We start from the raw sequence: 282,737 nt of genomic DNA, 5'->3' as shown, positions 1-282,737 counted from the left end.
CCTATACATTTTATGCAGCTCTGAACACATCGGTTTTCAGTATTATCAAGTTACCTCCTGTTTTAATCACTGGCTAGCATTAAGCTCAGCAAAGATAACAGAAAGAGCAACTGAGAGGTGCAGTAGACTCATTATTACATTCATGGGCTTTCAATGTATTTCTGTAAAGTTCCAACACTTTTGTTATCAAAGCCACCAAAACCCTCCCGTACCAACCTTTCATTTGGAGCCTCCTATTAAAAGTGTGGCCAGTGACAATGATACATAATGCCAGCAGCTTAACTCCTGAGCCTCCTTTGCTAGTCAACGAGATCACGGTTGATCTGTTGTGTTTTGAATTCCACATTTGCATGTAGCCCTTGATGACTTTGTCTAAAACAAATTAGAGGTGGTGAATAGCAAGAGAGATAGCCTTAAATTACAGAGAATATAGAGGGGCTCGTCAGATGGGCAGGTCAGTGGCAAATGGAATTCAGTCTGACTAAGTCTGAGGTGATGCACTTGGGCAGGACAAGCAATGCCAGGGAATGCATGATAAATTGGAGGACCTTGGGAAGCACTAAGGGACCTTGGTGTGCATTAAGGTTGCAGGACAGTGAGGTAAAGTGAGAAAGCTTACGCGATACGTGCCTTTATAAGCCGAGGCACAGAATTTAAGAACGAGGTGGTTAAGCTGGAACTGTACAAAACGTTGTTTAAGCTACAGCTAGAGTACTGTGTTCAGTTCTGGAATCGACATTACAGGAGGGATGTGGTAGCAGTGGAGAGGGTGCAGAGAAGATTTACCAAGAGTTGTGTGGAGAGTTTTAGTGATGAAGAGAGATTGGACAGACTGGGCTTGTTTTCCCTGTATCAGAGGATATCGAGGAGGAGCTGTGAATGAGATGGATAAAATTATGAGGCATAGACAAGAAGAAACTCTTCGCCTTGGTGCAGGAATCAATGACCTGGGGTAAAGGTTGACGGGAAGGGACAGAAGATTTAGACAAGATGGTGGGAATCTGGAACTGACTGCCTGTAAGGATGGGAGAGGAGAAACCCTCCACACACTTAAAAATGTAGATGTCCACTTGCAATGCCAAAGCATACAAGACTCTGAGCCAGATGCAGGAGAATTGGATAAGAATAGGGGACCAGGATGGACTCGATGGGTCAAAAGGCTTTTACTATTCTGTAGACCTTTATGACATTTGTCTGGAAACTGCAACAATTTGGTAGAGTTATTTCTGAAGACGTTCCTGTCCTGTCAGCCAGATTCTCAAACTTTATATTCACTACACATTCACTTTTTCTCATTGTTAAAAAAACCGCAATTGTTACTGGGTCAGGTTCAGTCACAAAGATAAGGTTTCTGAGCTATTTTCAGGAAAAGAATTAACAATTTACATTTAGTTAAAAATCACACAACACAAGGTTATAGTTCAACAGGTTTATTTGGAAGCAGGAGCTTTCAGAGTGCTGCTCCTTCATCAGGTGATTGTCGAGGATAAGATCATAAGACACAGAATTTATAGCAAAAGTTTACAGTCTGATGCAACTGAAATGATATATTGAAAAAGACCTGGATTGTTTAAGTCTCTCATCTTTTAGAATGACCATGTTAGTTTCGGTTCTTTCATATGTAAGTCGCAAAACTTTTTTAAAAGTTACATTCTGAAGTGAACTTTAACAATAGGTGCCATGTCAGCTCAGATAATGCATGAAATGTGTGAAGTGGCCTGTGTGAGGCTCTCTGTGCCCCAATTTCAGACAGGTTCTACTTCATAAAAAGGGATTTACAGAGTCTTACATGGATTAACGCAGTTTTTGAGTAGAATAAAATGTAATTCTGCAAGTATAAATTCACCCCACAAACTTATACGCAGGTGTGTATGCATGGGGGGTGGGTGTGTGTGTCTGTGAGAAAGTGTGTGTATGTATGTGAATATAAAAAGGTATAACTCTGTGAGAGGGTGAGTGTATAGGGTGTGTGTATGTGTGAATGTATGAGAGAGAGCCTGCATATGAGAGAGGGTCTATGTGAGTATATGGGTCTGTAGTAGAGTGTGTGTGTGTGTGTGTGTTAGTGCAGTGGGGTCATCTGTAGTGTGACATGAACCCAAAGTCCCGGTTGAGGTCATCCGCATGGGTACCGAACTTGGCTATCAGCCTCTGCTCAGCCACTTTGCGTTGTTGCCTGTCCTGAAGTCTACCTTTGAGGATGGTCACCCGAAGGTCCGAGGCTGAATGTCCCAGACCGCTGAATGTTCTCTGAGTGGGAGGGAACACCCCTGTCTGTTGATTTTTGTGTGGTGTCCATTCATCCATCGCCATAGCCTTTCCTCGGTCTCACTAATGTACCATGCTTCAGGGCATCCTTGCCTGCAGCATATGAGATAGATAATATTGGCCGAGTCACATGAGTACCTGCCACATACATGGTGGGAGGTGTCCCCACGCGTAATGGTGGTATCCATGTCCACACTCTGACATGTCTTGCAGCCTACCATGACAGGGTTGTATGGTGCTGTCCTGAAGGGCAGGCAGTTTGCTACGAAAAATTATCTGTTTGAGACTTGGTGGTTATTTAATGGCGAGCAGTGGGGGTGTGGGGAAGGTCTTGGCGAGGTGCTCATCTTCATCGATAATGTGTTGCAGGCTGCGAAGAACATGGCGTGGTTTTCGGGTCCTGGGAAGTACTGAACAATGAAGGGTACCCTGTCGGTTGCAGCTTGTGTCTGTCTCCTGAGGAGGTCATTACGGTTTCTCGCTATGGCATGTCGGAACTGGTGGTCGATTGGTTCAGCGTTGTACTCCGTTCTTATGAGGACATCCTTGAGTACTTCCAAGTGCTCATCATGTTCTTTCTCATCTGAACAGATCCTATGTATGCGCAAGGCTTGTCCATAGGGGATATGTTTTGGATAGAAGCTGGAGAAGTGTAGCATTGTGAGGTAATCCTTAGGTTTGCAATAGAGTCAGATGCTGAGGTACACATGCTTAATGGAGATGCACGTGTCCAAGAATGAATAGTAGAGAGTAGTCCCTGGTGAGTTTCATGATGGGTTTAAACTCGTTGATATCACTGTGTAGTTGTTTCAGCGACTTCTCGCCATGGGTCCAGAGGAAGAAAATGTTGTCAATATACCTGGTGTACAATGTTGGTTGGAGATCCCGCGAAGAGAAGAAGTCTTGTTCGAACCTGTGCATGAAAATGTTGGCATATTGGGGTGCAAATCTGGTTCCATGGCTGTTCTGTGTGTCTGGATGAAGAACTGATTGTCAAAGGTGAAAATGTTGTGGTCGGGGATAAAGCAGATGAGTTGTAGGATGAAACTCAGAGATTGGCAGTTGTCGGTGTTGAGTACTGTCGCGATGCTGTCATTATGGGTGCTGCTGGTGTAGAGTGCTGAAACGTTCATTGTGACCAGGAATGTTCCTTGTTCGATTGGTCCATGGGTGTTGAGTTTCTGTGAGAAATCTGTGGTGTCGCAATAGAAGCTGGGGGTCCCCTGTACAATGGGTTTCAAGATGCCTTTGACATAGCCAGAGAGGTTCTCACACAGGGTCCCATTGCCTGATACGATGGGATGTCCTGGTTTTCTGGCTCTGTGTACCTTCAGAAGGCAACAGAATCACCTACACGAGAAATATGTGGGATGAAGGTGCGAAGGGAACTCTGAAGGACTGGATCAAAAGTCTTGATCAATGCTTTTAGTTCACGGGTAGTGTTATATAGCCTCTGAACATGCCTTCACCTTTACAACCAATAAATACATTTTCTGACTCATAGATACCATTATGTTCAGAAACAGTTATCAACAATTTCAGCAGCGCAGAATCTAACAAACCATGAAATAATAATTTGTTTGTCATTGATTTGAGTCAGATTAGCCCAGGAGTTGGGAAAACTCCCAAGTGTTCATCTAATAGGGTCACAACCATTTTTAAAAAGGGTTGATGTCTTGTGGAAATAACACCACTACTAACTGTGTGGCAAATGCTGACTGCAGACCTGCCAGTCAATCAACACGGGCAAACTAAAATCTGACCAATCCCCTGGACTTGGTGGCCTACATCCTGGGGTTTTAAAGGAAGTGGCAATAGAGGTTTTGCTTTTCCAGAATTCCTTAGACTTTAGAACACTCCTAAAGGGGGATTGGAAGATCAAAAGAACAACTCCATTATCCAAGTTAGGAGGAGGAGAGGAAACCAATAACTCTAGCTCAGTTAGTCTGGTATGTCAGGAAAATGGTTCAACCTATTATTCACTGAGAAAATCATACTTATTTAGTGGGCTAACACAGATTTATGGAAGGGAAATTTGGTTGACAAATCAACTGAGTTTTTTTTTGAGGATGCAACCAGTAAGATGAAAAAGTAGGAAGCAGTGATTATGATGTTGCTTAGATTTTCATAAAGTATTTGATAAGCTATGACAACAGGTTATGACGCAAAACTTGGACTCATTAGATAGGGGAATAATATTAGTGTGGTTTGAGAATTGGTCAATTGTAGGAAACAGAGCAGCAATTCATCAGCTCCCTTCAGTATAACAGAGTGTAAGGTGCTACAACAGTCACTGGTTGGGTTTAAGCTATTTACATTTTAAACAATGACTTAGAGATGAGGGGCCTGAGTGGAATATCACAGAATCCTTATAGTGTGGAAGCAAGCCATTCGGCCTCTCGAGTGCACACCGACCCTCCAAACAGCATTCCACTCAGCAACGTTCCCCTTCCCCCCCCCAACACACACACACTCTATCCCTGCAACCCTTCATTTCTCATGGCTAATCCACTTGGCCTGCACATCTCTGGGCATTACAGGGCAATTTAGCATGGCCAATCTACTTAACCTGCACATCTCTGGATTTTGGGAGGAAACTCATGTGGACATGGGGAGAATGTGCAAACTCCACATAGTCACCCAAGGTGGAATCAAACCTGGGTCCCCAGCACTATGAGACAGCAGTGCTAATCATTGAACCACTGTGCCATATATTCAACTTTGCTGACAAAACTAATTCTGAAACTGGATGTCGTCAATGAATAATCTATCATTTTACTGTCACCTGTAAGTAATTCTTGCACATTTATTTTATATTTGACTTGATGACCATTGTACTAAAATTCCCAATGGGCAAAGCACAAGGCTGAAAGTGCAAATTTGTACAAATTACTCAAAATCAAGCAAATGAAATTACTAATCCTCAAATTTAAGTCCTTTTCCTAGTCCTGTAGATATCCAAATGAATCAGTTCTGAACATTGTGCTGTTATTTAGTGAATATCCTACTTCTTGTCAACTACTTTAAATAGTACTTTCTAATAGAACAGAAGCATTTCAAGAAATCCAGAACATTGAGAAGAAACCTGAGAAGTTAAACAAAACATAATCTTTATTTTATGTGATCTTGAATGTAATTATCCCAAAGCAGGTATCTTCAATTGATTCAGAACTTGGGCAGTTGTAACTAAGGGCACCTAACTGGAGTGTACAATTTGTTTTCTTCTCTTCAGATGCTAATGGAATTGTGGTTTATTTTCAAAATATTGTGTTCATTAGCAGCAAGTACGCTTGACACAACAAACATGGATTTGAACAGAAAAATCTGGGTGTCAAGAAATTTAGCAGTGAAGATGAAAAGCAAAGGTCTCCAAAAAAAATTACAAGCAAATTGAGAGGCAGCTTAAAAATTTTAGGCTGCAGATAAGAAGAAAGTTTTGTTTAAAGATCGAGCTTTTCATAATGGCAGACTGAGAATAATCTGCTAAATCTGTTTGACCAGAGTGGCACAGACTCTCAAACAGTTATTTTCCCTTTGTCTCTTTCACTCACAGTTCTCCATAAAATAATGACACTCCTTACTGCTTTGATAACAGAAAGAGGAACTCACACGCTTCAAAAGAAGGTACATTAGGTAAATGGTATCACATGCAAGAAATTGGAGGAATTCTTAAATTCAAATGTTATTACTGTACAATGTAATAATTTGAATACAATTCCCAAGAAGGTGCTATAGCTGAAGACTGAATTATACATTTATACATTATTTGGGAATCTAAAGTAATCGAAAAATTAACTAAGAAGTTGGCTCAACGTCATTAGGACACTGGAGGCACTGATTTGTTTCATATATTCTTAGCTGCATGTTGTAACTACATAATACTAATAACATTTATACAGTTTCAGGTTGATGGCAGCAATATTGCTTGTCTGTTTTCATCTGGTATTTCATTCCCACTTTGAAGTCTTTTGTCTCATGTACCTTGTTCCTTCACTGTCAATTGCTTCATATAAATCTGCTTTGTTTTCAGCAGTGGCATTCAAATAAGCAATGTAACTCACACATAGTGTTATGGTCAGCAGTCCAAAAGCCATCACAGGTTTATTCTGTTGCAGGAACACAGAGAAAGAAATTAAATATTACCCAAAACAAATGGAACTTTCTTTGTCATGTGAAAGAAAATTGCTATTTTGAAAAGTTTGACTTATCATATCACTTTAGAGAACAATTTGTAAAATGTGATGCCTCAGTGTACAATTATTGCCTTTCATAGAAGCAATTTCTTTTATATTGACAAATTTTGTACTTTCAAACCAAAGGAAATTAAAGAACTCAGACCAGCAGGGTTGGATTTTCACATTGGTTTACAGGAGTAGTCCCTACTCCTGGCTCCTGAACCTAATTCCACAGAAGGAAACAATCATTTGTTGGGATTTTCATAGAGACACCCCCTTAATTGGCATGGAAACCAGTACACTGCCTAAGGACAGATAGCAGGCAGGATCCCAAAGCTGACAAAGCCAATATCTCTGTCTCAGGCTTGCTGCAGTGCTCCAGTGAAACTCAGCATAAGCTGGAAGAACAGCACCTTATTTTCCACTTGGGAACTCCACAGCTTTCTGGACTCACTATCGAGTTCAACAATTTTAGGGTGTGAGGCACTTTCTCCCATGTCCTTACCCCAACCCCACATACCAGGCATTGTTATCACATGGTCTGCTATTACACACCACCCATTGTTATACACTAAATTGTCCCCATTAGTAGCTATTCATTCTTCTAGGCCGATTGTCATCCACTGCTTTGTCGTTCCAACTGTTCTTCTCTATTTTTGGGCTTTATCTCCACCTATCGCCTTATGCGTTTCTCCCAACCTATCTTCTGTATAAAAACCAACTTTTCCTAGCTACCATGAGTTCTGAGGAAGGGTCACTGGACCTGAAACATGAACTTTGATTTCTCTCCACAGATGCTGCCAGACCTGCTGAGTTTTCCAGCAGGTTCTGAATATGCTTCTCATTTCCAGCATCCGCAGTTCTTTTGGTTTTTTTATTGTCAAATAGTGAATAGTTTATTACTATGAAGATGTCATCGTGAAGAAATGCCTTACATTTGATCAAACTCACTTCATGCTGACTGACAACCAGCACTGCAAAAAGATTCATGTAGCTCACTTGGTTCGACTGGAATCAAGGACAGAAGTAAAATAGCAGTGTGCCCATCTGTTACAAACTTCCATGAAAGCATGATGTAGGGCTGACAGTCTGCCAATAAAATTATGATTAGCCAGCATAAATTTATTTGCAATGGAGGATAACAATATTTACTGCCTACCACTGAGTAATGAGACAGGCTGAAATCAAATAAAGCTTGCCACCAAGCTCAGTAGGGTTGGGAAGTATGGAAGTAGGCACAATGTTGAACCTCCAACATGAGAGCCGGGTGTTCAATTGCTTTTTCTTGATTAACCCCGAAGACAATCCTAACTATTTAAAAGCAGAGCTGTCCAAATTTAAGGGGCAATTTCCTTACAGGTTTAATGAAGAGCTCTGGATTAACAGCTCGGAAGAGACTGGTGGTTCGGATTCCTCTCAATCCTGGACTTTTGTAACCAGCACTCTTCGGGGGCTCTGTCTTGGCATCAGTCGGATCGGGTGAAGATGACATAGCTGACAACTGTCCCGTTTATGAACCTGAGCACAAATATGGTAAACGTCGTTAAGGTAACAGATTATCCCCAAGATGCTTCATGTGATCAATATAAAACAAATTATGACACCGAGCCACATAAGATCATTATCATTCAAATAACCAAAAGCTTCATTTAAAAAAAGTAATAAGGAGTGTTTTCAAGGAAGAAACTGAGGTGGAAAGGATTACGAAAAGAATTCCAAAGCTCTCTGAAGGTGTGGCCATCACTGGTGGACTGGTTCAAATTGGAGACAGACACAAAGTCAAAACCAGAGGAGCATAGATATCCTGCAGAAGTGTGTGGTCAGAGGAAATTAGAAATAGGAATGGAAGCAGTCATGGAGAGATTTGAAAGAAGGATGAGAGTTTTAAGATCAAGATGATGCTTTATTGGGAGTCAATATGAATACAAGGATAAATAGGATTTGGTGCAAGTTAGGAGATGGGTAGTAGGGTTTGGATGACCTTGGGTTTAGAGTGGGTTGAATGGATGAATGGGAGGGTGGCTCAGTGGTTAGCATTGTCACCTCACAAAGCCAAACACACAGGTTTGATTTCAGCCTTGAGTCACTGGCTGTGTGGAGTTTACACATTCTCACTGTGTCTGTGTGGGTCTCCTCCCACAGTTCAAAGATGTGCAGGTTAGTTTGACTGACCATGTTAAATTGCCAATACTGTTGATGGACATGTGGGTTAGGTGAAGTTTTCATGAGAAATGCAGTGATACAGGAATAGGGTCAGGAGGTGGGTGCGGGTGGGGGTGGGATGCTCTTTGAAAGGTTTGTGCAGACCCAATGAGCCAAATTGGCTTCAAAATTCCATGGATTCCAAGAATGTGGGAGACCCACCAGGTGTATGTTGCAATAGTTAAGTCTTAAAGAAGCAAAGTGATGCATGGGAGTTTCAGCAGCAGCTGAGCTGAGATGGGGCAGTGTTACAGAGGTGCATCATTGCAGGGTGAAAAGTGACAAAGGCTGCAAACAAACTGGCTCAGTGTCAGCCTGATGCCCCAGAGAGGGATGAAGTGAGTAAAAGTTCTATGCAGATGGAGCTGAGGAGGTCTGATGGCAGCTATTTAGAGAAGGAGGGCACTAAACTTAACATTTTCTGCTCATTGTAACATAATCCAACACTGTTCACTCCAAACATTAAAATTAAAGTTCAAATCAATAACACAGAAATAGCTGCAAACACATCAAGGGAAACGAGTCGATAATGACCTTTCTGAAAGTCGCGTGTACTGAAGTGACAGTATAAGAGTAGTTTAAGTACTCTTCTAAGATAGATTTGTTTGCAATACACTCGACAACAGTCAATCGAATGCATCAAAGCATTTCCTCCCGAGGGTTGAGTTATAAAAATAATGACTTTAAATAACCATCATTATCCTGAATATTTGCAGGGTCAATGCTCCCTGTAAGGTGTATTCCTTGCCTGCCTGCTTACACATCAGCCTGACATTTGCAGTCAATGTAACAAACCTCACTCTGCCTCTGCAGAAACACAACAATCCACTGCCCAGCTTCTTCCTGCCGACAAGCTGCACCAAAATCAGGCTGAACCTGCACTTTATCCTTCTGCATGACTGCCAGCGCCACCGTATGCTTGGAGGGTACCATAACAAACAAACTAAACTATTTCATTCCCCCTCCAGACTGCTGTACCTGCAACTTCAGGGAAAGCCCTGCCTGGATGACTCATCCAATTTATTTTCACCTCGGAAGTTATGGTGATGATAAGACTTAATATTAAATAGTAGCCAAGCTACTCAAATCCCTTTATCATTGCCAAAACAATCACTGAAAAACACAGTTAAAAATCACACAACACCAGGTTATAGTCCCAACAGGTTTAATTGGAAGCACACTAGCTTTAATTGGAAGCTAGAGTGCTTCCAAGTAAACCTGTTGGACTATAACCTGGTGTTGTGTGATCTTTAACTTTGTACATCCCAGTCCAACACCGGCATCTCCAAATCATGACTGAAAAACACCTTTCACTGTGATTCCAGTTGTGGTGCAGCTTTCTAGTTGATCTGTGCGCCCTTACATGTAAGTAGTTATAACTTGGGCTACCACACCTCCCACTGATGCTGAATTCTGTAAGGCACACCCATCCCCACCCCTGCCACCAGGAAGTCACTCCATGACATTGTTTCACACATAATCCTACAATGTGAAATTCAAAACATTTGGTTCAAGTGTCATATCACTAAGTTTTCTCCCCAAGCTCCCCTTTCAAATTTAAAAAAAAATTATTTTTCATCTACTGCAATCATATGTTGGCCTCTGTAATTCTATTCTCCACAGAAACAAAACCTGATAGCTTGTATCTACCGGCATTACATTAATTTCTGTTGGGTGGGGGAAATTTATACTTAATTGGCTATAAAATAACTTCAATTTCCAGTCAACCAGATTTATAGGGTTGTCCTGGTCAGGTCACCATTCATAATGAAGTAATTGAATTGATAGCACAATAAAATATATAGGGATATTTTATAGGAAATAAATATGATCTGATAGCCATGCAGAGATGTGGCTGCAGGACGATAAGCATTTGGTCCTGAATATAGGGGGGTACCTGACACTCACGAAAATTAGGAAGCTAGGGAAAGGTGGAGGGGTTGCACACTTACTGAAGGAAGGCATTTGTATAATAGATATTACCTTGGTTCAGAAGATTGAGATGTAGAATCAGTTTGGGTAGAAATGCAGGATTGTAGGGAACATAGGAGGAAGTGACCTGTAATTTGGGATTGTGTATACAAGAAGCAATATTGAGAAAATGTGATATGGGGATGGTAATAATCATGAGACACTTTAAACTATATATAAACTGGAAAGGTCAGATTGGCAGCAATAATCTGAACAAAGAGTTCATAGCATACATCCAAATTTCTTAGAGTGACACATTTTGGAACTGAACAAAGAGCAGATTATATTTGACTTGGTGTTGTGCAATATGATGGAATTAACTAATGGCCTTAGATCCCTTTTAGCAGCAACCACAATATAATTGCATTTTACATCTAGTAAAAGTACTAGATGTACTACTAATATTTTAAACTTAAACAAGGGCAACTATATGAAGGCTGAGCTAGCTGAATTGAACTGACATTTAAGAGTGGGGAAAGATCAATAGAGACCTAAATGCAATCAACTAAGGAAACATTTCAGAATGCTCAGAATATTTATAGGGATCGTCCACCATCTATTGTTAACTCAAGAAGTAAGGGAAAACATTAAACTCAAGGAAAAAAAATCATGTTATTCTGCAAAGAAGAATGGCAAGCCAGATGATTTGACAAAATATAAAAAAAACTTCATTGAGCACCCTTGGCCTCCCAACAGTCCTGCTCAACCCTTTATCCTGCCCTTTATCATCCTTACCCAACCTTTGTTTCAGCTTGGCACTCCCAGCGTCATAGAGTCATAGAGATGTACAGCATGGAAACAGACCCTTCGGTCTACCCCACCCAACAGAAAATAATTTAATGCAGGTAGATACAAGCTATCAGGTTTTGCTTCTGTGGAGAATAGAATTACAGAGGCCAACAGATGAAAAATAATTCTTTTAAAATGCACCTTTCTTTAAAATTTGAAGAGAAAACTTAGTGATATGACACTTGAACCAAATGTTTTGAATTTCACATTGTAGGATTATGTGTTAAACAATGGAGTGACTTTCTGGTGGCAGGGGTGGGGATGGGTGTGCCTTAGATGTGCCGACCAGATATCCCAACCTAATATAGTCCCATTTATCAGTACCCAGCCCATATCCTTCCAAACCCTTCCTATTCATATACCCATCCAGATGCCTTTTAAATGTTGCAATTGTACTAACCTCCCCCACTTCCTTGAGCAGCTCGTTCCATACATGCACCACCCTCTGCCTGACAAAGCTGTCCCTTAGGTGCCTTTTATTTCTTAGGTAAAAACAATGACTGCAGATGCTGGAAACCAGATTCTGGATTAGTGTTGCTGGAAGAGCACAGCAGTTCAGGCAGCATCCGAGGAGCAGTAAAATCGACATTTTGGGCAAAAGCCCTTCATCAGGAATAAAGGCAGAGAGCCTGAAACGTGGAGAGATAAGCTAGAGGAGGGTGGGGGTGGGGAGAAAGTAGCATAGAATACAATAGGTGAGTGGGGGAGGGGATGAAAGTGATAGGTCAGGGAGGAGGGTGGAGTGGATAGGTGGAAAAGAAGATAGGCAGGTAGGACAAGTCATGGGGACAGTGCTGAGCTGGAAGTTTGGAACTAGAGTGAGGTGGGGGAAGGGGAAATGAGGAAACTGTTGAAGTCCACATTGTTGCCCTGGGGTTGAAGTGTTCCGAGGCGGAAGATGAGGCGTTCTTCCTTCAGGCGTCTGGTGGTGAGGGAGCGGCAGTGAAGGAGGTCCAGGGCCTCCATGTCCTCAGCAGAATGGGAGGGGGAGTTGAAATGTTGGGCCACGGGGCAGTGTGGTTGAATGGTGCAGGTGTCCCGGAGATGTTCCCTAAAGCGCTCTGCTTGGAGGCGTCCAGTCTCCCCAACATAGAGGAGACCGCATTGGGAGCAACGGATACAATAAATGATATTGGTGGATGTGCAGGTAAAACTTTGATGGATATGGAAGGCTCCTTTAGGGCCTTGGATGGAGGTAAGGGAGGAGGTGTGGGTGCAGGTTTTGCAGTTCGTGCGGTGGCAGGGGAAGGAGCCAGGATGGGAGGGTAGGTTGTAGGGGGACGAAGACCTGACCAGATAGTCACGGAGGGAACGGTCTTTGCTGAAGGTGGAAAGGGGTGGGGAGGGAAATATATCCCTGGTGGTGGGGTATTTTTGGAGGTGGCGGAAATGTCGGCGGATGATTTGGTTTATGTGAAGGTTGGTAGGGTGGAAGATGAGCACCTGGGGCGTTCTGTCCTTGCTACGGTTGGAGGAGTGGGGTCTGAGGGCGGAGGTGCAGGATGTGGATGAAATGCGTTGGAGGGCATCTTTAACCACATGGGAAGGGAATTTGCAGTCTCTAAAGAAGGATGCCATCTGGTGTGTTCTGTGGTGGAACTGGTCCTCCTGGGAGCAGATACAGTGGAGGCGGAGGAATTGGGAATATGGGATGGCATTTTTGCAAGAGGTAGGGTGAGAAGAGGTGTAATCCAGGTAGCTGTGGGAGTTGGTGGGTTTGTAAAAAATGTCAGTGTCAAGTCGGTCGTCATTAATGGAGATGGAGAGGTCCAGGAAGGGGAGGGAGGTGTCAGAGATGGTCCAGGTAAATTTAAGGTCAGGGTGGAATGTGTTGGTGAAGTTGATGAATTGCTCAACCTCCTCACGGGAGCACGAGGTGGTGCCATCATCAATGTAGCAGAGGAAGAGGTGGGGAGTGGTGCCAGTGTAATTACAGAAGATCAATTGTTCTACGTAGCCAACAATGAGACAGGCATATCTGGGGCCCATACGTGTGCCCCTAGTCTGGAGGAAGTGGGAGGATTCAAAGGAGAAATTGTTAAGGGTGAGGACCAGTTCGGCCAAATGAATGAGAGTGTCGGTGGAAGGGTACTATTGGGGACATCGGGAGAGGAAGAAACAGAGGGCTTGGAGGCCCTGGTCTTGGCGGATGGAAGTGTAGAGGGATTTGATATCCATGGTAAAGATGAGGCATTGGGGGCCAGGGAAATGGAAATCTTGGAGGAGGTGGAGGGCGTGGGTGGTGTCTCAAACGTATGTGGGGAGTTCCTGGACTAGGGGGGATAGGACAGTGTCGAAGTAAGTAGAGATGAGTTCAGTGGGGCAGGAGCATGCTGAGACAATGGGTCGGCCAGGGTGGTCAGGCTTGTGGATCTTGGGAAGGAGGTAGAACCAGGCAGTGTGGGGTTCCCGGACTATGAGGTTGGAAGCTGTGGGTGGGAGATCTCCTGAGGTGATGAGGTTCTGTATGGTCTGAGAGATGATGGTTTGGTGATGGGGGGTGGGGTCATGGTCGAGGGAGCAGTAGGAAGAGGTATCCTCGAGTTGGCATAAACCTATGCCCTCTAGACCATTTACTGACTCACAACATGAGCTGCTTCAGCAGAGATTAATCTTTCTTCTGTCATACAGCTTCCTCTGCCTGTGCCTCTTGATCTTTTCTAAGGCCACCATGACCCAGCCTTATCCTGTAATTTCTTGTACTCACTTGACAAGCCAGCACCTGAGTTCATTGTAAAAGCTCAAACATCTCCCTGCTGTTCTAACAAAATTCTTCATTCAAGAGAAGTCATTCGTACTTGCTCCAAATCCACCAGCAAGACTCCCTGGAGATGCACCTATCCAGGCAAATGTGGAGTATTCCATCACACTCTTGACTCAAACATTGTTGGTGGTGCAAAAGCTAAGGGGAGTCAAGAGGTGAGTTACCATCTGCAGTATTCTTAATCTCTCACCTGCTTTTGTATCCACTATGTTTATATGGCTAGTCCAGTTCTGATCAATTGTAACTCCCAAGATGTTGAAAGTAGGGATTCAGTGATAGTAGTGCCATTGAATGTCAAAGGGTGTGGTTGGATCCATTCTTGTTGGAGAGGTCATTGACTGTCACTCATGCATCATGAATGCTCTTTCCATTTCTGAGCCCCAATCTGGATAATGTCCAGGTCTTGCTGCATCTGGAATTGGACTACTTAAGTATCTGAGGAGTCGTGACTGGTGCTGAACCTTGTGTGGTCACCAATGAACATCCCCACCTCTGACCTTATGATGGAGGTAAGGTCATTGTTGAAGCACCTGAAGATGGGTGAACCTGGGACATTATCATGAAGAGCTCCTGCAGAGAAGTCCTGGAGCTGAGATTTCTAACCTCAACCATCTTCCTTTGTGTTCAATATTACTCCTGCCAGCAGAACGTTTTCTCCTGATACCCATTGGCTCCGGATTTGCTGGGCCTCCACAATGCCACACTCAGTCAGCTGTGGCATTGGTGTCTGAGGCAGTCATTCATTTGTCTGTAGTATAGAATCCTGACAGTGTGGAAACAGGCCATTAGGCCCAACAAGTCCACACTGGCCCTCCAAAAAGTAACCCACCCAGATCCGTTCCCCTAGCCTTTTACTCTACATTTACCCTAACTAATGTGCCTAACCCACACATGCCTGAACATTATGGACAATTTAGCATGACCAATTCACCTTAGCTGCACATCTTTGGACTGTGGGAAGAAACCAGAGCATGCAGAGAAAGCCCACACAGACACAGGGAGAATGTGCAAACTCCGCACAGACAGTCGCCTGAGGTTGGAATCAAACCTGGCATTCCTGGCATTGTGAGGCAGCAGTGCAAACCACTGAGCCACCGTGCTGCTGCTATGTTTGGAGCAAGGCTGGAATGAGGTCAGGAGTGGGGTGGCCCTGGTAGAATCCAAATTGGGAATCAGTGAGCAGGTTACGGCTAACCAAGTGCTGCTTGATAGCACTGTTGATGGCACATTCCAATACCTTAGTGATGGGAATTTTGTAGTGATTTACTGCATTCCTCAGCACTGAGTATTACATTCATGCCATCGTTATATTAGGTAACAAGAAACTTATAGCTTTAAGGCTTGTTTGAGAATCTGCCAATTACTGTGCTTGACTACTAACTTTTTTTATTGTTATGTATCAACTTGCACAGAATAAAATGATCTGTAAAGTAAATGTTTGTGTGTTACTATGATGTGGGAGTAAGTGAGAATCATTTCAGGGTTAGACCTCTCCTGGATGAGTCACCTTGTTCTGGTTAAAGGGCGGAACATTCCTGGACCCATTTTCCATACGACTGCATAAATATTTTATCATTCAAACTCATTTGTTAAGGTTAGGTCTTTGAATGCCAGCATTAAGGTATAATATTAAATTCATTTTTGACTACAGAGTGAAATTAAAGCAACATTCAAGGCACCAATCAAAATAAAAGTAAATGGATGAATTGGTAAGAAGGACTCAAAATGCACAATTATATATAGCCAAGAAATGTAAATTGTAATTGAAAAAGTATAAACAGACAAAAAAGTGTGCATTAGGATTAATAAGGGTAGCAATGTCATCCCACAAATTTCCACATGCCAGTTGCGATTCCATGTTCTGCCCAACTTCAAAATGTCCAAACCACTGAAAGTGCCATTTTCAATTATTTTATTCAACAGCCACACTTTTGCTCTGAAATTCGCTTCATGGAGAGTTCCGATCAATGAGGCGAGGAATTTTTAACATATAGCTTCCTCAATAGATGAATATAGAATAGGATAGGAAACATAACCACACAGATTAGCTTTCTGTTTGTGTTCTTTTTTTGGGAAGTACCCAATCTCAACCATCACCTTACTGTGTTCCACCGATGAAAAGTGTGTGAGTGTGAATGTTGGACAAAGGGGTTGATAAAGCTGCAGTAACTGCAATGGTCAGAAAGCACGCTTACTGTCAAGGCTTATGCATGGGGAGGGAACACTTGAGGAAATTAATTGTCCCTGCCTCAGTCATTATCTTATGGAATGGGTGAATATAAGATAATTAGAGGTAGAAAGTGAGAACAAGATATTATTGATTTCAAAACTGCATTGGAACAGCTATTTTTCTTGAATAGCTTTGTAAATGCTATTCAAGACTGCAATATTAGCATAATGTTCCAATGACACTGAGGTTGATTCATACTGATGTCATCCATCAATAGAACTTCTTTTATCACCAGAAAGGTGAGTAAATAGCCCATGTGTGTTTTAAAATGAAAAGGAAGGTAACTGATACACATCATTGCACAATTATATCACATATTAAAATTACCATTTGGATTTTATATAATGGTCATAAAGACTGAAGCTGTTGTTAATTTGGAAAAAAAAAACCAAACCCATTTGAGATAAGCACTTTTTAAATTTTGCAATCACTCTGACTGGAGCAGTCTGCAATATAGCAAAAATGTAATGGATATATTCAACACCTGTCATTCAAGAACATTGGTCAATTGAAGCATGAGTTGCAGTTATAGGCAATTGTCATCAATACTTTGAACTATAAAGCGCCATTGGGAGCAGGGGAGTGTTGACTTCAGTCTATATTTAGAATATACAACTACTATACAGTCACTCCATTTGTTATAATTTCTAAAGGATTAGAATACAAGGGCAAGGGTGTACTGCTGAGACTGTATAAGGGCTGAAAAATGTGTTGCTAGAAAAGCGCAACAGGTCAGGCAGCATCCAAGGAGCAGGAGAATCGACGTTTCGGGCATAAGCCCTTCTTCAGGAAAAACTGAGACTGTATAAGGCTCTAGTTAAACTGTTTTTGGAATATTGTGAACAATATTGGCCTTGTGTCTAAGGAAGGACATGCTGACCTTTGAAAGGGTCCAGAGGAGGCTCACAAGAATTATCCCAGGGATGAAGGGCTTGTCAAATGAGGAATGGTGAATGATTAGATTAGATTAGATTACTTACAGCATGGAAACAGGCCATTTGGCCCAACAAGTCCACACCGATCCTCCTAAGAGCAACTCACCCAGACCCATTCCCCTACATTTACCCCTTACCTAACACTACGGGCAATTTAGCATGGCCAATTCACCTGACCTGCACATTTTTGGATTGTGGGAGGAAGCCGGAGCACCCGGAGGAAACCCACACAGACACGGGGACACTTGTTATGACACTTCAAGTGATCATCCAAATACTTTATAAAGGTTATGAGGTTTCCTGCTTCAACTACCCTCCCATGCAGTATGTTCCAGAACCCCAACCATCCTGTGAGTGAAAAAAGCCTTTCCAGAAAGCCCTCTAAACCTCTTGCCTTTAACTTTAAACTTCTTAATCCTCTGAACTAAGGGGAGCAGCTGCTTTCTATCCACCCTGTCCATGCCCTTCGTAATCTTATATAATTCTGTCAGGTTCTCCTCTCAGCCTTGGTTGTTCCAAAGAGAACAGCCTGAGCCTATCCAGCCTCTCTTCATGGCTGAAATGCTCCATCCCAAGCACCATCCTGGTGAAACCTAAAATAATTGCGAATGCTGTATATCAGAGAAACAAAAAGTTGCTGGGAAAGCTCAGCCGGTCTGGCAGCATCTGTGAAGAGAAATCAAAGTTCACATTTTGGATCTGGTGAGGAAGGGTCACTGGACCTGAAACATTAACTCTGATTTCTCTTCAGAGATGCTACCAGACCTGCCGAGCATTCCCAGTAACTTCTGTTTTCATAACATCCTGGTGAGTCTCCTTTGCACACACTCCAGTGCAACCATATGCTTCTTCTAATGTAGTGATCAGAACTGGACACAGTACTCCAGCTGTGGACTAACCAGAATTCAATACAGCTCCGACACAACCTTCCTGCTCTTATAATCTGTATTATGACTGATAAAAAGCAATCATCCCATATACCTCTTTAGCTAACCCATTCACTCATCCATTCAGGGAGCTGTGGACAAACACCCCAAGATCCCTATATGATTGTGTTGAATGTTGTCATGATTGAATAGAGTCATAGAATCATAGAGTTCTATAGCCTTGAAAACAAGCCCTGCAGCCCATCTTGATATTGCCACCAGTTTTCACAATTTAAACTACATAGAACATAGAACATAGAAGGATACAGCGCAGTACAGGCCCTTCGGCCCTCGATGTTGCGCCGACCGAGTCCTACCTAACCTATACTAGCCCAATAACTTCCAAATGCCTATCCAATGCCCGCTTAAATGAACATAAAGAAGGAGAGTTCACCACTGATACGGGCAGGGCATTCCATGAACTCACAACCCGCTGTGTGAAGAATCTACCCCTAACATCTGTCCTATACCTACCACCCCTTAATTTAAAGCTATGTCCCCTAGTAACACCTGACTCCATTAGCGGTAAAACTAGTTCCATTTACCTGTATTTTGTCCATATCCATCCATACCTATTCCATCCATGTACACATTTAAACGTTTCTTGAATAAAAAATTGTACTCACTTCCACCACTACCTCTGCAGCCTGTTCCAGACACTTACCAGCCTCTGTGTGAAAAAATTGCCCTTCTGGACCCTTTTGTATTTCTCTCCTCTCACTTTAAACCTCTGCCCTCCAGTTTTAGACACCCCTACAGTGGGGAAAAACTCTTGACTATCTATCTTATCTATTCCTCTCATGATTTTATGGACATCTATAAAGTCATCCCTCCGTCTTCACACTACAGGAGATAAAGTTCCAGCCTATCCAACCTCTCCTTATAACTCAAACCTTCCAGTCCAGGTAGCATCGTAGCAAATCTTTTCTGTGCTCTTTCTAGTTTCATAATATATTGAGAGAGCATCAGATGTTGTGAAGGCTTCCTACAGTTTGTAACCTTAATGTTAACTATAGAACAGGAGAACCATAAAAAGGTCAAATCCAGTAAACTCCATTTGCAGTTGGAAATAAAAAGAGGATGTTGGCCTCAGCAGCACCAAAACATTTTCAGTCAATGAAAAGTGACTTCCTGTGACTCAGTTCCACTGAGAGCGGATGGTAAATAAGCCTTGAGCTGAAAATGTGTTGCTGGTTAAAGCACAGCAGGTCAGGCAGCATCGAAGGAACAGGAAATTTGACGTTTCGGGCCAGAGCCCTTCATCGGGAATGCCTGGATGGCTGTAGGCAATGATGCTGAGCTGTAAGATGGTGAAGACAATGTTCCTTCTGATGAATAGATCTTCATTACATCCCATCATATACACTTGTTGCATACTCCACTTGTCCAGATCCTCTATCTAAACCTGTCGCCTATGTTCTAAGGATTTGTATCCTTTTGATCCCTGCCCATTCATGTATCTGTCTGGAGACATCTTAAATGATGCAATTGTTCCCTCCCCTATCACCTCCACTGGCAATCTGTTCCAGGCCCCCACCACCCTCTGCGTGAGGAACTTTCCATGTATATCTCCCCTAAACATTTCCCCTCTCACTTTGAACTCATGACCCCTAATAATTGAGTCCTCCACTCTGGGAAAGAGTTTCTTGCTATCCACCCTATCTACACCTCTCATGATTTTGTCGGCTTCAATCAGGTCCCCCCAAACCTCTTTTTAAGGAAAATAATCCTAATCTACTCAACCTCTCTTCATAGCTAGCACCCTCCATACCAGGCATCATCCTGGTGAACCTCCTCTGCACCCTTTCCAAAGCATCCACATTCTTTTGGTAATGTGGCGAAATGAACTGTACGCTGTATTCCAAATGTGGCCGGACCAAAGTCTTATACAACTGTAACGTGACCTACCAACTCTTGCCCCATCCGATGAAGGAAAGCATGCCGTATGCCTTCTTGACCTCTCCACTGATCTGCATTGCCACCTTCAGGGAACAATAGGCCTGAACACCCAGATCTCTGTGTACCTCAATTTTCCCCAGGATGTTTCCATTTACTGTTTAGTTCACTCTTGAACTGCATCTTCTAAACTGCGTCACCTCGTACTTGTCCGGATTGAACTCCATCTGTCATTTCTCTGTCCAACTCTCCGATCTATCTATATTCTGCTGTATTCTCTGAGAGTCCCCTTCACTATCTGCTACTCCTTCAATCTTAGTGTCATCTGCAAACTTGCTAATGAGTCAACCTACACCTTCCACCAAATCATTTATGTGTATCACAAACAGCAGTAGTCCCACCATAGATCCCTGTGGGACACCACTGGTCACAAGTCTCCATATTGAGAAGCTCCCTTCCACTACTACTCTCTGTCTCTTGTTGCCGAACCATTCTCTATCCATCTAGCTAGAATATCCTAGACCCCATGTGATTTCACCTTCTTCATCAACCTACCATGGGAAACCTTATCAAACGCCTTGCTAAAGCCCATTATATGACATCTACATTCCTTCCCTCATCAATCAACTCTGTCACCTCTTCAAAGAATTCGATTAGGTTTGTAAGACATGATCTTCCCTGCACAAAACCATGCTGCCTATCACAGATAAGCCCATTTTCTTCCAAAAGGGTATGTATCCTATCCCCTAATACCTTCTGCGGTAGCTTCGCTACCACTGACATCAGGTTTACAGGTCTGTAATTACCTGGATTATTCCTGCTACCCTTCTTAAACAAGGGGACTACATTAGCAATTCTCCATTCCTCTGGGACCTCACCTGTGTTCAGGGACTGTACTGTATTGAACCACCAGACAAAGTGTGATGTTGAGGAGACATTTTATGGCTCAGGTTGGCCACATTGGAAGACTTAGTTGCATTGCAGATACACTGGGCATCATGACATGTTGGTCTTACCCCTACCTCCACACAGAGTAAAGCACCACTGTCCTGCTCCCATCTGCATGACATTTCATGAAAGATCAATGACTGTGGATCACCAACACTTTTTTCACATCTTGACGGTAACCTTGGCTGGAAAATCTGCACTTGGAGACAACTCTATATCCACTGGAGGTTGGTGCTGGTCCTGAGCTGGTGCATGTGTTCCTCACAAATTCTGGTTGATACCCATAGCGTGGCAAACACAGAGACAATATCAGCATCTGTGCTGGATCTATTGGGAATGGTTCCGGTGAGCCTTTGTGGACAATTCCGAAACAAAGCAGTTCCTCGATAATTTGATCATTCAGCAGTCACAGACATTGTCCTACAAACAAAGAGGCCAGTGTGGTGCCTCTACATGGACCTTTTACATCAGAGACCTGATTCAGAAGTAAATGATGCAAGCTGTGTGGCACATATGCAGAAGGAGTGGTAAACAAAATAGGAAATTCTTCCCCTCCGTCATCCACACATCACCCAAGAAAGGCAGCATGCACAATAAGCTAAATATGTAGACATTTTGTACACCAAGATGTGAGGGGGAACAGTTACTGGACCCTGTGTAGGCTATAAGACCTTGGAATGTTATTGCAAACTGTTGAACTGAGGGAGTATTTGCTTGATATTTATTATGTTTTACCAGTACCGGGATTAATTGATAATGTTCAATGACATGGTCCTTTTGGTATGAAAGCAGCGACCTGTTAGTGGTAAACTGCTAATGTTGCTCCTGAATAGTAACAGCATGGATCAGGCAGCACGAAACAGGCATCTTCACCTGTTGCTCAAACGTTTGGGATCCCTTATCTTTTTGGGGTAATCTGAGGTAGAATGTAAAGATCACACCTAAAGTGAACAATGATGCTGGTCCTGGGGAATGACCACATTTGGATCAGTCCAATGAAAGGAAGTCTTGACTTTCCACTTTTTGTAGTAGAACTCAGAACCATTAGACACTGTGAATGCCCATTGCCAATTAAGCTAGTTGATTTTGTTAATAAATTGCCAGTGTTAACTATCTGAAGCACAGTGATCTCCATACTGTAGTTTTAGGTATTGAGTCTGCTGTTGGCTCGTGATCTGTGTACTACAAATAACATGAACCAGTGAACCTGTGAAGTAGCCCAATGTCTCACAAGTCTCACTTTCTACGTTCTTCCTATCATATTCACTTTTTCCAGTGTTTGTGTTGCTTTGACAAAGAAGTGTAATGCCTTCTGTCTCCGGGTGTGTAACAATGATTAACTCAGAGATTTACACTTCCTAGGAGTGATCTAATACAGGAAAGATTTGTCATTTGCTGAAATCTATAATCAATGAGGCAGAAAACTCAGAAAGGGATCATGCTGTAAGGTTGAGTGAAATAGGAGTTGATGGGAAGGGTGAGGGCAGTAACAAATTAAAAATACTATACATTAATGCACGAAGCATTAGAAATAAGATGGATGAGCTTGAGGCTCTTTTGGAAATTGGCAGATACGATATTGTGGGGATAACTGAGACGTGGCTTCAAGTGGACAGGGACTTTGAAATGAATATTCAAGGCTACATGTGCTATCATAAGGACAGACCGACGGGCAGAGGGGGTGGGGTGGCCATGTTGGTAAGGGATGGGATTCAGTCCCTTGTGCGGGGGACCTAGAATCAGAGGATGTAGAGTCAGTGTGGATAGAGCTGAGAAATTCTAAGGGTAAAAAGACCCTCTTGGGAGTTATCTACAGGCCCCCAAACAGAAATCTGGATGTCGGATGTAAGTTGAATCTGGAGCTGAAATTGGCCTGTTGCAAAGATGTTATTACAGTTGTTATGGGGGATTTCAACATGCAAGTAGACTGGGAGAATCAGGATGGTATTGGACCTCAAGAAAGAGACTTTGTGGAGTGCCTCCGACATGGATTCTTAGAACAGCTGGTGCTGGAGTCTACCAGGGAGAAGGCAATTCTGGATCTGGTATTGTGCAACGAACCAGAATTGATCAGGGACCTCGAAGTGAAGGAACCATTGGGAAGTAGTGACCATAAAACAATAAGCTTCAATCTGAAATTTGAGAGGGAGAGGGTACAATCGGAAGTGACAATATTTCTGTTGAATAAAGGGAATTATGGAGCTATGAGGGAGGAGCTGGCCAAAGTACAATGGTGCAATACGTTAGCAGGGATAACAGTGGAGGAACAATGGCAGATATTTCTGGGTATAATGCAGGAGATGCAGGATCAGTTCATTCCAAAAAAGAAGAAAGATCCCAGGAGGAGGCATGGGTGGCCGTGGCTGATGAGGGAAGTTAAGAAACATATAAAGTTAAAAGAGAAAAAGTATAACATAGCAAAGATAAGTGAGAAAACGGAGACTGGGAAGCTTTTAAAGAACAAGAGAGGATTACTAAGAAGGAAATACGTAGAGAAAAAATGAGGTATGAAGGTAAACTGGCCAAAAATATTAAGGAGGATAGTAAAAGCTTTTTTAGGTATGTGAAAGGCAAAAAAATGGTTAAGACTAAAATTGGGCCCTTGAAGACAGAAACAGGGGAATATATTACAGGGAACAAAGAAATGGCAGAAGAATTGAATTGGTACTTCAGATCTGTGTTCACTGGGGAAGACTCAAGCAACCTCCCTGAGATAACAGTGGCTGAAGGACCTGAACTGAAGGGAATTTATATTTGCCAGGAATTGGTGTTGGAGAGACTGTTAGGTCTGAAGGTTGATAAGTCCCCAGGGCCTGATGGTCTACATTCCAGGGTACTGAAGGAGGTGGCTCGGGAAATCGTGGATGCGTTGGTGATTATTTTCCAGAGTTCGATAGATTCGGGATCAGTTCCTGCGGATTGGAGGGTGGCTAATGTTGTACCACTTTTTAAGAAAGGTGGGAGAGAGAAAATAGGAAATTATAGACCAGTTAGTCTGATCTCAGTGGTGGGAACGATGCTGTAGTCAATTATAAAGGATGAAATTACGACACATCTGGATAGTAGTAACAGGATAAGTCAGAGTCAGCATGGATTTATGAAGGGGAAATCATGCTTGACTAATATTCTGGAATTTTTTGAGGATGTAGCTCTGAAGATGGATGAGGGAGATCCAGTAGATGTAGTGTACCTGGACTTTCAGAATGCATTTGATAAAGTCCCACATAGGAAGTTAGTGAGCAAAATTAGGGCGCATGGTATTGGGGGCAAAGTACTAACTTGGATTGAAAGTTGGTTGGCTGACAGGAAACAAAGAGTAGTGATAAACAGCTCAATTTCGGAATGGCAGGCAGTGACCAGTGAGGTACCGCAGGGATCATTGCTGGGACCGCAGCTTTTTACAATATATGTTAATGATATCGAAGATGGTATTAGTAATAACATTAGCAAATTTGCTGATGATACTAAGCTGGGTGGCAGGGTGAAATGTGAGGAGGTTGTTAGGAGATTACAGGGTGACTGTGGACAGATTAGGTGAGTGGTCAGATGCATGGCAGATGCAGTTTAATGTGGATAAATGTATGGTTATCCACTTTAGTGGCAAGAACAGGAAGGCAGATTACTACCTAAATAGAATCAAATTAGGTAAAGGGACAGTACAAAGAGATCTGGGTGTTCTTGTACACCAGTCAATGAAGGTAAGCATGCAGGTACAGCAGGTAGTGAAGAAGGCTAATAGCATGCTGGCCTTCATAACAAGAGGGATTGAGTATAGACGCAAAGAGGTTCTTCTGCAGCTGTACAGGGCCCTGGTGAGACCACACCTGGAGTACTGTGTGCAGTTCTGGTCTTCAAATTTGAGGAAAGACATTCTGGCTATTGAGGGAGTGCAGCGTAGGTTCACGCGGTCAATTCCTGGAATGGCGGGACTACCTTACGCTAAAAGACTGGGGCAACTGGGCTTGTATACCCTTGAGTTTAGAAGACTGAGAGGGGATCTGATTGAGACATATAAGATTATTAAAGGATTGGACACTCTGGCAGCAGGAAACATGTTTCCACTGATGGGTGAGTGCCGAACCAGAGGACACAGCTTAAAAATACAGGGTAGACCATTTAGGACAGAGATGAGGAGAAACTTCTTCACCCAGAGAGTGGTGGCTGTGTGGAATGCTCTGCCTCAGAGGGCAGTGGAGGCCCAATCTCTGGATTCATTAAAGAAAGAGTTGGATAGAGCTCTCAAGGATAGTAGAATCAAGGGTTATGGAGATAAGGCAGGAAAAGGATACTGATTAAGGATGATCAGCCATGATCATATTGAATGGTGGTGCAGGCTCGAAGGGCAGAATGGCCTACTCCTGCACCAATTGTCTATTGTCTATTGTCTAGTTACTCTTACTCAGCACTATGAGGTAAGGATTCTAGCCACTAAGCTCACCAGCATTGTAAATGTTCTTTTAAAGCATTCTTGGTGAAATAATAAGGTGGTCGTAAAGGAGCATAACTTTGATTTTACTGAAGAAGGCAAATGGTGGAAGCTAAAATCTAGATGCACACTCTGCCACAGAATATCAGTGTCAGCTTTGTTACCAAAATCAGGAGCTCAGCCTTACCAACCAGAGAGGCACCAACTGTTAATTTTGTTTGTGTACACAGACCAGCAGGCACTGTCATCCATCTGTTTGTGTCATAGAGCTTTTAAAGCATGGAAAGAGGTCATCACGTCCACACCAATCATCATCTATCTACCTATATTAATCCCATTTGTAGCCCTTGGCCCGTTACCCTGTGCGCTCTGGCGTTATTCTACTATGGATGAGTTGGTCAGCCATCCTGAGTTTCTGTTAATAGAAGGATTACTATTTGCCAGAAAATAAGTCTGAGCAAATGAAAGAGAATGTCACGCTATGGTTTTCCTGAATGGTAGAACAGGGTTGAAGGGCTGCATACCCGACTGCTGACCCTACCTCTTATGTCCCAAGTGGAGAGATAGCAGTCTCACAAGTAAGTAGATAAGAGCTAAATATTCATTCTTGTAAACTGAGACCATTAAAGGCAAACATATGAACTGCCTTACAATTTGTGTTCAATAAATACATATACAGTTTTCATTGGCTGCTCCCTCATTGGTAAGTACTGTAATTGGCTTAATACTGTGCCATGTAAACCAGGGAATTTGCAAGTATAATCACCGAATTAGCTGATCTTACCTTGGATGGTCAACACACTCCCTTGTTTTGGGATACAAATAAACCAAAGATGGCTGTCGCAATGCAACCATATCACAGATGATCACAGCACAGAAGCAGATAAGTGGATTTTAAACGCGGCTTTAAAATAAGTCTGCAGTAGTGAGTAGAGTGGGTTCTTTCTTGATAATATATTTTACTGAGATATGTCTCTTGATTAAACTTAAAATATAATCCATAAGTATTAATTTAACTGGAGCAGTGCTTGCAGAGGAATAAGACAATGCTATTTTCTAGGTCTGTAGTTTGAAAGAAGTAAAAATGGCCTTTAGTAGAGTGATATGCTCTTCTACTCAGATGTGGGAGTTTAGGAAGAGTTTGCAGAATACTGAGGACTATATCTGCAATAAATGTCGTTGGTTGCGAATCCTATCAGATCGAATGGATCAGTTGGAGAAGCAGTTACAGGCAATTAGGAATTTACAAGAGCAAGGGGATGTGATGGATGGCAGTTAAATGAAGGGGAGTAAGTCTCAGATATAGTCACGTAGATCAGTTGACTCCAGGAACAGTAAGAGAGGTAGGTGGGTACTGCAGGCGTCTTCTGTGGCTATCCCCATTTCAAAAAAGTATACTATTTTGGAAAATGTAGAGGGTGATCAATTTTCTGGGAAACATAGCATGAAATGGCGTCATGGTGGCACAGTGGTTAGCACTGCTGCCTCACAGCACCAGAGACCTGGGCTCAATTCCCGCCTCAGGCGACTGTGTGGAGTTTGCACATTCTCCCTGTGTCTGCGTGGGTTTCCTCCGGGTGCTTCGGTTTCCTCCCACAGTCCAAAAATGTGCAGGCTAGGTGATTTGGCCATGCTAAATTGCTTGTAGCGTTAGGTGAAGGGGTAAATGTAGGGGAATGGGTCTGGGTGGGTTGCGCTTTGATGATGGGCCGAAGGGCCTGTTTCCACACTGTAAGTAATCTAATCTAAACAGCCAAGTTTCTGGTATTCAGATTATCTCTAATATAATGAGAAGTATGTCAGGTTCCAAGTGATCGGTTGTGTTAGGGGACTCTCTAGTACAGGTACAGACTGACATTTCTGTGGCCAGCTGTGAAAAATCAAAATGGTGTGTTGCTTCTCTGGTGCCAGGATGTCTCAGAGAGGGTGCAGAATGTTCTCAAAGAGGAGACGGCCCAGGAGGTCATTGTACACATTGGAACCAATGACATTGGAAGGGAAAAGTTTGAAATTCTGAAGGGAGATTACAGAGAGTTAGGCAGGTATTTAAAAAGGAGATCATCAAGAGTAGTAATATCTGGATTACTCCCAGTGCTATGGGCTAGTGAGGGCAGGAATAGGAGGATAAAGCAGCTGAATGTATGGATGAGGAGCTGGTGTACGGGAGAAGAATTCACATATTTGGATCATTGGAAGCTGTTTTGGGGTAAAGGTGACCTGTACAAGAAGGATGGATTGCACCTAAATTGGATGGGAACTAATATACTGGCAGGAAGATTTGCTAGAACTGCTCAGGAGGATTTAAACTAGTAAGATTTCAAACTAATATGGTTGAGAACAAAGGCGAGTCAAACATCAGGGCATGCAGGGACAAAGCAGAGATCAAGGTAGGACTGATAATTAAACTGCATTTATTTCAATGCCAAAGGCCTAACAGTGTAGGCAGATGAACTCAGGGCATGGTTAGCAACATGGGACTGGGATATCATAGCAATTACAGAAACATGGCTCAGGGATGGACAGGACTGGCAGCTTAATGTTCCAGGATACAAATGCTGCAGGAAGGATAGAATGGGAGGCAAGAGAGGAGGGGAAGTGGCGTTCTTGATAAGGGATAGCATTACAGCTGTACTGAGGGAGGATATTCCTGGCAATACATCCAGGGAAGTTATTTGGGTGGAACTGAGAAATAAGAAAGGGATGATCACTTTATTGGGATTGTATTATGGACCCCCTAATAATCAGAGGGAAATCGAGAAACAAATTTCTAAGGAGATCTCAGTTATCTGTAAGAATAATAGGGTGATTATGGTAGGGAATTTGAACTTTCCCAACATAGACTGGGATTGCCATAGTGTTAAGGGTTAGATGGAGAGGAATTTGTTAAGTGTGTACAAGAAAATTTTCTGATTCAGTATGTGGATGTACCTACTAGAGAAGGTGCAAGACTTGACCTACTCTTGGGAAATAAGGCAGGGCAGGTGACTGAGGTGTCAGTGGGGGAGCACTTTGGGGCCAGAGACCATAATGCTATGAATTTTAAAATAGTGATGGAAAAGGATAGACCAGATCTAAAAGTTGAAGTTCGAAATTGGAGGAAGGCTAATTTTGACAGTATTAGGCAAGAACTTTCGAAAGCTGATTGGGGTCAGATGTTTGCAGGTAAAAGGACAGCTGGAAAATGGGAAGCCTTCAGAAATGAGATAATGAGAGTCCAGAAAGAGTATATTCCTGTCAGGGTGAAGGGAAAGCCTGGTAGGTATAGGGAATGTTGGATGACTAAAGAAATCAAGGGTTTGGTTAAGAAAAAGGAAGCATATGTCAGGTATAAAATCTTCGAGTAAAAAATGAGGTCTGCAGATGCTGGAGATCACAGCTGCAAATGTGTTGCTGGTCAAAGCACAGCAGGCCAGGCAGCATCTCAGGAATAGAGAATTCGACGTTTCGAGCATAAGCCCTTCATCAGGAATGAAGGCTTATGCTCGAAACGTCGAATTCTCTATTCCTGAGATGCTGCCTGGCCTGCTGTGCTTTGACCAGCAACACATTTGCAGCTGTGATCTCCAGCATCTGCAGACCTCATTTTTTACTCGAAGATTTTAACCTACTGCGAATCCTCTTACAAGGATGCCTTCCTTGAAGAAGCTCTCTTCCTCCCTCTACAAGGATTTCAGTGAGGATTCCTGATGAAGGGCTTATGCTCGAAACGTCGAATTCTCTATTCCTGAGATGCTGCCTGGCCTGCTGTGCTTTGACCAGCAACACATTTGCAGATATGTCAGGTATAGACAGGATAGATCGAGTGAATCCTTAGAAGAGTATAAAGCAAGTATGAGTGTCCTTAAGAGGGAAATCAGGAGATCAAAAAGGGGAAATGAGATAGCTTTGGCAAATAGAGTTAAGAAAAATCAAAAGGGGTTTTACAAATACATTCAGGGCAAAAGAATAACTACGAGAGGATAGGGCCCCTCAAAGATCAGCAAGGCGGCCTTTATGTGGAGCCGCAGGAGATGGCAGAGATACTAAACAATTAATTTGCATCAGTATTTACTGTGGAAAAGGATATGAAAGATAGAGAATGTAGGGAAATAGATGGTGACATCTTGCTAAATGTCCATATTACAGAGGAGGAAGTGCTGGATGTCTTGAAATGCATGGAAGTGGATAAATCCCCAGGACCTGATCAGGTGTACCCTAGAAATCTATAGGAAGCTAGGGAATTGATTGCTGGGCCTCTTGCTGAGATATTTGTATCATCGATAGTCACAGGTAAGGTGCCGGAAAACTGGAGATTGGCTAATGTGGTGCCACTGATTAGGAAAGGTGGTAAGGACAAGCCAGGGAACTATACACCAGTGAGACTGATGTCAGTGGTGGGCAAGTTGTTGAAGGGAATCCTGATGGACAGAATGTATATGTATTTGGAAAGACACGGACTAATTAGGTACAGTCAACATGGCTTTGTGCATGGGAAATCATATCTTACAAACTTGATAGACCTTTTTGAAGAAGTAACAAAAAGGATTGATGAGGTCAGAGTGGTAGATGTGATCTACACAGACTTCAGTCAGGCGTTCGACAAGGTCCCCCATGGGAGACTGGTTAACAAGGTTAGATCTCATAGAATACAGGGACAACTAGTCTTTTGGATACAGCATTGGCACAAAGGTAGAAGACAGAGGGTGGTGGTGGAGGGTTGTTTTTCAGACTGGGGGCCTGTGACCAGTGGAGTGCCACAAGGATCGGTGCTGGGTCCACTACTTTTCATCATTTATATAAATGATTTGGATGTGAACACAGGAGGTATAGTTAGTAAGTTTGCTGATGACACCAAAATTGGAGGTGTAGTGGACAGTAAAGAAGGTTACCTCGAATTACAATGGGATCTTGATCAAATGGACCAATGGGCTGAGAAGTGGCAGATGGAGTTTAATTTAGATCAATGTGAGGTGTTGCATTTTGGGAAAGCAAATCTTAGCAGGACATATACACTTAATGATAAGGTCCTTGGGAGTGTTGTTGAACAAAGAGACCTTGAAGTGCAGGCTCATAGTTCCTTGAAAGTGGAGTCACAGGTAGATAGGATCGTGAAGAAGGCGTTTGATATGCTTTCCTTTATTGGTCAGAGAATTGAGTACAGGAGTTGGGAGGTCATGTTGCGGCTGTACTGGACATTAGTTAGACCACTGTTGGATTATTGTGTGTAATTTTGGTCTTCTTCCTATCAGAAAGATGTTGTGAGACTTGAAAGTGTTCAGAAAGATTTACAAGGATGTTGCCAGGGTTGAATAGGCGAGGGCTATTTTCCCTGGAGCGTCAGAGGCTGAGGGGTGACCTCATAGAGATTTGTAAAATTATGAGGGGCATGGATAGGATAAATTGACAAAGTCTTTTCCCTAGGGTGTGGGAGTCTAGAACTAGAGGACATAGGTTTAGGGTGAGAGGGGAAAGATATAAAAGAGACCTAAGGGGCAACGTTTTCACTCAGAGGGTGGTACATGTGTGGAATGAGCTGCCAGAGGAAGTGGTGGAAGCTAGAACAATTGCAACATTTAAGAGGCATCTGGATGGATATATGAATAGGAAGGATTTGGAGGGACATGGGCCGGGTTCTGGCAGGTGGAACTAGATTGGGTTGGGATATCTGGACGGGTTGGACCGAAGGTTCTGTTTCCATGCTGTACATCTCTATGACTCTATGTCCATTCCAGAAGCCGAGTCTGTCGTCACCAGTTGAAGACAACATCACAAACAAGTTTGAAGGCCTAAGAATTGCAACATTGAAGATCGAGACTGGATGACCAATTTCACAAAGCCATTCACCTCAAAGACACCTGAATTCAATCCTATATCAGCCGTGCACAATTTCCAGCTGTTGGGGCGAACTAACGCCAACTGATTTTCAACCCTTGTATGTGCTAAGAAAGGGCCTAATGGCTGTTTAGGAAGTTGTCATCAAGACTTGTCAGTGCGAAGTGGGGCCCAGCATGCTCCAGCCAGCTGTTTTTGGGATGGGAGCAGTCACTCAATCACAGCATTGTTGTAGTTCAGCAGAGGTCATTCAGCCCATCATTGCTTGCACCAACTCTCTAGTTGTGAGCAGAAGGTGAATTTTTGTTGGAGTTACTTTTCTGTGGAGCTCAGAAGAACAGGAAAGCACCTTCTGATTAGACAGCTCTCAGGAAAGATGCTGTAACCTTTTTCAGAGGAACCCCCATTACCCAAATGAAATGGGCAGGCAATCATTTGTTTGGATAATTGATTATTTGGTTAATTGATTCACTGCCTCTCCTCTGGGCTCAGAATTTTCTGAAGTTTCGTTTTTCCTTGCTCTCCTTGCTTTGCTCCCTCTCTTTGTCTCAGGTTTTGTTTCCGAGCAGAGACACACTTGTGTGTAAGGGACCTGCAGAATTGCTGAAGCCTCCCCACCACCCCCATCAGCTCAATAGGATTGATACAGCGAGCACTTGCTAAGTCTGCTCCCTGTTCAGGAGCCTAGGCAGCAGCACACCACACGCAAGCTCCTGGCCCCTGTCTGCACCCACCCCTACTCACTGTCTGCACCCTGTCTACTCGGCCGCCCAGCACCCTCCAACCCCCATGAGCCCCAACTCCCCCACCCCCACCCCCCTGGGGCAGCTGGACTGGACACCAACAGTAAGACTGCTGCTGCCTTTCAGGGGTCACACACACATACACCAACACTCCCCTACCTTTTCACTGTAACTTTCTGACAAGTTCCACCTTTGCCCTGTACAGGACAATGTTGGAGAGATTATCTGGGGAAGGGTGGTTCTGGGTACACCCCTGTGTAGAACTCTAGGGAAAGTGTGGGGAGAGACAGAGAGAAAAGACGGGCAGTCAGTCATTTGGAGACAGTGCCTGGGCTCCCATCATTGTCCAGGAGTGTTCTTGACAGCATTTCAGTAAGCCAAGTTTGTTTTTGATCACTGTAAACAAAAGACATGATCAGAGTTGGAAACACCTCTTTAATGCAATGTTTCTATCAGGACCTTGAGATCTTCTTTGGATAATCCAAAATTTGGATAACTGAGATTTGGATATTTGAGGTTCCTCTGCCTAGCACCATGGTTACTTGAGGGCTGCTAGTTGTAAGGCAGACCAGCCATATTGGGACAGTTGTCAAGGTTCACAGTATCTCTGAAGGAACAAAAGCTTCTGGAATAGCTCCCATTATAATAGAACAGATGCTTGCTTAAATAATTGAGGAGTCATCTATGGTATATTATGAAACTACATTAGAGCTTCAGGAGAATAATTAGTTTAACTAGTTTCTTTAAAGGTGTCTATCATACACTATAGCTGTAGTATAATTAAATGTTTCTGAAAACAGAAACCATCGTTGTTATGGGTGGTTCCAGTTCGAAGGATTGGACCCAGGCAAACGGGAACTGTGCGAGCTCAGGTTACATCTGCTGAGATCACAGTGAGGGAAGAACAAACAGAGATCACTTTCAATATGCAGGGAAACAGAATGCGTTGACCACTTCCAGTTTGCTTGATGGATGGAGAAAATCGTTTTACAGTTTATGTAATTTGACATTAACTTGCCAGAGCAGTTAATCTGGAGAAGACTGAGTTGTTGGCTGTTACAAGGTAAATCTCTCCTTTTGTTTATTTTAATTCAAACAAATAGTTTGATTGGAGCTTATGATGTGACAGCTTATATGCGCTATAGCATATTTCAAACACTTAGGTCATAACATGGAAATTTGGTGAAAATTTGTTTTGTGTTTTATTTTATGTTTTCATCAAGTCAAAATCCATTGATACTGATTTCAATTAATTTAGTGGGACAACTAGCATCCCGTTAATAAAATTGGGAAGCACAAGACATATCAGTTCCTGTGTTTGCAAACCTTTAATCTTTGTGTGCCTTTAGCTACCCTACAGAGTTTATGATTTTGACCATTTCCAGGGGAACATTTTACACAATAACTACAGACAAAAGTGGTCTGAGTAGTAGGTAATCCAACTCTGCAATAGTAAAAGTGCAACTCTAAATTGAATTACTCAAATGGGGAACTAATACCGTAGTTTCCCAGTCGTGATCTTTTAAATGGGAATTGAGTAGCACAAGGACTCTTAATTCAATGTCACTGATGACAGAGTTAACATTGGGCTCAACTTGTAGGCATTCAAAAGACAAAACGTTTACCTTAGATTGTAGTTAGTTTTTAAATCTCATTTAATCCATTCATGACTCATGGTTAGTGAATACTGGTGTTTCAACATTCTTTAACAAGTAGTCTTCCTCTTGATTTTTAAAGCTATCCAGGGACTGTGGTTATTTTACCAATGTGGAACATCGTCCTGTCTTTACTCGGTGTCCATAGGCATACCCTTTTCTCACTGATGCAGTGCCAGAGCAGATATCTGACTGAATTTTATGCCTCATTTACCCTCCGCTACCATCTCAGTCCAAGTGTTCTGAGATCTGTTGTGGCAGACTAGCTAACTCAACGCAGACCAGGGATCAAACCTGGAATGTTATTGATCCATTTGGCAATGTAACTCACAGAGGTATTTGGCAAGGGTTTGGGAGGCATAGTCTGGTGGTTTTGGGATTGCCTGGTAACTTCAAACAGAATTAATGGCTCTGTGTGGCAAACTGTGATATAGGTATACCACGCCTTTAAGAACGTCCACCTTTAAGGATTCTATTTTTACAATGTTGTCGCTCTGCCTGCCATTTACTCTGCTGTGGCTTTACAAGCTGCATGTATCACAGATATCAGTTGGTTTGCTGTACTGTCTGTACAGCACTGGGAATGTGTGTTACTACTTTAAATAAACTAAAATAATTAAAGGGAGTTAATCAATCCCTAAACAATAGTCTAAAATATTGAATTAATCATGCCATTTACCAAATTTAAATTGCGACACAGCAGACTTTCCAACAGAATTTAAAATGTTTAAATGGCGTTCAAAGCTACGGTTTCTAGTAGAAAAGCAAGCCATTAAGATTTGCTTATTAATGGGGGAGACGTTTACACAGACTGAATATTTTAACATTAACAACTGGAGAGCTGAATGATTCTCAAATGCTTTAGATTTTATTAGAAGACCAAATTAGAATCAGAGTAAACTATCATCAAACTGAATTCATGTCATTTAGACGGAAATTTATGTAATCCATCAACCATTGGGTACGCAGGTACAAATGAAAGGGCACATGATGTGATTTTTCAGATGGGGGAGCTAGTAAACAGAATTGTTAATCTGGTGACTGTACCTGTCCCTATGGATGCATTTCCAAATAATTTCCTCAACAAACCAAAGACCAATAGCATTGCAGAACTACTGAAGGATGAACACAAATAAGATGCAGTCCTCACAAGTCAATGAGGTTTACGGGTCCTAAGTACAAATTCAACAAACGGCAAATCACTAGAACACCCAAACGTAGCAATGCATGTGTACACTCTGTGCGGACCAAGAAAATCTCCAGCTTTCAATCAAGGATTTCTATGATTCCATATGGCAGAAAAGGCCACGAGCAGAGGCAGTGCACTAGAGCCAAGGCTGATGCAGCAAAGAGCCACGCACCCCTAAGTAGACTGCTCACAAGGAATGTATTCAAGTTGTAACAAAGATCATTTGATATCATGCCAGAGGCATATGCATGAAGTGATCAACAAATTAGAATCATATCATGTACCTGATGAGACAAAAATAATGAACATATGTCTCCCACTGCCAACCTCATGAAAATCATTAAAGTTGTCATTCCATCTAAAGAAATGATCTGATCTCAGAAAACTGAGGATTACTCATTGTTGGTGAAGATTGACAAAGGGGCAAGTGCTAATATAATACCCCTGTGAATCATAAAAGGACATGTTCCCACTGACATGGGAAGACATGACCGAAACCCACAAATGTAAATCTTTCAGCATTCATTGAGCAGGAGCAAGTGCAGTCAGTCTGACTGGATGTCTCGGATGACCTACATCACAAACACTGCAGGACCAACAACTGCAGGTATACCAGCTTGTCATGACCTAACACTAGTCTCTATTCATTGAATCTGACAAAGATCAGAAACACAAATGAAACTGCAACCAATTATTTAAGAAAAACTTACAGAGCTAAATATGAATGAAGAACAGAACACTTCACTTTCTTTGGAAAATCTTCGCACTCGACTGATGTGTGAAAAATGAAGGTTCAAGAGGAAGAGAGTTCTATAAAGGACTAGTTCTGGATTTGAGACTATCATCTCTAGTGTGGTGAGGACTTTAAGGGATACTCTGACTGAGCTCACAAAGGTGAATGAAGAGAAAGAAAGAAAACAAAAAGGATCAATTACATGCTCCATATTGTCAATCAAGGCAAAGATCACTAGTTTGCAGGAATATGTGGAATAACATGCACATAAAACAGATTAGGTTTGGCAGGAGCAGATACAGAAATTGTTTTGAGCTCAAGACAATGCTGGATAAAATGCAGACCTGCAAAAACAGATGGAGAAACATAGTGCATAGGTCAAGAGCTGCAAATCACTCATAAGACATGTTCGTTCAGAAATAAATGCTAGTGATGCTCCTCTAATGAAAGAATTCAAGTAGTGTACAGAGGAAGCTAAAGAATTGCTGAAATGGAATTTCTTAAGGAGCAAAACAGTAAATTCCAAAAAGATCTGAACCACTCATATACAGCTTGAGGAACAGCCAGCAAATCTGGAACCAATCTTGGCTGTATTGCATCAAGGTGTGAAAGTTCTGGAATGCCAATAGCTGAAAGACAAACTTGACAATGTCTCCAAAGTCACTATCCAAGATCTGAATGTACCTGTGCCTTCTAGCTACTTCTCAGGTGTCTTGTGGTACAGTAGTAGTGTCTATGCTTCTGAATTAAGAGGCCTGAGTTCAAGTCCCACCTAGTCCGGAGGTGTGTAATAGCATTTCTGAGCAGATTAATTAGAAAATGGTCAATTATTTTTTAGGATGACTTATTATTGTTAACAATTAAGCTGTTTTTTGGAAAGGAAGGGGAGATTGCATGCCTACGCTGCTTTCAAGAGAGTTTTTAAGAACTCCATGTGTATTGGGTACACAATACTGCAAGTTTGCCTGTCAGTTAGTTTGTTATAGGTTTGTAAGCTGCAAGAAATCAATTGGTTTGTTGCAATGTCTGCCTCATAATTTGCAGTAAAATTCTTTGTTTTAAATAAACTAACCCACAAAGTTGAGAGGAGGAGATGGTCTGGTGGTTTTATGCGAACATGGAGATAGTGAGGGCTGCACATGCTGGAAAGTCAAAGTTGATAAAGTGTGGAGCTGGAGAAAAAAACACAGCAAGTCAAGCAGCATCAGAGGAGCAGGAGAGTCGATGTTTCAGGATGGGACCTTTCATCAAGACTCAAGTCCCGACCTGAAACATTGACTCTCCTATTCTTCTGATGCTGCTTGACTTGCTGTGCTTTTTCCAGCTCCACACTTTATCGACTCCAGTGGTTTTATGACTAGGCTCATAATCCAGAGATCCAGCTAATCTTCAGGTCATGGCAGAATACAATAAATAAAATCAGGATTAAGAGTATATGACGACCGCGAAGCCGTTGCTGATGGTCAGGAATACTCCTTCTGGTTCATTAATGTCCTTTGGGGAAGGAGACTGCTGTCCTTACCTGGTCTGGCCTACATGTGACTCCAGACCCAGGTAATGTAGTTGACTCTTAAATGCCGTCTGGGCAATTAGGCATGGACAATAAATGCTGCAAGCTAACTGGCAGCATTCACATCCCATTAATGAAAAAATAAATTGCTGATAATTATTAGACTATTATCAATAACATGACATAACTGTACAAACAAGTAGAGGAGATCATCACCAGAATCACAGAATTGTTATGGCACAGAAGAAGGCTATTTGATCCATCAGGCCTGCACTGGCCCTTCAGACTAACACTATTACCTAGTTCTGGATTAGTGGTGCTGGAAGAGCACAGCAGTTCAGGCAGCATCCAAGGAGCAGCAAAATTGACGTTTCGGGCAAAAGCCCTTCATCAGGAATAAGTTAATGCCAATCCTCTTCTTTTTCCCTACAACCTTACGCAATTTTTCTACCCAACTAATTATCCAATGTCTTCTTGAATCCCTCAATTGAATCTGCCTCCACTACATTTCCAGACAGTGCATTCCATACCACACCTACTGGCTTACAGAGAAAGGTTTTCCTCGTATCACCCTTGCTGCTTTTGCAGATCTTGGTAAAGCTGTATCCTCCCATTCTTGTCCCTTTGATAAGCGGATCATCTTCATTTTCTTTCTTTCCAAGGTTAATAAATTCCCCAAATTAGGCACTGACCCTCTGTACTTTAAGCCCTGCATGGGACGATCAATTGGAAACATTCCATCCTGGAGAATGATCCAGTCAGAGAGAGAGCTTCAATGGAATTATGCCATTGTGTTCATTGACACCTTGTTAAATTTGAGGGAGCAAGCACAGGAGAGCTGTATACAAGTCATTGGATGAATCAACTGTTGTAACATCTGATCCTGCAGTCAACAATATTTGTTGAAGCAAATTTGAACCACACCCTGTGAAACTGGCAACAGCTGTTCTCAGACAGTACTACAGTTTCAGTGCGGTTTCCAGCTGAAGTCGATGATCACTGTATGGCTATACCACCATGTGTGCAGAGTTACCTCCCAAGCCTCCTCTTTGTGCTTGGGCAACTAATCTGCACTGTGACCATTAGCTGCAGGTTAGACTTTCTGTTCAGTTGTTGATCACTCCCTGGAATCGTGCTGTAATAATTCCACTGGCAAGTGCCAGTTGTTCGCATTTTGTTTAACGCATCCTGGCTGAGTTTCGTGCATTGGCTCTCTTCGAACTTGTTGCAAAACTCTGCTGTTGTGAACCTCTCCTTGCTTAATTACACTGCATGGCAAATTGAAGTCAGCTACCCCTTTTGTTAGCGCGTGTTTGCTTATCACTGATTTTGAGACTCTATCCCTTCATTTGGTATTCAAAATAGAGCCGAAAAGCTGAAAGGTGGATAATGTTGATCCAATTGTCAAGGACATGCTCAAAACTTCATATATATTTACACTACAGGCCGAGGCCATATGGCCCATTGTGCCCAAGCTGGTTAATAAGTGTCTCAGTACACTCATCCTACTTACCAGTTCTTAGCCCATAGTCCTAAAATGATAGCAAAGAAAATGAATATTTAAAAACTGCTTAAATTTTTTGTCAATCAAGTGGTGGTGAGTTCCAGGCTCACACCAGCCAAGTGCATGAAAATGATTCCCCTTATATTCCCTTCTGGCATTCCAACACTTAGCTTAAATCTATGTCACCCCCTCACCTCCCCCTGCACTCCACCCACCCACCCACCTTATTAATCTCTATTCTAATGGAAACAGTGCCTTCCTATTCATTCTATCTATCCCCATCAAAATCTTACACTGCACAAACAGGTCCCTTCTTAGCCTTTGCTGCTTCAAAGAAGGGAACCCCATCCGATCCAGTTGTTCCTCCTAGCTCAGATGCTCCAACCCAGGCAGCATCCTATTGAATCTTCTCTGCACCCTCTCTGGTACAAACACAACCTTCCTATATTGTGGTGACCAGAACTGCACACATTACTCCAGCAATGGTCTAACTAGCATTTTATACAGTTCCAATGTAACCTCCCTGCTCTTGTATTTTAAGCCTCAGCTAATCAATGCGAGTATTGCATAGACCATCTTAACCACCTTATCGACCTGCCTTTCTCCCTCAGGAACTTGGGAATAACACACCAAGGTCCTTTTGATCTTCAATACTTCAAATCTTCAATATGGGTGGCACTGTGGCTCAGTGACCTGGTTTCGATTCCCACCTTGGGTGACTGTCTGCGTGGAGTTTGCACATTCTCCCCGTGTCTGCATGGGTTTCCTCCGGGTGTTCTGGTTTCCTCCCACAGTCCAAAGATGTGCAGGTTAGGTGGATTGGCCACGCTAAATTGCCGATAGTCAGGGATAAATAAATATAGGGTAGGGGAATGGGTCTGGGTGGATTACTCTTCGGAGGGTCAGTGTGGACTTGTTGGGCTGAGGGGCCTGTTTCTATCCAGTAGGGAATCTATCTAATCATGTTTCCCATGGTCCTACCATTCATCATGTAGTCCTTACTTTGTTAGCAATCCCAAATACACTACCTCATGCTTTTTTGGTTGAATTCTATTTGCCACTGCTCTGCCCACCTGACTGCACTGTTTGTATTCTCCTGCAGTTTATGGATATCTTCTTCACTGTTACCACCCAATCCAATTCTCATGTTAATTGCCAACTTGCTGATCACGACCCTTACATTTAAGTCCAAAACATTAATCATCCACTGCTTTATGCCTCTTAGACAACTTTGAGTCCAACATGTCACTTTGCATTAAATCCCACGGGCTTTTATGTTCTTGACCAAACTTTTATGAGCGATTTTAGCACTGCTCTGACACAGTGTTTCCTGCTCCCAGCCCACGGGGGCCAAATTGTATCGATCCTTAATAACATTTGCCTTTTCTCGGTTTAAAACTTTTATTCCTGGCTCACCTTCATCCTTTTCCATTACCATCCTGAATCTAACTGGTTTATGGTCACGATCTCCAAAATTCTCACCTGCTGATAACCCTTTTCCCTCTCCAGCTCATTTCTGATTATTTGGTCCAGAACCGCTCCTTCATTATCTGGGGCTTCCTACCTACTGGGGAAATAAAGTTGTTCTTGATGTAATTTAAGAATTTTGGTTCCTCTTTACTTTGTATAACGAAAGCAATCCATATCTGGGTCATTAAAACTGACTTTATTACTGCCTTAATATGATTCATTTCTCCATTATTTGATTATATTTTTCATCTTCTCTCTCTCTCTCTGTCTCTTTCTCCCTCGCTGAGTATTGCTTGCTCCTTTTGTGTTTTACATGCACCCATATGGCCTCATTTGATGATTCTTCTAAGACATTACCCCTCCTCATTGTTATAATTCATTTCTTGATCAATATTGTGACCACCTCTCCCCCCACCCTGACTCTCAATGTTTTCCAAGGCTGAAAAGTTCCTTGCAAGTAAGATGCTCTTGGGGATTCTCTCACTATCTGCTTGATCCTCTTCCTCTGACTGATGGGAACCCAATCTCTCTTTGGACCTCCTTAAGCTGCAGGGTGTCAAAATCTTGCTGTTCTCAAACCTTTCAGCCTCACAAATGCACTATAGTGTCCTTGGCTGCTGCTGGACTCCAGAAGCCCAAGTCTTTGTTCCTCCAGCCAGAGGCACCTGTACACAGGATCATTCAGCCTGCTGGGAGCACAGTGCACAGTGTACAATGTGCATATCACAGATCTGAGCACCCCAGCTAACCTTAACTAAAGAGAAGATGGATTGTTCCTTGTACTTAACCATTACTCCTAATAAATATAGACTAGAAAAGTACTTTCCTTATTGTTGCTGCTATTAGCTCTCAAATAACTCACCCACTGCTCTGGCGATCTCTCTTCTCATTATTCTTTTTAACCTCACTGCCACCACTCTCGAGTCCCACACACTGGTCTTTTTCTGGGATTTTTCTGCTCATGCTGCTCCTTTTGGCCTTCCCACTGTCACTTCCAAGTCACACACAGCTTCTCCTCTAGTCTGTCTGCTTCTGGGACTCCTTCACTCTCACTATAATAACCGGAAGAACTGTGGATGCTATAAATTAGAAAAACAAATAGAAATTGTTGAGGAAGTTCAACAGGTCTGGCAGCCGAGAATCGGGACCTTGCAATTTTGCCGGATAATCCAATAATCAAATAGAGTCATAGTCATAGAGATGTACAGCGTGGAAACAGACCCTTCAGTCCAACACGCTCATACAGACCAGATATCTTAACCCAATCTAGTCCCACCTGCCAGCACCCAGCCCATATCCTTCCAAACCCTCTCTATTCGTATACCTATCCAAATGCCTTTTAAATATTGTAATTGTACCAGCCTCCACCACTTCCTCTAGCAGCCCATTCCACACACGCACCACCCCTTAGGCCTCTTCTATATCTTTCCCCTCTCATCCTAAACCTATGCCCTCAGAATATTCAATACTCTGACCAACAAAGGAAAGCCTACCAGACGCCTTCTTCACTATATTCTATCTACTGGCGACTCCACTTCCAAGGAGTGCACTCCAAGGGCTCTTTGTTCAGCAACACTCCCTAGGACATTACCATTAAGTGTATAAGTCCTGCTAAGATTTGCTTTCCCAAAATGCAGCACCTCACATTTATCTGAATGAATGCTGGATAATTGAGGTTTCTCTGTAAATGGTAGGGGGGAGAGTGTAAGGAATAAACGATAGGTATGGATAGACCCCAAAGGGAGAGAAAAGAACAGTCAGACAGACATTGGATAACGATCTGGCTAGGAGGGTGAATAGCTGTTAATGGAGACTGTTAGTGGCTAACAATGGGTTGTGTGTTTTGAAGGAGCTCATGTTGGACTAGGTTGGACAAAGTTTAAAATCACACAACACCAGGTTATAGTCCTGGAAGAAGCAGTGCTTTGAAAGATAATGCTTCCAAGTAAATCTGTTGGTCTATAACCTGGTATTGTGTGATTTTTAATCATGAGTTGTGTGTAATTGCAGACAATGTGAAAACAAGGCAGGGTGTGGGAGTTGATGTAAGGACATGGGAGACCTCGAGCCCTAAAGGTAGTGAACTTGATATTGAGTCCAGAGGGCTGCAGGGTCCCTGAGTGGAAAATGAGATGCTGTTCTTCCAGTTTGTGCTGAGTTTCGCTGGAGCACTGCAGCAAGCCTGAGACAGAGATGTTGGCCAGGGAACAGGGTCCTGTGTTGAAGTGGCAGGCAACCAGGAAATCAGGATTTTTTTGCGGGCAGAGCACAAGTACTCTGCAAAATGGTCACCCAGTCTAAGCCTCATTTCTTCAATGTCAAGGAAACCACATTACGAGCAGCTCTCCACTCTCACTGTTACCGTTTGGTAAGTCCCACACAGCTTTATTGCTGATTTAGCTGCTTCTCCAACTGGATAAGATGATAGTTGCTTGATAGCTTTGAGTTTTATCCACAACTTGTGTGAGGCTCCCTTCCTGAGGTGCCAAATCAATTCTCTGGTCTTATTGATGCAGTTGGTTCCCTCTTGACAGAACTTGGCATTGACGGCACTGCCCCTGTTTGTTCATTTACTCGATTAAATGGGATTCCTTTAATAGTGAAAACAAAACATTAATTTTGTTGTCAAAATTACAAATTTCTCTCAAGGCAGGCTACAAATTTAGGGAACAGACAGTATAACTGGAGGCATGGAAGGAAATGAAGGAAAGAATTAAGTAGAATTGAATAGGTATTGCAAGCATTTATTTTAAGAAAGTTATTGTTGATGCCAAAATGTCAATAGCTATTATCTGGGAACTTTATTGCCCAGAATATTCACACCAGATCCAATGTAGCCCAGCACATGTATAAGAATTTGCCTTTGGGATTATGGCCAGCATACCTATTCCCAAGGCGGTGCAACAACTCATTGGTGCACTACCACTGCTTGCCAACACTCTACAAATTCCCTTCTGGATTGCTTGCAACAAGCATCTGAGTCCGTCATTGCTGAAGGTTCCCAGACAATCAGAGAAGTTGGTCAATTAATGACTGCTCAGTATCTCATTAGTTAACATTAGAACATAGAACATAGAACAATACAGCACAGAACAGGCCCTTCGGCCCATGATGTTGTGCCGAACATCTATCCTAGATTAAGCACCCATCCATGTACCTATCCAATTGCCGCTTAAAGGTCGCCAACGATTCTGACTCTACCACTCCCACGGGCAGCGCATTCCATGCCCCCGCCACTCTCTGGGTAAAGAACCCACCCCTGACATCTCCCATATACCTTCCACCCTTCACCTTAAATTTATGTCCCCTTGTAATACTCTGTTGTACCCGGGGAAAAAGTTTCTGACTGTCTACTCTATCTATTCCTCTGATCATCTTATAAACCTCTATCAAGTCACCCCTCATCCTTCGCCGTTCCAACGAGAAAAGGCCGAGAACTCTCAACCTATCCTCGTACGACCTATTCTCCGTTCCAGGCAACATCCTGGTAAATCTTCTCTGCACCCTCTCCAATGCTCCCACATCTTTCCTAAAGTGAGGCAACCAGAACTGCACACAGTACTCCAAATGTGGCCTAACCAAAGTCCTGTACAGCTGCAACATCACTTCACGACTCTTGAATTCAATCCCTCTGCTAATGAACGCTAATACACCATAGGCCTTCTTACAAGCTCTATCCACCTGAGTGGCAACTTTTAAAGATCTATGTACAGAGACCCCAAGATCCCTCTGTTCCTCCTCCTGACTAAGAACCCTACCGTTAACCCTGTATTCCGCATTCTTATTTGTTCTTCCAAAATGGACAACCTCACACTTGGCAGGGTTGAACTCCATCTGCCATTCCTCAGCCCAGCTCTGCATCATATCTAAGTCCCTTTGCAAATGAAACAGCCCTCCTCACTGTCCAAAACTCCACCAATCTTCGTATCATCTGCAAATTTACTGACCCACCCTTCGACTCCCTCATCCAAGTCATTAATAAAAATTACAAACAGCAGAGGACCCAGAACTGATCCCTGTGGAACTCCACTTGTAACTGGGCTCCAGGCTGAATATTTACCATCTACCACCACTCTCTGACTTCAACCGGTTAGCCAGTTTTCTATCCAATTGGCCAAGTTTCCCTCTATCCCATGCCTCCTGACTTTCCGCATAAGCCTACCATGGGGAACCTTATCAAATGCCTTAACATTGTACAAAAGCAAACAAAATAGTTAAGAGTTTGGGATCGCTGTGCCTGTTTTCAGGTTGCTATGTATGCCTTTTGAGCTCCAAAATGGGTGTACACGTAAACAGAACTGCAAACACTGGCAATCAGAAACATAAGTAAAAACAGGAACTGCCGGAAAAGCTCAGCAGATCTGGCGGCATCTGGGGAGAGAAACCAGTGTTAAAGTTTCAGGTCCAGTGACCCTTCTTCAGAGGAAGACAGTAGTCTGATGAAGGGTAACTGCACCTGAAACGTTAACTCTACTTTCTCTCCTCAGATGCTGCCAGACCTGCTGATCTTCTCCAGCAATTCTTAATTCTGTTTAAGAATTTCATCACCAGTGCTATTTAGTGGGATCATCACCTCCCTACAGATTTTCTGATGGCTGATTTCTTCTGTCTCCAGCTTTGATTTTACAAATATTTTGGTTCTTTCTATAGTGGTTTAAAGTTGCGAAGATCTACAGGGAACGGCATAGAGTTTTTACCAAATGTAAAGCTTCTGCATAGAGCCATAATCTATGAGTCAATGGTTTATCAGTAAATGTTTCTCATGGGATGTGGATGTCTGGAAAAATAAATGGAAGTGACACAGAGTAGGACAAGCTTCTGGAAGTGGCAGAAGAGGGGGGCATTGGTGAAGGAAGATCTTGCATATATTCTCCCACAGTATCCAAGGTGCTATCCTCCCTGAAAGCAGCACTTCGGATATCTACCCTTCTGTAAAGAGTCCTCCGTGTGTCTGCTGCAGCCACAAGTGCAACTTCAGAACTGGGCAAAGACTGCATTGCCAGTGGCTTTGAATATGACCATGCTGAAGAATCTTTAGGGGTCTGGTTCCTTTCAGACTGGAGCTAGGAATATTTGTGTCACACTAGTTATCTAATCAGTTTATGTACACCCATCAAAACTCAAGCTTAGGCAATATAAATTCTTCCTCTCGCGGGTATCACTGTTGTTCACCGAGTATATGGATGATTTAGATGCAGATTCAGAAATGGAAGATGTTATATTATTTCCGACTTGAATTACTTGACAACGTTATGAAGAGAGTAATTATAGAAATGTTGAGGTACGTTATATAGTCCCTCTCATTTATCCATTGTTGGTGTTATTTCATTAACATTTCTCTCGCTCTTTCACAAATACAGTTAAAAATCACACAACACCAGGTTATAGTCCAATAAGCTTATTTGGAAGCACTAGCCTTTGAACCACTGGATGAAGGAGCAGCACTTTGAAAGCTAGTGCTTCTGAATAAACCTGTTGGGCTATAACATGGTGTTGTGTGATTTTTAACATTGTCCAGCCCAGTCCAACACCGGCTCCTCCAGACTTTCACAGATACACGGGAGAACCTCAGTGGAAATCTGTCAGTTACAGATTTGAGCATTTTATCTACTGTACATGGAATATGATGTGACTTGAACAAATATGGATTTACATCTAATTCTCCAGCAAATTCTGAGAGCAATGCACAAGTTTTCATTTTGTAATTTTTAGCAGTGGAGTGCTCTCCAATTATGGAATAAGTTCAATAGCTTCCAGAACATTCAGCTAGAAAGCAGACCATCAGAAATTATGATGTGCCATTAATCTGTACCTATCGATTACTATGTCAGCTTTGGGCTGCCTGATGATTTGAATTACTTCTGTAATAACCAGTGCTAATTGCACTCTTGACTGACTGGATGCATCAGAAGTGGGCAAATATAGTGAGCTGCCAGGGAAGAGGACAGGGATAATGCAGGTGCCATGTGGGTGAAGGGCAAGAATAATAACTCTGCTGCACAGGATACAGATAAATTATTTGTTAGGGCTGTTTAGAGGAGACTACTGGTAAATGTCTGAGATAATGCTTGGCTCTTTGGCAGGCATTCTGGAAATGTTTGCATCCATTGTCAAGGGTCGGGGAGAATATCAAAACCAACTTTGCATGTGGTTTTTCGCAATGCTTAGAGCTCATCCTTTCCAGCAGGCCCATTCATGCACTCAGCCCCAATATAGAGGTTGATGGTGGATGTTGTAATTTCCATTTCAACACAAATGGCAGCTATCCAATTGTTGAGTTTTCTCCTTCGCATTGGAATGATTTATTTTAATTCCTAAACCTGTTAACTTTGTGGTGTTGCTGAGTTCAGTTGCCAGTCTAGTGCTAGTTTGTGGCATATTCACATACACACTTAGGTCTAAGGCATGGTGAAATTCAAGTTTTAAAGCACTTTCCAATCGGTAGATAAAAGTGCTTTATTACTCATTGTCTAAATTGGTTTAAATCTTCGGTGCCAGAAATTAAATGAGAATATCTGAAAGTTACTGTTCAACACCTTTATGGAATGAGCTGCCAGAGGATGTGGTGGAGGTTGATACAATTGCAACATTTAAGAGGCATTTGGATGGGTATATGAGCTCTATGACCTTTGAAAAATATGGTTTCTGATCAGTGTATACAGACAATATCAAAAGGGAACTCAATGAGGACATGAAAATGGAATAAATCTGAGTTCTCTGAAAGAGTGGGGAAGTGGGATTAATTGCATATTAATTTTAGAGTCATCGACAATGATTGGTTTAATGGCCAAGGTCTTTCTCCTGGGGTAGGGCAGTCCGAAACTAGACAGCATAGGCTGATAGAGTCATACAGTCATAGAGATGTACAGCATGGAAACAGACCCTTCGGTCCAACCCGTCTATGCCGACCAGATATCCCAACCCAATCTAGTCCCACCTGCCAGCACCCGGCCCATATCCCTCCAAACCCTTCCTATTCATATACCCATCCAAAAGCCTTTTAAATGTTGCAATTGTACCAGCCTCCACCACTTTCTCTGGCAGCTCATTCCATACACGTACCACTCTCTGCATGAAAAAGTTGCCCCTTAAGTCTCTTTTATATCTCTCCTATGCCCTCTAGTTCTGGAGAGGGGAAAGATTTAAAAGGGATGTGAAGGACAGCTTTTCCATACAGATGATGGTGCATGTATGGAATGAGCTGCCAATGCAAGTGGTGGAGGCTGGTAAAATTATAACATTTAAAAGGCATCTGGATGGATATATGAATAGGAAGGGTTTAGAAAGATTTAGGCCAAATGCTGGCAAATGGGACTAGACTAATTTCGGATATCTAGTCGGCATGGACGAGTTGGACCGAAGGGTCTGTTTCCAGCTTTACATCTCTAAGACTTTATGACATAGAACATGCTCTTGTGGTGCATTGGTAGTGTCTGTAATTTTGAGTCAGGAAATCTGGGTTCAAGTTCCATCTGCTCCACCTGGATTGGTTATTTAGAGAACATCAAGAATATAAGAAATAGATGCGATGTCATACAGCAGCATAACCTGACCTACCATGCAAAAAGATCACAGCTGATCTCCTATATGATTTAATTAAAGCATAATATTCAGACATTGTAAGTCAACATAGTCCTGCCAGAGAGAGAGAGAGAGAGAAAGACATCCAACTTTAACCCGAAGGTCACCAACCTTCAGGCAAGAGAAGAGGTCAAGAAGGAGAATCCTTCCTGATAACCTGGGCTTGTGTAGGAATTGAACAATGTTAGATTTACTCTGCAGGAGACCAAACATCCAGCCAACTGAACTAACCAATCCCCACATATATAAGCAACTATCAAATAGTTATTTGGAGAAACCTGGTTCTGAACCTGTTTCATGCAGCCTGTTGTTCTACAAGTTAAAACCAGTTTCAATTAAAGTTATGAAGAGAATGTAGTACATGGCTTCCAGTGAGAACAGTAACCAAACATTCTTGACTGCAAGTATTGTTAATGAAACGGGTTTGTATGATACGTCATAGTCTCTAGAGAAAAGTAATAACCTGTATTGGTATGTTTAACCAAGACAGAGGGTGATTTAATCTGTTTTGCTGTTGGTAGTGCACACCTCTTTGGGTTTTGTGTTGGTTTGTTCTTGTTCTGTTTGGAGTAATAAATTAGCAAAGTTCAATGTATGTTCAGTGCAGATTCTGACAAATATATTTAGAATGCACCAAAGAGTGTTTCCTTCTCATAGTAAAATCAGAACAAGAGGGATGTGCCATGACCAAAGGATTTATTACGTTACAGCCAAACTAGAGTGGAGGGGACAATGCTATAACAACAAGTTGAACAATATTTTCATTAAAGTAACCTCATAATTTAATTCTTTCTCTCACAGCCCCCAACATCATCAATACTCTTGAACTGAAACAGGTATCAGGAAATTGTCCTTTCACTCAACAGGCAGAAGTATTCTTCACTGTAGGTAAGAAATAAATTACAGTGTTACCTAAAGGTAAATGTGTTATCCCAACACCAAACAGTAAGATTGTGGCACAGTGTCACATCACATAAAAACAGATTTACAGGATTATAATGATCTCCTCCCCAATATGTAATGTTAAAACTAGCTATAATCATTAATGCCTAACATTAATCTTGCATCTCCGCATCTTAATAAACTCTTGGTCCCAAAGATGTGAAAATTGATCCCTGTTTCTGTGGCATCTTTTTTTCCCTCTTTCAGTAGCCTCCCTTAATCCAGACTTGTTGCTTTGATGACTGCAGCACATATAAAGTCAATGTGTTAAGCTGCAGGCAACAGAAATTCTGGGTGGAATTATGAGAGCTGTGGAGATGAGGTTGGGAGCACGATTTGGAGAGAAATCAGACAGGTCGACAGCAGCTTGCCCTCACCACCCTCGATCCATGCCACCAGTACACTTAAAGTTATTTTTTGTGTTTCCAAGATGACACCTCCACCTTGAGGCATACTCACAATCCCCTATCTGCACTGACACTGCCTGAATTTGCAGTGATGGTACTGGCTAGCTAGAGCATTAGGAATTTCCCATTTGCCATCCTTGATTCAGCTGGGCTTTCAGATGGACTCCTCTTTATTGCCATTTCTAAGTACATCCGTCAGGTGGACGGGACTCACAAATCGTTGGGGTCAGAGCTTTATCTCCAATGGAAGAATATTTTCAAAGTTGGACAGGCTCCACCTGCAGAGAGGGAAGTTTAATAAATATCTTGTGTCTCTTGCACAGGATGAAACACACCCTGTCTATGAAATGGCTTTCAGGTTCAAACTGACTTATCCACATCATGATGTAAAACTCCTATACATAATTGACAAGGAACTGCCTAGTCAATCATTTGGAATTTGAATAAGCAGGAGCAAAAGGTGGAGTAAAATACCAAACCCTCAAGTAGATTTCATAATGAAAAGGTACACCAAATTCTTTGAGAATGGCCCCAAGCATAACCTGTTGATATCTATCACTGGATATGAAAAATGAAATGCCATTTTTACCCTCATTCCATTTATTGTTCATTCATTGCTGGTGATGGGAAGGCGTAAAATCTCACAGCACTGTCACTGGGTTCAATGTAACAATGCTGAAATTTCTACATTGTGAATGTAGACAAGGCGGAATAGCTGGGTTAAAGTGAGGACTGCAGATGTTGGAAATTAGAGTCAAGATTAGAGTGGTGCTGGAAATGCACAGCAGGTTAGGCAGGATCCAAGGAACAGTAAAATTGACGTTTCAGGCAGGAGCCCTTCATCAGGAATGAGATTGGAAGCCTTGGAGGTAGAGAGATAAAAGGGGGAATAGCTAACAAAGTAAAACTTAGGAGAAACAATTACAACTGTGTAAAGGAAAAATGGAACATATAAAGCAAGTGAAATTATATTGGCTGTCTGCTATATACAATACCCAATATTTAGTTGCAATAGAGTGGTCAGTGCTGGTTCAGTGGCTGTGAATTACCTCAGTGGCTCAGCTATCCATCTATGTCAGATAATGCCCATGTACTTCTGGTTGCACCTTTGCTGCTGGCTGAAGGGGCCAATCCATGAGAGACAGGTTCTTCCATAAGGATCTTATAGGAAGCTACCAAGTGTCCTTTTGGCTTCTGAAGGTTAGTCTCTAGTTTTGATACATTAACTCTTTTTCTTTGCTCTCTGAGTCATAGAGCCATAGAGACGTACAGCAAGGAAACAGACCATTCAGTCCAACTTGTCCATACATCCATATAACTGACCAAATATCCCAACCTAATCTAGTCCAGCACTTGGCCCATATCCTTCTAAACCCTTTCTATTCATATACCCATCCAGATGCCTTTTAAATGTTGTAATTGTATCAGCCTCACTTCTTCTGGCAGCTCATTCCACACATGCACGACCCTCTGTGTGAAAAAGTTGCCCCTTAAGTCCCTTTTATATCTTTCCCCTCTCACCCTAAACCTATGCCCTCTAGTTCTTAACTCCCTCACCCCAGGAAAAAATCCTTGTCTATTTATCCTATCCATGCCCCTTATGATTTTATAAATCTCTATCAGGTCATCCTCAGCCTCCGACATTCCAGGGAAAACAGCCCCAGCCTATTCAGCCTCTCCCTATAGCTCAAATCCTCCAACCCTGGCAACATCCTTGTAAATCTTTTCTGAATCCTTTCAAGTTTCACAACATTCTTCCAATAGGAAGAATACCATAATTGCATGCTCTATTCCAAAAGTGGCCTAACCAATGTCCTGTACAGCTGCAACATGACCTCCCAACTCGTGTACTCAATTCTCTGAGCAATAAAGGAAAGCATACCAAATGCCTTCTTCAATATCTGATGCTGTTAGACCTGCTGAGCTTCTCCAGCACTTTTTGCTTTTGAGTCCTTCTGGGTTGTCATTTTCTATGTTGGGATTTGTTGCCAACCTGCTGTTGCCTCTGGAAGAATTTGTTTTATTCAGTTAAATGAATGCAATTTATCTATTCCCAAAAGAAGATAGTGGCATGAATATTGCAGTGGTATATTTTATTGTTCTTTTTATTTCTTAAGTGGACATGACAGGATGTTTTAACAGTAATGTCATGCATATTCCTTAGCTTAGAGTTTCCACTTGGTTCATTTGATTTTTTTGTAATGTAATTCTCTTGACATTGAGGAATTTTGAGAACATATTGCAAACAGAGCAATTCAAGCTTCTGTGATTATTTGCACTAATCTTAAAAACATCTCCCTAGAGGCAGATCCAAGTATAAAATTGTTGACACCCCTGCTAGGAAGGAATAATCATTGCTGAGAAATATCCTTGATTGTGGAACTTTTGCATTGAATGGTTTTGGATGTTTTTCCCTTCACTCACTAAATATGTTACTGCTGTATCCCGTGCCTGCATTGAACCGGAAAATAGTTTTGCATTTCTTAAAAGTTCCTCTTAGCACTTTAGAATCATGAGACTCCCAGGTGGTGGATGAGCATCGAGAAAATGACCAATCTCTTTTCAGATATTCCCACTGTGTTTCCAAATTACCATTCATTATGGAGAAGAGTATTTTTTAAAAAGTAAACTTATTTTTCAAGAAAATGCTTTCAAATACTGCCTAATTAAGTTAGCCCATGGCAAATTTTGCAAGTTTGAGTGAAACTTGAGAAAAATAAGCACTTTTCAAAATGGATGCAATTTTCAACTGATAGTACTGATAGCAACGTGTTGGCATTTACTTTAGAAAATATGGATCAGGATATTAAACAGACACCACAGCCCATTTTCCCTCTGTGACCCCATTCAAGACTTGAAAGTTGGCCAGAGCTTCTTTGGAGGTTGTGACGTCAAAATTTCAGCTTGCAAGCCTACCTGAGATCCGGAATCCTGCTTTGAAAGCCTTGTCATAGCTTTCTCAGCTCCCAAAATGCTGATAACTGGAACAGAAAGACAAGGATAAAAAGCCACCTGTATTTTGACCATTGCCAAGACATAATCCAATTAGTGAATATGTTTCTGGGGTTTTGGTGATGATAGAATTTCAAACTTGGGATGGAAATTCAACACTGGAGCAGGAAGGGTGAGCTTCACTGATCTGTCCCTCTGCTGTTATGAGAAAAGTAAGAGTCCTTTTTTTCTGTGCTGTGAGTCATCAGACTTCCCTTCCTCAAAGACTGTAGCTACAGAATCTTTCATTATTTGTAAGGTAGAGATAGACAGATTCTTGATTAAAAAGGATAAAGTAGCCATAGTCCCATCAGAGTGCTCTTTCATTAGAGAGGGTTACCATACTTCATTTGAGGGGAGAGATTGCGAAGGTCAGTACCTTCAAGTTGATCTCAGCTAGTGTAGGAATTGAACCTGTGGTGTTGTTATCTTCTTTATAAGCCAACAGTCCAGCCAACTGAGCTAACCATCCTTCCAGGTTCTTTGATAACAATGGTGATGAAAAATGTTCAGAGCTGGGCAGGACTATAGAGTTCAGATTAAGATCAGATTAGTTGTGGATGGCAAAGTTACTTACCCTTGTTTATATGATCGTTTGTAATAAAAACAAAACACACAGGAAATGTTCAAAGGTAATTGCAGTCATGTTGTAGATTCATACAGCATGGAAACAAACACTTTGGCCCAACTTGTCCAGGCCGACTACATTTCCAAACTAAACTAGCCCCATTTAGATTAGATTCCCTACAATATGGGGTCAGGCCCTTCAGCCCATACTAACCCTCCCAGACCCATTCCCCATGCACCTAACACTGTGAGCAATTTAGCTTAGCCAACTCACCTGACCTGCACATCTTTAGGTTGTGGGAGAAAACCCACAGAGACAATATGCAACCTCCACACAGTCAGTTGCCCAAGGCAGGAGCTGAACCTGGGTCCCAAGTACTGGGAAGCAACAGTGCTGACCACTGAGCCACCATGCTACCCTTTGGCTCCCTATCCCTCTAAACCTTTTCTATTCACGTACCTGTCCAAATGTCTTTATAAATATTGTAACTGCACCTGCATTCACCACTTCCTCTGGCTGTTCATTCCACATACAAATCACCTGCTGTGTGAAAAAGTTGCCCCTCGGGTGCCTTTTAAACCTTTCTCCTCTTACCTTAATAATTATATTCTTTAGTTTTTAATTCTCCAATCCTCAGGAAAAGAGTCGACAGTGTGGTTCTGGAAAGGCACATCAGGTCAGGCAACATCCTAGGAGCAGGAGGGTCAACATTTCAGGCAAAAGCCCTTCATCAGGAATCCTAGGGAAAATACCATAGCCATTCATCTTATTTATTCCCCCTCATTATTTTATAAACCTCTTTTAGGTTACCTCTCAACCTCCTATGCTCCAGTGAAATAAGTCTCAGCTTATCCAGCCACTCCTTATAACTCAAACTCTCCAGTCCTGGTACTATCCTTATAAATCTTTTCTGAACCCTCTCCAGTTTAATAATATCCTTCCTATATCAGGGTGACAAGAACTGTACATAATACTCCAAAAATGTCATCATCAACCTTCTGTACAACCACAACATGACGTCCAACTCCTATATCAACAGTCTGAGAAATGAAGCCTTCTCTACCCTGTCTACTTGTGACACCACTTTCAATAAACTATGGACTGGCACCCTTAGTTGCAACACTCAACTTCTTTCCTCTCATAGATGCTACTTGCCATCCTGAATATTTCCATTGTGCTTTGTTTTCATTTCCATTGTATTTGGCTCTTGCTTGGAGTGGCATGGTGGCTCAGTGGTTAGCACTCCTACTTCAGAGTACAAGAGACCCAGGTTCCAATCCTGCCTTGGGCAGCTATCTGTGTGGAACTTGCACATTCTCCCCATGTCTGTATGGGCTTCCCCCCACAGTCCAAAGATGTGTGGGTCAGGTGAATTGGCCATGCTAAATTGCCCATAGTGTTAGGTGGCTTAGTCAGGGTAAATATAGGGGTGTTGGTGTGGACTTGAAGGGCCTGTTTCCATACTGTAGGAAATCTAATCTAATCTAATTTTAGATTTCTACCATCTGTTGTATTTCATTTTGTTTTGATGGGAAGGCTTGGGTGGTGTTGTGTGTGATTGCGGTAGTGATTGGACTCAGCCCTCTAGTCTGTACTGAGGAGCAAACTGTCTCAGCTGTAATCGTTTTGCAACAGCTGAGATATTATTAGGCATACTTACAAAGTTTCACTCTAATTCATAGGCCACTTAAAACACACCCATTGTTCCTATTCTACCAACGATTACCAACCACAGAAAATGTGTGGTTCCCTCACAATGTGCCCCCATCTGACCTGTTAGTTCGCCCTATCTACCCCCATAGTCTTTGGAGCTCGCTTTACTCTTGATCCTTGGATGATCTTTTACAGATAATGGCTGGGATGGGCCTGCCAAATGAATTGAAAAACAAATGCTTAGGGATAAATGAAGTGGGTGTAGTGGATGTGGGGGCGATTGCTTCTTGTGTCTATGTTCCTGCCTTCTAGAACATTCTCCATCCCAACAAAGACTTTTCCTTTTATCCCTAGCTCATGGATACCTGGTGCTGGAATGCAGGTACAAAATGTGGGAGATTGAGTACTCCCCCTGCTACCCTCTCCTTGAACAGTCCACATCATCACCCCAGAAAAATAAACACAATAATTATCACTAAACCAGACAGGAGCCAGACTAAAATTTTAACTTATTAATTAAACATAAATGCAAAGTAAATGCAAGTCTGAACAAGAAAAAAAAATCAAGTGAAATGCTGTACAAATTCACACTGAACAATTATACATCATAAACAAATGCTTGTGAGTTGAACTCAGTCAAGTTACTGACGGATCGTGGTTGCTGAGGAGCCTGGAGTGTTGATGCCAATAAGAATTGTTGTATAATTAATGAGGTGTTGAATATTGACAAACTCAACAGTACGAGTGCTGACAGAATGGGGCAGGTGTTCGATGGAAAATTAACAGCTGAATGTGTTGTTGATTATGAAGGTGTTTGTTCTGCTTGGACCTAAAGGCAAGGCAAAATCATACCATGAAATTGGGAAAGAAATCGCCACACTCATGTCTGATGAGGTGATTGTTATGGACATGTTGTCTATCTGTGATGCCAACACATGTCACTGGAAGCTGTGCCTTAATAGAGTTCGTAACAAAGATCCATTGGACTTGCTCCTAGATCGTCTGATGAGGAAGGATTGGTTAGAATAAGGAGATTGAGATAGTGAGTTTGAGTGATGTTACTGAGATGGAATTAGACAATATCAGCGAGGTCGCAAACATGAGGGTGGGAGTTCATCTTGGGAACAAATGTATCACTGGGGTGGGAACAGACTATCTTAATCTCTGATGAAGGGCTTTTGCCTGAAATATCGATTTTTCTGCTCCTCGGATGCTGCCTGACCTGCTGTGCTCTTCCAGCATCACTCTAATTTAGACTCTGATCTCCAGCATCTGCAGTCCTCACTTTTGCCCTGTCTAAATCTCAGATTGTTCAAAAGTTCATGGTCAATGAAGTGTTGATATATCACAAGGATGAGAAAGGCACAGCATATATACAAAACGTCTTTATTTGAAGACTTTCAGGCTTTGGAGAAACAGCAGCCATGATGAACTCTGTCATAATTAGAATCTAAATCTTTCCATCTCTGGAGCGCTGGAGACAGATGTGTGATCAAAGATGAGGGTCAGATTCTCAAACAGTCCCAGTGCATTGACCTCCATGGGGAATGCCCAGGTACTTGCAACTCCCAACTCTGGTTTATTTAGCTGAAGTTAGAATGTGTGGTACTGGAGGAGTGTGGAGATTTTGGATGAACACAGGGCTGTTGGAAACACAAGGCCTCTTGAGTATATGAATAGGAAGGATTTGGAGGGATATGGGCTGGGTGCTGGCAGGCAGGACTAGATTGGTTTGGGATATCTGGTCAGCATGGACAGATTGGACAGAAGGGTGTGTCTTTATAACTCTATTACTCTGTCTGCAACTACAGGCAGATCTGACTAATGGTCCTGAATTGATATCCAGTAAACATTAGACCAAATTTAGGGTGACACAGTAGATCAATGGTTAGCACTGCTGCCCTCACAGTGCCAGAGACCAAGGTTTGATTCCACCACTGGTCGACTGCCTGTTTGGAGTTTGCACATTCTTCCCATGTCTGTGTGGGTTTCCTCCCATAGTTCAAAGATATGCAGGTTAGGTGAATTAGCTGTGCTAAATTGCCCGTAGTGTTCGGGGATGTGTAGGTTAGGTGTATTAGTCAGGGGTAAATGCAGAGTAATAGGATAAGGTAATGGTCTGGGTGGGTTACTCTTCAGAGAGACGGTGTGGACTTGTTCGGCCAAATGGCTTGTTTCCACAGAGTAGGGATTCTATGAATTCCTTTGTTACAATGAGGTGATGTACACAAAATTGGCAATTCTGACATTGGTTACAAAATTGCATATTTAATATTCCATTCTCCAATGTTTATATTAAATATTCATCATAGGGAAACATGAAATTTGTCTCTGATTTGATTTTGGATGGTATTAATTAAATTTATGAAAAGAGAACACAATGAAATTGAATGGTGTATTTGCGAAATATTGCTGCAGACTTCAGATCGATCAACAAAATTTGCCCTGAATTAAAATTCGATTGCCAAAACCAGTTTTTTCTATTTACAGTGTTAGTAAATCTGTCAATAGAGAGTCATTTTGATGCTAATGCATAACAAAATTCCCCTGTGAAATTAATTAAATCGATACCATATTTTAAATTACAAAACAAGAAATTCTATGTTAGACTAATTCAAAAATATTCTTGCATTTTGGATTGGAACTCTCAATTAAACCACTCCATAAATTGATTGACTTTAATTTAAAATGTAGGATCTACAATAATAAAGTTTGTATCATATAAAAAGAAACAAGTCATTGATCATGTACGCATTTCTACTGGAATTATCATACACTCAGTACCTCATATAATGAGACAATGCATATTATACAATTTCTAATCTGACAAGGTTAAATATCACACAAAACCAGGTTATAGTCAAACAGGTTTAATTGGAAGCACTAGCTTTCGGAGCGCCGCTCCTTCATCAGGTGGTTGTGCTCTGAAAGCTAGTGCTTCCAATTAAACCTGTTGGACTATAACCTGGTGTTGTGTGATTTTAAACTTTGTACACCCCAGTCCAACACTGGCATCTCCAAATCATAATCTGACAAAATGTATTTGCAACTGAACAGGCATCCAGGTGTCGGCATTCTAGGTTGTGCTAGTTAGAGACGTGAACTATAATTGATGTGAACCCCTAGCATATTTGTCAACTACATCATTATATCAAAACAAAGTTAAAGAAAATATTCCTTTGCAGGATAAAATGAAGGTACAGACTTGATGGGTCGAAGGGCCTCTCTGTCCTGTATGGTTTGATAAATGATTTGACATGTCTTCAATCTAATTAAAAGGAGTCTGTGCAATTCCATAGTTCACTTAATAGTTGATGCAGATGAAAATCATCTATTATATGACAGCTAAAGTACTTCCAGAACAAATCTGGTTTCCTGAATAATTCCTGGAGTTTTTTTGCAGACGAAAGGTCTCTGCTACCTAGACTTCCAGAAATGTCCTGATGTGATTTATTTGGGGAATACAGAGAGAGAGCAACAACATACCTGTTCAGTTGCTGATTCATTCTCCATTTTGGATCTCTCTTGAGCCTTTAGTGACTCTAACGCTCTCTACACATCTTGCAGCTTATGTTGCACTATACCACTTGTAACAAACAAGATGCCTCACACTTAAGCAAACATCCTATTTCCTGCACCACCATTCACACAGTGTTTTTCCACACCCAATTTGTCACAGCAGCACTAGGGGATATCTAGGCTGCTGCTGTCTTTCAGGCTAAGGCAAAGCAGAACAACCTAATTGATAGGGAATAGAACTTTTAAAGATAAATAAAAATCAGTAAAATGTGACTATTGGCACAAATGAATTAAATTGTGTATTCACTGTATCTCATTAGAATCTGGCCCATAACAATATACCCGCATCTAATACCAGGAGCTTCTGAGTCACGGTAGGAGTTCTATTTGAATTGCTGTGACAAAATTGAAAGCCATAGAATCATAGAGATGTGAAGCACAGGAACAGGCCCTTCAGTCCAACCTGTCCATGCCGACCAGCTATCCTAAATTAATCTAGCCCCATTTGCCCATTATCATCCAGGTGCTTTTTAAATGCTGTAATTGTACTCACCTCCACCACTTCTTCTGGCAGTTCATTCCCTGCACGCACCACCCTTTGTGTGAAAATGTTGCCCCATAGGTCCCTTTTAAATCTTTCCCCTCTCACTGTTAACGTATGCCCTCTAGTTCTGGACTCCCCAACTCTAGGGAAAAGACCTCGTCTATTTGCCCTATCCATGCCCCTCATGATTTTATAAACCTCTATAAGGTCACCCCTCAGCCTCTGACCCTCCAGGGAAAATAGACTCAGCCTATAGTCTCTCACTATAGCTCACATCCTCCAACCCTAACAACATCTTTGTAATTCGTTTCTGAAGTCTTTGAAGTTTCACAACATCCTTTCTATATCAGGGAAACCAGAATTACACACAATATTCCATAAGCAGCTGTAACTAATGTCCTGCACAGCTGGAACTTGACCTCCCAACTCTTATACTCAATGCACTGACCAATAAAGGCAAGCATACCACATACTTTCTCCACTATCTTATCTACCTGCTAATCTACTTTCAAGGACCTATCAACCTGCACTCCAAGGTCTCTTTGTTCAGCAATACTTCCTAGGACCTCCCCATTAAGTGTATTATTCATGCCTAGATTTGCCTTACCAAGCTTTCAAAGACCTTCTTTTGGCATCTTCATTGTGTCAAATTGAATGTCTCCAGTTTTGTCCAAAGTACACAGTTTAACTGAGGGGCAGCAGGAAACCAAGTGACATACATGTAACACAATATTGAATTTAAACAAGCAATGCAGAAAGACATCAGATTAATGCCTAATCCTCTACAAATGCCGCAATCCTAATCTCAGGTTCCCAAACCTGTTTATTCCATGCAGCCAGGGACTGGATTTAGACCAGTGGTGAAGAGGTCCATACCAAGAGACAAGGCAAGGATTCCACGTGTAGGATTGGAGACAGGGGACGAGAGAGGTTAAAACCGTCCATAAAGTGGGTTCCCCTTGGCCTCCAGTTGCTTGGTCACAGCGTTCCCATCCTCCTCACTGGCACCTCTCTTTCTTCTACCACATTGCACACATTCCTTCCACTCTCCAGGGATAGCAGTGGCGGTCTCAGGTGAAGGGGCAGTGCAATACTGGCTGTAGCTACTACTCCTGGTATGGGGATCTGCCAGTGTCTCTTTGGTCAGGACCTCTCTGAGGTGGGTCTTCCTGATGAGAGGTCCTGACCAAAGAGACACTGGCAGATCTGTACTGGACTCTCCCTATGGCCTTCACACTCTTCCTAGAGTGCGTAGGCCAAAGATACAACCAGTACTTCAACTGTGTTGTTAAATTTTATATATCACCATCATATAACAATTTTTATATTCTATACCGAACTAGAAAGGAAAAGGCACTCAAATTAAAGTGGACAGATGAAGGTCTGAAATAGTACTCGATGGGGTGCAAACTATGGTAGATATTTTTGAATGTTTTTGGATTTCAGATGCTAGCTTTGAATCTTGCTCACCACAACTGCAGTTTGAAAAAACCCTCACAACTTGCCATGGAAAACCTTTGGGGCAGCCTTCCCAGTTTGCACTAATGGTCCTTGTGTAAACCATGAAGGAATTAGTGGTTTAAGGGTTCAGAAGAGATTTACCAGTCTGTTTCTGGGAATGGAAGGTTTGATTTATAATGAGAGGCTTGATAGACTGGGACATTTTTCGCTGGTGTGTAGGAGGTTGAGGGGTGACCTTGTAGAAGTTTATAAAATAATTAAGGTCATAGATAAGGTGAATGGCAGATATCTTTCCCTTAGGGTGGGGTACTTCAAAACTAGGGGGCCTATTTTTAAGTTGAGAGGAGAAAGATTTTAAAAAAACATGGGGAGCAATTATTTTACACAGAGTGGTTTGTGAGTGGAATGAATTTCTAGAGGAAGTGGTGGATGCAGGCACAGCTATAAAGTTTAAAAGTAATTTAGGTAAGTACATGAATAAGAAATGTTTGGAGGGATATGGGCTAACCATAGGCAGATGGGACTAGTTTAGTTTGGGATTATAGACAAAAGTGAGGACTGGGCCTCCTTCACCACTGCTCCCTCACCACCCGACACCTGGAGGAAGAACGACTTATCTTCCATTTCAGAACACTTCAACCCCAGGGCATCACTGTGGACTTCACCAGTTTCCTCATTTCCCCTCCCCCCACCTTACTCCAGTTCCAACCTTCCAGCTCAGCACCGACCCAATGACCTGCCCTACCTGTCAATCTCCCTTCCCACCTATCCACTCCACCCTCCCCTCTGACCTATCACCTCCATCCCCACCCCCATCCACCTATTGTACTCTTTACTACCTCTTCCCCAGCCGCCACCCCTGCACCCCCATTAACTCTCCACCCTGGAGGCTTCCTGCCTCTATTCCTGATGGAGAGCTTTCGCCTGATTCATTGATTTTCCTGCTCCTGGGATGCTGCCTGACCTGCTGTGCTTTTCCCGCACCACTCTGATCTAAACTCTAGTTTGTGATTATGATCAGCGTGGGCTGGTTGGACTGAATGATCTGTTTCCTAATTGGTTTTCCTTCTCGTCTACTGTTGAATTCCTTATTTGAGCCTCAATCACTTCTTGATTTGACCATTGAACTACAGTCTGCACTTTTACATTCTACCCTCTGACTTTAGATGATTCAAAGCTCAGTTGCCTGTACATAATGTCACACCAATTCCCATTCTGCTCTCAGTCCTGGGTTTGCTGATCTGTATTGGCTCCAGGGCAAGCAAGGTTTTGTATTTAAATTTCACATTCTTGTTTTGAATATCTCCATGTCCTCACCCTTCCTATTTCTTTAATTTCCTCCAGGCCCACAACCCACTGAGATATCTGTACAACCCCCTGAGATATCTGTACTCCTGTAATTTTGGCCTATCATGCATTTTCGATTATAGTTTCTCCACTATTTGTGACCAAGCATTAAGATGCCTATGCCCAAGGTTTGGAATCGCCTCTGTACACTTCTCTGCCTTACTGCCTCACTGGTCTCATTTAAAACATCTCTATTTAAGCTTTTAGTCATCTATCCTAAAATCTTCTTATACGGCTCAGTCTCAATTAATTTTATTATGTGAAGTTCATCGGAATATTTTGTTATGTTTAAGGTGTTCATGAATATAAGTTGTTGCTGTTGAGACAATTAGAAACTTTAAGTCCTTGAAATGCTGCAGGCAAAACTGATAAGATTGCCTCTCAATGTTCAATTATATGTAAATCTCAATTGAAAGTCTCTCTTAAAATCTCTTCCACCTCTCCACCCTCTTTTAAAACTTGTCTTGAAAACTCATCTCTTCGAAAAATAATCAGATAGAGAGAGGTCAAGTGAGTGGGCAAAAACATGGCAGACGGAGTTTAATGAATGAATGTATGAGGTGATGCATTTGGGTGAAAGAATCAATAGGCAGACCATTATTTAAGTGGAGAGAGGCTCCTATAAAGTACAATACAGAGAGATGCGAGTGCTCATGTGTATGAAACACAAAAGGTAGTATTCAGATGCAACAAGTAATTAAGGAGATAAAAGGAATTTTGATTTTTATGGGTTAGGCTGTAGGAGTCTAAAACAGGGTACAACTGGAGAGATGTTTGTAAGGCTGCATGTGGAATACAACGTAGAATTTTGGGCCCTGTATTTAAGAAAAGTTATACAGCCAACTTTGTTTGAACTGGCCCTCTCGATAAACCAGCAAAAATTATTCACCTCAAAAACCAGATATTTGCTGTATTATTGCAATGTCCGAGTAGTCAGCTGAGGGTGCAAGTGAGAAGATTCTGTCGGTAAGTTTTATTTGAGGCAAAGTTGCATTATTATTTAAGTCAATGTATAGCAGTGATGTGTATACCTCCTGCATCATGCTTCTAATACTTAGTGTGTGATTGTCGGGATCTCTTGATTATCTGGAATATCTGATCAACTGGTGCACTCCTTGTCCCATAGGGGCTGGTTAATAAAAGGTTTGCTGTACTGGTACTGGAAGTTGCTCAAAAGAGTTTCACTAGATTAATTCCTGAAATGAAAGTGCAGAATTATCAAGGACAGCTGAACAGAATAAATCTTTATTCAATAACATTTAAGAGAATAAGGATGACAACCTTATTGAAGCATGGAAGATTCTGAGGGGTAAATGTTGAGAAGATGTTTCTGTTAGTGAGGCAATCTTGAACTAGGGGTCACAGGGACACTTATTTAAAACTGAGAGGTGACGGAATTTCTTCTCCCAGGAACAGCGTTCCCTCAAATTTGCTTACCAACTGTACAGGTTCTCCAGGATCCAAGCATGGCTTCTGGAATTGGATGTCAATGCGAGGGTCAGGATGCCACCACCGATTGTTGTGTGTAGAACATCAGAGCAGCTGCCTGTAAGCGGCTTGGAGGGAATGTTGCACACAAAACAGAGAATGTCTGGAACTCTATACCCCAGAGAATTGTGGAGATTGGATCGCTGAAAGTAATTACAAAGAAGGTAGAGTTTTCAAATAGGAGGGAATTGTGGGCAATGAGGAGCTGGTAAAAGGAGAGGTGACCCTTGGTTGTGATCTTATTGAATGGTGGGTCAGGCTTGAGGGGCTGCTCCCACTTCTCAATATTTTGATCCAGTGCCCTAACACTCCTTTATATACTACAACACTTTTCTGCAGGTTCTTAGGAGGTTTTATTTCATTAAGTATTCTCCACAAATATGTATTGTCATTAAAATATGGCAGTACAAAGTTCAGCGAGGTGTCTTGTGGTAGAGCCCCTACCTCTAGGCCAGGGGGTCTGGATTCAAGTCCCGACTGCACTAGAGGTATGTCATAGAAGTTTGAGCAGGTTGACTAAAATAACTATAACTTGTTACTTTATTATTTCTGAATTTCTCTTCTCTGTTCTGTAGGTCCAGCTTCAAGTTATTGAGGAGCCATGAGCTGGGGTTTACTCCGTGATGTTTTGAGTGGAGTGAATAAATACTCCACCGTCGTGGGGAGAATCTGGTTGAGTGTTATGTTCATATTCCGAGTCCTTATCTATGTGGTGGCTGCAGAACGTGTCTGGAATGATGAGCAGAAGGAGTTTACCTGCAACTCGAGGCAAGTTGGTTGTGAGAATGTATGTTTCGACCACTTCTTCCCAGTGTCACATGCAAGACTTTGGGCACTGCAACTTATCTTGGTTTCCACCCCTTCTCTTCTGGTTGTCATGCATGTAGGTTACAGGGAACACCGTGAGAAGAAGTACAAAAAAAAGCTGTATAAAGACAAAGGGAACATAGATGGGGGCCTGTGGTGGACCTATTTCTTTAGCCTGGTGTTCAAAACAGGAGTTGAGTTCACCTTCCTGTTTGTGCTGGCATGGATGTACGAGGGGTTTATTATTCCTCACCTTTTAAAGTGTGAGATCAAGCCTTGCCCCAATGTGGTGGATTGTTTTGTTAGTCGGCCAACAGAAAAGACCATCTTCCTGTACTGCATGGTGGTCTCCTCTGCTGTGTGCATACTGCTAAACATCTGTGAGATGACCTACCTCGTCATAAAACACTGTAGAGACATCTGTGAAAAGAGATCTATCAAGCAGGCGAAGCGTTTGAAATGTGGATGTGATTCTTCAGAATTGAATCGAGCTCAACGAAAAGGACTTAGAAACGGCACTCTGAGGTCTTCTGTAAGTATGTGCACATTGTAAAAACCAGAAAAACAGCCGTACAATCTCTGAAAGCTGGTTTTCGAAGAGAGGCTCCATTGGGCAGTTACCCGCTGTTTAAAGAAATAAACAAACATGGATTATTACATTAACACAGACAGAGAATGCTGGAGAAACTCAACAGGTCTGGCAGCATCTGTGGAGAGAGAAAGAGAGTTAACGTTTCAAGTCTAAAAATGCTTCTTCCGAATTTCAGAGTCATATTGGACTTGAAACGTTAACACTGGTTTTTATCTCTGCACACATTCTGCCAACCTGCTGAACTTCTCCAGCACTTTCTACTTTTATTTCAGGTCTCCAGCATCCACAATATATTGCTTTTATTTAACTTCTGGAGGTAATGCCCATGATTCTTTACCGACTCATCGAAGGATTAAAAACAAATCGTGAAGAGATTGTGGGTGTATAGAATACGAAATTTAACATGATTTAATTATATTTAATTCAAAACCAAGCTTTGTACAATTGAGTGCAGGACACCTACATAAGGCTATATTTTGGTTTCCAATATATTCTGGGATTGCTTTACCTTTATAACTTTCTAGTTTTTCTTCAATATATAATCCCGAAGCCTCCCCCACTCCAAAGTCCCTCCAGTCTTCTGCTTTCTGTTCTTGATGTTACATGTTACACTGCAACATTCCCACTTGCCTTATGTCCATGTCCTTTTCTTAGTAGGTTGTTGCTCCTGATAGCCACATTTCTGTTCCTAAGTATCACACTCAGTTGCAGAAGGTCTCACATTCTATTTCACATGAGTCATACAGTATTCTCAGGGATCACATTCTGCTCCTAATGGCGACACATTCTCTGGTCTCAGATGTTTTACCTTCTTTCCAATTTGCTCCCCAGGGTGACATTCTATGCTCCTGAGTGTCACAAACTCTATTGTTCACACCCTGTTTCCAAGAGGACAGTTTCTGTTCCCAGGAATTACATTCTATGCTCCTGTTGATTATTGTCTGCACCTTGCCAATTTGTCAGCTTCTCAACTTCAAATCTCTCTCTTCTCTGTCTGCAGAGTGCTCCCAAATCCATTCTCCAATTTTTCCGAAAATTCTGCCCTGGACACACTTAACTCCAAAACGCAATTCCCAATAAATTCTCTCCCAGACTTCCAGGTACTTCCAGTCACTCACTACTGCCCTGTTTAACAGAATGCTTTCCAATACTCAGTTACCTGAAAGCGATAAAGATAGAACTGGTGATTTTTTTTGAGCACTACATGACCTTTCAGCTATGAAAACACTCACAATAAGTGAACATGTTTTAATTATAGATTTCTAATTGTCACTGTGATGAAGGAGAAACAACCTAGGGCACAACAGCTTTCTTTATAAAACCGACATACAAATAAATCATTTTTACAGCTGAATGCTTAATATGCTTCACCTAAATTCCATTTTAATTAGACTTTTAAATTTGATTGGTTAATGCCATTACAAAACTAGTATTGACAGAAATGTGGTGAGGGTTATTTTTATTTGACCTTCACTTGTTAAAGGTCAGCCTTAAAATGTTGGTTAATGATCATCAAGCATCATTGTTACTGATTTAAATCTAAAGCTTAATTCACTGATAAAATTAGAAGATCTGACAAACAGTGGAGATGAGTGTGATCGAAATCCATGTGCGGTACTGAGAGGAGTCTATTTTCATTGCGAAGGTAATGCCATGAAAGCTTTGCATTTTGATGCTCCAAACCTGGTTTGACAGGTCTAACAAGCAAATTTACATTGCACATGCTCAGTTCACATATTTACATTAATACCATTTGTGCCTGTGGATATCAGTTGTGGCTTAGGATACTTTGTTTTTTTTCTCATCATCATTTTTGTCTAGTGCAAACTAACAAATTGCTGGATCTATTGAATTATTCAATACTCACTACTCAAACTCATGCTCTTTGGATTGATACAACTGTTAAACTATTTCTGTTCATCATCATTATTTCAAATGTTATGGACTCGATGTTTGTTTTGATATTTCATATGTCGATTCTGAGACGATATTTTATATTTAGAAAGACATATGTGATTTCAATATTTTACTTAATTACGCTTCTGTGAAGTACTTTGTAACTACTGTATCTATTTAAAGGCAGTATGTAAATGCAAGTTGCTGCTGGCACAATATACTCTAACAGACTCTTGAAGAAAATAAACAAACTTGTTAAATGTACTTCTTAATTCATTTATTGTTCATTTTGGTCTTTATAAACACTTGATCATTTTGATTGGGATTTTCAACAAGTAAAAACATTTAGCTGGTTCCATTCTAAAACACAAATGTTCGAATGTTTGATGCCAATTGATCTGACTTAATGATCTTTCAGAATTCATTTTCCTCATGCTATTATATACATAAAGTTTATCCAATCCACTTGAGAAACTGGAATGCTTTTGAGTACATATTATTCTTCCAAAAAAGGTTTGTTCAAAATCTAATTTTAATTTATTGACTGTTCCTTTAACTTAGTGCATAGCAGTTTAAAGAAGGATTATATGTGGGTGCAGCATACTAAACTTAGTCTAATGCAACACTTGAAGTTTAGTTGGTTTCGATATGGAGGGGGCAAAAGTTTAAACTTAGTGCTATCATGCGACTGCTTCTGCTTTGAAAAGAAGGAATAGAGACATAGCACAAAATGCAAAAGTTCTAGTTCCTCTTCTGTGGAATATAAAGAAGAACAACCCAGGTTGAAATTAATTTGCTTGGACAGCTTAGCGGAAATGGGAACTGACCAGTTTGGATAGTAAGCAACAATAAAAGGTCCGTTTCAGTTTTCAAAAATGTAAAGATTACTGTAATTAAGCTTCCACAGTAGCAGGTGGTTGTAGGGGAAAAAAACATATCTTAAAAGTTATTTGCACAGCTGTAGTTTAAAAATTTGAAATTTTAACTGTTTCTCTCTCAACAGATGCTGCCAGACGTGCTGAGTTTCTCCAGCATTGTTTTAATATCAGATCTCCAGCATCCACAGTACTTTTATTTGAAGCATTTATCAGATAAGGTTTATTACTACTTCCTGATGAAATACAAAAATCATACAACACCAGGGTATAGTCCAACAGGTTTATTTGGAAGCTCTAGCTTTCGGAGTGGTTGTGGAGCAGGATCATAAAACATAGAATTTATAGCAAAAAGATTACAGCATCACACAACTGAAATGATATATTGAACAAACCTAAATTGTCGTTAAGTCTTTCATCTTTTAGAATGGGTTGCAGGCTTTGGTTCATTAATATGTCAATTCCTGAACTTCTTTTAATTTACATATTAATGAACCAAAACCTGCCACCCGTTCAAAAGATGAAAGACTTAACAGCAATCTAGCTTAGTTCGATATATTGCATGACGCTGTAATCTTTTGCTATAAATTCTATGTTTTAGGATCCTGCTCCTCAACCACCTGATGAAGGAGCGTCGCTCCGAAAGCTGGTGCTTCCAAATAAACCTGTTGGACTATAACCTGATGTGGTGTGATTTTAACTTTGTCCAGCTCAGTTCAACACCGGCTCCTCCATACCATACTTCCTGATAATACTAGCAAAAGCTTACCTAACACAAACACATATATTGTTCATAACGAGAGCAAAGATGTAATTTAAAATAAAATTGGATGGATGTTGGTCTCACTGGAGATGAAGGAGGGTGAATTAGCAGTTATGTAAAGCAGTCACTGGTAGTAAAAATGGACATACCAAGTTTGACAATGAACATAGTTAATTAGTGATTGCTTTCAGTATAACAGAATGACATTATTAGATTCTGACAAAATAGTTTGAACACTGCTCACATGTCGGATTGATGAACTGTATGTTGTTTCCCACCACAAATAAACCAGATTCAATTCATAAAAAACCAAGAAAAGTAACATCTCTTTGATTATGGTATTGCAAATCACGTGCTTTGTTCTAGTCTAAGGTATTGCACAACAGAGATCATTCAAGACAGAACACCAATATGCAAATGAATAAATGCAAAGTAATACAAACATTGAAATTAGAATGGAAAGAGGATTTTCAACACAATTAACAAAATCACCTTTATTTATACAGTGCTTTTGACATGATGAAATGTCTGAAGATATCTTGTGGGAGTATTATCAAATATAATTTGACTCTATGCTGAATTTTCCCAGCCACTGAACAAATTGGACACTGGTGAAGAAGTTTTATGAATTGTGTGAGACTGGGAATGAAGAGATTCTCATCATCGAGAGTAAAATGTTTCATTTTCCAACCAGATGTTGAACAACAAATTGAGATTCTTGCTGCTGACTGGCCAGTGACATGTTTGCATTTATAAGCATGTACTAACATCCTGAGCAGTATGTAACCTTGCCTGATCAGCATGCAGTTTCCCATTCTCCCAACTGCCAGACAGACACTACACAGTGACAATTCCTGATATGAAAGTCAGTGCGGTAACCTAGTGACTTCAGCTCTCTGTTGTTTCCCTCCACCTTGGAAACCAACATCTCAGAGCATGTTCCCTGGGGAATGACTGCCCCGTTCACCGGGACCTCCAAGTCCCCATTGTCTAAGTGGGGAGCCAATTCCCTTCTGTCAAACATGTGTGAGGAATCACGCAGGGCAGTTATGGACTACCAGCACTTGACCAGCTGTACAATGAGTGCAGCAGCATAGGGGCATGGTGCACAGGTAATAAGGCAAGTTTGGGAAAATAGTATGAGGAAACATGTTAGGACTCCTGAGAGAAACCCTCCATGAAATTCACCAAAATCTACACTGGGGCAATTTCTGGTAAAATTCAGCCTAGATAAAGAGAATTGAGAGAAAAGGAAACAAAAGTATTGCCATTTACACTGCCCATGGGCAGTCAATAGCTCAGTTAATTGATAACAGAAAATTCTAGTGGATTGGAATATACATTTAGGCCCCGTTTTTCACTAGGTGGGAAAGCCTGAATTCTCAGGAAACCTAACTCCTGCCCTTTAGCAAAGCATTTTGCATTTTTGCCAGACACAGATGGAGTTTGCTCTGGATTTGTAAATGCATAGTTTATGGAGTCAGCCGGCAATTTGCATCACCAGCTGCCTACACTCCTACATGAGTCTGCTGATGTAAATTCCAGATGCCCACGATGTGCAGATTAGACCAGGTACACACAGGGCTGAACCTTGTGAATTCATTTGAAGAGCTAAAGTGGCTCTCTGCATCTGATCCCGGGACACCTTTAAGAAAGGTAAGCCACTGTTTGGGTAGGGTACAGTGCTATTTGGATTGTTAAAAGTACATATGTTTGTGAGGAAAGAAGTGCATAAGCTCTTTGGAACTGTCAAGTTGCCAAGGATCTGTCAAATGTGTCAAAGCACTACAAACTGTGTGGAGTTAAAAAAAATACTGCTCAGTACTTTAATATACCATTTGGCATAAGTTATTATAGGAATAGTGCTGTACGGCTGATATCCCAACCTATTATTTTCACAATGAGGGCAGTCATGTGAAAATTTTAATGGATAATTCCAACTGCGTTAGAAATGTATGTTTACATAAGGGACGATGTACTTAAGTGAAATATTTGTTTTGTAAGGAGGAATTTAAATGGAATGTTTTTTAGAACAAAATCATTAATAAACATTCAGTGAAAGTTAAAAATCACCACGTTATAGTCCAATAGGTTTAATTGGAAGCACTAGCTTTCGCTGCAAATGTGTTGCTGGTCAAAGCACAGCAGGTTAGGCAGCATCTCAGGAATAGAGAATTCGACGTTTCGAGCATAAGCCCTTCATCAGGAATAAGAGAGAGAGAGCCAAGCAGGCTGAGATAAAAGGTAGGGAGGAGGGACTAGGGGGAGGGGCGATGGAGGTGGGATGGGTGGAAGGAGGTCAAGGTGAGGGTGATAGGCCGGAGTGGGGTGGGGGCGGAGAGGTCAGGAAGAGGATTGCAGGTTAGGAGGGCGGTGCTGAGTTGAGGGAACCGACTGAGACAAGGTGGGGGGAGGGGAAATGAGGAAGCTGGAGAAATCTGAATTCATACCTTGTGGTTGGAGGGTTCCCAGGCGGAAGATGAGGCGCTCCTCCTCCAGCCGTCGTGTAGTTGTGTTCTGCCGGTGGAGGAGTCCAAGGACCTGCATGTCCTCGGTGGATTGGGAGGGGGAGTTAAAGTGTTGAGCCACGGGGTGATTGGGTTGGTTGGTTCGGGCGGCCCAGAGGTGTTCTCTGAAGCGTTCCGCAAGTAAGCGGCCTGTCTCACCAATATAGAGGAGGCCACATCGGGTGCAGCGGATGCAATAGATGATGTGTGTGGAGGTACAGGTGAACTTGTGGCGGATATGGAAGGATCCCTTGGGGCCTTGGAGGGAAGTGAGTGTGGAGGTGTGGGCGCAAGTTTTACATTTCCTGCGGTTGCAGGGGAAGGTGCCGGGGGTGGAGGTTGGGTTGGTGGGGGGTGTGGATCTGACAAGGGAGTCACGAAGGGAGTGGTCCTTGCGGAACGCTGATAGGGGCTTTCGGAACACTGCTCCTTCATCAGATGGTTGTGGAGTACACAATTGTAAGACACAGAATTTATCGCAAAAGTTTACAGTGTGATGTAACTGAAATTATACATTGAAAAATACTTTGATTATTTGTTAAGTCTCTCATCGGTTAGAGTGACCATGATAGTTTCACTTCTTTCATATGTAAATCACAAAACTTTTTTAAAAAAAATTACATTCTCAGGTTAACTTTAACAATTGGTGTCAATCCAGATAATATATTAAAGGTGTTAGCCCCCTGTGTGCTGTTGTCTGTGCCATAATATTTAGACTGCTTCTAATCTAAAAAAATGGGTTAACAGAGTCTTACATGAATTCATGCAGTTTTTGAGCAAAATGCAATGTAACTCTGCAAGTACAAATTCACCCCACAAAAGTATATGTGCGCATGTGGGTTTGTGTGTGCGTGTGAGTGTAAAGGGGTCTAAGTCTGTGAGACGGTACATGTGTGTGTGTGTGTCTGGTCTGGGGGGTTTTGAGTGTCTGTGAGAGAGTGTATGTGTGTGTGTGAGTGTAAAGGGGTCCACGTCTGAGAGAGAGTGGATGTGTGAGTGTGGGAGTGTGTGGGTCTGTAGGAGTTTGTGTAAGTGTCTGTGTATAGGAGTGCCTGTGTGTGTGTGTGTATAGTGCAATGGAGTCACCTGTACTGTGACATGAACCCAAGGTCCCGGTTGAGGCCATTCCATGGGTACCAAATGTAGCTATCAGGCTTTGCTCTCTGCTGCCTGTCCTGAAGTCCGCTTTGGAGGATGGTCACCCAAAGGTCCTAAGTCGAACATTCTGGACTGGGAGGGAACACTTCTGTCTGTTGATTGTTGTGTGGTGCCCATTCATCCATTGCCGTAGCCTCTGCTTGGTTTCACCGATGTACCATGCCTCAGGGCATCCTTGCCTTCAGTGTATCTCATATGAGATTGAATATTGAGTGCTACTTTAATAAGCCTTCCATCGAAGATGGATGGTATGGCAGACAGTAATGGTAGATACTAACATTACAATTTATTTTTGACATTTATTTGTGGTGCTTTGAAGGGGGAGAGGCCAGTATTTCATGTTTGGTTTCAGTTGCTGACACAGAGACAACTAAATCTCTCATGGGATACTTCGGAAAAGAGCAAATTTTAAAAGGAATTGATCTTCTCAATGTCCTAAATTGTGCATTCTCTCCAATTTCTCTTTTCCATGCTTGCTAAGTGTGGTTAGCACCATAAAAACCATGAGCAATTCTCAATGGACTCCCCACAGTCTGAAAAAGCACAAGTCAGGGCTGAGATGGAATACTCTCTGTTGTTGAGGTAACCCATGATCAGAGTGGCATAAATATGGCCATAGTAGTGCCTGCTATTGGCATAAATATGACTGCAGTAACAGGATTAGCTTGCCTGCTCCAGCATTTATGTGGGTTCATAAGTTAGAACAATGGTATCATTGAGAAGGGGGTAACCCAAGGTAACGGGGTCTATTTTGAAAAAAAGAATCATACGAATTAATAAATAGGGAGTTCTGCACAACAGCAGCTGCAGAGGACTGTAGGAGACAGCTTGATAAGAAATGTCAAGCAAGCATTTGTAGAAAGCATTAAAGCGAAAAGTAGGATCTCACCATAATAGAGACAGATGACAAGTGTGGGATTAATGCTCATAAACATCTAGACAAGCTCATTGAGCTGTGAAAGTGGTTGAGTTTTAGTCTTATCAATGAAAATGATGTTGTCTTATTAGGTAAAAGAAAGAGTTAGTCAGAGTAAGGACAATAAATGTCATATCAGGAGACAGTATGTGACTAGAATGAGTTATAATGCTGCTGCAAGTAGAGGGGCAGTGTCTAACGGAGCCTCCTAGGCCAGATGGACAGAAACTGCTCACATCTCATGAGCTAAAGATCGCTAAGAGTAGGTGTAACCATTAAACTTCACATATAACCAAGTTTATAGTAGAACTAATATTATGAATTTTATAGTAATTAGTAAGAACTAACTGTTTAAAGTCTGGTTGAAGATTTGTAGCTCGGGTGTCCGTTGTTGTGGTTCTGTTCGCCGAGCTGGAAGTTTTTGCTGCAAACGTTTCGTTCCCTGGCTAGGGAACATCATCAGTGCTATTGGAGCCTCCTGTGAAGCGCTGCTTTGATGTTTCTTCCGGTATTTATAGTGGTTTGTTCACCACAAGGGTACACAGGAAACCAACACACACAGACCAAGTCCTAAACTATGAAATTAACCACCCCAACACACACAAACGAAGCTGCATCAGGACACTATTCAAAAGAGCCACAACACACTGCAGTACACCAGAACTGCGAAAAGAGGAAGAGGAACACCTACACAAGGTATTCGCCAAAAACGGATACCCACGCAACTTTATCACCAGATGCCTAAGAGATAGACCACGGAACGAGGACATGCCACAACCAAAAGGACTAGCCTCACTACCATACGTCAGGAGCGTCTCAGAACTGACAGCCAGACTACTGCGACCCTTAGGACTCATAACAGCACACAAGCCAACTTCCACACTCAGACAACAATTCACTAGAACAAAGGACCCAATAGCCAGCACGAGCCAAACTAATGTAGTTTACAAAATACCATGCAAGGACTGCACAAAACACTATATAGGACAAACAGGAAGACAGCTAACAATCTGTATCCCTGAACATCAGCTAGCCACAAAACGACACGACCAGCTATCCCTAGTAGCCATACACTCAGACAACCAGGAACATGAATTTGACTGGGAAAACACTACCATCATAGGACAAGCCAGACAGAGAACAGCCAGGGAATTCCTAGAGGCATGACATTCATCCACAAACTCCATTAACAGAAATATGGACCTGGACCCAATATACAAACCACTACAGCTGAAACTGACACCCGGAAGCGGCAAGAACATCCATCAACAGACACATCGACCTGGACCCCACATACAAACTACTACAGCTGAAACTGACACCCGGAAGCAGCAAGAACATCCATCAACAGACACATCGACCTGGACCCCACATACAAACTACTACAGCTGAAACTGACACCCGGAAGCGGCAAGAACAAACCACTATAAATACCGGAAGAAACATCAAAACGGCGCTTCACAGGAGGCTCCAATAGCACTGATGATGTTCCCTAGCCAGGGAACGAAACGTTTGCAGCAAAAACTTCCAGCTCGGCGAACAGAACCACAATAAGAACTAACTGTCTTTTGTATCTCCTGTGATTAGGACAGTGGGAAAAACAAGTTGAATAATAGAATTTTATAGGGATAGCAAGGAATAAAATGAATAGCAGAATCCAAGCAGCCCTTTGAGATAGGCAAGTCTGGAAAATGCCTGCTGAAAAAAAAAGTATAGATGTTAACTTTGAAATGTGAATTAATGGGGTGTATTGTAAGATCCTAAGGCCTGGTGATCACAATGTCTGGTAAACATTATGAGATCATGGGAAAGCTAGGTTTGTCCATTGGAGCGTCCATCATTGACCAGGTGTTTCACAGGATTGGATGTATAAACTAAGGGGAAAGGAACAATGAAATTGTTACATGTAATTATTGTAAAGCGAAATGCATACAAATGATATATCTTACTGGGGAAATCACAGCATCATTGAAATCTCTTTCAATATGAGCTGGAATTTAAAAGGGTGACTGGGCCTCATGGAAAAGCCAGAATTGGAGTGGTCTTTGGCCTCTTCCACAAGTGTGATAAAGAGCTCGAATAAAGATCGATTGTACTTCTGAACACAGAATTTGGGGCTGCTCTTTGATTCCTCTTCCCAATACGCCCCATTTGCCTGGAATGAGTGCAGCTTCAAAAACACTCAAGAAGCTCAACACTGTACGTAACAAAGCTTGATTGACACCACATGCACAAACATCCACTCCCAACACCATTGATACTCAGTAGTAGCAGTGCATACCATCTACTAGATAGTAATTTGCATGGCAGAAATTCACCGAGACTCCTTACACAACACCATTAAAACACATAACCACTTCCAACTAGAATGACAAGGGTAGCAGATACATAGGCACAGCACCACCAGCAAGTTACTCTCCAAACCATTTACCAACCTGACTTGGAAATTTAATGTTGATTCTTCAGTTTCACCAGGTCGTATTCTGGAACTCCCTCCCTAACAGCATTATGGGCCAATCTCCACCAAAAGGACTGCAACGATTCAAGGAGGCATCATCACAGTTTTCTCAAGGACAATTGGTGATGGGGAACAAATACTGACCCCCAACCCACTCCCTACAGCCAGTGTAGGCCATATCCCCTGAATGATTTGTTTTAAAAAAAAAGGTCTTTTCTGAGGGCTGTGATATTGTGACCTGCAGTAGGATTACTTGGGCTGATGTCCTCTTATTTCCTTTGGGTATCTGGAACCTACCTAGATTTGTGATCTCTTTCTTGAACCATGTTCCCTCCCAGACCCACTAATTAATCTTACACCGTGTTTTCTTGCCTTCCATTTTTCTACTTCATGTTTGCAATCCATGGGTCAAAACTTTTGCAGCTTATCCTGTACATTCGTCCAATTTTAAAATTTCCAGTGACCTTCACTGTTCGAGACATAATGGTTGCATTTCTCCATTGACTAGCCCCTCTGGTAAGTATTTGACTTTATTACTCAGTTTTGACATTTGTCCGTTGGGACCATTGAGCTCATATTAACCACCATTAGGTCATCATTAGACAAACTGTCACTTATAGTGGTTTGATCCTCACAGATATGCTACATTTGGGCTTGAGAGATACCTGGCTTCTCGATAATTTCTATAACTTCTTCAGAATCTGCAAGTTTGTAATCCGTAACAAGCACCTTGAAGAGTGTACAAGAACATGCTGTACAATAGACAAAGTCTTTTCCCTGGAGTGGGGGAGTCTAGAACTAAAGGGCATAGGTTTAGGATGAGGGGGAAAGATATAAAAGAGACATAAGGTGCAACTTTTACATGCAGAGAGTGGTACGTGTATGGAATGAGCTGCGGGAGGAAGTGGTGGAGGCTGGAACAATTGCAACATTTAAAAGGCATCTGGATGGGTATATGAATCAGTCCTTGTACATGTATTTGGAAAGGCAAGGACTGATTAGGGATAGTCAACATGGCTTTATGCTTGGGAAATCATGTCTCATAAACTTGATTGAGTTTTTTGAACAAGTAACAAAGAAGATTGATGAGGGCAGAGAAGTAGATGTGATCTATATAGACTTCAGTAAGGCGTTTGGCAAGGTTCCCCATGGGAGACTGATTGGCAAGGTTAGATCTCATGGAATACAGGGAGAACTAGCCATTTGGATACACATTTGGCTCAAAGGTAGAAGACAGAGGGTGGTGGTGGAGGGTTGTTTTTCAGACTGGAGGCTTGTGACCAATGGAGTGCCACAAGGATTGGTGCTTTTTATCATCTATATAAATGATTTGGATGTGAGCATAAGAGGTACAGTTGGTAAGTTTGCAGATGACACCAAAATTGGAGGTGTAGTGGACAGCGAAGAGGGTTAGAGCTGAAAATGTGTTGCTGGAAAAGCACAGTAGAAGAAGGGCTTATGCCCGAAATGTCGATTCTCCTGTTCCTTGGATGCTGCCTGACCTGCTGCGCTTTTCCAGCAACACATTTTCAGCTCTGATCTCCACCATCTGCAGTCCTCACTTTCTCAGTGAAGAGGGTTACCTCAGATTACAACAGGATCTGGACCAGATGGGCCAATGGGCTGAGAAGTGGCAGGTGGAGTTTAATTCAGATAAATGCGAAGTGCTGCATTTTGGGAAAGCAAATCTTAGGAGGACTTATACACTTAATGGTAAGGTCCTAGGGAGTATTGCTGAACAAAGAGACCTTGGAGTGCAGGTTCATAGCTCTTGAAAGTGGAGTCGCAGGTAGATAGGATAGTGGAGAAAGCTTTTGGTATGCTTTCCTTTATTGCTCAGAGTACTGTACAGGAGTTGGGAGGTCATGTTGTGGCTGTACAGGACACTGTTGGAACATTGCGTGCAATTCTGGTCTCCTTTCTATCGGTAAGATGTTGTGAAACCTGAAAGGATTCAGAAAAGATTTACAAGGATGCTGCCAGGGTTGGAGGATTTGAGCTATTGGGAGAGGCTGAACAGGTTGGGGCTGTTTTCTTTGGAGCGTTGGAGGCTGAGGGGTTACCTTATAGAGGTTTGCAAAATTATGACGGGCATGGATAGGTCTTTTCCCTGGGATCAGGGAGTCCAGAACTAGAGGGCATAGGCTTAGGGTGAGAGGGGAAAGATATAAAAGAGACCTGAGGGGCAACTTTTTCATGCAGAGGGTGGTATATGTATGGAATGAGCTGCCAGAAGATGTGGTGGAGGCTGGTACAATTGCAACATTTAAGAGGCATTTGGATGGGTATATGAATAGGAAGGGTTTGGAGGGATATGGGCCAGGTTCTGGCAGGTGGGACTAGATTGGGTTGGGATATCTGGTCAGCGTGGTCGAGTTGGACCGAATGGTCTGTTTCCATGCGGTACACCTCTATGACTCTATGACTCTAATTGGAAGGGTTTGGAGGGATATGGGCCAGGTGCTGGCAAGTGGGACTATATTGGGTTGGAATATCTGGTCGGCATGGACGGTTGGACCGAAGGGTCTGTTTCCATGCTGTACATCTCAGTGACTCTATGACTTTAATTGGAAGGGTTTGGAGGGATATGGGCCGGGTGCTGGCAAGTGGGTCTAGATAGGGTTGGAATATCTGGTTGGCACGGATGAGTTAGACCGAAGGATCTGTTTCGTGCTGTACTTCTCTATGACTCTAAATGTTATTTTCTGTCTTCCCCAATATCCTTCCTCGGCCTCTACATTCTTGAAGCCTCTCTGTCCTTCATTTCCTGATTGAAAATAGCTTCCGATGGCTTTACTTTATATCTGAAAGTTCTCTGAACACCTTGATACGTTGACTTTACTGAATGCCTTTCTGTCATACTGCAGTGCATTCAAATGCTCTATAAAAGCAGAACTAATTGTGGCCCATTCTGAGAATGGGAATTGATCACCGACTGTTGATGGAACTTTACGATTTCTACCAAAATCTAACCATGGAATGTATCCTCCTTCGCAATTCTTAGTCCATTCTAATTTAGAGTTTGGCTGATCAGCCAAAATTCTATGAATCATTTTGTCTGTTATTCTATGCTTCCTTATTTTTATTATTTTTCCATGTATTGTGGTTGAATGTTGACATCTAGTTGGCATATCTGTCAAATGTAAAGTTATATTATTTTTCTTTATCCTATACCTTTAAATCCCTTACTTGTACCTTAATCTTTTGCTAAAAGCAGACTTAGCATAGGCTGTGATAGTATCCTTCGATATTTTTACAAATCTCACCTCTATACAGTTAATGTATTCCCCATCGCAAATACCTGCACCTTTTACTAAAATGTTTAATCTTTAAATGTAGTAAAATAGATAGGTAAATCAGCTATGTAATTTTAATACAATTGACATTTGTCTTTATAACTGTTACCCTCTGTTGTCAACAATACTTTTTAAATTTCTTCCTGGAGCTTTCAAACTTACAGATTTTCCAAACACAATAGCTTAGTCATTTTCCATATAGAGTTTAGCTGTGCTTTCTTCATTGATGGCCCATTTAAAACTGATGGTATTTCATTATAATTGTCATGCATGCTAATAAGGTGATTGGTTCCAACAATTTTACAAAGAATGACCACTTTTTTCAATGATTTTAGTACATTAGTATCCCCAAATCTGAAACTGGTAAGACTCTCAAATGTTTTAACTTGTCCTGACTCTTATTACACAGAGGACCTTCCCACAGATTAGAGATGTGCGTTTGCTTTTTAGTACTGGACACTTAAAACTCTCTGCCACCAACACATTCAGCACTGGGCTGGAACTTCGTGTGACCAATAGAAAGATTTCTTTTTGAGGTGTGTTTCTAGTTTGGAATAGATCACGGTGGACATTAAACGCAATTGACTACACCCTAACCATTTCCAGGGTTCAATCTCTCATTGTAATCCCAAATTCTCTTTGCTTCCCACAAATGTCAATAGCATTTTTATCCTCATCTCCATTTGTTACTGTTCTCCTATTGTAATGTCACCTGCATACTGTATGGTCTGGCTCATTTATTAACATTGTGCCCTACTTTTTCTGTTGCATTGATGATTGCCAATTCGTGCAATGCATGCTGCTGGAAAAGAATGCGTTCCTAAACTTTTATTTTAGTGCTTCTAATATTTGTTCCAGTAATATACATTATCTACATATTTACCCCCAATCAAACCTGGAAGACTATCCATGCCTGATACTTTGACCTTGTGCATTAACTTAAATGCAAGAAGAGAACGGGGAAATTCCATTATGTACTCTTCAGCCTCATTAAATGTCAATAATCTATCTTCTTGATGAATTTTATTTGTCCAAGCATTCATCTGTGTTCAAATCTTCAGGCTCCAATTCCGAGAAATTGAACTTGTTTATGCTGCTTCTCTTTGATAATGAAAGTGCTAAAGCCTTACCTTATTTGGCCTAGGGCCACATTATAGCATCATTTCTCCACTGGACGTAAGGCTCATTTTCAGTAAACATGAGTGGATAATCATACCTCGAAACAGTACATTTTGACTCCACCATTTTCTGCCACTAATACTGTGCACCAGAAAATAACTGTATTTAAGCAAGTTCTCTCAGTCCATAGTTTTTGTGAAAGCTTTGTTTCAGTTAACCTTACTCCATTAAACACACATCCCCCCCTATTACTAACTACCCATATATGTACAACCAATTAACTCTTTGGTGAATTTTGAGAAGTTTTGTAGCTCAAGTTGATGTTCTAAATGTAGATTTGCTTGTTGAGTTGGAAGGTTCATTTTCAGACGTTTCGTCACAATACTAGGTTACAACTTCAGTGAGCCACTGGACGATGCCATTCCTTGATGTTGTAGTAGAGTGAACAGTCAATGGGGAACTTCAAACCAACGTCTACAGGAAAACAACACGTATGGACCAAATATTGAACTACAGAAGCAATCACCCCAACATCCACAAACAAAGCTGCATCAGAAAATTATTCCAATGAGTCAACACACACTGCAGCACAGAGGAACTATGCAGAGCAGAGGAAAAGCACCTATACAGTGTATTCATAAGGAACGGGTACCCGATGAACACAGTCTGCCGATTTCTCAGCAACAAACCCAAACAAGCAGACAAAACACATCCAGACTCTAGCCACTCTCCCCTACATCAAAGACATCTCAGAAATGACTGCCAGACTACTCAGACCTCTTGGCATCATGGTAGCCCACAAATCCAGCAACATACTAAAGCAGCAGCTAATGAACTTGAAAGACCCTCTACAGACAACAAGCAAAACTAATGTCATTTAAAAAATACCTTGCAAGGACTGTAACAAATACTACATTGGACAAACAGGCAGAAAACTAGCCACCAGGTTGCATGAATATCAACTAGCCACAAAATTACATGACTCTCTCTCACTATTATTCTTACATACAGATGAGGAAAGACACCACTTCGACTGGGACAACACATCCATCCTAGAACTAGTCAAACAGAGACACGCACGAGAATTCCTAGAAGTATGGTATTCCAAACGGAATTCTATCATAAACACATTGTCTTAGACCCGATTTACCACCCACTGAGAAAAAGAACAGGAAATGACATCACCCCAGGAAATAACATCACCAGCCAAGTAAACCCAAATATATAAATAGAAAGGAGGAATCATCAGCAATGCTTCATCTAGAGGCTCACTGAAGATGTTACCTAGTATGGTGATGAAACGTCTGAAAATGAACCTTCCAGCTCAGCGCGCAAACCTACATCCAATTAACTCTTTATTAATTAATATATTCATTACATGTACCCTCATTCCATTATGTCTTAGGTATTCCTTCAAATCATATTAGATAATAATACTGTGTAGTAAAGTTTTTTTTTAACTGAATCCTACCATTATTTACATTAATAATTCTACAGCAATGCCCATGCTCTGAAAGATGTTCTCCCTTAATATGCTCTATCTTTTTCAGCTAGATTGTGGGATTTCTAACAGATGCATGATTCAAGCAATCTTGGATATCAAATCTTTTGGTGAGATATGTCAATGTTTTGCATGGTGCTCCATCTAACATTCAGGAACAACTGATACCGGTCGCTAATGATGCACCACTCAGTCATAACAATCAGGAAGGATTCCCATTTTTTTCTTTGTGTCCTTAGGGAGCTTAACTCAGTGTCAGGGTAGTGACTGGGTGCAACAGTTGGCCTCAATTGTTTTAATCTCTTGGAGGGGAAAATCAGTCTTGGACTAATGCTCTGGAAAGATGAGGGCAAAGCCCACTGGGGGGGAGTTTAAACCCAGTGAATACATAGTGTGACAGGTTGGCTGAGAGGTTAACATGCTGTCTGTACTGTGCTATACACTTGTGATTTTGAATCCTATCTTTATCTGTTGACAGTTTGAGTAAGTAGCTATATACGTGACAGACAAAGTAGTATCTGGATAAATGTGAGGTTACCCACTTTGGTAGCAAAAGCAAAAACAGGAAGGCAGATTATTATCTGAATGGTGATAGCTTGGGAAAGGGAGAGGTACAATGAGATCTGTGTATCCAAGTACACAAAGTTGCTCATAGTAAACACGCAGGAACAGTAGGTGGTGAAAAAGGCAGGTATGTTGGACTTTATAGCGAAACGATTCAAGTGCAGTAGCAAAGGTGTCTTGCTGTAATTGTATAAGGTTTTGATGAGACCATACCTTAAGTATTCCGTGTAGTTTTGATTTCCTTTTCTGAGGAAGGATGTTGTCGCTACAGAGGGAGTGCAACAAAGGTTTACCAGGCTGATTTCTGGCAGGCCTGATGTGTGAGGAGAGAGTGGTTAGGACTGTATTCACTGGAGTTTAGAAGAGTGAAGGGTATCTCATTGATGAACCTGTTGACAATCATTGCCCACACTTGTGTATGAAAGAAAATCCCAGAATGCACAATGACTGCATACACATATGAAGTATATTTGAATCAAACCTTCAGACTGGACAGACAAAGAGAACGGTGAAAACAAAAGTCCTGAAACCCAATCAATTGAAGGGACAGGAAAACAGGGTCTCCCAATCTCCTATTTAGAAATTTAACATGAAACCAGTTGAGCTGGTCAGTACACTTTGAAATCTGAATCTGTTGTTTCCTTTATCTTACTGTTGCACGGTTTGGTAGTGATAAAGAGACTAGTCTTAACTAGTCTCACTGATTTTGCTGGGTTCCAATTATTGCTAAATATTTCTCTGGTTGTCACACAATCAGCTTTTTTGGAAACTACTGACTGCATTTCATTATATCTAATGAGAATATTTGAAAGTGATACTTGACTGGAAACAGAAAACATAAGAGAAACTCAATAGGTTTGACAGCATTTGTTGGCAGAGATTAATATTTGATTAAGAAGTAGATGCTAAAAGACAGGTATATAGGGAAATTTGGCATATTTTTTATATTTTTAAAAACCTTTTGCAATGATTGAAAATAATGGGGCTTAATTCCCAGCATTCTACTACAGTGAAGTGGGACAGTGTGGCAACAGTAAGTGTAACTTTATTTGGTCAGGTTAGATCATCGGGATGTCAGGGAGGTGGTCTAGGTGTAACTGATCTTTCCGAAAACTACAGTGTTGCCATTGTCTCAATCGCACATTGTGTGCGACCGACCTTGGTCAAATTGTTGCATAATATCTTGCAGCAGATGTACGATATACCTTTAAAGGATTTGCACACAACGTCATGACCATATCGTGGGAAGTGAACCAAATGGCATAAAACTCTCGGTCTCCATTTTACTGATCTCTGTTGTCTTGCAACCTGACTCACCAGGGGCATGTGGTACAGTACATCCAAGGAACAGGAGAGTCGACGTTTTGGGCATAAGACCTTCATCACTTGTGGCTGTACCTGTCTTCTTGGTATGGCCTCTTCTGCCCTGTCCACCACTACTTACAGAGGTAAAGTGAGAGTGACAGCCTCTTACATTAAGGATGTACTTGACTGAGTATGGCATCAAGGAGCTTGAGCTAAACTGAAACCAATGGGAATTGGGGGAAAACTCTCCATTGGGGTTGGAACCATACCCGGCACATAGAAAGATGGTTGTGGTTGTTGGATGGGTTTTGGGCCTAACCATCTTCAGCTACTTCATCAATAGACTTCCCTCCGTCATAAGGTCAGCAGTGGGGATCTTCACTGAAAATTGCACAATGTTCAGCATCATTTGCGACTCAAATACATGTTCAAAAGAAGCAGACCTGGATAATAACAGAAATTGTTGGTGAAATTCAGCAGGTCTGGCAGCATCGGTGGAGAGAAAACAGGTCAGTTCTGAAGAAACATCACTAGACCTGGAATGTTAATGCGTTTTCTTTTTCCACAGATGCTTTTAGACCTTTACAGTTTATCCGGCATTTTGTTTCAGAGTGCCAGCACCCTCAGTTCTTTGTTTAAGTTTAGTGTAAGGCCTAGCCAACATTTAGGAGTAGGCTGACAAATGGTAAGTAACTTTCATGGCATCCAATGGTCATTTTAAGCAAAAGAGAATCTTCGCATTGTCCCCTCAACACTCAATATCATTACCATTATTGGATGCCCTACTATTATCATCCAGGTGTTACAATTGGCCTGAAACTAGACTGGACTAGCCATTTAAATAGGAGAAAGTGAGGACTGCAGATGCTGGAGATCAGAGTCGAGAGTGTAGTGCTGGAAAAGCACAGCAGGTCAGGCAGCATCCGAGGAGCAGGAGAATCAACATTTCAGGCTTAAGCCCTTTATTAGGAATGGGGTGGCAGTGGATCCTGTGGTCGTCGTGGAGGTGGTTGTCTGGACTGTGATCGCGGAGGTGACATGGTTGGCAGTAACTGCGATCTGTAGGGCGGTGGAAGTGGAAGTGACATCATTATTTGCCGCAGCGGTCATGGCTGGAGCGGCCATGTGACTAATGGCGTCTGAGCAGTTCCAGAGGACAGGAGAAGGTTCTGGAATGGTTTAACTTATTTTCTTATATTTGGTGGAGGAAAAGCATTTGTTGAGAGTGTGACTTTTTCTGATGATGTAAAATAGCAGAGGTCCTTCGCAGGTCTGGGAGAGTGTGGCCCTGAGCTGAGGCAGGGCTGACTAAAGGCAGAGTAGGAGGTGGCACATGGCTGTGAGTATGAAATGGTGATTTCAGAAGGAAAACTGTTTCTGAAAGTTTCGGATTTGTAGTATGCATTGGTTGTTCTGTTCAGGTCCAAATTGTGTTCTTCCGAATGTAGTTCAGAGTCCATGCGGGATTAGTTGGTTCCATAGGCAGGCACTGAGGAAGTAGTAGTGAGACTGCTTCAAGACTTGGGGATTGCAGTGAGAGAGAGAGAGACTCACTGAGATCCTTGTAGACCGAGGAGGACAACTTCAAGGTAGGCATTCTTGAAAAAGGCTTCGCAGTAAGGTTGAAATCAACTAGGAGAAAGTGAGGACTGTAGGTGCTGGAGGTCAGAGTTGAGAGTGTGGTGCTGGAAAAGCATAGCAGATCAGGCAGCATCAGAAATGAGTAATGAAGGGCTTTTGCCTGAAACGTCGATTTTCCTGCTCCTCAGATGCTGCCTGACCTGCTGAGATTTTCCAGCAGTCTCTGTTTTTGTTTCTGAATTCCAGCATCTGCGGTTTTTTTGTGTGATGGAATACTCCTTACTCATCTGGATAAGTGCAGCTCCAACAACACTTAAGAAGCTTGATTACATCCAGGACAAAGCAGCCAGCTAGATGCACCACACCCACAAACATGCACTCTCTCCATCGCGGACACTCAGTGGCAGCAGCCTGTACTATGTACAAGATGAACAGCAGAAATTCACCAAAGATCCTTCCAAACTCATAACCACTTCCATTTGGAAGGACAAGGGCAGTAGATGTTTGGGAACACCACCACCTCCAAACTCACCTCTAAACCACTCACTGTTTGATGTGGAAATATATGGCCATTCCCTCACTGTTGCTGGATAAATACTTCCTCTCTTGAGGTGGCACAGTGGCTCAGTGGTTAGCACTGCTGCCCCACAGCACCAGGGTCCCAGGTTCAATTCCAGCCTTGGGCGGCTGTCTGTGTGAAGTTTGCATGTTCTCCCTGTGTCTGTGCGTTTCCTCCGGGTACTCTGGTTTCCCCCCACAGTCTAAAGATGTGCAGGTCAGGTGAATTGGCCATGCTAAATTGCCCATAGCATTAGGTGCATTAGTCAGAGGGAAATGGGTCTGGGTGGGTTACTCTTCGGAGGGTTGGTGTGGACTGGTTGGGCCGAAGGGCCAGTTGCCACACTGTAAGGAATCTAATAATATTCTGGTATTCCCTTCTCAACAGCATTGTGAGTCAACCTAAAGCACACCACTGCAGCAGCTATTCTACACCTACTCAAGGACAACTGGGGATGGTCAATAAATTCTGGGAAACCAATGGTGGCTACATCCCATGAATGGATTTTAATTAATGGACAGATGGCAGATTGGGTGGAGGAAAGATTTGAATTCCAAGAGTTTTGATTTTCACCAAGTGTCAAACTTCCACACTCCATCTTCCTTTCCTTCCATCCCAAATGAGCAACTGAGATTGGGTTTGGAGTTATATATCAACAGAAATTCATGGAGAAACTCAGCAGGTCATAAAGTCATACAGATACATAGCACAGAAACAGACCCTTCGGTCCTACTCGTCCATGCCGACCAGATATCCCAACCCAAACTAGTCCCACCTGCCAGCACCTGGGCCATATCCCTCCAAACCCTTTCTATTCATATACCCATCCAAATGTCTTTTAAATGTTGCAATTGTACTTGCCTCCACTATTTCTTCTGGCAGCTCATTCCATACACGGACCACTTTCTACGTGAAAAAGTTGCACCTTAGGTCTCTTTTATTTCTTTCCCCTCTCACCCTAAGCCTATGCCCTCTAGTTCTGGACTCCTCCACCCCAGGGAAAAGACTTTGTCTATTTATCCTATCCATGCCCCTCATAATTTTGTAAACTTCTATAAGGTCACCTCTCAGCCTCCGATGCTTCAGGGAAAACAGCCCCAGCCTGTTCAGCCTCTCCCAATAGCTCAAATCCTCCAAGCCTGACAAAATCCTTGTAAACCTTTTCTGAACCCTTTCAAGTTTCTCAGCATCTTTCTGATAGGAAGGAGACCAGAACTGCACGCAATGTTCCAACAGTGTCCTGTACAACCTCAACATGACCTCCCAACTCCTGTATTCAGTACTCTGAGCAATAAAGGAAAGCATACCAAACACAATCTTTACTATTCTATCTACCTGCGACTCCACTTTGAAGGAGCTATGAACCTGCACTCCAAGGTCTCTTTGTTCAGCAACACTTCCTAGCACCTTACCATTAAGTGTATAAGCCCTACTTAGATATGCTTTCCCAAAATGCAGCACCTCGCATTTATCTGAATTTAACTCCATCTGCCACTTCTCAGTCCATTGGCCCATCTGATCAAGATTCTGTTGTAATCTGAGGTTACCCTCTTCGCTGTCCACTATACCTCCAATTTTAGTTTCATCTGCAAACATGAAAAGTAGTGGACCCAGCACTGATCCTTGTGGCACTCCACTGGTCACAGGCCTCCAGTCTGAAAAACAACCTTCCACCACAACCCTCTGTCTTCTACCTTTGAGCCAGTTCTGTATCGAAATGGCCAGTTCTCCCTGCATTCTGTGAGATCTAACCTTGCTAACCAGTGTCCCATGGGGAACCTTGTCAACCGCTTTGTTGAAGTCCATATAGATCACATTTACCGCTGTGCCCTCATCAATCCTTTTTGTTACTTCTTCAAAAAACTCAAGTTTGTAAGATATGATGTCCCACGCATCAAGCCATATTGACTATCCCTAATCAGTCTTTGCCTTTGTAAAAATATATACATTCTGTCCCTTAGATTCCCTCCAACAACTTGCCCACCACCGACGTCAGGCTCACTGGTCTGTCTTCCTTGGTTTGTCCTTATCACCCTTCTTAAACAGTGGCACCATGTTGGCCAATCTCCAGTCTTCTGGCACCTCCCCTGTGACTATAGAAATATTTCAGTGAGAGTCCCAGCAATCACTTCCCTAGCTTCCCACAGAGTTCTATGGTACACCTGATCAGGTCCTGGGGATTTATCCACCTTTACCCGTTTCAAGACATCCAGCACTTCTCCTCTGTGATATGGTCATTTTTCAAGATGTCACCATCTATTTCCCTACATTCAATATCTTCCATATCCTTTTACACAGTAAATACTGATGCAAAATATTCATTTAGTATCTCCCCCATTTTCTGCGGCTCCACACAAAGGCCGCCTTGCTGATCTTTGAGGGGCCTTATTCTCTCCCTAGTTATTCTTTTGTCCTTAATGTATTTGTAAAAATTCTTTGGATTCTCCTTAATTCTATTTGCCAAAGCTATCTCATGTCCCCATTTTGCCCTCCTGATTTCTCTCTTAAGCATACTCCTACTTTCTTTATACTCTTCTAAGGATTCACTTGAGCTATCCTGTCTATATCTGACATATGCTTCCTTCTTTTTCTTAACAAAACCCTTAATTTTTTTGGTCATCCAGCATTCCCGATACCTATCAACCTTTCCTTTCACCCTGACAGAAATATACTATCTCTGGATTCTCATTATCTCATTTCTGAAGGCTTCCCATTTTCCAGCCATACCTTTACCTGTGAACATCTGACCCCAATCAGCTTTTGAAAGTTCTTGCCTAATACCCTCAAAATTGGCCTTTCTCCAATTTAGAACTTCAACTTTTACATCTGGATTATCCTTTTCCATCACTATTTTAAATCTAATAGAATTATGGTTGCTGGCCCCAAAGTGCTCCCCCACTGACACCTCAGTCACCTGCCCTGCCTTATTTCCCAAGAGTAGGTAAAGTTTTGCACCTTCTCGAGTAGGTACATCTACATACTGAGTCAGAAAATTGTCTTGTACACACTTAACAAGTTCCTCTCAGTCTAAACCCTTAACACTATGGCTGTCCCAGATTATATTTCGAAAGTTAAAATCCTCTATCATAACCACCCTATTATTCTTCTTGCAGTATCTGCGGAGGAAGAAACAGAGTTAACATTTAGGGTCCAGTGACCCTTCCTCAGAACCATGCAAACTCTGCTTTCTCTCCACACGATGCTGCCAGACCTGCTGAGTTTCTCCAACAATTTCTGTTTTGGTTTCGGATTTCCAGCTTCCACAGTGCTTTGTGTCCGGCTGGGGTTGTTTGGCAGAGGCGATGAAGCCTCCTGGGCTGCAGATGGCGCTATGTCGGTGTTTTCTGGAGCTGAGAGCCCGGACAGACGGCGCGCATGCGGCCGAACTCGTGGGTGGGCAGCAGCGCGTGTGCGTGAGTGACGTAGTTGTCAGACGGGAGCCGTGCGCTGATTGGCTGTTACTTTGTTACATTTCATTGAGGATTTCCTGGGAGTCCGGAAGGTGCAGGAAAGCAGCGGGACAGATGGAAACATCACTGCTGCAAACGCAGTGCTTCTTAGAGATCAGGAGCAGCACTCAGAGCGGGGTCTTGATCATTGGGTAACTGTTTTTACTTCTCTGAGCATCCAAACTCACAGTGACTGATGAGAAACGCCTCTGAACTAAGCCTTCATCGCGTTGCAGCAAAAAGATTTGAGAGTGTCACCTTTCACGTGTCCTCAAGAGCTGAAAAGCTGTTTATCCGTGGAGGACTGAGGATTTAATCAATAAAATTAGATGCTAAATGCGCTGGGAGAAAATTGGGCAGGATACACAGAGACAATATCCCTTTTCCATTAGGGCGATTATGGCCTGCTAAATAAATTACTGCTCAAGTGTTGAAATAAAAAAAAGCTAGAGATCGCATCGGGTCAGACAGCATCCATGAAAGAAAATAAACTAACGTATCGAGACTCGATGACTCTTCGTCAGACCTGACGTGAAGGGTGAAGGGGGTAGCATTTATGCAGTTGTGGTGGCTTGGGGTTTGGGGAGGGCTGTACAGATCTTAAATCCGAACCATCAACATCCTTTCACCCCCAGCTCTGCAGCCCTCCCCACTAGTGCATGAATGCCTGACCTGCTGTGATCTCCAGCACTTTTTGTTTTCAGTACAGATTCCAGCACCAGCAATAATTTGCTCCTTACTGCTCAAGTATATCTGGGGCTTGAGCTATTTGGAACTATTGTTCTGATGGAGCTGTCTTTTCAGTGAGTTATTAGATCACTAGATACTGGCCCAGGTAGAAGCACAGAATCTCCCAGCACAATTAGAAAGAAAGTGAGTTGTTTCAAATGAAAGCCAAATACTGCAGATACAGAGATCTGGATGAAAAGCATCAGGTGTGGAGAATCTCAGCAAGTCTGGCAGTATCTGCGGAGAGAGAAACAGAGTCCACTGCCGCCTTCAGAGCTCCGTTCTTCTATTTCTCCATCCGCACATGCTGTGTTTGCAGTATTTTCTGCTTTTGCTAGTAAACAGCGTCTTGGCCAAAATTACCCCTCAAGCAATATTGTACCCAAGTAACCTAATTATTTATAGCACTTACTGTGTGTGATTGATTTTGTTTTGTGTACATTGACTCATAGGAGACATCGTTGGTAAGTTTGCAGATGACACCAAAATTGGAGGTATAGTGAACAGCGAAGAAGGCTACCTTAGAGAACAACAGGATCTTGATCAGATGGGTCAATGGACTGAGGAGTGGCAGAAGGAGTTTAATTTAGATAAATGTGAGGTGCTGCATTTTGGAAAGGCAATTCAGGGCAGGATTTATACACTTAATAGTAAGGTCCTGGGGAGTGTTGCTGAACAAAGAGACCTTGGAGTGCACTTCGTAGTTCCTTGAATGTGGAGTCATAGGCAGATAGGATAGTGAAGGTGGTGTTTGGTATGCTATACTTTGTTGGTCAGAGCATTGAGTATAGGAGTTGGGAAATCATGTTGCAGCTGTACAGGACATTGGTTAGGCCACTTTTAGAATCTGATGTGTAGTTCTGGTCTCCCTCCTATATGAACGATGTTGTGTAACATGAAAGGGTTCAGAAAACATTTACAAAGACGTTGCCAGATTTGGAGGATTTGAGCTATGGGGAGAGCCTGAATAGACTGAGTCTGCTTTCCCTGGAGCGTCGGAGGCTGAGGAGTGACCTTATAGAGGTTTATAAAATCATGAGGGACGTGGATAGGGTAAGTAGTCCAAAACTAGAGGGCATAGGTATAGGATGAGAGGGGGAAAATTTGAAAGAGACCTAAGGGATAACTTTTCCATGCAGAGGGTAGTGCGTTGTATGGATGACAACATATAAAAGGCATCTGGATAGGTATATGAATAGGAAGGATTTAGAAGGATATGGGTCAAGTGCTGACAGATGAGACTAGATTAATTTAGGATATCTGGTCGACATGGACAAGTTGGACTGAAGGGTCTGTTTCCGTGCTGTACAATGACTCTCTGATTCTATTACTGCTATTCTTGATTGCAAAACAACAATGATTACACTATAGAAGAAATTGCACTTTGGAAAAAATTGTGATATGAACACAATTCCTGATGTAAGTGAAGGGGCTTTTCATGTGTGGTCAACTGGGTATTAGATACATCTTTTCCATCGTTTTAAAACTCTGCACTGCCCTGGCACTGCAGTTTCCTCCAGTTAATGTCAGCAAGACTCTGAGTATGCAATCCATGCCTGAGTCACTAATTCTGTTCTCTCCTGGCTGCTGGCTCAGGCTGATATTTGGTTTGTAACCTCAACATTCTGTTTGACTATGAGCTGTATTTTTGACCCCAGATCTACTCTGCCACAAAAATTGCCACTTTCCATCTCATGCAGGTTAGGCAGCATTTGAGGAGCAGGAGAATCGACGTTTCCGGCATAAGCCCTTCCTGTTGAAGGGCCAATGCCTGAAATGCGATTCTCCTGCTCCTCGGATGCTGCCTGACTTGCTGCGTTTTTCCGGCACTACACTCTCGACTCTGATCTCCAATATCTGCAGTCCTCATTTTCTATTCTTTCCTGCTGTTCCCAACCTCATGCTGAAGGCTTTCTTAAATGTCTTTGATACCTATGGGGTTGATCAGTTCAATACTCCCTTGTCCACATCTCATTGTTGACCTTCAAAAAATTTCAGCTCATCCAAAGCTGTGCATTTTGTACCCTATACTGCATCAAATCTGAAACACCCAATGTCTTTGTCCTGAATGACCTTGCACTCAGATCCTCAGCACCTCAAATTTATAATCTTAATCCTTGTGTTTAAATCCCTGTCTGAGCTCACCATTCAAGTTCTTTCTAGTATAGAATAGAACAGAATAATCATTTTTTGTTACTAGTGCTTTTTAACAAAAAGAAGTGAAAAATGTTTCAGTCGTCATACCACGGCACTGACATTAGCACCTTTGTTCTAGTTTCCAACCAAAGTATATTGTCTCACCTGACCTACCCGTTCATGGCTTTGGCATCAGTCTCACTCCTTTAGTCTGCCATTGATGGTCATACATTCAGTCACTTGAGCCTCTGCTTTAGAATTTTTCACTCCTTAAATTCCTTGGCTCCTCCTTTATCTCCTTTAAGATTCCTTGTTTAATCATTAAATTTTCAAATCTCCTTCGGCTATAAGGTTTTATTTCTCATTCTTATTCTTCTGTGAAGTATCTTGAGAGATGTTTCCATGAAAAAAGTACTGTATTGATGTTTATGTTTTTGATATATTCTTATATACTGTCTATTCTTGGTACTTGAAGAATGATAAAAAAGCATTTTATAAATGACCATGCATTTAATGAAACGGACTCACTACGTAATGGTTTCTTCTAATAGATTCTTACTAGTCTTTATTTATTTCTGCCATTACTAGGCTCAGATTGACTGGTATAGATTAACGAGGTAAAAACAATGACTGCAGATGCTGGAAACCAGATTCTGGATCAGTGGTGCTGGAAGAGCATAGCAGTTCAGGCAGCATCCAACGAGCAGCGAAATCGACGTTTCGGGTAAAAGCCCTTCCTGATGAAGGGCTTTTACCCGAAACGTCGATTTTGCTGCTTGTTGGATGCTGCCTGAACTGCTGTGCTCTTCCAGCACCACTGATCCAGAATCTGGTATAGATTAACATTTGGCTCTACTTTTTTTAGCTGATTCTTAATGAGATTTTGACAGTGAGTAATAAAGTTGAGAGAAATTGCTAATAAATATACTACCATGGTTAACCAAGGTCCTGTTATGCAGCCTGACCGCTAATTGAATCCACATTAAGATATTGAATCTTGTCATGGTCATCAGCTGATGTCAAATGATATTCATGATATTTCATGTAAAGATAAGAATGTATTCAGATTTAGGCATGATTTGGAGATGCCAGTATTAGACTGGGGTGTACAAAGTTAAAAATCACACAACACCAGGTTATAGTCCAACAGGTTTATTTGGAAGCACTAGCTTTCGGGGCGATGCTCTTTCATCAGGTGGTTGTGGCTGATGAACCACCTGATGAAGGAGCAGCGCTCCGAAAGCTAGTGCTTCCAAATAAACCTGTTGGACAATAACCTGGTGTTGTGTTATTTTTAACTTCAGATTTAGGTGTGCTTCAAGAATGGATACTATATCTTTCCATTATGATGTGCAGTCTTGGCACACACTCAGAAATATAGCTGAATGAATGAACAAAATAATGCATTGTATCTTCTTTGATTAGAAACCTTCCAGAGAAGTACTGCGAGCTGCAAGTCACTCTCGGCCCATCATCCATACGTCTTTGCACTGCAGAGCAGTGTGTGAACCTAGATTTGCCAGTAGGGGTCAGAATTGTTCCTCCTTCGTGCCGCAGTCTCCAGTATGTCCCAGGCGATGGATTCCACATGAGGCTGCAAGTTCAGATTAATCAATCTGCAGGTGACCATCTCTTATAGTTTTAACTAAATTAATTATGCTGAAAATTATTGGCCAATATAGTCTAATTCAATATATGTCTCACTTTTCACAAAATTATTATTTATCCAAGAGCTCTGTTGGAAGTTACAATCCATGGTTAGCTTTTAGGTTTCTGACTGAATCTTAAAAATAGCTCATTTCTGACCTGCGCTATTTTTAATATAGTGCTTCACGCACCTTGAAACTCAAACATCAATTTAAAGAATCACAGCAAAGCTATTCAAATATTTTGGATGTTTAGTGATTTACAGCTGAAGAACACATTATAAATATAATTTTAAGTGAAAAAATGTAAGCACAATTTGTCTTGGTCTTGGAGAAACTCCCAACAATCCTTCCTTTAATGGCTACAAATTGGCTTGAAAGAGGTTAGATCTCAAACCAATCTCAAGCTCAAAGTCTATATTTCGATATGTTCCTTTAATCGATGTGGTCTCGTGAGTCCTTTGTATGTGCAAGCCTGCCAAATCAGGAAGACTTATTCGGCATCTAGTGAGGTCATTTCAAAGTCTTGCCCCCTCCCCAGCCAATTCCCTCCACCTCAGCATGGTCAAATTGAGCGTCCTTGGCTCAATGCCTGAATGTACCGTGTAGTCAAGAGGATCTCTGTTTTAGTCTCTGCTGCCAGTCAAAGATCATAATGTTGCAGTTGGCCTCAGCCATCTGGGGCTACAAATTGGTAAAGGTGACAAGTCTTCTACTTCTGATTGCATGCGTGTAACACCTCCTGGAAGTTGTATGCCTGTGTACAACCTGGAGGATTGATTGAGCTGGGTTAGTATACCACCTGTGGACTGAATGCCCATCAAATGCTCACTGTCCAGGCTCATACTCTGCCTTTCTCCCACAGAGGAAGAGTAACGCAGAGAGACAGAAATTTTTTTTTCATATACTGTACATGTCAAAGAATGCTTTCTAAGATTCCATGTGATGAAGTTAGTGAGAGGATTAATTCCTGTTTATCCAAGCCTAAACTGTAATATTGTAAATCCTTCCCTGCTTGTCACTGTTATGTAGAATGGTAGTTCCCAAGGCCTTTCCCACTTTGACCTCATATGAAACAATAAAAATTGTCACGACTCCTCAGTGACATCTGAGAATTGGGGAGAGGGGCCGAGATACAGCGACTTGTAAGAGCAGGAACTGAGCTGTTATAACACAGTCAGAGCTCTATGGCAGCTGTTCCTGACTCCGGGTACGGCACCAAATTTTCAGTGTGTGACCCCACTTGGGGAAGTGCTGCTGTAGAATTCTAATCTCCTAAATTATTTCACTTTTGGAAATTGGGATAAGATGTGCAAGGCTGTCCCTTGAAGGATGTGTATGAATGGAGGAGTTTCATGCTCTGAGAGTATAAAAGCACTTACTGATTCACTGGTACATAGAAAGACAAAGTAGGAACAGGAGTAGGCCCTTCAAACCTGCTCCACCATTTAAAATGACCATGGCTGATCATCCAACTCGGTGCCTTGCTTCTGCTTTGTCCCCATACCCTTTGACCCCTTTAGCCCTAAGAAATATATCTATCTCCTTCTTCAAAACATAGCCACAACTATTTTGTGTGGCAGAGAATTCCACAGATTCACCACTTTTAGGATGAAGAAATTTCTCCTCATTTGAAATCCTAAATAGTCTACTCCATATCCTTTAAACTGTGACCCTTGGTTCTGGATTCCTCGAACATTTGTAAATCCTTCCCATGTTTATGCTGCCTCACCCTGTGAGAATGTTATAAGTCTCTATGAGACTCCCCCTCCATTCTTCTAAACCAGCCCAACCGAGCCAGTCTCTCCTCATACGTTAGTCCTGCTGTGCCAGGAATCAATCTGGAAAATCTTCATTGCACTCTCTCCATAGCCAATACATCCTACCTCAGAGAAGGAGACCAAAACTACACAGAATACTCCAGTAAGGTCTCACCAAGGCCCTGTATGATTCAGCAAGACAGACTGTTCCTGTACTCAAATTTTCTGGTGACGAAGGCCAACATATCATTTGCCTTCCTTACCGCCTGTGATCCCTGTACACTTACTTTCATTGACATCCAGGTCTCATTGCACCATCTCTGTTCCTAATCTACCATCAGTCTGATGATTCCTGTTTTTCATTGGTTGCTGTTTTTGCAGATTACTAATTTCCACCCCTCTTTCATAACACTTCTCCAATTACAATGTTGGCTACATCACAAGAAGTATCATCTAATGTATTTAAAGGGGTTTGTTAGTAAGAAGAGATGATTCAGTCATCAAACTGCACCTAATTGAAAGCTGAAGATAGCTGCATAGTATGCAGCAAGATTATCAAAGATGGTGGTCCATTTATACAAAACAAGTTCACATGTACAAAACGTGCTGTAAATAATCAAGTTATCCATGTGCAGTTTTGCTTGAGAGGGAGTTTTGGCCAGCTACTGAATTCTCTGCCGTAAAGTGGCAAAACACTAGCTGTTTTCAAGAAGGAGTATATGATATAACTCACAAGCTCACCACACTCTGGGTGAAGAAACTTTTCATCCCAGTCCTAAGTCACCTCATATGCTTGTAATTGTAACCTCAGATTCTGGTCATTGTGAACATCCTTCTTGCGTTTCCTCTGTTCGATCCTGTTGGAATTTTATAGGTTTCAGTGAGATTCCTCACCTCCACCCCCCACCCCCCCCCCTTTAATTCTTCTAAACTGCAGTGAATATCGTCGTGTCCGATCCATTCTCTCTTCATATGTCCTGCCACCTTCAAGTAGCGCTTTGTTGCATTCCCTCAACAGCTTGAGAAACCTACACTCTCGTGGCCGGTGGACAATTTTTCACTCCATGAATATTACTGATGAGTAGGTATACAAGTAAGTTGTCAATAGTTATGAAGCATACTAAGTTAGCTGGACAATATATCCTCTTCACCCTTACTGTTTTGAACTGGTGGTCAGAGGCACTGTGAGAGCAGCCTATTTACAAAACTTGTGTTGCCTTTTTGTTCTGAACAGCCAGTTCAGAGATGTTATGACACACCCTTGGAGCAGTTGGGGCTTGAACCTGGGCCTCTTAGCTCAGAGGTAGGGGCACTGCCACTACACCACAAGATACTCCTCATTCCCTGTCAGTTTCTAAATTGAGCATAGTTCACTCATGCCTGAGGCAACTGTGAATTATGTAGGCAATTTATACATGGAGAGAAAATATGTAAAATTGGACTGTCGACCACTAGCATATTCATTACCAGTTTTCTTTTTGCAAATCCTTTGCTTGAAGCACTTTTGTCAGTCAGAAATGGGGTAGACACTTCATTTGGTAACTGTGTCAGGCTAGTAATAGAAACAGAGCTGGAGGGAACAGGCCTTGCAGGGTGTAATGTTACTTTGATTGACAGGCACCTCATTGTTAATCCTAAATGTCACAAATCATTACTGGTAAGCTTCAAACCAAGAAATATCAAGGCATGAAAAATGAGGGTTACGTTCCTGAACAAGAAAAACTCCTGCTCGACAGAAAGTCTGTTAAATGCATTGGTTATGACAATCTAACACACTATAACATGGAACTTCGGGCAATTAATCCTGCAAACATGGAAAGCATGTCCAGTTAAAAAGATTGTAGTTTATTATGTGGTGATTTATTATTAATACTTTTAAGGTGGAAGATTATCTGGGAACATTAGATCTTTGAGAAAACTTGTGTTTAAAATACTGAGACAGTTAAGTTTATACATAATTTTTTTTGTAATATGCATATAGTTATTCTAATGGTAAAATCTCCATTTGCAGAATTAATCTCAAGGGTTATCCAATAATTTTAATATTTCGTGTTTCTTTAGAGCTTGTACCAACTGTCATCGAAACCTTGCAAGCCCAGACATGCTATAACTTTCAGTGCCAAGTCTGTGGACAATCTGTACTCAAGAAGCAGTAAGATATTTCTGGTCTCTTTTTCATGTGGATGACAGTGGTAAATATCTGTAACAGAAATAGTATATGTGCATAGTTAATGCATTGTTCAGTATTGGAAATGGTTAGGTCAGCTGACTAAGTGCGTACTGGAAGGTCATGAATTCAAGTGCCATGATAGTGACTTGAGTGTGTAATTCAGGCTGATACCCCACGTCAGGTCTGAATGAGTGATGCACTGTCAAATCTGGCATATGTTACATAGAAGTGATGTATGAGAAGAGGTTGAGTTGGTTAGAATTCAGAGTTCAGAAGAATGAGGGCGGATCTCATTAGAAAACTATAAATTCCTAGAAAGGGTAGATTAGGTTAGATTACTTACAGTGTGGAAACAGGCCCTTCGGCCCACACAAGTCCACACAAACCCACCGAAGCGCAACCCACCCAGACCCATTCCCCTACATTTAGGTAATAAAAATACCCCTTCACCTAACACTATGGGCAATTTTTCTTGGCCAGTTCACCTAACCTGCACATTTTTGGACTGTGGGAGGAAATCAGAGCACCTGGAGGAAACCCACGCAGAGAATGTGCAAACCCCACACAGACAGTTGCCTGAGACGGGAATTGAACCCGGGTCTCTGGCGCTGTGAGGCAGCAGTGCTAACCACTGTGCCACTGTGCCGCCCTCTTAGATGCAGGAAGAATGTTCCCAATGAGTGGGGACTCCAGAGGTTACCGATAAAGATGTAAGGTCAACCATTTAGGTCTGAGATGAGAAGTTTCTTCACACAGAAAGTGGTCAGCCTGCAGAGTTCACTGTCACAGAGAGCGGTCGAGGCCAATACGTTGTATGATTTCAAGGAGGAGTTCGATATGGCACTTGGAGCACTTGGCATGTAGAGAAAAAGCAATAAAAGGCTTTTGAGTAGGATGATCAGCCATGATTAGAATGAATGGCAGAACACGCTCAAAGGGCCGAATGGCCTATCGCTGCTCCTATTTTCTACGTTTTCATGTTTCTAGAAACTAGACCAAGTCTCCGTCTTCTGTTTCGTATGGATGTAAAAGATCATGTAAAAGATGAGGCCTTGTATCCTTGTTGTCTGTAGTATTTATTCCTCGATCAACTCAAACATATATCCCTCTGTTTGAGGAAGATTGCTGTGTGCAAATTGGTTACAGTGTTTCCCAACGTTAAAGCAATATTACACTTGATTATTGTCTTTAAAGTGCTATTCAGCCCCTCTTGTGTGTTCAACCATTTAATGGGGTCATGGCTGATATGCTGGGCCCTCTACTTTTTGTCATTTACATTAATGATTTGGATGTGAGAATAAGAGGTACAGTTAGTAAGTTTGCAGATGACACCAAAATTGGAAGTGTAGTGGACAGCGAAGAGGGTTACCTCAGATTACAACAGGATCTGGACCAGATGGGCCAATGGCTTGAGAAGTGGCAGATGGAGTTTAATTCATATAAATGTGAGGTGCTGCATTTTGGGAAAGCAAATCTTTGCAGGACTTATACACTTAATGGTAAGGTCCTAGGGAGTGTTGCTGAACAAAGAGTGCAGGTTCATAGTTCCTTGAAAGTGGAATCGCAGGTAGATGGGCTAGTGAAGAAGGCGTTTGGTATGCTTTCCTTTGGTCAGAGTATTGAGTACAGGAGTTGGGAGGTCATGTTGCGGCTGTACAGGACATTGGTTAGGCCACTGTTGGAATATTGCATGCAGTTTTGGTCTCCTTCCTATCGGAAAGATGTTGTGAAACTTGAAAGAGTTCAGAAAAGATTTACAAGGATGTTGCCAGGGTTGGAGGATCTGAGCTACAGGAAGAGGCTGAACAGGCTGGGGCTGTTTTCCCTGGAGCGTCAGAAGCTGATGGGTGACCTTGTAGAGGTTTACAAAATTATGAGGGGCATGGATAGGATAAATAGACAAAGTATTTTCCCTGGGCATAAGTTTAGGGTGAGAGGGGAAAGATATAAAAGAGACCTAAGGGGCAACTTTTTCATGCAGAGGGTGGTACGTGTATGGAATGAGCTGCCAGAGGATGTGGTGGAGGCTGGTACACCATTTGAATGGGTATATGAATAGGAAGGGTTTGGATGGATATGGGCTGGGTGCTGGCAGGTGGGACTAGATTGGGTTGGGATATCTGATTGGCATGGACGGGTTGGACCGAAGGGTCTGTTTCCATGCCGTACATCTCTATGACTCTATGTGCCCTAACTTGTAATTGTCTTTGCCTTATTGTCAACTAATATCTTCAAATAACAAAAATCTATAAAGGTTAGGATTATAATTTATAGTCAACTGAGCATCCAACTCCAATTTTTGCAGAAGAGCTCCAAATGTCTATTTTCATTTGTCTGAAGAAGTGTGTTTTAATTTCTCTGATAGTTCTAGTTCTGAGAGTGTATCCCATGACCATTAGAAATGGGAGTAAACAGAGGGAAACAATTTGTTCTCCTTAATGTCCTGAAAATTTATATCACTCATTAATCTGCTAAACTCGATGAAACACAACAGTATATTGTGTAATCTTGTCTTGTAATTTGACTCCTTTGGAGTTTGGATGCTATTCTGCGTAATATATAAGAAATAGAAGCAGCAGTTCAGGTTGAGTTCAGCCCCTCGAGCCTGCCCCACCATTCGAAAGGATCATGGCTGATCTCATCTCAATCCTAACTCTACTTCCACCATGCTCCTCATAGCCTTCAGCACATTGCTAATTAAAAATCTGTTTATCTCCTTAAATTTACTCAAATGTCCCTGTATCTATCACACTCGGAGGTAGTGAATTCCATATATTCGTGACCCTTACAGAGAAGTAATTTTCCTCATCTCTATTTAAAACCTGCTGCTCCTTATCCTAAATATATTATGTTAGATTTTGTCTGCTGTAAGTAATCCTTCCTAAGGTGAAGTGTCTAGAATTGCTTAAGTACTCCAGGTCATAGAGTCATAGAGATGTACAGCGCAGAAGCAGACCCTTCAGTCCAACTCGCCCATACCAACCAGCTATCCCAACCTAATCTAGTCCCACTTGTCTGCTCTTGGCCCATATCTTTCCAAACTCTTCCTATTTATATAACCATCCAGATGTCTTTTAAATGCTGTAATGTATCAGCCTCCTCCAGTTCCACTGGCAGCTCATGCCATACACACCTCTGTGTGAAAAAGTTGCCCTTTAGGTCCCTTTTATATCTTTTCCCTCTCACCTCTTATTCAGGACACCCCCCCCAACCTTGCCCCACCAGGGAAAAGACTTTCTCTATTTATCCTATCCATGCCCCTCATAATTTTATACGCCTCTATAAGGTCGTCCCTCAACCTCCAACCCTGCTAATATCCTTGTTGATCTTTTCTGAACCCTTTCAAGTTTCATAACATCTTTCCGATAGAAAGGAGACCAGAATTGCACGCAATATTCCAACAGAAGCTTAACCAATGTCCTGTACAGCCGCCACATGACCTCTCACTCGGACACTCAATGTTCTGACCAATAAAGGTAAGCATACCAAATGTCTTTTTCACCCACCTGTGGTTTATCCAGGGCTTTATAGAGCTGAACTTTCTACTCCCTTGTATTCCACTGCACTAGATTTTGACTATTTTCCACATTGGTCCTTCACATTTTAATATCCATTTGCCTGGATTCCCAAGTCTCTCTTGACCTCATTTGTTTCTGGATTATGACAATTTGGAAAGCAGACTGTTAAATCCTTTCTTAAAAGTACTTGGAGCTACGATGTTGTGGCTGTTACAGAGACTCTGACATCAGGAGGGGCAGGAATGGTTGTTGGATGTTCTAGGGTTTAAATGTTTCAAAATGAATAGAGACGGAGGTAAAGGAGGTGGGGGAGTGGCATTACTAATCGGGGATAGTATCACAGCTGGAGGAAGGGAGGTTGTCTAGGAGGGTTTGTCTCCAAAGTTATTATGGGTGGAAGTCAGAAACAGGACAGGAGCAGTCACTTTATTGGGAGTGTTCTATAGACTCCCCAGTAGCAACAGTGAAACAGAGGAGCAGATTAGATTAGATTTTTAGATTAGATTACTTACAGTGTGGAAACAGGCCCTTCGGCCCAACAAGTCCACACCGACCCGCCGAAGCGCAACCCACCCATACCCCTATATTTACCCCTTACCTCACACTACGGACAATTTAGCATGGCCAATTCACCTGACCCGCACATCTTTGGACTGTGGGAGGAAACCGGAGCACCCGGAGGAAACCCACGCAGACACGGGGAGAACGTGCAAACTCCACACAGTCAGTTGCCTGAGTCAGGAATTGAACCCGGGTCTCAGGCGCTGTGAGGCAGCAGTGCTAACCAATGTGCCACCGTGCCGCCCATTGGAAAGCAAATTTTGGAAAGGTGCAGAAGTAACAGGGTTGATGACATGGGTGACTTCAACTTTGCTAATATTGATTGGAACCTCCTTTGTGCAAATCTTTTGGATGGAGCAGACTTTGTCTGGTATGTCCAGGAAGGATTCCTGACTCAATATGTAGATAGGTTGACTAGAGGGGAGGCAATTTTAGATTTGGTGCCTGACAACGAACCAGGCCAGGTGTTAGATTTCTCAGTGGGAGAGCATTTTGTTGTTAGTGATCACAACTCCCTGCCCTTTACTATAGCCATAGAAGGGATAGGAGCAGTTGGTAAGGGAAAGTATTAATTGGGGGAGAGGGAATTACAATGCTATTAGTCAGGAACGGTGGAGCATAAATTGGGAACAGATGTTCTCGGGAAATATACGACAGAAATGTGGAAGCTTTTTAGGAATCGTTTGTGGTGAGTGCTGGATAAGTTTGTCCCACTGAGGCAAGGAAGGGATGGTAGGGTGAAGGAACCTTGGATGACAAGAGATATGGAACATCTCGTCAAGAGAAAGAAGGAAGCTAACTTAAGATTGAGGAGGCAAGGATCAGAAAGGGCTCTAGAGTGGTACAAGGAAGGAACTGAAGAATTGACTTAGCAGAGCTAGAAGGGGGCGTGAAAAAGCCTTGGTGGATAGGATTAAGGAAGACCCCAAGACTTTCTACATGTATGTGAGAAAAGAGGATGGTCCAAGTGAGGGTGGGGATGATCAGGGATAGTGGAGGGAACTTGTGCCTGGAGTCGGGAACGTGCTTAATGAATACTTTCCTTCAGTATTCACTACTGAGAGGAACCTTGTTGTTTTTGAGGACAGTGTGAAACAGACTGATATGGGTTGGTAAGTTTGCCGATGACACAAAGATTGGTGGAGTTGTGGATGGTTTGGAGGGCTGTCGTAGGTTGCAGTGGGACATTGACAGGATGCAGAGCTGGGCTGCGAATTGGCAGATGGAGTTCAACCTGGAAAAATGCGAAGTGATTCATTTTGGAAGGTCGAATTTGAATGCAGAATACAGGGTTAAAGGCAAGATTCTTGGTGGTGTGGAGGAACAGAGGGATCGAAAGACATGTACCCCAAGATCAGAGGGATCAGAGGAACAGAGAGATCTTGGGGTCCATGTCCATAGATCCCTCAAAGTTGCCACCCACGTTAAGAGGATTTTTAAGAAGGCATATGGTGTGTTGGTTTTCATTGGCAGGATGATTGAGTTTAAGAGCTGCGAGATTATGCTGCAGCTCTATAAAGCTTAGACCACATTTGGAATATTATGGTCAGTTCTGGTTGCCTCATTATAGGAAGGATGTTGAAGCTTTAGAGAGGGTGCCGAGGAGATTTATCAGGATGCTGCCTGGACTGGAGGGCATGTCTTATGAAGAAAGCTTCAGGGAGCTAGGGCTTTTTTTTTGGAAAGAAGAAGGATGAGAGGTGATTTGATAGCGATGTACAAGCTGATGAGAGGCATAGATAGAGTGGATAGTCAGAGACTTTCCCTGGGTGGAAATGGCTATCACAAGGGGGCATAATTTTAAGGTGATTGGCGGAAGGTTTGGGGGAGATGTGAGAAGTAGGTTTGTTACACAGAGAGTGGTGGGTGGGTGGAATGCACTGACATCAGTGGTGGTAGGGTCAGATACGTTAGTGATGTGATATTTAAGTGACTCTTGGATAGGCACATGGATGATAGTAAAGTGAAGGGTATGTAGCTTAGTTTGTTCTTAGAGTAGGATAAAAAGTCAGCACAACATTGAGGGCCACAGGGCCTGTACTGTGCTGCACTGTTCTATGTTCTTAACTTCAAAGTGGATGACCTCACATTTCCCTATGTTGAAATATGTCAACACAGTTTTACCCAGTCACTTACTCTATCACTGCCTCTTTGCTTCTATATACCCAACTTACAAGGCTGCCTACCTTTGTCAAATTTGAATTTGTGGCTTTCTCTCCGATGATCTAAGTTGTTAATAAATATTTGCAATAATTGTGGCCCCAGAACAGTGGTTTGTTGGACACTGCTAACCAGATCCTCAAAATTAAAGCGTTTGCCCATGATCCCTATTTTGATTCCTGTCACTCAACCAGCTTCTGAACTGGATCAATAATTTTCCACTAATTTCATGAGCTTTGACAGAAGTCTGTAACATGGGATTTGATTGAATGCCTTCTGTCTGTTGATGTAAGTAATATCGATTCCTGAGTCCTACTGTCGTTACTCCTTGCAAAAATTCAGTCAGGCTTTGCAGTCGTGACCCTCTCCTTGAGAAGTGAATGCTGGGTCTCCTCTAGGTTGAGAAACATGCCATATAAATGCAAATCTTTCCCTTTCTGTCATTTTGAGAAATTTTTAAAGGAGCATTATGCCTCAAGCAAAGTTTGTTCATAATAAAATTGCTAATGATATTGCAAATTAAAATGTTCCCTGTTTAGCAGTGTCAGTAAAACCAAAATTATATTTCTGCCATTTCATCAGTCTTTACTTTCTCACTTGGACATTGACGTGTACCAGTCAATACCTCTCTCCTGTTTGGCACATTGTATATTGGGTAAAGAGGATAGTCTCACTATTCACTATTATGTCGGACTGAGAGGTTGGTGGTCCTCAGCAGCAGTGTAAAATTGAGGCTTATCTGAACTATCTTAAAACCTGATTTAAAATTAGAACCAGAATATACTTTTGAATAATGAAGATAAGCATGCATTTTGTGCTGCCATTTCTTGGTCACATTTCAAATATCATGTGTAAACTTTTGTCCTAAAAATTCAAAGGAACTAAATGACATGTTTGGAAAGTAAAGAACATGCCATGTAATTCTGACCCATGCTTATTGCCTGTTTGACAGTAGTTGGGGCTTTGTAACACTCAGTGCTGACTGCTTACCTCTGGAGCACAGCAATAGCAATGTAGAGGATTCCAACTGACAGCTTATCACCTGAGTTATCACAAGCAAAATCATCACCGTCTGCTAGGAATGGTGCAAATCCTTAATACAGCAGCCCCATGTAATGTATTTTTATCTTAACAGTAAGACTTCTTTGTTTGCATTGACCATATTGCAATTGAATTATCTCTTTTTTTTTGCAATTGAAGTGATAAGCACGTATTGTGGTTTGTCTGACTCTAATGAGCTGTCCCTTCATGCACAGGATGTTTCAGAGGGTTTTACCATTGCCTAGTGGAAATTGGAATGATTTGGTGGAACACTGGTGCTGTCATCCTGATCCATTTGCCAAGGCCTTACGACCGAGGTTGGATGACTGTTTATTAGGCGACACTTTCCTACTTGTGAATGTGGTGAGCGTTGATGAAACTGCGGTGCATGAAGAGACGGTGAGGCAGTCCGATGTCAAGCAGCTGGTGCAGGTATGGCCTTTGCTCACAACAGATAGGATTGCACACAGCCTTCAGCTTGACTTATTTGACAGTGTTAGATACAGGGAGAAAGTGAGGACTGCAGATGCTGGAGATCAGAGCTTAAAAATGTGTTGCTGGAAAAGCACAGCAGGTCAGGCAGCATCAAAGGAACAGGAGAATTATCATTTCGGGCATAAGCCCTTCTTCAGGAATTAAGCGATTCTCCTACTCCTTTGATGCTGCCTGACCTGCTGCGCTTTTCCAGCAACACATTTTTAAGCTAAGTTAGATACAGTCCGTTCTGATATATCGCTATAGTTACGTTCTCACATTATAAGAAAATTGCACCATAGCCATGCCATTTAAACTAATGGGGTCGGAATCACGTTGTAGCCAATATAGGTAAGGGAGGTTCACGTTTTGCAAATAACAGCCTAAATTCTTCAATTATGTTAAAGCGAACTCGCATTGAAGAAACGTATGTTATAGCAGAACTGACCGTATCAGGGTTGAAGGCTTTATTTGTATTTCTGTTTCAGTACTGAGAAAAAAAAATCTGTATTTATTTAACAACTTTGAAACACAATGTCCCAAATTCCTTTACAGCCACCGAAATACTCGTGAAGTATGGCCTGTGTTGTAATGAGGAAAACGATGCTCAAATATTTCTTCAGTATTTTTTTAAAAGAGTATTTTGGGAAGAGAAAAAGGGGACATCCTCTTAATTTCTGTAATTCTCAAATTTAAATCCTTGTAGAAAATAGGTACCCCACATTGATATTCCATTATGTTGTTCCATGGAGTGGAATGATCTCAGCTTCCAGAGTCTCCTCATGATTCAAAGTTTCAGGTGGCCTGGGTGTGAAGGCATTTCTTTGAAGAAAGCTGGGAAATCCACAGGGGGCACTCAGTTCAGGTTAGTGTTACACACTCGTAAATACCCACTTTAACTAAGAGTACCTTGGTCAGAGAGCATCATGTGGTTACATTCTTGATTGGGGATTTGTGAGAAAACCATACTGTATTATTCCTCCTCCATCATCAGGGATCAATGATGGGCTCTAAGAGTGTGCCATAAGGCAGTTTGCTCAAGGTATAGAGGAGAAAGATTAGCCAGCTGCATGCTGGTTCAGATTCTTGAGTGTTTTTGGAGCTGCATTCATCCAGGCAACCGGGAAGCATTTCATCACACTCCTGAGTGGTGCCTTGTACATGGTGGACAAGGAAGTAAGTTATTCACCTCTCCATTCTCAGTCTCTGACCTGCTGTAGTAGCCGTGATGTTTATATGCTTAGTCCGATTTAGTTTATGACCGATGGAAAGTCATAGTGGGTGATTCAGTGGTAGTAAGGTACGAGGAGTTGATTAGATTTTCTCTTGTTGGAGATAATCATTGCCTGGCCCTTGTTTGGCATGAATATTATTAACCCAAGCCTGATGATTGTCCATATATTAATATGCATTGGCATGGACTGCTTTAGTGCTTGAGGAGCTGTGAATGTGTTGAACGTTGTGTTATTACCAGCAAACATCTCTACGTTTGACCTTGCGTTGGAAGGAATGTGGTTGAAAATATTTGGACCTAAGTCACTACCCAGAAGCACTGATGTCCTTGGACTGAGATGAATTGTTTTCAGTCACGACAGTCATTTTACTTTGTGCTAGACATGCACCCAATGGACGGAGAGTTTTCCTGATTCTCATTGACTTCAGTTAGAGCCCGGTGGTACCACACTTGGTCAAAACTGCCTTGATATTAGCAAGATATCTTTAAGTATGCACTTAAAGGGAGAAGAGCAGACAAAGGAAGCACATGGTGAGGACAGTGCAGGGGAGGGAGAGAGAGAGAACCTGCACAGTTACTGCCTTTGCTGTTTTGAATTCGTGTATCGCTGGACATTGGAGTGTATCGGGGAAAATTAACAAACAGTGACTTTCACAAATAATCTTGGAGGAACTGTTGGGTGAAGTTCACAGCACAGAATCAGATAAATTAATTGTTGTTTTAAGTCTGTCCAAGAGAAAGGCTGTATTAGTGAGTACAGTGGGTTCTTTCATGATTATATGTTTTTGGAGACAAGTCTATTGATTAAACTTAAAATATAAGCCATAGCTATTAATTTAACCTGGGGCAGTGTTTTGTAGAGGAATAAGACGGTGTTATTTTCTGGGTCTGTAGATTGTGAAGGAGCAACAATGGCCTTTGCAGTGATATGTACTTCTTGTCAGATGTGGGAGTTTAAAGAGAGTTTAAGGGTTGCTGCGGATTATATCTGCCATAAATGCTGTTGGATGCAAATCTTATCAGATCGAGTGGATCGGTTGGAGAGACAGAAAGAAGCGATGAGGAATTTGCAACAGCAACAGTATGTGATGGATGGCAGTTATAGGAAGGGGGCAAAGTCTCAGATACAGTCACATAGATGGGTTAACTCCAGGAAAGGTAAGAGAGGTAGGCAGCTAGAGCAGGAGTCTTTTGTGGATATACCCATTTCAAACAGATATGCTGTTTTGGAAAATGTAGGGGGTGATGGATTCTCATGGGAACGTAGCACGAATAGCCAATTTTCTGGTATTGAGACTGGCTCTAATGCAACGAGGGGTACGTCAGTTTCCAAACGATCAATTGTGTTAGGGGATTTTGTGGTTCGAGGTACAGACAGATGTTTCTGTGGTCAGCAGAGAAAAAGAATGGTGTGTTGTTTCCCTGGTGCCAGGATCAAGGATGTCTCAGAGAGGGTGCAAAACATTCTTATGGGGGAGAGGGGCCAGCAAGAGGTCATTGTCCACATTGGAACCAACGATATAGGAAGGAAAAAGGTTGAGATTCTGAAGGGAAATTACAGAGAGTTAGGCAGAAATTTAAAAAGGAGGTCCTCAAGGGTAGTAATATCTGGATTACTCCCAGTGCTACGAGCTAGTGAGGGCAGGAATAGGAGGATAGAGCAGATGAATGCATGGCTGAGGAGCTGGTGTATGGAAGAAGGATACACATTTTTGGATAATTGGAATCTCTTTTGGGGTAGAAATGACTTGTACAAGAAGGACGGATTGCACCTAAATTGGAAGGGGACTAATATACTGGCAGGGAAATTTGCTAGAACTGCTTGGGAGGATTTAAACTAGTAAGGTGCGGGTGGGGGGGGAACCCAGGGAGATAGTGAGGAAAGAGATCGATCTGAGACAGATACAGCTGAGAGCAGAAGTGAGTCAAACAGTCAGGGCAGGCAGGGACAAGGTAGGACTAATAAATTAAACTGCATTTATTTCAATGCAAGGGGCCTAACAGGGAAGGCAGATGAACTCAGGGCATGGCTAGGAATATGGGACTGGGATATCCTCGCAATTACAGAAACATGGCTCAGGGATGGGCAGGACTGGCAACTTAATGTTCCAGGATACAAATGCTACAGGAAGGTTAGAAAGGGAGGCAAGAGAGGAGGGACGGTGGCATTTTTGATAAGGGATAGCATTACAGCAATGCTGAGGGAGGATATTCCCAGAAATACATTCAGGGAAGTTATTTGGGTGGAAGTGAGAAATAAGAAAGGGATGATCACCTTATTGGGATTGTATTAGAGACCCCCAATAGTCAGAGGGAAATTGAGAAACAAACTTGTAAAGAGATCTCAGCTATCTCTAAGAATAATAGGGTAGTTATGGTAGGGGATTTTAACTTTCCAGACATAGACTGGAACACCATAGTGTTAAAGGTTTAGATGGAGAGGAATTTCTTACGTTGTACAAGACAATTTTCTGATTCCGTATGTGGATGTACCTACTAGAGAAGATGCAAAACTTGACCTACTCTTGGGGAAATAAGGCAGGGCAGGTGACTGAGGTGTCAGTGGTCGTTCACTTTGGGGCCAGTGACCATAATTGTATTTGTTTTAAAATAGTGATGGAAAAGGATAGAGCAGATCTAAAAGTTGAAGTTCTAAATTGGAGAAAGGCCAATGTTGAGGGTATTAGGCAAGAACTTTCAAAAGCTGATTGGGGGCAGATGCTCACAGGTAAAGGGACAGCTGGAAAATGGGAAGCCTTCAGAAATGAGATAACAAGAATCCAGAGATAGTATATTCCTGTCAGGGTGAAAGGGAAGGCTGGATGACGAAAAAAAATGAGGTTGTAGTTAAGAAAAAGAAGGAAGCATATGTCAGGTATAGACAGGATAGATCGAGTGAATCCTTAGAAGAGTATAAAAGAAGTAGGACTTTACTTAAGAGGGAAATCAGGAGGGCAAAACAGGGACATGAGATAGCTTTGGCAAATAGAGTTAAGGAGAAAGCAAAGGGTTTTACAAATACATTAAGGACAAAAGGGTAACTAGGGAGAGAATAGGGCCTCTCAAAGATCAGCAAGGCGGCCTTTGTGTGGAGCCGCAGAAAATGGGGGAGATATAAAATGAATATTTTGCATCAGTATTTACTGGGGAAAAAGATATGGAAGATATAGACTGTAGGGAAATAGACGGTGACATCTTGCAAAATGTCCAGATTACAGAGGGGAAAGTGCTGGATGTCTTGAAATGGTTAAAGGTGGATAAATCCCCAGGACCTGATCAGGTGTACCCAAGAACTCTGGGAAGCTAGAGAAGTGATTGCTGGGCCTCTCGCTGAAATATTTGTATCATCGATAGTCACAGGTGAGGTGCTAGAAGACTGGAGGTTGGCAAACATGGTGCCACTGTTTAAGATGGGCGGTAAAGACAAGCCAGAGAACTATAGGCCGATGAGCCTGACCTCGGTGGTGGGCAAGTTGTTGGAGAGAATCCTGAGAGACAGGATGTACATATATTTGGAAAGGCAAGGACTGATTAGGGATAATCACCATGGCTTTGTGCGTGAGAAATCATGTCTCATAAACTTGATTGAGTTTTTTGAAGAAGTAACTAAGAAGATTGATGAGGGCAGAGCAGTAGATGTGATCCATATGGACTTCAATAAGGCGTTCGACAAGGTTCCCCATGGGAGACTCATTAGCAAGGTTAGATCTCGTGGAATACAGGGAGAACTAGCACTTTGGATACAGAAGTGGCTCAAAGGTAGAAGACAGAGGGTGGTGGTGGAGGGTTGTTTTTCAGACTGGAGGCCTGTGACCAGTGGAGTACCACAAGGATCGGGGCCCTCTACTTGTTGTCATTTAAATAAATGATTTGGATGCGAGAATAAGAGGTACAGTTAGTAAGTTTGCAGATGACTCCAAATTTGGAGGTGTAGTGGACAGCGAAGAGGGTTACCTCGGATTACAACAGATCTTGACCAGATGGGCCAATGGGCTGAGAAGTGGCAGATGGAGTTTAATTCAGATAAATGTGAGGTGCTGCATTTTGGGAAAGAAAATCTTAGCAGGACTTATACACTTAATGGTAAGGTCCTAGGGAGTGTTGGAGAACAAAGAGACTTTGGAGTGCAGGTTCACAGCTCTTTGAAAATAGAATCGCAGGTAGATAGGATAGTGAAGGCCGTGTTTGGTATGCTTTCCTTTATTGGTCAGAGTATTGAGTACAGGAGTTGGGAGGTCATGTTGCGGCTGTACAGGACATTGGTTAGGCCACTGTTGGAATATTGCATGCAATTCTGGTCTCCTTCCTATCGGAAAGATGTTGTGAAACTTGAAAGGGTTCAGAAAAGATTTACAAGGATGTTGCCAGGGTTGGAGGATCTGAGCTACAGGGAGAGGCTGAACAGGCTGGGGCTGTTTTCTCTGGAGCGTGGGAGGCTGAGGGGTGACGTTATAGAGGTTTACAAAATTATGAAGGGCATGGATAGGATAAATAGACCAACTCTTTCCCCTGGGATCAGGGAGTCCAGAACTAGAGGGCATAGGTTTAGGGTGAGAGAGGAAAGATATAAAAGAGACCTAAGGGCAACTTTTTCACGCAGAGTTGGTATGTATATGGAATGAGCTGCCAAAGGATGTGGTGGAGGCTGGTACAATGCAACATTTAAGAGGCATTTGGATGGGTATATGAATAGGAAGGGTTTGGATGGATATGGGCCGGGTGCTGGCAGGTGGGACTAGATTGAGTTGGGATATATTGTTGGCATGGACAGGTTGGACTGAAGGTTCTGTTTCCATGCTGTACATTTCTATGACTCTAACTGCTTGAAATAATTGGCAACATATTGTTTGCCTTCCTAATTGCTTGCTGCACCTTCAAGCTAATATTTAAGGACTCGTGAACAGAGATACTTTATATGTTTGGACACCCTGTCTCTCATCATTTAATTATATATCATTTGTATGACTCTTCACTGCCATCTGGGTAATTAGGGCTGGGCAATAATTGCTGGCTGAGCCATGAATGCCCTTAACCGGGGAATGAATAAAACAAAAAAAAAATCATTTAAATATTCTGGCTTTTTGTATTTGCCATTGAGGTGAATGCCCTCACACTTGTTTACATTATATTCTATCTGCCATATTTTGGTCCATTCACTTAGCCTGTCCAACTCTGTTAAAACCTCTTTTTCAACTGTGATCTCCAGCATCTGCAGACCTCATTTTTTACCCGAAGATTTTAACCTATTGCGAATCCTCTTGCAAGGATGCCTTCCTTGAAGAAGCTCTCTTCCTCCCTCTACAAGGATTTCAGTGAGTCTCTCTCTCACTGCACCCCCCAGGTCATCTCCTCTGCACAGAAAGTCTTCAGCCACGTTCTACCTCCCTCCACCTATCACATCTCCATCGCCCCTCCCCCAAGTCCCTCCTCCCTACCTTTTATCCTGCCTGGCACCCTCTCCTCATTCCTGATGAAGGGCTTATGCCCGAAACGTCGAATTTCCTATTCCTTGGATGCTGCCTGACCTGCTGTGCTTTAACCAGCAACACATTTTCAACTAAAACCTCTTTGCACCCTCCTCACAACTTGCGCTCCTGTCCATTTTGGTGTCATCAACAAATTTAGAAATGTTAACAATTGATCTCCATATCCAAATTATTTAGATTGTGAACAGTTATGGACCTAGCTCTGACACTTGTGGTATCCCCATTAATAATAACCTGCTATCCTGAGAATGATCCATTTATTCCTGTTCTGTGTTCCATTTCCTAGCCAATTCTGAATGCACATGAGAACATTTCCCCTCAACCCCATGTGTTCTGGTTGTATTTCCTAAAGCCTTTTGAAAATCCAAGTAAGCCTAATCACTGGTTCTCCTTTGTCTATGCTACAAATAATTTCAAAAAAAAATTCCAACATGTCTGTCAAACATGATTTCCCTTTCAACAATTTGGTCTTGATTATGCCCAATTTTGCCAAAGGACTCTAAATGTCCTTTATAATTGATTCTCACATTTTCCCTTTCATGAACATAAAGTTTGCAGTTTTCAGTTTTCCCTCTTTCTTCTTAAATAGTGAGGTTGCATTTACTATATTCCAGGAAACTTTCCAGAATTGATAGGATAATGAAAGATAATCTGTATTGCTTTTTCTTCATCACTATGTAAAGTTCATCTGGTCCAGGGGATTTATCAATCCTGAAGGACATTAGTGAACCAGATGGGTTATTTTGAAATCAACAATGGATTCATAGTCATCATTAGACTTTTAATTCCAGATTTTTGTTGAATTCAAATTCTACTAACTGCCATGGTGGGATTTGAACCTGGGTCCCAGAATGTTACCTCGGTCTCTTGATTAGCAGTCCAGCGATAACACCAGTAAGCCATGAGTATATGTGCATTTTAAATTAGTTTTTCAAACCTTGAAGTTAAGGAAGGGGGTCAGTAAAAAAAAGGTAGGGAAAAACAGTGCCGTTGCCTAGTGACTGGGCACAAATGCCAAAAAACAGCCTAGAAGAGAGTCACTCAGTCTGTGTACGTACCCGAGAATGGAGGCAGGTGTGATAAACGCTGTAGTAGACTGATGGAAACTGAGTTCAAGGGACTCCGGTTTGTTCTGAGGTGTCAGTAATATTAGGTTTAGTTTGCAGTTTACTTTGTCAGATGAAGTAAATGTATAGAGTCAACATGTAGAAATTCAATGGAAGGAAACTGATTACAGCCTGAGCAAGAAGCTGCGGTGTAGAAATAGTGGTAAACCCTTTGCTGGGATTTGGCGTTTGTAAGGATGTACAGGGATAAAAGGAATACTGTTGGTTGAATCCTTTTGTGTTGTTTGTGATAAAATCATTTCAATCTTTTAATGTCGGGTAATATAGTTCTTGTTTGATCTTGTCGTTATACTATATTTGTAGTGAAAATACATTGGTAATCAGAAGCAAGAATGGGCCATTCAGCCCCTCAAGCCCCTGCCTTGCCATTCTATAAGATCATGTCTGATCTGCTGCATGCCTCAACTTATTTTGTCTGAGCTCCTCATAGCCCTCAGCATTCTATTTCAAAAGTCTCTCTACCTCCTCTTCAAACACTTTCAATGATCTAGTCTCTGCAACTAGAGAATTTATTACCCTCCAGGAGAAGAAATAAGTGTCCCCTTATTCAGTACTATGTGCTCTACCTTGAGATTACTTGTGGACCCATCTTTTCAACTTGTATCCTGGCAAGCCCCTTCAGAATGCTGTGTGTTTCAATCAGATCACCTGTCCTTCTTCTCGTCAATCACCCCTTCATCCCATCAATCAATCCAATGAATCCCTTTTGAACTGTCTCCAATGCCAATCTGTCCTTTCTCAAATACAGGAACCATAACTCAACGCAGTGCTGAAAAGCACTGCACAGTTGTAACAAGATATCCCTGTTTTCAAACTCTAACCTGCTAACAATAAAGGCCAAAATTCCATTTGCTGCCTTAATTACATGTTGCACCTACATGCTAAAATTTGGGTTCCGTATACCTGAACATCCAGATCCTTCCGTGCTGCATTTTCTTTGGAATCTCTCTCCATTTAAATAATAGTCTGCCTTTTGATTCTTCTTGCCAAAGTAATCACCTCATACGCTCCTTCATTAAACTCCATCTGCCAAAATTTTGTCCACTCAATCTACCTGCACCTCCTTCAGATTGCTTGTTGTGTTGAGCATACAGTTTACAAGAACTGCCATTTATCACAAATTGGTGGATTCTAGTCACAGGTAAACAACTATAAACTGTCCACATGTAACTCGCCTGGTTAAAACTGTCTCCCTTTTGGCTGGCGATATATAATAGGTGGCAATGTCGATTTAAAAATACTCGATCTTGATTGATTGATTTTTTTTTTCTCTCCCTGATCCAGGAGTGGAGTAAACCTCATAAACATTGATGTGCATGCATTATTCATTTCCCATGATTTGCATCTTTTTGCTTGGAATTTAAGATGCTCGTTAATAATGCCAGATATTATTAACCCATCCTGATGATGGGTTACGGTTCCATTAGGTGTCATGTTCAGATGACAATTAAGAATAAGGCTGTGTTTCTGCATTTTCCTTTTGATATCTTTTTAGCGGCCACACTTGGCTTGATTCAGTGGTTTTGCTGTGATTGGTCAATGGGAGCTGACCAAGGCTGAAATGTGTCCATCTTCCATTGAGAGTCACCTATCTGGCAGCTGCCAAAACTCCCCAGTTGAAGCTGCAGGGATTTGGAACGCAGTCTAATATAGAGTCAAGGGACTAACTGCAGGGATACCTCTATGTAAGCTCAAAAATGAATGTCTGTTCATCATCTTATTCACCCTTTTTGGTTTCTTTCAGGTGGAGAGCGAAAATAACACAATCGTTTGCACACGCTGTAGAAAGTTGCTGGGAATTGTGTCTTCATCAGGTATGATATACATTTATTTCTCACACGCTCTGACTTCTGTCCCCCCTACTGCCGTGTTTGCCACTACTTCCATCCCCACCAACGCCACTCACCTGCATTCTGCTGACATGTCCCCCCCAGATCCCACTGTCACCATCCCCGCCCCCCCAGAACCCTGAGGGGAACATCACCCCTGCTCATGACTCTACCCCCATTCCCCCCACCATCACACCCACTCCAGTCACTGGCTCCGCCCCCCCCCCCCACTTCCAGCTCCACACCCACACCAGATCCCAGCTCCCAGCCCTGCGAGTTTTCACCATCCCTCCAGACCTCCCCCCCACTGAGGACGAACGATCAGTCCTCAGCAAAGGACTCACCTTCATTCCCCCTCCGTCCACGCATCAATGAATTTAATACACGCCGTGACGTCAAATACTTCTTCCGCCGCCTCCGCATCCGAGCTTACTTTCACAATCAGGATTCCCGCCCACCTTCCGAGAACCCCTTCGCCCACCTCCAACACATTGCATCCACCTGGATACCCTGCGCTGGCCTATTACCTGCCCTTGACTTCTTCATTTCCAACTGCCGCCGGGACATTAACCGCCTCAACCTGTCTACGCCCCTCCCCCACTCCAACTTCTCACCCTCACAACACGCAGCCCTCCACTCCGTCTGCTCCCAACCTCACCATCAAACAGCGGACAAAAGGGGGTGCAGTGATGGTTTGGCACACTGACCTCTACACCGCTGAAGCCAGGTGCCAACTCGAGGACACCTCCTCCTACCGTCCCCCCCCTCGACCATGACCCCACCCTCCCATCACCAAACCATCACCTCCCAGACCATACAGAACCTCATCACCTCAGGAGATCTCCCACCCACAGCTTCCAACCTCATAGTCTGGGAACTCCGCACTGCCCGGTTCTACCTCCTTCCCAAGATCCACAAGCCTGACCACCCTGGCCGACCCATTGTCTCAGCATGCTCCTGCCCCACTGAACTCATCTCTACCTACCTCGACACTGTCCTATCCCCCTAGTCCAGGAACTCCCCTCATACATTCGAGACACCACCCATGCCCTCCACCTCCTCCAAGACTTCCGTTTCCCCTGGTTCCAACGCCTCATCTTCACCATGGATATCCAGTCCCTCTACACCTCCCTCCGCCATGACCAGGGCCTCCAAGCCCTCCGTTTCTTCCTCTCCCGACATCACAGCAGTACCCTTCCACTAACACACTCATTCGTTTGGCTGAACTGGTCCTCACTCTTAACAATTTCTCCTTCAAATCCTCCCACTTCCTCCAGACCAAAGAGGTAGCCATGGGCACCCACATGGGCCCCAGCTATGCCTGTCTCTTTGTTGGCTACGTAGAACAGTCGATCTTCTGTAATTACACCTGCACCACTCCCCACCTCTTCCTCCGCTACATTGATGACTGCATTGGCGCCACCTCATGCTCCCGCGAGGAGGTTGAGCAATTCGTCAACTTCACCAACACATTCCACCCTGACCTTAAATTTACCTGGACCATCTCTGACACCTCCCTCCCCTTCCTGGACCTCTCCATCTCCATTAATGACGACTGACTTGACACTGACATTTTTTACAAACTCACCGGCTCCCACAGCTACCTGGATTACACCTCTTCCCACCCTACCTCCTGCAAAAATGCCATCCCGTATTCCCAATTCCTCCACCTCCGCTGTATCTGCTCCCAGGAGGACCAGTTCCACCACAGAACACACCAGATGGCCTCCTTCTTTAGAGACCGCAATTTCCCTTCCCACGTGGTTAAAGATGCCCTCCAATGCATCTCGTCCAAATCCTGCAACTCCGCCCTCAAACCCCACTCCTCCAACCGTAACAAGGACAGAACGCCCCTGGTGCCCATCTTCCACCCTACCAACCTTCACATAAACCAAATCATTCGCTGACATTTCTGCCACCTCCTAACGGACCCCACCACCAGGGTATATTTCCCTTCCCACCACTTTCCGCCTTCAGCAAAGACCGTTCCCTCCGTGACTACCTGGTCAGGTCCACACCCCCCTACAACCCACCCTCCCATCCTGGCACCTTCCCCTACCACCACAGGAATTGCAAAATCTGCGCCCACACCTCCTCCCTCACCTCTATCCAAGGCCCTAAAGGAGCGTTCCACATCCATCAAAGCTTTACCTGCACATCCACTAATATCATTTATTGTATCTGTTGCTCCCGATGTGGTCTCCTCTACATTGGGGAGACTGGATGCTTCCTAGTAGAGTGCTTTAGGGAACATCTCTGGGACACCCGCACCCATCAACCACACCGCCCTGTGGCCCAACATTTTAACTCCCGTTCCCACTCTGCTGAGAATATGGAGGTGCTGGGCCTCCTTCACCGCTGCTCCCTCACACCCCACGCCTGAAGGAAGAACGCCTCATCTTCCGCTTCGGAACACTTCAACCCCAGGGCATCAATGTGGACTTCACCAGTTTCCTCATTTCCCCATCCCCCACCTCACCCCAGTTCCAAACTTCCAGCTCAGCACTGTCCCCATGACTTGTCCTACCTGCCTATCTTCTTTTCCACCTATCCACTCCACCCTCCTCTTTGACCTATCACCTTCATCTCACCCCCATCCACCCATTGTACTCTTTGCTACCTTCCCCCACCCTCCTCCCCGACCTATCACCTTCACCTCCACCCCCACTCACCTATTGTACTCTATGCTACTTGCTCCCCACCCCTACCCTCCTCTCATTTATCTCTCCACCCTTCAGGCTCTCTGCCTGTATTCCTGATGAAGGGCTTTTGCCCGAAATGTCCATTTTCCTGCTCCTCGGATGCTGCCTGAACTGCTGTGCTTTTCACTCTAATCCAGAATCTGGTTTCCTGCACCTGCAGTCATTGTTTTTACCTATTTCAAAACAATGTTGAGCCAGCTAGCTTGCACATTGCCTCTTCTCAAGTTTAGCTCTTTCTCTTGATTACATTTTACTCCTTTCAACTGTCCACTTTCTCTTTCACTCCATTGTGTCTGCCTCTGTAAACTTACTTCTCTCTTCCTGTGTTTCTGTCTTGCTTGTTTGCCTTACTTACTCTCCTTTACTCCCGTTCCATTGATTTGCTTAATGATTGTATGCAGCTTCAACTTTGCCTGTTTGCTGCTGCAGGGCTTGGTAATGTACTGCAATCCTGTGCTGATGGAGGGGGCTGTGTCTGACTTACGCTGCTCATTGGGTTCTTATCTGGGATTGATTGTGCGGCCAGCTAATGAAAGTTCTGAGCAGCATTCTTCGAGTAGAACTGTCTATGGTTGAGGACAAGGCAACAGCCCACCACTTTGGGACTTCATTTTAAATTGAGCTGCATGCATAGCTTGGCTGGGTTCTCTCTGTTTCCTCTCCAAATTTGTTTTATTGGGTGGAGACTGAAGGCACAGAGTATCAGTTTTGATACTAGTCGCATTGTAAGGACCCAAAGGCCCGGAACTGAGGAGTCAATTCTGAAGAAGGGTCACTGGACCTGGAACGTTAACTCTGCTTTCTCTCCACAGATGCTGCCCGGCCTGCTGAGTTCTTCCTGCAATTTCTGTCTTTGAGGCTGCTCTTCCCATTGTGCCAGCTCTTTGAGCAATCTGTCCGACATAGTCCCACACCTATGTTTTTTAAACCTGTAGTGCGGTGCATTATACCTTGTCATTTAAAAGTTCCTATCGGATCTGCCAGTTAGGATGTTCAAGGTGTGTGTGTGTGTGTGTGTGTGTGTGTGTGTGTGTGTGTATTTTAACTCGCTGACCTCTTGTCAGTGACCCATTACCAGAGGAAAATACTTGCATTATGTTTGTTTTCACTTCTTCATTCACTGGTTTGAGCTGCATATGTTGCACATCCTTTTTGGTACTGAGGAAGCCGTGGTGAACTGGTGTAGACCGGGTGATGTAGCAACACCTATGGGGTGTTAGAGTGGGATTTCCAGGATTTTCACTGAGCAACATGAAGGAATTTATAAAAATCCTTGTTTTGAATCTCTCTCCCCTTGACCTTAAAGGGACAAGGTCAGTGCTACCTGAACCTTTTCCCAAACTTGACCCCCATTGTAATGCCTGAGAATTGATGTAAATCCAGAACTGAATGTGGGGTCTTGGTGGCAGGTTGAGTAGGGGGTGGAGATGTGTGGATTGCAGTGGTTTTGAACACTTGGATTTAGCCTCAGAGCTGGGAGTTGTGTGTCTATATCAGTGCCAATCCAAGGACTGTCTTGCCAGAGTTACCATGGATATCTCTGAACTAGACTGATTGTCCCTGTTTAGGAACATCTATATACGATCCTCAGAAATAGGATAGGAGTATGCCAGTCAGTCCATTGGGACATTCAGTAAGATCATGATTGATCTGATAATGGACTTTCTTGACTATGCCTTATATCCTTGAGAAATCTACACCAGTGAGAAAGATGACAAGATGGTACCAGAGCTTGGCGACTCTTGCGAGCAGATCTCACTCTGACATATCTTACCCTGATGCACTTTGAATGGTACGATCTGCTTGTATAGCATGCAAAGCAACACTTTTCACTGTATCTCACTACATCCGACAACAATAAATAATCAAAATCAAAGCTGCCGTCAATGTTTTCAATTGCTCAGTCTCCACTGCTCTCTAGAAAAAAGGATTTCACAGACGACTGAACCTCTGAGAGAAGATATCCCTCTGCATCTCCATCTTACATGGGAGAGTCTTTATTTTGAAACAGTACCTCCTAATCTTTGATCACTCTCAGCATTTATTTTGTCATCTAATCACCTTTCATTTTTTAAATTCCAATGAGTCGACGTGGATGAGTTAGATCAAAGGGTTTGTTTCCGTGCTGTACAACTATGGCTCCGAGTACAGGCCCAACTTGCTCAATCTTGAATGTTCAGAGGTGAGCTCAGAGTTTTCAGGATTGTGTGATATTTTCATGGAGAAAAGTTGTTGAAAAAGAAAATTCCGTCTGGCATGTGGGTCATTAACTCAAGGTCAGTGATTCCAATTTATTGGGGAATTTCTGAAGTTGTGTATCCATATTACCTGCTCTTTAGTGATGTGATCATTTCTTTGTATCTTATTTTCACTGGATGACAGGAAATAAGGAGAAAGTGAGGGTCATAGAGGAGAAAAGCAGCAGAGTTGACATTAAACCGAAAGATTTGTGGCCTATTTTCACTTTCCGATTTAAAATTGACATTTATAATTTTCCAATTCAAAGGGAAATTCTTAAATTTGTAAAGACTGGGAAGATATTGAATTTACAATTTTCTTTTTTGTTTATGTCACTTGTCGATGTAAGTTATCAGGTTCTGAAGATTTGTCTACCCCGAAGCCCTATTATTTTCTACACAGCTGCCTTGTTAGCAAATTAAATACAAGTTCGTCCCAAAATTTTCAGTTCATGTTTGCCTTTTGTTCATTATACAATAATGTCTCTCCTATTTTAATATATCCACAGACAACTACACTACACCTTTGCTTTTTAAATATATCTTCTCCTGTTGGCCCTGTTATTCCCGGACAGATTTTCTCATTTCATAACTTCCTTTGTTGTTTTTTTGTGTCTCTCCTGTTCTCCTGGATGAAATATAAGGAGATACATAGAATCAATAATAGATGCATAAAAAGATTGTGAAGAGGAATACGGTGGATATATCAAAGTGGACAGCAAGTTTTTTGCAGTGCAAGTTAGAAGTGTTTTGCTGCTTTACAGTGTTTGAATACTCTTCATTATTTTTATCAATTTCTATCACTGAGGTGGCTCTGGTTTTAAAGTCTTCATCTGCATACGATGATTTGTGGACTCAATTAAGTTATGTAGCTTGGCAGACTTGGCCCTGCTTTCGAAGTGACTGTTGAGTTATTCGCCACTGTATCCAGATGCATTTTTTGTATAGGAGTGGATTGCACGCTGATAGAAAGAACAAACTATTGGTGTGATGTGTGTTAGCTCTCACTGAAAACACCTTGGGCCTGATTTCATCTCCATGTGTGAATCAGTTTTGTCTGGGTTTAAACCTCACCCCTTGTGTTTTGGAGAAGCAGTCTGAGTAGCTAGAGGGAGAGGTCCTGAGGGCAGTGTAACTCACAGGCTTACATCCAGTGCAGGGCAGAGATTTGGGACTAACTCAGAAATCTCTCTTTAAGGCATGGTTTGGAGATGCCAGTGTTGGACAGGGGTGTACAATTTATTTAGAAGCACTAGCTTTCAGAACGTTGATGAAGGAGCAATGCTTCTGTCCAACCTGTTAGGCTATAACCTGGTGTTGTTGATTTTTAACTCTTTAAGCAGGTAGTCCTTCTTAAATTCTTTACAGACAGTCTTGGGTCGGGTGCAGTGTGTGGGATTTGAGGAATGCATTATATTTAATATATCTCTTTTAGTGCATGTGCTTTTAATCATCAACTCAAAATTGGATATTTTTAATTTTAAAAGATGTTTTCCTTATTAATTTAGACTTTATGATCAATAAAACGATAGATCCTGGAAGTTGTACTATAAGCGTGACTAAAAAGACATGAGCGTATCTGACAATTTAACTTGTTTTCAAGTGATGTGTAAAGCAAACAGATCTGAACCAATTCCATTACGTTGCAAATGTTTGAATTATTTTCTTACAGATACTATTAAATTTTATATCACCGAGGTGCTGGTCCAACCCTTGACAAGTAAAGTTTTGAAAAGACAGATACATGAAAGGTAATGTTTCTTCACATTGATAATTCCAACATGTATCTATGATCATCATATCAACCTTTGGCATTGATGATGACTGACAGCTTTAACTCTAGTACTGACCACTATAATCAAGCATTACAGTTTTAATAATTAGAAGAAATAGAATCTTCTATCATGTAATGAGCCAGCTATGTAGCCCCACAAACCCTTTTTGGAATGTGTGTGTGTGTGTGGGGGAGGGGGGGGGGGGGGAAGGGGGTTGAACATAATTCTTTTTCTCGATGTCTACGTTTTTATTTTCAAGAACTACTTTTGGTGTTCAGAAGCTCTTTCATTATTCTTACTAACTCTGTGTTAGTTAATGCTGCCACACGTGAACATTACAGTCTATGTTTATATTGATGTATGGATATTTAGAATGAGGTGAGACAGAATTAGAAGAATGTCCTTAAAATCATCTCCACAGCATGAAATGTAAAGCCACAGCGCAAGGAAAGCATTAACTTTCTAGATACTTCAGTATTGAAATTGGCTCAAGACACCTAACTTAAATTAGCTACAAAAGTTTAAAAACAAACTTGCGCCATCACCGTAATCTGTTTTCTGTGGATTGGTAAGATCACAGTTTAATTTTTGCACATTTCTCACTAAGAGTCACAATGCCTCAGGTAATTCTTAGGTATCTGAGAACCTTGAAATAGGACAACACATACATGAAAATCTTTATGAAATAAACCTGCTCGTTTATTTGGTACACAATTCATTCCAATGACATCCACTGTTCCTTTGTGGAAAAGTTAAAAACTTGGCTGTTCCTTCTTTTATGCGCCTCCTCTCCCTCCTTTTGAAGTCTCTTTCTCTCTCTCCTCTCTCTGTCTCCTCTCCTCACCTCTCTCTCTCCCCCCCCCCCATCTCTCTCTCTCTCTGTCTCTCTTCCCCCACCCCCTCTCTATCACCTCCCTGCCCCCATGGCTTCTCCACATCTTGGCCCCTTCTCCAGTCCTGGCATTGCTTCTCCTTCCACCCATACTCTGCAGCATTCCCCCTGGCAGCCTGATGACTTGCTGCCTCTCACCTTTCTGCTGCTCCAATCCCGGGCTGTATTTGCTGTGAAGGGTTCAAAGTTTGCGCATGAGAACCAGCCTGTGATTGGAAGTGACTTTTTTGTAGTTATTTAGCGGACTTTTGGGTGTGAATCTACCTGTCCCCACCCACCCACGACCCACTCCACGCATCGAAGAGATTTTGATATCATCCTGGTGCATCCTACCCTAGCTTGAATTATCATCTTCTGGTTGCGCAGTCAATAGAAAGTGTTCACTGATTGAAATGTAGCTTTAAATTTTTCTGTAGATCTTGGTTTGTGGAGACTGTGGTTGCTGGTCGGCTGAAGGAGTTTTCAACTGCTCAGTGTAGCTTCAGATTCTGTATTCAAGGGCATGACGGAAAAACGTATATTCTGGTAAGAATCCTTTTTACAGGGTGTTACACAATAAGGACATGTCTGCTTATTACTCAGACAGCTTTTGAGTGTTTATGAAATGCCAGGAGTTGATCCTACATTGCATTTTAAAGTTGCAACTTGATTATTTTACTGAAGATCGACAGTACATTGCCTTTCAAATATCACCTCTAGATGGCAGAGTTTGAGCATGTATTTGAGAGCAATTAACAGATCGGATTTTGTACACAATTTGTCTTAGTCCTTTTACTGTCCTTGAGAAACATCGTCTCTAAAGTGATGTGGCAAACATTTTGTGTCTCATTAATTAGCATTTTCAGACTGTCACTTTTGATGTGTGGTGGTAAAACGTTGCTCTTTCAGAATACCTCCATGTACTTTAATATTCTTTCTGATCCTGTTTGTAGGAAAGAGTCATATACTGTGCCTGACATTTAAAAATAATTGATCTTTGCAATAATAGTTAAACCTTTCTGGTATATTTTAAGTAACCTGTCAGTTCGTCTTCCCAATAATTGTATCCTCACGTGTAGCTTCTTTTGTTTTGGATCTATTCCACATTGCAACTTTGCTGCTGTAGAAGGGTGTCGTTGAGGCAACAGAAAAATAAGTGCAACCTATAATAGAGGAAATGCTGAATCCACACATCCTTTAAAACAGCAATTGTGTGATGGTTTATTGTGAATTTGTTGCTCTGTGCACTTCTGTTATCACAAAATGAAATTGTGTAACATCAAGATAAGGTTGGAAACTTACCTACAGCTGAAATAATTTAGCTGTTTTCAGCAAGATAAAATTGAATGTATAATATAGGGTGTGAAAGATCATGTTAGTTGTGAGCATTCCGAATGATCAGGGTAATGATGAGGTAATTGAGGAAACCTTTAATTCACCAGTTGGTGAATCAGTAGCCAGGAGCAATACATTTACAATCATTACCAAGGGAATGCAGCGAAAGGTTAGGAATTCTTTCCATGCAAAAAAAAACTATCAGAAACTGTGATGGATACCAAGATCCTAATTGTTTTTAATGGAAAATTGATACATATTTGAAAAATTAAAACTGGAAAGAGCATGGCAAAATAATTAAGTGGGAAGGTCTTTCAGATAAACAGCACTGTTTGTATGTAAGTTAGCTCAGTGAGCTTAACTTAGATACTTATCATCAACGTGAGCTACAAATCTTCACAAAAATCTTTGTGTTGATTGGACTTTTAGGTAGTATGATTAGAGCATTTTTAATGATTTAATTTAAGTCTCTGATGGGTTTGACTGGTGATTGGGACAAATGTTGGAGGTTTGTCTTTGAAATGAATTCCGTTGAGTTCATGACACAGACATTGAGCATGGTTTGTAAAAGGAACTAGTGGAATGAACAGGTTTATTTAGGCTTTTATTTCCTGAGTTTTACATTTTATGAGCTACGAATTGATTTTTCCATGTGACTTGTTGAAGAGGGCAGGTGATTTGGATCAGGAAGCAGACAAAGACTGAGACTGGGTGGCACGGTGACGCAGTGGTTAGCACTGCTGCCTCACAACGCCAGAGATCTGGGTTCAGTTTCCACCTCAGGCAACTGTCTGTGTGGAGTTTGCACATTCTCCCCGTGTCTGCGTGGGTTTCCTCCGGGTGCTCCGGTTTCCTCCCACAGTCCAAAAATGTGCAGGTTAGGTGAATTGGCAATGCTACGTTGATCCGCAGTGTTAGGTGAGTGGGTAAATGTAGGAGAATGGGTCTGGGTGGGTTGCTCTTCGGAGGGTCAGTGTGGACTAGTTTCCACACTAAGTAATCTAATATGTAATCTAATTGGGAGTTAGACTTTCAAGGGAAAAGAGGACATGGTATTAAAAACAAAGGGCCTTTCTTTATTGAAAATTTAAAACTTTGCTGTAATTGGCTCCGACTGTGGTTGGTGTGTGCTATCACTTGAGTAGCAAATACAGAGTGTCATAGGTTCCCTACTAAATTAAAGTTACACTGATTCAAAAGTTTTAATAATAATAATAATCAAGATTGAACCTCTGACTATTGAGCAGCACACATTTAGGGATAGGCTTACCAAGAACATTGTAGGGTATATTAGACTTTTCAGGAACAGGGAAAGGTTTTAAGGTTTTTCGAAACTATTAACTGATCAATTTCCATGTCACTATTATATGGAATCCTTTAGCTCCATAAACCACATTAATTGCCTCTGAAAGCCATTAGCCTGATTCATCTCAGTGGCTAATGTTAGTTAAGGGTTAATATCTCTGACCATTTGGATGGAAAATTTCCACCTGACTTTCTAACCCTCCCCCACTCCGCAATCCCCCTCCCCCACCCTCCGTTCCCACCGCACCTCACTACATTTTGTAATTTCCTTATTTCAGACTCTTATATTTGAAGTTTTTATCTGAGTGAACAATTTGATCTTTTGAACTTTGCTTGTTGATTTTCATTAAGTAGTTTAATATTTGTTTGGGATTGGAGATGATTTTCATTTCATTTTTATTAAAGGTAGTTGCTCATGCTGATAGTGGTGATGTTTGGACATTATTATGCATATCTCGGTAACACTGTACAAACGCTTTGGTTGGATCAGTGATGTATAAATCTAGGCTGGTCCAGTTTTTATGACCACTTCGTATTATTTCATCCAAGTATTTTATTAATTTAGAATTATTGACGCAATGAGACTTGGCTGCACATTGATGTCATGTGCTCCTCGAAAAGGATATCATACCAAGGGGGAAAAAAATCTAATAAAAAGTAAGCAACATTTCAGTGGTATGATGGCATAATGAGAGTGGGAAAGGTCACATTAAAACCCTATTGCTTTTGTGTTCTTACAACATTTTGACTCAATGGACTGAATCCTAATGAAAAGTATGGCTTGTTAACAATACATGTTGCCAATAATGCACAAGTTAAATATCAGTTTCTGGGAATTAAGTGTTGCTGTGAGATTTAAAATTTGTGGTCACGTCAGAAATCCAGAGTGAATAGTTTCCTGAATGTCATGCAGAATCTAACTGCAGTGTAAAACATCGATGGCTTGGCGGTGGTGAATGGAAAGACTGTGGGTCTTGCATAGTTGTGCTCATTCGGTCTGGTTGAAGCATTTCTGCCTTTTTGCATTGACAAGCAGGACAGAAGGGGCAGTCATCTCATGGATTCAACTCCTTTTTCCTCTTTTTAAGCTGCAAATTTTCCTGAGCCTTGAGAAACCCAGTGATTTAAAATAAAGTGACGATTAAAATGGAGACCTGCAAACTCTCAATAATATTTAAAAGACCAGTCCCATTTATAACAAGTGATTTACCTACTTCCCTTGGAGGTGGATAAGTCCACATTAGTTTTATTTCTTTCTCACATTTTGTTTTGTATTTTAACCTCTGCAATTATCTGCTTTTGAGCATTGAGGCGTGGCCCATTATTGCTGGAATTCTTATTACCTGGAAAAAATATTCCTCTGACAGAATTGTTTAACTTCGGTGTGAAGCCTGGACTCGATTATACCCAATATTTTAAAAACTCTGAAATGCCTGGAAGGAAACAATGTAAAATACCCAATAGGCCAGGATTAGTCTGTGGCTGCAGACCACAGATTCAATCAGAGCTTGTAAAATGTGAACAATAATAATGCAGACATGCATGGGAAGTAGTGTAAAAACATCAAAATTGTTCGGGTCTTCGTAGCGGGTGTGTTATTAGGATAAACATCAAGGGAAGGAGTGAGGCACTTGCCCCATTAGAATCATTGGGCAACATTCTGTGTTCCTGTATCCCCTCATGAATAGGTTGTGTTGCATGTTCAGCCCTCATTATATTGCTCTGGAAATGTTCTGGTTTCTGCGGGTGAAGGAGACGTGCACCAATGGCTTAGATAAATCCATGGCAGCACTGATTTACAATGTCAGTTTGTCACATTGTGAAACCTCACACAATAAATTCAGCTTCTATATCCATTGCGGTTTAATCTGTCAGTTTATACGCCAACACAAACTATGGAGCAGAACAAGCTTGCTCTGCCAAACCTATAATTTGATTTAAGAAGGCACATCTTCTACACCAGCATATCATGTGTATAATTTTTCTTACTTTTTGTCGCATCAACAACTTAGCCATGAATTATATTTTTGTCCAGATTCATAAACAAAATCCTCTTAGATTTTTTTTTGTTTAGTAGCACAGATGACCCAATTGTAATGCTAAATAGGGCAGTAAGAATAAACAAAAGAGTACATGTATTGCTGAAAAATGGAAGCTTGTGGTTTTAGAGTAAATTAGTTTTATTATGCACAGAGGTGGATGTTTCCTAGAATTGTTCACATTAAAGTGACGGTTGCATAGTTTATTTAGAAGATGAAGTGTAAAAGTACACAGCAAAGGATAAGGGAGAATTTGAGGAAGATTGAGGATTCATCCTGGACTCTTGAGTACAGAGTGGCAGAGATTTGGAGGATTCCCAGCATTGGATACATTATTTATATTGGTCTAGATTTTATGACAGTCATAAAGTGAAAGTGGAAACTGGCAGATAAATCTGGGTCTGTACTTTCAAATGCTTGCAGGATGGAGACTGGGTGTAAGAGCGATTGTTGAAAAATTGTAGAGCCAGAGGGTGTCCCTGAATGAACTCAGTGGACTTTTACCAGCAAGCTAGCAGATTGTATTTCCTTTCTGTTGTTAGTCCACAAATGACTGTATTAATATTGGAAGTAAATTCATGTTTGGACTTAAATGCATCAGCTCATTCTATGCTAGTTCCATTGTCCCATTACCATTACACTTGTCCCTGACAGCGTTTCATTTCAGTCATCAGGTGAAAGCTGGCAGTGGACTAGGCTGTTAAAATTGAACTGTGGTAGTTTACAGGTCAGTTCCTGTGCAAAGAAATTTTAACGTATCGCTGATTTTACTTTGAGCTATCCATCGGTATGAAATATGGGTGGTTGGCACATTTGGAAATGGAATGAAATGCATTGTTTTGCTTTCATTAATTCCAGCTAATTCCTGAAGCATCTCATGTATTGGTGCACGGTAAGATTTAGGATTGTGACCACCGTTATACGACACTAAACTATCAAATTCATGAAAGGGAATTTACAGTGGAAAAATCATAATCAAAACACCCAATCACAGAGGCAGTAACTCAGAATCTGTGGAGAGATCTGTAGTTTAGGGTTTGTCCCGCTCTTCTGACCGGTCGGAGCAAGGTTTTCAATGCTAACTGAGGCCTTTACGCACTGAATGATGTTTTCAGCTTGTGGGAACTGCAGCTCCATAAACACCATCCATAAATCCGAGAAGCTGCTTTTCAAGTCTGCTGGCCTTTTATTGTGAATCTGAAGTCACAGATCTGAAACGTTCACTCAGTTTCACTGTCTCTCCATCTATGCTACCAAACCCGATGACTATTTCATACATTCTCTGTTTTTATTTTGAATTAGGATTATTTTGAGAAGTAAATTAGTTCCAGCATCATTTTTAGATTAGATTCCTTACAGTGTGGAAACAGGCCCTTCGGCCCAACCAGTTCACACCGACCCTCCGAAAAGTAACCCACCCAGAACCATTTCCCTCCTAACACTATGGCAATTTAGCATAGCCAGTTCACCTAACCTGCACATCTTTGGGTTGCGGGAGGAAACCAGAGCAAACCCACACAGACACAGGGAGAATGTGCAAACTCCACACAGTCACCCGAGGCTGGACTCGAACCTGGGGCCCTAATGCTGTGAGGCAGCAGTGCTAACCGCTGAGCCACTGTGCGCACTACTAAACAAACAAGTCTGGCAATAATATCAGTGACCCCGATCCCAAGAAGAAGGGAGCCTGTAGAAGATAAAAGGAGAGATTTTTAAGCTAATCAGTACTGCTCAAGTGTATCATTGTTTTGATGTATTAGCTGTGAGATTGTGTTTTTATTCATATTCAGTGAGTGACATCACTCAAATGGGCATCAGAACTAGGAGCAGGAGTAAACTTTTGAGTCCGTTATGCTTATTCTTCCACTAAATATGATCGTATTTAATCTTCTCCCTTCATGTTCCTGCCCTCTTGCTTTGATTCCGAGACACTCGAAATCTGACTCTCTTAACCTTAAGTATATTTAATATATTCACCAATACATTCACAACCCTCTGGGAAAGACATTTTCAATGATTCGTGACTCAGAGTGAGGAAAGGTTTCATCGTCTTAGATAAGTCTGATAAAAGTCTGATTGAAGAAACTAAACTGGATGGTGCACCTGACATTGACAGAATGGTAATGCTGTGCACAGCCCTGTTGATTCTGCAGATCCTCCTTACCAGTATCTGGGAGCCTGTGCCAAATTCGGCAGCTCTGCTCCACAGACTAGTCAAGGAACAACCTGTTTCAGTCCATCTCCTGCAATCGCACCTTTGAGCATGCAGGGGGCAGTGGAAGTACCTTAAGGTGCAAAGCCAGGACACATGGCTCTAGAGGACCAGATACTCTTGGGTTGGGGTTTGTGGTGCTGCTATGTTTAGGTCATCAGGGATCGGGCCCTCTGATTTCTGCTCCTGGTCATGATTTACAGGCAATGTTCCAGACTTTTCCATCACCATCCCTCAGTTTGCCTCATAGCCCTGTCAAGGCAGATCCACCAGGGATGGCTGCCCACTGATATACAGTCGAGAAGGAGTTGCCCTGAGAGTCCTCAACATTTAGTCTGGACCCCATTCTACATCATGACATCAGATCAAACAGGGACAAGGAAATCTCCTGTTGTTTGTCATTTACTACCCACCCATCCCTGGGCAGATGACTCAGTGCTCCTTCATGTTGAACCCTTTTTAGGCATCACTGAGCGTTGCAAAGATGCAGAGTGTACTCTGGGTGGCAAACCTCCGTGTCCACCACCAACAGTCTCTTGGTAGTGCCTCTACTGACTGAGCTCACTGAGTCCTAAAATGACATAGCCGCTAGACTGGGTCTGTGGTCAGTGGTGAGGGAACAAACAAGAAGGAAAAACATACTGTCCACAATGGTATCAGTAACCACATAGCAATGCATGGTCCTTGGAGATGAAGTCCTGCCTTCACATTGAGAATGCCCACCATCGTGTTCTGCGGCACTATCACTGTGCTAAATTGAACAGACTTTGAATTACATCTTGTATCTCAGGTCTGGGCATCCATAAGGCACTGTGAGCCATCAATGGCAGCAGAATTGTACTCCAGTATAATCTGCAACTCGTGGCCCGCCATAACCCCCCACCCAACCATTACCATCAAGCCAGGGGATCGACTCTGGTTCAGTGGAGAGTTCAGGAGCAGCACCGGGTGTACCTAAAAATGAGCTGCCAATCTGGTGAACCTGTAACACCAGGCTCCTGCCATGTCAAACAGCATAAACAGCAATTTGATGAATGCTTCAACCATATTATTGTCACCCCAGCTAACACCTTCCATGCTCACTCAGTCATTGGCCAATGCGGTGCATACCATCTACAAGATGCATGACAATTCCCTGAATCCTCAGACCTAATTCCTTAGACAGCACCTTCCAAAACTCCAACATCTACCACTAGGAAGCTCAAGGGCAGTAAATACATAGGAACACCATCACCTGCAACTTTCCCTGCAAGCTATACACTATTTTGATCTAAAAATATATCGCTGGTTCTTCGCTGTTGCTGTGTCAAAATCCTCCTCAACAACACTGGGATGTACCAACATGAAGTGGTCTTCAGCAGTTCAAGAAGGCATCTCACCACAACCTTTTCCAGAGCAATAGCAATGGGTAATAAATAAATATTGGCTCAACCAGCATAATAAACAAATCCCATAAACAAATTAAAATCAGCCTACATCATTGGCCCCCTTCTCCTGAGTTTGTAACCCTGTGTTAGGAGCTATGTACTAGGAGCAGAAATAGGCCATTCAGCCCCTCAAGGTTACTCCTGCATTTGATAAGATCATGGCTGATCTGGTTATTACACATTCACGCCTACCTACCATGTACTTTCACCCCTTCCTTGTGAAGAATCCATCTACCTCTGTCCTAAATCAATTCAAAGACTTTGTTCTACTATTGAGGAGAATGTCAAAGACTCCATACTCTGGATGTAAAGTTGCTCACTGAGCTGGAAGATTCATTTTCAGACATTTCCTCACAATGCAAGGTAACATCATCAGTGATCCTCCAGTGAAGCACTGGTGTTATATCCCGCTTTCTATTTATGTGTTTCGGTTTCCTTCGGTTGGTGATGTCATTTCCTGTGGTGATATCACTTCCTGTTCTTTTTCTCAGAGGGTGGTAGATGGGGTCCAAGTCAATGTGTTAGTTGAAAGAGTTCTGGTTGGATTCTCTGAGATACTCATGATTCTCTGAAAGAAAATTTCTCCTTGTCTCTATCTTCAGTGGTGACCTCCTATGCCTAAACTGTGACCACTTCCTCCCCACTCCACACCCTCCCCAGTTCTTGTTTCTCCCAGAAAAGGAAACTTCATTGTCACATGCACCCTGTCAAGACCCCTCAGAATATTGTACTTTTTAATCAAGTCACCTCTTAATTTTTTAAATTCCAGCAGAAACTAGCTTAGCCTGTCTAACCTTTCCTCGTAAGACAACCCACCAATTCCAAATATGTCAAATAAACCAGCTCTGATATGTCTCTAGCGTGCTTACATCCTTCCTTAAATAAGATTCATGGATATTTACAAACCTGAAGGCATTCGACCCAATGTGTTCACACCAGTCAACAGAGATCTGACACTAATTCCATTTTCCAGTTTTTGGCCCATTGTGCTGGAGCCTATAACAATGCAAGTAAATGGCCATATGCTGCTTAATTATTAGAAGAATTTCTGACTCAACTACCCTTTCAGATAGAGAGCTCCAGACTCCTACCAGCCTTTGGAAAAATAATCTCATAGTTTCTTCTCAGGCTTTTCCTTCTTACATTTAACTCATGCCCTTTGGTCATTGACCGCTCTACTAATCAAAAAATGCTCACTTATCTACCCCATCTATGCTCTGCATAAGGCCTCTGTAAGACCCCTCTCAACTTTTGCTGCTGCAAGGAAGACAGTCCCAGTCTATTCAATTTTTACTTTAACTCAAACCTCCAGCCCAGGCACCATCCTGGTGAATCTCTTCTACAAATGTCTTCTACAATTTGTCGGCCGGCCCTGCTACTTCAGGGATCAATGGATATTCAGACTAAGGTCCGTCTGATCTTCAGTATTTTTCAGGGTCCTATCATTCATTTTGTAATCCCATGCCTTGTTAGCTCTTCCCAAGAAAATTACTTCACATTATTCTGGGATGAATTGGATTTCCCAGCTGACCAGTCCTTTGATTACCTCCTGCTTTGATAACCTTATTGCTATCCTCCTCACTGCTCTGTCATCTGCTAACCTTTTGATTACTCTCGACATTTAAATCCAAATCAATAATGTGCAACACAAAACAGCAAGGGTCTCAGCATCGAGCCCTGTGAAACTGCACTGAAGAAAGACTTTCAGTCACAGAAACATCCTTCTACTGTCCCACTCTGCTTCCTGCCTCTTGGCCAAGTTTGGATCCAAAATGCCTTTAGCTTGGATTCCATCAGCTTTTTGATTTGATTTGATTTGATTTGATTTGATTTGACTTATTGTACTCACATGTACCTAAATACAGTGAAAAGCTTTGTTTTGTGAACATTACAGAGAGATCTTAGCTAACAAGGACATACGGATCATCAGGTGCTTAGACAGAGCGAGACATGCAGGTTTGAACTGCACAGAAGTTGTGCAAAGCAAGATCAACATTATCAAGAGCAGACTGTGATACATCTTATCCAGGCCACAGTTTAGGCTGCTAAATCCTCGGTCTATGTTAATTCCTTCTAATATTTCACAGTCTTCTACCCTGATGTTTTTACCTATGTCATCCACATTGATTGTGAAGACATTAGCAAGAACAGACAGCAATAATGGCCTCTGTGTTTCCTGACGAGTTAATCTTCTATCAATGCCAACATCCTACCCCTCCAACATGAGCTCTTATTTTCTGCGATAAACGTTCATGTGTCACCATATCAGAGGTGTTGTTAAAATCCAAGAGCACTATATCTGCAGTTACCCTTTCTCCACAACATGTTATCTCTTCAAAAAATTCCATTAAGTTAATGAAACTTAATTTCCCTTTCGCAAAGCCACGTGACCACTTGATTACTTTGAATTTCTTTAAGTGCTCTGTTATAATGCTTTAATAAAAGCTTCTAACATCACCTTCATAACAAGTGTTACCCTAACTGGCCTGTAGTTTTCTCTTTTCTTTCTGCCTTCCTCTTTGAACAAGAGATTTGTCCCTGATAAAAGGAATTTCAGAAAATTAAAACCAGTGTAGCACCTATCTCAGTAGCTGCTTCCCTAAGACCTGATGATGATGATGATGATGATGATGATGTCCATGAGGACCTGGGAGCTTGTCAGTCCACAATGCAGCAGTCACTCAATCCCACTTTCCTGATTTGCCGATTTCTTGAATTTCTCCCTCCTTTCCAGTTCCTGAATTGAGCTGTTTTTGGGTTGTTTCTCGTATCCTCCACAGTGAAGACTGGTGTAAAATAAATGTTCATCTGTCATGCTTCCCCTCTCATTATTAACTCCCCAGACTGATTTGCTGGCAGGTCAACATTCACTTTAACTCTTCTTTTTTAAAGGCTGATAAAAACTCTTACTATCAGCTTTTATATTTTCAGCTGGCTTTCTCTCCTTTTCTAATTTATTTCTCCTTATTAATCTCTTGGTTAATCCTTGCTGTTTGTTCATATTTGATGCAGTTCTCTAACTTGCTACTGACCATTGCACGATTTGATATGTTTCCTTTTGATATCGTTTATCTTTTGCTTTTTGAGTTTACCACAGATGCTGTCTCCTTGGAGTCTTTACTTTTTGTTGGGAATGTACCTATTCTACATTTTCTGAAATATCCCTTTAAATGTTTGCCACTGCATCTCTATTGACCTATCCGTAACCCAGTTAACTTTCACTAGCTCTGATTTCTCATGATACGGGTAATCACTGTTATCAAATTTTAATATGCTAGTGGTGGACCCATCCTTCTCTCCCTTGAACTGAATGTAAAATTAAATCATTTTATGATCACTTCTGCCTAATGGCATCTTTACTGCGCAGTCAATAAATTAATCGTGTCTCTTTGGATAATAAGGACGAGGATAGCCATCTTTCTGGTTGGTCCCAGAATATGCAGCTATAAGAAAACATTCTATGAACTTATCGAGCCTACCTTTGCCCATCTGAATTATCTTGTCTGTTAAGGATATTAACATCCCTCATGAATATAGCTGCACTTTACTGCTAACTCACATGATTACTATATATTTACTACGATTAGATTACATGGTTACTGTACACGCTCTTACAAGTGCCTTCAGCATTTCCCATATCTGCCTATAAAATTTGTACATCCCTGTTTCCTACAGTTAAGTCATTCCTCTCTATTGTGATCATACTTTATGAAAGAATAGAGCCAGTCCATCCATCTCTTCCAAGTTCCTCTTTTTCCTAAAAGTCCCTGACTAGAAATAAACATTTGAATTGGTGGAGGATGATTATCATAAGATAGGACAGGATCTGGCCAAAGTGAACTGACAATAGCTACTTGTAGAAAAAATCTACATTGGCACTGTTGGAATCTTTCAAAAGGTAAATGTGAAAGTACAGAGCCATCATTTTCCTGTAAAGGTGAAGATTGCGATCAAAATTCCAGAGATCAATGGTCATCACATTGAGGATTCGATAAGGAAATGAGAGGAAGCTTATGGGAGATAAGGTGCTATGGGCTATCAATAGCAGCAGAATTCCAGTACCCTGGCACAATCTGTAACCTCAAGGTCTGGCTTATCCCACACTCAACCATTATCCTCGAATCCGGGGATTAACCCAGGTTCAATGGAGCGTTCAGGAGGATGTGTCAGGAGCAGTACCAGGCATACATAAAAATGAGGTGCCAACCTAGTGAAGCTGCCCAACAGCATAACCAGCAAGTGATAGCCAGAGCTAAGCAACCCCACAACCAGCAGATCAGATCTAACATCTGCGGTCCTGCCATATCCAATCATGAATGGTGGTGAGCAACTGAACAACTCACTGGAAGAGGAGGTTCTACAAATATCCCGATCATCAACGATGGAAGAGCCCAGCACTTCCATCATTGCAAAGTGCATTTGCAGCCATCTTCAGCCAGAAGTGCCGAATGGATGGTCTTCTTGGTCCCCTCCAGTGGTCCGAGACCAGGCTTCAGCCAACTCGATTCACTTCATGTGATATCACAGAATGGTTGGAGATTCTGGATAGTGCAAAGTCTACAGGACCTGACACCATTCCGACAATAGTGCTTCCAAATGAACCTGTTGGACTATAACCTGATGTTGTGTGATTTTTAACTTTGTCTATCCCAGTCCAACATCGGCACCTCCAAGTCATGGCAATAGAACTGAAGACTTGTGCTCCAGAGCTTGCTGTTTTCGTAGCCAAGCTCTCCTGGTACAGATACAACATTGGCATCTACTTGATAATGTGGAAAATTTTGCAGGGACATTCTTTACACAAAATCAGGACCAATCCAACCCAGCTAGTTATCGCCACATCAGTCTACTCTAGATCATCAATAAAGTGATAGAAGATGTCACTACCAGTGCTATCAAGCAGCACCCCCTCAGCAACCTGTTCAGTGATGCCAATTTGGGTTCTGCCAGGGCCACTCAGCTCCTGACCCCATTACAGGGTCAAACATGAACAAAAGAGCTCAATTCCAGAGGAGAGATGAAAGTGACAGCCCTTGACATCAAAGCTGCACTTGACTGAGGATAGCATCAAAGAGCCCTAGCAAAATTGGAATCAAATGGTATCAAGGGACAAACTCTGTGCTGGTTGGAATCATACCTGGCACAAAGGGAGATGGTTGTGGTCATTGGAGTTTAGTCATCTCTGTAGATATTACTCAGTGTCATCATCCCAAACATCTTCATCAATGACCTTCCTTCCATCATTAGGTCAGACATGGGAATGTTTGCCAACGACTACACAATGTTCAGCACCGTTCATGACTCCTCACAGACTGGAACAGTCCATATTCAAATGCAACAAGATCTGGACAATATCCTGGTGTTGGCTGACAAGCAGCAAGTAACATTATGCCATGTAAATGCCAAGGTATGACCATCACCAATAAGAGACAGCCTAACCATCTTCCCTTGGCATTCAGTGGTGTTAGCATTGCTGATTCTCCCATTCCCAACATCCTGGGAGTTACTATTGACCAGTAAACTCAACTGGACATGCCACACCAACTGGCTACAACAGCAGGTCAGAGGCTAGGAATACAGCAGCAAGTAACTCATCTACCCATCCAAAGCCTGTCCACCATCTGCAAAACATGAGACAGGAGTGTGATGGAATACTCCCCAATGCCCGGATAGGTGCAGCTCCAACAACACTCGAGAAGCTTGATACCATCCAGGACAAAGCAGCCCAATTGATTGACACCCTATCCATAAGCATCCACCACTAATACTCATTAGCAGCACTGTGTGACACCTACAAGGGGCACTGCAGGCATTCATCAAAGGTCCTTAGACAGCATCTTCCAAACCCAGGACCACTTCCATCTTGAAGGACAAGGGTAGCAGATACATGGGAGTGCCACCACCTTCACGTTTCTCACTTGCAATCCTAACTTGGAAGTATATCAGTGTTCTTTCACTACCACTGGGTCAAAATCCTGGAATTCTCACCCTCATGGAATTGTGGATAAACCCACAGCAGATGCGTGTATGAAATGAGCTGCCAGAGGGAGTGATGGAGGCTGGTGCAATTAGAATATTTAAAAGGCATCTGAAAGGAAGTGTTTAGAAGGATATGGGCCAAGTGCTGGCGCATAGGACTAGATTAAGTTAGGATATTAGGTCGGCATGGACGAGTTGGACGAAGGGTCTGTTTCATGCTGTACATCTCTATACTCTGACTGTACATGGACTGCAGCGATTCAACAAGGCAGCTCAAAAGCAACTAGGGATGGGCAGTAAATGCTGGCCAGCCAGCGATGCCCACATCCAATGAGTGAATGGAAACATACCAAAGGCTCAGATCATTAGGGAAGCAAAGAAAGACCACGAGAAAACATTGTCAGGTAAATTACGTGAAAAATCCAAGGCATTTTCTAACCATCATTGGTGGCAAGAAGATGCCCAGGTGATAAGTGGGGCCCATTAGGGACTTGAATGGCAAATTGTGAGTTGAGAAAGAAGATGTAAGGAAAGGTTTAAATGAGTACTTCAAATAGAGAAGGATGATGAGGGATATCAAAAACAGGGAAGAAGAACGTGATATACTTGAACAAATTGTCATTCAGAGGGAGGAGGTATTAACAGCTTTAACAGGTTTAAAATCCGATAAATCCCCAGACCAAGATGGGATGTATCTCGAAAGCAAAAACAGAAATTGCTGGAAAAGCTCAGCAGGTCTGGCAGCAATCTGCCATTCGTATCTCAAGCTGTTGTGGGAGGCAAGGGAGGTGATTGCAGGTGCCTTAACACTGTGTGTTATATAGTTAGAAAGGACAGAACACTGAGGACAGCAAGGATGAGTGATTATGGTATGGACAGCACTCAATGCTGCTGTTGAAGCGGTGGCAGAGGGATGAGTGTCTTGGATTTTTGTGCCATCAGGACTGTGGTGGTCCAAGTGAGAGATGTTTTATAGATGTGCATCTTGTCAGTGATAACTGTGTCTAGGAACCTCAGATGGAATATGGCTGCTAGATTAGAGTGGTGCTGGAAAAGCACAGCAGTTCAGGCAGCATCCGAGGAGCAGGAAAATCGACGTTTCGGGCAAAAGCTCTTCATCAGGAATACAGATGCTTCCTGAACTGCTGTGTTTTTCCAGCACCACTCTAACACACAATCTGGTTTCCAGCAACTGCAGCCCTTGTTTTTACCTGGAATATGGCTGCTGATGGATGTAACTGACTGGTGGAGAAGTAAGAGTTCTTACAAAACGAAGGTCAAGTTGGAAATACAGTGAGATTATAAATGATACCATATTTATGTTGGAAGTTATAAGAGTGAATAATGTTAGAATTTTTCTTGTACTGATTATTTTCCTTAAAATGTAATTTTTTAGTTGAAATTTCCTCATCTGTTAATTAACATTTGAATTTTTGTTGGTTTTATTTCCTTTATTGCAGGGAAATATTTAAAGTGAAATATTGTCTGGTGGCATTCTTTCCATTGGCCTCATGGAGATTATTTTCTCCTTAAAGTGTTATCAGTCTCTGTGGCGATTATAACACAATGTTAGAAACATAGAAACTGGGAACAGGAATAAGCCATTCCACTTTCTCAACTTCTCCACTTCATCAAGCCTTTAAAATCTAACAATATACATACCTCTTTCTTGAATATATTCAGTGACTTGGCCTCCAAGGCCTTCTGTGACTCCCTGATCCAGAGTCCCCAATGAGAGAAAACCTCCTCCTTGCATCTAGTCTGTTAGAAATTTGTACGTTTCAATCAGATCCCCTCTTGTCCTTTTAAACTCTCATAAATACAAGCCCAGTCAAATGAACCTCTCCTCGTAGGCCAGTCTTGGTAACAGCCCTCGTGAACCTCCACTGTTCTTCCTCTATGGAAGGTATGTCTTTCTTACAGAGGGAGACCAAAACTGCCCACTGTACTGGAGGTGTGGTGTTGCTAAGGCCCTGTATAACTGCAGTAAGACATCCTGAGTTCTGAACTCAAATCATCTTGCAATGAAGGCCAATATAGCATTTGCCTTCCTAGATGCTTGCTGCACCTGCCTGTATTGACTGGTGTGCAAGGACGTCCAGATTCCTTCATATATCCACACTTTCCACTATATAAGCATTTCAATAATACTTTTCTGCTTTGAAAAAAATGTATAACATCGCATTTAGCCATCTGTCATGTACTTGCCCACTAATTCAACTTATCCGAATCATCTTGAAGCCTCTGTTCTGCATCCTCACGACTCATAATCCTGCCCAGCTCTGTATCAGCAAACTTGAAAACATTGCATTTGGTCCCTCACCCAGGTCATTTATACGAATTGTAAGGAGCTGGGAACAAGCACTGATCCTTTTGGTACTAATCACTGCCAAACACCTGGAAAAAGACCTACTTATTCCTGCTCTCTGTTTCCTGTCAATCAATTCTGAATCCCTGCCAATGTATTACTCCGATCCCATGAGCTTTACTTAAGAACAAGAACAAAGAAAATTACAGCACAGGAACAGGCCCTTCGGTCCTCCAAGCCTGCGCCGATCCAGATCCTCTATCTAAACCTCTCACCTATTTCCCAAGGATCTGTATCCCTCTCCTCCCTGCCCATTCATGTATCTGTCTAGATACATCTTACATGACGCTATTGTGCCCACCTTTACCACCTCTGCTGGTAAAGTGTTCCAAGCCCACTCCACCCTCTATGTAAAGAACTTTCCATGTATATCTCCCTTAAACTTTTCCCCTCTCACCTTGAACTCGTTACCCCTAGTAATTGAGTCCCCCACTCTGGGAAAAAGCCTCTTGCTATCCATCCTGTCTATATCTCTCATGATTTTGTAGACTTAAATCAGGCCAACCCTCAACCTCCATCTTTCTAATGAAAATAATCCTGATCTACTCAATCTCTCTTCACAGCTAGCACCCTCCAATACCAGGCAACATCCTTGTGAACCTCCTCTGCACCCTCTCCAAAGCACTCATATCCTTTTGGCAATGTGGCGACCACAACTGTCCGCGGTATTCCAAATGTAGCCAAATCAAAGTCCAATACAACTGGAACATGACCTACCAACTCTTGTACTCAATATCCCGTCCGATGAAGGAAAGCATGCCGTACGCCTTCTTGACCACTCTATCGACTTGCTTTGCCACCTTCAGAGTACAGTGGATCTGAACACCCAGGTCTCTCTATACATCAGTTTTCCCCAGGGCTTTTCCATTTACTGTATAGTTCACTTTGAATTGGATCTTCCAAAATGCATCACCTTAATGCCTTTTACAATACACAACACTTCCTCCCTCCTTATGCTGATTTGGCCTAGCATAATCAAACATCTGTCCCTCACCTTAACATCGTCATGTCCCTCTCCCCAGTGAATCCTGACACAAAGTACTCATTAAGAATCTTACCCATTTTCTTTGACTTCACACTTAACTTTCCTCCTTTGTCCTTGTGTGGGCTGATCCTTTCTCTTGCTCCATATATACAAATAAAAGGCTTTTGGATTTACCTTAATCCTGTTTGCTAAAGATATGTCATGACCTCTTTTAACCCTCATAATTCCTCATTTCAGATTGGTCCTACATTCCTGATATTCTTCAAAAGCTTTGTCTGTTTTCAATTGCCTAAACCTTATGTATGCTTCCTTTTTCCTCTTACCTGGCCTGACAATTTCACCTGTTCCTAATTTAGATTTAGATTACTTACAGTGTAGAAACAGGCCCTTCGGCGCAACTAGTCCACACCGACCTCTGAAGAGCAACCCACCCAGACCCATTCCCCTACATTTACCCCTTCACCTAACACTACGGGCAAGTTAGCATGGCCAATCTTCCTGACTTTTGCCCACTAACCGCTTAGAGGCAAAGCTGCTGAAAATCCAAAAACACCGAATTCATCTGTGCTTTTTGTTGATCAGAAATGAATCGCGGGTGACTTTGCAGACAGCCATCCTTTTAAAGTCTGCAATTTCCTTTCCAGTGCCTTGCTTACGTTCAGATGTATTAGCTATCTTCTTTGTTATGTCTGTGTCTTTTTTCCCTTTCTTACAGCTCTGGCTTTTGAATTCGGATAGCCTGCTGGTGAGATCACACAATGATTCAAATAGTGATTTTGCAAGAGTTGACGAGAATGCAGTAAAGCCTGAGTCGTCTCACATGTTATGTGAAGGAAATAACGCTGTCAAAGTACTGTATCTGCCCTGTTTAAACGGGAGAAACAAACTGTAAGTAATATTGATTTGAACATTGCTGTGGAATTTTGAAAAAGCTAGACTGCTGAAAATGAGATGAAATAATATCACAGTGGTGTTGGTGCTGTTAATTATAATATTGTGATATTAATAAAGAAAGATTCTGCTCCATTGATTTGCTCAGAACTTCAGGCATAAAGTGTTTTGTGTGTAATATTGTTTAACTCGAAGATAGCTGTGGCTGTCAAGTCTTGCCTCTCGTCATTGAGTGGAGTCGCCCTGCAGATTCGTCTGCTGTTGAAAAAGACAAGCATGTGAAGATAAACAATTGAATCAACTCTGGCATGAACTTTGTTTTGGGGAAAAAAAATATATCACAGGCAGAGTTGTGGTTCGATGAAGATCATGCTTGGCAAGCACAATATTGAACAGTTGGAGTTGATGTCATGAAGATGTTTTTTATTTATAGGGGTATCCAAGATTGGGACACAGTGACAACTAAGAGATGGTGACATACATTCAGTCAGGGTACTATGTGATCTGAAGGGCAAGTTGCAGGTGATGATATGTCCCATGCACCTGCTGCCCTTGATCTTCTAAATGGTAGAGGTTAAGGGTCTCGAATGTTGAATCGGCCTTGGTGAGTTGCTGCAAAGTCTCTTGTCAGTGACCAGACTGTTGGCACTGGGCACATGGTGGACTGAGTGAATGTTTGGTGCTATTGGCTCAGGGAGAATTACAGGCTGGAGAAACACTGGTCTTCTGAGCTCCAGGAAATAGCTATCTGAGATGGACTTTAGTTTCAGGGACTGGATTAGGTGCTGATGGGGGGCACCCTGCAGCACAGCTTAGATGGCTGGTCAAACCTGATTCTGTTTGGGCAACTTGCCGTGCTCTGATGTTTTTAGCAGGTGACACTTTAATTATTAAGCTGCCCTCTGAGGGAGACGTGCCTTAGAGAGCTGCTGTTCGAGAGTGGCAGCTCAGCAGTACTGGTAATGGCCAGAGACCTCCAGCTAAGAGTAGGACCTCACTGAGACTGAGCTGGCAGGTCCTAGCTCCAGGGGTGTTGTTGGAAGAGGGATTATTTGGCGGGGTTGGGTTGGTGTGGACCTGGGAAGGGAAAACCGTGGCAGTGGCAAGGCTCCAATTGGATTGTTCCTCTTCCCTCCTCCTCCTTCCCTCCCTCTGTCCCTCCTCCCTCCATCTCCTCACTCTAGCTCATTGACTGGTGAGCAGAATGTGGGGTCAAAATGGTTGGGCTGCACGTTGATCCCATTAAATCTGAGTGGCGAAAGGCTGAAGGTAAGAATTTGGTTTTTAGAGGCACAAAGTCCTGTTTTGTGGGTCCATCCACCAGTTTTCTTGCTCATGAATGCCATAAAATCCAGCCCAGTTTCTCTCCCAAAAGGTGACAACTCTGACATTGGAGCTTTCTGCTCTAAACATCAATTTCAAAATTTTCACCCCTCCATCATCCTAACACTATATTTGTTTATTATGTAATGTCACTGTACTGGTTCAATAAAAGAATTGCACTCAATCAATGATTCTGTACAGATTGTCAAAAGATTTAAAGAGAATGAAAGGCCTGGTTCCTGATCCAAAACAATCTAATAAACCTGGTGCAGTTGAGGAAAGCAGATTTGGATGAGAAGAGTTATGCCATCACCGCTATGGATTATATACTTGCCATGCTGCAGTAGTAATGTTTGTTGCAGTTCACTTTTTAGTCATATTTTTAATGTTGTATGTGCCTGTTCGAATTTGGATATCTCTAGTGATTTGGAAAGGTCTGTTCTTAACACCACTGGTGAAATCAGACAGGAGATTTGCATATGACTGGGGAGCACTGGTTGTGTGGAGGGAGGTGAGAAGTCAGGGAGTGTGACAGGGATGGAGGAGGGAGGTTTGTTTTTAGAATGTTTAATTACACAGCATTAATTTTTAATGTGTCTAATTTAGTTGAAGTGAGAACGATTTTTATTTGCGCTTAATTTTGTAAAATTAATTTATGTTTGTGATATGGCTGGAGGCTGAACAGTGTGAATGTAATTACTTACAAACATTTTGTACTTCAGAATATCCAATTGACAGCAGAGCTTTTGCGGGACTCAGTGATGCAGAATGGGCCATGAATATTTTTCTCTTTTCATGTGGCCTATTGAGTTCACTGGTCAGTGGTATAATGTCACTATGACAAAAAATTTGGATGTTTGTGAAGTTGATCATATGGTTTCCAATTTGCTGCTGTCTCCTTTATCTGCATTTACCCCAGTGCCTCTTGTACGGCTGGTGCTTTCTGCTTTTGTTTAAAGTGAATGTTATTGAAGAAATAAAAGCAATTGAAGCACGCATTCCAACCTTAGTTTTTCTGAGTTTCTAATGAAACATTTCTTTCCCTGAGCAGCAGGCTAAGTATAAATATCCATAAATGTTAACCTGTATCTGTCGATCCTTTAAGTGTTAAAGTCAAATTTCTAGGCAAAGTGGTTGATGAAATCATTGGTTTGTCTATAATGAACTGGATGGGCTCCATGTGATCTCACAACAACAACTTAAATTTTCACAAGCCAAAAGAACTGTGGATGCTGTAAATCAGAAATTGCTGGAAAGGCTTAGCCAGTCTGGCAGCATCTGTGGAGAAAAGTCAGAGTCAATGTCACGGGTCGAATGACCCTTCCTCAGAACTTATATTTTCATTCCTGATGAAGGGCTTATGCCCGAAACGTTGATTCACCTGCTCCTTGGATGCTGCGTGACTGGCTGTGCTTTTCCAGCACCATAGTCTTAGATTCTGATCTCCAGCATCTGCAGTGCTCACTTTCTCCTTATATGTTCATACCCCGGGTTCTGTGCTAGGTGTTTCACAGGAGTATTATAAAATAAAGTATGACACTGAGCCACCTGAGGTAATAGGTCAGATGAAAAGCATGGTCGGCGAGATGGGTATCAAGAAGTGTGTTAAGTGCGAGCTAGGTAGGAAAGTGTAAAGGTTTAGGGAGGTATTTCCACTGTTTAAGGCCTTGATAACTGAAAGCACAGCCAACAGTTGGTGGAGCATTGGATTCTGGGGATGTCCAAGAGACCAGACTGATTGAAGTGCAGGTATCCTGGAGGGTTGTGTGGCTGGAGGAAATCATAGTGATGACAAGAGGCCGTGAAGGGTAAGAATTTTAAACCAAGACATTACTTAACTGAGCACCAATGTTGATCGGCAGCACATGTGATGGGGATAGGGACTCAGTACAAACTAAGACATGGGCAGTGGAACTTTAGAAGACCTTAAGCTTACTTGGAGCACAATGTGGGATATCATAGAGGTTTGGTGAGGTAATAATAAAGGGACAAATGAGGCTTTTTGCATTAACTGTGACAGGAGTGAAATCCAGTGATGCTATAGAGATGGAAAAGTTGTTGTCAATAATGGTGTGAATATGAGTTTGGCAGTTCACCTCCGATTAAAATGTGACTGTCAGCCAGAGACTTAAAGTCAGTAGCTGGAAATGGAGTTAAGTGTGCAGATCAAAATCACACATTGTCGGTCTTCTCAGTGTTTAATTGGAAGAGATTTCTGCTTATCCAGCACTGGGTATTGAATAAGCAGTCTGCTCCTTTTACACCATTGCAGACATTGAGAAAGTTGGTATGAGGTAGAGCCACATATCAGTGGACAAAAGAGAAAGTGCGAGAAAAGGTAAAAGGTCTAAAAATTGATAAATCTCCTGGCCTGGATGGGCTACATCCTAGAGTTCTGAGGGAGGTGGCTGAGGAAATAGCGGAGGCATTGGTTGTAATCTTTCAAAAGTCACTGGAGTCAGGGAAAGTCCCGGATGATTGGAAAATCGCTGTTGTAACCCCCTTGTTCAAGAAAGGGTCAAGACAAAAGATGAAAAATTATAGGCCGATTAGCCTAACCTCGGTTGTAGGTAAAATTCTAGAATCCATCGTTAAGGATGAGATTTCTAAATTCTTGGAAGTGCAGGGTCGGAATAGAACAGGTCAGCATGGATTTAGTAAGAGTAGGTCATGCCTGATAAACCTGTTAGAATTCTTTGAAGAGGTAACAAGTAGGTTAGACCAGGGAAACCCAGTGGATGTTATCTAAATAGACTTCCAAAAGACCTTTGATAAGGTGCCACACGGGAGGTTGCTGAGTAAAGTGAGGACCCATGGTGTTCGAGGTGAGCTACTGGCATGGATTAAGGATTGGCTATCTGAGAGAAGGCAGAGAGTTGGGATAAAAGGTTCTTTTTCAGAATGGTAGCTGGTGACAAGTGGTATCCCGCAGGGTTCAGTGTTGGGGCCACAGCTGTTTACTTTATATAAATGATCTGGATGAAGGGACTGGGGGAATTCTGGCAAAGTTTGCCGATGATACGAAGGCTGGTAGTACTGAGGAGGTGGGGAGGCTGCAGAAAGATTTAGACAGTTTAGGAGAGTGGTCCAAGAAATGGCTGCTGAAATTCAACTTGAGCAAATGTGGGGTCTTGCACATTGGAAAAAAGAATACAGGCATGGACTATTTTCTAAACGATGAGAAAATTCATAAAGCCAAAGTGCAAAGGGATCTGGGAGTGCTAGTCCAGGATTCTCTAAAGGTTGACTTGCAGATTGAGTCCATGGTTTAGAAAGCAAATGTAACGTCATTCATCTCAAGAGGGTTGGAATGTAAAAGCAGTGATGTGCTACTGAGACTTTATAATGCTCTAGTTAGTAGACAAACAGTTCTTCCTAGCCATATCAGAAATTAAAGACAGTAAGTACCGAAAACTTTCATGTACTTACCCCCACACTCGTGGTTCCTCAACTGTTCCAGAATCTTCCATCAGCCTCTGCAATCTGTCGGACGCCATTACACATGCGGCCGCTACAGCGCCAGCGGCACCAACGGCCGACGACGACCGTGACGTCACTTCCGCCCTCACCGACCTCGCAGCCTCCGCGATCGCCGCCCAGACAACCGCTTCCACGATCGCCAGGAAGATCGCCGACGGATTCGCGACCCCCGCGGCTATCGGGAATGACAACGGTTCTTTTGTCGCCACAACCATTTCCGCCCCTTCGGTTGCCGTCGCCGCAGCAACTTCCGCCCCCAGTGACATCACTAACCTGCACGACCATAACGCCTCAGGTGTCTCCGCCCCCACGCCGACTTTCGTCATCACGCGTAACCCCGCCCCCACGCCGACTTCCGTCACCACGCGTAACCCCGCCCCCATGCCAACTTCCGTCACCACGCGTGACCCCACCCCCACACCGAGCTTCGTCACCACGTCTAACCCCGCCCCTACGTCGATCTCATTCCCTGCCCCTGCCCCTAACCCCGCCCCCACTACCAGCTCCAGTTCCACACCATGTCCTAGCTCCCAGCCTTGCCAGATCTTCACCATCCCTCCAGACCTCCCCCTCTCTGAGGATGAAGGATCAATCCTCAACAGAGGCCTCACCTTCATTCCCCTACGCCCTCGGATTAATGAGTTCAACACGCGGCGATTAGATATTGAACAAATCTTCCGCCGCCTTCGCCTCCGTGCCTACTTTTACAACCAAGACTCCCGACCACCCTCTGACGACCCCTTCTCCCGCCTCCAACCCACCCCATCCAACTGGACACTCCGTGCTGGCCTCTTACCCGCCCTCGATCTATTTATAGCCAACTGCCACCGCGACATTAATCGACTCAATCTGTCCACCCCTCTTACCCACTCCAACCTCTCACCCTCAGAATGTGCAGCCCTCCACTTCCTCCGCTCCAACCCCAACCTCACCATCAAACCGGCAGACAAGGGAGGCGCGGTAGTAGCTTGGTGCACCGACCTTTATACCGCTGAGGACAAACGCCAGCTCGCGGACGCCTCCTCCTATTGCCCCCTTGACCATGACCCCACCTCCCACCACCAAACCATCATCTCCGAAACCATCCATAACCTCATCACCTCAGGGGATCTCCCATCCACCGCCTCCAACCTCATAGTCCCATAACCCCGCACCGCCCGTTTCTACCTCCTGCCCAAAATCCACAAACCTGACTGCCCCGGCCGACCCATTGTCTCAGCCTGCTCCTGCCCCACCGAATTCATCTCCGCGTACCTCGACACGGTTCTGTCCCCCTTAGTCCAAAAACTCCCCACCTACGTTCGGGACACCACCCACGCCCTCCACCTCCTCCATGATTTTCGCTTCCCCGGTCCCCAACGCCGTATCTTCACGATGGACATCCAGTCCCTGTACACCTCCATCCCCCATCACGAATGCCTCAAAGCCCTCCGCTTCTTCCTTTCCCGCCGTACCAACCAGTACCCTTCCACTGACACACTCCTTCGACTGACTGAACTGGTCCTCACCCTGAATAACTTCTCTTTCCAATCCTCCCACTTCCTCCAAACTAAAGGAGTTGCCATGGGCACCCGCATGGGCCCCAGCTATGCCTGTCTCTTTGTAGGATATGTGGAACAGTCCATCTTCCGCAACTACACTGGCACCACCCCCCACCTTTTCCTCCGCTACATCGATGACTGTATCGGCGTTGCCTCATGGTCCCACGAGGAGGTTAAACAGTTCATCAACTTTACCAACACCTTCCATCCTGACCTCAAATTCACCTGGACTGACTCAGACTCCTCCCTCCCCTTCCTAGACCTTTCCATTTCTATCTCGGGCGACCGAATCAACACAGACATCTACTATAAACCGACTGACTCCCATAGCTACCTGGACTACACCTCCTCCCACCCTGCCCCCTGTAAAAACGCCATCCCATATTCCCAATTCTTTCGTCTCCGCCGCATCTGCTCCCAGGAGGACCAGTTCCAATACTGTACAGCCCAGATGGCCTCCTTCTTCAAAGACCGCAAATTCCCCCCAGACATGATCTACGATGACCTCCACCGCATCTCCTCCACTTCCCGCTCCTCCGCCCTTGAGCCCCGCCCCCCCAACCGCCACCAGGACAGAACCCCACTGGTTCTCACCTACCACCCCACCAACCTCCGTATACAGCGTATCATCCGCCGTCATTTCCGCCACCTCCAAACGGACCCCACCACCAGGGATATATTTCCATCCCCTCCCCTATCAGCATTCCACAAAGACCACTCCCTTCATGATTCCCTCGTCAGGTCCACACCCCCCACCAACCCAACCTCCACTCCCGGCACCTTCCCCTGCAACCGCAGGAAATGCAAAACTTGCGCCCACACCTCCTCCCTTACCTCTCTCCAAGGCCCCAAGGGATCCTTCCATATCCGCCACAAATTCACCTGCACCTCCACACACATCATCTATTGTATCTGCTGCACCCGATGTGGCCTCCTCTATAATGGGGAGATAGGCCGCCTACTTGCGGAACGCTTCAGGGAACACCTCTGGGACGCCCGGACCAACCAACCCAACCACACTGTGGCTCAACACTTTAACTCTCCCTCCCACTCCACCAAGAACATGCAGGTCCTTGGACTCCTCCATCGCCGGAACATAACAACACGACAGTTGGAGGAGGAGCGCCTCATCTTCCGCCTGGGAACCCTCCAACCACAAGGGATGAACTCAGATTTCTTCAGTTTCCTCATTTCCCCTCCCCCCACCTTGTCTCAGTCGATTCCCTCGAACTCAGCACCGCCCTCCTAACCTGCAATTTTCTTCCTGACCTCTCCGCCCCCATCCCACTCTGGCCTATCACCCTCATCTTGACCTCCTTCCACCTATCACATCTCCATCGCCCCTCCCCCAAGTCCCTCCCCCCTACCTTTTATCTGAGCCTGCTGGACACACTTTCCTCATTCTTGATGAAGGGCTTTTGCTGGAAACGTCGAATTTCCTGTTCCTTGGATGCTGCCTAACCTGCTGTGCTTTAACCAGCAACACATTTTCAGCAATGCTCTAGTTAGGCCTCATTTTGAATACTGTGTCCAACTTCGGGCCCCACACCTCAGGAAGGACATACCTGCACTGGAGCGTGTCCAGCGGCGATTTACACAGATGATCCTTGGAATGGTAGGCCTTACATACGATGAATGGCTGAGGACCCTGGGATTGTATTCATTAGAATTTAGAAAGTTGGGGGGAGATCTAATAGAAACTTACAAGATAATGCATGGCTTAGAAAGGGTGTATGCTGGGAATTTGTTTCCGTTAGGCTGGGAGACTAGGACCTGTGGGCACAGCCTTAGAATTAGAGGGGGTCAACTTCTAAAGGAAATGAGAAGACATTTCTTCAACCAGAGAGTGGTGGGCCTGTGGAATTCACTGCCACGGAACTCAGTGGAGACCATGACATTAAATGTCTTTAAGGCAGATATTGATAAATTCTTGATCTCACAGGGAATTAAGGCCAACTGGGAGAGTGCGGGTAAGTGGTGTTGAAATGACAATCAGCCATGATTGAATAGCGGAGTGGGCTTAATGGGCCGAATGGCCTTTCTTTCCCTCCTATGTCTTATGGTCTTATGGACATACGAAAACTATGGCTGAGTCTTGAGATGATGTTGCCAAAGAATTGCATAGCATTGAATAACAGTAAGGTAGCTACAGATGGATCCTTGGGGGATACCAACGATAACAGTACGTGAGTAAGAAGTGAAGCCTTTGAAACTGATATTCTGGCTATAACTGGAGTGATAGCAGGAACCTCACTGGTTTGATTTAAACATGAAATTCTGCGAAGTAGGGAAAGGATTTGGGAGGTGACAACATACTCCAGGACTTATTACATAAAAGCAACAGTTGACAGAAACACTGGTGGGAGAAAGTAAACTGGCTTTCCACAGGCTTTCAGTATTTTCCTGGAGAGAAAAAGAGAGACATTATGATGCCTTTTTGCAGTTTGAAGGCCAGTATCATTCACACACAAGCTCTTTAGCTACACAGTTACCAATCAGATAGTTGTTGTCAGGCTGATGGCCTTTGGCATCCAAATCTGTTTACTACTTCCCACGCCAAACAGCAACTTGCTGCAGGCCAAATCTCACACTGTCTGGAGCTGGTCCATCTACAAACAGCAGCGCGGTGGCTCAGTGGTGAGCACTACTGCCTCACAGCGCCAGGGACCGGGTTCGATTCAGCATTGGGCAGCTGTCTGTGTGGAGTTTGCGCATTCTCCCCGTGTCTACGTGGGTTTCCTCTGGATGCTCTGGTTTCCTCCCACAATCCAGAGATATGTAGGTCAGGTGAATTGGCCACAGTGTTAGGTGCATTAGTTAGAGGGAAGTGGGTCTGGGTGGGTTACTCTTCGGAGGGTCAATGTGGACTGGTTGGGCTGAAGGGCCTGTTTCCACACTGTAGGGAATCTAATCTAAAAAATCTAATCAAACAGTTTCCCCCCACTGTTTGAATAAAGCAGCAGTGTAGACACAACTTACTTTGTGTTTCAGGAGCTTGCTTTTGAAAATTGCATCAATTGCTTCTACTATCGTAGGTTTTTGAGGAAGTGTTTTTACCTTTCATTCCACATTAAAAATACAGAAAAATAAGATACAAGGTTGGGTCAAAAGTTCTTTTTATTTTAACAAGAGAGTGGTAACAACAGATTTAAAGGAGAGAGGATCAACACATGAGCAGAGAGTTGTTCACTCCATTGCCTAAAATTGCTTCCAGGAAAGATGTTGGATGATTTGGGAATAACGTCAAGGCAACAGGAGGTGAGCCTCATGGACCAGATGGGCTCAGAGATTACATGAGAGAAGATGAGAGAGGAGTGAGAGAAAGATTAGATTAGATTCCCTACAGTGTGGAAACAGGCCCTTCGGCCCAACCAGTCCACACCGATCCTCCAAAAAGTAACCCACCCAGACTCATTTCCCTCTGACTAATGAACCTAACGCTATTGGCAATTTAGCATGGCCAATTCACCTGACCTATCCGTCTTTGGACAATAGACAATAGGTAGAAGAGTAGGCCATTCTGCCCTTCGAGCCTGCACCACCATTCAATATGATCATGGCTGATCATCCTTAATCAGTATCCTGTTCCTGCTTTATCTCCATAACCCTTGATTCCACTATCTTTGAGAGCTCTATCCAACTCTTTCTTAAATGAATCCAGAGACTGTGCCTCCACTGCCCTCTGGGGCAGAGCATTCCACACAGCCACCACTCTCTGGGTGAAGAAGTTTCTCCTCATCTCTGTCCTAAATGGCCTATCCCTTATTTTTAAGCTGTGTCCTCTGGTTCGGCACTCACCCATCAGCGGAAACATGTTTCCTGCCTCCAGAGTGTCCAGTCCTTTAATAATCTTATATGTCTCAATCAGATCCCCTCTCAGTCTTCTAAACTCAAGAGTATACAAGCCAAGTCGCTCTAGTCTTTCAGCGTAAGGTAATCCCGCCATTACAGGAATTGACCTCGTGAACCTATGCTGCACTCCCTCAATAGCCAGAATGTGTTTCCTCAAATTTGGAGACCAGAACTGCACACAATACTTCAGATGCGGTCTCACCAGGGCCCTGTACAGCTGCAGAAGAACCTCTTTGCTTCTGTACTCAATCCCTCTTGTTATGAAGGCCAGCATGCTATTAGCCTTCTTCACTACCTGCTGTACCTTCATTGACTGGTGTACAAGAAAACCCAGATCTCTTTGTACTGCCCCTTTACCTAACTTGATTCCATTTAGGTAGTAATCTGCCTTCTTGTTCTTGCCATCAAAGTGCATAGCCATACATTTATCCACATTAAACTGCATCTGCCATACATCTGACCACTCACCTAACCTGTCCAGGTCATCCTGTAATCTCCTAACATCCTCCTCACATTTCACCCTGCCACCTAGCTTAGTATCATCAGCAAATTTGCTAATGTTATTACTAATACCATCTTCTATATCATTAGTATATATTGTAAAAAGCTGCTCTCCCAGCACTGATCCCTGCGGTACCCACTGGTCACTGCCTGCCATTCTGAAATGGAGCTGTTTATCACTACTCTTTGTTTCCTATCAGCCAACCAACTTTCAATCCAAGTTAGTACCTTGCCCCCAATACCATGCGCCCTAATTTTGCTCACTAACCTCCTATGTGGGACTTTATCAAAAGCTTTCTGAAAGTCCAGGTACACTACATCTACTGGATCTCCCTCGTCCAGCTTCAGAGTTACATCCTCAAAACCTTCCAGAAGATTAGTCAAGCATGATTTCCTCTTCATAAATCCATGCTGACTCTGACCTATCCTGTTACTACTATCCAGATATGTCGTTCTTTCATCCTTTAACATAGACTCTAGCATCTTTCCCACTACTGAGGTCAGGCTAACTGGTCTATAATTTCCTACTTTCTCTCTCCCACCTTTCTTAAAAAGTGGTTCAACATTAGCCACCCTCCAATCCGGGAGGAATTGATCCCGAATCTATCGAACTCTGGAAAATAATCACCAACACATCCACGATTTCTCGAGCCACCTCCTTCAGTACTCTGGGATGTAGACCACCAGGCCCTGGGGACTTATCAACCTTCAGACCTAACAGTCTCTCCAACACCAATTCCTGGCAAATATAAATTCCCTTCAGTTCAGGTCCTTCAGCCACTGTTACCTCAGGGAGGTTGCTTGTGCCTTCCCCAGTGAACACAGATCTGAAGTACCCATTTAATTCTTCTGCCATTTCTTTGTTCCCCGTAATATATTCCCCTGTTTCTGTCTTCAAGGGCCCAATTTTAGTTTTAACCATTTTTTTGCCTTTCACATACCTAAAAAAGCTTTTACTATCCTCCTTTATATTTTTGGCCAGTTTACCTTCATACCTCCTTTTTTCTCTACGTATTTCCTTCTTAGTAATCGTCTGTTGTTCTTTAAAACTTTCCAGTCCTCCGTTTTCCCACTTATCTTTGCTATGTTCCACTTTTTACTTTATATGTCTCTTAACTTCCCTCGTCAGCCATGGCAACCCATGCCTCCTCCTGGGATCTTTCTTCCTTTTTGGAATGAACTGAACCTGCATCTTCTGCATTATACACAGAAATATCTGCCATTGTTCCTCCACTGTCATCCCTGCTAAGATATTGCACTATTGTACTTTGGCCAGCTCCTCCCTCACAGCTCCATAGTTCCCTTTATTCAACAGAAATATTCTCACTTCCGATTGTACCCTCTCCCTCTCAAATTGCAGATTGAAGCTTATTGTATTATGGTCACTACTTCCCAATGGCTCCTTCACTTTGAGGTCCCTGATCAATTCTGGTTCTTTGCACAATACTAGATCCAGAATTGCCTTCTCCCTGATAGGCTCCAGCACCAGCTGTTCTAAGAATCCATCTCGGAGGCACTCCATAAAGTCTCTTTCTTGAGGTCTAATACCATCCTGATTCTCCCAGTCTACCTGCATGTTGAAATCCCCCATAACAACCGTAGTAACATCATTGTGACACGCCAATTTCAGCTCCTGATTCAACTTACATCTGACATCCAGATTACTGTTTCGGGGCTTGTAGATAACTCCAAGAAGGTCTTTTTACCCTTAGAATTTCTCAGCTCTATCCATACTGACTCTACATCCCCTGATTCTAGGTCCCACTGCACAAGGGACTGAATCCCATCCCTTACCATCATGGCCACCCCACCCCCTCCCCCCTGGACTGTGGGAGGAAATCGGAGCACCCAGAGGAAACCCACGCAGACGTGGGGAGAATGTGCAAACTCCACGCGGACAGTCGCCCGAGGCTAGAATCGAACCTGGGACAATGGTGCTGTGAGGCAACAGTGGTAACCACTGAGCCACCATGCTGCCCCGATTGTCAAAGGAATTTGGCCAGGTAGGCTGAAGGAAGCAAGGGTTATGGCAGAGACAGCTAATTGGATTGTCTTGGTTTTAGTGGCAAAGAAATCCATTTTTTTTTTGCATTTGCTGGTGTTGGAGCTGGTGGTGAGGGTGAGGGCAAAAGGTGAATTGGGTTTCAGAAGATGACTTGCAGTCGGAGAAATGGGCGTGGTTATTGCATTCCAGGTTGATGCTGGAATAGTGGGCACTTCAGCAAATGAGAACACAATCTGGTAGCATTTTAATTGGTCCAGGCAGGTCTGGCTAACCTATTGTTCAGCCTATTGTTTCAAGTCTCTGTCCCTTGAACATCAGTGAGTAGGGATGAATGTTGCAGCAGTGGGTGCGAGAGTAATCATTTATTGGGGAGTAGCACTTCTAAATATACAGGAACTGTGTGATTTTCCTCTTTGTATTTGGCCCAGGTGATGCTTTTTGACAGCATTAAATGGGCAAAAAAAATTTTGACTTTAGGTACTGGTGAACTGTTCCATGCCTCAACATGGAAATAATTGCACAGTTCACATGCGTTTAGAAAGTATTCAAGGCACAACTGAGCCCCTTGATCATTATAAACAAAGACAGTCACTCTGATGGTAACTCTGACCAGGACTGATTGATTATTCGAAATGAATGTTCACTTCAGACGTACTTTTAAAATAAAAGAAGCCACTGTGATTTTATTTAACCTTTGGGAAATTCACTTTGCTTCCATCTCAGCATAGAAAAAAATGGATGCTATGCCATGGGTCATGAAAACTTAAATTTGATTCTCATTGTTCCCTGACGGAGATTTATATAACTTTGTACTTGACCTGGAGAAACGTGTGTGGGTTGTAGAAAGCTGAGGACTGCACATCAGGGAACAGATGAGACCAAGCATCCGTCTTCGGTGACCTGTTGAACCAAGGCTAGATTAGTAAAACTGTCAAGTCCCATTTGTGCAGTACACTTCACCCTCTCATGAGCGATTTATGTGATTTCTATGGGAATTTAATATGAATACCGTGACTGACCTGATTTTCCACGACGTGAGCAGTGATTTTCATTGTTCTTTTGTAAATTGAGAAACCAGATTCAGCTAAACTAACTGTGGTTGCTACCAATTGACTGAGTTTACTTAACTTGCCTTTAATGTGGTAACATTTTGATTCTACAGAGACACTCCAGAAAGAGGAGAGGGGGGTAGAATGGGATGGTGATAGGGGAAGATCAGGAGGGAAGAGTGCATTGGGGAAGGAGGTGGGTGTTTGCAATTTGATGTTGAGTTCTGCTTGATCATGTAATTGTGGGAGCCATCATAACTGAGCTGGGCCCTGTCCTCAAGCTGTGTTCATGTGGGCATCTCAATAGGGATCAATGAAGCATTCATTCATGGCCAGGAATGTCAAAGCATATCACCCCACCCCATCCCGAAAAAAAGAAAGAAGTAAAAAAAGTAAACCTCTGGGTCATGAGCACTGTTAGCTGCTTTGTCAGCCAAGGTCAGTTAAGCCGATAAGGTTTAAAGTAGAGGCTTCCTGCTCTCTAAGGTTTGATAAACATGTTCAGCCATCAGGGAATCTTGCTTCTGATTTTCCTGTTTTTCATATTCTCCTTGTAAGACTCATGAAGTAAAACTGTAATTCTTCAGCTGCTCAGGAAGAAGCAGGTTTTGTTCATTCACAAGTTGACAGTAGAGGATACAGTGGCATAATGGTAATGTCACTGACTCAGAATATGGAGGTCCCACCACAGCACGATTGACCTAAACAAGTTTGGAATCGTAAGCTACCATAGCACTGTCATCAATTGGTACAAACCCATCTGGTTCACTCATGTCGTTTTGGCAAGCAAATCTGCTGTCCTTAAATGGTCTGGCTTAATTTGACTCCAGATGCACAGCAATGTAGTTGACTCTTAAATGCCCTCTGAAATGGCCAAACAAGCCACTCAGTTGTATCAAACTGCCACAAGAATTAAAAATAAGAATGAAACTGGTAGGCCACTTGTTACTGACGTGGGCTTTGGGACTGACTATAGCACACCCAAACCTGTAAAGATTTCTTTACACACATGGTGGCACAGTGGCTCAGTGGTTAGCACTGCTATCTCACAGCATCAGGGACCCAGGTTCCATTCCAGCCTTGGGAGATTGTCTGTTTGCACATTCTCCCTTTGTCTGCATGGTTTTCCTCTGGGTGCTCCTGTTTCCTCACACAGTCCAAAGATGTGCAGTGTAGATGAATTGTCCATGCTAAATTGCCATTAGTGTTTATGGATGTGTAGGCCAGGTGCATTAGTCATGGGTAAATGTAGAGTAATAGGGTAGTGGAATGGGTCTGGATGTCATACTCTTAAGAGGGTTGGTGTGGACTTGTTGGGCCAAATGGTCAGTTTCCACTCTGTAGGGATTCAATGATTCTATGGAAAGTATCGGAGCTTGTGCCAAAATTGAAAGGGCTATCCCAAGACAAGGCAAACAACTGCCTCACTGAATCCTACTTAATGATTCAGACCATACAGCCAATGTCCCAGATAGTACTGTTGCTAAAGAACAGATCCAGCTGGGGTGGGAGTGCAGTGGTGAACACACCCAGCAGGGGTGGCAGTACGGTGGTGAACAGAACCAGCTGGAATGGCAGTATAGTGAACACACCTAGCAAGAATGGCAGTACAATGGTGAACAGACCCAGCAGGGCTAGCAGTATAATGGTGAACGCACCCAACAGGAATGGCAGTACGATGGTGAACAGACCCAGCAGGAATGGCAGTGCGGTGGTGAACAGACCCAGCAGGGCTGGCAGTACGATGGTGAACACACCCAGCAGGGATGGTGGTACCATGGTGAACAGACCCAGCAGGGCTGGTAGTACGGTGGTGAATAGAACCAACAGGGGTCGCAGCACGGTGGTGAACACACCCAGTATGGGTGGCAGGGTGGTGATGAACAGACCCAGCAGGGGTGGCAGTACAATGGTGAACAGACCCAGCAGGGCCAGCAGTACAATGGTGAACAGACCCAGCAGGGCTGGCAGTATGGTGGGGAACAGACCCAGCAGGGCTGGCAGTATGGTGGGGAACAGACCCAGCAGGGCTGGCTGTATGATGAACAGACCCAGCAGGGCTGGCTGTATGATGGTGAACAGACCTAGCAGGGTTGGCATTGTTGTGGTGAACAGACCCAGCAGGTGTGGCTGTATGGTGGGGAACAGACCCAGCAGGGCTGGCAGTGTTGTGGTGAACAGACCCAGCAGGGCTGGCTGTACGATGGTGAACAGACCCAGCAGGGGTGGCAGTATTGTGGTGAACAGACCCAGCAGGGGTAGCAGTGTGGTGATGAACAGACCCAGCAGGGGTGACAGTGTTCTGGTGAACAGACCCAGCAGCGGTAGCAGTGCGGTGGTGAACAGACCCAGCAGGGGTGGCAGTATGGTGGAGAATAGACCCAGCAGGGGTGGCAGTATGGTGGAGAATAGACCCAGCAGGGATGGCAGTGTTGTGGTGAACTGCTGGGAATCCCCAATATTAACCCATGACGTCTCATGGCATCAGGTTGAATATGAATAAGGAAACCCACAGATTACCATCTACCTTTCTGCCTCAGCTGAGGAATCCATTCTTCTCCATGTTAAACACCCCTGACAGAAAACACTGAGGGTGACAAGGGCACAGAATGTACTCTGGGTGGAGGACCTCAATGTGCATCAGTAAGTCTGCCCAGTTAGCCCCATTACTGATCAGATGGTAAATTCTGAAGGATGGATCTACCAGACTGGATTGGCAAGAGGAACAAAATTCTCCGGATCTCTTCTCACTAATCTACTTGTTGGAGATACATCTGTCCATGATAGTATTAGAAGGAGTGACTACTACAGAATTATCGCATCATGATAATAAATGGGATAGATTCAGTACAAATGGAGCAGCTCAAATATGGGCATTCCTGAGATACTGTAGGCCAGCAGCAGTTGTATTCAAATGCAATTAGTAATCTCATGGACCGGTGTTTCCCTCTCTCTGCCATCAGGCAAGGAATCAACCATGGTTCGATGCAGCAGGCAGCAGAGCATGCCAGAAGCAGTGTCAGGAGTACTTTAAAATGTTGCATAGCTACGACACACTTGCATGCTAAAGGATGGATGCAGAGCAATTGACAAGAGTTCCTATAACCAACTAATCAGATTAAACTCTGCTGTCCTGTCGTGTCTTGAAAGATGATGGACTATTCAGAATGAACATTTCCTTTCTCAACAATGGGAAAAGACAAGACTGAAGCATTTGCAACTACCTTCAGTCCTGTGCCCCAGCATTGTAGATGCTGATCCTCAGCCAATTTGATTCACTCCACGTGATGTCAGGGAGTGACTGAAGGCACCTGATACTGACAGCCTTGGGCTCTATCAACTACTGAAGACTTGTGGTCCAGAACTAGCCACACCTTTAGACAAGCTGTTACAATATGGCTACAGCACCAGCATCTGTCCAACAAAGTATAGAGTTGCCAAGGTATGTCATATCCATAGAAAGCAGGACGATCCAATCTGCCAGTTCCTGCCTCATTAACCTTCTCTTGATTAATGGTGTGGTGGTAGATCACCAAAATAACCTGAGGAGCCTCGAGGTACAGGTCAACAATTGTTTATTGACTGAAGCTGAACAATGTGTTGCTGGAAAAGCGCAGCAGGTCAGACAGCATCCAAGGAGCAGGAGAATCAACAATTCAGGCATACGCCCTTCTTCAGGAATTGTTTATTGAGGCAATATTAGGAAGATCCACCCCAGAAAATATTCTAAGGTAGCAATGAGGATTTATCATACATTTACGTATGGGAAATCACGTAGGCGGTACATTACTTGAATTCCGAATTGTTCTGGTTTAGTCTAATACTTTTTTAAAACTACTTTAAAAAGTATCTTACCCCCTCACCTCACCCATCCCTATCATCACAAGTGCTATCCTTTTTCCTCTCTGAAACCTGTATCTCATTCCCATCCTTTACTGAACCCCATTGCTTTGTCTTTCTTGGTGTGACACAAGGTCATTTTAACATTCTATTTCTAGTTGAAGGCCTCAGGGTTAATGCTGGTTCAGCTACGTTGCATTTTCAAAGAAACTCTGTCTGCTGTATCAGCATCTGAGCATTTTGTGTTGTTTAACTAACTTTTCTTTTATCCTTATTCAAGAAAGTAGTCAGTTTAAATAAAAACAATGGTTAGTGAAGTGGATTTACAGGTTAACTCATCATACCCAAATTGTCCCCTAGCATTAGCAATTTAATGGAAAATATCATTGAGAGTGCTAATGTCTTGTCTTCCATCATAAGACCCGAAAGAAGAATGATCATTTCCTAGTGTTTTTGTGTTCATTTCTGTTCACAACTCCTCAGGTAAAGCCTGCAGGCAGCAAGCTCTGGACAATATTTTGGCTTGGGCTGATAAGACTTCCTGTCATACAGCTTGGAAACAGATCCTTCAGTACAACCAGTCCATGTTGTACGTAATCCAAAGCTAAAATAGTCCCACCTGCCTGCTCCTGGCTCATAAGCTTCCACACCTTTCCTGTTCATGCAGTTATCAAAACGTTTTACAAACATTGTAATTGTACCCACATCCACCACTTCCTCAGTAAGTAACATTCCACATTTGCACCACCCTCTGTGTAAAAAGCAATTGCCCCCATGTCTTTTTAAAATTTCTCTCCTCTCATCTTAAAAATATGCCCATCATCTAGAAATCCCCCATCCTGGGGAAAAGACAATTACCATTAGCTCAATCTATACCCCTCATTATTTTCTAAACTTCTATAAGGTTGCCTTGCAACCTCCTATGCTCCAGTGAAAAAGGTCTCAGACTATCTAGCCTTTCTCTATAACTCAAACCTTCCATATCCGGCATCATCCTGGTAAATCTCTTCTGAACCCTTCCCAGCTTGATAATATCCTCCCTATCACTGGGCGACTAGAACCAGACACAGTACTCCATATGAAGTGGAAAGTAACAAGCAAGCTGTGTAAATACCAAACAATTACTGTCCCTAAAAAGAGACAATCTAGTCAGCTCCATTAACAGTCAACAGCATTGCTATCACTGAATCCCCCACGATAAATATTCTCTGGTTCACTCTTGTTAAATTCAGCCAATAAAATCCAGCAGAGCTGAAAAAAGTCATTCAGTATATTATACTTCTGTCTGCCCTTTGAAAGAGTCACCTGATATGTTCCAGTACACTGCTCATTCCTCATAGCTTTGCAATTCTTTTCCCCCCTTAAGTAAGAAACTCAAGTTGCTTTTGAAACTTATCACAAAATTTTGCTTCCACAGTGATTTTAGGTGGAGTATTCCAGACTGTAATACTTCTACGCATAAAAATAATTCTTCATTCTTCCTCCAGTTCTATAAGTTAACTTAAATCTGTGCCTTCTAGTTATTGATCCTCCTGCCAATGCAACCAGTTTTGTATTATTTTAACATTTCTAGCCCCACCAGTCAAACATCGAAGAGTTTGCAGATTGCTTATAACAAAAATGCTTGGGTAATTGCAGCCACCATTGAAGTGATAAAGCTTACTGTAGTGATCGCATGGCAGATATGTTCATTGTTGACTTTTGAAGGGAAGACTGTTGTTGAAGTGCAATTCTATCAGTGTAACTAATTATTTACATTGACATGTTTTGCAAAAGGAACAAGGTATGCGACATTAACAGGAAATAGGCAGAAATCACTCAAATTTGGATTCAAACACCACTAAAGCTGATTTTAAAAGTAATTGTGAGACCTAAGTTATCCCAAACTGTGGTAGTGAGCTGCCCACTTGAACCACTGCAATCTTCATGTTTTAGGTACACATTCACTGCTGTTAGGAAGGGAGTTACAGGATTTTGATCAGTGAAGGAATGATGATTTCATTCCCGGTCAAAAGGGTGTATGGTTTGGAGGGAACTTGTAGGTTGTAGTGTTTCCATGTGTCTGCTGCCCGTGTCCTTCTTTGTGGCAGTTGTCAAGATGGCTACCATCAACCACTGACATCTTGTTTTGTTCTATAATTGACAACAACCATTAGAGAGATTGCCCTGATTCCCAGTGACTGCGGTTTTATTAGGTCTGGTTGATTTCCAACTCAATCAAAACTGCCATGATGTTTCTTGAGTTCAGTTCTTTTCTTCCATGTTTTTCAAGGCTGTGAAAAGCTGGGTGGTCCTGGCAGATGTTTCAGATTACTAGATTGTTTGGGTAATAATTCTTAAATCGTTGGAAATTATTGAATACTGTGGCTTTTATTTTCATAACTTCCAAAACTTATACTGGTTCATTTATCCAACATATACACCAGTGCTCATTAAGAGTGTGCAACTTGATTTAAATTGGTCATCAGCTGACAACATAATCACAAAGAAAAGTAAATAAAACTTAATAGCAAATATTAACATCAATGATTGTTTTACATATACTTTTTAGAAAATTTTTGTTTCGACTTTGTTGTTTTTTTCTTTGATTATTTTGATATTTGAAATTACCGAACACCTTAATCTAGGGGACTAAATTGATGTGGGATCACCCTAAATTAGTGGGGTTAATTTATTTTAATATAATGCTTCCAGTTAGCACAATTTCTGCAAGTTAACATCCTGTCTTTCAGCACTTGTTGGCTAACTAAATGAAAAAGCTAATTGACCATTCTTTGTACCTGAGTTATGTTTATAATGGTTCCTGTTGCAGCTGGTGATGGTGGCTCAAATAATATTGAACATCGTTGTTATTATTAAATCCTATTACAGGGAAGAGGGCCACATGGGAAATTGGAACAAAATAACAAGTGAATCAACATATTGGTGACAAATCAGGATTTTACAAAATGACCTGGTTCAGTATCTTAGTCCTGAGGCTACTTACTTGCCAGTTATATGTTCGGCACAATGAGCTTATTTGCTTCAGATCTTCGAGTAACTAATTATGTCATTAACATGAGAGGACTTTCAATTCTTTCAAAATCCATTTTGAAAGTTATAATGCTACAACACCACTTGATTTGGGGAGGCTAGGTGGGTCATGTTTTTCCAAAACCCTGCTCTGAAACGAATCAAATTGTGTTGACTTGTTCATTTGCGACATTCATGTTGCATCTCAACATGTACCTTGTGTAGGAAAGATAAACCGTCTCTTCACATGAGGAAAAGGGTTAAAAAAAACATGTTAATTAAAACCTGTAGATTTATTACACTCTCATGAAGTGGGAACACCCCACCTCAGACTCAATTAAACTAAAAAACAAGTTAAAGACGGAACCAATTACTTCTTGTATTTGAGGTATCATCTATCTTAATAAATGTATTCTGCTGTTTCTTTTGAAATATCCAATTACTGTCTTCTGTTCTCTAAATCAAAGTCTGGGTGCCTGGAGTGCGCAGCAGGTTGGATCCCAGGGCAGGACTAAATTGCATTTGCTAAGGTCGGTTTTAATGGGAACACAGTGGGTTGGACTGGAAGCAGAGTGTAGTCAAACCTTTTTTCAAAACTGCTATATGCCATGTATGATTTAAAGAAAACTCCACGGTTCCATCTGATTTCCAAGCAATTAGTTTTTCTTTTTACAATGTAATATGTTTCAAGATTGGACAAAATGCTAACTTCTCTCACCAATTCTTTTTAACTGGGATTGACTCTGAGCTTGTTAAGGTCTCTTTTTCTGGTTTCTGCAGGTATTGTTTGGGGACGAAAATTACATTTGATTCATGCAAGTACTCTTACACAAATGGTATTCCTCATCAAATTGGCAGTAGCATGCCAGAAGAATGCAAAGCAAGGAAATCATAACATGAATTGCTTTGTTTTGTCCATAAGACTAGAAGATGTGGGAGCAGACATAGACTAACTGGCTCATTAATTTTCTCTATCATTCAGTGAGATCACAGCTGATTTAATAACACTTAAATCCATTTTCATCTCTTTTCCCTATAACCCTTGATTCCCTTTTTGATTAAAAATCTGTCAGTCTCAACCTTTTAATATCTTTAACGACCCAGCCTTGATAGCCCTCTGCTGTCCAGAATTCCAAAGTTTGACTACTCTTTGAGAGAAAACGATTCATCATCATCTCCACCTTAAATGTGCAGCTCCTTATTCTGAGATTATACCCTCTGGTCCCAGATTCTTCCATACAGGGTAAAGAATCTTTACGCATCTACATTGTCTTGGAATATTTCAGTAGGGCTCCTGTCTTTGTTCTCAGCTCCAATGAATGCGAATTCTAACTGGGATCAATCCAGTAAACTTCTCCACTCTGCTTTCAATACTAGCATATCTTGCTTTGGATAAGATGTCCAAAATTATGCACAGATTTTTAGCTGTGGGCTGAATTGTATAGTTTTGTCAAGAAGTCCCACATTTCATACTCCATTCCCTTTGAAATCTGGGCCAACATTCCATTTGCCTTCCCTATAACGCTGTGAACGTTGATTGGGATTTATGCACATGGACTCTTAAATTCCTCTGTGCACCAGCTTTTTTGCCTTTAAATAATATTCAGCACTTCTATTCTTCCTGTGAAAGTGCGTGACCTCACACTTTCCCACATATTGTTCTGTCTATAAAGGTTTTGCCCTCTCACTAGGTGGCTTTGTGGACTTTGTATAATCCTCACCATGTTTCCATGTTTCCCTGGGAGAGATTGCAGATCAGGTTGAAATAAAGGGATATTTTCATGACAGCAACTTCTAATAAGTGGAGTGCTACAGTGACCAGTCACAATGATTTACAATCGATATTAATGACCTGGATAAAAGAAGTAATGCACTATAGCCAGGATTGCAGATGACACAAAAATAGGTGGGAAGGCAATTGGTGAGGATTATATTCCTGAAACTGAAGATACTTGAAAGAGTACAACCCCAGTTTTCCTTTAACAATATATACTTGGCCTTCGTTCTGATGCTGACCATCACCTTGTTATCTTGGCACAATGTCAAAATAAAAAGCTACCACAAAATAATGACACTTAAAAATTGTGTGGAATATTCATTTGATATTGGGTTCAAATGTAAACTAAATTCCCCCCCCCCCCAAATTCTCTCACTTACTAACTGTGTCCCCTCTGTCATCCCAGTTCTCCTACCCTCCACTGACTGCACCATGGAAGATACTGAGCTTCCCTGGGAGAGATTGCAGATCAGGTTGGAGAATGCACTGAGGCAAGCCGGGATCTGCAAGACCGGATTGCATCACCTTTGGTTTGGATAGCAGCAGGTTGGGCTGGCTACTATGAATGCTCAAAGCAAGGATGAGCATGAATGTTGTTATTCCTGAGAAAGAATAGCTAGTTTTGTACTCTGTGAAGTCACTGTCACTCCTTTGCTGGTGCCTTGGTAATCATACTGCAGGACAGGTTTCTGTGACACCCTTGGTCCCTTTAGAACTCTAGAATCTGCAGCTGTATTGGGAGTAATAGGAGCCTGTATGACTGTAGTATTTTTTGCCTGGTTACAGATGCTACCAGAGTTGGCACTGAGGTCAATGACCTTTCACCAGATATTATAGACCATAATGTTAACTATGAGAAGGCAGATGGTGTTGGTGGAGGCCTGTTTTTCAGACTGGAGGCTTGTGACCAGTGGAGTGCCACAAGGATCAGTGCTGGGTCCACTACTTTTCATCATTTATATAAATGATTTGGATGCGAGCATAAGAGGTATAGTTAGTAAGTTTGCAGATGACACCAAAACTGGAGGTGTGGTGGACAGAGAAGAAGGTTATCTCAGATTACAACCAGATCTTGATCAGATGGGCCAATAGGCTGAGAAGTGGCAGATGGCATTTAATTTAGATAAATGTGAAGTGCTGCATTTTGGGAAAGCAAATCTTAGCAGGACTAATACATTAATGGTAAGGTCCTAGGGAGTGTTGCTGAACAAAGAACCTTGGAGTGCAGGTTCATAACTCCTTGAAAGTGGAGTTGCATGTAGATAGGATAGTGAAGAAGGCGTTATGTATGCTTTCCTTTATTGGTCAGAGTAATGAGTACAGGAGTTGGGAGATCATGTTGCGGCTGTACAGAACATTGGTTAGGTCACTTTTGGAATATTGCATGCCATTCTGGTCTCCTTCCTATTGGAAAGATGTTGTGAAACTTGAAAGTGTTCAGAAAAGATTTACAAGGATGTTGCCAGGGTTGGAGGATTTGAGCTATAGGGAGAGGCTGAACAGGCTGGGGCTGTTTTCCCTGGAGTATCGGAGGCTGAGGGGTGATCTTCTAGAGGTTTATAAAATCATGAGGGGCATGGATAGGATAAATAGGCAAAGTCTTTTCCGTGGGGTGGGGGAGTCCAGAACTAGAGGGCATAGGTTTAGGGTGAGAGGGGAAAAATATAAGAGACCTCAGGGTCAACATTTTCACTCAGATGGTGGTACGTGTATGGAATAAGCTGCCAGAGAAAGTGGTGGAGGCTGATACAATTACAACATTTAAAAGGATCTGGATGGGTACATGAATAGGAAGGGTTTGTAGGGATATGGGCCGGGTGCTGACAGGTGGGACTAAATCGGGTTGGGATATCTGGTCGGCAAGGACGGGTTGGACCGAAGGATCTGTTTCTGTGCTGTACATCTCTACGACTCTATGTCTATCTCTCCATAGATGCTGCCAGACAAACTGAACATTTCCATTGCTTTTTATTTTCATTTCACAATTTCCAGTATCTGCAGGATTATACTTTTGTATTGGCTTTATGGAAAGCGGACTGGCTTCTCACAGTACCTCCTTAAGTACGTTACAGTTTTGGGACCCCTGCTGATTGAGCTGTGACTGAACAAAATGTGTAGAATACAACAATCAGTCTCAGGAGTCTGCTTTGTTTTCAGTCACTGACACACGTTAATCATTCATCCTGGTGTCCAAGTCCATTTTTTGAACTTATGCAATTTTCTTTTCATTTGACCTTTGAGTAATCTGAGTTATAGATGGTCTGGATCAGTGTACAAAATCTCTTCTATCATGGCATCCTCCTGAGTTTTTTTTATGGCTGTTTTTTGGGACAGCTTTTTAGTTTCAGATACTCCTTTTTAATTTTGAGTAAATCATTTATGAGGTGATGCACTTGTGTAGTTAAAATTTTTTATGTTTTCTTACGGGCATTTGGACTCTTAACAGAAGCAGAATTAGAAGAATTCATCAATGTCCTCAATAATGATCAACCCTCCATTAAATTTAAAGTCACAACACAACAATGAAGCATTAATTTCTAAGAGAGCAGAGTAATTAAATTGGCAGAAGGCAGTGGACACAAATTATCATCTAATGTTGTTCTGAAATTAACCGACTCACACTGTTATACATAAACAGCCATCACCCTGAAAAATTGTGAGATCACAGCTCATGTGTTTCCATCATCTATACTCAAAGCTGAAAAATTTTAACCAGGCAGTTATTACCTTTTTTACTGGATCTCAGATCTCAACTCCAGATTTATACTTGACTATTGATACAGCGTTCATTACAGTAGCCATCAACTGTATTTTCCTTGTATAGTAGCTCCTGAAACAAATGCAGCCTTAAATAATTTCACATTCCGTTGTGAGGAATTTATTACTTCAATAACTTCAAGGTTTCCTGGCATTTGTGTTTCTTTTTGTAAGCTGAGTGATTCGTTGTTGACAGTTCTCTCTTTTTGTAGCTTTCCAATGCTCCCCTCCCTCCTGCAGCCACCACCTCCCACCCCACTTGCAACCTCTCCTTTATGAAAGTGAAGACACTTAGTCAGTGTGAAGAACATAGAAACATTAGAAACAAGGTAATAGCCAATCGGATTGTGGCATCAATTCTACCTTGCTAGCTGCCCTCACAAGCTTCAACTCCTTCCAAGATCATAAATTTGTCTAACTCAGTCCTGAATATATTTAATGACACCGCTTCCATAATCTTAGATAGAGAATTTTAAATTTTAATGATCATCCAGGGAAAAGTAAGTTCACCTTATCACTGTTTTTTGTCCCTTAACATGAAGCTGTCCCTCCTGGTTCTAGATTTCCTTGCAAAAGAAAACATCCTCTCAACATCCACCCCGTTAAGCCTCCGTCCTCAAAATCTTCTATGTGAGTACAATCACCTTCCAGTTTTCCAACCTCCAATAAGTTCAGATGCAACATGCTCATAAGATAACCTCTTCATCCCAGAAATCAAGTTAATGAGCCTACTTTGAACAGCCTCTCATGCAAGTATATCCCTCCTTAAATAAAAAGACAGAACTATGTGTAGTCTCCCACATGTGGTCTCATCAATGCCCTACACCATTATAGCAAGCTTTGCCCATTTTTGTTCTCCATTCCCCTTACACTCAATGACATTCCATTTGCCTTTCTACTAATTTGCTGTTCCTCCAGACTAACATTTTGTGATTCATGTACAAGTGAGCCTAGATTCCTCTGTATTGGAGTATTTTGAAATCCTTCTCCTTTCAGTCAATATTCAATTTTTCAATTCTTCCCACCAAAGTGGATGAGTTCACATTTTCCCAAATTATACTCCATTGGCCAAGTTTAGACCCAATCACCTCTCAAGATCCTCTTGCTGACACCTTGTATCCTCCTTGCAGCTTGATTTTTTAAAATTACCTTTGTGTTGTTAGCAAATGTGATTAAAATACACAGTCACTTCATCTAAATCATCAATATAGAGAGATTGTTTTTAGTTGAGACCCCAACCCTTCTCTCTGTGGCACTTCACTACCTGCAATTTGCCAACCTGAAAGTGAAGTCATAGAAAAATGACCACTTTATCTTGCTTTTGCTTCCTGTTTGTTAGCCAGTCTTGTATCTGTGAAATGTTACATCTAAACTTGTGAGTTCTTACCTTGGGTGGTAATCATTTTATGTGGCACTGTATTAAGTACGTTTTGGAAATACAAGTGCACTACATTTATTAGTTTTCTTCTATTTTCCTGCTTGTTAGATTCACAAACAACTCTAACAAATTTGTCAAACATAATTTCCCTTTCACAAACCCATGTTGTTGGCAGAAGCTTGATGACTGTCAATAGCTTGAGCGATAGGGAGAGTCTGAATAGGCTGGGGCTACTTTCCCTGGAGTGTCGGAGCTGAGGGGTGGCCTTATAGAGGTTTACAAAATCATGAGAGGCATGGATAGGGTAAATAGACAAGGTCTTTTCCCTGGGATGGTGGAGTCTTGAACTAGAGGGCATAGGTTTAAGGTGAGAGGAGAAAGATTGAAAAGGGACAGAAGGGGCAACATTTTCACTTAAAAGGTGGTTCATTAATGGAATGAGCTGCCAGAGGAAGTGGTGGAGGCTGGTATAGTTACAACATTTAAAAGGCATCTGGATGGGTATATGAATAAGAAGGGCTTAGAGAAATGTGGGCTAAATGCAGGCAGTTGGGACGAGATTCATTTAAGATATCTGGTCGGCATGGACGAGTTGGACCAAAAAGGTCTGTTCCCGTGCTGTACATCTCTATGATCCTGTGACTGAATTTGCTAATTTAGTTCCTTACTATCTAATGCTTCATTAACATGAAAATGACACGGAAAGAATTTCCATTCAACGAATGTTTGATTCAGATTGTTCTTTTATTTTCCAGTTTTTCTGTCATTTTTGCTTGTGATGCTGAACTTGCGTCAATATCTCAGTTTTTCCAATAAGATTAAAGAAGGGAAAGAGAAATGATCATCTTCATACAACAATTCCCTGTTTTTTTTTTCAGAAACCATTAACAGAATAGGTCACCATTCTGAATTTGAATCTGATTTTCAATTTGAGATTATTTTATAAATTGAATTTAAATTCTGTTGGCTGCTGTAATGGGATTTGAACCCATTTCCCCTTCACAGCAAGAGTGCGGACATCTGGATTACGAGCAGCATTAACCTGCAGCATGACCACAATTTGTTTTTCTCTGGAATCTAAATAGCCTGTGGTCGTATTGTGATTGAACAGTGGCCAGATCTGGAAAAAAGAAGAGTTTAAAGAAAATAGAGTTATTCACAAACCTCGGGAGATTTTGTAATGTCCCAAGTTACTCCGTGAGGATTGTTGATGATATTTTCTCTGTTTTTAATACTTTTGTACAATAACGTGCATCAGCAGAAAATGATGATTCATAGAAAATGAAGCATATCTTATAAAATGTTGTGATCTAATCTGACAAACATTTGAATTTTGATGCTTAGATTTCCAGTGACACCAGGTTCTGTCAGCAGTGGTAGGGACCCTTGTTAAAGGCCCACCTCTGAATGTGACAATCATGGAAACCTGTCAAAACACATCCAAGGATATTGATTTGAAGTCAAGGTTTTCTAGTGGCTAGTTAGCTGGAGAAATAAAAACCTGTACCATCCCAATGTTTACTTTTTTTGGGATTGGGCATCATTGACAAGGCCACCCTTTGTCGTCCCTTCTCAATTGCCCCTTGAAATGAATAAGGTAAAACCTCTGCAGATGGCAGTTTAAAACTAGTCTCGAAGCACATGTAGGCCAAGCCAGGTAAGTGTAGCCGATTTCCTTCTCTAAAGGGTATCAGCAAACCAGATGTGCTTTCTCGACCGTTCATGATATCAAGGTGGTAATGAGGTGCTTTCCTGAACCGCTGCAGTTTATCTGGTGTCAATAGATCCACAATACTGTCAGGAAGGGAGTTGTAGAATTTTAACCCAGTGATATTGATAGGGTACCAAGTCAGGATGGTGAGTGGCTTGGAGGAAGCTTGCAGGCGGTAGTGTTCCCATATATCTAATGCCCTTGTCCTTCCAGAGGGAAATGGTTGTGTGTTTGGAAGGTGTTGTCTAAGTGGCCTTGGTGAATTACTGCAGTACCTCTTGTAGATATTACACACTGTTGCTACTGAGCACTGGTAGTGGAGGGGGTGAACTTTCATTAATGTATTGCCTGACAACTGGGCTGCTTTGTCCTGGATGGTGCCAAGCTACTTATGTTGTTGGGGCTGCACTCATCCAGGCAAGTGAGGAGTATTCCATCACACTCCTGACTTGTGCCTTGTAATGTTGGAAGTGGTTTGGGGATTCAGGAGGTGAGTTATTCGTTGCAGGATTCCTAACTTCTGATCTGTTTCTGCAGCCCAGCATTTGTATGGCTAACCGAGTTCAGTTTCTGGGCAATGCTAACTCCCAGGATTTTGACAGTGCAGATTCAGTGATGGTAATGCTTTTGAATGTCAAGGGCTGTGATTGGAATTTCTCTTACTGAAGGTGGTCATTGCTTGACACTTGTACAAATGTAACTTGCCCCTTATCAGCCCAGGCTTGAATGTTGTTAGGGTGGTCTTAAATGTGGACACAGTTTCCTGCTCCAGTATCTGAGTAGTCAAAACTGGTGCTGAACATTATGCAATCATCAGTGAATATTCCCACTTCTGACCTTATGGTGGAGGGAAGGTCAGTGATGAAGTAGCTGAAGATGGTTGGGCCTAGGTCACTATACTGAAGAACCCCTGCAGAGATGTCCTGCAGCTAAGATGACTTACATCTGACAACCATGACCATCTTCCTATGTGCCGGGTATGACTCCAACCAATAGGGAATTGGCTCGCTGATACCCATTGATTGCATTTTACTAGGGCTCCTTGATTCCTGGAATGTGGCCATGATGTCAAGGGCAGTCAATCTCATCTCACCTCTGGAATTCAGCTCTTTTGTCCACATTGTATTGAGGTCAGGAGCCGAGTGGTCCGGCGGAACCCAAACTGGGCGTCACTGAGCATGTGGTAGCACTGCGGATGATACTTCCATCACTTTACTGATGATCAGGAGTAGAATGATGGGATGGTATTTAGCTGGCTTGGATTTGTCCTGTCTTTTATGTCTCAGACATACTGGGCAGTTTTCCACATTGCCGGGTATATGTCAATGTTGTAACTGTACTGGAAGAGCTTGTCGAGGGGAGTGGCAAGTTGTGGAGCACAAGTTTTCAGAATGTTGTCAGGACCCATAGCCTTTGCAATATCCAGAGTCACCAACCATTTTTTGACACCATGTGGAATAAACCAAATTGACTGAACGTGGTCAGTCATAAGTAAGAAAGATTATTGTCTGATAAATGCACTGTGAAGTTTTCCTTGGTTTAGTGTTATTAACCAGTGCAAGGGCTTGAAAATTCTATCTGCTCTTCTGTATATAGATTATCTTTTTGATGACATATTTTTAAGTTGGCGAATGTACTTTCATTGACCCCTTTTTTCCTGACAGCAATTCAGGCAGTGCTGAACGTGTTGTGTGTGTGCTGTCACTATTTCAGTCCATCTCCACAATTGTGTCTGGGTTTGTTGTGAGAGCTGCCCAAAAAGTAGATTGGTTCAGTGGGTAAGCACTCTCAGCTTTCGTCAGAAGGTTATTGGTTTTACTTGCACTGCTCTAGGCTTGAGACTAAAATACAGGCTAACATTCCAGTGCAGTACTCTGCTTTGAAGGTGCAGCTGCATCTTGACCCATTCAGTTTGGACCTAGATATTCAAATTGGCTGTTTGAAATGTGAAGGTCTTTATGATGAATGATCAGGGATTCACCAACCTTTGCTCAATTTTCACCCAACTCAACGTTTGTTCTCTAGCACTCTGAGAATAATTTACTTTATATAATCTGGACTGTGGAATTTAAAATTTCAGCTTGAAGATGTACTGAATTACCTTGTATACCAAAGTGTAATGGAAAAGATGCTGTTATATTTGTGGTTTAGGGCTAGGCTATTCTTCCGAATTGTCCACATACGCTCGCTACATTGCTTGTGTATTGAATTGCCTCCGACAGCAAAATATGACCTACCAGCCAAAGGGGGTAAATTTGCAAGTATGACTTTGTATGAACATTTAACTTTATTTCTTTAATTCTCTACTTTATACTAGAAGGTCTATAATGTTTAACTTTTACTTTTATTTCTTTATTTTTATAACTTGTACCTAAAATTTTGTATCTAGGTACCTTATACTCAAGATAGCGCAGGGAATGATGACTTTGTTCACTTTTCACTGTACTCCTGCACTTGAGTACTCATGACTATAAAACCTAATTCCAATTCTAAAATGTCTTTCTCAAGTCAGAATCACTATTGAGGAACCCAGGCTATTGTGGAACCAATGATATGATCCAAGCTGATGTTATTACAGGTACACAATCCTTTTTTTGGAATTCAGAATTTTTCGAATTTCGGAACAAGTGACTGTTGGTGAATTTTTTAAAAAATCTTATTGGAGGAGCATGACTCACTGCGTAAAACAGGCCTTGAGAGAGAATTGAGGCCTGCAGTGCTGGGCCACGCCTCTCCCCACGTCACATCTGAGTGACACGCATTGAGTGGGTGTTGACTTGGGTTAAATGTTTGCATGCCATACAACCTTGTTCATGAGAAAGAAACTTCTCAAAAAAAACCTTCGGACTTTGGAACTTTTTGGATTTCGGTTAAAAGGTTGTCTATCTGTACTGAACAAGTTCAATCCCAGACTGAAATCTGGATGAATAGATCGTGTTTTTGTTTAATAATGTGGTCTTTCACTGAGCCACAGGTGCTCAATGCTGTAGGTTGGCTGCAAGAATAAAATATGCTTGTTACATGAAGAGACAAAATAGAATAAACCAAGCTATTTACATGACACAGTTTGAAAGATTTTGAAATATGCAGTAAAATTACTGAGAGATCAAGGAAAAGTTTTTTCATACATCAAATTTCAACCAGGACCTCTACGAACTGATAATAAAAGCTATTCAAGCTATGGGTGCTTTCCCTAAACAGAAATAAACATTGAGCCTTCCAAACAAACAGCAAGCTAATACTGTTCAATGTTTACTAAGTCCATTCATAAAACTCTCCCAGTGCAAACAAATGCACATTATCACTGCAGGGTCTCCCCCTCTCATACTGATCTAAAGAAAATCATGGCAGGCAGCATCAGGAATGGAGGTGGGGATAGGGGGAGCTGTAGATAAAGGCGGGGTGGAGTTTGGGTGGGGAGAGGGACGGAGTGGTGAGGTAGTGATGAGTGAATACAAGTGGTGGGTATGACCTGGTTGGTCGATGGGAGAAATGAATCTGGTTGGTAGCTGGTTGGTAGAAGTGTTGGTCAGAGGAATGGAAGGGAGGAGGAGGGGCTGGACAGCAAGTCAGGGAATGGATGGGAAGGTTATTTGAAATTGGAGAACTCAAAGTTGAGTCCTCTGGGCTGTAGGCTGCCCAGGTGGAAGATGAGGTGTTGTTCCTCCTCATTTGTGTTGTGATTCACTGTGACACTGGAGGAGACTGAGAATGGACATGGTGGAGAGGGAATGGGAAGGGGAATTGAAATGGGTGGTGACTGGGAGGTCAGGCTAGCCCTTCTGGGGTCCTTGTAATGCTCCTTTTCCACCTCACCAGGCTCTGCATCCAGCATATCATCCTTAAACACTTCTGCCAACTCCAATTAGATCCCAACAACCAGGGCATCTTCCCCTCCCCACCCATCTCTGCCTTCTGCAAGGACCGTTCCCGTGACCAGTCCTTAGTTCACACCACTTTCCCCACCAACACTCCCAAATCCCCGGTACCTTACTCTGCAAATGTAAAAGATGCAAAACTGCTGTCACCACTCCTCTCACCTCCATCCAGAGCCCCAAACAGTCCTTTCAGGTGCAATAGAGGTTAATCTGCCTTTGCTCTAACCTAGTTTACTCTATCCAGTACTCCCAATGTGATCTTTTCTACATTGGTGAGACCAAACATAAACGAAGGGGACTTTTCACTGGGCATCTCAGCCTGGCCCGCAGGGGTCAACCTGACCTCCCAGTCTACGCCCATTTCAATTCCCCTTCCCATTCCTTCTCTGACATGTCCATCCTTGGCTTCCTCCATTGCCACAGTGAATATCAAAATTGGAGGAACAACACTTCATCTTCTACTTGGGCAGTCTACAGCCCTGAGGACTCAACATTGAGTTCTCCAATTTCAAATAACCTTCCCACATATCCCTGGGCTCCCTGTCCAGCCCGCCTCCTCCCTTCCATTCCTCTGACCAACTCTTCCTTCCAGCTGCCAACCAGATTCATTCATTCCTCCCATCGACCAACCAGGTCGTACCCAACACCTGTATACACCTATCACTACCTCACCGCTCTGCCCTCTCTCCATCCATAACCCTTCCCCCTCCATTCTTCACCTGCAACTCTCCTACCCCTCACCTCAATTCCTAAAGAAGGGTTATACCTGAAATGTTGACTTCTCCATTTCCTGATGTTGCCTGGCTTGCTGTGTTCTTCCAGCCTGCTGTTTGTCTACTTTAGATTTCAGATTCTGCAGTTTTTTTTTCTCTAAAGAAAATCATGGCTGGGAAAATACTGATAACTTCACTAACAACCCACCACCGCGCCCCCTCCGCCCTCATGCACACAGACCAATGCCTACGTGCTATCAAAAGAAATCTTGATGGGTATATGAATAGGAAGGGTTTAGATGGATCTGGGCTAAAATGCTGGCAAATGGGACTAGATTTATTTATGACATCAGGTCAGCATTATATGAGCTGGACTGAAGGGTCTGTTTTTGTGCTGTACATCACTGTGACTCTGACTTTAACTCAAAACGTAAAATTCAAAATAAATGACATTAAAATATATATTAATGGTGCATCTTGCATCATGGAAACATGGACTACATAAGAAATCATAGAATCCTAACAGTGTGGAAATGGGCCATTTGGCCCATCGAACACACACCGACCCTGTAACCCTGCATTTATTATGGCTAACCCACCCAGCCTACACATCCCTGGACACTATGGATAATTTAGCCCATAGGTTGGTTGAAGGCAGTTTGACTTGACCTTTTCACTGAAGATTTTCAATTGATTGATCTGGGGAGTGGGAAATGATCCCAGTAACTTGCCACAACGTATAAAACCCGAAGAAGTTGTTAATTTAACAAAAGTGTCGACTACACAGCTGGGACAAGTAAAACATGTGCAGCTTCTTCAAATGTGTATTTTTATAAAATTCAGATCTAATAAAATGTCTAAATGCAATGATCTAAATTCAAAATACATATATATACCTGAAGTATTGGCCATGATGAAAATGAATAGGCAGAATCATGCTTTAATTCTGCTGTCATTATACTCGGTGTTTGTATCTGCTTCTTTAAAACCAGGGTTGGAAATCAGCCCTGACAGTAGAGCAGAAAAGATGCATCTCTCAGTTAGGGCTCATGGTTAACTGCACTAGCTATGCTGGAATGTTTGATCCACTTTCATTTATATATATGTATTTGTGCTTAATGTGCAGTTGGCCATTTCATTTAAATTTGAATTTCTTTATTGAAATTTTCCATTTAATTTAATACCTGTTTCGCTGGTATTATCCTGCTTTTTCTGTTAATACCTCTGACATTCTTATTGATCAGTTTTCATAATTTGCTGATGATGCAATGAGTAAAATGTGAATGTTGTTCACCTGTACAGCAAAAAAAATTTTAAACATGTTAAGTCTGCTACCAAATGACCCCCAAAACAAGAAATTGCCTTAAAGATTTCACTCCTTGTAGCATGCATCAAAATCAAGCGAATTTAAACATTAATTCACATCCACGTGATACTTTAAGTTTTAAAGAAAAACTCCCTTTGAATAGTTGATACGACACAGAAATATTTTGCATTACCAAAAGCACTCACCTCTCTTCTGGAAGTTGTGCTGTCATGTGCAGTTTCAAAGTTGTCATCAGTTGTTGTCTGGTACACAGTACCTCTCACTTTGCCAGTCAGTGAATGTGACCTTGATATGTGTGTACAGCAACCATGATCCTTCTGAGGTCCAAAGAGATGGCTGTCATTTGCATAGCTACAGAACTTCCTTAACCAGTTTCATGATGGTTTGGCTGGCACAGATTCTCCAGAAACTCCTTTACCTGATCTCCACTTGTTCTCTTCTGTCCTCCCTGATTTCCTTACAGCCTCTCCTATTGTTTACGCTATGCCATCTTCTTTGCCCTCCTGCTCAATTGTGACAGTGTTTTTCTCACTTTCCCTCCCTCCACAAGCGGCACCTTATCCTTCCCTACATCACCCCACATATGTGGTCTTGTCCTCTATCTGTACCCAGACCTCATCCACCATGCCTATCCTTGCCCTATCCTTGTGCCATCCCCTGTGTGCTGACCTCATCCATTTGTGCCTATTCTCTCTTATTTTCAGGATGAATCTTTACTTGATTTGGTATTCCCACCAATTTATCTTACTCTGTAATCTTTTCTGGAAAAACTAATTAGATGTTGCAGTGGCAAATCTAAGGAAGAGGATAGAAAATATTGTGTTATGCAAAGGAGGACACAGTCCCAAGTGATAGTTGATCCCCAGCAGAATGGTGATGATGAGTGAGTTGTGTGTAAAGGAGTAAGTTTGTGTCTTGCCGATAGAATTTAATGCTAATTCACGGAAGAACACTGGAGCTAATGGGGAAATGAAATTGTGGCCTGGAGAGACTATGTTTTCAGCCTGGCAGGAGATTGAATTACATTTTCAAGGATCAGCAGTATTTCCAAATTTTAAAAAATGCAAAGAACGATTTCTAAAAATAATCCTGAGTTGGAGTGGAGTCACATTGATCATATTAAAAGGAGAAAAATTGGAAATGGCACCAGAGCTGACTTCAGTAAAAACAACAACCATTAAGGAACTTTCATCATTTCCAGAATTGGATGTACGGTGCACACCGTATGTTGGTTGAGTTAACCATTGAAGAAACGAATCTGTTCCCAGAGGATGAATGCACTTGACTGTCATTTCACCATAAATATCAGCAAACTCAGTTTGTAAGCAACAGAGGTATCACTTTTTGACCTGTGCTGGCGTAGTAAGGGTGGATATCACCAGCCACCATTGCCATCCCTGACCAATCCAGCAATCCCTGTCAGAAAATGTTTGCCAATATGAGTGAAGTATGAGTGAACATGGGATTGAGTGTGACTGTGGTGCTTTCCACACTTGAGTAGTCCTCAGTCACTGATATATGGATAATGGGCACTCAGATGAAAAATTGGAGGTGTGCCAGCCACACTGAAACTGCATTATGTAAGAACTCTCCAGAGTACTAATTCAGTCATGGTCTGACACAAGGCCTATGGTTTATTTTTTGATTTATCTATTCCCACTATGCTGTTGTGTAGACTAACATTCATTCTTCCGTGGAAGTCTTTTCATTATTTTCACACTTGGCTGCAATGACTCTGCTTACATAACTCTGGAAATAACTACTAGCTGAAGGTGGAATTGTAGAGACTGCTTTCTGCTAATGTTTTCGGTGGACAATGATGCAAGTGAAAAGGATGATTGTCATTGGTGGGTGTCCTGTAGGGCCTGTTTTGAAAGGATTAAACTAATTTAATTACCTGCATGTACACTCATTCCCTGTTTACCAGTAAACTAACTGAATTATAACTTGACCATTTATCACAGTTCATTTATTACACTTTCAAGAGTTTAAATACAGGCGTGAATTTTGAGGAGTTATTGTGTGTTTGACTCCACTGTACTTCGGGGAGAGGATATTTGTACAGTTAGGTTTGTTGTCATGACTGCCCATGGACTGCGAGAAGCATTATATAAAAGTTGAGGCAATTTGTGTGAAGCTGGTCCCTTTGGGTTTTGTTGGGAAAGGAAGATTAAGAGTTCTGCCTACATTAAATCATGATTCTGCTCAGCAGGATTGGAAGAGTTGCTCTTGCATAATTCCTTTCTTATCTTTTTAACAGACTGGTAGAGCAGGAGGCAGTAATATGTTCCATAAGAATAGCTTCGTCTTTTATTTCCAAAGTTAAATTATTCTTTCTTTAAATAATTCATCATTTAATGTTCCATACCTTGGTGAAGAGCAGTCTGAAACTTGTTGTGCAGGGAATTTCAAAGGCAATTTGTAAGAATGACTTAGCACTTGATCTTCTTGGCAGAGTTCCTCAGGGGTTAAACATTGTACTGCCCATTTCCTATTAATTTCTACTTCCTGTTGGATGGCTTACAGTTTTTTGAATGGATTTTCCAACATGGCTAAAACCTCAAATCAGGTAACATCATATTGTTCCTGAGTCTTTCCAAAGTGGTTTCATTTGTTGCAAGAAACTTTGGATATATACTCCTCAGTCTTCACATTTTGCCACAACCATTCCCTCTGGTTTGATCAAACATCTGTGTTTAATATTCTCTTCAGGGTTATTTTAACCCCCATATGCAGATAGGTTGGGATTGGATGAGATTTAAACTGTTTAAAGTTTGACCCCTTGCTGATTACTAACTTTAAAAGAGATAGATCAGGAAGTAGGCAACTGAGCCATCTATTGGAGTTGCATTGGCCAGTTAAGTGTTATATTGGAGCTGATGGACTCTTTTTAGTTAAAAATCACGCAACATCAGGTTATAGCCCAACAGGTTTATTTGGAATTGCAGGTACATAATCCTTTATCCAAAATCCCGAAGTGTTCCAAAAGCTGAAGTTTTTTAAGAGAATTGTTTTTCTCTATAACAAGGTTGTATGAAGTGCAAACAGTTAACCCAACTCCACACCCGCTCGCCCCACATCACTCTGATGTGGCATGGTAGCATGGCCCAGCACTGGCAAACGTCAGTTTTGTCTCAGCGCTCGCAGTACTCAACAGGTGCATCTGCTGTTCAGTAAGAATTTTTTCATTTTGTCGTGAAACTGTCACTTATTCTGAAATCCGAAAAATTCCAAATTCTGAAAATCAGTTGGCCCCGAGGGTTTCAGATAAATGATTGTGTACCTTTACTAGCTTTCGGAACGCTGCTCCTTCATCAGGTGGTTAGTGGGCAGGATCATAAGACACAGAATTTATAGCACAAGATCATTGTGTCATGCAACTGATACGATATACAACTTGGTGTTGTATGATTTTTGCCTAGTTGATTTTTAACTTTGTCCACCCCAACCCAACACCGGCACCTCCTCATAGGACTCTTTTTAGTTTATCTTATAGGTTTAACCCTGACGGGAATGCTTTCTTTGACCTTGGGATACCTGGCAGCTCAAAGATTTGCACAGATTTAGGGAAAAGTTGATTGCTTTGACAGCACTACTTATTGATCAGTAAAAACCGAAGTGTTTTCCGGTGGTTTCCTGAGGCATTTTGTTCTATGCCTGCTATTATCCTCCTGCCACTGAACTCCTCCCTACTTTCTGTTTTAGGAGCAGCCTCAGAAGGGATTAGAGATCTGAAAGAGTGTCTCATAGTCATGTAGACAAGACATTGTGCAATTGAACATGAGACAATTCTCCTGTTTTCCCCAAGAACAGTTACTAGAAGGACAGCTGTGGTTCAGTTGGTATATATCTTGCTTATGAGTTGAAATGTTAGGGGTGTGTTCAAGTCCGTTCCATTGAAGTGAGCACAAAATTTAGACTGATACCTTTCAGTAATACTGAGGGAGTGGTTGTAATGTTTAAGCTGACACGCTAAATCCTGAACACATCATGGATGGGAATGATCCCATGATACTATTTGAAAAACTGGGGGCTTTTTCTCAATGGTCCTAGTCAATAGTCACCTCCTAATTAGAATCATTAAAACAGAATATCTGGTTATCAAACCATATTGCCAATCTTGGGAACTTACTGTATGCAGGTTGCTGTGTTTTGTATATCCACAGTGAACGTACTTCTCTGGTTGCAGTGTGCTTTGGGATGCTGTTACGTTGCCAGAGCCACTTTGGAAAAAGAAGGAAAATCTTAAGTTTACAATAAATGCTGGACCCTTTTGAATTTTAAGCTCATCTATGCTCTCACTTTCTTCCTCCTGACTGGTGACATGCTTTACCTAAGTACGCAAGTGTGCATCTTATGTAAAACCTCAATAACAATCGCCATCCTTAATACAATTTTACAGGAGCTGTATTAGACGTAATATGAAGCTGTACTGGGTACACAGTAGCGATCCAGCTTGCCCTACAGGGACCTGTACAATTTGCCATGTTGTATTAACTTTGAATATATTGGGAGTTCATTGTTAAATTTGATCATTCAAATTATTCCCTTTGCAAGCATTAAGAAGGGAAGGAGGGAGTCGTAGTGAGGGTGGGATGAGGGAGATCTCCAAAGTTATCAGCAGACACTCTAACATGGATAATACATTCACTCTCAGAATTAGTTTATTTGAAGGTGCAATAAATGTTTGCCTGAACAATTTTTTTGAACAACTCACTAATTTGCTCCTTCCCATGAGTTCAAAGATCAGGAACATTTGTTGCGGAAACGACATATTGCCCACCAGGCACAGTGAGATTGCATTTGTTCAAACCAATTAGCATTTTATTATTTTGAGCAGTGCAAGGGGCTGCAATAGCACTTTCAGCCTGGGTTCAAATACTCTGTGCCCCACAGAATCAATCAGTCATTTTCAACTTACAGGACAATTCTGATAATTCTCTTAATCCTGAAGATGAATCTTTCCTGGTAACGTCAGTAATTGGAAGCGGTGCATTTATATCTAAATTGTCTTTACACTCAGCATGGGGAACATATCTTATAAACTGCAGTTGAGAGCCCATCAAACACTTTGGTTCATTAATTTAGCAAACATTGAGACCTGGACTCAGTTGAGACCCAGGCTTTCAGGAAATTTCATGCTGTTCCCATTGAAGCATCTATTTCTCTGAAATTAAAATAGGTCAGAAGTGTTTGTAGAGTCTTGCACAAGGTTCACATAACATTTTGAATTTTTTTCATAAGCTACTGCAGTTGTTTTTCTTATTAAGAATTGTTGCCTGCCAATTCCTGTACATAATAATACTGAAGAAATGGTGTGACTCTCCTGGGGTGACTTGCAGCAAGTTTAGAAAAAGAGTATATAAAAAACCCCAGCCTGTTATAACTGCAGCTCGATTACACTGAGTTTAATAACGAGCCGTTTTGACTCTGGCTTCTGTATCCCAAGCTTCCATTGCTTAGTAATTCACCCAAGTTTTGAGAAAATCTTGCCATCATGTTCTGTCAGGGTTTAATGCAGCCTATATTTAATAAATATTAAGTACCTAGTCGTTTATTTCCTGTGCTTAATTACTGTCAGAACCATTTTAACATCTTGGATCTGTGACGTACGCGGTTTCCGTATACGAACTAAAATCATCATCATTCTTCTACCTGATCTGCAGATGACAACTTTATTTCATTCCGGTTTTAAATCAAAGTTCATTCCAAAGGTGGATGTAGTTCCAACTCTCTCCCACAAGCCTGTCTCTTTGTGCGGTATGTGGAACCTTTCTTCCGGTTCTACTCCGGCTCCCACCCACAACTCTTTCTTTGCTATCTCGATGATATCATTGATGCTCTTTGCCCGTGTTCCAGAATTGGAAAAGTTCATCTATTTCACTTCCAATTTTCACCCTGGTCTCATGTTCGCCTGGTGCATCTCTGGCTCCTCCCTTCCCTTCCTCAACATCTCTTGTTTACTATTTCTAGGGAAATGCTCTCTATCAACCCACTGACTCTTACAGTTACCTTGACTATACATCTCACACCCTGCTTCCTGTAAAGACTCCATTCCATTCTCCCACTTCTTCTGTCTCTATCACATCTGTTCTGATGATGCCAGCTTTGTCAAGGTGGCCTCTGAAATGTCCACCTTCTCCCTCAACCGAGGGTTCTCTTGTAGTTGACAGAGTCCTCAGCTAGGTCTGATCCATTTCCCACACTTCAGCCCTGAACCCCTCTGTTTCCTCCCACAACAGTGACAGGGTCCCCCTTATCTTCAGCTACCATCCCACCAGCATCTACATCCGGAGGATCCTTAATCACCATTTCCGTCACCTCCAGCGTGATGCCACCACCAGGCACCTGTTCCCTTCCCCTCCCAGTCAAACTTCCACAAGGACTGTTCCCTCTGGGACATGTGGTCCAATCCTCCTTCACTCCTAACACACCCTCACAACATCAAGTCACTTTCCTGTACAACTGCAAAAGGTGTAAACCTGTCCATTTACTTCCCTACTCCTCGGTATCCAACAGAGCAGACACACCTTCCAGATGAAGCAGTGCTTTACCTGCACTTCACTCAATCTAGTCAATTGCATTCGCTGCTCACAATGCGTTCTCCCCTATACTGGGGAAACAAAGTCTAGACTGGGCGACCACTTCACAGAACACCTACATTCTTGCCGCAAAAACGACCCTGAGCTTCTTGTTACCTGCCACTTCAACATAGGACCCTGATCCCTGGCCAACATCTCTGTCTCAGGATTGCTGTAGTGCTTCAGCAAAGCTCAGCGCAAGCTGAAAGAACACCTCGTTTTCTGCTTGGGAACCCTGCAGCCTTCTGGACTTAATATCGGGTTCACCAATTTTAGGGCTGAAGCACTTTCTCCCATGTCCTTACCCCAGGCCCCACAAACCAGGCCTAGTCATCACATGGGCTGCTGTTATACACAACCCATTGTCAGCCACTAACTGACCCATTCACAGATATTCATTCTCCCAGACTGACCTTTACCTAATCCTTTATCCAATTATTTTTTTCTCTCTTTGAGTTGTTGTGTACCATGTACAATATGCACTGCAGAAATTCACTAAAGATCTTTAGATCGTGTGTCCTAAAATCATAACCACTTCTATCTAGAGGACAGGGTCAGCAGATATGTGGGAGCACCACCACTTGCAAGTTCTCCTAGAAGCCACTCACCATCTTGACTTGGAAATATATCGCTGTTCCTTCACTGTCACTGGGTCAGAATTGTAGACTTCCCTCCCATATGGACTGCGGCAATTTAAGAAGGTGGCTCACCATCAAGAAGGCTGCAGCCAGGGACGGCCAATAAATGTTGGTTAACCAGTGCTGCCATGTACCATGAGTGATTAAAAAAAATGACTGAGGGACGTCTAGATTTATTATAGAATTACAAAGCGCAGAAAAGGCATGGTAGCTCACTATCTCTGGGCAGGATCATCTACACTAATCCCACTTTCCAGCACTTGGCACATAACCTTGAATGTTATGACACTTCCAAGTGCACATTCACATACCTTGTTAAAGGTTGTGAAGATTTCTCTCTCTACTACCCTCTGAGACAGTGCATTCCAGATTCCAGCACATTCTGTATGAAAAATCTCTTCTTTACATCCTGTATAAACCTCCAGCCCTTCACCTTAAAACTATAGCCCCTTAATATTGAACTAAGGTGCATTTATAGGCCATGTGAGGTACAAAGGTACCTGGGTACAGGGTCTTCAGTGACAGATTAGTTACAATGTAACAATATCACCAACATATGGCGCCATCTTAGGTACAGAGTACCCAGGTACAATCCTTAGTCACAGAATAGAGAAATGAAAAAAATAACAGTTAAATTACAGTTTTACACCGTACAGCCATAGGTCAGAAAAACAAGAAGCAAAGTTAAAATGACAAATATCACCGTCTCTCTCTCCAAGGGCTGTCTGCAGAAGACCAGCACAGGGGACCCTCCATGTGGTCTGACTGCTGGCTGCTGCCACAGTCCACGCTGGACTGCTATCGGCACCCTCCATTCTGTGTTACTCGTCCCTGGTATCCCCGCTCCAGGTCGCTGCTCCTTGGTATCCCCGCTCTGGGTCACTTCTCCCTGGTATCCCCGCTCTGGGTCGCTGGTCCCTGGTCCCTAGTATCCCCGCTCTGGGTCACTTCTCCCTGGTATCCCTGCTCTGGGTCACTTCTCCCTGGTGTCCCCGCTCCGGTTTGCTGGTCCCTGGTGTCCCCGCTCCGGTTCGCTGGTCCCTGGTATCCCCGCTCCAGGTCCCTACTCCCTGGTATCCCCGCTCCAGGTCCCTGCTCCCTGGTATCCTGGCTCCGGGTCCCTGCTCCCTGGTATCCTGGCTCCGGGTCCCTGGTCCCTGGTATTCCCGCTCTGGGTTGCTGCTCCCTGGTATCCCTGCTCAGAGTCATTGTCCCCTGGTATCCCCGCTCCGAGTCCTTGGTCTGTTGTATCCCTGATCTGGGCTGCCGACCCATTCCACCCTGTCATGACCTTAAATCTTATTCAGCTCCATCAGTTGCCACCTCAGCTTTCTCTGCTCTAAAGAAAACAGCCTCTCTTCGGAACTAATCCCAGGTAACATCCTGTGCATCTCCTCTCCAACCCCGCCAGTGCAATTTCATCCTTCCTGTTGTGTGGTGATTCATACCTCACACAGTACTGTACTCCAGCGATGCCCTAACCAGAGTTCTGCATAGCTCCAACATGGCCTCCCTGCCCTTATGATCTGTGCCAAAACCGATAAAGCCATAAGTTACACTAGTCACCTTGTTAACCTGTCCTGGTATCTTCAGGGATGTGTGACCGTTCTTGTCAGCCTCACAGTATGCTGCCATTCAATGAGTACTCCCTTGTTTTGTTACTTCTTTCAAAGTGCGTCATCTCACAACATTCAGGGTTAAATTCTATCCACTGCTGATCTGCCCATCTGCCCAATCTGTCTGTATTTTCCTCTAAATTAAGACCTTCTTCATCACTGTTAAGCACCTGGCCTATCCACAAATGTTATTAGTGTTGATCCCTTGACCCCACCCATTTCTTATTTGTGTCGTCAATATACCACGAACAATAAGGAATCCAGTACTGATCCCTGTGGTATACCACAGGACACCAGCCTCCAGTCACATAGCCAACTATCAACCACCAGCCTTTGTCTCCCGTCACTAACTCATTTTGGATCCAGGTTATCCAGGAACCCATGTGTTTTCATATTCTTTATTCATGTCCTGTGTGGGACCATGGCGAAGGTTTTGTTGAAATCCAAATAAACTACGTCAATTGCACTACTCTCGCCTGCACATGTGATCACCTCCTTGAAAAACCCTCTTGGATTTGTTCGCATTACCTCCCTTTTAACAAAGCCACATGTTTGAAAATTGGAAGTCCCCTTGGAGCCTTGGCTTCCTGCATTGTGAGAGGCAAAGGTGGTGCCAAGATTCAGTTGGTGGTGGGTAAGAAGGTCGCATGTGTCCTTCGCATCATGATTTGCTCAGGGGCAGAGGAAGAAAGGTGGCAGGAGTCCCACACGCCATTCATGTGCCCACCTAATTAAATGTGTTAAATTTGCCACACAGGATGGTATCAGAATGCTCCGTGTGAATGACCTTACATCAACTCTATGACTCTAAAAGCAAGTTGTCTTTTAATCTCTTAAATTTAATGTTTTCTGTGACAGAATATTTATGTTTTTGCAGCAAGTTTGCACGTGGGGTACAGACACTCTTCTCTGTTTATCAGTCTTCAACCTCTCCTCATATTTGTTTAGTCTATGACACACGGCATGGGTTTTCTTGGTTTGCAAGTCCAAAGGCTTATACTTTTTGCCCTTGTGGAATTTTCTCAAGCTGTCTTTTTGTGTCTGACTGATGAGAACCAGGACTCTTGCAATGGACTTCTGCACAATACAAAGTTTGGACTGGTTTGGATACAGCTCCTCCAGTTCTTTTAGCCACCCAGAGCTGGGAGAGTTTGACCTTGAGGCCATCCAACTGTTTCGGTAACTCCTCTTATCTTGCCATGCAGATCATGTGCCTCGATTTTTGCCACTTTCTTGGGCAAGCTCAGGAAAAGCCAAAATTTAGTTAGTTTGGATTGACAAATGGTCTTTGTTCAATAACGAATGCTAACAGTATTCTTCACGAGTTGTCACACACGCAGACTGTTATTTTAATGGCTGGATGACTTGGCCCTCCTCCAACTCTGCACTACCACTGCCCTCCCAAACAATAACGTCCACCTCCCCTACCATCCTCTGCCTCCCCCACTGCTGTAAATCTCTGCGATTACTGCTCTCACCAGAATGGATAATGATGATATTCTGAGCAGGTGGCTGAGTTTTCCACTAAATTAAACACACAAACAGGGAGTAACAGAACATATGTTCTGTAAGTGAGAGTACCCAGTGATTGTGTTGCTAGCCATTTTCCACATTTGGATGCAAGAAAAGAACAGCATTGTAGAAACACATTTTCCCAGTTCCAGTTTCTGGCAGGAGTTTCTTGACTGAAAAACTGGAAGAACTGCGGATGTTGGAAATCTGAAACAAAGTCAGAATTTAATGGAAAATCTCAGCTGATCTGGCAGCATCCGTGGAGACAAGTAAGAGTTATTGTTTCGAGCCCAGTGTCCCTTCCTCAGAACGAAAGACCCGACACGTTAACTCTGATTTCTTTCCACAGGTGCTGCCAGACCTGCTGAGATTTTCCAGCAAAAGCTGATTTTGTTCCAGTTTCGCGTGTGGCATTTTATGCTCAGTTTGGCCAGCCCACTTCCCCCATAAAGCAGCTCATGTTATAGATTCATTTCAATAGTGGAAGAAAATGTGACCTTCTGGAAATCCTGGCCCTTGGTCCTAAACATCTGCATGAGGTCAATTTCTAAATTCTGCTGTTCTTGAACAGATGGCATGGATTTAGCTCACTTTATGAAAATCTCTGTGATGTTTCTGGATCAGGAGGTAGGTTTGTTCTTTGATTTTCCTTTACAGAATAATTAGTTTAGTGTGTCTCAGGGCAGCATAGTTGCTCTGCATCCTTTGGTTCTGAATTTGATGATTAGTAAGTCTGCAGGCTTATACTGTATTTGAATAGATCAGTTTTAAAATTGAACGACATAGGTTTGCTCAATTATGTAAACTAGACTAACTGGCTGAATCTTTCTGTAAAGTATAATGTTTTGAGGTAACTATTAATTTGCAGATCAGTAACATTGCATTTGACTGTTGTTGGATTCTCTACTTCAAGTATTTCCAAAGAACATTGGGTAGCATTAGGAAAACACGGCATCACAACAGGGTTATCTAATGGATCTAGATTGCAAAATTACAGATGATACGCTTGTATGGCAACAAAATGGAGCAATCTTTATACTTTCTACAGTTTTACTCTTGACTGAGGAGGTTCAGTTTTGCAGGGAGGCTTGTTATCCAGATGTAAATCCCCACATTGTGCGCAGTTTTGGGACCGATATCTTGGGAAGGATGTACTGGCCTTGCAGAATGCTCAGAGGAGGTTCAATAGAATGGTCCCAGGAATGAAATACTTAATATATGAGGAACATTTGAGGATTCTGAGTCTATACTTGATGGAATTTAAAAGGATGAGGAGAGCTCTAATTGCAACTGAATGGCCTGGACGGAGTATATGTTGGGAGGATGTTTCCGTTGGTAGGAGAGATAAGGACCCAAAAGCATAGACTTAGAGTAAAGAGAAGACCTTTTAGAACAGAGATAAGGAGAAACTGCTTCAGCCAGAGAGTGGTGGATCAATGGAATTCATTGCCACAGAAGGCTGTGGAAGCCAGCTCATTGAGTATATTTAAGACTGAGATAGATAGATTCTTGAATATCAAAGGGATCAAGGATTATGGGGAGAAAGTGGGAGAATGTGGTTGAGAAACGTATCAAAAATGATTGAATGGGGGAGCAGATTCAATGGGCTGAATGGCCTAATATCTGCTCCTATGTCTTATGGTCTTATATTCTAAGATATGTAAATAAATCATAAAATCATAGAATCCTACAGTGTGGAAGCAGGCCAATCAGCCCATTGAGTCCACATTGACCCCCAGAAGAGCATTCCACCTGATCGAACCCCATTCCTCCCCCAACCCCCTTCCCAATTCCTGTAACCCTGTATTTCCCTTGGCTAATCCACCTAGTCTGTACTTCTTTGGACTGTGGGAGGAAACCAGAACACATCGAGGAAACAAATGCAGATCACGGGGAGGTGATGCAAACTCCACACAGACAGTTGCCCAAGGGTGGAATCGAAGCCAGGTCCTTGGTGCTGTGAGACAGCAGTGCCAACTACTGCTTGGGGTAGTACAGAAGTTAAATAGTGCCGAAATGAAACACAAAGTTGAAGCTTTTCATCTTGCGCTCATCAGGACAAGGACCCAGAAACAGACTCTGAGGCAAAAAATGTACCATTTTGTACAGAACGCGAAGAGGGTGCTGATTAGTTGAACCATACCTGACTAATCAAATTGACGTGCATGATCTGAGAATTGAGATTGACAATTGACTGTTCTTGCTGTATCTTATGTCAGTGATGGCTAAACCAATCAGTACCCTCTCTCATTCTGTCTGAAATGGTGCTCCTGCTTTCAAGTCCTCTTTATATCTGACAATTAACAAGATCCTTTCATACCCAAAGTACAATGACATTGCAGCTATCAGAGTACAAAGGGTATAAGTGTATCCTGAAAAACAGTATGCAACAGAGTAGGTGCCTGGGATTAGAGCAAAAAAACTCAAGATCAAAAACAGCCACTGAACTGCGATGGGGAAAATGACCTATTGTAACGCAGTCGCTGTTATTAGAACCAGCTCATCAAACATGGGCGTCCTGGGCCTGATGAGTACACAACAAAATGCTTCAACTGCTTGGCTGCTTTTAGCAATGTTCATACTCCACATTCTCTCTGATAAGAAAAAAACAACATCAAGCTAACTATATCATGTTGAGCAAAAATAAATAAACATGAAAATAAAATTGGTTACCATGGTAAGGGCCCTGTATGAATCTGTTCTCTGTCTCTCTAACATTGTTACTCTTCATGCCCATGTTTGATGAGCTGGTTCTAATAACAGCGACTGTGTTATGAAAGGTCATTTTCCCCATCTCCGTTCAGTTGCTGTTTTTGATCTGGAGCTATTTACTCTAATCCTAGGCACCTACTCTTTTGCAATATCATAGTGCATTTCTTTTAGGGATACACTTGTATCCTTTGTACTCTGATAGCTGCAATGTTGTTGTAGTATTGAGTATGAAAGGAACTTGTTAATTGTCAGGCAATTATATAAAAACATCTTACATAGCTTGTGTCCCTCTATTTTTTTCCACTTTTTAATAATGGGCCGCATTCTGTGGCACCCTGTTTCAAAGAGATTGCCAAATCCCGCTGTGGAGAGGTCATTCTAACATTTCACTGACTGAGGGAGACTTCTTTGTTTTTAAGATACAGAAGAACAAAACGACAAAATGCAACCATTAGTCAAATCTTATTTACTAAGATTATCTGACGATATCAAAATTGTATTTGTAAAGTCCCCCGATGTTTCAGCTGTTACAGAATCAAGCTGTTTGGCTTTAATGAAGAGTGGGAACTTCATTTTGCATTCAACTGGCACCCAGTAGAGCTGTTGTTGCAGGGTTTAAATAGTAATTAATTACTTGTGTATCTGATCAGGCAAATACGAGACTGAGACACAAAAATATACTTAAATCAGTGGCCAATTCACACAATGTTTGAAAAACCTGAATATAGATATTTAGATCTTTAATAAAAGACTCTCAAAACTTAATTCTCAACATTTGGTCAGTTATAGAAAAGCTAGAAGTTACATTGGGAACAACCTCTCTTTAAAAGATTAGCAATTATAGCTTTAAGCATTTATTATTTGCAAAAATGTTGTGCATGAATTACAATTCATTTTCTTCACTGAATTGACTTTACATTATTTTCCCTCTAATTCCTTATTCCTCCTCTTTTTCAGTTTCCCTGTGCCACAGCTGAGAGGCAGAGTCAGTGACTTTCACCTTGATCTTTGCCAGTGCTGTTATATGTTCCATGCTAAGAAATACATGAGATCAGTGTGCGATGACTCTCATCCAGTTTTTTCCTCCTTAATGTGAAGAACCACCAAAGCAGTGACACCTCTGTATAATTGATAAGTTGACCATTTTTCCTCTTTGGAATTCTTAGACTCATCTAATCACTCCATGTCACAACAATCTAATGTATGAGCTTACAACTTGGTCATTATTTTGACCCCTCTGCCCCGAAAGATGCTGCTTTGAAAAAGTTAGGAGATTTTTTTTTCCCAAAGAGAGGCACTGGTGTAGTGGTATTATCACCGGTCTAATAATCCAGAACCTAGGCTAACATTCTGGGTAGATGGGTTCGAATCCCTTCATTACTGATGATGAAATTTGTGTTTGATAGGAAAATCTGTAGATTTTGGTGGCCGTGTAACTACTGTCCTTTGTTGTGAAACTCCATCAGGTTCAATCATGTCTTTTAGAGAAGAAATTTTGCTAACCTTACCTGGTCTGGCTTACATAGAGTCATAGAGATGTACAGCATGGAAACAGACCCTTTTGTCCAACCCGTCCATGCCGACCAGATGTCCCAACCCAATCTAGTCCCACCTGCCAGGGAAGAGACTTTGTCTATTTATCCTGTCCGCGCCCCTCATAATTTTGTAAACCTCTATAAGGTCACCCCTCAGCCTTTGACAATCCTGGGAAAACAGCCCCAGCCTATTCAGACCCTCCCTATAGCTCAAATCCTCCAACCCTGGCAACATTCTTGTAAATCTTTTCTGAACCCTTTCAAGTTTCACACCATCTTTCCGATAGGAAGGAGACCAGAATTGCACGCAGTATTCCAACATGTGGCTCCAGACCTACCGCAATATCGTTGATTCATGATGGAAGGGTAATAACCGCGGACCTAGTCAGTAATGCCCATATCACATGAATAAATAAAAATGAAGTGGCCAACTTCTGGTGTCCCAAACTAACACATGTTCTTCAAGTCTAAACCCTGGTAGGTGAGTGTTAACAGGGCATTAAACTATCCAATGTGGATCATTAGTGAATAGTGTCCAGTAGTTTTGAACAATTTACGTCCATACCATGGCTGTGTATTATGAAAATATTCATTGAATCAAAAATGAATGAAATTGCAATTTGGATCTCTTTGCATTTTGGAAGCTTATACAAACATCATCATTTCACAAATCCAGACCTTGATTTTATCAGTTAAAATTTTGAGGTTCTGAACATGCAGTCAATTAAATAGAGCGTCAAAATTTGTTTTCTATTTAAAAGCATCATTGAAATATTAACTGTTACTTCAAGCATTTAAATTAATGTGTCTGTAAATGGAGCTTTGCAATAATCATCTTGTTACTATTTTTTAAATGTGCAATTGAGTAATCATAGTTGCTCATTTTTTGAGTGAGAATTATCAATGAAACTAAATTGTTTAATCTAATGTCCTTTGCTGGATTATAGAAGTATTAAACAAGTTAATTTAAACTTCCAAGAATTAATAATCTATTTAATCTTTACAGTAGGGTGACATTATCTTTCTAATCAGACCCAAAGCAACTTGTCTTAAAATACACCTAATTCCTTGTGTGTTGCAGCTTTAAATAGAGTTGGAATATGTAAATTCTTCTCTATTTAAAGAAGAGGCTTTAAATAGTCACCTTTCAAAATGCACAAGAAACAAAATTAAATCTAGGTACCATTGTGTCTTATCTATGGTTATTTAAATTTCTAATAAGTTCTCATGAAAGATGAAATTTAATTTACATGGATCTGCTTCACACTTATTAATATAAATTAGGTCATTTAATAGATCATATTTATACAATACAATACACCTCAGGAACAGGCCCTTCAACCCATTAAGCCTGTGCTGATTCCCAGTCCTTAACCTATTAGTTATTGCCGATACCTAGTTTTGATCCCTCTCTTTGCCTCCCATTTGTGTGTCTATGAAGATATGCCTTAAACATTGCTAATGTGCCTGCTTTCACTACTTCCACTGGCAGAGCATTCTGGGCACCCACCACCCTGTGGGTGAAATATCCCCTCCGCACTTCTCCCCTAAACACTCTCCCTGTCACCTAGAACCCCGTGCTGTCTTGTAGTTGACTTTTCCACCCTGGGGAAAAGTCTTTGACTATCCACCCTACCTATGCTTTTCATAATTTTGTACACCTCTATCAGGTTGCCCCTCAGCCTCCATCTTTCCAGTGTAAACAATCTGAGTTTATCCAACCTCTCCTCATATCCAAAACCCTCCAGCTCAGGCAATATCCCAGTAAACCTACACCCTCTCCAAAGTATCCATGTCCTTCTGGTAGTGTGGCAACCAGAACTGCACGCAATATTCCAAAGCTGCATGCAATATTCCACAGCTGCAACATAGCTTGCCAACTTTTACATTTGCTGCCCCGGCTGATGAAGGCAAGCCTGCGGTATGCGCCTTTACCACTTTATCCCCCATGTTGCCACTTTCAGGGATCTGTGGACCAGTACTCCCAGATCCCTCTGTATATCAATGCTGCTCAGGATTCTGCCATTTATTGAATAATTTGCACCTGATTTTCATCATTCAAAATGAATTGTCTCACGTTTTTCCAGATTAAACTCCATCCGCAATTTCCCTGCCCAAATATCTGATCTATCTATATCCCGCTGTATAGTTGACAATCCTCTTCAGTATCTGCAACTCTTTGGTATCATTCACAAGCTTACTAATCAAAGCATGTATGTTTTTATCCAGATTACATTAGAAGCAACAAAGATCCCAGCACTGATCCCTGCGGAACACTATTGGTTACTGATCTCCATTCCAAAAAGCACCCTTTTATTACTGCACTCTGTCTTCTATGACCAAGCCAGTGTTGTATCCATCTAGCCAGCTCACCCTGGATCCCATGAGACTGTACCTTCAGTATCAGCCTGCCGTCAGGTAGCTTATCAAATGCCTGACCAACTCCATGTTCACCACAACCAGTGTCCTTCCCTCATCCATCATTCTTGTCACCTCCTCAAAAAAAACTCAATCAAGTTGGGAAGACACGACTTTCCCTGCACAAACCTATGCTGCCTACCACTAACAAGCCCATTTGATTTCCAGTGTGAATTATTCTGTCTGTGAGTATCTTCTCCAACAGCTTCCCCACCACTGACATGAGTGGAAACAAGTCCACACTGACCCTCTGAAGAGTAACCCACCAAGACACATTCCCTTACCCTATTACTCTACATTTACCCCTGTACACTCTGGGCAATTTAGAATGGCCAATTCACCAAATCGGCACATCTATGGATTGTGGGAGTAAACCGGAGAATCCGGAGGAAACCCACACAGACATGGGGAGAACGGCAAGCGGAGCTGTGTTATCAGAGATCAGTTGATAACTGATGCACAATATGTTCATTTAATTGAAATGCTTATTGCGTAAAATGTTTTGGAGCAAAAAACCATAACCCGGTTTCTCTGTATTTTAACTGACTCACCTCCTAAGCAGGGGTGAAAAGAAAGGGCGCATCTACTGCTGGCATTTTTATTGGATTCAGGCAAAGAAGAAAGAACAAGAAAATCAGTTGGAGAATGGGATGTGAGTTTGACTCACCTTCTATAATTCACTTTCCTCTTTTTTATTAATTTTTCCTCAGTAAGGAACCTTGGGGCAGTATTTTCTAAATTAAAGGAATTCTATTGAGCGCACATTCTTTTCTGCAATTGTCCAATATTATGAGAAGTGTCGTTTATTATTTTCAATATTGCTTTGTTTCTGAACAAAGCAGTGCTTTGAGGAACAAAGGAACTGTATTCCTGTTTTTGCCTGCTTCTTTCTTCTGTCCTGGAACCTGCAGTATATTTTATATTCATTCGTAGAATGGAAATTTGTTCATTGTCAATCCTGAATTGCACCTAATCACTGACTTGAGAACAATTGCATTGCTTGCCAGGTTATTTCAAAGGGCTGTTAGGAGGTCATGTTACTGTGGGCTTGAAGTCATTTGTAGACCACACCATAAAAGAGTGACAGATTTTCTTCACTGAAGACGATTTGTGAACTAAATCGGTTTTAAGATCATCTGTTGTGGCCTTGTGGTAATAACTGCAGATTTCATGTCGTTTTTAAGTTTGAAAAAAAAATTCTGTGCAATGGTAGGGTTAGAATTCATGTGTCCAGATTTCTAATATTGTCTCTGAAGGAGTAGTGCAGTATCTGTGTGTGTGCTTGTGTGAATTAATATTTTGAGAGGGTTGGTGGAGGGTTGTTGCTGTGCTTCATTAAACAGTGATTCAATGATTTCATTTTCCAGAAAAAAATGGAAATTGAAATTAACTGGAGACTCAAATTAGTTTCATTAATCGTGTACAGCTGCACTAATGAGATTTTTTTTATTGAACGAGACATTATTTCTAGTTTTTCAGCATACATTTATAAATTAATTTAGCATCGTCCAAATGAGTGAAATTATGGACTTGATCAGACTCTGATCTTTTGCAATGCCCAAGAATAAATCACTGCCCTGGATTTGCACTTGGATTCCTCTTAGAGTCATAGAGATGTACAGCATGGAAACAGACCCTTCGGTTCAACCCGTCCATGCCGACCAGATATCCCAACCCAATCTAGTCCCACCTGTCAGCACCAGGCCCATATCCCTCTAAATCCTTCCTATTCATATACCCATCCAGATGCCTTTTAAATGTTGCAATTGTACCGGCCTCCACCACTTCCTCTGGCAGCTCATTCCATATCCATACACAGCTCATTCTGTGTGAAAAAGTTGCCCCTTAGATCTCTTTTATATCTTTCTTCTCTCATCCTAAACCTATGCCCTCTAGTTCTGGACTCTCCTACCCCAGGGAAAAGACTTTGTCTATTTATCCTATCCATGCTCCTCATAATTTTGTAAACCTCTATAAGGTCATCCCTCAGCCTCCGACACTCCAGGGAAAACAGCCCTAGCCTGTTCAGCCTCTGCCTGTAGCTCAAATTCTCCAACCCTTGCAACATGCTTGTAAATCTTTTCTGAACCCTTTCAAGTTTCACAACGTCTTTCCAATAGGAAGGAGACCAGAATTGCTCGCAATATTCCAACAGTGGCCTAATCAATATCCTGTACAGCCGCAACATACCTTCCAACTCCTGTAGTCAATACTCTGATCAATGAAGGAAAGCATATAATTTGTTTTAACTTAGATAAAAAAGTGTTTACTTGAAATAAATTTGTGCATTTGAATTCAACTATAATTTATTCCCAACCTATTTAATGCAAATTGTTAGATGCATAATTTATATATGTGTGTACGTAAATTCAGAATATGTTGTTGTGATTACCTTTTGCTCAGTAATTTATCATGGTTTTAATTAGAAGTTCAGTCTTTGAAATATTTGCTTGGACGTTTCTAAATATTGGCTTTTAAATAGGAGCTTTTCTTTCTTTTCAGGGTAGAAGAGAAGTGGGAGAAGAATATTTCTGTACACAGCATGACCCTTCCAGTGAACACTTGCCTGCAGTTGTTACTCATCCTGGCTTCATCAACTGCCTCTCTCCCTCCTTCACTACAGAACATGAACTCTTTCAAGGTATGTTTGGATAAAATGATTTGTTTTGAAGTACTTCAGTTTAAAATGTAACCGTGCTGCAATGGCACATGTCAGCAGGCACTTGAGAAGTCATATTTGAATGGTTTATTGTGGCATGTTTGCACAGATTGTAATTGTAATGTTGAAGAGGTTGAGACATTGCTGGCCATCTTAGAGTTCTTGGCCTACACTGATCACTGAACACGGTGGACAGGACATTTGCACTGACCCCTGTTTTAAATGGGTAGGGACTCAGTTTGAGCATTCAGACCATCCCATACCTCTCAATAGCTTCTCTCTTGCAGTCAGTGTAGTCCAACTCGTTGATTGTACCCAAGTCATCTCATTTTGTCACATTTCTTTTCTGCTTTTTCCATAATCTTTATTTTCTGTGCTTTCTATTGTAGCAAGGTCCCTAAATTTTTGTACAGACCCACTATCGCTCTCTGGTGCCAATCCAATTACTTTCTTTATTGGTTTTTCTAATTGCATAACTGATGTTACAAATCTGTATCCTTAAATCTGTCTGCCATTTCAAAACATTGTGAAATTTATTTTTGGTATCACTTAAATTTGCTTTCTGTTTCGAACCACGTTCTACTTTACATATTAACCTGGTTCTCCTGAATTTGTACAATCTGCCTGCTCCCCTAAACTGCCTCTGCCAACAACCCTCTATTCTTCCTGTCAGTTTTACTGTGCCCCTAATTAATGCCATCAGCAAATTTTCATATTCACCCTTTAAGGTTTGTCTCTCAGATCACCTGAGTACAGAACAAGGTATACATTGCCAATCTTGGAAGCATTCATTTACTCCCATTCTTCCTCCTGCAGACATCCATTTCCTTGTATTTCATGAATACTTTAATCTGTTAATTGGCACTGATCCAAGAGCTTTTTTAAAATTCTAGATGGTTCAAATCACTGGATTCCTTTTGTCTGCACATGGTATGATTTCCTGTAAGAATTTGATTCGAAGAGTTGACCATGACCTACTCTTTACAAATGTGAATTGACACTTATTAGCCCATACCGTTTGCTAGTATTATCCCTTGTTGTTATCTCCAGCAACTTCCCTGCCATAATGTGGGTTCCCTGATCTGTAATTACCTGAACTACTCCTTTCTGAATGTGGCTGTGATACATATTATATTCTAACCCTTTCGCACAACCACAGTCTTTCAAATGACTTTGAGACATTATGGTAAATTTTTTTGTTGTCTCAGATCAACATCTGACGTTGGCATCAGCATCAAGACACACTGTCTGAATGATCAGTCATTTTAAACCCTTCTGCAATTTTTTCTTTGTATCAATTGGAAGTGTCTCCACATACTCCTCTGATATTGTGCATTTTTCTTTTCACCATCCTCTGACAGAGCTGCTGTCCTGATCAATATTTATTACTCAAGTGACATCATATAAAGTCGTTAATTCATTGCTGTTTGTAGGACCTTTGTTTCTTTCCCAATACTCCAGCTTAGGCTGAAAAGGGAAATCATGTCAATCACTCTCTTTCTGAAAGATGTAAATGCCTTGGTGAGGCTACAGAGGAGATCTGTTTTTATGGTATTGGAGAATAGGGATTTCAGTTTCAGTTACGTGTAGAGATTAGAGGATGAGTATAAAGGTGGTAACTGTTTCTGTTGCCAGTGACTAGAAGACATTACATACATAAGGTAAATAGAAAAACAAAAGAATCTGAGAAACAGGAAAATTCTTTGAATGCTCCACTAATCAAGATGATCATGGCTGATGATCAATACTGAAATCTTCATCCCGCCATGTTCCCTTTAGCCACAAGGACTGTACCTGCCTCCTCCTTGAAAACACGTAATGTTTCATCGTCAAATTCTTGCTGGGGTAGTGAATTCCTGAAAAGGTGATGTTGTTCTGTGTCAGAATAACAGAATGGGTATCTACTCTTTTTTAACTATACATGTGTGTATAATACATATATATATGTATTTTTTTTAACATGAGCTTTAGATTTTTTTGAATTGGGCAGAATTTAATAAGCTGAGATACAGCTAGATGCCCAGGAGGATCGTTAGTGACTTGTGACAGAAGCCTGCCCCGTAGCTATAAGATACTGTGGGCAGGTTAGATTGATACAGAGCAAGGAAGTTCATTCTCTTGATGGGAGAAACTCCCATCCTTCAGAGCTGCCAGGCAATCTGCTTGGCCAGCAACACCAGCGACTCTGTTGTGGTGAAAATGCCAGAAAAAGGAGGATCCCAGGTTCTTCCCATCTCTTCTTCTCACAGGGGCAGACTGTAGTTCACACTCGGAGTTCCTGGAGGTAGCTGTCAAATTAAATAACCATCTATCTTCTGTGAAAGCTGAGTTAGGAGTTGCTGGTGTTTGGGAATCTACAGTGTGCAGATTAGGTCAAGTAAACACAGGCCTGTTATTGTGTTTATGTTTAGATAGACAGTGTATCCCTGTGGTCACGATGTTGGGAATGGGAAAAAATGGATTATTGTTGGGAGATGAGGGTGTTGGCAAGGGTGTCACTTACCCTTTGGGTGGTAGGCATCAGGGAACCCTGCAGGGCAGTGTGGGGGGGGGGTGCGGTGATGTGCTGTTGCTAATATGGTCTACTTTGCAGCTTAACTGTGGAGAGGATTGTGTAAAAAGTGCATAAACCCAATGGCACTGTCCAGTTTGTCAAGATGCCTCTTGCTGAGATATTTGTATTATCGATAGTCACAGGTGAGGTGCCGGAAGGCTGGAGGTTGGCTAACATGGTTCCACAGTTTAAGAAGGGTGGTAAGGACAAGCCAGGAAACTATAGAGCAGTCAGCCTGATGTTGGTTGAGCAAGTTGTTGGAGGGAATCCTGAGGGACAAGATTTATGTGTATTTGGAAAGGTAGGGACTGATTAGGGATAGTCAACATGGCTTTGTGTGTGGGAAACCATGTCTCACAAACTTGATTGAGTTTTTTGAAGAAGTAACAAAGAGGATTGATGAGGGCAGAGTGGTAGATGTGATCTATATGGATTTCAGTAAGGCATTTGACAAAATTCCTAACCAGGGAGACTTGTTAGCAAGGTTAGATCTCATGGAATACTGGGAAAACTAGCCGTTTGGATACAGAACTAGCTCAAAAGTAGAGGGTTATCTTTCAGACTGGAGGCCTGTGACCAGTGGAGTGCCATACGGATTGATGCTTGAAAATGAAAGTGAAAATGTGTTTTCTCCTGAATTATAATGTAGAACTTCATGAAATAGGAGTTATAAATTTTCTCCTATGTGTATAGTTACTTGTAGATAGTCAAATGAGTTTGTACGGTAACTGAAGAGGAAAAGGGTGATGGGTGAAAATAGGCATTAAATTAACATATGTATATATGAGATCATGGCAATGCGTAAGGTGGCATAGGATAGCAGAGGGGAAAAGGGGTCTATAGAAATGTGTAGAAGGTATTAGGTGGAATAGATACAGCCTGGGCAATGTGTTGGGTGAGGTGGAGTATTGAAAGCGTGTGGAGTGAGAGCTAGGGAAATGTCTTCTATTTCTCCTCTTCTGGAAATGCAAAATATCTCTCTGGACCTGGTCGTGGGACAAGTTCAGTGAAGATAAGTTACCCCTTTTGTGAAAAATTATACATCTGCATAAGAAGTGCACAAACTCATCAGGACTGTCAAAGTTATCGAGGAATTATCCAAAGATGCTTGCAGTTTTAAAGAAAATGCAGCATTTCAGAGTGGATGCTTTGAGCTGCCTCTTTGTGGACAGCTCCAACTGTTTATTGAATGGGAATGTTTATTGGCTTAAAGGTTTCAACACCTAAGTGAAATGTTTGTTTTCATAAGGGATTGGTTGAAGCAATGTATTGGATGGATTAGCATAATTGAAGTCTTATTTTGTTACAATAGTGACATCGTCAAGAGATATAACTTGATTTTACTTTCAGCGTGCCTTTTGAATTCTGTCAGCGGATGCATTGACATTGAAACGGAAAGACAAAATGTGGTGGGTGGTGGCTGTGATTTGACACTGACTTGGTAAAGGAGCTATTAAGGAGTGACTCAGAGATTATTGGGGATGAGGGTCCTTCAGAGATGAGTCGATTGGCCCTTGTAGATAGGAAGATGGACATAGGGTAGCGTAGAGATAAGAGTGGCTACTAAAAGATATAGTTAGGTTAAGTGAATGGATAAAGATCTTGGAAATAGAATATAATGCGGGAAGATGTGAAATAGTGAATTTGGTGGGCAGAATTAAAAAGAAGCATTACTTAAAAAAGATGTGCAAGGCAGGTTATTTTACATAGATGGTGGTAGGTACGTGGAACATACTGCCAGGGAAGGTGGTAGGAGCAGATACGATGGCAATTAGTTTAAGAGGCATATAGGCAGACACATGAAACATACAGAGAATAGAGGGGTATGGACTATGTGCAGGCAAATGGGATTAGTTTAAAATGGCATCATAGTCAGCACAGGCATGGTGGGCCAAAGGGCCTGTTCCTGCGCCATACTATTCTGGGGTCTGAGCTCTAAATGGTGAGAGAAATTGCAGAACTTTAAGATGCAAAAGGACCTGAGTGTCCTATTGCATGAACCACAAAAGGTTTATCTACTGCTACAGTAAGCAGTTAGGAAATGACGATAACACAGAGTTTCCAGAGTGATGTAAAAAGAATAACTGGGTGAGCAAGAAGTTAACAGGTGGGATATTATGTGGGAAAATGTGACATTATTCATTTTGGCAGGAACAGCAGAGGAGCTGAATATTATTTATTGGAGAAAAGACTGCAGAAAGCTATGAAACAGAAGAATTTGGGAGTCCTTGTCCATGACTCATAAACAACTAGCATCCAGGTTCAATGGGTAAATGGAAGGCAAATAGAATGTTGACCTTTATTTCAAAGAGAATGGAGTATAAATGTAAGGATGTTTTTCAAGAACTGTACACTGCATGGGTCAGACTACATTTGGCATGCTGTGAACAGTTTAGGACCCGCTATCTGAGGAAAGGTATTATGGCATTGGAGACAATCAGAGAAGATTCACTGAGATGATACCAGGTATGGAGGGACTGTCTTGTGAGGACGGGTTGAGTAAATTTGATCTGTACTTGTTGGAATACAGGAAAGTGAGAGACAGATTTATTGAAACATACATGATTCTTAGGTGACTCAGCAGGATAGATGCTGAAAGATTGTTCATGAAATAACTCCACAGAGGCCAATATGCCAACACCAAGTCACCCTCTATTTACACATGGAGAGTCCTTGACACTGATTCAGCTGCCTCGGAGCCAGTTCTCAGAGTGAACTGAACCTCTGACACTCCTGTTTTTTTTTAAGCTGTGCCCTTCACATCAAAGGGCAATGCTACACTCCACTTTATTTTTTTTTCTTTTTCTTTTTTTTTCCCCTTTTCCACCACACTACCGCCTAACTGCGGTAGTGCTTATTTTCCCCAGCACCCATGGTGTGTGTGTGCAGGTGTGAGACACGGTGAGAGACACAAAGTGCACAAATCTTTATTTAATTTCCACCACCAGGAAGAAAGGAAACACCCGAGTGGCCTGTGACAAGCAGTGCCCTTCACATCAAAGGGCAATGCTGTGTGAACACTCCTGTTTATTTTTTTTTTAAACAGGGAAAATACCCCAGTGGTCTGTGACAAGCAGTGCCCTTCACATCAAAACATTCCTGTTCTTTTTTTCTTCTTCTGTTTTTTTTTCTTTTTGGTGTGTGTGAGCAGGTGTGAGACACAGTGAGAGACACAAAGTGCACAAATCTTTATTTAATTTCCACCACCAGGAAAAGTAGGAAAACACCCGAGTGGCCCGTAACAAGCAGTGCCCTTCACATCAAAGGGCAATGCTGTGTGATCAAAACAGTGAAGGGGAGGGCAAGGACGACACTCCTGTTTATTTTTTTATTTTCTTTTGACAAGCAGTGCCCTTCACGTCAAAGGGCAATGATAGTCCTTTTTATTTTTTTTTCTCTCCCGAGTGGCCTGTGACAAGCAGTGCCCTTCCTGTTTTTTTTTGGTTTTTTTTAACCCCCACACTACCGCCTTACTGCGGTAGTGCTTATTATTTTTATCCCCAGCACCCATGGTGTGTGTGTGCAGCTGTGAGACACAGTGAGAGACAAGGTGTACAAATCTTTATTCAATTTCCACCACCAGGAAAAGTAGGAAAACACCCCAGTGGTCTGTGACAAGCAGTGCCCTTCACATCAAAACATTCCTGCTCTTTTTTTTTCTTCTGTTATTTTTTTTTTCTTTTTGGTGTGTGTGAGCAGGTGTGAGACACGGTGAGAGACACAAAGTGCACAAATCTTTATTTAATTTCCACCACCAGGAAAAGTAGGAAAACACCCGAGTGGCCTGTAACAAGCAGTGCCCTTCACATCAAAGGGCAATGCTGTGTGATCAAAACAGTGAAGGGGAGGGCAAGGACGACACTCCTGTTTATATCTGTCAGCCAGGGCTCCCTGATTGGACCAAATTCACACCTGGCTGACCTCATTTACATTTATGTGAGGAATAAGAGAATGGTCAGAGAAAGATTAGGGCCGATCAGGGATAGCATAGGGAATTTGTGTGTGGAGTCTGAGGAGGTAGGGGAAGCCCTAAATGAGGTTTTTGCTTCTGTCTTTACGAAAGAAACGAAGTTTGCCGTGAATGAAACCTTTGAAGTGCAGGTGTGCATGTTGGAATGGATAGAGATTGAGGAATGTTGTCAAACATTAAGATTGACAAGTCGCCAGGCCTGGACCAGATTTGTCCTCGGCTGCTTTGGGAAACGAGAAATGCAATTGCTTCGCCACTTGCGAAGATCTTTGCATCCTCACTCTCCACTGGAGTCATACCTGAGGACTGGAGAGAGACAAAAGTAATTCCTCTCTTCAAGAAAGGAAATAGGAAAATCCCTGGCAATTACAGACCAATAAGTCTCACGTCTGACGTCTGCAAGGTGTTAGAAAGGATTCTGAGGGATAGGATTTATGACCATCTGGAAGAGCATGGCTTGATTAAATGCAATCAACACGGCTTTGTGAGGGGCAGGTCATGCTTCACAAACCTTATTGAGTTCTTTGAGGATGTGACTAGAAAAGTTGATAAGGGTCGAGCTGTGGATGTGGTGTATATGGACTTCAGCAAGGCATTTGATAAGGTTCCCCATGGTAGGCTCATTCAGAAGGTCAGGAGGAATGGGATACTAGGGAACTTAGCTGTCTGGATACAGAATCGGCTGGCCAACAGAAGACAGCGAGTGGTAGTAGAAGAAAATATTCTGCCTGGAAGTCTGTGGTGAGTGGTGTCCCACAGGGCTCTGTCCTTGGGCCTCTACTGTTTGTAATTTTTATTAATGACTTGGATGAGGGGATTGAAGGATGGGTCAGCAAGTTTGCAGATGACACAAAGATTGGAGGTGTCGTTGACAGTATAGAGGGCTGTTGTAGGCTGCAGCGGGACATTGACAGGATGCAGAGATGGGCTAAGAGGTGGCAGATGAAGTTCAACCTGGATAAATGCGTGGTGATGCATTTTGGAAGGTCGAATTTGAAAGCTGAGTACAGGATTAAGGATAGGATTCTTGGCAGTGTGGAGGAACAGAGGGATCTTGGTGTGCAGGTACATAGATCCCTTAAAATGGCCACCCAAGTGGACAGGGTTGTTAAGAAAGCATATGGTATTTTGGCTTTCATTAACAGGGGGATTGAGTTTAAGAGTCGTGAGATCTTGTTGCAGCTCTATAGAACTTTGGTTAGGCCACACTTGGAATACTGCATCCAGTTCTGGTCGCCCTATTATAGGAAAGATGTGGATGTTTTGGAGAGGGTTCAGAGGAGGTTTACCAGGACGCTGTCTGGACTGGAGGACTTATCTTATGAAGAGAGGTTGACTGAGCTCGGACGTTTTTCATTGGAGAAAAGGAGGAGGAGAGGGGACCTAATTGAGGTATACAAGATAATGAGAGGCATAGATAGAGTCGATAGCCAGAGACTATTTCCCAGGGCAGAAATGGCTAACACGAGGGGTCATAGTTTTAAGCTGGTTGGAGGAAAGTATAGAGGGGATGTCAGAGGTGGGTTCTTTACTCAGAGAGTTGTGAGAGCATGGAATGCGTTGCCAGCAGCAGTTGTGGGAGCAATGTCATTGGGGACTTTTAAGAGACTACTGGACATGCATATGGTCACAGAAATTTAAGGGTGCATACATGAGGATCAGTGGTCAGCATAACATCGTGGGCTGAAGGGCCTGTTCTGTGCTGTGCGGTTCTATGTTCTATTACAATCATTACATTTTCCCCTTGTGGGAGAGTCTAGGATCAGAAGGTATGATCTTAGAGTGGTTCCTGTTTACTGGAATTTAGAAAAATATGAGACATTTGATTATCCAGAAAGCTATTGATGGGCTAGATGTGGTGAGGATGAGAGCTATGAGTCATTGTTTAAGGATTTGATCTCGCCCATTTAAAGCAAAAAATAAATGGGATTTCTTTCTCACAGAAAATCTTGGGTCTTTGGAATGTTCTTCCAGAAAGGATGGTGGAAGATTAATCTTTGTCAGAGCAGCATTTATGGGCTGAATGGCCTATTCTGTTCTTTGTTCATTTATAGAAGGATATAGATTGGTACAGGGGCATGATGTGCCATGTGGTGTAGGAACAGAGGTTTAGCTTGGCGTAAGGGTCATGAAGTGCTATAAGATTGAATGCAGGAGCAAAGGTTGGTAAGATGGGCATGTTTGGGGAATGGAGAGTGGAGGGGTGAGAACAGGAGGGATGCTTCTCATTTAATTTCTGTTTCGAAACTTGGAAAACAGTGCTTTCCACCCAGCTAACCTCGAGAGCCTCAACTTTTCCTGGGTCAACTGACCCAACTCCCAACCCTTCCCAGATTGAAGCTGGGAAGCGTGGGCAGCCCCTGTTAAAGGCTGGGTGTGCAGAGCTGGTCTGCCTGTGCCCCTGGCCCTGGACTGAACATTGGGAACTCTGTGTTCACACGTGGAGAATTTAATGGCTGCGCAAGATCCACTATTGCTTTAATAACCATGAAGAAAAAGGAAACACCATTATGGAAAAGACAAAGAGGAAGTTGCAAGGAAACATGCCACCCTAATGTACATGCCAACAAAAGATTTGTCTTTAATGACACAGTATCTCACGAGCAGTCGATTTACTCAATGTACCGTCAGGAGTGCTCTTAGTTTATCTGTTTTAATGTTCTCTTATGTAATCTGTGAATACAAATGTGAAGCTCAGTCTGAAAATCTGATTCCAGTTTTACAACTAAATCACAGCATTGATCGTGCAATCTTGTTCACAAAACCAAAGTACAGAATTGTTTTACAGTTTGTGGGATTTATAAGATTATGCTGACTGATTTTGCTCCCATGCCTCGTTTAAAAATTAGATTATGCTTATGTTCACACCTTTGAAATCATTAATCCGGTATTATTTGACAATGCCATCTGTAAGTAAGTACTCAGTAATGATATTCTACATGCCTGCTTAAATATCGTATCATTTTACATCAAAATTGATTTTAATTCTGTTTCCCCTGCTAAGTTCCAAATGTAATATTACAGCTTCAAATTAAGTTTATTATGCAGCTGAAGAAAATATGAATCACTACACAAATCTGTTTTGTTCCTCACCACAAGAACCAAAAGTACTTTGATGCTCCTTACATAGCAGGCTATAGGGAAATTAAAGGATTATTTAAGGCAAGAGTAATTTTTTTCTGTGTTTCTGGTACTTTAACAAAAGCGGTTTTTTGTTTATTTTCCCAAAAGCTATCAAAAAACTCTTAGAAGGGTAATCAAGATACCATAAAGGACAGAGTTACTGTTTCCTATATCTATTTAATGGAGAGTGAAATATCAAACCACCCACTTTGATACCAATTTTTTTTTTATAAATCTATAATTTAACTTAATTACCCATGTATGAATAATGACCTTTCTCTTCACATATTACATTAGTAGATGCAGTAAATCATTCCATTGGCTCTTGGTGGTGATAATGCAGCAGCAAATATTGTCCCTTTGTTACACCAATTGCCGTTTTAACTCTTTGTCGATTCTTTACAATAGCTGTTATCAATTGGGGAGATTTTGTTTAAAAACCATGGATCAAAGATTATCAAAACATGACAACTTTTGCAGAAAGCATAGGTAAAGCAAATTTGATCTGACTGGCCTTAACATCCCAAACGTGTAGACAGGATAAAACATTAGCCAGAGTTTCAACTCCTGGCTGTAGGCTGGTCATTGCTGGAGAGTGTCCTGCATGAATCGAAAGTGTTGCACTCATTTAGGCTAAGATATGGAGAAAGTGGATCAATAAAACAGTGGCCCAAGAACCATCAGGTGCACATTAGGTTAGCTGTCTTATAATATCATGTATTTTTCTCAAACAAGGTGTTTTCTTATCTTTTTATTTCACCTGGAATCTTCCAACACCTTATCTATTAGTGAAAGCACGTCCCAATGTCAGTGCAGTGCATGTACTACTCTGAGACAGATGACAGAAAGGTTTGAAAATATAATCAAAACCCACAACAGTGCCTTGGGTAAATGCACTGAGACAAAAGCAAGATCCTAGTATCACCTTTATTCCCTCCCCCTATATTATTCATATTCTAGTGAGCTTTCTCCAAAGGTGGGTTGATGTATTTCAGAATTACGTATGTCTATCTTGTGTGTAGTCCATGGCTACAAATCATTGCCCATATTTATTCGCAGGACTTCTGGTTGTGTGCTTTAATTTTGATTGAATTGAGATAAAAAAAATCGAATGAAATCAAAAGTTCCCATGTATATGTTTTCTTAGGTCAGAACTATGGCAGAGTGCTAGATCATAAAACCTTTGATATGGGAGTCGCATTTTGTCTGATAACCCTTTTGTAAGTTGCTTTGAGATATTTTGCTGCTTTAAAGATGCTTAGATTAGATTAGATTACTTACAGTGTGGAAACAGGCCCTTCGGCCCAACAAGTCCACACCGACCCGCCGAAGCGCAACCCACCCATACCCCTACATTTACCCCATTACCTAACACTATGGGCAATTTAGCTTGGCCAATTCACCTGACCCGCACATCTTTGGACTGTGGGAGGAAACCGGAGCACCCGGAGGAAACCCACGCAGACACGGGGAGAACGTGCAAACTCCACACAGCCTGAGTCGGGAATTGAGACAGCAGTGCTAACCACTGTGCCACCATGCCGCTGTGGAAATGCAAGATTTTATTGCTGATCTTGAAAGAAAAAATACAATGTGCAATCAATATTTTCCTCACTTTGTAAAGCTAATTGTTATACATTAATTGTGACCTCAGCGTTTGCTCACATGTGTTATCCCAGAACTGAAATACCATAATGCTGATGTTTTTATTCTTGATTTTGAATCCATTATTTTTGGGTGTACAGCAGTATTCATTTTGCTTATCAGCAAAGTTATTTCATTTGTTGAAAGTCACTGACTGGAATATTTTTGACAAATAAGTCTTTAATAAGCACGTAGAGCTGAATGCTTTTTTTCTGTTGACATTATGTCAGACGCCTGAAGAATGATTAGTCACATTTGTAATTAACTTGCTTTTCAAGTGTGCAGAACCCATTTAAAAGACAACTTATTTTTCACATTTTATGATGAAATTCAGCCAGGTATTTGCGTTTGTACCTGTTGTGGCAGCAGTGAAGATTAAATCAAGTTGCTAACTAATACCAGAGTAGCTTTTTGATAGCTACATAGCACCTTTCAAAAGTTCTCACAAGAGTCTATCATGATGGCTCAGTGGTTAACACTGCAGTCGATCAGGACCAGGGACCTGGGTTCAATTCCCACCTTATGCAACTGTCTGTGTGGAGTTTGCACATTCTCTCGTGTCTGCGTGGGTTTCTTCCAGGTGCTCCAGTTTCCTCCCACAGTCCATAGATGTGCTGGTAAGGTGGATTAACCAAGCTAAATTGTCAATAGCATCCAGGGATATGCAAGGTAGGATTCGCCATGGGAAATGCAGGGTGGGCTTGGCTGAGATGTTCTTTGGTGGGTTGGTGTGGATTTGATGGGCTGAATGGTCTGCTTGTACACTGTTGGGATTCTGTGATCCTGTGATTGTTGCGCTCCATCTCAATGAACTCTGGTGCCTTATCCACTTTGGTCTTTCTGGACCTTTCTTTAAGGTGTTGACTCACTTGATCATATTTATGACTTACTTTCACCCACCATCTCCCTCCTGCACTATCACTCTGAACTGGATCATGGATTTTTCTCTTTCTCCTCTTTAGTGACTACCTCTAGCTCTTTGTGAGATCAACTATAAGTATGGTATTAATTTCCACCTTTCTGCTGTACTGCCCAACTGGTTCTCTAAATTTCCACATGCTGTTTGACTGTTACTCCAATTCTAAATCCTGTTGCAAGGGAATAGGCTAGAGCCCTAAAGACTGAGCTGCATAAAGTACCAAGGTGATATCCCTAGGGGTTTCAGGGAAGACACTCTAACAGGTCGATTTTCAAAGCTGGTCAAGTACTGGCTGCATGGACTGTCAATGTCAGGTATGTGCATTTTGTGGTACATAGGCAATAGACATTGGGGGAAGGAGTAGGCCATTCTGCCCTTCGAGCCAGCACCACCATTCATTATGATCAAGGTTGATCATCCTCAATCAGTATCCTGTTCCTGCCTTATCCCCATAACCCTTGATTCCACTATCCTTGAGAGCTCTGTCCAACTCTTTCTTGAAAGTATCCAGAGACTTGGCCTCCACAGCCTTCTGGGGCAGAGCATTCCATACACCCACCACTCTCTGGTTGAAGAAGTTTCTCCTCAACTCTGTTCTAAGTGGCCTACCTCTTATTTTTAAACTGTGTCCTCTGGTTCAGGACACACCCATCAGCGGAAACATGCTTCTTGTCTCCAGAGTGTCCAATCCTTTAATAATCTTATATGTCTCAATCAGATCCCCTCTCAGCTTTCTAAACTCAAGCGTATACAAGCCCAGTGTCTCCGGTCTTTCAGCGTAAGATTATCCTGCCATTCCGGGAATTGACCTCGTGAACCTACGCTGCACTCCCTCAATAGCCAGAATGTCTTTCCTCAAATTTGGACACCAGAACTGCACACAATATTCTAGGTGTGGTCTCACCAGGGCCCTGTACACCTGCAGAAGGACCTCTTTGCTTCTATACTCAATTCCTCTTGTTATGAGGGCCAGCATGCTATTAGTTTTCTTCACTACCTGCTGTACCTGCATGCTTGTTTTCATTGACTGATGTACGAGAACACCTAGATCTCGTTGTACTGCCCCTTTACCTAACTTGACTCCATTAAACTGCATCTGCCATGCATCTGACCACTCACCTAACCTGTCCAGGTCACCTTGTATTCTCCTAATATCCTCCTCACATTTCACCCTGCCACCCAGCTTTGTGTCATCAGCAAATTTGCTAATATTACTTTTAATACCTTCATCTATAGAACTCAGAGTCATGCATTTATATGTCCTTTAGACCCTGCAGCAACTCTTCAAACCTCTGTCCTCTTGACTCACTGTCCATTTCCATTGTGAAATACATTGAGACTTGTTTTTCAGTTAAAGTCAAGCTATTCAGGCTTACTGTTCTAGAATCTTAATAAGTTATCTTTGAGGAGCCCTGTGCAAAATGTAAAACAAAAAGCCCTAATGCAGAATAAGGATACTTTTTCACAGCTCCTATCTTACCTGTCTGTCTTTCTCCTTTCTGACACTTATTAATCATGCCCGAGAACCACTTATGTTTGTGTGTGCCACTACTCCTCTATTATTCCTCTAGTCAGTCACATAAACTGCTGATGAGTGTGCCCAGTATCTTGGTTCCTCATTGTGCTAGCTTCTCTGTCTTGGTTTGCAGGGACTGGATCTCTCATTCCTTTTTCTCACCTTGTGAGTTTGGTTCCCTTGTCTTTTCCACACTGATTAAACTTGAAACCATTGTATAGCAAGACTTAATGCTATGATACTTATTTAAGAAAACTGATGGATTGTGATGAAGTTGTGTTAAATTTTGAAACAAGAGGCTGTACTTGTTCAGTCCCTGAATGATGTGGACAGTGCTGAGTCGGTTGCGAAGATACAGCAAGATCTGAAAAATATGATTCTTAGATTAGATTAGACTACTTACAGTGTGGAAACAGACCCTTCGGCCCAACAAGTCCACACCGACCCGCTGAAGCACAACCCACCCATTCTCCTACATTTACCCATTTACCTAACACTACGGGCAATTTATCATGGCCTATTCACCTGACCTGCACATCTTTGGACTGTGGGAGGAAACCGGAGCACCTGGAGGAAACCCACGCAGACACTGGGAGAATGTGCAAACTCCACACAGTCAGTCGCCTGAATCTTCTCGATGTTGAGAAAATCAAAAAGTCTGATTTCCACCTAAGGTTTGAACAGCAAGACAAGAACCTTGTTTGAGAGTGGCGGAGGCCTGTTGGGGTGCATTTACATCCCATTATTAACAATCCTGCCCCATTTATGCTAGTTTGCTGTCCTGTGATGTGGTGGTGAGAAATGTGATGGCAACAGACTGTGATGTGGAATACAGAGCATCTCCAGCTCGCTGCTGGCTCCTCTGGACTTCCATCTTGACCAGCAGTCTGGCACATCTTGGAGCACGCTCCATGGGCAGTGATCACATGCAGCCTTTGTCCATGGAGGTTGGCATCAGACACTTACCAGCCTCACCACATGATCTTGGCACAATTCCGACTCCTGTAGAACACCAGTTCAGATCTGCACCCTTGGAGTGCGTCAGCATATTATGTTGTAATGCTGCTGCCAGGCCAGTTTCATGTCAAACAAGCACTCAATTACTGGAATGGAGCGGGGTTCATCTCAGGATTCTTAGCTTGTTCTCTTAGCGCTCACTCGCTCAATGCCTACATGAATGTCCACAGAATAGCTGCCGTGCCTTGCCTTGCCTTGCCACCTCATTCAGCACTAACAGGCTGTCAGATACAAAGACACACAACGTAACAGCAGTGATCACTCAAAGCAGTGGACATGTTGTACAGCACCGTGCTACTTCAGTGTCACAATTACAGATTGTACTAGCAGCTTGTATGGCAAACATACTGAATGCTCTGCAATCAAATGGCTTTGTCTTAATGGCTAAAGGGGGATGGATTTGGTCAAGTTTACAAGTTTCTTCAGTCGAAGGCATCAGAACAGGGGCTGAACATTGTCACTTAGGACTCCCAGGGTCAGGTTTCTTTTAATGCAGTGGAGGGAATGTGTACTATGGTCTGTCCTGCAGGTCCAGTTCAACCTGTCTGGGGATTAGCACTAAATCAGTCAGGGGTCTGCTGGGTTATTAGGGGCCACTGTTATGTTGGCTAAGTTGGGAAAGTCACTTGTGATTGGAGGTACCATGTTTGGATGAGGAGGGGATAATAATTGTGAGGGGATATAAAGGTGGGAGACAGTAGAACACAGGTTAGAAGGAGAACTGAGAGAGGGAGGGGTCATCACCATCCTGCATTTGTTTGGGTGATAGTGTATCACAATGTTTGACAAAACTAAGTTGTATGCTGGTGCTCAGGGGCTGAGGTGGGAAATTAATAGTTAAATAAACAATCATATAAATACTGCACATGCTGGAAATCCAAAACAAGAACAGAAAGTTTTCAATCTGATGACTTTTTCAGAACAGAGACATTAACTTGTTTCTCTTTCCACAGATGCAGCTGAGTTTCTCCACCCACTTTCTGTTTTGTAAGAGGGATTGGGTGGGGACATGGTGAAGATCAAGGATTTGACAGGGATTGCAAGGCAGAAAGGGACATGGGTTTTTTTTTGAGGGGTGGGGATGTTGCACCCGGACTGTGAGGCTGAGTCTGCCTCTCACTCAACTTGGTATTGCTTCCCAACTCCATCCAAACTGCAAACGTGCAATGGGCATGAAATGTGTCTGCCCGCTTCCTTAGTGTGGGTGACATAGAGTCGTAAAGCTGTACAGCACAGAAACAGACCCCTCAGTCCAACTTTTCCATGCCGACCAATATTCCCAAACTAAACTCATCCTACCTGCCCGTGTTTGGCCCTAAACCTCTGCTTTTCATTCCTTTTAAATATTAAACTGTACCTGCATCTACCACTTCCTCTGGCAGTTCATTCCACATACAAATCACCCTTTGTATGAAAAGGTTGCCCCCCTTTTTAATCTTTTGCCTCTCACCTTAAAAATATGCCCCCTAGTTTTGACCTCACCCATCCTAGGGTAAAGACCTTTGCTACTCACTTTATCTATGCCCCTCATGATTTTACAAATCCATATAAGGTTACCCCTCAACCTCCTACACTCCAGTGAAAGGAGTCCCGGCCTATCTAACCTTTCCTTATAACTCAAACCGTCCAGTCCCAGCAATGTCTTGGTAAATCTTTTCTGAACCCACTCCAATTTAATCATATCCTTCCGATAGCAGGGCAATCAGAACCGGATACAGTACTCCAAAAGTGGCCTCACACTGGGGAGACAGGCCGCCTACTTGCGGAACGTTTCAGAGAACACCTCTGGGACACCTGCACCAACCAACCCAATCACCCTGTGGCTGAACACTTTAACTCCCCCTCCCACTCCACCAAGGACATACAGGTTCTTGGCCTCCTCCATTGCCAGACCATGGCATCACGACGCCTGGAGGAAGAGCGCCTCATCTTGTGCCTAGGAACCCTCAAACTACTACAAGGGATGAATGCAGATTTCTCCAGCTTCCTCATTTCCCCTCCTCCCACCTTATCTCAGTCCCAACCCTCGGACTCCGCACCGCCTTCTTGACCTGCGATCTTCTTCCCAACCTCTCCGCCTCCACCCCCACTCCGGTCTATCCCCCTCACCTTAACCTCCTTCTACCTATCGCATTCCCAACGCCCCTCCCCCAAGTCCCTCCTCCCTACCTTATATCTTAGCCTGCTCGGCACACCCTCCTCATTCCTGAGGAAGGGCTCATGCCCGAAACGTCGATTCTCCTACTCCTTGGATGCTGCCTGACCTGCTGCACTTTTTCAGCAACACATTTTCAGCTCTGATCTCCAGCAACTGCAGTCCTCACTTTCTCCTCATCAATGTCCTGTCTAACCTCAACATGATGTCCCAACTCCAACACACAATGGCCTGGGCAATTCAGCCATGTGTGCTAAATACCTTCTTAATCACCCTGTCTACCTGGGATACAAATCTAAGGAATGATACATCTACTGGTTCCCTTTATCCAAAACATGTTTTATCACCTCAATGAACTCCAATAATATGGTCAAACATGATTTCCCTTTCAGAAAACTGTTCACACTGTCTGATTGCCTTGAACCAACTAAATGCCCTGCTATAAATGTTTTCTTTAACACAAAAATATCTTCTAACGTTTTCCTTACAGCTGGATGTTAAGCTGACTGGCCAGTAGTTTCTACCTTGCTTTCTACCTCCCTCCATGATCTCCTCTGTCTTCTATGTGCTAGTTTAAACAGTGCATAGTGCATGCATATGGTGTTAAAAAAAGACCACTAAATAATCCTATCACATTACACAATCCCAGGTGTAGTTTAGCTTGCTATTATTCTCACAAGCTATCCCAAAAATATGCTAATTAATTCCTTTGCAGATTTTACTGCATTAAGTTCTTTTTTCCTCAGGGAGTAGGCTCCATTCTTTTTGAGACACGAGGCCCATTTACTGAATGAAATCACGGAGTCAGTGGAACTTCACTGCATGTGTTTGAGTGTTGGAATGGTGCATTTTTGTCTTATGACTAGGGTTCTGTTACGTTAGTGCGGAGGATGTTGCAGAAGTGGCTAAACAAATTATTTTGTGTTCTGCTATTCAGGAACCAACTTTGAATTCCAGTCTGTACTGAGTTGGTTGGATCATCAGGACTGGTTTGGTCGTGTTCATTACGAAGTGAAGTCGACCAGAATCTTGGTCCTCTTTGCTATTTAAAGGCCCTGGAAAGTTTATGCATGTTGGATGAGAAGAGGATTGCTTGCAACTCTGCTGCTCTTCCTAATGAATAACCTGCCAACAATCATTGTCCTAACATACGCATGGAGACAACCCTTTGGGTGGTCATCTGGGAGGAAATTAATGGTTTCCTAAGAAGAGAAAATAAACCGACGCACAAGGACTAATTTTCCAACTTTTTGTTCCTGGTGGGCAGGGATCCTGGCAGTGAATGCCAAGATTTCCCTAATGAGATCGCTAAAGCTTATGCATGAATAGCTAATATTCATCGTCCTGTGTCAAACCCTTATCAGTTGATATGCAGAACTACACCTTGTTATTAAACATTTTTTTTCCCTCAATTGGAACTGTTTAAATTATTCAACAGATTATCTGTCCCTGTTTTTTGTGCTCATTAACTGCATGGTTTTCCAGTCTTCAGTACAGTCATTCATTAGAATTCGACCGGCTAGCCACATTACATAGCAATGAGGGATAGGCACTATTTCTAGGAAAGGACCAATTGCAGCATCTTGATAATTGATCTCTATTTGTCTGCGGTTAGTGAATGAGTCCTGCTATTTTGGACAGGTGATATTATTAACAGTACTTGAGTAAGATTTTAAAATTGCATTTGTATACGTGTACCATCTTTCAGTAGCACATGCTGCTTTAATTTTGAGGAACTTAATAACCTTTCCATTGAAAGCTAAGCAGGTTCAAACCTATAACGTCGCTTTAATGATACTGAGGGAATGTTTTCGTAATGCATTTTACTTTTACTGGGATATGCATCGCGATGCAGTGGAGATTAGTGAACTTCTGTAGGCTTTCATTAAGCTGAGATAATTTGATTCCTTAATAACCTTCCCATTTATTTTTGGCTGCCACAAACACAATGGCTCTTCAGTACATCAATGTAAAAGGGCTGGAAATTAGATTATTCCCCATCAGTCCCAAAAGAAGTGTTGGTGGCCAGTTGAATCACTAAGTAGAAGCCTACCCCACAGCAGTAAGTTGGAGTGGGCGGCTGACTGAGTTCCGAATGAGACTTCAGCTCCTCATTGGAGGATGTCTCATTCTCTGGAGATGCTGATTGTCCAGCAGCTCCAGTAGCCTAGGCAATGCCAGAGCTTGGTAACGGGCACTACTGGGACAGGAGCCAGTCCCAGGAAGAAGGGCACAGGGATTACAGAGGATGGTGCATCTTGAGGCTTTGGCCAAGTAGGGGCTACCGTGGCAGAGGTGTGTAGGGAGCTAGTGTCAGTGCTATAAGGGGGCAGGAAGGAAGGGGATTAATATCCTCTCTAGAGATGCCAGCAATCACAGCAACCTGCCTTCCTTCCCACCATTTCAAACACATAGTAATAAAACAGGTTGTCTATGCCAACCCACCACCCACCTTCCACATCATGGGGTGAGCTCACAGCTGGTGCATCCTCTCTCTATTACCTTGCGCAAAACGCGTCTGGTGGTGGCATGTAATAGCTAGCGCAGAGTGCAACAGAACTGTTTAAGGATGTTGCCGTGTTTAGCTATCACTATCAAGTTCCATTTGTGGGATGAAACATTGAGGTCAATGACTAATATGAATAAATTATGTTGGGGTGAGGAAGGTTAACTCAACTATATGCACAAATCTGATTTTTGGAACCCAGTAATGGGGTCATTTTGTACATTGAGGTGACTTGTATGACATGAGATAGTGATAAAATACATGTTTTACATTAGGAGGAGAAAGTGACCTCTGACTAGCCACCTTATTGCCTTCAGCCTGCATTTTGGGCTACAAGTTAATGAATGATAAAAAAAAACCTCTACTTCACCTAAATCCTGTAAAGTTTGTGTGCTGAGTGCCTTTGGCAATGCGGAGTATGTCACCATTATATTGTAGTATAATGTTGGCAGTTCAAGTACTGTCCTCATACTGTCCAGCACAGTGTCAGTGCTTACATACTGACAAAAGAGAACGCAAATCACTGTTTGCTAATGAAAATGTTATTTATCTTGAAACGTCAATAGATTGCTATCGTGGAGACTGCAGGAACATGGATAGAGAGAAAGACCATTTAGTGCTCAGACTTATTTTGCAGTTAAGGGTAATCTGTGCCACCACTCCATTTACTACCCTTACTCTCGTATCCTTTTGCATCTGTAGCTGTTAAATCCATCGTTCAAATTGGATCATGTTTTAAAGTTATCAGCTGGTGTCTGCAGATTTGGGAAATCCCAAGTTTCTATCATCCTTTGCATAAACCTAATTGCACACTGTGAGTGGTCCTGCTCTAACTTTTAGAATGGACCCCCTGATCCTAGATCCTCGAATCATCAGGTATTAGCCCAGGATTTCCAGTTTCTGGCCCTCCTCTTGGTCCTCTGGCTCCTCCTGCTCTCAGAGAAAATGAGGACTGCAGATGCTGGAGATCAGTGTTGAGAGTGTGTGGTGCTGGAAAAGCACAGCTGGTCAGGAAGCATCCGAGGAGCAGGAAAATCGTCATTTCGGGCATAACCCCTTCATCAGGAATGAGGCCTACCTCCTGCTCTCCCTTACCCTATCTATTGACCTCCCCCATTCATTGCTTCACCCCCCCCCCACCACAATCTTCTAAGTTGGCACAGTAGTTATCACTGCTGCCTCACAGCACCATGGGCCCAGGTTCGATTCCCATCTCAGACGACTATCTGTGTGGAGTTTGCACATTCTCCCCGTGTCTGTGTGGGTTTCCTCTGGGTACTCCAGTTTCCTCCCACAATCTAAAGATGTGCAGGTTACGTGAATTGGCCATGCTAAATTGCCCGTAGTGTTCAGTGATGTGTGGGTTAGGTGCATTAGTCAGGGCTAACTGAGGGGAATGGGTCTGGCTGGGTTATTCTTCGGATGGTCGGTGTGGTCTTGTTGAGCCGAAGAGCCTGTTTCCACACTGTCGGGTTTCTGTGTTTGTATGATTCTCAGACCCTTGCTGACCATTCAATGCCGTCCTGATGTTTCCCCTCCCCCACTCTCTTAACCTGTTCCTCAATTCTCCAGCTTCTCTCTCCCTCTCACTCTCTCTCTCTCTCTCTCTCTCTCTCTCTCTTCCCCCCATCTCTCTCCCTCTCTCTCCACCCCTACCACCTCCCTCCAAATTCCTGACCCACCCCTAGCCACCTTTGCCAGCCTTTCCAGCTTGGCAGCCATCTCACTGTGCCACTGTACCTACTTGCCTCATTCGCATTCATGTGCTAACAAATGGAAAAGCTACTTAACTTGCTTTTCAATGTCTTAGTTAATGAAAACTTGCCAGACATGACAGAAGATGTGGCTTGTCTACCCTCTGCTGAGAAAAAGGATCCTGATTGAAAAACATTCTGTATTTCTGAAAGGGGTGTCTTCAGACGCTCAGAATATGCAGGGCTCTGCTGTTGTTTAACAATATAGGCGGGAGTGGTGAGCTGATAGTTTTTGACCCTCCTTGGAATTTTTGTTGCAATATTCTTCCTCATTTGTTCAAGCAATCTGCTGATTCTTTAACCAGAATCTTGGAATTCATGACCAGTGGTTCTCCCTCCTGTTCTGATTGAAGACCTATGGCGATCCTGGACTTCAGATTTGGCCATCTTGGTGTTTAGTTTGATGGAATTGTGGCTCAGTTACTACAGGGTGTAGATAAAAGGTTTCAACTGTGCAGTTTCAGTGGGACTCTCAACAGAATTGGCAAATACTTCTGAAACACACTGGGTCCTGGTGTGCAGGCTAACTGCAGCTTCGATTCTTCACCAGCAAATCCCACAAACAACTGTGATGAATGGCCAGCTTAGCTGTTTCTTTTTTAGGTATGGTTGAATTATGGTCTGTACATTGCTAGTCCTCCTGTTCCTTTGACACATACCTTTAGATCTCATGTTATCTGGACCACTAAGTTAGACAGACTGGTCATGGTACGGAAGACAGTGTGAAATGACTAGTCGTGTCCTAGGTATTAGTTTTAACTTGCTTAATGCACTTTCTTTTGTGTTGTATACTTAGGGAATTAAACCGTGGGCCAAATGTCAACAGCTATATTTGAAGTTGAGATGTAATTGAATCGAATGTTGTGTAGTTTGTAAGCATGGTTTGGAAGTGCCCATGTTGGACTGGGGTGTACAAAGTTAAAAACACGCAACACCAAGTTATAGTCCAGCAGGTTTGGAAGCTAGTGCTTCCAAATAAATCTGTTGGACTATAACCTGGTGTTGTGTGATTTTTAAGTTTGCAAGCATCTCATTCTCTGTCCACACTGCTTAAAACAAGTGGTACACTTCTGATAAACTATCTAAAAACTAAAAATCAGAAATACCATCAGCTATGATGTTTGCTAGAATATGAGCATTGACCTCTTTATTGCCTCAATCCTCCTTTTGTCCCTTTTCTTTTTTTCTAAATCTAAAATAAAGAAGTTTTTGCAAATGTAGGAATGTTAAGTTCTTTATTGAAGATTTATTGCATCAAAGTAAGAAGTCATTGCTTTATTGTTTTCCTGTACCGAATATTCAGGAAAAGGATTAAGACATATAGATTGTTTTTCTTCACATTGTTCAGATTGTAATGAGAGTGCACTTTCTAAAATCATTGTATGAGCAAGAATAGAAAATAAATTGAGAAGAAATACAACATGCCAACTCAATAAATAATAGCTGTTTCTAAATTAAAAGGAAAAGCTGCGTGGCTAGTGCTGAACTGAGACATGTCGACTCGCAAATCCTAGGTTCAGCATTCAGTCTGAGCTTCATGAGGTGACCTTAACCATCGAGTCATAGAATTGTACAGCACGGAAACAGACCCTTCAGTCTAACTCATCCATGCTGACCAGATATCCTAAAATAATCTAGTCCCATTTTGCAGCATTTGACCTATATCCCACTAAACCCTTCCTATTCATGTATCTATCCAGATGCCTTTTCAATGTTGTAAAAGGACCATGGCTTTTCACCTATTCATGCCCCTTGTGATTTTATAAACTTTATAAAGTCAGGGGGGCTTATGCTCGAAACGTCGAATTCTCTATTCCTGAGATGCTGCCTGGCCTGCTGTGCTTTGACCAGCAACACATTTGCAGCTGTGATCTCCAGCATCTGCAGACTTCATTTTTTACTCAATAGCCTCTGATGCTCCAGAGAAAATAGTTTCAGCCTATTCATTCTTTCCCTATAGCACTAACCCTCCAACCCTGGCAACATCCTTTTCTGAACCCTTTCAAGTTTCACAAGATCTTTCCTATGGCAGGGGAGACCAGAATTGCATGCAGTATTCCAGAGTGGCCTAACCATTGCCCTGTACAGCTGCAACATGACTTCCCAACTCCTATACTCAATGCACTGACCAATAAAGGCAAGCGTACCGAATGCCTTCTTCACTATCCTGTCTACCTGCGACTCCACTTTCAAGAAACAGTCTGCTTGAATATCCCCGATTTGGATCCATCATTGATGACTGTGCCTTCAGTTGCATGGAATCTGTAACTGCTGCAATTTCCTACCCAACTCTCTCTCCCTCTCACTCTTCCTTTTTGATCTAGTTTGTAATTTCTAATATCTCTATACCTGGTCCACTTTTGTTTGATAATCAAACCGTTTTATTAAGTTAAAAGCACTATATCATTTTAAGTAACGCAGATTGTTGGAGGATAGTTGCAGTTATTCTCTTTGCCCTTATCTTATAGATCAAGGAGGGGAAAGATAAAACCAGTTTTTCACTTTGGATTACTGTCAATGATCCTATCAAAAAACAGCATGTGTATAGTTATTGGTTTAGAATAAAAACAGTGAGCCTGTTGATTGACCTGCCTTGCATGGATAGCCTGTCATAATCAATCCAAGAAGTACATTAGCACTTACTATTGAATGAACTGGCAACAGTGTACTAGTAAAGCTACAAGCAAAATTGTCCTTCAAGACTTGATAGTCATCCAATGAACAACCTTTCACAACCAATATATATTTCTGATGATTGTTGCTATGAGAAAATCTCTCCGTAGTTCTCTGTATCTTGACCATGCCAACTTTATAAACAGAATTGGTGAAATTTTGTTGGTGTTGCCCTATTGATAATTAGACTATGCAGTCCATATGCTCTTTTAGATTTTTTTGTCCACCATTAGTTCCCCACCTTTCCCATCCTTCAACTTCATTCTTTACCAGTTACCTATCGGGTTAAAAGTTAGCCGAGTATTAATGTGCTGCTGAAGGCAATATGTTGGTCAGCTAATTGATCTTGCAATATTTGCTTGCTTTAGATTATTCTGCTCAATGATCTTATCTTGGACTGCGTCCTTTCCTCAAGGTGACACAGTGTAGAGTAATTTCTCACGTGCTGGCAATCTTCAATCCCTTGGAAGTACAGAGACTGTATGCTGCTTAGTAAAACGTGCCTTTATTCATACTTTGGCTTTATTTTGATGCTACTTAATGATCCACGTCATTGCTGTGCTGTATAACGAGACAATTCATGGGGAGTGTTATAGCAGTGTAAAGCTAATAGTTCATTAGCCAATGTAAAATGGCATGCCTATCAAACTCTCAATTATGATATGCAATTTATGTGATAGAAACAAATTACATTGTAACTGTTTCAGGATATTTAAATGAATATTTAAATGATGAAAATGAATAAGAAGTGATTTCTCATATGACTTCACTTAATGATCCTGTTGATTATTACATAGCTTTTATGAATTTGTCTTGTATTCCACAGCTCATGTATTGTGGCCTACCAAAATTAGCTCATATAACATAAAGAAGTAATAATAGCCAAAGTATCTTTGTCACATTAATGGCGAAACTAATGGTGCTTCCATTATTTGTATGGAAATAGTGCAGCCAATTCAGGCAAGGGGCAGATGTAAGGTTAAATGAAAATACTCAAAAGTTGCTGTTCAAGTTATACAGAGTGTCATTTAGCTTCACAAAACATCCATATCGCTGTCAGACTCACTATTGAAATGAATTGAATGGTAAGAAGTTGCTGTATCTGCATGATAGCTACAAGTCAAACCCTGCCACAGAAAATTAAGTCTTGTCAATTCTAGTCTCTTGTAATGATGCAGCAACTATTAATGAGTCTCTCTGACATCGAAAACTAGGGGATTACCTCTGCATCATGTCTTAGTTGTGGGAAATACTTCTAAAAATTGAAATTAATTATTTTACTTTGTTTGTTTCTTTCAAACCATTCTTTCTTTTCACCTCCGTTTCTCATTCTGTACTTTTGTCACAAACTTGAATTTGCACCATCATGTCACTCCTGGCCCAGTCTATTTGTACAGTCTAATGGATTAAGGAGATGCACAGTTATTTATCCTGTTTGCTCAGGTCCCAGACACCCATGCTGCAATATTGTTGCTTTCAGAATTTTAAGGTGCGAAAGGTGAAAGGTTACCAGGGCAGGTCTCATTAAGAGCAGACATCATTCAGTAGGTACCGCTACAACAAATTATGGCCAATTGTATCTATTTCCATGACAAAGGACATGATGCAAGCTGGACAAAGAGCATTGTTGCTCACTGTTGTTCATGAGCAGTTTCTTCTCAGCTTGGCAACTTATCCTGATGTTGGGCTTATGCCCGAAACGTCAATTCTCCTGCTCCTCGGATGCTGCCTAACTGGCTATGCTTTTCCAGCGCCACACTCTTCAACTCTGATGTCCAGCACCTGCAGTCCTCACTTTCTCCCACCTTATCCTTGCATCAAACTTAATACGGCACTTTCCTTCAAGTGTCCCCCTTGCTAAGAAATCTTAAAGAAGTTCGAACTAGGTTTACAATGTGTGGAGAGTTTCATATTATTATTCCCTTGGTGAAGACAAATGTGGGTTCCTTACAGTTAGAAACAGGAGAATTTATAATTGGGATCAAAGAAATTACTGACCAACTAAATACACACTGTCATATCAATGTGATCTTATTGAATGGCGGACTAGTCTTGAAGGACTGAGTGGCCTATTCTTGTTCCTTGTTCACATGTTTGTATGTACTTGACAGGATATCTTAAAGCTGAAGCACAGTTCATTGTGAAGCAATGGCATATAGTGACCAGAATTGCACACAGTGCCCAATTATGACCTAACCAAAGTATGCCCATAACTTTAAAAAAACCCCAACAGGTTCATCAAACATGATTTTCCATTCAAACATCCATGCCACCTTTGCACAATCAGATCATTATTATCCAGGGGTCTAATTTTCAGTTTCTTTATTCTGGATTCTAACAATTTTCCTACTAGGCATGTGAGGCTGTGGATCCCTGACCCCTCTGTCACTTCCTTCTTACACAGTGGGGTGATATTTTCTGCAGGATTCATTCCGGAATCTTTAGAATTTGTGAAGATCATCACCAATGTATCCACCAGCACTACTTTGGTTAGGCCATAGCTGGGGTACTGTGTGCGTTTCTGGTCACTATATGATTGTCCTGGATGGGATTCAAAAGGATGTTGCCTGGCATGGAGTATTTCATAGAATCACAGAGATATCCAGCGTGGAAACAGGCCCTTCAGTCCAACTTGCCCAAGCCTGCCCAGTTTTCAGAATTGAAACTAGTCCCATTTCCCTGTGTTTGGTCAGTATCCCTGTGTGCCAATCCCATCCATGTACCTGTCCAAATGTTTTTGAAATGATAAAATTGTACTCACTCCCACCACTACCTCTGGCAGCTAGTTCCAGACACTCACCATCCTCTGAGTGAAAAATATTGCCTTCAATACTCCAGTATGTAGAATATCAGTTCCTGAAGACTTATCATTTTTTTTTCAGCCCTATTACTTTCTCCAGTACTATCCTCTTACTGATATTAATTTCCTTCAACTCTAGGCCCCTTCAAGCTCGAGTTCTGGGAGGTTTCCTGTATAGTCCTCGTGAAAACAGACACACAGTAACCAATAGTAATCTTCTCTGCTTTTTCTGTATTCCCCATTATAAATTCTCCTGACTTTCTCTTCAATGGACCCACATTTACTTCAGGCAAACGTTATCTTTTGGAGTACCAATTGCAGCTTTTAGAATCTGTTTTTCTTTTTTTTTGCTAGATTGCACTCATATTCTCCTTTGCTGTACTACAAAATATTCCCAAGCTTCAGTTTTCCTACAGTTTCTGGCAACCTTATTGGCTTTTCTTTTATTCTTATACGATCCTGAATGTCCTTTGTCACCCCCAGCCTGACCTTTATCGAGGAGTGTATAGTTGCTGTAAATCATGCAGTAGTTCTTTAACACTATCTGTTGTGTGTGTATAGTCATGCCTTCTAAAGTAGTTTCTCAATGCACTCCATCCAAATTGTGCCTTCTATTTTCCCTTATTTAAATTGAACTCCCTTGCCTCAGATTGAACAACCTTATTTTCAACATCATCCAAAATGCTATCATGTTGTGGCCATTCATCCCTTTAATGCTTTCATGGTTTATCCAGTCAAAATGCAGATTGACGCCCTCGCATGGAAGGTAGCTGTACTTTTGTATTCTCCAGCAGGATAATACGAAACAAGAATCCCACCGGTTTAGGGAAGAAAACCTACAGAACACCTGAGATAAAGTGAGGATTGCAGATGCTGGAGATCAGAATTGAGACCGTGGTGCTGGAAAAACACAGCACTACAGAATAGCTGAACCTATCACTCACCATGATAGGTGAGTTGCCCATGCAGAGTATTTTTCTTGTCTCCTGATTATTATCATTACCTCACGTTACTATTGCTATATGGTGGTCAGTCATTAAATCTAACCAATATCTGCTACCCCCTTGCTGTTTCTTAGCTCCATCCAAATTGATTTCGCACAATGTACTTCTGATCTGAGATCTTTGCTTACTAATGTAGCAAAGCCATCCCTCATTATCAGCACAACTCCTCCTCCTTTCACTTCATATCTGTCCTTCCTAAACATCAAATATCCTTCAATATTCAATACCTAATTCTGGTCATCATGCAGCCAGGTTTCTGTAATGAGAATTAGATCATACCAATATATATCTTTTTGTGCCTCTAAACCACGTGCCTTGCTAACGCTGTGCCCATTCAGCTTTTTGACATAATTCCACTTTTGAAACAACACTTGATGCTCGGATTTTGTTCCCCTGTTTTCTACTCTACCTAACATCTTTCTGGCTTCCTGTTGCCAACTCTTTCTTTTCAGTCAGGGTTAGCCCTTGACAACTAGTTTAATCCCAGCTCTTGGAATTCTCCCTGCAAGGATATCAGTCTCAGTCTCACTAAGGTGTAACCTTTCGGGCTGATACAGCTCTCACCTGCCCCGAACAGGTCCCAGTTCCTCATGTCTGATTCCTTCCCTCCTACGCCAGTTCTCAAGCCACATGTTTAACCAATCTCTCCTCTTGTCCGTATGCTGTCTAAAACATGGGAGTAATCTGAGATTCTGCTCTTGAAGTCCTGCTTTTTAGTTTACTTGCCAGCCTTGCCTGTATATTTCACAGAAGGGTGGATGGTTGGATTCCTAAATGTTGCTTGGTTCTCCTTTCTTCCACCCTGTGTGACTTCACTTTTTCGGTGATTAGATTAGATTCCCTACAGCGTGGAAACAGACCCTCCCGCCTAACAAGTCGACACTGACCCTCTGAAGAGTAGCCACCACCCCCCCCCCCCAAACCACACCGACTTATGCAGCTAACAACTATGGACAATTTAGCATAGCCAATTCACCTGACCTGCGCAACTTTGGAACAGATCTGGGGACCACACCTTTGGAAGAATGCATTGGCCTCGGAGGGAGTACAACGTGGGTTTTCAAGAGTGAAAGCTGGACTTCAGGATGAAGTTATGAGGAGAGATTATAAAAATTTGGCCTGTTTTCTCAGTAATTGAGATGGTCAAAGGGTGATCTGATCAAAGTCTTCAAGATAGTAAGACAGGGAAAGGCAGGTTAGATAAACTATTTCCACTAGTTGAGGGTACTAGAACTATGGGGCATAGTCTGAGAATTAGGGCCAGACCATTCAGGAGAGAGTGGCAGGACAGGTTCCAGAGGCTGAATGGCCTGCTCCTGTTCCTGTATTTTTATAAAAGTAATGCCTACTCTTGGGAAGCCCTCATGTGGAAGGTAGCTGTAGATTTTGTTCCCCCCAGCATCACAATAGGAAATAAGAATCCGAGGAAAGATTTAGGAAAGAAAACCAACAGTCGACCCAGTTCCTAAACTCGGTCCTAAGGTGAGTAGTGCAGTGTATAAACTATTTTTGAACTATTCTGTTTAACAAAGCTTTCTTTTAAAATGATTAATTTTCTTGCATTCCTACTTGTCACACAGCCAATGCTATTCTCTGTGGTTGCACTAAGATACTTGTTTCCCTATTATAATTGATGTTGCGAATGTTCCACCTATCTTTATTCCTTTATCCTTGTGGTACCAGTTCTACAACAATTGATCATCTGGGGCTATCTTTGACTGTAGAGTTGGATATTTACTGTAACTTGTTTCTGGGTCACAGAGGCATTTAGCACTGTGCTGAATAAAATGAACAGATGTGACTCTGGGTGATTTGGAAGCGAGACTAATTTGTGTTTGAATGGAAGGTTTTTTGTGGATAATTAGAAAATATTGAATTTCTCTGTAACCCTCTTGTTCATAATATTTTCTTTCAATAATTTATTGAAAATATGTTTCTAATTCTGTCAATTTGATGAGGGGAGTTATGGCTATGAGCGCTTACTGCGATTTGAAAAATGTTTTTAAAAATCTACTTTTTCATCTCAGTTCAGAAGAATAATAAGGTTGGACTTCACATGTTTACTCCTTTTTTGTCCCACAAATGGTACAAGATCTAGTTTTTTTCCAGCAGTTTCTGATTTTGTCCCAAGTTCATATTTGTGTATCTTCTCCTCTTTCTTTTATCTCAACAAAGTTAAATGTTTTGTTCCTTCATGACAGATATATCTCTTTGAATTAAAATCTTAGTTGGCAATTACATAGCTCAGTGGATTCCCCCACTCACCAGAAGCAGGCCTACAAGATCTCAGGCATTATGTGAGATAGTAATCCTGCTTTAAAAAAAAGCTCTTAGAGGCAATACAGAACAATACAAGCTCTGGAAGGAGGAGGAGAAAATGGGTTTTTTGTATGAAGCCGTGTTTACCCAGGGTATTCAGGGAATGACTCACCTTCTCCAAGTTTCCTGACTGAGGAACAGTGTGTATGAAACATCCCTGAACTCTGCCATCTGTTGCAGCCTGGATTGCACTCTCAAGGAATGACAGAGATGGCATAGCCAGAGCCATGATTTTATATACATCAGGCTTCTCCCAAGAAACAGACAGTATTTGCAGTGCTCATCGTCTGTAGTTACTGTTGCAGATAGTCTACTAGCTGAGCATCTGGTGGCAACAAGAATTATATGTGGCACCCCATTACCAAGAGATTGTTGACACCTCTTGGCACAGAGAATGCAATGGCTTTGACTGATGTGAGACGAGGACAGTTTGCACTGAGTGCTCCCAAAATGAACTGCCTCACAAATGTGCACGTACCAGGAGAAAGAAAACCCTGGGAACTACAAGGGTAGGCATGGTGGCTCAGTGATTAGTACCATTGTCTTGCAGCACCAGGATCCCAGGTTCGATTCCAACCTCGGGCAACTGGAGTTTGCACATTCTCTCCATGTCTGCGTGGGTTTCCACCTGGTGCTCTGGTTTCCTCCCATATTTCAGGTGAATTGGCCATGCTAAATTGCCCATAGTGTTAGGTGCGTTAGTCAGAGGGAAATGGGTCTGGGTGGGTTACTCTACAGAGGGTCAGTGTGGACTAGTTGGGCTGAAGGGCCTGTTTCCACACTGTAGGGAATCTAATCTAAAAAAAACTGTACATGTGGATGTTTGCTGGCCAGGATTGCTGGCTGCAACAAGTAATTATGTGCTAATGTGACAAGGCAAAGGCTGCAAACTTCAGCTGCACATCGCCTACTTTTCTGGTGCTTTAGGTGCCATTTTGACTCCAATGTGGCACCCATTGTTTATGCAAATGTCAAGTGCGCGTCGTCCCAGGTGATATTTTTAAGTGCAGATACGTGTGCAGGAAGCATGCAGAGACTTGTTCTAACTACCTGTCAGCTCTTGATTGTCCTGTAGCACAGATTTGACGTTGTCTCCAACATTTTGAAGTCCAGTGCTCCAGCTCATCCGGTTTTATAAACATGTTCAGCTGGAAAAAGGACTTACCACCAGCTTTTTAAAGGGATTACTAACTGATTTGTTGTTAACTGATTCCTGTGGCTGTTCTTGCTCTTGTAGAAGTGTTGGTGGTGTCTAGGTTTTTGTAAAGTTGCTCAACTGTACAGGGCTGGAGGACTTTGTCATCCCTTCAAGGAGTTTGCATAGACCACTTGCTTCCATTTAGGAATACAACGCAATGCACATTCACATACATGGGAGAATGAGCAGAGGAAATATAGAACAGTGCAAACTTCCGGAAGGAGAAGGCGGAAAAAGGTCTTCAGTAAGAAGCCAAACTCCTCCAGGGTTTTTAGGCAACAGAGTACTTTCCTGGACATTTCAGAATGAGGAACAATGAAAGAGATATCTGTGCTTCGATAAGGATGCTGCCACTGAAGGTTGACATGCATTGCAGTCTCAAAGGGGCAAAGATGGCATTGCTAAAGGCTGTCCAGATGTCAGTGGCCTTGAACTTGTATGGATCAGGCTCTTTCCAGGCTGTTGATATTTGCAGTGATTGCCATCCATTTTTGCAAAAGGGAAGTCACTGAGGTACTGTATTGCAAAGGAGCGAGGGGGTTGGCTGCTGTGTGATGCAGAGTAACAACAACAGCGTGGGTTCAACTCCTGCACTAACTGAGGTTACCATGAAGGATTCTCCTTGTCAACCTCTCACCTCATCTGGTGACCTTCAGGTTAGAGCCACTATCCGTCACCTCTGTGATGAGACAACAGCTCTATGATCTGGTAAGACTGTGGCGATTTTACCTTTGCTTGGCTTTTCATTCTGTTGTGCCAGAGAGAAGCTGGTGCAGTGACTGCAGTTTTAACAGGACTGCCGGTTTCCCCATTGGTTGGCTGCATGTCACTTTCTGGGTACCACGTCAACTCTGAGGCATGCTGCAACAAAAGAAGTTCCATTGCCTTGATATCTAGCTAATTCCTGGCAGAATATCCTGGCGGCAGTCATGAACTCTTCATACTGCGACAGTCAATGTGCCAATTTGAGCTCAAGACTAAAGGAGTAACACGGGAGATCTGTTAGAGCAGATTATTGTTTTGGTTTCTCTGCCTGGACCACTCTGCATGAACCCTGAAGCACTCAGTGAATGTTATGGTAGATGGATGTTGAATAATCGGTGCGAGGTACACAGTGCTTGTCGTCAGCTGTGTGGTAACTAGCTAAAGGAGGGAGGTGACAGCCATAATTGCTGCTTTCTGGACAGTGGCTTGTTTAAAGTGATTCCAGTTTTCCCTTCTCCAGCAGTACCTCCTCTCTGCTACTGGCCATCATAATCTTGTCTGGGCCCACAAAGCTGGAATAAAAGCAATCGTTAAACAAAAATTCCAAACACAACTTTGTAAAATCCAACACTGACAATTGCATACCATTGCCAACCAGAAAGGATGATTTGTATTTTTTAAAATGTACTCATGAGATGAGGAAGTTACTGCTAGGTCATCAGTTAGGACCCATTTCAAATTGTGCAGAAGGAGGTAACCACATTATAGCGGGCCTGGTTTTACATGGAGGACCAACTAGGTAAAGGATAACAGATTTTCTTTCTGAACAGAGTGCAATGAACAAGAGGATTTGTTTTACCACAAATAGCAGTAGTCGCATAGCCGCCATTAGACTAGTTTCTGTTCCTTTTTTAAAAAATTAAATTCAAATTTCATTATCTGCCCTATTCAGATTTGAACCCAGAACATTAGCTTAGGTTTTAGTGACATGACTGCTACCACACTGACTATTTCATGACCATTGCATATCTCAAAGCATTTTATAGTCAGTGAAATAATTTTGAAGTGTATTCAGTTTTGCAAGGTAGGCAGTCAATTTGTGCAGAACTAGCTCCTAAAAATAGCATGTCATAATGACCAGATAATTATGTCTTTTCTGACATTGATTGAGAAATAATAGTTAGGGCACTGGAGTGAAGTCTCCTGCTCTTCTTCAAAATAGTGCTGTGGGATCTCTTGAATCCACATAAGAGGATTACCAGGATCTCAGTTTAATGCTTCATCCAAGGAATGGCACCTCCAACAGTGCAGCACTCCCTTGGTATTGCACTGAAGTGCCAGCCTCAATTGTTGTGTTCCAGTCTTAAAAGGGAGTTGAACCCATAACTTCCAAACTTAGAAGCAATATTGTTGTGCCCTTAGTGCTTGTGTTTTGTCAGTCTTTTCCTGTCGTGGTGCTGCTCTGCATTCGCACCCTATGAAAGCTGCTGACCTTCCACTGGGAAACCTGCAGAATGACCTTAAGCAGCTTTGGGTCTATGGGCAGTGCACCATCCCATGGGGAGCAATAATCCTGGCAGGCTGACGATGGGCAACCGCAAGGCCATGGTTGGATTCACAGAAATTGAAGGGGTGTATGCTGCCATCTTGAAAAGAAAGCAGGTTCATACTGTATAAACTCACTGCCTGTGCAATCTTTTTGAGGGCAGATGACTGGACTGCTGAGAGACACTGCTGCTTTAGGCCCTGATACCTTGCCCCTGGTGGCTGCAGTCTGAGTTTGCAGTGAGCTCAGTCTGATTTTTATTGGCAGCAAGCTGACTTTGACACTTTTTTCAATTGTTCTTCCACAGGTTCTGATGTAGGGGCCTGTCCAAAACGTCGACTCTCTTGTTCTCCAGATGCTGCCTGTCCTGCTGTGCCTTCTCCAGAGTCACACTTTATTGACTCTTTCATAACAAGTAGGCATCACAGGCTAGAGCTGCACTTGTTGCCCATTTCCCATTGTTCTTGGTGAATTGTTATTCATGAACGGCTCCAGTCCATGTGGTGTAGGAGTGCCCACAGTGCAGATAAGAAGGGATGTTTGAATTCCCACAGCAGGGTGCCTTTGACTCGTGCTACTGTGGAGCTCAAGTCTGACTCTGCAACACGCGCGGGCCCACTTGTGTGCCAATTGAGTTTGCCATCGTTTTCCAGCTGGAAGGGTTAGACTCCAAACTCTAGGCCAAACCCTGGGCCAATTGGTGCTGGAATCTTCCATACTTGTTTGCAGTGACTCTGGGCATTCTGGCTAGCTTGCCCAGGTCCCAAGCGTATTATTAGTAATACTCTTCAACTTCTAAAGGCTGTCATGAGGTGTTCACACTGCAAAGCCCTCACCTGAATCATTTGCAGCAGAATATACAAGTGGCTTCATCCTCCTTTGCTAACTTTGTCCTGCAGGCACCACTGCAGACCCACTTGTCCCCAGTTTCTCACTGTGTACCTGATCTCACCTCTAAGCTTCTGTGAAATTATTGCTGGGACGAACTCAGCATGCTGCTTTGCATTAGAAACAGAGCATCCAGGGCATTTGAGCTCCAGTCTGTTTTCAGATGTTATTAAATTTTGCTGCCACTTTGCTGTAAAGTTGAGAAAGAGGTTTTCATAACAATTTCTGAGGGACTTCTTGAAACTGCACAATTTATCAAATGTTTTCTCACCAGTGAAACGGAGAGATCAGATTTTAATGAAATAGCCACTAACATTAAACCAAATGTTCCGACTCATTAATCAAGCAACTTAAAACAATTGAACAGATGTCCATTGGCTCATTAATTGCAGGGATAAGATAACTTTATAGTAAGTACAGTATTGTTAATAGTTTGACATTTGTGTATTTGTGAAAACAATATTTTTGAATGGAAATAATCACAGCTGTATTGTGCTTTTCTGTAGATAAGCAAATGCTTTGGATCTGCTCAATTCAGGCTCCTTTCACAACAACAAAATAATGAAAAGACGTTCTGCTTTTTGTGCCCCATGGTGTATAATTTGTCGGAGCATGGATTTCCTTCATGATTAAATAAACTGAGAAATAGTGATGCCAGTGCCAGTGTTGCATCCCTCTTCGGAATTAAGGCAAGAATTGAGAGGGATTCTGTTAAACGTATGTGAATTAAAAATATTAAGGCAGTAAGAGATTAAGGGGGAGAGGTGGTATGGGTAGGGAGTAGTTAGCTCAGTTGGCTGGATGGCTGATTTGCAATCCAGAGTGATGTCAATACTTTGGATTCCATTCCTGCTGCAGCTGAGGTTCCATGAAGGCTTGTCTTTCTCGACCCCTCCCCTCCCCTGAGGTGTGGTGACCCTCAAGTTAAAACCAACAGTCGTCTCTCTGTGATGAGATAGCAGTCCTATGGTCTGGTCAGGCTATGGTGACTTTACCTTTACTTTAATGAAATCTGATCATGAGGAGCTTGGCTTTATTGATGACTCCCTTGCCAGAGGCCATGAGAAAATGCTGTTTTTGCTAAATAGTTGGAAAACTAAGATCCTGGGTTCCAGTTGGCTTCCACAGCACAAAAACCTCTTCCCATCGATTAAAATCAATGGCATAATCCTGGAACACGTGAATGATTTTCTGTATCATGGGAGTGACAAAATTTATCATTACCTCCAGTGTGCCAACCCAACTTTTGGTCAATTAAGGAAAAGAGGGCCAAGATCACAAATCCAAGACTAATGTGATGGTCTACTGGGCAGCAGCGGTCCCTCTGCTCTTGTATGTTTCTGAGAGTTGGACTAAAGCAGTAGGCACCTCAGCGTGCTGGAGAAGTGCCATCAGTGATACCTTTGCAAGAAAAATGGTCCAAAAGTGGAGTCGTCTACCAACGTGAACAGCATTGAGGTGTTAACTATTCAAAACCAACTCCACTATGTGACATGTCATTTGTACGCCTGACACCAGACTCCAGTAAATGCTTTACTGAGACCTCGGTTGTGACAGGATCTCTCTGGAGAACAACGGGAATGCTTTAGGGATGTCCCCAAATTGTACCTGAAAGAATCAAATATTCCTACTGACTCATGGGCGCTCCTGGCTTGTGACAGACCAATTTGGAGAATTGTTATTGAGAAAACCATTGTACATATTGAAAGATATTATTGTGGAAACTCGGAGGCAAAGTCAAGGTATTAGAGAAAACCCACTAACAAACCATCATCTGACCCTTCAACCACCATCTGCCCCGCTGATACCAGAGTCTGGAGATTGAACGTAGGTTCTGAGCTGGCTGATAAGATCAATCAAACCTGAATGGAAGTATTTTATCCTGAATCCTGAGGCATGTCTTAAGAAGAACAGGAATATTAAGAATAGGGTCAAACCATTCAACCTTTGAAGCTCATTCAGGCATTTCACTAAATCATGGTGGATATATGCCTTTCTGTTCCATTTACCTAACCTTGTTTCATCTTTCTTAATATCCTTAACTAAAACTATCTATCCCCACCTTACAAGTACTTATTTTGTATCTGTGATGTATACAAAGCTGTAAAGAGCAAGATATAAAGTCACATTATATTGTTTGTGTTACAGACACAATGATTTCTTTATGAATGTTTGATATGATAGACTGAAGTATCCTGGCCCTTTTAAATTATCAAAGTGATGCTTTGTTTGAATTTTACTAATTAAGGCTGGTTTAATGGATGTTGTAGGTAATCCATGGATTATTTAAAAAGGTCTGTTACTTAAATTGAGTTAAACGTGATGAAAGTTCTGATTCACATTATAGTCAATAACATTGCCTTTTGTTGATCTCAAAGAGATAAAACATACTTGTCTATTAACAGTTGTCAAAATTATTAAACAAACTCTAGTTTTATGAAGGTAGGTTACTGAGCATTTGTACTTTGACCAATTTCATCAGGAGCTGCAAATTTTGTTAATGTTCATATTCATATATGACAACCATTTTTAAGCAATCCCATTTTAATCAGATAATGGCACCAGTTAAAATGATGCTTTGCTATCTTCATGTTGTAACTTGAGTGCAGGAACTAATCATATCTGATATATTATATATGAAAAGATTTTTGAATAACGGCCATAAATCATTGAAGTACGTCATCTAAATGTCTTTGTGTAGTACTGAGAGAAAATGAGAGAAATAAGAATTGCACTATTGGACTAGTCCAATGTTCATTTAACCCTCAGGGATGATTATTTACAGTAAGGTGGCCTAATTACTTACTCTTCAAGCAGGAAGACCTCTATTTGTGCTGAGGGAAGTTTCATACCTTTTTTTTCCCCAAAACTCCAATCCAATGGTGTCTCACTGTTGGTGCTAATCATAAAGTGGTTTGGCCTGTCAGCAGGTCACTGTATCCAAGTCAATAGGATGAGCAAACCTTCTTCATCAAATGGCAAGATAAGGGATGCAGTTTGAAAAGATTTTGGTTTCCTCTTCACAAGGCATTCTCCAAGATTCCGGACCTTATTTGGAACAATCAAAGAATGGCCTACCAAAGGGGAATACTCTTTCACAAAACTATGCTTATAGCAAAGCAAGCAATAACGCATTAGAGTGACTACAGCAGAATGTTCATTTCATCGTCCAATTAAGATGTCATATTTTCAGAAAAGCTGAGTGAAATAATTTTGAACGATATATTCCTACTCTATAGAACAGCTACATTCATTATGATTTTGGGTGATTGAGAGTATAAGAGGTTGGAAGCTCATATTAGGATTAAATAGGATACTAACGTTGGGAAGCATTCAGCCTAAGATTGGAGGGGGATGGAATCAGTGCTAGGAAATATCAGTTTGTGCATGGTACCTCAAGTTTGACCTATTTAGTCTCAAATCAGCACCTTCTCTGCCCACAGTGCCACTCTGCACAGGTGGCATGCTTTGTCATTCACAGTTCTACCTTTCCCTGGATGAACTTATTACATTTTCTCAAGACACAGCTAGCCATCCAACAGATTCTAATTTCCTAAGGAGGCTCCATGTCCTGGTAAATCAGGAAAAGTTACTGTAGAATCTGCCCTTAATTTTCACCGCACTTATAAATAACCTTAGGCATTGTATGGTAATGTGAAGTACCATATTTATGATCTGAAGTGAGTTTCTGCTTTTTTTTCATTCAGTACAGTAAAAATGAAAACTGTGTATTTTGGAGGATGCTAGAATCAACTTTAGAAGTCAGTAACAGTATAATCACAGCTAAATTCAGTACCATCAGCAGAACTTAATAACATTGTGTGCATTGGCATTTTAATTACCAGTAAGACAAAAAGATTTGTTGGTAAGTTACATTCAGATACTATATTTCCTTTGGGTATAAGCTCATTTACTTGTAACTGAAAAAAGCAGCAGCAGCCATTTCACTCCACGTTTGTTGTTTTAATAGGTCACAGCTCCTACATAAGTCGGATTCACAACTGTTCTGCAGGTTAATAACTTTGGCTTGTTCTGGGCATATTGCAGCTCTACTGTTTGAATAATTTATTTTGTCAGAAAAGTGTTTAGAATATATATTGAGACAAATATGAATTGAGAGTGTAGACTATATGTAATAGTACAGTATAAAAGCTGCTATAGTAGCTATCTTGACTATCCCTATGGAGTGGCAATAAATGAGAAAAGGAAGCCATTAGTCAATGTTCACACTGTTAATAAAAGCAAAATACTGCAGAGATCTAGCAGCATCTGTGGAGAGAGAGACTTGAAATGGTAACTCTGAACCGGACTTTATGTTTTGTTGGCTAAATCTGACTTGCATTGAATTTTTTCGAAGGGTTTTCAACCTGAGGCCTCATGGGTTTACTCACTGTACTTTGCCAAGTTTACCATATTTATAACCAACTACACCTCATGGCGTGTCTCATGTCCACCCCACCTTACCGGGAGTCATTCCCAGAACAACTCAGCATTCAGTCTATATCGTCCAAGACCAGCACTCAGTATGCCTATACCATCTTTGAAAAATTGACGTGCCTAAGGCCAAATGTTAGCAATCTGCCATTGTCTCTCACTAGCAATGTCACGTTGAGCAAAATCACACTGCCCACTTCACAGGCTAACACTGCCTCACACATACAGTCCTTTTCCTTCCCATGGTTGCTTTTTAGCCACCAGGCCACATTCTTTACCTGTCCATTCTGTCAGAACACCCTCTAGGCCAGTGCTACTCAGTCCACAATGCCGCAGTCGACCCACGTCTAGTCATTGTCCAGTTGGGGAACATCACGTACAGGCAAGTAATTGGATACATACAAATTTGAATTTCTATTTACACAAAATGAAAGGGAATACAATAACCAAAAGCAATAGAGGCTACAAATTGGATTTCAGCATCATGACTGCTGATTAATTGACAATCCATGATTGTCTACTGTACCCAGCTCTATCCTATTGGAAGTGGGTGTCTCTCTGGCCTGTAATGCTGATGTAGCTGAGCTCTGTCATGGACAATGACAGCTTCCTCCTCCTCAGTGTCTTGGGACACGGAATACTGCTCATATTTTCAAAGTTCCTCAACATCTGCCTCATCGCCATGCTGCCTGCTTCAGTTGTGCAGAACATAGCACACCAGAATGATTGCACACTCAATTTAGACTGTATTGGAGGGCACACCTCCCAGACTGGTCCATGCAGCAGAACCTCGTATTCAACAGCCTTTTACTGTGCTCCATGACGGCCCAGGTTGAAACATAGTTGTCATTGTATGCACCCCACATTGATCAAGCGTTGTGCAATGGTAACATGAGCCATGGTCACATTGTGGAGCGCTTGTCCCCCAGTAACCAGCCTTGTAAGGTACCTGGACTCTCAAATGCTCCAGATACAAGACAGTGCTCCAAGATGTAGGAATCCTGGCAGCTGTTAGGGTATTGGGCACACACCTCCAAGAAATGGCAACGTAAATAAACATTATTGGAAGGGAACCCCTTTTAATGAATTCCACAGCACCCTCTCTGTGTCACTTGTGTACAGTCAATGGCACCTTGCACTATTGCCCTGAATCCTATTGCCCTGGGCTGCTATACTGACCCTCGTCACGGGGAATGAAATTAACTGGTGTGTTCTTTCACAAATGTTATTAATCACTGCCATCAGTACAGACCATTGAAACATTTACATGATAGATGAATAGGTGTTGTGCACACTTAGACACTGATCAAATTGTGGTTCCCATTTAACCAACATTGGGCTTTTGTAGCATCATTATTGCTCACTTCCTCCTTATTAAGATGCCGGGTTCAATTTACAAGCAGCAGTAACATTTTGCAAATTGCCTTTGACCAGCATCCGACTGCTAAGCATCCTTACCCTGCTGTACAGTACTGTAAATGGGCAATGAATTGATTGCAAATTCAATGTAACAGTGTTCAGCAAAGCCAGTACAGGATCCTCTCGAATTCTCCTGAAAGATAGATGACAGACTTCCAGGACAAAACTTGCCCCAGATCTCTGACCAACTGAACCTGTAGGAAGACTTGTCCCCACCAGTTTCTAATGTAGCCATTTGGTTGAAAGAATGTGCAGTGTGTTTGCTACACAGGCAGCTGGCATGTTCTGTAAGTGCTAAATGCCATACAGCAGAAATCCCCTTGCCCCCGCCAAAAAAAAACTGGTGAACAATGAACATTGTTAACGTTTGATCAATATCCTTCCTTCCTCCTCTGGTTCTCAGTAGTATGCTTTGAGTAATAATGAAACATGCTGTGAAGGAACAAACTTTAATGTTACAGCGAGGTAATTGATCAGTACAAAACGGTAGCTTCAGGCTTCATTTTCTATTCAGCTCTCAGAAACTGTGGAAAACCATTCTCCTAGATATGCCTTAAATTCAAAAATGTCCTCTGTAAGTAGGAGCTCATGATTTATGTCGTTGCAGTTCCTCTCAGGAACTGCTCAATTGTGTAAACAGTCATGATTGTTTACTTTCAATGAACTAAAATTCATAATCTATCAAATCTCCGATTCTTTCAAGAACAGTTATTGACAGATTACTTACTTAAACATCCACGCTGTGCCGTGGTTAATTGGTCAGCTCATTGAATGTTTATTTTACTAGTGACTAACATGCCATCAATCATGATGAATGGTGTCCTGGTCACTTTCATTGCACAGATATTTTTGGTGGATAATCAGACATTTGAGCAAAAAAAGATACATTTTGTTTCTCATTAGCATACCAGTGTTCTTCCATTTAACCTTGGAGAGCCTATTGCTGTAACAGCAGTCATTGTTTGATAACTCTTCAACCTGCCCAACAAATATTTACATCATGTGAATCCTGGTAATAATCACCTTGGAAAGAAGAAACACCTTCAATTTGAATAGAAGAACCATTGTGTTTCATCACTACTCGGAGGGGTAATTGAAATTGAACTGGACCAATAGTACAAACAGAGGCTGGCTGCACTGTTGCGATGAATCACTTGTTGACCCCTTGGAGCCTCTGGCATTGTCTGTGAAGTCAGAACCTGGAGTGTGTTGCAATACTTGTTCACAGAATGCACTATACTTTCTTTGACAAGTTTCCTGTGACTCCAACAGCTAAATAGGAAAGAATGCAGGAGTAATCTGTCACCTACTTAATGGAGTTCTTTGAGGAAGTGACCAAAGTTGATAGATGAAGGAAGGACTGTTGATGTCATATACATGGACTTTAGTAAGGTGTTTGATAAGGGTCCCCATGGTAGACTAATGGAGAAAGTGAAGTCACATGGTGTGCAGGGTGTTCTAGCTAGGTTGATAAAGAACTGGTTGAGCAACAGGAGGCAGAGAGTAGTAGTTGAAGGGAGTTTCTCGAAATGGAGAAAGGTGACCAGTGGTGTTCCACATGGGTCAGTGTTGGGGCCGCTGTTGTTTGTAATATACATAAATGATCTGGAAGAGGGCACTGTTGGTATGATCAACCAGTTTGCAGATGACACGAAGATTGGTGGACTAGCAGAAAGCATAAGGGACTGTCAGAGAATACAGGAGAACATAGATAGACTGGAGAGTTGGGCAGAAAAGGGACAGATGGTTTTCAATCCAGACAAATGTGAGGTGATGCATTTAGGCAAGACTAATTCTAGAGCCAATTATACAATGAACAGAAGAGCCTTGGGAAAGGTTGATGGACAGAGTGATCTGGGAGTGCAGGTCCATTGTACCCTGAAGGTTGCTGCACAGGTGGATAGAGTGGTCAAGAAGGCATATAGTATGCTTGCCTTCATTGGACGGGGTATTGAGTATAAGATATGGCAAGCCATGTTAAAATTGTATAAGATATTGGTTTGGCCGCATTTAGAATACTGTGTACAGTTCTGGTCACCACATTACCAAAAGGACGTGGACGCTTTGGAAAGGGTGCAGAGAAGGTTTACGAGGATGTTGCCTGGTATGGAAGGTGCTAGCTATGAAGAGAGGTTGAGTAGGTTAGGTTTATTTTCATTAGAAAAAAGGAGATTGAGGGGGGACCTGATTGAGGTTTACAAAATCATGAAGGGTATAGATAGGGTGGATAGAGAAAAGCTTTTTTCCAGGGTGAAGGATTCAATAACGAGAGGTCATGCTTTCAAGGTGAGAGGTGGAAAGTTTAAGGGGGATACACGCGGTAAGTACTTCACACAGAGGGTGGTGGGTGTTTGGAACGTGTTACCAGCAGAGGTGGTAGAGGCAGGCACTGTAGATTCATTTAAGATGTGTCTGGATAGATGCATGAGTAGGTGGGGAGCAGAGGGATACAGATGCTGAGGAATTGATCGACAGGTTTAGACAGTACATTTGGATCGGCTCAGGCTTGGAGGGCCAAAGGACCTGTTCCTGGGCTGTAAATTTTCTTTGTTTTTGTTCTTTGTTCAAGTTGAAAGAACCTTGTCCAGATATATTAGTGTTACTTATGAACTCCATTGAATCGATATTTCCCTCCTAGTCTCCCACATTGGTGACTTGAAAGGACATCATGGTTGCTTCGTTACTCTGGGCTTGTAGTCTCTACCACACACTAACACCAGTGTGCAAGGAGAATGCGCACTGCTCCAGATTAGATAAGATAGCTTGTAAGTCACAAGATTGATGCATAGCCAGAAAACTCTTAACACAGTTTAATTCATCTTTTGAAAAAGATCCATTAGTTACCCCATTGTGGTATCAACTGCTTCTCAAATGAATCAAGATTTTACACCTTTACCACTGTATTAGAATAGCCATTTCCATGTTCCATATGTTCTATGAGGAAGTTTACTAACATCAATCTGAAATTTGCCTTTTGTTATTTTGAACTTATGCCCTTTTAGTTTAAACTGTTTAAATTAGAAGGATAATGTTCTGTTTACCTTTTCTTATACCACATAGCACAGTATGTACCTTTGACCATGCACTCCACAGTGCATAAAGCTGGTATAGCATTAACAGTGTGTTTGATATCTAGCAAGACCTCCCAAGTATTCATTGACCCTTTCAAATGAAATCCAGAATCTCTCAATGTGACAAATGTCAGCTTTCCAGTACGTGAGAATGGATGCTGTTTGTCAATCCTGGTTTGTTTTGCACACGAGGATATACATTGCATTTATGTAAAAGGTGTTCATTTTATTTTGGTTGTGGGTATTTCAGGAGGTCATAAAGTTCATGTGCTTGAGATGATTTAGTGATTAGTCATGATGTGGAGGAGCCAGCGTTGGATTGGGGTGGAAAAATTTAAAAATCACGAAACACCAGGTTATAGGCCAACAAGTTTATTTGGGAGCACTAGCTTTCGAAGCACTGCTCCTTCATCAGGTACTTGATGACCGAGTAGCCCTCTGAAAGCTAGTGCTTTCAAATAAACCTGTTGGACTATAACCAGGTATTGTGTGATTTTTAACTTAGTGATTATTGTTACACTAATTTTCACTGTTGACTCTGTTACTACTTTCTTCCCCAAATGACCATGCTTCAGGTGAGAGCTTGAATAGAGACTGTTAGCTATTTGATATATAAAAGCATCAAAGTTATTTTTCCCAGCTCATCGTTCTACACACATGCATTTTCCAGTACAGGTCACCGCCTACTCAGTGGTGGAAGGATCTTGGGTGATGCATAACGTCAATAATAGCTATTCCATCACAAATCGAAAATCTTGTGACTTGCAAGCTATCTTATCTGATCTGGAGATATTTTGGGTCAGGCTGTTATACCTTGGTCTGTTCTAGGTGTTTCACAAAAGGAGGTCAAAGTTCCCTGCCATTACCTGAAGGCCATGGCTCCTTGACTCTGCAAGACCAGTGTATGTTCTGAGATGATGAAGAGCATTATTTCTGCAATAGCTATGAAGTGCCCATTTACTGTAATTTGTTTTGCATTATAAAAGCACCTTTCTTTGGTTTATGTATATTTAAATATGCTTGGGGGACTTGTGGAGATTCATGCAGCAGAATAATATGCATCATATTAGTATTGTAAATCTTTCCACTAGTAAGACTTTTCAAGAAGACGTCTTTAATACATTGAATTCAGTACATGGATGCTATTGCAAGTGCACTAAAAACTGCTTAAGCTATGATGTGATTATAAAAGTGTTCACATTTACTTGCAGTACATGTTATTTCTCTAGTTACTGGTGTAATCGTTGATTTTGATGACAAAGGTGACCTGTATTTGTCATATAATGGCACTGTGACAAATAGCTGCTGTTTTATTGCAAGAATATGTAATTAAATGCCGTCAGTTTGCTTGCAGTTACAGACTTTGACTTCTGGATGGGGCTGTGGTGTGGATTTGTCAGCATTCTCAATTCCGCTGCCATTTTGTTTTGTTTTCCAGACTTGCAAAATTTCATCTTGAAACCTCTTACTGGTGCTTTCTTGCTTTTTAAAAATAATCAGAACAGCTGATTTGAAAATGTTTTAATTTTGTATTACATCTCTCTCACACGGGCATGAACCTTCCCTTGTGGAAGTTTCCTTGAACCTAGCTCTAACCATGAAAAAAAACCTCTGCTTTCATCAGTTGTTGTCAGTTCTTTGAGGAGTGGGAGCTGCTGCTGGAGTTTTCCTCAAGGCTGCAGGAGGTATTTTTACAGCTGGCAGGCTCCAACAGGGCCAGGGGGCTGAGTTTGTGAAGTTTAGGTTAGATTCCCTACAGTGTGGAAACAGGGCCTTCAGCCCAACAAGTCCACACTGACCCTCCGAAGAGTAACCCACCCAGACCCAGATTAATGCCCCTAACACTACGGCTGCAAATGTGTTGCTGGTTAAAGCACAGCAGGTTAGGCAGCATCCAAGGAACAGGAAATTCGACGTTTCGGGCCAGAGCCCTTCATCAGGCTCAAGGAATGAATCCTGATGAAGGGCTCTGGCCCGAAACGTCAAATTTCCTGTTCCTTGGATGCTGCCTAACCTGCTGTGCTTTAACCAGCAACACATTTTCAGCTCTGATCTCAGACCTCACTTTTTACCCTAACACTACAGGGCAATTTATCATGGCCAATTCACCCACCTGCACATCATTGTGACTGTGGGAGGAAACCGGAGCACCCGGAGGAAACCCATGCAGACACGGGAGAATATGTAAACTCCACACAGACAGTTGCTCAAGGCTGGAATCGAACCTGGGACCCTGGTGCTGTGAGGCTGCAGCACTAACCACTGAGCCACCGTGCCGCCCTAAAGTTCTGGCGGGTTGATAGGTGAATGTCAGGGTAGAGTTTGAATGGAATGGGTGACACGTTAAGGAGAGAGCCCTATGCTTACCCCCATTAGCCCAAGCAAGGAAAACCTTCCAAGGTGGCCGCCTGCTGTGGGGCCTCATTGCAGCCAATTTAATCCTGGCAGGAGAATGTAGCCCTTGAGTCAACATTGATTACTCTCTTAAGGATTTCAAGAGGCTCCACCCTTTCACCCTCCTCCCCCCCGCGCATCCTCCCTCCCCCTCAAACTTGCCACCAACCCCTCCTTCTCCCTCTCACTCCATCCTCCCCCTCCCCCTCCTCCCCCTTACCCCATCCTTCTCTCCCCATCTCATCCTCCCCCTCACACCCCTTCTCCCTCCAGCCCATCCTCCCCCTCACCCCCTTCTCCCCCCACCCTATCCTTCTCTTCCCAACCCATCCTCCCCCCTCACCCCCATTCTCCCTCCATTCCACCCCCCAACACCATCCCTCTACCCTCCCACACCATCCTTCTACCCCCACACGATCCCTCTACCCTCCCACACCATCCCTCTCCCCCCACACCATCCTTCTCCCCCCCCACAACATCCCTCTCTTCCCCCCCACACCATCCCTCTGCTCCCCCACACCATCCCTCTACCCCCCAACACCATCCCTCTACCCCCCAACACCATCCTTCTTCCCCCACCACCATCCTTTCCCCCTGCCCACCATCCTCTCCTCCTCCCCACACCTCCTTAAAACTGGACAGTAGAAGAATATATAATACAATCTGTGTTTGTCATCTTACTTAAGCTGTTTAGATCTGTAGATATGAAAATGCTTCATGTGCTTAATATTTTCTCTCCTCCTCTTGCAGGTGGCATTTTTGAAACTGGATTGATCGTAGTCGTTACCAGTTTGGAGGAGCCCTTGCATTAGGAAAAATAACAGCCTTTCCAAACTGTGAAATAATTAGAGAATGATGAAGATCGGTTTACAAAGTACTGTTTATTAAAACGTGAATGTCGTACAACATGTCGTTTAATCATCCTTCATGAGGGAAATATAATGTCAGCAGGCAGTGCCCCTTCAGGATAAAATATAGCTTCCAGTTTTTTTTACCAAGGTGATCAACAGTCCCTAAATCACTTACCAGAATAAATCTCTGAATCCCACTGAAACTAGTAAAGTTTAGTTAGGAATACTTCTCTGAAACATTTACATGATATCAAAATCACTGCAAAACTGCATATTGTAATATGATTAAGTTGAATCAGTAATCCATTTAAGTGAAGTATCATCAGCTGTGACCTTTCAAAAATATTTCTTATCCTCCTGGGAAATAATTTGCATTTATATATCACCTGAAACGCAATAAAGCATGTCAAGGTGCCTTGCAGGAGCATTGTAGAGGAAATTGTGACTTTGATTCACAGAATGGGTTCTTTTGGTAGATATCCAAAATCTTTCTCATAAAGGTAGGCTTTAAGGAACAGGTTAAATAGGAGAATAGGGAGCAGGATATATTTGTTAAAAATTCTAGAGTGTAGGACATATTAAACATTCATTTTATGATACATTACAATTTAATTACAGCAAACTTTGCTTTAACCAGTACACTTTGAGCTGACATTCTTGATAAAACAGGCTCACTGAATGTCCACTTTATAGAACAGATGTCTTTTATTCAGAGGTTGATAAACTTAATGGAGTTATCTTACAATATGAACTAGCAATGGAATAAGTTTGATGCATAACAACCATTAGCACAAAACTATTGTTTAACATTACGGACTTAATAATTGAGATTATTAGCTAAAGGGAATTAATATTTCTTATTTGTGAGTATGTGAACAAAGATTTTAATGGTAGGTTTGTTCATACGGAAAATCTAAACATGGTTGTACATTGTGCATTATATACACTGCATGACTAATCTGTTTTTAGCTTAATCCTGCATCTGCAGTTTTTTTTTGCCTGTTTAGCTTAATCCTGGCCAAAGCCCCAGCCTGGGAAAGTGTTAAAGAAAGAAGTACCAAAGTGAGATGTTGTGAAAAGCAATGGTTAATAGTCTATTTGTCTTTTTATCCTCCTTGATTTTTAAAATTTAAATATTTCTGTTTATATGATGTGTTGCTGTCTGCAGTGAGGATTGGAAGATGGGATTGTGGATTTACAGCAGTAAATTATGGCTGTTTATCCTTCAGTTGTGATCTTTTACTTGTGCCAGTTAGTTCACCTCCCTTGCACTTGAGCCTTTATTAAAGGACTTATTTGGCCATCGACACAGCAAGAGATTGAGGCCCCTTGCAATTCACCATTTCAACTTCAAGACAAGTCTCTAATCATATCTTAGGCATAGAAGTAAACATTCTGTGCTCGTTTTCACGAAAAATAAAACGTAGTCTTTTTAACATATAATGTGTTTAATTTTCAATTTATAATAAATCAAACAATAATCAACAGAGCTTCTGATACATTACAGAATGCCCTATCCAACCATGGTGGGGAAAAGAAAATAAATGCCTATAGCCAATTTAGGGAAAGGGCTGAAAAATGTTCTCTAATTTTCTTAGATAATTATATACCCCAATTCTTAAAGTACATAGTATTTACCTAATAGTGCACAGTCTAAAACCCTCATTGCCTCCCCACATGTCAAAGTAGTCTTTTCCCAAAGTTCATCTTCTCCATAACCTTTAATGGTTACTGCTGTGCTGTATAAACAGATTTCAAGTCGCCTTGATCAAGTTTAATTGGATTTATTTCCACTGAATGCTCACTACTGCACTTGGCCAAGCCTCCAGTGTCTCCAAATTTGTACTTAATCTAAAATTTCCAAGAGTGTTTTATTTATTTGTACCAGCTGAAAAATTGTGAATGCTTTCAGATTCCATTAACGCTAACGACAGCGTCATTTATGGTAGACTTCGGTCCCGGTGCTGAACCCTTTTAAACTCTGGTCTTGACCTTGTGCAACTTAGGTCCACTTCACTTACTGATAACCCTCTGTGTAAAGATTGAAACCAGTTACCTCTCCAGACAGTAACTGACTACCAATCCCATAAAGTGCATTATTGGGAAAATTCACAGCACGTGATACTTCAATAAAGTTTTTCGGGAAATCAAAGTACTTTATGTAACAACTACAAGACAGCCATCCTACAGTGATTTGTAAATTCTCTGGTAGAATTCAGGTCAGTTAGTGAAGGGAGACTCCAATGAAAAATTGGTTTGTTTTACTTGCTCCTTAGAAAATGATAACAATTTAAATCATGCAGTTAAATATATTCTGTATTCTGCCAGTCGAACAAGAGCAGAATTGTGGCGTTAAAAATAATATGGATTTAGTTAGTCAACACTGAATGAAGTGAATATGCATGGAATTAGATGAATTTTCACCATAGACATGCCAAACCAGAACTGAGAGACCTGGGATTATATATGCACATTGAAAGTGACATTGAAAGTATTGAAGCATTCACGATCCTGGATTTTATGAACAGTACAAAGCAAAGAACTGAAGCTTTAGAAAATACTGTTTCAGCTTCAGTTGGAGTATTGCGTCCAATTCTTAGAATATTTTCGGAAGGACATGACGGCATTGCAGAAGGTTCTGGAAAGACTTCTAGGAATTGTTTGCAAAGACGAGAGACTTCATTTACAGAGATAGATCGATGCTGTTGGAACTGTTGACTTTTTAGAAATGTGGAGACAATATTTGACAGAATAATTGAAAAAGAAAGTGCCATCCTTATCTGGTCTGGCTGTCACGTGACTCCAGATCAGTGGCAATATAGTTGACTCTTAACTGCCCCCGGGCATTAACGGATAGGCAATAAATCCTAGCCTGGCCAGGAATACCGACATTCCATGAATGAATTTAAAAAATGCTAATAATACTGTATGATTTATTAACAACTCTTTCTATCTGTCTTGCCATACTTAATAAATTATGCAATTACACAGGTCTGGCTCTGCCTGAACACCTATTTTGAATAGTATCCTATATTTATACAGTCATTCCTTGTTCTATGTACCAAAGTGTACCACGTTACCCATCCACTCCATCAACAAGTCAATTTTTCAAAAAAAAATTAAAAAGCACTGTCCACCTCAAAAGAGATATTAGGGGCTTATACCCGACATCTCATCTCTCCTGCTCCTGACCATCTATAATTAATTTATGAGAGGTCCTTCAGGAATTAAAAAGTAACATGGACATAGGAAAACAATATACTTGGATTTTCAAAGGTATTTGATAAGGTGCTATGTCAAATGTCGCTGTACAAAATAAGAGCTCATGGTGTTGGGACTTACAAAGGATAGAAGATTAGTTGACTAACAGGAAACAGGGGAAAGAATAAATGGATCATTTATAGGTTGGCAAGCTATAACTAGGGAAATGTCACCGGGATCAGTGCAGGTACCTCCATTATTTATAGTCTGTACCTGTAATTGGATGAAGAAACCAAATATATACAAACTAAATTTATTGATGGGACAAAGAAAGGTAGGAAAGTAAATTGTTGGGTACTTGTAATGGCACATGCCTTGTAGTTTATGAACACCTCTAACTACTTACACTGCTACAATATCACAGAATTAACACATAGTATAGGTTCTGTGATTAATGTTACTGTACAATAGACGCACATAGCTGACTGACTGAACCCATTCAATTGACTGACTCCATGACTAAAGAAAAGGCAGATACATTTAGACCTGAATGTCATATTCTGTTAAGTCATGTCATCTTGATGGTGCAGGCCTTTCTGGTCAGCAATACTGCAACAAAGATGGCCCATTGATTTATCCAGAACCTTTAGACTTAACGGTGTGACACATTTGCAGCAATCTTCAGACAGAAGTTCCAAATGGATGATTCATCTCGGTCACCTCCAATGGTCCCCAGCATCACTGACATCAGTCTGCAGCCAATTTGATACACTTTATACGACATCAAGTAACAGTTGGAGACATTGAAAAAGCTATTGGGTCCTGACAACATTCCAGCAATAGTACTGAAGACTTGTGCTCTAGAATTTATCGTTTCCCTAGCCAAGGTCTTCCAGTACAGTTACAACACTGGAATCTATCTGACAATGTGTAAAATTGCCCAGGTGTGACCTGTACACAAAAAAGCAGGACAAATCCAATTCCTATCCCCTCAGTGTACTCCTGAACATCAATAAAGTAATGGAAGGTATCATTAACAGTGCCATCAAGCAGCACTTGCTCAGCAATAACCTGCTCGGTGATGCCTGGTTTGGATTCTGCCAGGGCCACTCAGCTCCTGACCTTGTTTCAGCCTTGGTTCAAACATGGACAAAAGAGCTGAATTCCAGAGGTGAGCTGAGAATGACAGCCCTTGATATCAAGGCTGCATTTGACTGACTGTGGCATCAAGGAGCTCTGGAAAGCTGGATTCAATGGATATTGGGGGCAAACTCTTCACTGCTTAGAATCATATTTGGCACAAAGCAAGCTGGTTGTGGTTATTGAAGGTCAGCCATCCCAGCTCCAGGTCATCACTGCAGGAGTTCCTTAGGGTAGTGTCGCAGACCCCAACCATATTCAGCTGCTTCATCAATGACCTCACCTTCTTCAGGAGTGGGAATGCTCACCAATTATTGTACAATGTTCAGCACCATTCACATCTCCTCAGATGCTTAAGGAGTTTGTGTTCAAATACAGCAAGATCTGGACAATATCTAGGCTTGGGCTGAAAAGCGACAGGTAATATTTGTGCCACAAATTACCATCACCAATATGAGACAATCTAATCACTGCCCCTTGAAATTCAATGGTGTTACCATCACTGAATTCCCCACTGTCAACATCCTGCGGCTCACAATTGACGAGCAACTCAACTGGACTTAGTGGATACAAGGGCAGGTCATACATATCATAATCACATGTCACATTGTGCACAGAAAATATGGGGTTAGAATCTGCTGTCAAAATAACAGAGAATTTGTTTTTATTTGTTCATGTAATGTGGGTGCCACTGGCTAAGCCAGTATTTATTGTCCAAGATGGGTTTTTGCAACAATCGATTGTAGTTGCACAGTTGCCATTAGACTAGCTTTTTACATTATAGTAAATTACAAGATAGGAGCAGGAGTAGTCCATTCGGCCCTTTGAGCATGCTGCACCATTCAAAATGATCATGACTGATCATCCAACTCTACCTTGTTCCCATTTTCTTCCCATACTCTTTTATCTCTTTAACCCACGTCCTCAGAGCATTAGACTGGAGTTCTGGACTATGATTATATCAACATTACCAATATGCCATAACCTCCCTTTGTACAATGGGCCTTTCATTTATTTATGTGCAAATGCTGCAGCAACTTCATGCAAGGGAAAAAAATGTGGTGTTATGTTTAAATGTCTAAAATTTACACTGTTCAGGTTACTGTTACCTTCACAAAAGCAGCATCCCTGTGTGGCTTGTGTTTTAATGTGATGCAAATCATGGATCTGATCACATGACTCTGATGTCAGTAAGAAAGAAAATGTCAGTCTAGAGTGAACACAGTGTACTGGAGAGCTGCATTTTATGGCCTACAATCTCATTGATCTGTGTAAAGTAAAGGAATGTCACAGCATGTAAGGAGTTGAAGAACTTCGTAACAATGAGCAAATAGCCTCATGAGAATTTAATCTGAAGAAATGCAGGGCCAATGAGAGTAATCATGAGCCCTGGTAATTCCTCTGTTTTGAACCCCTATCCTGCCTCTCCTTTTAACCCTTCTCAGCCTCAGTCAAGTGCTTTTGTGATTTACTTTGGGTCCTATTGCATAGAATACTGCAGCATGGAACAAGGTCATTCAACTCATTGCGTCTGTGTCAGTTCATTCTAAGAGAAATCCAGTCAATCCTTCACTGCTCACCAACTCCTATTCCTTCCCATTTCTTTTCCCCCAAGTATTGATTCAATTTTTCTTTTTGAATACTCATTTGAATCTGTATCCATTTCAACATCTGGGCAGGAAAAGATTAAAAATTTTAACCACTGTGTAATTTTTTTTCTCACGTTGCCTCTGGTTATTTTGCCAAACAAATTATGAAGTTAAATCTGAGCTATCTGCTTATCAATACTTTAGCCTTTAGAGAATGTTTCTATTTATTCTATCTAAACTCATCAGAATGTTATATATCCCCTCATGATTCTGTAATCTCAACCTGTATGGAATCCCTCAAACCTGGATTTCTTCTTGCAAATTGCTTCTGAAATTTCCAAGCCTTTACATCCTTAGAATTGGAAACCATAGTGAAAGTGATATTGAACTGTGTTATGAGATTAGGCAAAAAATCTTTCCTTTTGTACTCCTTTCCTTTATTTATAAAGACCATCAAAAGCATACGTTTCAATATAATATTGTTCACATCTCCAGGTTTTGAACCTGTCTCCCACGTCAAAATAATTTGTTTCGAAGGCTTTCCTTGAGGCCTACTTTCTGATTTTCAGGGGCTAGAGGATCGGTGTCATTGCCATAATTCAAGCTAGAGAGCATATTTAAGGTGAGAGGAGAACTGTTTGAAAGGGACCCGATGGGTAACTTTTCCACAGGGAGGGTGGTTCAAAAGTAGAATGAACTGCCAGAGGAAGTGGTAGATATAGATATAGTTACATTTTAAAGACTTTTGGACTGATACATGATTTTGAGGGAAGTGGGCCAAATCCAGACATTGGGACTGGTTTAGTTGGGAAATTTGGTTGGCATGGATGAGTTGGATGGAAGCATCTGTTTCCATACTCGAAGACTCGGTGACTATGGCTACGTTTTCATGCTCACTAATTCATTTATGAGGTGAGGAAGTCATATAGTAACAATAGATTATGAATAGTGTTTACAGATGGACATATTTGGGCTCACACTGAAGGGGACTTCAACAATATCATTAATATTCTCAATTTTCAACTCTCCATTAAACTTAAAGCCACAACACATGTAAAATTAGTTTACTGACGACCCCAGCTTTTAATTGGTACAAGATAACAGGCACATATTAATAGATCTTTTCAAAATAATAGAAACAGTTCCAACAAAAAAGCCCATCTCCTAAACACCGCTTTCATTGACTAGTGTTTCCATCACAAATGCATAAAGCTGGGATATTTTAACTGGGCAATTGCAACACTGCACTGCATCTCAGTCTCAGATTCTAACTTAACTATTGGCATGTGTCCTTTATAATAGCAATCACTAGCTTTTATTCCATATAGTGGCAAGTGAACATATGCAGCCTTAAATGAGAGATACCATATTTGCATCAAAGAATTCATTACCCGTGTGGTTTTCCATTTTCCTGACTCTCATTTGGTTAAGTGTTCTTTTGATGATGCATTAAAACTGGTTCTCTTTTGCAGCCTCGACCCTCACTTTATATCCTCTTCCTTCTCTCCTTCACATTGTGGCCTCATTCTACACCCTCTCCTTCCTTTCCACTTGCTATCACTTCCTTCCTGGCCCCATTTGCAGCCTCATTTCCTTCCCATTTTCCAACACGTTGTTCCTGCTTGCAGCCTCCTCCTTTCCACCCCCTGATCCCACAGCTTTCTGCTTACACATTTTCCTTGGAACTTCCTGTTCCTTTGCATCACTATCCCTGGCAGTAGGCAGACCAAACCCACAGTAGTAACTTGTCATTGTTTATGGTAGCTCATAAGGCCCAGATCTGGTCCCAGCAATCTTCGTAAGGCCCATCTCCTGGTGAAAATCCCTGAGACCTAGGCCTGTCTCCCTATAATAATCTTGATTCTTGGGCTCAGCTGATAGTAACTCTCATTATTCATTTACCTCAGAGCTACTTCTCCAATCATAGGTGTGTCTCTTCCTGACAGGTTCACCAATACATCTTTCAGCAGCAAATGCAGGAGAGGAACTGCCTCTAATGGAGGGGCACAAAAGAGACGGGATTTTGATTGGTGGAGTTACACTTCACAGCTCCTACCGCTCTCACATGCTCTGATTGGTTGTAAAGTGTGCAGTGCTGCCCAAGTCCACATCCTTAATTCATGGTCCCAAATGATTATTCCCTGTGCAGACCTCCCCCTCCAAAATCATGCAGCAAGCCAAAGTCCAGAGATACTCCAGACTGGTACCGTGTGGGCTATAGTATTGGCTTAAGACACAGGGTGAACCATAGTGGCAGCTAGGGAATTAAAAACCTCCCGAGAAAGAAACTGAAGCCAAAGCAGAGCCTGGAGGCAGGACAAAACCTCAGAAGCCTTTGAAAGTGCAGCTGAATATGAAGTGGGCAGACTTCAAGAGCTTGGAAGACTTGGGGAAAAGAAATATGGAAAAGAAGAAAGCTCTGAAGGCAGAAGGGGGACACATTTTCTGACTCACCAGGTCAGAAAGGCATTATAATCCATAGGGGTGATAGCATCATGGCTCTTGGAATTGTCATTACCTCAACGATTTGGTAATGTGGAAATCCAATAAGGAGGCCATGAGTGAGGACTCTGGATGGAGCATGAACAGTGAAGATCCATCAGTGAATTTCTGGCAACAAAGCAAGGAAATTTTGTATAGTGCATCTTAGACATGTGAAATTGAGTGGAAAAATTTGTCCCCAACTTAGCCAGTCTTACTCAACTCATAAGAGAGCTTTTGAAGAAAACTGGGCAATGCCATTGGAGTCAGGAACACTTTGTAGTTTTAAATATATTGAGCGAAGTTACTTTCTATTGATGTTTCAACACATTACAAACTAGATTTATTCATTTTTGTAGTCGTGACGCATTGTCCTTGGGGCTTGGAGTCCTTATTTGAATGCAAGCTAATGGCCCATGAAAATTGGTTTCATTTATGACAAGAGCTTTGATAGAGACTGATCAGATACACATCTATAAAGAAAGAAATGTTAGCACTGACTCGATGATCTGAAAGGATCATGGAATACCTGATAGGACTAAATTTCAGGTCAAAATGGATCACAAACCTTTGATAACATTATGAGATGAAAGAGCAGCATTCCGAAAGCTAGTACTTCCAAATAAACCTGTTGGACTATAACCTGGTGTTGTATGATTTTTAACAATGGAATAGTTTATGTTCCAAGCGATGCACGAGTAATGGCAGATACACTCCAGGGCATCGGTGGATTGAGATTGAAATGGGGATCTTAGTCTTGTAGGGAATTGAATGACTGGATTGTCTCAATGAGGAGAGAGTGCGGAGACTGGAGTTTCAAAGAATCAGAGGTGACCTCAATCAATAAGATTCTTACAGGGCATGACAGGGTGGATGATTCACCACTCAATGGGTGGTGAATCTTTGGAATTCTGTACTCTGGAGAATTGTGAAAACTCAATTGTTTAGCATGTCCAAGATAGAAATCAGATTTCTGGAGATTACTGACACCAAGGGATTATGGAGATCCTGTAGGAAAGTGGCATTGAGGGAGATGATCAGCCATGATCTAATTGAATAGAAAAGCAGGTTTGAGAGTCTGAATGGTCTACTCCTGACTCTATGTTCCTACTCTGTAACAGAGAAATGCTGTTTAATAATGGGTGCTTGCCAGAATAACTGCTGATGTGAAAGACATCAAACCTGTTTGGAATGCAACCTCAGGGCAAATGTAACCTTTCAAGACCACGCAAAGGTAAAGCAACTTGAGAAAAAACAAAAACATAAAGCAGCGATGATGCAGCTGTAAACACAAGTGAAAACTTTGACAAACCTTAATGCTGGAGCAGAAGATCTGGTTGAAGACCTGGACCGGAAGTCAGAAGCCAGTGCCACCAGAAAAACAGATAATTCAGATCTTATATCATCCAAAGGGACATGAGGAAGAACAGGAAGGCATTGATTTTAACAAAGCTGAGTAATGAGACCACATTTAATTTTTTTAATAAGTATTTGTTTTGTGGGATGTGGGCATCACTGGCTGGCAGCATTTATTGCCCATCCCTAGTTGCCCTTGAGAAGGTGCTGGTGAGCTACCTTCTTGAACTGCTGCAATCCATCCATGGGTTGACCCACAATGCTATTAGGGAGGGAATTCCAGGATTTTGACCCAGTGACAGTGAAGGAATGGCAATATATTTCCAAGTCAGCACAGTGAGTGACTTGGAGGGGATCTTGAAGGTGGTGGTGTTCCCATATATCTGCTGCCCTTGTCCTTCGAGATGGAAATGGCCATGGGTTTGAAAGGTGCTGTTTGAGGATCTTTGGTGAATTTCTGCAGTGCATCCTGTAGATAGTACATGCTGCTGCGATTGAGCATCAGTGGTGGAGGGAGTAGACGCTTGTGGATGTAGTGCCAATTATCAAAAAATGTATGACAATTGCATCTGTACAACATAGTATGCACCCTGCTTTAACTATCCAAGATATGGCATAACATCCATCACCTTCGTGTTGTTAGCTCAAGTGAACCAGATCAGGATGTTCAGGCATCCTGGCCTTTTTGATATTGAGAGGGGCAGAATGAAGAAGATGAATTGATAATGGTGATGACAGTATTGATCGTGATAATGATGATAATAATGATATGAATGATTACAAAGGCCATGTAATTAAGTAAAAGCAAACTATTTTTGGATGATGGATTAGAATCTCAAATTATTTATCGACATTTTTTACTTCTAATTTCAAAATGTTTTGTTTTTAACAGGAGGACTGCTAGAGAGAGAAAAGTAATGCTGTGGATTTAAATTCATTGACTGGCAAAGTCCTGTGTAAAGGCAATGGAATGTCACACATTTAATATATCAGGGAAACTTCAAACAGGGAGACAGTTGGCTGGGTGGCCAGTTTGTGATTCAGAGTGATGCCAACAGTGCGGCTTCAATTCCCAGCGTAACCTCAGCACTCGCTGAGGTTACCGTAAAGGACTCTCCTTTTCAAAATCTCCTCTTGTCTGAGGCATGGTGACCCTCAGGTCAAAACACCACCAATTGTCTCTTTCACAAATGAGACAGCAGCCCGCTAGCCTGGCAAGACTGAGGTGACTTTATGTTCAATAAGAAAAAGTAAGAAGGAGGACTGACTATCACTCCCCTCAGCAGAAAGCTGCCTCTTGTAGACATGTCTGTTTTATCTTGTAGGGGAGACACAAGGACAGGGCTGTTCAATGAATGGGGGTGAACACTCTCATGAGCATCAGCCTGGGTTTGAGCATCAATGAGCTGTGAAGGTCACAGCTGAAGAACAATCCTCTCAATACTCCTGCTCTGCAAGTAAAAACAAAGGACAACAAGAAATCTCTCTCATCCTGTAGGTTGGAATTAAATCACAGGTATTCGGCAGGGGAACCACAGAATTTCAACTGGTCTGCAAGGTTAATGAGCGTGAAGCTGACCGTGAAACACAAGTGAAAACTTTGACAAACCTTAATGCTGGAGCAGAAGATCTGGTTGAAGACCTGGACAGGTCTTGCCTGATGCATGGTCACCTTCAGGTCAAAACACCTCAGGTGTAACATCAATGTTCCTGGTAATCTCTGCTGCCATGGCCACAATGTTAGACCAGCTAGTGGGAAGGATTTTCCTGGGAAGGAACCAAGGGATCAGTTAAAGTGTGTTTGCTTTAACGCAAGGAATATCAAGAATAAAAATGATGAACTTAGAGCATGGATCAGTGCCTGGTGGTATGATGTTGTGGCCATAACAGAGACATGGGTTTCTCGGGGGCAGGAATGGTTGCTGGATGTTCCAGGGTTTAGAGCATTTAAAAAGAATAGGGAGAGGGGAGAAAGAGGAGGGGGTGCAGCACTACTAATCAGAGAGGGTATCACAGCTACGGAAGCTTCCATTGTCGAGGAAGATTTGCCTACCGAGTCAGGGTGGAAATTAGGAACAGCAAGGGAGCAGTCACCTCATTAGGGGTTTACTACAGGCCCCCCAATAGCAGCAGGGAGATGGAAGAAAGCATAGGATGGCAGATTTTGGAAAAGTGTGGACATAGTAGGGTTGTTGTAATGGGTGACTTTAACTTTCCCAATATTGATTGGAACCTCCTTCGAGCAGAAGATTTGAATGGAGCTGTTTTTGTAAGGTGTGTCCAGGAGGGTTTCCAAACTCAGTACGTTGACAGGCCGACGAGGGGAGTGGCCATTCTAGACTTGGTATTCGGAAACGAGCCGGGGCAGGTATCAGATCTTGTGGTGGGAGAGCATTTTGGTAATAGTGATCACAACTGCCTCACATTCTACATAACTATGGAGAAGGAGAGGATTAGGCAAAATGGGAGGATTTTAATTGGGAGGAAACTATGATGCGATTAGACATGAGTTAGGAAGCATGGACTGGGAGCAATTGTTCCATGGTAAAGGCACTATAGACATGTGGAAACTGTTTAAGGTACAGTTGTTGCGAGTGATGAATAAATATGTCCCTCTGAGACAGGCAAGAAGGGGTAAGATGAGGGAACCTTGGATGAAGGGAGCAATGGAGCTTCTTGTCAAAAGGAAGAAGGTAGCTTACATAAGGTGGAGGAAGTAAGGGTCAAGCTCAGCTCTGGAGGTTTACAGGCAGGCGAGGAAGGAGCTCAAAAATGGTCTGAGGAGAGCCAGGAGGGGGCATGAGAAAGGCTTGGCAGAACGGATTAGGGAGAACACAAAGGCATTTTACACTTGTGTGAGGAATAAAAGGATGGTCAAAGAAAGAGTAGGGCCGATCAGGGATAAGATAGGGAACTTGTGTGTGGAGTCTGAGGAGGTAGGGGAAGCCCTAAATGAGTTTTTTGCTTCTGTCTTTACGAAAGAAACAAAGTTTGTAGTGAATGAAACCTTTGAAGAGCAGGTGTGCATGCTGGAATGGATAGAGATAGAGGAAGCTGATGTGTTGAAAATTTTGTCAAACATTAAGATTGACAAGTTGCCAGGCCCGGACCAGATTTGTCCTCGGCTGCTTTGGGAAACGAGAAATGCAATTGCTTCGCCACTTGCGAAGATCTTTACATCCTCGCTCTCCACTGGAGTCGTACCTGAGGACTGGAGAGAGGCAAATGTAATTCCTCTCTTCAAGAAAGGAAATAGGGAAATCTCCAGCAATTACAGACCAGTAAGTCTCACGTCTGTCGTCTGCAAGGTGTTAGAAAGGATTCTGAGGGATAGGATTTATGACCATCTGGAAGAGCATGGCTTGATTAAATGCAGTCAACACGGCTTTGTGAGGGGCAGGTCATGCCTCACAAACCTTATCTTGTTCTTTAAGAATGTGACTAGAAAAGTTGATGAGGGTCGAGCTGTGGATGTGGTGTATATGGACTTCAGAAGGCATTTGATAAGGTTCCCCATGGTAGGCTCATTCAGAAGGTCAGGAGGAATGGGATACAGGGGAACTTAGCTGTCTGGATACAGAATTGGCTGGCCAACAGAAGACAGCGAGTGGTAGTAGAAGGAAAATATTCTGCCTGGAAGTCAGTGGTGAGTGGTGTTCCACAGGGCTCTGTCCTTGGGCCTCTACTGTTTGTAATTTTTATTAATGACTTGGATGAGGGGATTGAAGGATGGGTCAGCAAGTTTGCAGATGACACAAAGGTTGGAGGTGTCGTTGACAGTATAGAGGGCTGTTGTAGGCTGCAGCGTGACATTGACAGGATACAGAGATGGGCCGAGAGGTGGCAGATGGAGTTCAACCTGGATAAATGTGAGGCGATGCATTTTGGAAGGTTGAATTTGAAAGCTGGGTACAGGATTAAGGATAGGATTCTTGGCAGTGTGGAGGAACAGAGGGATCTTGGTGTGCAGGTACATAGATCCCTTAAAATGGCCACCCAAGTGGACATGTCCAATTTCCTGAAGAAGGGCTCATGCCTGAAACGTCGATTCTCCTGCTCCTTGGATGCTGCCTGACCTGCTATGCTTTTCCATCAACACATTTTCAGCCCACGTGGACAGGGTTGTTAAGAAAGGATATGGTGTTCTGGCGTTCATTAACAGGGGGATTGAGTTTAAGAGTCGTGAGATCTTGTTGCAGCTCTATAAAACTTTGGTTAGACCACACTTGGAATACTGCGTCCAGTTCTGGTCGCCAAAGATATGGATGCTTTGGAGAGGGTTCAGAGGAGGTTTACCAGGATGCTGCCTGGACTGGAGGGCTTTTCTTATGAGGAGAGGTTGACTGAGCTCGGACGTTTTTCATTGGAGAAAAGGAGGAGGAGAGGGGACCTAATTGAGGTATACAAGATAATGAGAGGCATAGATAGAGTCGATAGCCAGAGACTATTTCCCAGGGCAGAAATGACTAACACGAGGGGTCATAGTTTTAAGCTGGTTGGAGGAAAGTATAGAGGGGATGTCAGAGGCCGGTTCTTTACACAGAGAGTTGTGAGAGCATGGAATGCGTTGCCAGCAGCAGTTGTGGAGGCAGGGTCATTGGGGACATTTAAGAGACTACTGGACATGCATATGGTCACAGAAATTTAAGGGTGCATACATGAGGATCAGTGGTCAGCACAACATCGTGGGCTGAAGGGCCTGTTCTGTGCTGTGCGATTCTATGTTCTATTACAATCTTTAAGCTCATCTGCCTTACATGTTAGTTATACATTTTTCATTACAATCAATACATTTAAGACTGCCAGTCCTGCCGTGTTCATTAACCTGGTCCTGCCTGCTCTTCCTTTTAGACTTAATTGATTTAACTTCTACCTTCTCCTCAATCAGTCCACATGCTGACCTATCGCACTGTTCCCCCACCCACACACAGAAGAGATTGCAATGCTCCAGTCAGCACACCAACAACTCCCCACCACCACCACCACCACCACACCCCCCCCACCCCCCCCCCCCCCCACCCCCAAGCTCTTTAACACGTTCAACGATACAGTTGTCCTATGTTTGGCCTCACTAGCATGTGGCAGTGTGGGTGATCCTGAGATTACAACCTCGGAGGTCCTGCTTTTCAACTTTCTACCTAATCTGCCTAACTTCTCTTTACAGGACCTCGTTGCTGTCTCTGCTTATGTTGTTAGTACCAATATGGGCCACAATCTCTGGCTGCTCACCTTCCACCTTTCAGGTGCCTGCTCAGAGACATCCTTGACTGTGGCACCAGAGAGGCAACACGCCAACCTGGAGTCTCACTCATAGCCACTAAAATGCCTATCTGTGTCCTGACTATGCCTAACAAAACCGTTTACCCACACTCGGACCCTCCCTGCTGTATAACAGAGCTAACTGTGGTGCCACTGATCTGGCTTTCCCCTGCGTGGACATTCCCCACATCAGTATCTAAGACGGTATACCTGTTTGAGCGGGGAATAACCAGAAGGCACTCCTGCTTTGCCTGCCTGCCTGCCTCTCCGGGTGGTCACTCATCAATCTGGCTGAACCTTCGGTGTGACCACATCCCTGAAGCTCTCATCTATAAAACTCTCTGCCTCCTGTATGCTCCTCAATGAATCAAACAGTTGCCCCAGAAATTAACCACATTGCTGTGGCTCTGGTGCTGCAAATAACCCAACCCTACATCCCTCAAGGATGTTCGTGAACCTGATGGATTAGAACATAAGAACCAGGTACAGGAGTAGACCATCTGGCCCTTCGAGCCCACTCTGCCATTCAATAAGATCATGGTTCATCTTTTTGTGGCCTCAGCTTCACTTACCTGCCCTCTCACTATAAGTCTTAATTCCTTTACTGTTCAAACATCTATCTATCTTAGCTGTACAAACATTCAATGAGAAAGTCTCAATGACTTTACTGGACAAGGAATTCCACAGATTCTGGGTGAATAAGTTCCTTCTCAATTCAGTCCTAAATCTGCTCCCCCTAATTTTGAGGTTAAATCCTCTTGTCCTAGTTTCAGTGGAAATATCTTCTCTACTTCTATCTTATCTACTTCCTTCATAATCTTATATCTTTCTATATGATACCCCCTCATTCTTCTATATTCCAATGAATATGATCCCAATCTACTCAGCCTCACCTCATAAGCCAAACCCCTCAATCCAGGAATCAACTTCGTGAACCTCCTCTGCATCCCCTCCAGTGCCAGTACATCATGGCATTGAGGGGGAGTTGGAGGTTTGGATTAGGAATTGGCTGGCTGGAAGAAGACAGAGGGTAGTAGTTGATGGTAAAGGTTCATCTTGGAGTGCAGTTACCAGCGGTGTTCCGCAAGGATCTGTTTTGGGACCATTGCTGCTTGTCATTTTTATAAATGACCTGGAGGAGGGGCTAGAAGGTTGGGTGAGCAAGTTTGCGGATGATACGAAAGTCGGTGGAGTTGTTGACAGTGAGGAAGGATGTGGCAGATTACAGCGGGATATAGATGAGCTGCAGAGCTGGGCAGATAGGTGGCAAATGGAGTTCAATGTCGCTAAGTGTGAAGTGATTCACTTTGGTAAGAGTAACAAGAAGACGGAGTACTGGGCTAATGGTCAGATACTTGATAGTGTGGATGAACAGAGGGATCTTGGTGTCCATGTACACAGATCTCTGAAAGTTGCCACCCGGGTAAATAGTGCTGTGAAGAAGGCATATGGTGTACTGGCTTTTATTGGTAGAGGAATTGAGTTCCGGAGTCCTGAGGTCATGTTGCAGTTGTATAAGACTCTGGTGCGGCCGCATCTGGAGTATTGCGTGCAGTTTTGGTCGCCATTCTCTAGGAAGGATGTGAAGGCACTGGAACGGGTGCAGAGGAGGTTTACCAGGATGTTGCCTGGTATGGTAGGAAGATCGTATGAGGAAAGGCTGAGGCACTTGGGGCTGTTTTCATTAGAGAAAAGAAGGTTTGGGGTGACTTGATAGAGGTGTACAAGATGATTAGGGGTTTAGATAGGGTTGACCATGAGAACCTTTTTCCACGTATGGAGTCAGATATTACGAGGGGGCATAGCTTTAAATTAAGGGGTGGTAGGTATAGGACAGATGTTAGGGATAGATTCTTTACTCAGCGAGTCATGAGTTCATGGAATGCCCTGCCAGTAACAGTGGTGGACTCTCCCTCTTTATGGGCATTTAAACGGGCATTGGATAAGCATATGGAGGAAAGTGGGCTAGTGTAGGTTAGGTTGGCTTGGATCGGCGCAACATCGAGGGCCGAAGGGCCTGTACTGCGCTGTATTTTTCTATGTTCTATGTTCTAAACTTTCTCATGTAAGGGAGACCAAAACTGCACACAGTACTCAAGTTCTCACAGCTCAAATTCAAATATCCAGTATCTGCAGAATTTTGCTTTCATTTGAGCTGTGAAAATCTGGCTGGTTCACTAATGTCCTTTAGGGATGGAAATCTGTCATCCTTACCTGGTCTAGCCTACGTGTGGCTCAAAAGACACAGTAATGTGGTTGACCCTTAACCTCCCTCTGAAATGGCTGAGCAAGCACTCAGTTGCACCAACTGCAAGAAAGACTCAAAAACTGAATGAAACTGGGTGGACCATCTGACATTGATAAGGTACCGGAAACGACAACAAAAAACTGCCTTTGTAACCCTCAAAATTCTCCTGACTCATATAAAGGGACATGTGCTGAGATAGGAGAGCTGTCGTACAGATCAGTCAAGCAATAGCCTGACAGTCATACGCACAGCATCATACCTTGTCAAAGAAATTCCCCGGACTCAGACCTTCAATGTTAACAAATGTTATTGCATGATACCATGGGAAGTCCACTTTTCCTTAGAATGAACTGGTGCAACGTCAAAGCATGTCAGATCGCTGCGGATTTATATAGTCCGAGCTGATAATTCATCAATCAGACACAGAACCACAAAATAGTCACTAGTTGGTTGACATGAACATACACCAGGCAGAGTTGAGGTCTTGCCAAGACTACATTAATGAGCTACTGTTCTCAGACCTTGAGTCAATGCACATTACATTTGGCCACTGATTAGCAGGTGTCTACAGATAAACAGTTCATGAGTTCTGTGGGAAAAGCAGAATTTCTCTTAGCTAAGGCCACCCAGGGCAAAGGGGCTAAGCCAGGGCAAAAGCAGCACCATGACTGACTAAAACATGACTGCAAACAGGCAGTCCAGCTCAAAAACACAGCTTCTACATATCTTCTGATAAAATCATTACATGGTGCTCTTCCTTACTCAACATCATTTCGAGGAAATATTTGGGGGGCCAAGGGCACAGAATGTACTCTGTGTGGTGTAGTACAGCATCCATCACCAGGAATGCATGCATTAACACTACTGACAGAAGTGTCTGAATCCTAAAGGGCATTGCTGCTAGACTACTCTAGGGCAGGTAGAGAGGGAACCAGCAAGAGGGGAAACATATTTGACATCATCCTCACTAACCTGACTGCCACTAACCTGTCCATGATAGTATCAGCAAGAGTAATCACTGCATCATCCCTGAGAAGATGAAGTCTCAACTTTTCACTGATAATTCCCTCCATTGTGTCATGTGGCACTGTCACTGTGCTAAATGACTTAATCTATGCACAGATTAGCAACTCAAGACTGGGCATCCATAAGGCGCTGTGGGCCATCAACAGCAGCAGAAAGATCATCCAGTTCAATCTGTAACCTCATTGCCTGGCATATCCCCTACTCTACAATTCCTATCAGGCCAGGAGATTGACCTTGGTTGAGGTGGGCATGCCAGGAACAGCACCAGGATTATTAAAAATAAGATCTTAACATGAAGAAACTGGAAACAGGACTCCTTATGTGTCAAACAGCACAAGCAGCATGCGATTAGCACGGCAAAGTGATTCTACAACCAATGGGTCAGACTGAAGCTCTGCAGTCCAGTTGTGAATGGTGGTGGACAACTAAACAACTCACTGGAGGACGAGGAGACTCTCCAGATATCCCCATCAACAATGATGGGGGAGTCCAGCACATTAGTGCAAAAGATAACAAAAACAGAAATTGTTGGAAAAGCTCAGCAGGTCTGGCAGCATCCATGAAGAGAAATCAGAGTTAATGTTTCGTGTCTGGTGACCCTTCCTCAGAACCCCTCAGCTCTGAACAAGGGTCACCGGACCCAAAACATTAGCTTCAAGAATTCAAGAATTTCTATGAAGCAATGAATTACTGAACCAGTCCATATCCAAATATCACAAGACCTGGATGAAATCTAAGTTTCAGCTGACAACATTTTCACCTTACGAGTGCCTGGCAATAACCATCTCCATCAAAAGAGATTATAACCATTGCCCCTTGACATTCAATTGCATCACCATCACCAAATCTCCCACTATCAACATCCTGTGTTATCACTGACCAAAAACTGAACTAGACTAGACAAATAAATACTGTGGGTACACAAGACTGACATTGTAAATGTTTTGATTTTATCTATAATACAAACACCAATTTGATTCATGATAAAATTAGAAAATAACCATGTGAAAATATTGTAAGTTACATTATGACGTGTTATTCCATTCCAAAACATGATGAGGAATTAAATTTATTGCAAAGAAACACAATGTATATGAATAACAAATTCATTTCATTGCACGACTTTACTGCTACAAAGTCGCTGTCACTGAACTTTCCTCCTCCTCCTGTATCTGCATCTGGGACAACTCATGCTTCCAGACTGCTTCCAAATCATGCTGCAGCTGTACCGAACTCTGGTGTGGCCGCACTTGAGGTATTGCATGCAGTTCTGGTCATTGCGTTATAGGAAGGATGTGAAAGCGTTGCAAAGAGTTCAGAGGAGATTTACTAGGATGTTGCCTGCTATGGAGGGAAGGTCTTATGATGAAAGGCTGAGGATCTTGAGGCTACTTTTGTTAGAGAGAATAAGGTTGAGAGGTGACTTAACTGTGACATAAAAGATAATCAGAGGGTTAGATTGGGTGGACAATGAAAGCCTTTTTACTTAGATGGTGACGGTGAGCATGAGGGGGCAGAGCTTTAAATTGAGGGGTGGTAGATAGAGGACAGATGTCAGAGGCAGTTTCTTTACTCAGAGAGTAGTAAGAGCATGGAATGCACTGCCTGCAACTCACCAACTTTAAGGGCATCTAAATAGTCATTGCAAAGACATATGGGTGATAGAGGAATAGTGTGGTTAGATAGGCTTCAGATTGGTTTCACAGGTCGGTGCAACATGAGGGTCGAAGGGCCTATACTGCACTGCAATGTTCTATGTCATATGTTGAATAGCATCATGCAATAGTAAGTGACCTCTGACAGTCATGGATTAATAGGGTTCCAAAATAGAAAAAGGCCCTTCAGCCCATTGTGCCAATGCCATCATCATTTTTCAGCATTTGCCCCATCGCCTAGTCTGATGTGATGTTTGCCTTTTTCATTTAAATACTTCTTAAATATTGTGATGGCTTCCCCCCTCTACAACTCTTTGGGGCAATGAGTTCTGGATACTCACCATCCTCTGGGTAAAATAAATCTTTCTTAAATCCCCCTGAAACCTCCTACCCATTACCTTAAAGCTATGCCCTACCTCCCCAGAGTCTATCCATCATCAGGATTGTAACAGAATTATCCTTTCCTACTGAGAAGTCTGAGACACTACATCAGGGAGTTGTATTTGATCATCTACTGTGTTTAGGTGTAAATAAAGGAGTATTAAAGTTATTTCGTGATAAGGTGCAAACAGTTTCAGAGATAGTGTATGTGCAGAGATGTTCCAGCCCGGTATTTCAGTTTACTGCAGCAGTATTGTCTCAAAGTACAAATAAAGCATGGATCACAATTGAAATGCATTGAATAAACCTGAAGTTGCTGTACTTTGTGATACATCAAAACTAAAATCATCAAAGACTTAAGACTTACTGGTTTTAATCTATGAAAACAACGAAATGCGCAGGCAAAGCTGACATTTCATTATCCTGCCACAGCAAATTATGGCCTGATGTGATAGGAGAGATGTTTTAAAATTCCAACTAACACAGAATGATAAGAAGCAAATGGTGGAAGAGCTGACTTGTACTGAAACAGATAGACATGACAACAATGAACACATCATTCATGTATAGTCATATGTTTGTCTGGCTGTAGAAATGTATCATAAAGCAGCCTGAAAACATGCTATGTCCACAAAATAAATAAAGAGGGAGAAGGAAAGTTCAAGGACCTTGTAGCAGTAAAAATAGTGCAATGACATAAATTTGTTTCTTATACTTTTTTGCAATGAATTTGATTTCTCATCATGATTTGGAATTGCATAACACACATTGACTTAATTCACACTGTCATCATGTTTTCATATAGTTATTTTCTAATATTATTATGAATCAAATGGCTGCTTGTATAATAGATAAAAACAAAATATTTACAACGTCAGCTGAAGTACTGACAATTTCCAGCACTTTTTTTTAATCCTTAGTGGAGCTACTAGGTTCTAAATAAGAAGTAATTATCGTCACTGAAGCCTGGCATCAGTCCCTTTCTGCTTCTGATTGAAGTTAGCAGCAGTGGTGGTGCTTTGTGCTGCTGTTTGCAAAAAGCACATCTGTGCTACATATACACAAGCAGACACACAGATATACAGACTCTAATTTAACACTGTAATACCAGATGATCTCCAAAAGCAATGTGCTAGCATCAAGCAATCTCTCAAACAGCTCTGCTGTTTTTATTTGCTATGGTTCATTGACAATTCTGGAATTATGTGGAAAGAATGTAGTTATAAATCCATCCTATATGTAAATTTAGACCAGGGACAGGTATGGTTCATCAGAAGTGCTTCTGATTTACACTGCATAAATCAGAATCTACTTTTATCAAACATGAAATAGAATATTAACTCAATTTTGGCAGTAGAATGCCATGAGCAGAATTTAATGAGATCCTCAGGTGGAGGTTACAAGGCCAGGGTAAGGCTGGGAGCCAAGAATCAGGAAGGGATGTGCTGGAGCAGAAACTCCTTTATATAATGTCAGGTCCACATTCTGAGAGGAGCCAGAAACTTCGACACAGCACTGGAGCAACAACACGGTAGGAAGGGCAATGGAGTTCATTGACAAGGGAAGTTAGTCTCCACCAGATGTTCTGCATTGTGATTACTGAATGCTTCTGAATTAACTGAGTGGCACAGAGGGACCACCAGCTATCAGATCAATCTCTTCAAAACTGGCTCCATCCAGGTGAAGTATCAGGTTCATACGTTGAAATCAGCCATATTCAAATTGGCTTCGCTTGTCCTTCAAATTTGTGGACGAGAGGGAAGAGCAGTCCATTGCAAAGGGACATCTCCTGGCTTTGGCTACAGGGACCTGAGAGGGGCTCAGAGGAGTGGTGTGAAGGGATTATGGTTGTGCCCTTACAACAGGCCATCCATACGGTCACAGTTACTGGGCAGTGGATGAGAAAACATGAGGACCAATGACCAAGTGTTACCTCTTCCTGGTGCTTTCTGGGAGGGCTGCCGTCAGTGGAGGGCAGGATGGGATGATGAGGCCACTCCATTGCAGAAGCACAGACATGGCCAGCCTCAGGCTTGGATTACCCATGAAGCTCCCTGAGGTGACCCTCAGCAGGTGGCTGAGCTGAGAAAGGCCTCTCCAGGGCTGAGAGCCACTGGCCTTGGATCAATCAACTGCAAGTCTCCAAGCAACTGTGTCACAGGAGGCTGAGACTGATCTTTACTCCATGCTGCAGGGTAAACTGAACCCCTGGATTTGAGGCAGACCCCATGGCCATGAAGTTCATCGTGGCACTGAATGCCTACGTGCCCAGCTCTTTCTGGTGATTGGGATCAAGTTTGGGAGTTCATTCCTGCTTCAAGGAGATGGCCAGCACCTGGCCAAAGAGGCCTGGTGACTCTCTGTGTCACTGCATTGGCCCTGACACCTGGGTTATCAGTATCAGGTAAATGCTGAGTTCCTCCCAGATACTAAGTGTCATTCATTTGGATCTTTAGACTTGCATTAACTTGCATTAACAGCAAAGGGCTTTCACTCCATCAATGTCCAACTCATCTATAACCATTGGAAGTGCACCTTACAAAAGTTTGCCTGTTTCCCTGGGAGCCATCTCAAAGGTTGGTGCAGCAACACTCCGAAGTGTCTCAGCAATTCCAGCCTGTCCAGAGAAGGACAAGACTCTGGATGCACCTTGAATGCCCCTCGACTGGCCACTGCTCCATTGTGCTCTTGGTCCCAAGTAATGCAATGCAGCTCTCTGTGTATTTCCAGAATCTGCTGGATCTTGATGGTCTGATGAGGGTTGCTAATCTTTCTAAAGCAGATACCACATGGACCCACATCTGAGATATGACAGTGCTCACTGTCTGCCTTATTCACACATGGCTGTACAGCACTGGGCAGCTCTGCTGAATGCTCCTCTACTTCAGGTCACAGGCTCCAGCAGATTCCTTGTTGCCAAGTCCAGAGACCTGTGAGCAGCCTGGGTTTGCTTTTCCCCCCCCCACAGTCTTTCGATTGTCTCGACTTCATAGGCCTCACCTGCTGTTCAGTCACATCAGCAGCGTGTGACCCTGAACCTAGTCCTGACTACATACTCACCACCACATACCTGAGCTGGTACAGGCTGCAGCGAATAATGTGTTGCTGCAAGCTGTCCGAATCTCTTCTTCACTGCCATCTCCTCCTGCTCAGGAATACACCACAGGCACCTGACCATCCTTCAGTGCAAGACCTGCATGAGAGAACACAGTTAAGGGTTAAAGGTTTGCACATTTCCTCCACCATCCATGCCTGATGTGATGTCCCATAGTGGACCCATGAGCTTGAAGGTTCCTCACTCACTTTGCTCATATTTCTAATCTCACCACCCAGTGATCCAGCCAGTTCCAAGGCCTCCTCTTCCTCTTTTGATCTCAGTGCTTTGATAGCAATCATCCCTCTATTCACCTGTGTTGTCTTTTTTTAAATAGAGGCCCCATTTTCTCCAACAGGCTGGAGTGAGGGACACTGCGAGTTTCCACATTAAGACAATACAGCGTAGATACAGCTCATACAGATCCATGAAGTGGGTTCCTCAGTCCACCTCGTCTCAAGTGACATATTTCTGGGGAAGCCAAGGTAAGTGCCTGGTTGTCATCCAGATGCAGCCTGGTAACATGGGGCAGCTGATGTCAGTGACCCAACTCCCGGCTCCAGGGCACTTTGGCTCAATCCCACTCCATGCAGCACAGCACCCTGCAATGCAGTTTGCAAGCCCCAATGAGTTTGGGGGGGGCGGGGGAGAGTGATCTATAGAAATCATTTTATTTGAGTGCATGGAACCATTGACGCACTTGCAGCACTGCACTCAGAATAGGGGGAGCTCAAGGCAGCTGACTCCCTCTGCTGTCTCCATCTCAGCTTCCTTGAGCAGGCAGAAGTGTCTCCTTGCCATTCCTTGGGAAGAGGATTTTGTGCTTTTACCGTTACATTCTGGAAATGAACCTACATGCATACATGGTTGGATAGAGACACCCTCGAGCATATCTTGTAGACCCCCTGGGCTCATATCTGCTTGACTGGCCAGGAGAGCAATATCTTTCTTGGCTCAGCAATGGTCTGCCCTCAGGTCCTGGTTAGCCCTCTGGCTGTAGGAATCCAGTGTGAACCAAATTCCTTGAGGGATTGCTGCGCTGGATTTTAGAGTTTTCCCGGCAGGACTGAATAAAGGTCAGTAAGAATGTGCCTGTGCCAGTTTCTACAGCTGGTGATACCACAAGTGGTTCCTCATGGCTGAGTCCTCAACTGCAGTGAAGCCCCAGGCCATCATGTGGCTGGAAGCTGCCCTATATTCACCGTTAGCTGGCTGCATTGCCTCATCGGGGTGTCAATGCCCACTACTTATACCACAGACAAGACTCACACTAAATACATTAATTCCAGCAGCAACATGATTCCATCCACTTACACGGGGATGGGGGGGGCATTGCATTAACTGTACTCTTACTTCAGCACCCTTCCTTGGCTACAAAACATTTTATAGCTTTGTGATATGTATCTGCCATGCATGTGCTTTTCAAGTTGTGATATTTACTTTTATTCATTGGTCTCTCTATTTTGTATTTCAATAAGGGCAACATTTTCAGACTAAACCTAAAAATGAAATAGCTGATGTCAACATGATAATGAAGATGAGAAGTTGGGATCTATGAACTTGACTATTCTGCCCCTAAATCTTTGTTTTGGAGCATTCTTATGATTCCAGCTCCATTGAATTCAGTTTGAACTGACTCATCGATACCTGGATCTCTCTGGAGGATCTTTTTCTCTTGTAACTTCTTCAGTTAATGCCGGGCACCACATGATAAAGATCAGCAGAAATTCCCCTTTCGTTGACGGTGTTTGACATTTCCGATTTTTACCAAGATCATCATTCAGTGGTGTTATGTTCTTTTCAGAAATGCGAAACTGTTTCAACACTTTCAGAAGGTCTGGTTGTGATTGTCTGATGCACTGGAGTAGAAAGAAGAACAGGAATTTAGAAAGAACTCTACTGTATATTGAGCCCTAAAATGTGAACTTGCATTTTAGTGACAGAAAAGTCATTACATTTGCTGGGTTTTAGTTCTTTCAGACATTAGGTGGAGATGGTACACCACTGGACACTGGCCTTCAGTCACACTAACAGCCTTCCATCAACATCCACACTCTTCGAAGGCAACTTTTGGTCCAAATTTGTTGTGTAAACCTGATTCCCATGAGCTTTTACCTTCTTTATGAATCTCCCATCAAAGGATTTGCTAAAGTTTATAAAAGCTTTATCAATTGTGCTACCTTCATCTACATATCTGGTCACCTCCCCAAAAAATTCAATCAGATTTGTAGGTATGATTTCCTCTGGCAAACCTCGATCCTTGATCAAACCTTGTCTTCCTGTCAGGACATTAATTCACTCCTTCAGTATTTTCTCCACTTGTTTCCCTACCATTGATGTGAGACTAACTGGCCTGTAATTCCCTAGTTTATCTTTACTACCCTTAATGAAACATGGAACAACATTAGCTGTTCTCTCGTCCTCTGACACTTCTCCTGTAGCCAGAGAAGAAATAACATTTTGAGTCAGAACATCTGTAATTTCCTCTCTTGTCTCCCACAGCAATATAAACCAGATCTGGGGAATGTCCACTTTTAAGCTCGCCAAAACCTCTAATACCTTCTCATTCCTTACATCAATCTGCTCAAGACATTCAAAGGTCCCTTTTCCTGAATTCTGTACCCGTAATTTCCTTTTTGCAAGTGAAGACAGAAGTGCTGATTCAGCACCCGACCAATGCCTTACGGCTGGAGACACAGCTTGCCCCCTTTAGCCTTGCTCTTTCCCTGGCTATTCTCCTCCCCTTAACATAATTTTTCCTCACCTAATCTTACCATTATTGTTTTCTCATGCCCCTCTTTGCTCTCCTGATAATTTTCTTAAGCTCGTCCTATACTCCACGGGAGCTTCTGTTGATTTGCTCCCTTTGTACCTGTTCAAAGTGTCTCTTTTCCTCCTAATCCAGTCCTGAATATTCCTAGACATCCAGGTTCTCTGAATCAGTTTCTTCTACATTTCACCCTAAATACAACATGTTCGCCTTGGAGTTTCATCTATCCAAATTTTGAATGCCTCCCACCCCCACCCCCCCAATTCTGCTGTAGATTTTCCCATAAACAGCTGTTCTCACTGCGCTTTGATCAAATCCTATGCTATTTTAATAAAATATGCCTCCCTCCTATCCAAAACCTTTTCCTGCAGACAATTTTGTTCCGTAACAAACTTAAAATGTATGGTGTTGTGGCCATTGTCAGAACATGTTCTTCCAATTGCTACCGTGAACGCCTGTTGACTTTGTTCCCAGCATTAGGTCCAGCACTGCACCATTCCTTATCAGACCTTCCACATGTTGGTATTAAATGTTTTTCTGAATACATTTCAAGCAATTAATGTTTGATAAATTGAAATCCCCTAATTTGATTTTCTCATACACACCCACAGTGTGACTACCACCTTTTTATTCCTTAACTCTACTCACATTACTTCATTTATAGAACCTTCTGAGATATCACCCCTCCTTACTGCAAAAGTTTGATCATTAAGTTAGACTCCTTAATTAACAATCTGACACCACCTCCTTTCTTACACTCCATGCCTGGAGATCCTATACCCTGGAATGTTTAATTGCCAGTTCTGCCTCTCCCTCAACCACTTCTCGGTGATAGTAATAATATCGCAATTCCACATGTCAATCCACGCCTAAACCTGGGATTTTTGGCATGTGCGTGACTCGCTATGCAGCAACGTTTTAAAATGTAATTTCCACTTCTATTTCCCTGCATCCAAATGTAGCTGCCAGGTCAACCACTTGCTCCTGAATCTCTGGCAGCAAGCTTTATGACAGCTGCAAGTTAATGCCTTACGATTTTTATTTCACTTATTGAAGTATATTCCCCAAGTACTCTTTATTGTGCAGTTAAAATTGGAGCTCATATTATGTTAATGTAAATTGCAACAGTATCTTTCAAGTGCACCATTTACTAAATACTTACTAAATTAGTAAATATTTATTAAACACAAACAGCAGGAGCACTGCAGTGGATTAAGAAGACAACTCACCACCAACATTTTCAGGGGACTGAGGGATGGGCAATAAACGATGACCAGCCAGTAATGTCCAATCCCACAAATGAATAAAAAATAACTACCAATTGTATTCCCACCAGGGTCTATGCTCACAGGTCTAATTCAAATGCGTTATCTCTGTCTGATTTTAGCTCATGTTCTGGAGTGAATGCAGCTGTTTTTAAAGTGCCCATTGCATGCATGCCTCATGTCATTGTCCATTTGTTCCAGAGAAATGGGATTCTAGTTTTCGAAGCTGAATTTTACATGTTAGCTCAGTAGAAAAGCAAACAGGCTTAGCTTGGTCCAGTAGTGGGTAAAATGCTCAAATCCATTATAAAAGATTCAATAACAGAACACTTGGAAAACTGCATTGGACAGAGTCACCATTGATTTATCAAATAGAAATCATGATTGACAAATCTATTGGAATTTTTCGAGGATGTAACTCATGCAGTTGACAAGGGGGAGCCAGTGATGTGGTTTATTTTGACATTCAGAAGGCTTTGATCACATAAGAGTATAAAATTAGAGCACGTGGGATTCATGGCAGTGCTTTGAGATAGATAGAAAACTGGTTGGCAGACAGGAAACCAGGAGCAGGAATAAATGTTCTGAGCGGCAGACAGTGACCAGTGGGGTAATGTAGGGGTCAGTGTTTGGATACTGAATATTCACATTATACATCAATGATTTACATGAGGGAGCTCAATGTAATATCTCCAAGTTTGAAGGTGACACAAAGCTGGGTGGGAAGTGAGGAGGATGCAAAGATGTTTCAAAGTGATTTGAATAAGTTGAATGAGTGGGCGAATATATGGCAGATGAAATATATTGTAGTGAGTTTATCCACTTTAATAGCAAAAACAAAGTGAGACCATACCTTGAATATTGTGCGCAGTTTTTATCTTCTTATCTGAGAAAGTTAAAAAATCACACAACACCAGGTTATAACCCAACGGGTTTATTTGGGAACACTAGCTTTTGGAGCACTGCTCAGAAAGTTAGTGCTTCCAAATAAACCTGTTGGACTATAACCTGATGTTGTGTGATTTTTAACTTGGTCCACCCAAATCTAGCGCTGGCACCTCTAAGTCATGGCAACTGTCTGAGAAAGGATGTTCTTGCAATAGCGGGAGTGCAACAAAATCTTACCAGACCAATTCCTGTGATGTCAAGACTGACTTATGAGGAGACACTGGATCATTTAGAATTGTAGTCACTGCCGTTTAGAAAAATGCGGGGGCATCTCATAGAAATCAAAACTCTCTTAACAGGACTACACAGAGTAAATACAGGAGGATTGTTCCTGATGACTGGGGTGTCCACACCAAGGTTCACAGTCTAAGGTCATGGAATTCTATGCCACAGAAACCAAAGCATCGAATGGTTTCAACAAGAGTTTACAATCCTGAGGGATCAAGGGATCAAATGAGATGAGGGGGAAGTGAGATCGGGCTCATGAGTTGGATGATATGCGTTGATCATATTGAATGGTGGAGCAGACTCAAAGGGCTGAATGGCCTACTCCTGCTCCTATTTTCTCTGTAGTTTTTCTAACTTGTGTTTACTGGATTAAGTCAGTGAAAAGGAGAGAGTTCTCAAATAGCAAATGGAGCAAAAGGATCGGCGACATGATGTCTACTGTTTTCCAGGAAAGGAGATAAATTATTATTGTGGTTAAGGAATGCTTTGGGATTAAAAGATCATTAATTTCCATTTTTACCTGGTAATAGGCCATGTGTGACACATAACCAGGGAGATGGGTGGAGCTTAGTGGGATTCTTTGATTGGATTTTATCATTTTATTAAAGTTAGGGCATAGCCAGCATTTGAAACTGGTTAATGTTTGGAGAAGCATCTAAGAGACTACCTAAGTCTTGTGTAATTAATAGCTCCTCAGAAATTGAAAGTTAATGACAGATCTACACTTGAGACAATGTGAATGATACATCTGTCATCATTCAACCCGGGACTGGGAACTGGTATCCAGTATAAACCAATGTGGAAATGGGAGAATTGACTGGAAAGTTTCTGTAACTGGAAGGTTAAGGAAGAAAATTACAAAGCCAGTTAAACTTATTGAAGTTGTAGGTCTGTATCTGTTTGAAGTTTGAAACCATAGAAGGGAACTGTTAGAGGGTTTTGATGTTTTAAGCCACCACAAAGATGTTTCAGGGAATCCTGGGTTTAGCTGTTGAATTCAGAGCCATGGTATTGGTCAAGAAATTGAGGGATTGCTGAGCCAAAAGATAATGGAAAGTCTCCCCTGAATGCTGGAACCTTGAGGATTGCTGGAACTTTGAAGAGAAATCAAAATGGATGAACAAGAGCAGGGATAGACTTTTTAAGCTGGTCCCAGGAAAAGTAATGAACCTTAAAGATTATGTAAGAAAAGATTTTAAGGGGTGCGAAGAGTAGAAAGAACCCAATTTTTATCATAAATCTTTACGAGGTTTTGTTAATTTAGTAAGATTCACTTTGTAATATTGTTACTGATGTACAATAAAGTTTGATTATGTTTAAAAACATGAAATTTTGTGCCATAGTCCTGTTGGTCAATTCCTGGTAGTTTGGATTTCTGTCAATGTTAACATCCTGAACAGGATCATAACAATATTATTATTGACTTTTATGAGTTGGAAATGCCGGTGTTGGACTAGGGTGTACAATGTTAAAAATTACACAACATCAGGTTATAGTCCAACGGGTTTAATTGGAAGCACTAACTTTCGGAGCACTGCTCCTTCAACAGGCGGTTGTGGAGTATAAGATTGTAAGACACAGAATTTATAGCAAAAGTTTACAGTATGATGTAACTGAAATTATACATTGAAAATACCTTGATTGTTTGTTAAGTCTCTCATCTGTTAGAATGACCATGATAGTTTCACTTCTTTCATACTTAAATCACAAAACTTTTCTTAAAGGTTACATTCTCAAGTTAACTTTAACAATTGGTGTCAGCCTAAATAAAGTGTTGAAGGTGTTAGCCCCCTGTGTGCTGCTGTCTGTGCCATAATGTTTAGAATGACCCTAATCTAACAAAATAGATTGTATAAGACTCTGGTGAGGCCTCATCTGGAGTATTGTGTTCAGTTTTGGTCGCCATACTATAGGAAGGATGTGGAAGCTTTAGAACGAGTGCAGAGGAGGTTTACCAGGATGTTGCCTGGAATGGTAGGAAAATCTTATGAGGAAAGGCTGAGGCACTTGGGGCTGTTCTCATTGGAGAAGAGAAGGTTTAGGGGAGATCTGATAGAAGTGTATAAGATGATTAGGGGTTTAGATAGGGTAGATACTAAGAACCTTTTACCGCTAATGGAGTCAGGTGTTACTAGGGGACATAGCTTTAAATTAAGGGGTGGTAGGTATAGGACAGATGTTAGGGGTAGATTCTTCACACAGCGGGTTGTGAGTTCATGGAATGCCCTGCCCGTATCAGTGGTGAACTCTCCTTCTTTATGGTCATTTAAGCGGGCATTGGATAGGCATTTGGAAGTTATTGGGCTAGTATAGGTTAGGTAGGATTCGGTCGGCGTAACATCGAGGGCCGAAGGGCCTGTACTGCGCTGTATCCTTCTATGTTCTATGTTCTAAAATGAATTAACAGAATCTTACATGGATTTGTGCAGTTTTTGAGCAAAATACAATGTAACTCTGCAAGTACACATTCACTCCAGAAATGTATATATGTATGTGTGCAGGTGGGTTTTTGTGTGTGTGTGTGGGGGGGGAGAGGGAGTTGGTTGGGGGTTGTGAGTGTCTGTGAGAGTGTATATGTGTGTGTGTGAGTGTAAAGGGGATGATAAGGAGGTGCAGTGTGAGTGTGGGAGTGTGTGTGTCTGTAGGAGTGTGTGTGTGTGTGTGTGTGTGTGTGTGTGTAGGAGTGTCTGTGTGTCTGTATAGTGCAATGGTGGTCACCTGTAATGTGACATGAACCCAAGTCCCGGTTGAGGCCCTCCCTTTTACCAAACTTAGCTACTGGCCTCTGCTCGGCCGCTTTTCGCTGCTGCGTGTCCCGAAGTCCGCCTTGGAGGATGGTCACCCGAACGTCTGAGGTTGACTGCCCCAGACCGCTGAAGTGTTTTCCAACTGGGAGGGAACACTTCTGTCTGTTGATTGTTATGTGGTGCCCATTCATCCGTTGCCATAGCCTCTGCTCGGTTTCACCAGTTCTATGAATTCTGTTGATTCATTTTTTAGATTAGAATCAGTCTAAACATTGTGGCACAGACAGCAGCACGCAGGGGGCTAACACCTTCAACACATTATCTGGGCTGACACCAATTGTTAAAGTTAACCTGAGAATGTAGCTTTTAAAAAACATTTTGTGATTTACATATGAAAGAAGCGAAACTATCATGGCCATTCTAACAGTTGAGAGACTTAACAAACAATTGAGGTATTTTTCAATGTATAATTTCAGTTACATCATACTGTAAACTTTTGCTATAAATTCTGTCTTACAATTGTGTACTCCACAACCACCTGATTATTGACTTTATATCACTTTGCTGATGTGACTGGATCCAAAGTCTGATTGTAAGATTATGGATGTACCTTAAACTTTGCAAAAAAAAATCACCATCAATTAAACATTAGCTCTTTATAAAAAAACACTCTTAAGAACAAAGTTTCTGTGTTTGAAAAGCACTTTTGAAATAGTTCTCAGATATGCTTACTTAAGTGTCTTTAGGGTATTTTTCATTACACGGAACTAATTCAAAGATTACATCGAACTTCTGAAGTGGCTTGTTTTGATAGTGGAAGATGATTAATTAGACATATTTTAAAAACACACTTGGATGGAGTATGGGAGCAGTTTGCAGCTCATTCTTTGCTGACAAATGCACATTAAGGGAACTATTGAATGACTTTTTGAATGATATGGCATGACAATGATCCATCAAAGAGTTGGCACAGGTAAAATGGGCTTAAGGACTTGTTCCTGTTCTATAATTATTGTCAATGGGATAACTTTAAGCTTGTAAAATATTGCCGTTATTAACTTATAATTTCCAGCTATAAATTTCTGCCACAGACAGCAGTTGAGGCCAAAGCATTGAGTGTTTTCAAGAAGGACATAGATCGAGGTCTTAGGGCTAAAAGAATCAAAAGTTATAGGGATAGAGCTAGAAGAGGGTACTGAGTAGGATGATGAGCCATAATCATCTTGAAGAGTGGAGCAGGCTCGAAGGGCAAAATGACTTTCTCTTGCCCTGGAGCTGGAAGGTAGTTAATTGAGAACTGCTTTCATAGAATTCCTACAGAGCAGAAAGAGGCCATTCAGCCTATCGATTCTGCACCGATCCTCCGAAGAACATCTCACCCTAGCCATGTAACCCTGCATTTGCCATGGCCAACCCACCTGCACATTCCTGGACACGATGGGCAAGTTAACATGGTCAACCTACCTAACCTGCACATCTTTGGACTGTGGGAAGAAACCAGAACACCAGGCGGAAACCCACGCAGACACGGCGAGAAACTTCAAACTCAACGCTGACAGTCGCCTGAGACTGGAATGGAGCTGAGTCGCTGATGCTGTGGGGCAGCAGTGTTTGCCACCATGCTGCTTCTTTTCACTTAGTTTCTGTTGATCCCTGGTTCAGTGTGAATTTGGAGGTTGCTAGGAACTGGGCGCAAATCCCTATTTAGATCCCACTTGGGGTGCTGTGAGCAGATCTGGGCATCACACCTTAGGAAGGATACATTGGCCTTGGAGGTTTACAAGAATGATACTTAAACCTCAGATGTTAAGTTATGAGGCAAGATTATTTAATATAGGCCTAATTTCTCTAGAATTTAGATGGTTTAGAAGACATTATAGATGATTTGATCAAATTCTTCAAGGTAATAACAGGAAACAACAGGGTAGACAAAGATAAACTAGTTACATTGGTTGGAGACAAGGGGACATAGTCTGAGAATTAGGGTCAGAGAGTTCAGGAAAAATGTCAGGTTTATACAGGTTTGGAACTCTTTTCCACAAACGGCAGTGGATAGTTTTAAATCTGGGTTAGATACTTCTTTTTGTTCAGCAAAGGTAGTAAGGAATATGGTTTTAAGCCTTGGATCAGCCACGATATTTTTGAATGGTGAAATAGGCTCGAGGGGCCTCCTTGTGTTCTTATGATCCCTTTCGGGGCCTGTGATAAGCTTCAGGATTTCAGTGGCTAAGTCCTTGCTTCTGACACTCCACCTGGTGAAATTGAGGGCTGATGAATTCAACCATGCACTCTTAAAGAGAGGACTACAGGCCAGCTCCCCAAAACTAGAAGATGCAAAGGAATGGTAAGAAGCTGAATTTAGTGGGTCTGGGTAGAGGATAAATCCTCCTTCTTACCCCACATAATCTTCCTCACCTACGGCCTCCAATGCCCTCTCCCTCCCTCATTTTAAACCCACTTCTTGTTCAGGCTCTGTAAGCGCCACTAGAAAACTCCCACCTCCCCCCACTGTGAGCTGTTCATTCAGTGACAATACTGCGACCATACTGTGCCCAGACCATGAAAACTGGTGTTGTTTCCATCACTTAGACAGCTGGTGAGTTCACAGTGTCTGCCTTTCCAACTGTTAGAATTGCATGCTCAACTAATGTCCCCAAAACTGTCCTGGGCAATCAAGAAAATGTGCCCAGGATTTCCGTACACATGTAAACCTTTTCATGAAGAAGTAATGGAACTGACCTTTGGTAGTTTTTAGAAGGTTAGCAAATGCAAGTAATTACTGAGTACTGCCTGTGCAATTTCTATGAGCACATGTTCGGTTATGACTATGACTAAGTGAAGAATGAGAAAAACCGCAGGTCTGTAAAGCCCTTTGTAGTTTGCTATGTCTGATTCCTGCTGTATTTATGGTCCATAGTCCCTAGTTTCTCTGATAAAATGGCAGCAGGCCACCTCCATGCAGATTCTATGCCACAGCCTGATGCCTTGGAGAGGTTTTCTAGGCCACTTGACTGGCCTTCAACTTGAGCTGACCTTGGCGTGGGACTGGAATCCCTTGGAGATTAGAGTTGGTAAAGACAGCAGGTTATCTTCTCTGAAGGGCATTGAGTTTCATGGCAGTCCTACAACCTCACCTTCTTTTCTGCTGATTCCAGTTAACATTATTTACTAATTTTTGTTTAAACTGGTTTCAAATTCTTAAAATGTCATGATTCGGTTCGGAATCATGGTGCTAAATTATTGTTATAGTAACATAAACAATATGCTCCCATGCTCCTATGTACCAAATGTTTATGAGCAGTTCCTGAAACTATTTTCTAAAAACAAATTGACTAGACTTTTCTTTTTTACATTATCTTGGCTGATTCTTTACTGCAAGATCAAAAAAAAGTCACAGTATAAGGGCATTGCTGGATAGGCCAGCATCTATTGCCTGTCCCTAATTGCCCAGTAGGCATTTAAGAGTCAACCACACTGCTGTGGGTCTGAAGCCTCATGTGGACTAGACCAGGTATTCCTTCTCTAAAGGTCATTAATGAACCAGGCGGGTTTTTTTTCAAAAGTCAACAAGTTCATTATTAAATTCTTAATTCCATTTTTGATTTGTAAATTGAATTCAAACTTCATCATCCGCTGTTTAGACATTGAACCAGGATCACCAGAACATTATGTGGGTCTCTGGAGTAATAGTCTAGCAATTACACCTCTAGGCCATCACCTCCCTACCTAAGGGTGTGCTGCTCTGTCAACATTTTTTGTCATAAAATTTCACAATCATTGATTTCAATGATTAAATGGTATCAATTCTGTTGTTTTAGGGCTAGAGCCTATACCTAACTTATAAAACAGAAAAGGTAACATTTAAACTTTTTATTTCTGTTTTTTTGTCTTTTAAGCCCTGATTGCAGTCAAAGAGTAGGGGTATTCTCCATGGTATCCTGGTTAACGCTCATCTCTCAACCAACATCACTAACAGATACTGACACAGGAACTCAGCAGGTCTGGCAGAATCAATAGGAGAGAAACGCAGTTAATGTTTCAAAGCATGACTCTCCTTCAGAACACTGACAGATAATCAGGTCATCTGGGCTTACACTGTTTTTTAATGTTGTAAATTTCCTACATTTCAATGCTGACTACATTGCAATAAAAATATTTAATTAACCATAAAGTACTTTGAGATGTTATAGAAAGCACAAGTAATGCAATCTTTTTAGAGTGAACATACTTATCACTCCGTACCCTCTGAGTTTCAATCCAAATCACACAGCTCCTGAACAGAGGGTCATGCTGCATGTTTAAAGATGACAGTCTGGTTCACGGTGAACTGCATTGTCTCGATGTGATGCACAAGTTTGTTTGCTCCAGTGGAATCATCATCATTGCTTGGCAGTGGGTGTAATGCATCCAGCAGTTGGTGGTGCTTACACATTGGTCTTCTTTAAAAAACTGAGGCTTGTGGTCCTTCATCCAAGCCTTTTGCAGAAAAGCTGGGACTCAAGCTCACTCTCTGGAGAATTCTATTCTCCCTATGACCTTGCTGCTTCTTATTTGTGGGAGTTGGATCATGTTGAACTCAAATCCTACTGGTGCTTAATTTCCAATGTGGTCTTTGGGAGGGTCGGAAAGATTGAGGTGCATCCTTCTTTTTCCTTATCAACAAATGATTCCAGATCTGGACCCGGACAGAGGGAAGATAGATTAAATTTAGCACTGCACTCATTGGTCAGGAGCTAATGAATAGCAGGTTAATGGGCCATTAGGTCCTCATTCTGTGATTGTATCAATTATCAAGAAAAGGAGAGGATGGACAGTTACCACGATGGGCTAGGATACTTCCCCCAGCCCTCAGGGATCAGGCAGGCACTAGACCTTCTCTCTGCTAATGACACCAAAAGTCACCTTCTCTATTACCATTGGAACCAGACTTAGTCACCTTCATCATGTGCGCCATCAAATTTGAAATCAAAAAGCAAGATTTGAATTTTCACATCCAAACTGGCCAGCCATTTTATAATCTGGGTAGTTTTCTTTTCTGTTTGCCACTGGCTATGATATATAGATTTCCCCTTGTATGGCTTACCAGTGCCCAGCCCTCATAAATTGAAATACTTTATTGATATGAAGTCACAACTCTGAACATGCCATGTTTGTAGTTACATTAAGCCCTTAAAGAACATGTTACTGCATGTATGGTACGACATTGCTTGGGGAAAATACATAAAGCTGACAGCAAAGCAGCTTCATTTTGTCCTGTTTTCCTTCTAATGCCTTCTCGCCCCTCTCCTCGTTTAAGTTGCAACCTACATCTTTCATCAACGTTTTGGTCATCTGTTCAAACATCCTGTCATGTGTTTCGGTGTTAAATTTTGGTTGATAATGCTTCTGTGAAGTACCTTAGGGCTTTTTTTTAAAACAATGCTATAAGCGTTATACAAATGCTCACTTTTTCACATCAGCAAGTGTTAAGGTGACCCAGCCTCAACACCCATCGACAGGAGGAGAATTGAAGTCCTGTCATATGTGAATGCTCGTAATAACAAAATGATGGCTCAGGCATCAACTTCATCTCTGGCTTGACCTCAGTATTTGCCTCCCGTTAACTATTGGATTTGTGTCGTAGAGAGGCTGACATCAATCACCAGTAGGCTAGATCAGGTAGAAACTGCTGAACATGCTGAATGCAAGTGCAATAAAGTTGTAACAAGATTTATAACCCCCAGACAATTTAAGGCTGTAAGGAGTTATTGTGAAGCCTTGTGATAACTGTGTTTAGCTTGCCAACATTCTGGTGAATCGTAGCCCTGTACCCAAAGCTCCTGGGCTGAATTGAAGTGCCGCTTTCACACCAGGATACATTTCTGTGAGTGCACTGAGTAACAAGTTTAATACCGATAAGTGATTTACTTTGGGTGATTGCAATACTGCTTCACTGGACAATGACAATCCGCGAAGAGATCATTTAGGTCTCAAGAATACTTGAGGGAAAGTTAAAATTAATGTTTCAAACAAAAATACATTTGAGCTGAAGTGCAGTATTACCAAAGGCCAAAATAGAAAGTTTGTTTGACAAGTTTTAAAACATGGCTAAGTGCTTTCATTTGACACCTATCGAACTCATAACGGATTGTGTTTCCTTTAAGAAGTGCCTATAGCCATTCCTTCCTGCCATAAGTGCCTTCCTAGCTGAGATCCAGGCTATATTGATTGATGAGGTGAACTACTTACAATAGCTATACAACCCACAATTCTTTTCATAGGATCCTCGGGAGGGCATTTGGCCCATTAAGCCTGTGCAAACTCTTTGATGTTGCTCTTACTCCACTGCTCTGCAAGCACTTCCTTTTTATGTACATAACGAGATCTGTTTTGAAAGGTATTATTGCACCTGTGAACCTTTCAGACAGTATGTTCCAGATCACAACAACTTACTTTATATAAAATAAGCTTCCTTGCATCTCATTTATGCTTCTTTTCTAAACTGCTGTGATCTTTGTGCTCTAGTTCCTGATGGTGATGCTAATTGTTTTTATTTGGTCAGAGCTATGGGTTCTCTGGCTGGGCCAGCATGTATTGTACCGCCATAATTGCTCTCGAGAATGTGGCTCTGAGCTCTGTGCTAGTCCTGTTCATTTGGTGTAGGTATGGCCACAGTGTTGTTCGGAAGGAACTTACGGAATTTTGACCCAGTGGAAATTAAGGAATGGCAATATATTTCCAAGGCAGGGTGGTGAGAATCTTGGAGAGGGAATTATAGATGCTGGTGTTCACATGCATCTGCTACTCTTATCCTTTGAGAAACTACTGCCAAAGAAGGTTTGGCGAATTGTTACAGACTGCTGCTACTGTGTGTCAGTGGTTTACTGTGTGTCAGTGGTTGAGGGATGGAATATTTGTGGTGCTAATCAAGATTCACTCGGCCACACAAGTAGGGAGTATTGCACCACACTCTTGACCTGCACCTTGTAGATGATGAACAGGCTTTGGGGAGTCAGGAGATGAGTTACTCACTACAGGATCTGATCTGCTCTTGTATCCATGGTATTTATATGGGCTGGTCTAGTTTAGTTTCTGGTTAGTGGTAACCACCAGGATAATGATAGTGGGGGATTCAGTGATGGTAATGTCATTGAACATCATGGGGTAATTTGTGAGTTACTGTGGCCAATTTGTGACCCATTGACAGCCACTAATGGCCCCCATTAGCAACTATTCATTCTCTCAAGCTGAACTTTATCCATTCCTTTTGTCTGTTCAACTGTTTTTCTTTCTATCTAGACTCCATCATTTACTCTTTCCCCCTCCCTCCTTCTCTAACATATACCCCTCCCTCCACCCCTTCTCGAGCATTTATACATCTCCCTCCACCCCTTCTTGAGCATGTACCCCTCCCTCCATCCCTTCGTTAGCATGTACCCCTCCCTCCATCCCTTCGTTAGCATATATACCAACCTTTCACTTTTCATTGGTTCTGAAGAAGGGTTATTTGATATGAAATGGTAATTTTGCTTTCTCTCTAGATGCTGCTAGACCTACTGGGATTTTCCAGCAATTTCTGATTTGGTTTCTGATTTTTTGCATCTGCAGTTATTTGATTTGTTTTTTAAAGCAACTTGTAGGCATCACAGTGGCACAGTGGGGAGAACAGCTGCCTCACAGTGCCAGATACCCAGATTTGATTCCAGCCTTACTGACCGTGTGGAGTTTGTATGTTCTCTCTGTGTGCTCTAGTTTCCTCCCACAGCCCAAAGATGTGCAGATTAGTTGGATTGCCAATGTTAAATTGCCCTGCAGTGCCTAGAGATGTGCAGGTTGACCAGGGTAAATGTGGAGTTACAGGGATGGGGTGGGGGAGTGGTTCTGAGTGGGAAGCTTTTCAGAGGACTAGTGCAGACTTAATGAGCCAAATAGCCTCTTTTTGCACTGTAGGTAATCTCATATTTTATGATACATAGATTCTCTCTTGGAGATGGCCACTGCTTGACACTGTGAGTCATAAATGATACCTGTCACTTTTCAGTCCAAGCTTGAATTATGTTCAGGTCTTACTATACTTGGACATGAGTTGCTTCACTATCTTAATTTGTAAATATTTTGAACACTGTGCAGTCATCAGAAAACATTGTTACTTCTAACCTTATGATAGAAGGAAGGTCATTGATGAAGCAGCTGAAGATAGTTGGGGCTCGGACACTACCCTACGGAACTCTTACAGAGACATTCTAGAACTGAGATAGTGACCTCCAACGACCATTTTCCTTTGTACCAAGTATGACTCCAACCAGCAGTAGGTTTTCCTCCTTGATTCTGGCAACTCCAGTTTTGTTAGGGTTACTTGATGCCACACTTATTAAAATGCAGCCTTGATGCCAAGGGCAGTCTGTCTCACCTCTGGGGTTCAGCAACTTTGTCCATGTTTGAGTGAAGGCTGTAATGTGCTCAGGAGCTGACTGTGCCTGGCCAACCCAAACTGAGTGTCAACAAAGGTATTGCTAAGGACGTGCTCCTTCATATCACTGTAGATGACAACTTTCATTACTTTACTGATGATAGAAAGTACACTGATGGGGCAGTACTTCACTCACTTGATATTGTGCTCCTTTTTGTGTACAGGACACATTTGGCCCATTTTCCACATTGTCAGCTCAATGCCAGTGTTGTAACTGTACTGGAAGAGCTTGACAATGGATGCAGCAAATTATGGAGCAGTCTTCAGTACTATTGGAGGAATTTTTTTTTCCATGCTATGTAACTCTATGATTACAGCCTCATTCCTAATGAAGGGCTTTTGCCCGAAACATTAATTTTCCTGTTCCTCGGATGCTGCCTGACCTGCTATGTTTTTCCAGCACCACTCTAATCTAGATTCTGATTTCCAGCATCTGCAGACCTCGCTTTTGCCTATGTAACTCTATGACTCTATAATTCTAGATCTAACTATTAATAATAAGTTTATTCTATGCTTTCTTGTTGGCTAGATATACCTTCAGAGGAAAAAACAATACATATGAAATTTACCAGACAGCAAGATTATATATGGCAGAACCATCCACAGATTCTGAATGAGCAGTCCCATCAGACTAAGCGGTAGGCTAGGACCAATTTTAAAGATTTATCTAACTTGCATAATCCTCTCTTCAGTTGTTAGTTTTGTAACTGCATTTACAGATGCCGAACATATCTTGCCTCTGTAATTTGACGTTTGAGGTTTCTCATCAAGAACTCTCTTTTGCTTTTCTTTTTATCACATGGTACAACGCTCCCATGACATCTTTCTTAAGTTAATCTGTTTTTTTTGCACTTTTGGTTTTGTGTTTTTTCTTGGGTAGACCCAGATAGATTGGCACCAGTTACTTCAAAAACCTAGTGAAATATGCATCCTATAACAACCTATAGCAAGAAAAAAAGGATCATCTGATTTGCCAACTCTGTGCTTATGTATTGCTCTTCATGATACCAGCCAGTCTCCTGTTCTCCTTCAATCTTTGAATATTTCTCTACAATAACGTTGCAACAATATTATTTTAACAATAGATGATGGCAGGGGTTTGTAATTTCTAGGCACTGTCTATGTAGAGAAATGTTTCAACTCCTCTTTTAATTCCTGCAATTATCTTAAGTTGTTACCAAGTCCAGTGGAAAGAGTGGGTGGAACTTTCTAGATTCTGCCTGGAGCCATCAGCAGGGTGAGAGAGAAATGCAAATCTGTCTGGATGAGTACAGAAGTTCAGTTTCCTGACAGTGGGTTATATTTTTGTAAATAAGTTATCAGAAATTTTCAGGTCAGATGGATGATGGTCAGGAACATCTTCCACATTCATTCACATGTCATAGATGTTCATCAACCCCCCTCTGCACTGGAGTTGGGTTTATGGGCCACAGTCTTGTTAGCCAAAAGTAGGAAACACATGCATTCGCAATCCTAACTATCTATATGTATTTGGTGGGGTAGACTGCTTCCTTCAATCTCCTTTTAATTATATCTTCTTCACTAACTTGTTTCTTTCATAGATAAGCCATTTCTTAGAGTGAATACTGTTTTTGGGGTGAAGTCTCTGTGGAATTCCTTGCCCAGTGAAGTAATTGAGGCTTCCTTATATGAATGTATTTAAAGCTAAGGTAGATACTTTTTTTTGAACGGTAAAGGAATGAAGGGTTATAGAGAGAGGGCGGGTTAGTGGAGCTGAGGCCACAAAAAGATCAACCATGATCTTATTGAATGGTGGAATGGGCTCAAAGGACTGGTTGGGCTACTCCTGTGCCTGGTTTTTAGGTTCCTGTTCAACTGTTCATCAGAAATCTCAACTGTATGCATCCTGCCTTCTTGTGGATAAACAACCGAAGAAGTGAAGGTTTCTCATGTCAATCAAAGACCAAAGATGTGCCGGTTAGGTGGATTGGCCATGCTAAATTGCCATAGTCTCTAGGGATGCGCAGGCTCAGTGGGATAACACCTAGCTCTACAACAAGCTTTCTTGGACTTTTCACGTGGATGCACTGGTTACAAAGACCCAATAACGTCTCTTCTTCCTCAGGCAGCTGAGGAAATTTGGCATGACGGTGAATACAACATTTATAGGTGCGCCATTGAGAGCATTCTGTCTGGATGTATCACTACCTGGGATGGCAATTGTCCCATTCAAGATCGGAGATGGTTACAGAGAGTGGCCCAGACAATCACAAAAGCCAACCTCCCATCTATAAAATCCATCTACTAGGCCCACTGTCAAGGAAAGGCCGCTAGCATTCTCAAAGATCCATCTCACCCAGGCAATGTTTTTCTACAACCTCTACCATCGGGGAGAAGGTACAGAAGCCTGAGAACATGTACCAGCCGGTTTCAAAACAGTTTCTACTCTACTGTTGTTAGAGTACTGAATGAATTCACAAACTCTTAACATTCGCCTGTCCCAGTGTTTTTGTTTTTGCCACTGTTTACCTATTATTTATGCTACTTATTACTATGCTACTTAACTCTGTGATCTGCCTGTATTGCTCGCAAGACAAAACTTTTCATTGTGCCTCAGTACATGTGACAATTAATTCAATTCAATTCAATTCAATTAGCATGGGAAATGCCAGTTT

General features: G+C 42.2%; 3 protein-coding genes across 9 annotated transcripts; 2 read left to right on the top strand and 1 right to left on the bottom strand.

Moving 5' to 3' along the window:
• Positions 1-5,361: 5,361 nt before the first annotated feature.
• On the bottom strand, positions 5,362-9,495 carry smim8 (small integral membrane protein 8). Of its 4 annotated transcripts, none has more exons than XM_060856878.1 (3): positions 9,441-9,495; positions 7,801-7,961; positions 5,362-6,374 (listed from the first exon to the last, which is right to left on the bottom strand). In XM_060856878.1, the coding sequence occupies exons 2-3, from the start codon at positions 7,933-7,935 to the stop codon at positions 6,216-6,218; spliced, it is 294 nt and encodes a 97-aa protein (XP_060712861.1). In that variant the 5' UTR covers positions 7,936-7,961; positions 9,441-9,495; the 3' UTR covers positions 5,362-6,215. The 4 variants fall into 4 exon arrangements, with proteins under 4 accessions (XP_060712861.1, XP_060712869.1, XP_060712878.1 ...); XM_060856886.1 differs by having other exon boundaries at positions 9,446-9,492; XM_060856895.1 differs by lacking the exon at positions 9,441-9,495 and adding an exon at positions 9,338-9,415.
• Positions 9,496-32,999: 23,504 nt separating this feature from the next.
• On the top strand, positions 33,000-65,983 carry LOC132837137 (gap junction beta-7 protein-like). Of its 3 annotated transcripts, XM_060856841.1 has the most exons (3): positions 33,000-33,147; positions 48,528-48,614; positions 63,222-65,983. In XM_060856841.1, the coding sequence occupies exon 3, from the start codon at positions 63,248-63,250 to the stop codon at positions 64,004-64,006; it is 759 nt and encodes a 252-aa protein (XP_060712824.1). In that variant the 5' UTR covers positions 33,000-33,147; positions 48,528-48,614; positions 63,222-63,247; the 3' UTR covers positions 64,007-65,983. The 3 variants fall into 3 exon arrangements, with proteins under 3 accessions (XP_060712824.1, XP_060712832.1, XP_060712842.1); XM_060856849.1 differs by lacking the exon at positions 48,528-48,614; XM_060856859.1 differs by lacking the exons at positions 33,000-33,147; positions 48,528-48,614 and adding an exon at positions 58,139-58,180.
• A 22,056-nt stretch (positions 65,984-88,039) lies between these two features.
• Positions 88,040-241,076, top strand: ube3d (ubiquitin protein ligase E3D). 2 transcript variants are annotated; one of them, XM_060856824.1, is made up of 10 exons: positions 88,040-88,144; positions 92,283-92,479; positions 96,325-96,415; positions 103,929-104,145; positions 113,779-113,848; positions 120,475-120,553; positions 121,886-121,994; positions 139,814-139,986; positions 193,648-193,786; positions 240,164-241,076. In XM_060856824.1, exons 1-10 carry the CDS (start codon positions 88,068-88,070, stop codon positions 240,185-240,187), a joined length of 1,176 nt encoding a protein of 391 aa, XP_060712807.1. In that variant the 5' UTR covers positions 88,040-88,067; the 3' UTR covers positions 240,188-241,076. The 2 variants fall into 2 exon arrangements, with proteins under 2 accessions (XP_060712807.1, XP_060712813.1); XM_060856830.1 differs by lacking the exons at positions 92,283-92,479; positions 96,325-96,415.
• The last annotated feature ends 41,661 nt before the right edge of the window (positions 241,077-282,737 follow it).

The sequence above is a fragment of the Hemiscyllium ocellatum genome, chromosome 3, assembly GCF_020745735.1.
Source record: "Hemiscyllium ocellatum isolate sHemOce1 chromosome 3, sHemOce1.pat.X.cur, whole genome shotgun sequence".
Taxonomy (NCBI): Eukaryota; Metazoa; Chordata; class Chondrichthyes; order Orectolobiformes; family Hemiscylliidae; genus Hemiscyllium; species Hemiscyllium ocellatum.
Note: the sequence above shows the minus strand (reverse complement) of the source record. Positions and strands in the feature narration are given on the sequence as shown.

What these genes read in the sequence shown, in the direction of transcription:
- smim8 (XM_060856878.1), bottom strand. Translation starts at nt 7,935, where the DNA reads ATGTCATCTTCACCCGATCCGACTGATGCCAAGACAGAGCCCCCGAAG. An exon ending in CAGAGCTCTTCATTAAACCT is followed by an intron (nt 6,375 to 7,800) that starts GTAAGGAAATTG and finishes TTCCTGCAACAG; the next exon opens with AATAAACCTGTGATGGCTTT.
- LOC132837137 (XM_060856849.1), top strand. Translation starts at nt 63,248, where the DNA reads ATGAGCTGGGGTTTACTCCGTGATGTTTTGAGTGGAGTGAATAAATAC.
- ube3d (XM_060856824.1), top strand. Translation starts at nt 88,068, where the DNA reads ATGGAAACATCACTGCTGCAAACGCAGTGCTTCTTAGAGATCAGGAGC. An exon ending in TCAGATTAATCAATCTGCAG is followed by an intron (nt 92,480 to 96,324) that starts GTGACCATCTCT and finishes GTGTTTCTTTAG; the next exon opens with AGCTTGTACCAACTGTCATC. An exon ending in AGAACATGAACTCTTTCAAG is followed by an intron (nt 193,787 to 240,163) that starts GTATGTTTGGAT and finishes CTCCTCTTGCAG; the next exon opens with GTGGCATTTTTGAAACTGGA.